This window comes from Hordeum vulgare, chromosome 7H (assembly GCF_904849725.1).
Source record: "Hordeum vulgare subsp. vulgare chromosome 7H, MorexV3_pseudomolecules_assembly, whole genome shotgun sequence".
In the NCBI taxonomy this organism is placed as follows: domain Eukaryota; kingdom Viridiplantae; phylum Streptophyta; class Magnoliopsida; order Poales; family Poaceae; genus Hordeum; species Hordeum vulgare.
Genome location: NC_058524.1, coordinates 32,200,233 through 32,472,720, shown reverse-complemented (window position 1 = coordinate 32,472,720; position 272,488 = coordinate 32,200,233). Strand labels below are relative to the sequence as shown.

The 272,488-nt window shown below is 46.3% G+C and overlaps 9 protein-coding genes and 3 non-coding genes across 13 annotated transcripts; 5 read left to right on the top strand and 7 right to left on the bottom strand.

Annotated features, from left to right (window-relative positions):
- Nucleotides 1–37,389: 37,389 nt before the first annotated feature.
- Nucleotides 37,390–39,615, bottom strand: LOC123410979. The gene is made up of 3 exons (XM_045103899.1): nucleotides 39,361–39,615; nucleotides 38,943–39,220; nucleotides 37,390–38,828 (listed from the first exon to the last, which is right to left on the bottom strand). Exons 1-3 carry the CDS (start codon nucleotides 39,575–39,577, stop codon nucleotides 37,677–37,679), a joined length of 1,647 nt encoding a protein of 548 aa, XP_044959834.1. The 5' UTR covers nucleotides 39,578–39,615; the 3' UTR covers nucleotides 37,390–37,676.
- A 5,705-nt stretch (nucleotides 39,616–45,320) lies between these two features.
- On the top strand, nucleotides 45,321–47,313 carry LOC123410406 (coniferyl alcohol acyltransferase-like). The gene has a single exon (XM_045103345.1). It carries the CDS (start codon nucleotides 45,511–45,513, stop codon nucleotides 47,158–47,160), a length of 1,650 nt encoding a protein of 549 aa, XP_044959280.1. The 5' UTR covers nucleotides 45,321–45,510; the 3' UTR covers nucleotides 47,161–47,313.
- A 29,130-nt stretch (nucleotides 47,314–76,443) lies between these two features.
- On the bottom strand, nucleotides 76,444–77,839 carry LOC123408135. The gene has a single exon (XM_045101319.1). It carries the CDS (start codon nucleotides 77,837–77,839, stop codon nucleotides 76,511–76,513), a length of 1,329 nt encoding a protein of 442 aa, XP_044957254.1. The 3' UTR covers nucleotides 76,444–76,510.
- A 32,153-nt stretch (nucleotides 77,840–109,992) lies between these two features.
- LOC123411170 (probable F-box protein At4g22030) lies at nucleotides 109,993–111,465 on the top strand. The gene has a single exon (XM_045104110.1). It carries the CDS (start codon nucleotides 110,068–110,070, stop codon nucleotides 111,322–111,324), a length of 1,257 nt encoding a protein of 418 aa, XP_044960045.1. The 5' UTR covers nucleotides 109,993–110,067; the 3' UTR covers nucleotides 111,325–111,465.
- Nucleotides 111,466–146,473: 35,008 nt separating this feature from the next.
- Nucleotides 146,474–146,627, bottom strand: LOC123414340. The gene has a single exon (XR_006614333.1). It is a non-coding gene; the product is annotated as a U4 spliceosomal RNA (small nuclear RNA).
- Nucleotides 146,628–153,053: 6,426 nt separating this feature from the next.
- Nucleotides 153,054–153,207, bottom strand: LOC123414344. The gene has a single exon (XR_006614336.1). It is a non-coding gene; the product is annotated as a U4 spliceosomal RNA (small nuclear RNA).
- Nucleotides 153,208–159,056: 5,849 nt separating this feature from the next.
- LOC123414339 lies at nucleotides 159,057–159,210 on the bottom strand. The gene has a single exon (XR_006614332.1). It is a non-coding gene; the product is annotated as a U4 spliceosomal RNA (small nuclear RNA).
- A 1,455-nt stretch (nucleotides 159,211–160,665) lies between these two features.
- LOC123407419 (polyubiquitin-like) lies at nucleotides 160,666–230,865 on the top strand. Its single transcript, XM_045100552.1, has 5 exons — nucleotides 160,666–161,103; nucleotides 180,388–180,825; nucleotides 209,563–209,986; nucleotides 218,855–218,868; nucleotides 228,970–230,865. The coding sequence occupies exons 1-5, from the start codon at nucleotides 160,666–160,668 to the stop codon at nucleotides 229,153–229,155; spliced, it is 1,500 nt and encodes a 499-aa protein (XP_044956487.1). The 3' UTR covers nucleotides 229,156–230,865.
- On the top strand, nucleotides 190,020–193,600 carry LOC123407420 (probable apyrase 3). 2 transcript variants are annotated; one of them, XR_006612605.1, is made up of 10 exons: nucleotides 190,020–190,287; nucleotides 190,414–190,542; nucleotides 190,736–190,792; nucleotides 190,902–190,994; nucleotides 191,111–191,316; nucleotides 192,223–192,314; nucleotides 192,420–192,634; nucleotides 192,973–193,156; nucleotides 193,231–193,491; nucleotides 193,532–193,600. XR_006612605.1 is itself a non-coding variant. In XM_045100553.1 (9 exons), exons 1-9 carry the CDS (start codon nucleotides 190,072–190,074, stop codon nucleotides 193,350–193,352), a joined length of 1,314 nt encoding a protein of 437 aa, XP_044956488.1. In that variant the 5' UTR covers nucleotides 190,020–190,071; the 3' UTR covers nucleotides 193,353–193,600. The 2 variants fall into 2 exon arrangements, 1 of the variants encoding a protein (XP_044956488.1); XM_045100553.1 differs by having other exon boundaries at nucleotides 193,231–193,600.
- Nucleotides 202,567–203,330, top strand: LOC123407424 (pathogenesis-related protein PRB1-2-like). Its single transcript, XM_045100556.1, has one exon. It carries the CDS (start codon nucleotides 202,620–202,622, stop codon nucleotides 203,124–203,126), a length of 507 nt encoding a protein of 168 aa, XP_044956491.1. The 5' UTR covers nucleotides 202,567–202,619; the 3' UTR covers nucleotides 203,127–203,330.
- On the bottom strand, nucleotides 216,179–218,039 carry LOC123407421 (cinnamoyl-CoA reductase 1-like). The gene is made up of 5 exons (XM_045100554.1): nucleotides 217,810–218,039; nucleotides 217,539–217,693; nucleotides 217,249–217,437; nucleotides 216,785–217,143; nucleotides 216,179–216,581 (listed from the first exon to the last, which is right to left on the bottom strand). Exons 1-5 carry the CDS (start codon nucleotides 217,943–217,945, stop codon nucleotides 216,413–216,415), a joined length of 1,008 nt encoding a protein of 335 aa, XP_044956489.1. The 5' UTR covers nucleotides 217,946–218,039; the 3' UTR covers nucleotides 216,179–216,412.
- Nucleotides 230,766–231,525, bottom strand: LOC123407422 (triphosphate tunnel metalloenzyme 3). The gene has a single exon (XM_045100555.1). The coding sequence runs from the start codon at nucleotides 231,523–231,525 to the stop codon at nucleotides 230,887–230,889; it is 639 nt and encodes a 212-aa protein (XP_044956490.1). The 3' UTR covers nucleotides 230,766–230,886.
- Nucleotides 231,526–272,488: the final 40,963 nt, after the last annotated feature.

Genomic DNA, 272,488 nt, shown 5'->3' with positions numbered 1-272,488 from the left:
ACGCCTGGGCCGTAGTCGCAGTCCTGTGCTGGCACCATCGCCTCCGGGCATGGCGGCGGTGGCGGTTCATCACGCTGCTGCATTATTTGTAGTCTCTTGTTGGGGGAGCTGGCTTGCTCCAACTCCAACATGCCCGTCTCATCTCCTTCCTCTGGCCACGCCATCTCCGGCGGCACCACCTCCTCCGTTCCCTGATTCTGGAGGGCCTTGCCCTTCTGCGCCTTGCCCTTCTGCGCCTTGCCCTTCCTCTTCCTGCCGCCCGCCTTGTCCTTGACCGTGCTCTTCTTCCTCTGTATCGTGCACAGCACCCACTCGCCAAGCTGCAAAGCAACAGATTATTCCCGTCGGTCAGTCAAAAAATAGATCACCAACATATGAAGGCAATCAAGATGATGGATGACCTTGTCGGCGTTCTTGTCGTTGGCCTCCTCCTCGGACGTGAGGTTCTCGTACTCGTACATGGTCCAGGCGGTATTGTCCTCCTCGTCCGGCCCGGTGTAGAAGACGAGCGTCCGCCAGCGCCCGACAAGCAGCTTGCCGCCGACGCGGATTTCCTTCTGAGGGCCCGTGGCCTTCCAGTACCCATTGCCCGGCGTGGTCCGGTCCGGCCGGTTGCCCGTCGCGTACTTGCGGGTCCGCTTGGTGAAGAAGTACCACCGGTCCTCGCCGCAGTCCATGAACACCTCTGCATGCATGCAACGCCGTCAGGCTCAGATCGATCTCTCTAGCTAGTCCGCCGTTCTAAATAACCAACCCGGCCGCGCACATTCCAGACCTACCCAGCGCGCGGCCAGCGCATGCAAGCTAGGGACAAGAGCTGGTCGTCGTGTTCGTACGTACCTGTGATCTGCTCCGGGCGGTAGTCGGTGATGGGCACGTCCTTGAAGATGGGCAGGTGCGGCGGGTGGCCGTCCATCTTCCGGCGGAGGTAGTGGACGATGAGCTCCTCGTCCGTCGGCGCAAAGTGGTAGCCAAGAGGCAGGTTCAGCGCCGACCGTTGCTTCTTCCCGTCCATGGTTCGCACGCCTGCAGCCCACCCTGGATCCACGGCGTGCGGCGCTCAGGCAAGGCCCCGAGTCGTCCGCGGAGTTGACGATGCCGTACCCAAGTCGTAGTCCGGTTATTTATGTATGTATATTGCCCGGGCCGGACCGCCTCCGAAGCGCACGCCTCGTGGTGGTAGCGGACTCCTGAGCATTTAGAGGGTGTTTGTTTTCAGGGACTTATTGGTTTTGGGACTTAAAAAAGTCCCTATAAGTCCCACCTAAACCAAACACAAGGGACTTATTGGGACTTATTATGGTTATTTGAGACTTATCAAATAAGACTTTCTAGTAGGAGCTTATTGAGACTTATTGCTGGTTAGGCCCGCGGAAGTCGATCCAGTGGCCGCCGCCCTGCCCCTCGTCGCTCGCACCGCCCCAATCGCCGCCGGCCGCCCGCCCTGTCCCCGCCCGCCCTGTCGCCGCCCCGTCGCCGCCCAGTCGCCGCCCCGCCCCGTCGCCGCCCGGTCGCCGCCCCCGCCCCGTCGCCGCCCAGTCGCCGCCCCGCCCCGTCGCCACCCGGCCGCCGCCCCGTCACCACCCGGTTCGTCCCCCGCCGTCCCGTTTTCTGCAACATGGACTTATAAGTCTCTGTAAACAAACAGGTAGGGACTCGGGACTTATAAGTCCCTGTAAACAAACAGGTAGGGACTTATGACTTATAAGTTGGGACTTAAAAAAGTCCTAGGATTTATGAAACAAACAGGGCCTTACTCCCAGCGAGTAAAGTCTATTTTAAACATTGAATTTGTAAAGCTTGTCAAAATAGAACCTCGACGTCTACCTCAATCTTTTTAACCTCGGTCAATATCAACCTTGGACCTGTTTGGCAAATCGGGAAAAGATCCATCCACCCAGGATCACAGTCTCCTCTTGCTGACCTACGGACATGCGACCATGCTCTACATGTCATCCTCTATCTCAAATCCCGTCCGCTCTCTCTCTCTCTCCGGAAAATCAGCGCCGGTCCGACCTTTGTTTGTCTTATTCATTCACTTCTTCTACAAGTGCGTGCGCAGCTGCCGACCGCCAATGGCCCTGTTTGGATTCATGGACTAGAGTTAGTTTGAGCTAGTTTGGGTTCAACTAGCCTTAAAGTATCCAAACATAAGGGTTAGATTGAAGCTAGTTGCATCTAATCCACTTAAAAAAACTATCCCACACAAAATGTGCTAATTGAAGCTAGTTTTCATGGGGTTCATTAAAAAATATTTTTTTCTCTCTCTCCCACCAGCCAAGAGATGCTAATTGGAGCTAGTTCTCATGTGATCCATTAAAAAAATCACTTTTTTCTTTTCATAAAGTGCATCTATTGTCAATCAAACCCTTCCATCCAAACATCTATTTGGCTAAAGTTAGTTTAGGGTTAGTCATGAGCTAGAAACTAACTCTAACCACTAGCTAAGGTAGGGTATCCAAACAGGGCCAATGACGCCTCGACGTAGCCAATCGCGACGTCTGCCCGCCCCTTGGCTGCGCTGATGGAGGACACTGCCTCCAGGCTCCAGCACGGCGTCGCTGACGCCAGTGCTGACGGCACGGCGTTAGAGGAGGGACGGGAGCTGTAGGGGTACGGGACCGTGATGGCATGTGTATGAAGGCGGTTCAACAATGCATGTCTGTACGTCGAGAATGTGGGAGAGCGCGGCAATCTTTGTCACCTGGGTTGTCGCGGTGTACCTGCGTGCCAGCAATCTTTGTAACAGGCTTACGGCGTTGGCCAATAGGAGGTGCACGACGTGGCGCGAGTTTACATCGGCTGCACGGGTCTCCTTCACCTCGTGCTCGAGTCCTCAGTAATCACATCATCAGTTGGCGAGTGGCGACTACGTGCTTCGGCGCGCCATGAACTCGGTGACCAAGCCGAGCGCTCAGGTTCTTACTCCAAACATATTGCAGCGTATTCACGTAGATGCTGACTTTGAAGCAGGTAGGCAACTAGGCATGTGGATGGATTTCTCCGAGAGGTACCTGAGTTACGTAGTGACTTACACGTTGGCTAGCTTTATCGATTTGTACCAACGGAACTCAGCTAGCTGCCGTTCAATGGACGTGCGACTGTGCGAGTATGCCTGAGAGCACGGCCTCTCAAATTATCATCGCTGTCTCGGTGTGTGTCGGGGCATGCTGTGGAGTTTTCCACGCACCGCAGTGCTGGCTGTTGCAGCATCGTTCGCCAAGCTCCGCGAAACAGCGCACGGCAAGAAAATGGATACCATGTGTATAGTGCGAAAACTTGCAATCCCCTTTTTTCCAGTGCGACAAACAATCTAGGATCGATCTAGGGTTGATATTGACCGGGATCAGAAAGGTTAGGGTACTGATTTCAGGAATTTAGACGTTGATGTTCGATTTCGACGAACTTTACAAGTTTAAGGTTTAAAATAGACTTTACTACAAGCCATTCGCCCGTGAGGCCTGAAATACCGTCGTCAAGCCAGCGTCGGCAGAAAAATCGGGGCGGAGGCTCGGTTTCGCAGCTGTTCGCTCGTGAGGGTCTGAAATACCGTCGTCTGGTCAGCATCGGCGGAAAAATCGGGGCGGAGGCTCGGTTTCGCAGCCGTTCACCCGTGAGGGCCTGAAATACCGTCGTCTGGGCAGCGTCGGCGGAAAAATCGGGGCGGATGCTCGGTTTCGCAGCCGTTCGCCCGTGAGGGCCTGAAATACCGTCATCTGGGCAACGTCGGCGGAAAAATCGGGGCGGAGGCTCGGTTTCGCAGCCGTTCTCCCGTGAGGGGCCTGAAATACCGTCGTCTGGGCAGCATCGGCGGAAAAATCGGGCGGAGGCTCGGTTTCGCAGCCGTTCGCCCGTGAGGGGCCTGAAATACCGTCGTCTGGGCAGCGTCGGCGGAAAAATCGGGGCGGATGCTCGGTTTCGCAGCCGTTCGCCCGTGAGGGCCTGAAATACCGTCGTCTAGGTAGCGTCGGCGGAAAAATCGGGGCGGAGGCTCGGTTTCGCAGCCATTCGCCCGTGAGGGGCCTGAAATACCGTTGTCTTGGCAGCGTCGGCGGAAAAATCGGGGCGGAGGCTCGGTTTCGCTGCCGTTCATCCGTGACGGCCTGAAATACAGTCGGCTGGACAGCGTCGGCGGAAAAATCGGGGCGGAGGCTCGGTTTCGCTGCCGTTCATCCGTGACGGCCTGAAATACAGTCGGCTGGACAGCGTCGGCGGAAAAATCGGGGCGGAGGCTCGGTTTCGCAGCCGTTCGCCCGTGAGGGGCCTGAAATACCGTCGTCTGGGCAGCGTCGGCGGAAAAATCGGGCCGGAGGCTCGGTTTCGCAGCCGTCCGATCGTGAGGGGCCTGAAATACCGTCGTCTAGGCAGTGTCGGCGGAAAAATCGGGGCGAAGGCTCGGTTTCGCAGCCGTCCGCCCGCGAGGGGCCTGAAATACCGTCGTCTTGGCAGCGTCGGCGGAAAAATCGGGGTGGAGTCTCGGTATCGCTGTCGTTCGCCCGTGACGGCCTGAAATATCGACATGTGGGCAGCGTCGGCGGAAAAGTCGGGGCGGAGGCTCGGTTTCGCAGCCGTCCGCCTGTGAGGGGCCTGAAATACCGTCGTTTGGGCAGCGTCAACGAAAAAATCTGGGCGAAGACTCGGTATCGCAGCAGTCCGCCCGTGAGGGCCTGAAATACCGTCGTGTGGGCAGCGTCGGCGGAAAAATCGGGGCGGAGGCTCGGTTTCGCAGTCGTCCGCCCGTGAGGGGCGTGAAATACCGTCATGTGGGCAGCGTCGGCGGAAAAATTGGGGCGGAGGCTCGGTTTCATAGCCGTTCGCTCGTGAGGGGCCTGAAATACCGTCGTGTGGGCAACGTCGGCGAAAAAAATCGGTGCGGCGGCTCGGTTTCAAAGCCGTTCGCCCATGAGGGGCCTGAAATACCGTCGTGTGGGCAGCGTCGGCGGAAAAATCGGGGCGAAGTCTCAGTTTCGCTGCCGTTCGCTTGTGAGGGCCTGAAATACCATTGTCTGGGTAGCGTCGGCGGAAAAATCAAGGAGGAGGCTCGGTTTCGCAGCCGTTCGCCCGTGAGGGGCCTGAAATACCGTCGTGTGGGCAGCGTCGGCGGAAAAATTGGGGCGGAGGCTCGGTTTCGCAGGCGTTCGCCCGTGAGGGGGCCTGAAATACCGTCGTGTGGGCAACATCGGCGGAAAAATCGGGGCGGAGTCTCGGTTTCGTTGCCGTTCGCTTGTGAGGGCCTGTAATACCGTCGTCTCAGCAGCGTCGGCGGAAAAATCGGGGCGGAGGCTCGGTTTCGCACCCGTTCGCCCGTGAGGGGCCTGAAATACCGTAATGTGGGCAGCGTCGGCGGAAAAATCGGGGCGGAGGCTCGGTTTCACAGTTGTTCGCCCGTGAGGGGCCTGCAATACCGTCGTGTGGGCAACGTCGGCGAAAATATCGGTGCGGAGGCTCGGTTTCGCAGCCGTTCGCGCGTGAGGGGGCCTGAAATACCGTCGTGTGGGCAGCGTCGGCGGAAAAATCGGGGCTGAGTCTCGGTTTCGCTGCCGTTCGCTTGTGAGGGCCTGAAATACCGTCGTGTGGGCAGCGTCGGCGGAAAAATCGGGGCGGAGGCACGGTTTCGCTGCCGTTCGCCAGTGAGGGGCCTGAAATACCGTCGTGTGGGCAGCGTCGGCGGAAAAATTGGGGCAGAGGCTCGGTTTCGCAGTCGTTCGTTCGTGGGGGGCCTGAAATACCGTCGTCTGGGCAACGTCGGCGAAAAAATCGGTGCGGAGGCTCGGTTTCGCAGCCGTTCGCCCGTGAGGGGCCTGAAATACCGTCGTGTGGGCAGCGTCGGCGGAAAATCGGGGCGGAGTCTCGGTTTCGTTGCCGTTCGCTTGTGACGGCCTGAAATACCGTCGTCTGGGCAGCGTCGGCGGAAAAATCGGGGCGTAGGCTCGGTTCCACAGCCGTTCGCCCGTGAGGGGCCTGAAATACCGTAGTGTGGGAAGCGTCAGTGGAAAAATCGGGGCGGAGGCTCGGTTTCGCTGCCGTTCGCCCGTGAGGGACCTGAAATACCGTCATGTGGGCAGCGTCGGCGGAAAAATCGGGGCGGAGGCTTGGTTTCGCAGTCGTTCGCCCGTGAGGGGCCTGAAATACCGTCGTCTAGGCAGCGTCGGCGGAAAAATCGGGGCGGATGCTCGGTTTCACAGCCGTTCACCCGTGAGGGGCCTGAAATACCGTCGTCTTGGTAGTGTCGGCAGAAAAATCGAGGCGGAGGCTCGGTTTCGCAGCCGTTCGCCCGTGAGGGGCCTGAAATACCATCGTCTTGGCAGCGTCGGCGGAAAAATCGGGGCGGAGGCTCGGTTTCGCTGTCGGTCGCCCATGACGGCCTGAAATACAGTCGTCTCGACAGCGTCGGCGTAAAAATCGGGGCGGAGGCTCGGTTTCGCAGCCGTTCGCCCGTGAGGGCCTGAAATACCGTCGTCTAGGCAGCGTCGGCGGAAAAATCGGGGCGGAGGCTCGGTTTCGCAGACGTCCGCCCGTGAGGGGCGTGAAATACCGTCGTCTAGGCAGCGTTGGCGGAAAAATTGGGGCGAAGTCTCGGTTTCGCAGCCGTCCGCCCGCGAGGGGCTTGAAATACCGTCGTCTTGGCAGCGTCGGCGGAAAAATCAGGGCGGAGACTCGGTTTCGCTGTCGTTCGCCCGTGACGGCCTGAAATACCTTTATGTGGGTAGTGTCGACGGAAAAATCGGGGCGGAGGTTCGGTTTCGCATCCGTCCGCCCGTGAGGGGCCTGAAATACCGTCGTCTGGGCAGCGTCGGCGGAAAAATCGGGGCGGAGACTCGGTATCGCAGCCGTCCGCCCGTGAGGGAGTGAAATACCGTCGTCTCGGCAGCGTCGGCGGAAAAATCGGGGTGAAGGCTCAGTTTCGTTGCCGACCGCCCGTGAGGGCCTCAAATACCGTCGTGTGGGCAGTGTCGGCGGAAAATTCGGGGCGGAGGCTCGGTTTCGCAACCGTCCGCCCGTGAGGGGCCTGAAATACCGTCATGTGGGCAGCGTCGGCGGAAAAATCAGGGCGGAGGCTCGGTTTCACAGCCGTTCGCCCTTGAGGGGCCCGAAATACCGTCGTGTGGGCAACGACGGTGAAAAAATCGGTGTGGAGGCTCGGTTTCGCAGTCGTTCGCCCGTGAGGGGCCTGAAATACCGTCGTGTGGGCAGTGGCGGCGGAAAAATCGAGGCGGAGTCTTGGTTTCGCTGCCGTTCGCTTGTGAGGGCGTGAAATACCGTCGTCTGGGCAGCGTCGACGGAAAAATCGGGGCGGAGGCTCGGTTTCGCAGCCGTTCGCCCGTGAGGGCCTGAAATACCGTCGTGTGGGCAGCGTCGATGGAAAAATTGGGGCGGAGGCTCGGTTTCGCAGCAGTTCGCCCGTGAGGGGCCTGAAATACCGTTGTGTGGGCAACGTCGGCGAAAAAATCGGTGCGGAGGCTCGGTTCCGCAGCCGTTCGGCCGTGAGGGGCCTGAAATACCGTCGTGTGGGCAGCGTCGGCGGAAAAATCGGGGCGGAGTCTCGGTTTCGCAACCGTTCGCTCTGTGAGGGGCCTGAAATACCGTCGTGTGGGGCAACATCGGCGAAAAAATCGGTGCGGAGGCTCGGTTTCGCAGCCGTTCGCCCGTGAGGGGCCTGAAATACCGTTGTGTGGGCAGCGTCGGCGGAAAAATCAGGGCGGAGGCTCGGTTTCGCAGCCGTTCGCCCGTGAGGGGCCTGAAATATCGTTCGCCAAGCTTCGCGAAACAGCGCACGGGAAGAAAATGGATACCATGTGTATAGTGCGAAAACTTGCAATCCCCTTTTTTCCAGTGCGACAAACAATCTAGGATCGATCTAGGGTTGATATTGACCGGGATCAGAAAGGTTAGGGTACTGATTTCAGGAATTTAGACGTTGATGTTCGATTTCGACGAACTTTACAAGTTTAAGGTTTAAAATAGACTTTACTACAAGCCATTCGCCCGTGAGGCCTGAAATACCGTCGTCAAGCCAGCGTCGGCAGAAAAATCGGGGCGGAGGCTCGGTTTCGCAGCTGTTTGCCCGTGAGGGTCTGAAATACCGTCGTCTGGTCAGCGTCGGCGGAAAAATCGGGGCGGAGGCTCGGTTTTCGCAGCCGTTCACCCGTGAGGGCCTGAAATACCGTCGTCTGGGCAGCGTCGGCGGAAAAATTGGGGCGGAGGCTCGGTTTCGCAGCCATTCGCTCGTGAGGGCCTGAAATACCGTCGTCTGGGCAACGTCGGCGGAAAAATCGGGGCGGAGGCTCGGTTTCGCAGCCGTTCTCCCGTGAGGGGCCTGAAATACCGTCGTCTGGGCAGCATCGGCGGAAAAATCGGGGCGGAGGCTCGGTTTCGCAGCCGTTCGCCCGTGAGGGGCCTGAAATACCGTCGTCTGGGCAGCGTCGGCGGAAAAATCGGGGCGGATGCTCGGTTTCGCAGCCGTTCGCCCGTGAGGGGCCTGAAATACCGTCGTCTAGGTAGCGTCGGCGGAAAAATCGGGGCGGAGGCTCGGTTTCGCAGCCATTCGCCCGTGAGGGGCCTGAAATACCGTTGTCTTGGCAGCGTCGGCGGAAAAATCGGGGCGGAGGCTCGGTTTCGCTGCCGTTTATCCGTGACGGCCTGAAATACAGTCGGCTGGACAGCGTCGACGGAAAAATCGGGGCGGAGGGTCGGTTTCGCTGCCGTTCATCTGTGACGGCCTGAAATACAGTCGGCTGGACAGCGTCGGCGGAAAAATCAGGGCGGAGGCTCGGTTTCGCAGCCGTTCGCCCGTGAGGGGCCTGAAATACCGTCGTCTGGGCAGCGTCGGCGGAAAAATCGGGGCGGAGGCTCGGTTTCGCAGCCGTCCGATCGTGAGGGGCCTGAAATACCGTCGTCTAGGCAGTGTCGGCGGAAAAATCGGGGCGAAGGCTCGGTTTCGCAGCCGTCCGCCCGCGAGGGGCCTGAAATACCGTCGTCTTGGCAGCGTCGGCGGAAAAATCGGGGTGGAGTCTCGGTATCGCTGTCGTTCGCCCGTGACGGCCTGAAATATCGACATGTGGGCAGCGTCGACGGAAAAGTCAGGGCGGAGGCTCGGTTTCGCAGCCGTCCGCCCGTGAGGGGCCTGAAATACCGTCGTCTGGGCAGCGTCAACGGAAAAATCTGGGCGAAGACTCGGTATCGCAGCAGTCCGCCCGTGAGGGCCTGAAATACCGTCGTGTGGGCAGCGTCGGCGGAAAAATCGGGGCGGAGGCTCGGTTTCGCAGTCGTCCGCCCGTGAGGGGCGTGAAATACCGTCATGTGGGCAGCGTCGGCGGAAAAATTGGGGCGGAGGCTCGGTTTCATAGCCGTTCACTCGTGAGGGGCCTGAAATACCGTCGTGTGGGCAACGTCGGCGAAAAAAATCGGTGCGGCGGCTCGGTTTCGAAGCCGTTCGCCCGTGAGGGGCCTGAAATACCATCGTGTGGGCAGCGTCGGCGGAAAAATCGGGGCGAAGTCTCAGTTTCGCTGCTGTTCGCTTGTGAGGGCCTGAAATACCATTGTCTGGGTAGCTTCGGCGGAAAAATCAAGGAGGAGGCTCGGTTTCGCAGCCGTTCGCCCGTGAGGGGCCTGAAATACCGTCGTGTGGGCAGCGTCGGCGGAAAAATTGGGGCGGATGCTCGGTTTCGCAGGCGTTCGCCCGTGAGGGGGCCTGAAATACCGTCGTGTGGGCAACGTCGGCGGAAAAATCGGGGCGGAGTCTCGGTTTCGTTGCCGTTCGCTTGTGAGGGCCTGTAATACCGTCGTCTCAGCAGCGTTGGCGGAAAAATCGGGGCGGAGGCTCGGTTTCGCACCCGTTCGCCCGTGAGGGGCCGGAAATACCGTAATGTGGGCAGCGTCGGCGGAAAAATCGGGGCGGAGGCTCGGTTTCACAGCCGTTCGCCCGTGAGGGGCCTGAAATACCGTCGTGTGGGCAACGTCGGCGAAAAAATCGGTGCGGAGGCTCGGTTTCGCAGCCGTTCGCGCGTGAGGGGCCTGAAATACCGTCGTGTGGGCAGCGTCGGCGGAAAAATCGGGGCTGAGTCTTGGTTTCGCTGCTGTTCGCTTGTGAGGGCCTGAAATACCGTCGTGTGGGCAGCGTCGGCGGAAAAATCGGGGCGGAGGCTCGGTTTCGCTGCCGTTCGCCAGTGAGGGGCCTGAAATACCGTCGTGTGGGCAGCGTCGGCGGAAAAATTGGGGCAGAGGCTCGGTTTCGCAGTCGTTCGCTCGTGAGGGGCCTGAAATACCGTCGTCTGGGCAACGTCGGCGAAAAAATCGGTGCGGAGGCTCGGTTTCGCAGCCGTTCGCCCGTGAGGGGCCTGAAATACCGTCGTGTGGGCAGCGTCGGCGGAAAATCGGGGCGGAGTCTCGGTTTCGTCGCCGTTCGCTTGTGAGGGCCTGAAATACCGTCGTCTGGGCAGCGTCGGCGGAAAAATCGGGGCGTAGGCTCGGTTCCACAGCCGTTCGCCCGTGAGGGGCCTGAAATACCGTAGTGTGGGAAGCGTCAGTGGAAAAATCGGGGCGGAGGCTCGGTTTCGCTGCCGTTCGCCCGTGAGGGACCTGAAATACCGTCATGTGGGCAGCGTCGTCGGAAAAATCGGGGCGGAGGCTTGGTTTCGCAGTCGTTCGCCCGTGAGGGGCCTGAAATACCGTCGTCTGGGCAGCGTCGGCGGAAAAATCAGGGCGGATGCTCGGTTTCACAGCCGTTCGCCCGTGAGGGGCCTGAAATACCGTCGTCTTGGTAGCGTCGGCAGAAAAATCGAGGCGGAGGCTCGGTTTCGCAGCCGTTCGCCCGTGAGGGGCCTGAAATACCGTCGTCTTGGAAGCGTCGGCGGAAAAATCGGGGCGGAGGCTCAGTTTTGCTGTCGGTCGCCCATGACAGCCTGAAATACAGTCGTCTCGACAGCGTCGGCGGAAAAATCGGGGCGAAGGCTCGGTTTCGCAGCCGTTCGCCCGTGAGGGGCCTGAAATACCGTCGTCTAGGCAGCATCGGCGGAAAAATCGGGGCGGAGGCTCGGTTTCGCAACCGTCCGCCCGTGAGGGGCCTGAAATACCGTTGTCTAGGCAGCGTTGGCGGAAAAATTGGGGCGAAGTCTCAGTTTCGCAGCCGTCCGGCCGCGAGGGGCCTGAAATACTGTCGTCTTGGCAGCGTCGGCGGAAAAATCAGGGCGGAGACTCGGTTTCGCTGTCGTTCGCCCGTGACGGCCTGAAATACCTTCATGTGGGTAGTGTCGACGGAAAAATCGGGGCGGAGGTTCGGTTTCGCATCCGTCCGCCCGTGAGGGGCCTGAAATACCGTCGTCTGGGCAGCGTCGGCGGAAAAATCGGGGCGGAGACTCGGTATCGCAGCCGTCCGCCCGTGAGGGCGTGAAATACCGTCGTCTCGGCAGCGTCGGCGGAAAAATCGGGGTGAAGGCTCAGTTTCGTTGCCGTCCGCCCGTGAGGGCCTCAAATACCGTCGTGTGGGCAGTGTCGGCGGAAAATTCGGGGCGGAGGCTCGGTTTCGCAACCGTCCGCCCGTGAGGGGCCTGAAATACCGTCATGTGGGCAGCGTCGGCGGAAAAATCAGGGCGGAGGCTCGGTTTCACAGCCGTTCGCCCTTGAGGGGCCCGAAATACCGTCGTGTGGGCAACGACGGTGAAAAAATCGGTGTGGAGGCTCGGTTTCGCAGCCGTTCGCCCGTGAGGGGCCTGAAATACCGTCGTGTGGGCAGCGTCGGCGGAAAAATCGGGGCGGAGTCTTGGTTTCGCTGCCGTTCGCTTGTGAGGGCGTGAAATACCGTCGTCTGGGCAGCGTCGGCGGAAAAATCGGGGCGGAGGCTCGGTTTCGCAGCCGTTCGCCCGTGAGGGCCTGAAATACAGTCGTGTGGGCAGCGTCGATGGAAAAATTGGGGCGGAGGCTCGGTTTCGCAGCAGTTCGCCCGTGAGGGGCCTGAAATACCGTTGTGTGGGCAACGTCGGCGAAAAAATCGGTGCGGAGGCTCGGTTTCGCAGCCGTTCGCCCGTGAGGGGCCTGAAATACCGTCGTGTGGGCAGCGTCGGCGGAAAAATCGGGGCGAAGTCTCGGTTTCGCAACCGTTCGCTCCGTGAGGGGCCTGAAATACCGTCGTGTGGGCAACATCGGCGAAAAAATCGGTGCGGAGGCTCGGTTTCACAGCCGTTCGCCCGTGAGGGGCCTGAAATACCGTCGTGTGGGCAGCATCGGCGGAAAAATCAGGGCGGAGGCTCGGTTTCGCAGCCGTTCGCCCGTGAGGGGCCTGAAATAACGTCTACTCGGCAGCGTCGGCGGAAAAATCGGGGTGGAGGCTTGGTTTCGCAGCCGTTCTCCCGTGAGGGGTTGAAATACCGTCGTGTGGGCAGCGTCGGCGGAAAAATTGGGGCGGAGGCTCGGTTTCGCTGCCGTTCGCCCGTGAGGGTCTGAAATACCATCGTGTGGGCAGCGTGGGTGGAAAAATCGGGGCGGAGGCTCGGTTTCGGTGCCGTTCTCCCGTGAGGGGCCTGAAATACCGTCGTGTGGGTAGCGTCGGCGGACAAATCGGGGCGGAGGCTCGGTTTCACTGACGTTCGCCCGTGAGGGCCTGAAATACCGTCGTCTGGGCAGCGTGGGCGGAAAAATCGGGGCGGAGGCTCGGTCTCGCTGCCGTTCGCCCATGAGGGGCCTGAAATACCGTCGTCTGGGCAGCGTTGGCAGAAAAATCGGGGCGAAGGCTCGGTTTCGCAGCCATTCGCCCGTGAGGGTCGTGAAATACCGTCGTGGGGGCAGCGTCGACAGAAAAATCGGGGCAGAAGCTCGGTTTCGGTGCCATTCGCCCGTGAGGGGCCTGAAATACCGTCGTTTGGGCAGCGTCGGCGGAAAAATCGAGGCAGAGGGTCGGTTTCGGTGTCGTTCGCCCGTGAGGGGCCTGAAATACCGTCGTCTGGGCAGCGTCGGCGGAAAAATCGGGGCGGAGGCTCGGTTTCGCAGCCCATCGCCCGTGAGTGGCCTGAAATACCGTCGTCTAGGCAGCGTCGGCGGAAAAATCGGGGTAGAGGCTCAGTTTCGCAGCCGTTCACCCATGAGGGGCCTCAAATACCGTCGTGTGGGCAGTGTCGGCGGGAAAATCGGGGCGGAGGCTCGGTTTCGCTGCTGTTCGCCCGTGAGGGGCCTGAAATACCGTCGTGTGGGCAGCGTGTTGGAATTATGCCCTAGAGGCAATAATAAATATAGTTATTATTATAATTCTTGTATCAAGATAATCGTTTATTATCCATGCTATAGTTGTATTGAATGAATACTCATTTACATGTGTGGATACATAGACAAAACACCGTCCCTAGCAAGCCTCTAGTTGGCTAGCCAGTTGATCAAAGATAGTCAGTGTCTTCTGATTATGAACAAGGTGTTGTTGCTTGATAACTGGATCACGTCATTAGGAGAATCACGTGATGGACTAGACCCAAACTAATAGACGTAGCATGTTGATCGTGTCATTTTGTTGCTACTGTTTTCTGCGTGTCAAGTATTTATTCCTATGACCATGAAATCATATAACTCACTGACACCGGAGGAATGCTTTGTGTGTATCAAACGTTGCAACGTAACTGGGTTACTATAAAGATGCTCTACAGGTATCTCCGAAGGTGTTAGTTGAGTTAGTATGGATCAAGACTGGGATTTGTCACTCCGTGTGAACGGAGAGGTATCTCGGGGCCCACTCGGTAATACAACATCACACACAAGCCTTGCAAGCAATGTAACTTAGTGTAAGTTGCGGGATCTTGTATTACGGAACGAGTAAAGCGACTTGCTGGTAAATGAGATTGAAATAGGTATACGGATACTGACGATCGAATCTCGGGCAAGTAACATGCCGAAGGACAAAGGGAATGACATACGGGATTATATGAATCCTTGGCACTGAGGTTCAAACGATAAGATCTTCGTAGAATATGTAGGATCCAATATGGGCATCCAGGTCCCGCTATTGGATATTGACCGAGGAGTCTCTCGGGTCATGTCTACATAGTTCTCGAACCCGCAGGGTCTGCAGACTTAAGGTTCGACGTTGTTTTATGCGTATTTGAGTTATATGGTTGGTTACCGAATGTTGTTCGGAGTCCCGGATGAGATCACGGACGTCACGAGGGTTTCTGGAATGGTCCGGAAAAGGGCTCTATGCGCCAAGCAAAGAAAATCAAGAGGAAAAGAAAAAAAAAGAAGAGGAGGTGGGAAGGAAGGGGGACTCCTGTGACAGCCCGGTGCCGACGTTCCAGAAGCTTCCCCTTTTCTGTCCGTTTAGTTGTGTGGGTATTTTTAGTTGCCGCATCATCATCGCATCATGCGCATCATCTGCATTGCATCGGCATCTCCGTTGCCGCCAGTTTTCAAAACTTGCATTCGTTAGGAGTTGCCGGTTCTCGTCGTCGTCCGTTCTGAGTCCGACCGCACACGCACGCGCCCGCGGCACCGTCGAAAACCTATTTAAAGTGCGTTTAAAAACTTTCTCTGATCGGGTTGAGATTTAACGTGCGGTCGTGATTAGTTATAGCGAGGCCGCCCGTCGAATTTCGTCGCGATCGGAGACCGTCTGGTACCCGAACGGTCGCCCGTAGCGGCACCGTCTTCGGTTATTCGTCGGACGTCTGTCGGTGTTTTTAAATTCGTGCCGCGTCGCCCGCTCTCCCCCTCGTCTCCGGTAACCCCTCTGCACGGCCGCGTACCCATACCCGCGTTCGGAATCGTCCGAATCCGACCCCGCGGTTGGATCCGGATCGCGATTCCGGTTAACCGAGGCCCCTTTTCTTTATAAATACCCCCCTCCTCCTTAATTTTCGGACAACCTCTCTCTCTCTTCCTCGTTTTCCGCGCAAACCCTAGCCGCCGCCCCACCTCTCTCTCCCCTGCCGCGCCGCCGGGCCCGCGAAGCCCATCCGGGGCCCGCCAGGCCCGAATCGCCGCCGCCGCCTCCCGAGCCGCCTCAGCGCCCGAGGTGCCCCGCGCCTCCAGCCACCTTCGCCGCCGCCTGGTCCTCTCGCCGCCACCTCCGTCCGACGGCCGCCACGCGAGCCCCGCCGCCGCCGCCTTGCACCTCGTCGTCACCTCTTCCTGCCGGTGGTGCTCGCCCTCTCCGGTCACCCCGCGCCTTCCCCGTCGTCCTCAGGGCCGCCGCCTGCGCCGCCGCCGCCGGGATCCGTCTCGCCTCGACCGGATCCGGAGGATCCCGCGGTCTCCCCGCCGCCTGCGCCCCTGTGCCGGGCCGACGAGCCGCCGTGGCCGGCGACGAGCCGCCGGCTGCCTGTGCGCGTGCGGGAGGCAACCGCCTCGCCCGCCCGATGCGCGCCTGGGCCGCCTCCTGCTGTGGGCCGCAGCGCCCCCTCCAGGCCGGCCTCGGCCCAGTGCCTCCCGAGGCCGCTCCGATCTCCAGTGCCCGCCAGTGGGCCCCGCGGCCGGCCCAGCTCGCGAGTTCCATCGGCCCAAGTGGCCACGCAGGTGAGCCAGCAAGCCTATCCCTCCGCCCAGTGCGATGTTTAGTTAGATTGCGCCCCTTGATAGGCCCGTTAGTCAATAGTAATTTTCGGAATTTAATAAATTCCAGATTTTAGCCGAATATTAAAACGCCCGTAACTTTTGTTCCGTTAGTCGGATCGAGGTGATCTTTATATCGTTTTGGGGTAGCTCCGCGAGTAGAACACGTTTATCCAACATGCATATTTGTTTAACTCTGTTTAGAGTGCCTAATGCCTCGTTTTACGTGCTGTTTAGCTAGGACCCATTCCGTAGTTATTTTTCGCGCGTGTACGGATTGCCCGTATGCCATAGATTTAATGTCCATGTTTTAGGGACCATATTTCTACGTATTTTAGCGCGGTCACTCGTATTTTTCCGTGTAGGGTTTTGTCGGTAGTTTATTTTCCCGTTTAGAGGTATTTTCCCGCATTATTGTGTGGCGTTATTTTGTGTTGCAAACCCCACATATTATATATGTTGTCGGGGTAGATAAATCGCATGGATTTTTCTGTGCAATTAGTTTTAGCTTTTGAGGAAGTTAGTTCGTGAGATATTTTGCCGTGATGCCCTTTTGTTTAATTCGTAGGATTTATTCCGTGCCTCGTTTGAATTAGTTGTCAACTAGGGAGTTGATCTTGTGTGTTTTGTTTAGGCCCTGGTATTTTTAGCTGCAATAGAAATGCATGTTTAGGTGTTGTTTGCTTGCTCTCAAGTTGCTTGAATAGTGCTGTTTCAGAGGAGCTGAAATATTTCTAAGTCTGGATTCTGCTATTATTTTGTTGCTGTCTTGTCTTGCTTGTATCGTGTGATCTGTAGCTCTTTTGGGGTTGGCCCAATGGAGTTAGTTGTTCCCCTTATGTTTCTCTAGCTTGATGTTAAGTTTCATGCCTTTTGGAGTCCTATAACTGTAGGTTTTGCTGCTGTCTATATTGCTTCAGGCTGAAAAGTGCACTTTCAGAAGGTGTTATTTTCACTAAGTCTGAAATAGTGCGTAAGATGCCATTTTGTGTCTTCTTTTCCTAGTGCTCCTTGGTGCCATGCTAGTAGTTGTTAGTTGTTTGTAGTAGTGCGTCTTGCCCTCTTTCATGCCATGCTTTGCTTGAGCTCATCGGAGTTGTGTAGCCGTAGTTGTGGGGCGTAGAAGTTGCTATGTGGCTGTTTTAGGCAGATTGCAGTCATTTCTTGTTTTGCTCGTAGTTTTTGAATCGCAGCCCCGTTTTGATCGTGTCCTACATGAGACTTGCTTAGAATCTTGTGTAGATTCATTTCCTCTTGCTGGTTGTTTGTTTTGAAGTGCTCGTAGCCGTCGTTGCACACATATCGCATTCATGCCATCATATCTTGCGGTGCTTGTATCTTCTGATCCGTAGCTCCGTTGGAGATGTTCTTTACGTGTAGGTTGCTTGCCTTGACGCGTAGAATCACGTGAACCTATTTGTTTTGCTGTTTGAAAACCAATTAAATGCATTAGTTCAAATCTGGACAGAATTATAAAGTAACATATGAGGTCGTTTCGGAGGTGCTATATGTCATTTCCGACCTTATTTAAAATGCCTAGATAGGTAGTTTAATTTCCGCTTCACCTCTCGCATGTTTGACAACATTAATATTGCCGTGTAGATAACCGGGAGTGAACTAAATAATTAACGTGGAGTTTCGTCAATATGCAACTCGTGCATATTGAACTTCACTTAAAGTGTAGTGTTGATTGTGTGAAATGTCATGCCGTGACTTGCATGTAGTCAGTAGCTCATGCATCATATGTGTCGTGCATCGTGTGGTGTATATCGTGTGTTGATGCGTGTTTCCGGTTTGCTTCGTCTCGATAGAGTTCCGCAAGCGTGTCGGATGTGAGGACCCGTTCGACTACGTCGGTTCGTCTGCTTCGCGGAGTCATTCTTCTTCCAAGCGGGATCTCAGGCAAGATGATCATTTCCCCAGATACCATTACTATCATTGCCATGCTAGTTTTACCGTTGCTATCGTTTACGTCTCGTTGCCTACCACCTGTTAAATAACAGCCTCTCTACAATGCCATGAAACCATCAACCTGTTCACCCTAGCAAACCACTGATTGGCTATGTTACTGCTTGCTTAACCCTGTTGATAGCGTTGCTAGTTGCAGGTGCAGCTGCTTCCATGCAAAGCATGGTTTCCTTGTTATATCACCATATTTAATGCTATTTAATTTAATGCACCTATATACTTGGTAAAAGGTGGAAGGCTCGGCCTTTCTAGCCTGGTGTTTTGTTCCACCTTTGCCCCCTTAGTTTCGGCTACCGGTGTTATGGTCCATAATTGAGCGCTCCTAACACGATCGGGGTTGTTATGGGGACCCCCTTGATAATTCGTTTTAGATTAAAGCTGGTCTGGCAGGGCCCAACTTTGGTACTACATTTGCCTAAACACCTAATAAAATTGCATAGGGACTTTCCGGACCCCGAGGATAATCTAATCAACCCCCGGGCCAGTGCTCCTCATGAGTGTTGGTCCCACCTGAGCGATGTCCGGCGCCCCTCTGGTCACCCGGAGGTTTAGCGATTCCGACGTCTAGCTCATCCGCCGTGTCCTGAGAACGAGGTACGCGACTCCTATCGGGATCGTCGACACGTCGGGCGGCCTTGCTGGATTAGCTTTACCTTTGACGAGATATCTTGTGCATCGGGATTCCGGTGATTCTTTGGGTAAACTCAGAGTTGAGGTTTTCCACTAGGGAATCCGACGAGATCGCGAGCTTCGTGATTGAGGATTTCTATGCGGCTTGTGGTAATTTGTGATGGACTAGTTGGAGCACCCCTGCAGGGTTAAATCTTTCGGAAAGCCGTGCCCGCGGTTATGTGGCAACGTGGAAGCTTTGTTTAACACTGGTTCTAGATAACTTGAAGTTAAATTAATTAAAATTGGCCAACTGCGTGCGTAACCGTGACTGTCTCTTTCGTGAGTTCCTTCTCCGATCGAGGACACGGTGGGGTTATGTCTGACGCAGGTAGGTGTTCAGGATCATTCATGTGGTCATCTGTAGTTCACATCCGCTATGCGTAGTTCTTCCCCCTCTTACTTCTGGTACTCGTAAGTTAGCCACCAAATATATGCTTAGTCGCTGCTGCAACCTCACCACTTAACCATACCTCTCCCATTAAGCTTTGCTAGTCTTGATACCTTTGGAAATGAGATTGTTGAGTCCCCCGTGGCTCACAGATTACTACAACACCAGTTGCAGGTGCAGGTAAAGGTTACTCGACGTGAGCGCGTTGATTGTTCATTTGAAGTTGCTTCTTCTTCTTCTTCATCGATCTAGGATGGGTTCCAGGCCGGCAGCCTGGGATAGCAAGGATGGACGTCGTTCTTCTTTTGTCGTTTGTTTTCGTCCGTAGTCGGACCCTGCTCTTACTCTTGATGATTATGTAATGTACTGATGTGACTCTGATGTAGTTTGTGGCGAGTGTAAGCCAACCCTTTATATATCTCATCTTTTCAGTACATGTACTTGTAACGATATCCATTCTTGCGACACGACGAGATGCGCTTCTATCCCTGACGAGGCCCTTGTGCCAAATTGAGGATAGGGTCGCATCTTGGGCGTGACAAGTTGGTATCAGAGCCTGTACCGACCTAGGAGCCCCCTTGATTGATCGAACTTGGCCGAGTCGAGTCTAGTGAAAAACTATTTGAGTCTTAGTTATATATCGGAGAGTAGGATTCTTTTTTCTCCTCTTCTATGCTCTGGTGAGGAATCTTGACGTAATAATTTATTCTACTCCTCTTCTCACTCAAAATTTTCTAGGATCACGCGGATATTCTTGAGATCTATATGATGCCGATGTGACGAAGTTCTGTCTTGGTGCCTCCTGTCTGACTTGATCTTCTTCCGGGGAGTTGAGCTCCAGGGGATTCTTGAGCACATCGTTATCATTCAGATTTCTTAGTATCTCAGAACGAAGGATGTTCATAATTGCTTCAATACTCGTAGTGGCGAGATAACCCCGATGTCCCCAGTACTGGTGCAGATTGTTCGGGAGTACTGCCATGCTTTGTATCGTTGTGATCACGAGGGTCTGTTGTAGATGAAGGTCCGAGATTCTGGTCGTGTGTTGACGGATGTGATACAAGTGACGGTTTAGTATAGGAGTTGTGTGATATTACTCCTTGTATCCGTGTACCAGATTGCATGACCAGATATTTCGGGAATTCATAGGTGGGAATTCAAGTAGTTGCTTATAGGTCAATCTTCCAACAGATGAATGATGTTAGGTTGGGGTTCGACATCTAGTGGATTCGTTTGTTCACGGTCGACTTACAGCGGTACACGTTGTGTCTTAAAGAGTCCTTGTAGCTTGCTACGACTCGGGGACGCTTCGTATGTCAGGTGCACTGCCTTGCACTTGATGGCTTCTGTAATTCGTGCCCGTGCGATCCTGTCCACGAAAATATCGAACGGAAATCTTTCTCATGAGTTTGTTCTGGCTTGTTTCGTAAGCCTCTCCCTTTGTTTTGTTGGAGTATGGTAATTTGTGTTGCTTCGATGTCAAGTGGTGATTTCAGATCTTTCCTAAGAGGTGTTCTCATATTTTTGTGGGAATGCTAATTCTCTTTGCTCAAATCAATTGTCTTATCATTCTTGTCAACCGGAGTCGCCATATCAATTCTTTTTCAACCCGTGTGCTTCTCCTCTAGTGAATTCTATCCTCTCCAATTTTTGCATATTATTCTCTCATCTTATTCCAGAGTTTGTCTCATCTGTCCCAAGCTGTCTTTGTTTTTCCCCGCCCTCCCGCCCTTTTTCTTCAGTGATTGGATTTCATCCGACTGCATTTCATTTCAGTGATGCTTTCGCTATCTCTTCTTTCTTTCGTAACCGGTGATTCGTTGTGAAGATTCTCAGGAGCTTCGTGTTCATCTTTGTTCAATCTTGTTATCTTTCCGATGAAGTTAGTTCAGCTATCCGTGTTCATCATATCCTTTTTATCCTTGTAATTCTTTCCTATGTGGGAGATTCTTTCAGCCTGTCCTGTTATTCATTCATCTCCTTTTTATCCGGAGTGTTGAAGATATCTGTGAGTTTTGAGTTTTCAATTCTTTTAATTATTTCGAGGTGCTCAACCTCATCTAGTTCTCTTCATATCGGTGCTATATCAATCTTTCTAGCAATCTTTTCTACGGTGATTTCTTTGAGTGGGCCCATAACCCACAGGTTCTTTCCCAGGATCTTACCTGGCTCTTTGAATCATCTCCGGAGATCTTTAAATTCTTTTCAACTATGACGTATGAATGATTTCATCAGTCATATTCATTCTTCAAGTTCTATTTGAATTAATTCTCTTATTTGGCTCAACCTTTCATTATTCTTTATTCCGGAGTGTCTCAGTTATTCGTGGGTTGTTTCTCGTCATCATTCTCTATCTTGCTCCATTCTTGTGAAGATTATCATCTCAGCTTCGTGTTTTCCTCTCAATTGTTTCTATCAGGAGTAATCCCTTTCTTGCTATCCGGTGCATTTCTAAGTTGTTTTTGTTTCTCGTTCCTCCGAAGGCCATCATGTAGAAGATTCTTCGTTCTCAGCTTTCAGCTTTCATCCTCAATTCTTCTCCATTGTTGTCTCTTCGTTCGTCTCTCGATTATCCGGTGCCTTGTTCAAGTTTTCTCTCAGGTGGCTCGTGATCTCTTCATTCTCATGTATCTCCAGTCACTCATGGTTGCCTCATTCATTTCAATTCTCACCGGTGCCTCTTTCAAGATTTCTTCTAGTTCGTGCTCATATCTCTCCTTAATCATTTCTGGAAGAATAAGTTGTATGCTAGATCCATTGCGTGTCATAAATTATGCTTGATGAAGGATGAGCATAACATAATTCTTATTGTTCTTCCTTCTTCCAAGTGATTTCAATTCTTCTTCCGGAGTGGCTCATGGTTTCAATTCTTTTCTCGTGTACTATCTTGGTTTTCCGGAGTTCCAAGTTCTTTTAAGTATCTCTTGTGAAGCTTCATCTAAATCTTGGCAAGGTCATAATCTTATTCTTTTCTACCTTCATATCGTTGCATCATTCATTTGTATACGGTGGTCCTTCATGGTGGTTCATCAAGATTTCATTCTTTCTTAAGTGGTCTTCAAGATTCTTGTTGGAGAACCTCAAGTATCCGTTCTCTTGCATTTTCAAGTGCATTTGTTCTTCCTTTATCCTTTGAGGTGGTATTATAGCCTTCTTGTTAGTGTAGGAGACTTGAAGAGTTTCCCTCTCAAGAATGAGATAATTAAATCCACCAATTTCATGATCATGAGATATTTCAACCCATGATTTCTCCTTTGAGCCAACTGGGCTTAGTTTTCACCTGAAGCTTTTCCTATGGATGTTGCTGTCGTGGTGCTGTCATTAATCCCAGTTCTCAATGTACCCTCTTGGTGTAAGAAAATGTTCATATCTTGTTGTTCCCAATCTATCCCTGGTTCTTGTAGTGGTTGGTTGTCACCTCATATTTGTCGAGATGATTTTCATAAGCCCACTACTATCTTGTTCTTTTCATCGTCGTTTTTCCCAACAACTTCGTCCAATTCTTCTTGCAAGGATGCTTGTCAAGTTCATTGGAGTTACTAGTTGTCATACTCTTCTTCCGTATGAGCTAGTTTCTATTCTCTTGTTCCGGAGGCATTGTGATGTTGCTCTTTGGGTCTATCTTGTTGTTCTATCAAGATCATGGTGTTCTCTTGCTCTATTTGCTTGTTTGTGGTGAATATGGTCTATTTCGTTCATCTTATCGAATTTTTGTCCCTTTTCCTACCGAAGTGCTGCCGAAATTTTCCGTGAATTCTTGCTCGTCTCTCATATCATTCCCCGTCTCTTGCAACCTTCAAGGATCGTTGGTTTCACTCGTTTGTCAAAGAAGTGACTAAATTTTTACCTCTTGCTTTCTCATCCTCTCCCCCTTTCATTCTTGGATCTCGGGGCGAGATCCTCTTGTAGTGTAGGAGTGTTGTGACAGCCCGGTGCCGACGTTCCAGAAGCTTCCCCTTTTCTGTCCGTTTAGTTGTGTGGGTATTTTCAGTTGCCGCATCATCATCGCATCATGCGCATCATCTGCATTGCATCGGCATCTCCGTTGCCGCCAGTTTTCAAAACTTGCATTCGTTAGGAGTTGCCGGTTCTCGTCGTCGTCCGTTCTGAGTCCGACCGCACACGCACGCGCCCGCGGCACCGTCGAAAACCTATTTAAAGTGCGTTTAAAAACTTTCTCTGATCGGGTTGAGATTTAACGTGCGGTTGTGATTAGTTATAGCGAGGCCGCCCGTCGAATTTCGTCGCGATCGGAGACCGTCTGGTACCCGAACGGTCGCCCGTAGCGGCACCGTCTTCGGTTATTCGTCGGACGTCTGTCGGTGTTTTTAAATTCCTGCCGCGTCGCCCGCTCTCCCCCTCGTCTCCGGTAACCCCTCTGCACGGCCGCGTACCCATACCCGCGTTCGGAATCGTCCGAATCCGACCCCGCGGTTGGATCCGGATCGCGATTCCGGTTAACCGAGGCCCCTTTTCTTTATAAATACCCCCCCTCCTCCTTAATTTTCGGACAACCTCTCTCTCTCTTCCTCGTTTTCCGCGCAAACCCTAACCGCCGCCCCACCTCTCTCTCCCCTGCCGCGCCGCCGGGCCCGCGAAGCCCATCCGGGGCCCGCCAGGCCCGAATCGCCGCCGCCGCCTCCCAAGCCGCCTCAGCGCCCGAGGTGCCCCGCGCCTCCAGCCACCTTCGCCGCCGCCTGGTCCTCTCGCCGCCACCTCCGTCCGACGGCCGCCACGCGAGCCCCGCCGCCGCCGCCTTGCACCTCGTCGTCGCCTCTTCCTGCCGGTGGTGCTCGCCCTCTCCGGTCACCCCGCGCCTTCCCCGTCGTCCTCAGGGCCGCCGCCTGCGCCGCCGCCGCCGGGATCCGTCTCGCCTCGACCGGATCCGGAGGATCCCGCGGTCTCCCCGCCGCCTGCGCCCCTGTGCCGGGCCGACGAGCCGCCGGCTGCCTGTGCGCGTGCGGGAGGCAACCGCCTCGCCCGCCCGATGCGCGCCTGGGCCGCCTCCTGCTGTGGGCCGCAGCGCCCCCTCCAGGCCGGCCTCGGCCCAGTGCCTCCCGAGGCCGCTCCGATCTCCAGTGCCCGCCAGTGGGCCCCGCGGCCGGCCCAGCTCGCGAGTTCCATCGGCCCAAGTGGCCACGCAGGTGAGCCAGCAAGCCTATCCCTCCGCCCAGTGCGATGTTTAGTTAGATTGCGCCCCTTGATAGGCCCGTTAGTCAATAGTAATTTTCGGAATTTAATAAATTCCAGATTTTAGCCGAATATTAAAACGCCCGTAACTTTTGTTCCGTTAGTCGGATCGAGGTGATCTTTATATCGTTTTGGGGTAGCTCCGCGAGTAGAACACGTTTATCCAACATGCATATTTGTTTACCTCTGTTTAGAGTGCCTAATGCCTCGTTTTACGTGCTGTTTAGCTAGGACCCATTCCGTAGTTATTTTTCGCGCGTGTACGGATTGCCCGTATGCCATAGATTTAATGTCCATGTTTTAGGGACCATATTTCTACGTATTTTAGCGCGGTCACTCGTATTTTTCCGTGTAGGGTTTTGTCGGTAGTTTATTTTCCCGTTTAGAGGTATTTTCCCGCATTATTGTGTGGCGTTATTTTGTGTTGCAAACCCCACATATTATATATGTTGTCGGGGTAGATAAATCGCATGGATTTTTCTGTGCAATTAGTTTTAGCTTTTGAGGAAGTTAGTTCGCGAAATATTTTGCCGTGATGCCCTTTTGTTTAATTCGTAGGATTTATTCCGTGCCTCGTTTGAATTAGTTGTCAACTAGGGAGTTGATCTTGTGTGTTTTGTTTAGGCCCTGGTATTTTTAGCTGCAATAGAAATGCATGTTTAGGTGTTGTTTGCTTGCTCTCAAGTTGCTTGAATAGTGCTGTTTCAGAGGAGCTGAAATATTTCTAAGTCTGGATTCTGCTATTATTTTGTTGCTGTCTTGTCTTGCTTGTATCGTGTGATCTGTAGCTCTTTTGGGGTTGGCCCAATGGAGTTAGTTGTTCCCCTTATGTTTCTCTAGCTTGCTGTTAAGTTTCATGCCTTTTGGAGTCCTATAACTGTAGGTTTTGCTGCTGTCTATATTGCTTCAGGCTGAAAAGTGCACTTTCAGAAGGTGTTATTTTCACTAAGTCTGAAATAGTGCGTAAGATGCCATTTTGTGTCTTCTTTTCCTAGTGCTCCTTGGTGCCATGCTAGTAGTTGTTAGTTGTTTGTAGTAGTGCGTCTTGCCCTCTTTCATGCCATGCTTTGCTTGAGCTCATCGGAGTTGTGTAGCCGTAGTTGTGGGGCGTAGAAGTTGCTATGTGGCTGTTTTAGGCAGATTGCAGTCATTTCTTGTTTTGCTCGTAGTTTTTGAATCGCAGCCCCGTTTTGATCGTGTCCTACATGAGACTTGCTTAGAATCTTGTGTAGATTCATTTCCTCTTGCTGGTTGTTTGTTTTGAAGTGCTCGTAGCCGTCGTTGCACACATATCGCATTCATGCCATCATATCTTGCGGTGCTTGTATCTTCTGATCCGTAGCTCCGTTGGAGATGTTCTTTACGTGTAGGTTGCTTGCCTTGACGCGTAGAATCACGTGAACCTATTTGTTTTGCTGTTTGAAAACCAATTAAATGCATTAGTTCAAATCTGGACAGAATTATAAAGTAACATATGAGGTCGTTTCGGAGGTGCTATATGTCATTTCCGACCTTATTTAAAATGCCTAGATAGGTAGTTTAATTTCCGCTTCACCTCTCGCATGTTTGACAACATTAATATTGCCGTGTAGATAACCGGGAGTGAACTAAATAATTAACGTGGAGTTTCGTCAATATGCAACTCGTGCATATTGAACTTCACTTAAAGTGTAGTGTTGATTGTGTGAAATGTCATGCCGTGACTTGCATGTAGTCAGTAGCTCATGCATCATATGTGTCGTGCATCGTGTGGTGTATATCGTGTGTTGATGCGTGTTTCCGGTTTGCTTCGTCTCGATAGAGTTCCGCAAGCGTGTCGGATGTGAGGACCCGTTCGACTACGTCGGTTCGTCTGCTTCGCGGAGTCATTCTTCTTCCAAGCGGGATCTCAGGCAAGATGATCATTTCCCCAGATACCATTACTATCATTGCCATGCTAGTTTTACCGTTGCTATCGTTTACGTCTCGTTGCCTACCACCTGTTAAATAACAGCCTCTCTACAATGCCATGAAACCATCAACCTGTTCACCCTAGCAAACCACTGATTGGCTATGTTACTGCTTGCTTAACCCTGTTGATAGCGTTGCTAGTTGCAGGTGCAGCTGCTTCCATGCAAAGCATGGTTTCCTTGTTATATCACCATATTTAATGCTATTTAATTTAATGCACCTATATACTTGGTAAAAGGTGGAAGGCTCGGCCTTTCTAGCCTGGTGTTTTGTTCCACCTTTGCCCCCTTAGTTTCGGCTACCGGTGTTATGGTCCATAATTGAGCGCTCCTAACACGATCGGGGTTGTTATGGGGACCCCCTTGATAATTCGTTTTAGATTAAAGCTGGTCTGGCAGGGCCCAACTTTGGTACTACATTTGCCTAAACACCTAATAAAATTGCATAGGGACTTTCCGGACCCCGAGGATAATCTAATCAACCCCCGGGCCAGTGCTCCTCATGAGTGTTGGTCCCACCTGAGCGATGTCCGGCGCCCCTCTGGTCACCCGGAGGTTTAGCGATCCCGACGTCTAGCTCATCCGCCGTGTCCTGAGAACGAGGTACGCGACTCCTATCGGGATCGTCGACACGTCGGGCGGCCTTGCTGGATTAGCTTTACCTTTGACGAGATATCTTGTGCATCGGGATTCCGGTGATTCTTTGGGTAAACTCAGAGTTGAGGTTTTCCACTAGGGAATCCGACGAGATCGCGAGCTTCGTGATTGAGGATTTCTATGCGGCTTGTGGTAATTTGTGATGGACTAGTTGGAGCACCCCTGCAGGGTTAAATCTTTCGGAAAGCCGTGCCCGCGGTTATGTGGCAACGTGGAAGCTTTGTTTAACACTGGTTCTAGATAACTTGAAGTTAAATTAATTAAAATTGGCCAACTGCGTGCGTAACCGTGACTGTCTCTTTCGTGAGTTCCTTCTCCGATCGAGGACACGGTGGGGTTATGTCTGACGCAGGTAGGTGTTCAGGATCATTCATGTGGTCATCTGTAGTTCACGTCCGCTATGCGTAGTTCTTCCCCCTCTTACTTCTGGTACTCGTAAGTTAGCCACCAAATATATGCTTAGTCGCTGCTGCAACCTCACCACTTAACCATACCTCTCCCATTAAGCTTTGCTAGTCTTGATACCTTTGGAAATGAGATTGCTGAGTCCCCCGTGGCTCACAGATTACTACAACACCAGTTGCAGGTGCAGGTAAAGGTTACTCGACGTGAGCGCGTTGATTGTTCATTTGAAGTTGCTTCTTCTTCTTCTTCATCGATCTAGGATGGGTTCCAGGCCGGCAGCCTGGGATAGCAAGGATGGACGTCGTTCTTCTTTTGTCGTTTGTTTTCGTCCGTAGTCGGACCCTGCTCTTACTCTTGATGATTATGTAATGTACTGATGTGACTCTGATGTAGTTTGTGGCGAGTGTAAGCCAACCCTTTATATATCTCATCTTTTCAGTACATGTACTTGTAACGATATCCATTCTTGCGACACGACGAGATGCGCTTCTATCCCTGACGAGGCCCTCGTGCCAAATTGAGGATAGGGTCGCATCTTGGGCGTGACAACTCCCTCCCACCAAACCAAGTCCAACTCGGTTTGGGGGGGGGAGTCCTCCCCCCTTGGACTCGGCCGACCCCCTTGGGGCTCCTTGAGCCCCAAGGCAAGGTCCCCTCCCTCCCACCTATATATACGGAGGTTTTAGGGCTGATTTGAGACGACTTTTCCACGGCAGCCCGACCACATACCTCCACGGTTTTTCCTCTAGATCGCGTTTCTGCGGAGCTCGGGCGGAGCCCTGCTGAGACAAGGTCATCACCAACCTCCGGAGCGCCGTCACGCTGCCGGAGAACTCTTCTACCTCTCCGTCTCTCTTGCTGGATCAAGAAGGCCGAGATCATCCTCGAGCTGTACGTGTGCTGAACGCAGAGGTGCTGTCCGTTCGGTACTAGATCGTGGGACTGATCGCGGGATTGTTCGGGGGGCGGATCGAGGGACGTGAGGACGTTCCACTACATCAACCGCGTTCACTAACACTTTTGCTGTACGATCTACAAGGGTACGTAGATCGCTCATCCCCTCTCGTAGATGGACATCACCATGATAGGTCTTCGTGCGCGTAGGAAATTTTTTGTTTCCCATGCGACGTTCCCCAACAGTGGCATCATGAGCTAGGTTCATGCGTAGATGTCTTCTCGAGTAGAACACAAAAGTTTTTGTGGGCGGTGATGTGCATTTTGCTGCCCTCCTTAGTCTTTTCTTGATTCCGCGGTATTGTTGGATTGAAGCGGCTTGGACCGACATTACTCGTACGCTTACGAGAGACTGGTTTCATCGTTACGAGTAACTCCGTTGCTCAAAGATGACTGGCAAGTGTCGGTTTCTCCAACTTTAGTTGAATCGGATTTGACCGAGGAGGTCCTTGGATGAGGTTAAATAGCAACTCATATATCTCCGTTGTGGTGTTTGCGTAAGTAAGATGCGATCCTACTAGATACCCATGGTCACCACGTAAAACATGCAACAACAAAATTAGAGGACGTCTAACTTGTTTTTGCAGGGTATGCTTGTGATGTGATATGGCCAATGATGTGATGTGATATATTGGATGTATGAGATGATCATGTTGTAATAGAAATATCGACTTGCACGTCGATGGTACGGCAACCGGCAGGAGCCATAGGGTTGTCGTTATACTAACGTGTGTGCTTGCAGATGCGTTTACTATTTTGCTAGGATGTAGCTTTAGTAGTAATAGCATGAGTAGCACGACAACCCCGATGGCAACACGTTGATGGAGATCATGGTCTGGCGCCGGTGACAAGAAGATCGTGCCGGTGCTTTGGTGATGGAGATGAAGAAGCACGTGATGATGGCCATATCATGTCACTTATGAATTGCATGTGATGTTAATCCTTTTATGCACCTTATTTTGCTTAGAACGACGGTAGCATTATGAGGTGATCTCTCACTAAAATTTCAAGACAAAATTGTGTTCTCCCCGACTGTGTACCGTTGCTACAGTTCGTCGTTTCGAGACACCACGTGACGATCGGGTGTGATAGATTCAACGTTCACATACAACGGGTGCAAAACAGTTGCGCACGCGGAACACTCGGGTTAAGCTTGACGAGCCTAGCATGTGCAGACATGGCCTCGGAACACATGAGACCGAAAGGTCGATCATGAATCATATAGATGATATGATTAGCATAGGGATGCTTACCACTGAAACTATACTCAACTCACGTGATGATCGGACTTGAGCTAGTGTAAGTGGATCATGAACCACTCAAATGACTAGAGAGATGTACTTTTTGAGTGGGAGTTTAGCGAATAATTTGATTAAGTTAAACTCTAATTATCTTGAACATAGTCTAAGTCCACTTTGAATATATTTGTGTTGTAGATCATGGCTCACGCGACAGTCATCCTGAATTTTAATACGTTCCTAGAGAAAGCTAAGTTGAAAGATGATGGAAGCAACTTTGTAGACTGGGCTCGTAATCTTAAGCTAATCTTACAAGCTCGGAAGAAGGATTATGTCCTTAATGCTGCGTTAGGAGATGAACCACCCGCTACGGCTGATCAGGATGTTAAGAACGCTTGGTTAGCACGTAAGGAGGACTACTCAATAGTTCAATGTGCAGTCTTGTATGGCTTAGAACCGGGACTTCAACGTCGCTTTGAGCGTCATGGAGCATTTGAGATGTTCCAGGAGTTGGAGTTTATCTTTCAGAAGAACGCCCGGATCGAGAGGTATGAGACCTCCGATAAATTCTATGCTTACAAGATGGAGGAAAACTCATCTGTTAGTGAACATGTGCTCAAAATGTCTGGGTACTCAAACCGTCTAGCTGAACTGGGGATTGAACTCCCGCAAGAAGCTATCACTGACAGAATCCTTCAATCACTGCCGCCAAGCTATAAAGGCTTTGTGTTGAACTACAACATGCAAGGGATGAACAAGTCTCCGAGCGAGTTGTTTGCGATGCTGAAAGTCGCAGAGTCTGAACTCCGTAAAGAGCATCAAGTGTTGATGGTGAATAAGACCACTAGTTTCAAGAGAAACGGCAAAGGCAAGAAGGGCAATTCGAAGAAGAGCGGCAAGCCTGTTGCCAATCCGACGAAGAAACCCAAAGCTGGACCTAAGCCGGAAACGGAGTGCTACTATTGCAAGGGTATGGGTCACTGGAAGCGCAATTGCCCCAAGTATCTGGCAAATAAGAAGGCGGGCAAAGAAAAATCAGGTATATTTGATATACATGTTATTGATGTGTACATAACCGGCTCTCGTAGTAGTGCCTGGGTATTCGATACCGGTTCTGTTGCTCATATTTGCAACTCGAAACAGGAACTGCGGAATAGGCGAAGGCTGGCGAAAGATGAAGTGACGATGCGCGTAGGAAATGGTTCCAAGGTTGATGCAATCGCCGTCGGCACAGTGTCACTTTAGTTACCGTTAGGATTAGTGATGAACTTAAATCATTGTTATTTAGTGCATTCGTTGAGCATGAACATTATATCTGGATCTTGTTTATTGCGAAACTGTTACTCTTTTAAGTCAGAGAATAATGGTTGTTCTATTTCTATGAGTAACATCTTTTATGGTCATGCACCGAATGTGAGAGGATTGTTCATATTGAATCTTGATAACGATACGCATATACATAAAGACCAAAAGAGATAGAGTTAACAATGATAGCGCCATATTTTTGTGGCACTGCCGCTTAGGTCATATTGGTGTAAAGCGCATGAAGAAACTCCATGCTGATGGACTTTTGGAGTCACTTGACTTTGATTCACTTGACACGTGCGAACCATGCCTCATGGGCAAGATGACTAAGACTCCGTTCTCAGGAACAATGGAGCGTGCAAGTGACTTGTTGGAAATCATACATACCGATGTGTGTGGTCCGATGAGCGTGGAGGCACGCGGCGGATATCGTTATTTTCTCACCTTCACTAACGATTTAAGTAGATATGGTTATGTCTACTTGATGAAGCACAAGTCTGAAACATTTGAAAAGTTCAAGCAATTTCAGAGTGAAGTGGAAAATCATCGTAACAAGATGATCAAGTTCCTACGGTCTGATCGTGGGGGTGAATATCTGAATTCCGAGTTTGGTGCTCACTTAAGACAATGTGGAATTGTTTGACAGTTAACACCGCTTGGAACACCACAGCATAATGGTGTGTCCGAACGTCGTAGTCGTACTCTATTAGAGATGGTGCGATCTATGATGTCTCTTACTGATTTGCCGTTATCATTTTGGGGCTATGCATTAGAAACAGCTGCATTCACTTTAAATAGGGCACCATCAAAATCCGTTGAGACGACACCATACGAACTGTGGTATGGCAAGAGGCCAAAGTTGTCGTTTCTTAAAGTTTGGGGATGTGATGCTTATGTCAAAAAGCTTCAGCCTGAAAAGCTGGAACCCAAAGCGGAAAAGTGTGTCTTCATAGGTTACCCAAAAGAGACAGTTGGGTACACCTTCTATCTCAAATCCGAGGGCAAAGTGTTTGTTGCTAAAAACGGAGCTTTTCTCGAGAAGGAGTTTCTCTCGAGAGAATTGAGTGGGAGGAAGATAGAACTTGACGAGGTTGTCGAACCTCTCATCCCTCTGGATGGTGGCGCAGGGCAAGGGGAAACCTCTGTCATTGCGACGCCGATTGAGGAGGAAGTTAATGATGATGATCATGAAACTCCAGTTCAAGTTTTGTCGAACCACGCAGGTCGACGAGACCACGTGCTGCTCCAGAGTGGTACGGTAATCCCGTCTTATCGATCATGTTGTTAGACGACAATGAACCTGCGAATTATGAAGAAGCAATGGTGGGCCCAGATTCCAACAAATGGCTGGAAGCCATGAAGTCCGAGATAGGATCCATGTATGAGAACAAAGTGTGGACTTTGGAGGTACTGCCTGAGGGCCGCAAGGCCATTCAGAACAAATGGATCTTTAAGAGGAAGACGGATGCTGACGGTAATGTGACCGTTTATAAAGCTCGACTTGTGGCAAAGGGTTTTTCACAAGTTCAAGGAGTTGACTACGATGAGACTTTCTCACCCGTAGCGATGCTTAAGTCCGTCAGAATCATGTTAGCAATAGCTGCATTTTTCGATTATGAAATCTGGCAGATGGATGTCAAAACGGCGTTCCTTCACGGTTTCCTTAAGGAAGAGTTGTATATGATACAACCCGAAGGTTTTGTCGATCCTAAGAATGCTAACAAGCTGTGCAAACTCCAGCGATCCATTTATGGACTGGTGCAAGCATCTCGGAGTTGGAACAAACGCTTTGATGAGGTGATCAAAGCATTTGGGTTTATACAAGTGGTTGGAGAATCTTGTATTTACAAGAAAGTGAGTGGGAGCTCTGTGGCGTTTCTAATATTATATGTGGATGACATATTACTGATTGGAAACGACGTAGAGTTTTTAGAGAGCATAAAAGATTACTTGAATAAAGGTTTCTCTATGAAGGACCTAGGAGAAGCTGCTTACATTCTGGGCATTAAGATCTATAGGGATAGATCAAAACGCCTGATAGGACTTTCACAAAGCACATACCTTGATAAAGTTTTGAAGAGGTTCAAAATGGAACAGTCCAAGAAAGGGTTCTTGCCAATTCTACAAGGTACGAGATTGAGTAAGACTCAGTGCCCAGGAACTGATGAAGATAGAGAGCATATGCGCTCCGTCCCCTATGCTTCAGCCATAGGTTCTATCATGTATGCGATGTTGTGCACTAGACCGGATGTTAGCCTGTCCATAAGTATGGCAGGTAGGTTCCAGAGTAATCCAGGAGTGGATCACTGGACAGCCGTCAAGAATATCCTGAAGTACCTGAAAAGGACTAAGGAGATGTTTCTCGTGTATGGAGGTGACGAAGAGCTCGCCGTAAAAGGTTACGTCGATGCAAGCTTTGACACAGATCCGGACGACTCTAAGTCGCAAACCGGATACATATTTATTCTTAATGGGGGTGCAGTAAGCTGGTGCAGTTCCAAGCAAAGCGTCGTAGCAGATTCTACATGTGAAGCGGAGTACATGGCTGCCTCGGAGGCGGCTAAGGAGGGTGTCTGGATGTAGCAGTTCATGACGGATCTTGGAGTGGTGCCAAGCGCACTGAATCCAATAACCTTGTTCTGTGACAACACTGGTGCCATTGCCTTAGCAAAGGAACCACGGTTTCACAAGAAGACCAGACACATCAAACGACGCTTCAACCTCATCCGCGGCTACGTCGAGGGAGAGGACGTGAATATATGCAAAGTGCACACGGATCTGAATGTAGTGGACCCGCTGACTAAACCTCTTCCACAGCCAAAGCATGATCAACACCAGAACTGTATGGGTGTTAGATTTATTACAATGTAATTCACATGGTGATATGAGGGCTAGATTATTGACTCTAGTGCAAGTGGGAGACTGTTGGAATTATGCCCTAGAGGCAATAATAAATATAGTTATTATTATAATTCCTGTATCAAGATAATCGTTTATTATCCATGCTATAATTGTATTGAATGAAGACTCATTTACATGTGTGGATACATAGACAAAACACCGTCCTTAGCAAGCCTCTAGTTGGCTAGCCACTTGATCAAAGATAGTCAGTGTCTTCCGATTATGAACAAGGTGTTGTTGCTTGATAACTGGATCACGTCATTAGGAGAATCACGTGATGGACTAGACCCAAACTAATAGACGTAGCATGTTGATCGTGTCATTTTGTTGCTACTGTTTTCTGCGTGTCAAGTATTTATTCCTATGACCATGAGATCATATAACTCACTGACACCGGAGGAATGCTTTGTGTGTATCAAACGTCGCAACGTAACTAGGTGACTATAAAGATGCTCTACAGGTATCTCCGAAGGTGTTAGTTGAGTTAGTATGGATCAAGACTGGGATTTGTCACTCCGTGTGAATGGAGAGGTATCTCGGGGCCCACTCGGTAATACAACATCACACACAAGCCTTGCAAGCAATGTAACTTAGTGTAAGTTGCGGGATCTTGTATTACGGAACGAGTAAAGAGACTTGTCGGTAAACGAGATTGAAATAGGTATACGGATACTGACGATCGAATCTCGGGCAAGTAACATACCGAAGGACAAAGGGAATGACATACGAGATTATATGAATCCTTGGCACTGAGATTCAAACATAAGATCTTCGTAGAATATGTAGGATCCAATATGGGCATCCTGGTCCCGCTATTGGATATTGACCGAGGAGTCTCTCGGGTCATGTCTACATAGTTCTCGAACCCGCAGGGTCTGCACACTTAAGGTTCGACGTTGTTTTATGCGTATTTGAGTTATATGGTTGGTTACCGAATGTTGTTCGGAGTCCCGGATGAGATCACGGACGTCACAAGGGTTTCCGGAATGGTCCGGAAACGAAGATTGATATATAGGATGACCTCATTTGATTACCGGAAGGTTTTCAGAGTTACCGGGAATGTACCGGGAATGACGAATGGGTTCCGGGAGTTCACCGGGGGGGGGGGGGGGGGAGGGCAACCCACCCCGGGGAAGCCCATAGGCCTTGAGGGTGGCACACCATCCCTTACTGGGCTGGTGGGACAGCCCAAAAGGGCTCTATGCGCCAAGCAAAGAAAATCAAGAGGAAAAGAAAAAAAAAAGAGGAGGAGGTGGGAAGGAAGGGGGACTCCCTCCCACCAAACCAAGTCCAACTCGGTTTGGGGGGGGGGGAGTCCTCCCCCCTTGGACTCGGACGACCCCCTTGGGGCTCCTTGAGCCCCAAGGCAAGGTCCCCTCCCTCCCACCTATATATACGGAGGTTTTAGGGCTGATTTGAGACGACTTTTCCACGGCAGCCCGACCACATACCTCCACGGTTTTTCCTCTAGATCGCGTTTCTGCGGAGCTCGGGCGGAGCCCTGCTGAGACAAGGTCATCACCAACCTCCGGAGCGCCGTCACGCTGCCGGAGAACTCTTCTACCTCTCCGTCTCTCTTGCTGGATCAAGAAGGCCGAGATCATCGTCGAGCTGTACGTGTGCTGAACGCGGAGGTGTCGTCCGTTCGGTACTAGATCGTGGGACTGATCGCGGGATTGTTCACGGGGCGGATCGAGGGACGTGAGGACGTTCCAGTACATCAGCCGCGTTCACTAACGCTTCTGCTGTACGATCTACAAGGGTATGTAGATCGCTCATCCCCTCTCGTAGATGGACATCACCATGATAGGTCTTCGTGCGCGTAGGAAATTTTTTGTTTCCCATGCGACGTTCCCCAACACAGCGTGGGCGGAAAAATCGGGGCGGAGGCTCGGTTTCGCTGTCGTTCGCCCGTGAGGGGCCTGAAATTCCGTCGTCTGGGCAGCGTCGGCGGAAAAGTCGGGGCGGAGGCTCGGTTTCGCTGCCGTCCGCTCCAGCCGCTGATTTCTACCCATATTCGGTATAAATTGACCCACTTTTGATTCATATTCGGTGTATTTCGGTATAAATTGAACATACCCTTTATTTTTTTATTACATAGTTCATCATAGAAATCAATGTAAATCAAAAATAGTTTAATAAATCAATACAAATTAAAATAGCTAAATAAATAAAAACTCATAATTCATCACACATCGAGCTAGGCGTTGCCCTTGAGCCTTCGTAGGTTCATCAAATCGTTTTGGAGTTGTTGATACACCCCTGGATCTCGAATCTCCTGACGCATGTTGAGAAGGTTGCCCGTAGCTGGTGATCAATTTGGGCAAGAGGACTAGTCCAGCTATCATTAAGCATCACCTGCACATGTAACTGCCTCTAGGCTGTAACATTTGGAGTCTTAGTTTGTATTCTTTATGGGAAGTGTTCTGCGCCGGCGCGCCAGCCGATTCGTTCGGCTGGCCGCGTGCGGGCCGTCCGATCCGTCAGCACGCGGACCACACCATTAGATCTTTACGATGCATCAATTTTCGTTCATGGTTGAAATAAAAATATAGTAGTAGCAAAAATATATCAACGTGATCGTAACAAAAAAACAAAGCTGATGATGCGTGGTAGCAAAACAAAATAAGGGTTGTAGCAAAACAATCCGGTGAAGTCGGGTTGCAACTCTGACGAACGTGTATGCAACTTTTTTAGTGAATGATTATAGCAAAAAATGATACCGGTTGTAGCAAAATTTAACACGGCTATAGCAAAAAAAAAACCGGTTGTAGCAAAAAATCCGACGAACCGAGGTTGCAACCAAATGTATATGCAGCTTTTTTAGTGGACAAATGTAGCAAATTTGGACACCGGTTATAGCAAATTTAAACGATCACCACATGGAAAAATGTTGCATGGCCATACGCGCGTGGGCAGCGAGCGACCGACACGTTGTTTCCGTCGACCCGTCGAAGGAAAACGTTTTTCATTACAAAAAAGGACGATAGAAAGAAATGACACGGCTAAGATAGAGAGTTAGAGACAAGTGTAAAAAGAAAAACGGTCGTGCAGTTAAAAAAACTGGCCAAGGCACACCAACATATACGCGTAGGTGTAAGAAGAGCCTACTGGATGGAGCCGGATCATATGCTATGTATGCGACAGGCGGGACACGCGGGAACGTTTTACATTTTTATTGAAGTACATGACAAAAATGCTAGACATATAAAGAGTTACATAAGGTACTAGTATTCTTTCTTTTTAACTAACCACTATTCCCTGATTTTTAAGAAAGGTGTGACCCTCATTCTCCTTAATCTCCAATCAAAATCCACCTCTTTATAAAATCTATGTAAATTTATGTATGTGTAGCATTGCTCAGTACATGACGACCAGGAGCTGTGCATATGTCCTGTGCCGGAGGATTTGGAGTACTTAGTTACCCATCACTTAAGAAACTTTCTGTTTTCGAATTTCAGCAGGGTTAGTATCTCAGATGATGGGATAGTCTCGGGCTTTTGGACATGTCATTGCGCAAATCTTTCTTGCTCGAAAACAGCTACCGTCCTACTGCGGTCCTGACTGTTTCAGCGTTCATGTTTTTTTTTTTTTGAAACGGAGGCAAAAGATTTGCCTCATGCATTAATCAAAAAGAAAGTAGCACAGAATTGTGATTAGATGGCCACACAGGCCAAAATGAAAGATTCAAAATACTTATCCTCCTGGGATAATGCACCCAAAAAACTTACTCCCTCCGTTTCTAAATATAAGTCTTTCTAGAGATTTCACTACTAGACTACATACGAATGTATATAGACATACTTTAAAGTGCAGGTTCATTCATTTTGATCCGTATGTAGACTCTTAGTGAAATTTCTTAAAAGACTTATATTTAGGAACGGAGGGAGTAGCTCCCGCTTTCCTTCATAATTGTGCCTCTGACTTAATGGAAGTCACAATATGGGAAGGCATAGATGCCTTGTTCCAAAAAACCCTAGCATTCCTCTCGTTCCAGATAGCCCAACAGACTAGCATCATCAGAGATTTGAAAGCCTTTTTGTGTGTGCCGTTGATTAGACCGTGAACATCCCAGCAACTGAAAGGTGTTTTTAGATGCATGGTTGGTCACATGACTCACTTTCCGTTTAACGAAATGAAAAAAAAGATGAAGCTGAAAGGTGTACGATACAGACAGTGGAAGCAGATGAACTTTCAAACTAGATCTCATACGAATATGTTTTGACGAACTTTTTCTCCGAACAATCCTAAAGCGTACTAAACTAGTAATACTTGCCCTAACGGCGAGTTAAGGACGACTAGTGAGTGCTCTCTACTGGCTGCACGTCCAATATCCCCTAACGGTACGACAAATCTACTCTCTAGGTTCCTGCCGCGGGGTTTACAGCTCTACATGTGGCTGCACATCGCTCCCCTGACCAATGCCAACTTGTGAGTTGACGACGACTACTAGTGAGTGCTCTCTGCTGGAAGTTCTATATCCCCTAACACCCGACAAATCTATTCTCTAGGCTCCTGCCGCGGGTCTCACAGCTCTACCTGTGGCTGCACATCGCTCCCCTGACCAGTGCCGATGCTCATCGCTCCCATGACCAACGCCAACTTGTTGGCTCCCGCGGCGCATGACTGCTGCTGCTGGTAACTATTTGTACTGTTGCTGGTTCCATCTGCCGTTGTGTGTGCATGCTGCTGCTGGTAAGTATATGTGCTGCTGCCGGGGGCCAACTTGTTGGTTCCGGCGGCATGTGAATGCTGCTGCTGGTAAGTGTATGTGCTGTTGCTGCTGGTGACCAACTGGTTCATTCCGGCGTATGAGTAATACTGCGGGTAAGTATATGTGTTGTTGCAGGTGCCCAAAAGGCCACCAGGATGACCGCCGGCGTACCCACCGTAGTTCAGGTGACCCGCCGGTTGATGTGCAGCGCCGCTGCCGCCGTAACTGAAAGCCCCAAGAGGCCCCGCCGCGTCATCTACGTAGCTGGTGGCCGGCTGGTACCCCGTCATGCCGTAGTTGTCGTATCCTACTCCTAGAACTGGAGGCGTCATCTGAAATTGCAGCAGCAGCAACATGGACTCATGATCAAAGCCGTAGTCACAGTCTTGTGCTGGCATCACCGTCTTCGGGCATGGCGGTGGCGGTGGCGGTGGTTCCTGCGATGGCGGCACGATGCCTGGACCGTAGTCACAGTCTTGTGCTGGCACCATCGTCTCCAGGCATGGCGGTGGCGGTGGCGGTGGTTCCTGCGATGGTGGCACGATGCCTGGACCGTAGTCACAGTCTTGTGCTGGCATCATCGTCTGCGGGCATGGCGGTGGCGGCTCATCATGCTGCTGCATTATTTGTAGTCTCTTGTTGGGGGAGCTGGCTTGTTCCAACTCCAACATTCCCGTCTCATCTCCTTCCTCTGGCCACGACATCTCCGGCACCACATCCTTGCCCTTCCTCTTCCTGCCGCCCGCCTTGTCGGGCACCACATCCTTGCCCTTCCTCTTCCTGCCGCCCGCCTTGTCAGGCTCAGGCACCACATCCTTGCCCTTCCTCTTCCTGCCGTCCGCCTTGTCGGGTATCACATTCTTGCCCTTCCTCTTCCTGCCGCCCCCCTTCATCGTGTCGTCGCCGTCGCTGCCTGCAGGCTGGGTCTTCTGTCTCTGTATCGTGCACAGCACCCACTCGCCAAGCTGCATGCAATGCAACAGATAATAGCATTAGGTATTACGTACTTAATTACTTTCGTCGGCCTGCGAAAAATAAAACAGGAACGAAGGCGATCGATCAAGATGAGCACCATCCACCTTGTCGACGTTCTTGTCCTTGGCCTCTTGCTCGGACGTGATGTTCTCGTACTCGTACATGCTCCAGTCGGTCTTGTCATCCGGCCCGTAGTAGAACACGAGCGCCCTCCTGCGCCCAACCTGCTTCTTGCCGCCGGTGAAGATGTCTTTCTGAGGACCGGTGGCCTTCCAGTACCCCCCGGCGGGCGTGGTCCGGTCCGGCCGTGAGCCCGTCGCGTACTTGCGTGTCCGCTTGGTGAAGAAGTACCACCGGTCCTCACCGGAGTCCCTGAACTCCTCTGCAAACACCCATCAAAACCGATCGGTCTCCGCCGTTTTGTTAAAGCTCGCATTCCAGATCAACCCAACACAAGAAAGAAGAAACAGAACTAACTCGATCACCATGCATCATCGTGTGTGAGGACTAGACTAAGAGTACCTGTGATCTGCTCCGGGCGGTAGTCGATGACGGGCACGTCCTTGAAGATGGGCAGGTGCGGTGGGTGGCCGTCCATCTTCCGGCGGAGGTAGTGGACGATGAGCTCCTCCTCCGTCGGCGCAAAGTGGTAGCCAAGAGGCAGGTTCAGCACCGACCGTTGCTTCTTCCCGTCCATGGTTCGCACGCCTGCAAGGTCTCCGGTGACTCTTTCGTTCATTCAGGGCCGGCGTGCGGCGCTCAGGCAAGGTCCCGAGTCGTCCGTGGAGTTGACGATGCCGTACCCAGGTCGTAATCCGGCTATTTATAGCAGGAGCGAAGCGCACGCGTCGTGGTGGCCGCGGACTCTTTCGTTCATTCATTCAAGGCCGGCCAGCAGGCAAAGAGGATAAGGGCCCTCAATATTCGTCCACACAAACAAATTATCTTATTCATCCTTTTGTATTAACGGCTGAAATCTAAAAGATGTAGCGTTATATACATTCTTTTTCAACACGTCACGCGCAACACCTCTTTTATCCAACACGTGTTAACGGCTGAGGTGCAGTATGTTATCGTATGGTGCACATTTTTTTCCAACACGTCACGCACAACACCCAATCGATATATCTTGATAGTTAATCTTTTGTATTAACGGCTGAGATCTAATAAAAGATGTAATGTAACTTACTTATATTATTGAATGGCATACAAACAGTTTTTTTAACGTGTTGCGCACAACACCTTCTTTTATCCAACCGGTATATGGCTTTCTCCTATTGAAACAGTACATGCATATATTACTGTGTTGCAGAAAGCAATTTTTTATCCAACATGTCGCGCGCAACGCCTTTCTTATCCAACCGATATGCTTTCTCATACTTCCTCTGTCCCAAAATAAGTGTCTTAAAATTAGTGTAACTTTGTATTATAGTTAATACAAAGTTGCGACACTTATTTTGAGACGGAGGGAGTATTAAAGAATCTATCCGACACCTCATACATAAGGTAACATTGGAATTTATGGTAGCCAACTAAAAGAGTATGTGCACGCTGAAAAAAGAGAGTCCGAGCAAATTTTCTAAAAAACAAGAGAGTCCGAGCAATACACGTACAAGGAGACTGGTGACGTAGTAGGAGAAGAAAAGGACGGTTCAGACTGTGTAAAAAAAAGAGATAGGTCTCAAATTACTTCGGGTCATGCAAGATAAAGAGTACATGTGAGACCACGTAAAAGACTATTTTTTCTTTTCTTTTTGAACTGAAACCCTAAATCAATTGTTCTATGGTAATTTCGTTAATAAAATAAAAGGTATTAAAGTACGTAAAAGACTAGTCAGGCCGAATTTTAGGTATCTTCTAAAAAAATTCCTATCAGTTAAGGACTTTGCTAACTTCTGACTGTTCGGAAGTTAAGCAATACATCCAAACACCTCTTCCAATCCCTTATTAATTGCGCATGCAAGGACTTACTCTACGCGTATGCAGGATTTGGACATTAGCTGCATGCAGAAAAAACAAAAGCTGATGTGAGCAAAAATTTCATTAGAAACAAAACTTTAAAATGTTTTGTAGCTCAAAACCATTGGTCCGATTGAAAAACCGTTTTCACATAAAAGATTCGTCGCTACGAGACCTTCAAAACTGAGTCTCATGTTGATATGTTTCGATAATTATTATTTTTGGGTCAAAAGTTATCAGACCTAGGCTAAATAAGTTATCACCTATGTGGTACGTCAGTTACCATTCTGTTTACATGGAAATTACCGGAGCATAAAAATGGCTTCTACAACATTCTCTCCACATGCAAATGTGCTAGAGCACATAAAAAGATGATGTCATTGTAGATTCTCACTATTTAGACTATTTCCTATTTCGAAATTTGAAAATGTTCTATAGTGCAAACTCGGTTAAAGTTATCATGGGGTGCACATAAGTTATCATCTCTTCGAGATGTAAAATACCATGTTATGTGCACATAATTTAATATGATATGTTTCAACAACTCCCCGCTCGCACCCTCTTCGCCGATGTTACCTGGATTGGGGTACATAAGTTATCATGTCTCGATGTGTGAGTTACCATGCTATTCACATAAAAGTTAGTGAGGGGATATTTCATCAACTCACAGCCGCCACCCTAGTCGTCAAAGTTACCAGGACGAGGATAGATAAGTTACCAGTTGTGTCAATTATGAGTTACCATGCTATTCATCTAAAAGTTACTGAGGAGATATTTCAGCAACTCCACCCGTCCTCACTCTTCAGCGCCGAAGTTATCAGGACCGGGGTACATAAGTTATCACGTCTACGATGTGTGAGTTACCATGCTATTGAGACAAAACCTACGGAGAGGATATTTCATCAACTCTCACCCCCACTCCCATCACCAAAGTTACCAGGACCGGGCTACATACGTTATCGGGTCAGCAATGTGTGAGTTACCATGCTATTCACAAAAGTGTTCATCACCCCCCCCCCGATCGTCGAAGTTACCAGGACTGGGATACATAAGTTATCAGGTCAGCAATGTGTGAGTTATCATGCTATTCACACAAAAAAATACCGGGGTATATTTCATCAAGCCCCCTCCCCTGGTTTCCTAAAGTTACCATAGCCTCGGTGTATAAGTTAGCAGGTCTGCGATGTCTGAGTTACCATGCTATTTATACTAGTTAAATTCCCGTGCGTTGGCACGACATATGAAATATGATATGAAAAGATTACTTGATAAAATAATAGCATGGACTCTAGATATTTTAGACGAGTGTTTTATTATTGAATACATGTTCGTAGGCACGGCGGTCCACAGGCCCGTACTCTTTTCGGCTGTTGCACGTGGCATAGCAGTCGGAGCTAGCTAGCTCACGTGTGTACCATGGCTAGCCGGAGCTAACCAGCTCACGCGATCACGGCCGGACGAAGCTAGCTAGGTCACACACCCATCAGAGCTAAGTCACTGGCCGTTGCATTCGTTGATGCATGCCGCGGCAACTTGTCGCCACTCGCCGCTGCTACTGCATGCCGCCCCTCATCGCTACTCCCTCCCATGCTTGAGCTGCTCCCACCCACTCGTGCTGGAGGGCGCCCGGGCCGTTTCAAAGTTATTGTTGGAGGGTGTCCGAGCCGTTTCAAAGTTGCTGTTGGAGGGCCGCCGCAGCCATGGCGGGTGGGGCCATGCCCGACCAGCTCCCCATGGCTTGGTGGTGGTCGGCCCTGGTGTGTGGTACTCCCATGGCCTGGTGGTGCCGGCGGCGGGCGTGGCGTGGTGCTAGCTGGGGGAGGAGAGTGGTCAGGGAAGAAAAGGAAGGAAAAAATAAGGGAGAAAGAGAGAGAGAGCACAATTACATGTGGGACCGACATGTAAGTTTACAGTCAAACAAATGGTCAACAAATGGTTTGTTTAGGAGCGGTTCCAACCTATTATAAACCACATTAATTCTAAATTACATCGTCATTTGTGTTTTTTCAAACAAGGTACCACTTTTGTGGTAGTTTTTTGAAAGATTAAAAAGAGGTAGTTTTCCGTGATCAACGCGTGTAATGTGATAGTTTTTTGCATATACTCCACAAACTTTGACCGAGTTTGTGAAGAAAAACATTTATATTTAGAATACCAAACATATACCATTAGATAAATTATAAGATGTATTTTCATATTTGATATTTTGGTATTATAGATGTAAATAGTTTCTTCAATAAAATTGGTCAAAATTTGCAAAGTTTAACTGAAAAAATCTATACATATTACATTTTGAAACAAAGGAAGTCTAAAAATATACCTTTTGTATTATCATGTACAACAACATATAAAAAAAACAATTATTTGTATGCATCTCATCTCGTGGTTGAGTACAACTTGATGATATCGTTACATCAATTCCTATGCGAGTCTGACATTTTCAAAACATCATCGGAATCCATTAGTTGAAGAACTTATGCACAAAAATGAAACATATAAATATATAAACATATAAATGACATTTTAAGCTTATAAACAAAAGCGAGACAAACCATCTTGTTCCCACCTACACACTAAAAAAAAACTTATCCTCACCGTACAGCCACTCCTTAGGCCGCGTTTGGATTGTCGGTGAAATCTTACAAACGTAAATTATTACAACTGTATAATGCCAGTGTTAAGTAATATACAATCGGTAATATTTTCCGCTTGTAAAATCCCGTGTGTGGGCAGTTACCTGAAATCCAGTGGAAGGAGCACCAAGAGGCAGACGGAGCACCAAGACAACGAGCTACCAGCATCCTCAGCTACCAAATCCTCCTCCCTCCGCTGACCAGATCGACGGTGCCGAAGGAGCACAGAGAGGCAGATGGAGCACGAAGAGGCAGATGAAGCTACCAGCATCCTCGGCCACCAAATCCTCCTCCCTCCGCTGACCAGATCGGCGGTGCCAACGGGCTCGCCGACGCCGACGCGTTTCTCGATGCCAGTCAGCGATCCGCTGCGCCAACTGGTTCGCCGACGCCGACGCGCTGCTCGATGCCGGCAAGCGGCTCGTCGTCTTCGCGGGGCTCGCCAACGCAGATGCACCGCTCGATGCCGACCAGCCGCTCATCGTCTTCGTCAGGCTCGCCTGTGCTGACCAGGTCCGCGGCACCAACGACCTCGTCGACGCCGACGTGCCGCCCTTATGATCTGGGGCACCTGTGGCGCGGAGGCTGGGAGCTGCCTGCCTTGGACTCGGCCATTTCCTGGAATTTTGGTACCGGTATGCTCTGGGGCATTCATGTGGTGGTTTCGGTGGCTGACGGTGTGACGTTGTCATGCCCTTCTTAGATTTATCTGCTGCGTTGCTTTTCTATAGGTGCTTAATGCGTGTGATTTGAGATGACACCTGAGAACATGTAACCTATGATTGTTGTGACCGAATCGCCATACTACATAGCTTGCTTTTTCTTCTTTCGCTATCCTATTTTGAAGATGGACGCTGGCTCTCTTGCATTATTGTGTTTTGATAAACAATTGTTCTTACCGTTCCTCTCATTCCCTTCCTGTAGCCTAACAAGAAAAAATATGAGACGCACCTGGCGGGGACAAGAGTTGTAGCCGAATAGAGGATGACGAGATGACGAGGGAGGCAGCACCAGGCGCGGCAAGGTGCTCCTCTGCTGCGGCGAACGGCGATCAGGCGATGGGCGATGGCGGGCGAACGGCGACCAGGCGGCGCCCACGAACGGCGATCAGGGGATGGGCGATGGCGGTCGAACGGCGACCAGACGAGGCCCACGAACGGCGACCAGGCGAGGCCCACGAACGGCGATCAGGCGAGGGAGGCGATGGCGGGCGAACGACGACCAAGCGAGGCCCAGGAACGGCGATCAGGCGAGGGAGGTGATGGGGGCGACCAGGCGAGGCAGGCGTGCGTGCGTGGGTGGTTTTCAACGATGGACGAGTCGTGCGTGCGTTGATGTGTTTGATGACCACGAGGTGGGGAGGTACAGTGTGTTTTTTCATGTGAACCGGATTGGTTTTTAGAGGGATGGAAAAAAATCGATGGAAAAAAAATCGATGGAACTCAATGCTAGCGAGGGGGAAGGTTTAGCGCTAAAGGGGGATCGCTGGTCGAACCATCACAACGACGGCAGATCCCCTTTAATAGTAGAGATAAAAAGTTACCGATGATATATTTACACTAACCTTTTGGGGGTTAATATAGGTACTACGACTATCAGGTTTGTGGGGATATAGTTATCGGGCTCATTAGAGAGAATTTATAAAGGGGTGTTTTAAAACAAATTTTTTTTCTTGGACACCACAATAATTTTAATCCAGGCAAAAAAAAAGTTGTTGAATAACGTACCCTCCATAACTTTTTTGTAAACATCATGGTATTTTGTATACCAGCTGCATGTACGTACGCCAGGTCAAAGACGAGGAGCAGCTAGCTCGCAACAGCCGCCGCTCTTGGACTGGTATGACCTCAGCCGGCCTGTCTCCAAGCTAAACAAAGGGCACTCCCTGCGCCTTTAAACGCCCCTACCATCTGGAGTTTACCTCGTATAGTAGTAGTACTATCCTTCACCGACGTGCCAGAACTAGGTGCTGCGCACATGGCCAGCATCCAATTCTGCATTGTTGAAGATGTCGAAAATGTATTGGATGGCTTGTCACATCGGTGAGTCTACTTCGCATTGAAAAAATGCCCAAAGGAAGATGAAAATGATCTGCCTGCCAATTTTTCTCTTCTTCTTCCCGAAAGTGTTGGTCATAACGCAACGTGCCGACTGCCGCGTTCCAAAACAAGACGAGTCCAACTGCGATCTGACCAACCATCATCCCGCCTCGTGCTCTCGCCACCGCTCGCTCGTATCCTACCTACGAGTCCATCCCCGCGCCACGTCCGTCAGCGCGGTAGGTTACGTGATGCCGCCGGCCGAGCGCCCCGCCGTCGCCGTCGAGGTCGTCTCCCGGGCGCTCGTCCAGGCCTCCGACCCGCCGCGGGGAATCCCGGCGGTGCTCCCGGTCTCCAACCTCGACCTCATCCTCGGCTCCTTCCACGTCTTCTTCATCGCCGTCTACCCGCCCCCCGCCGCGGGGTTCCCGGCCGTGGCCGCGGCCGCGCGCGCCGCGCTCCCGGCCTTCCTCTCCCGCTTCTACCCCTTCGCCGGCCGCGTCGTGACCAACGCGTCCACCGGCGTGCCGGAGGTCGTGTGCGGCAACGCGGGGGCCGAGCTCGTGGTGGCGCGCGCCGGCGCGGAGCTCGCCGACGTGGACTTCGCCGACGCTGACGCCTCGCTCGGGCGCATCCAGGTGCCGTTCGAGCGTGGGCTCGCGCTGTCGCTGCAGCTCGTCCGGTTCGCGTGCGGCGGGTTCTCGCTCACCTGGGGCACCGACCACCTGCTCGTCGACGGCCACGGCCTCACTACTCTGCCCAATGCCTGGGCCGAGATGCTCGTCGGGGGCGGCCTCTCGTGGGAGCCCCACCACGACCGCGCCTCCCTCTTCCGGCCACGCTCGCCGCCGCGGTACAGCCCGTCGCTCGACGCCGAGTTCGTGCGCTACGACCCGGCCAACCTCCCAAACGCCCTCCTCGCAGCCGCCCTCGTGCGCCGGAACTACGTCGTGGATGCCGCAGACGTCGACCGCCTCCGCGCGGCGGCCAGCGGCCCCGAACGCCGCGCCACGCGGCTCGAGGCCCTCTCCGCACACGTCTGGAAGCTCCTCGCCGCGGCCGTGGGCGGCTCCGACACGCGCTGCCGCATGGCGTGGCTAGTCGACGGCCGCCGGCGCCTCGACCCGGCCAAGTACAACAAGACACACGTCAACAACTACCTCGGCAACGTCGTCACCTACGCGTCGCGGGAGGCGGCCGTGCACACGGTGCGGACCGCCCCGCTCGCCGACGTGGCGACGATGGCCGCGGCGGCCATCGCGGAGGTGTTCCGGCAGGAGCGGTACGAGGAGCTGGTGGACTGGATGGAGGCGCGCAAGGGGGTGTTCGCGGAGGGCGGCAAGTGGACGGAGGCGGTGGGGCTGGGCACGGGGAGCCCGGCGCTGGTGGTGTCGGCGTTCGTGCCGTTCAGGGTGGAGGGGGACTTCGGGTTCGGCCGGCCGCGGCTGGTGATGCCGTGGGTGCGGCCGGGCCGGCTCGGGTCGGCGGCCATGACGGTGATCCGGAGCCCCGCGGGGGACGGGTCCTGGCTGGTCACCGCCAGGATGTGGCCGCGGCTCGCCGACGCGGTGGACGCCGACCCGGATGCCGTGTTCAAGCCGGCGACCGCCGAGCGGCTCGGGTTTGCGGCGCCCCGGTGCTGTGAGCTGGGGGCCACCGGCACGGCGCAGCACGCCGTGAGCCGCATGTGAGCTGCGTTGCCTGCGTGGACGGCTGCTGTTAAAATCGTTGTCCTACCCCCTCTCTCTCTCTCTTTTAAAGAATGTACTAGCCTCTCTCAGTACTAGAATAGGATTTTTTGGATACATTTTTCATTTTTTCAATAAAAGAAACGAATTTGCTTACTCTCATCTACTCCCTCCGTTTTTAAATATAAGTCTTTTTAAACATTTCAATAGAAAACTACATACGGATGTATATAGACATATTTTAGACATATTTTAGTGTGTAGGTTCATTCATTTTGCTCCATATATGGTCCCCTGTTGAAATGTCTAAAAAGACTTATATTTAGGAACGGAGGGAGTAGGTGAGAACTGACAAAGCCTCATCTAACTCTCACACATTATTTAAGTAATCAAATAAAATATAAAAAATAAAAAGCATGCACCAATCTTCATGAAAATCAAGTGGCATATGAGTGGTTAAGTCTCATTTAGATGAACCTTAGATACATCCCGAAATAAAATATGAGAACTCTCCAGAAAACGTCTCAATCACCGGTCATTTTTTATTATGTGTGTCAAACACTTTACTGTTGAAATTATGCAAGTGTTTGATCCAAAAAATTTGAGAGCTCTCAATACCGAAGACACCATCAAAATTAGTTTGATGTTGCGTGTTTCATGTTATATTATTGAACTATTTGTTGTATTAAGGAATAAATTATTTACTTGAGTTGTAATAATAGTTGACCTATTTATTATTAGTTTGTTTTATTACGGTGAGAAATATTGTTTGGACTAGGCTCTAGCGTTGTAAATATAGTACGTCGGCAAAGAATTGTTTGGACCTATTTATTATGCGTTGTAAATATTGTTTGGACCTATTTATTATAGGCTCTAGCGTTGTAAATATAGTACGTCGGCAAAGAATTGTTTGGACCTATTTATTATGCGTTGTAAATATTGTTTGGACCTATTTATTATAGGCTCTAGCGTTGTAAATATAGTATGGTGAGAAATATTATTGCGATGCCGGCTGGAATGGACGCGCTACCGCGGGTTAAAAAACATTTCAACGTCGCAAATGATTTTAATGCATTTGTTAGAGTTGCTCTTAAATAGTGAGCCCGCTTCTTTTCCCGCCAGGTCCGGCGTCCCCATCTCTCCTGCTCGTGAAGAACCAGCAACTAATTGACTCAATAAAAAAATTAGGCACATGAAGTTTGGCATAACGGTAAAATATTGGATACTGCTGACACAATCTGGTTCATGCCCATAGTTTGTGTGCATTTGTGTTTCTCGCAATTACCACATGTGGGATACTTGGCGCCTGATTTTGGTTCGGATTAGAATCCAACTGGTTGCTGCAATTTGGTTCTAGGCGTTGATGGTTCGATCTTTAACTCTGGAAGGTGCTCATACGGTAGAATACATATACATTAATAAAGGTGAGTGTATGTTTATATTTATGAGCGACTTTGGCTATACCGTGCTAACAAAAATAATATATGAAAACCGGATGACAATAGTTATACATATATCCTCTTGGAGAATTTCTCATGTTGGTTGGTGAGTTAGTGGTTTTTCATTCTGAAGTAAGATTGTCCTGTTTGCTGGCCTGAATGTGCTGGAAATTTACCCCGTTAGTTCCTATTTATTACATATGATTAATTTTTGGTGGTATCTCACATTCACTTGTATTAGATTCTATTTGGAAAATACAGAATCCTTCAAATTTGTATATATTTTTTGGTTGTTCTTGAATAACAAGCTTGAACCCGAGATAAGCTAGCTGTCCAAATGTGGCAATATCAAAGACCCGACTTGTATTTTCTATGTTGGGGACGAATGTGTTCAATGGATCCGCTTATTCTTTTTTTCAGAATTTGGATTTAATAAACTCTTTTTACAAAAGAAATCCTAAAAAAGAATTTTTAAACAAGTAAAAAAATATACAGTTGCTCATATAATCGTGGTATATATATATTTTCTATACAAGGGTTTTCACCCTCGGTATAAGAGGGTAACTTAACTAATGGAGTTTTTTTGATATGGGCATTATTGATGGAATTACCAATGGAGTGGGTCTTGCTAGTTTTTGTATAGGAGAAGAAATTAAACATGTAGGGGGAGGTCCAATCTCGTCTTTTTTATGTTACTTATCTATATTTTTTTCCCTTTCTTAAGTTAAGGAATTTACAACAATTTGTTTTTGATTTTGTCACCCCTTCTAATTTCTGTAAGATAATTGCTGTTTTTTTATAGTATTGCTTTAATTTTCCAAATTCCTTGGATGACCTATCGAATCATTGCATACTCATGTAAAAGATGATGTGACCAATGTTGTTTTATCTCATATCTCCTTGTGGAGCTTATAGACCATGTAAAATGATTTTGTCTTTCCGACAAAGGCTTGGGGAAGCCTAAAATACGTCTTGGACCTCTCTACTGCATCAATGGAAGTTTATTTGTATCGACAATGGCGAACCTACAGCAAGGCCGGATTTGCCATGTTCCGCACAACATTTTCTATTTTGTATGCATTTATTTTTACTATTGGGCCATAGAACACCAACCCACTGGTTATTTTTCCATTTTGGCCCGCCCAGCCCGCCTAGAGTTGGGCTTCTAGCTCTGCCATTGTGCATCGATGCTTAGGACACTCTTCTACTTCGCCACTTGCATCCCCTCGATCGTCATCATAGAGAGCTAGCGAGGATAGCCTAGTGTTGAGCCCTCACGGGTAGGATGCGGGTCTCGATCTATACTGTTGATGGCAAGTGTGGAAACAATGCTGGTGGTGAATGCGTCGATGGCGGTGACGGCTAGATGAGTGGTGGCGACGAGGGTGGTTGTGACAGCCCGAGACCGACGTTTCAGAAGATTCCCCTTTATTTCCGTTTCCGTCGTGTGTTTATTTTATTTCGTTCGTTGCATCGTCATTTAGTTTGCATCATCGCATCATGCATGACATCATGTCAACTGTGTTTTGTAGGTGTTGCTTGTTGCCGTGTTATTGGGTGTTAGTGCTTTGTGAGTGGCGTTGTTTTGGAGTGATGAGAGTGGGTGCGTGAGAGCCACCTCAAAGCCCTGTTGCACCGCGGACCTAAAACCTTCTCTCCCCTCTCTTTTCATTTTTGTGGTTTTGCTAAAGTTTCCGCTTTATCCCCTTTAAAAAATGTGTCTTCTTTTTAAAAGGTCTTTTTATTAAATGTGGGGGCAACCCTTGGGTTTTATTTTATTTCTCCTTATGTTTTATTTTAAAGCCGTCTCATTTTCTTTTCTCTTTTAAAGATCTTTTATTTTATTCTTTAAATAAAATAGGTTTCTTTTATTCTTTAAAAAAATATTTTATCTTTTTTTTATTCGTTTAAAAATGCCCAACTATTTCTTATAGTTGTGGTCTAATTTTCATAGGAGCAAAAAAAGGCATTTTTCTATTCTTTTAATCTTTTTCTTTAAATGTGTTTTCTGTTTTTAGAAAAAAACAAAAAAACAAACAATAGGGGGAGGGAGCAGGCCCAGCCGAGTTGGCCCAGGCCCAGCTCCCCCTGCCCTACCGGGACCCCATCTCCCTCGTCTCCTTCCTTCCCCGATCCCCTCTCCCTCGTTCCTCTCTCTCCTGCCCCGTCGCCAGTTCCTCTCTCCCGATCCCCTCCAGCCCCTGCCTCGCCGCCTCCCCGCACAGCTTCCCCGAGCCGCCGCCGCCGTTCCCGTGCTCGCCGATGCAGCTCCCCGCGCGCGCCGCCGGACGCCGTCTCCCGCGCCTCCAGTCGCTGCGTGCCGCCATGGCCTCGCCTCCCTCGGCCTCGCCTCCCCTCAGCCCCGCCGCCCGCGCCCTCTCGCCGGCGCCGCCTCGCCAGGGTTGCCTCCTCTCGCCGGCCTCGCCCCTCGCGAGCTCGCCATGCTAGAGCCGGCCGCGTTCCCCGCGCCGCCTCCCCGAGATGCGTCGCGTTACTGCCGCTGTCCTGTGTTGTAGCCTGCTGCCGCCGCTGCTGCCTGTTGCTAGGCGTTGCCTGCTTGCCTGCTTGTGCTGTTGGTTGTTGTGCCGAATAGCTGCTTGTTGCTGTCGGCTGAACTTGCTAGGTTGTTGCTGCCATACCGATAGCTGCTGGTTGCTGGTTCCTGATGCTGTTGCGTAGTGCTGCTGTAGCTGCTTGTGTGCTTGCTTGCCGTTTTGCTTGCTAGGCTAGATGCTTGTGCTGCCTGCTGTGCTTGCTTGTTGCCGAGTGTTGCTATTGTTAGTGCTAGCTGCAGTAGTTGCTTGATGTAGGTTGCTTGCTGAGGCATGCTAGTGGCTTGCGGTTTGCCCGCTTTCGCTAGCCGTGTTGCTGCCGCTTGCCGTCGCCGCGTGCCCCATCCCCTCCTTCATGGAACCGTCAAGATCGCTAGAACAACTACATCCTCGACGACCCCCGGAACCTTGTTCGACTACCGACGCCGAAGACCCGTGAACCAACGCCGAGCGAACGACTACCGTCGACGAGACCGTGTACCACGACATCCTCCACTTCCACTACTTCCACGACCACCGTTGTACTCCTTCACCGAACCGAACCGCTCCGATATGCACGCTTCGAAGGTATACCGATGAGACGTATCGTGTACCGAACGCATATGATGTATGAGATGAATGTATGTATGCACCGTATGTTTGCTCGTTGCACGTTGTCTCTCTTTCGTCGCACCCTTGACACATGGGAACCCGGTAATCGAGATCACCCCGCCTTTATTTAACGTTCCCGCACACGCTTCCTATACGTTGGCACGATATCTCGACGATTTATCGGGATAGGAACGTTGTCGTGGCATCGTTTCCGATTTGCAGCCATGGTTCCCTCTCGCTCCCGTGGCGACACATGTTTCTTTCTCTTCTTGCCCGTGATGTTTGAACTTGCATGCATGACGCATTCATGGCATATATCGTGTGTTGCATGCCTCTTGTGCCGTAGCTCCGTTTTATGCTCCGCGTGTTAACCGTCTAGGACGTCAGGTAGAATCACTCGCTTCACCCCTTGCCATGTTAACCACACTTAATATTGCGTGTAAATTAACGGGAGTGAACTAAATAATTAATCGTGGAGTTTCGTCGATATGTAACTCGTTGCATATCGAGCTTCATTTAATGTGTAGTGTTTGCGTGAGGTGAATTGCCATGCCATCACTTGCATCATTAATCTGTTCATGCATCATATTAGGGTGTGCATCATGTCTTGCATTTGCCGTGGTGAATATCTGTGTTGATGTTTGTTTCTGGTTTGCTCCGTCTCGATAGAGTTCCGCAAGCGTGTCGGAATGTGAGGACCCGTTCGACTACGTTGGTTCGCCGACTTCGCGGAGTCATTCTTCTTCCAAGCGGGATCTCAGGCAAGATGACCATTTCCCCATATACCATTACTATCATTGCCATGATAGTTTTACCGCTTCTATCGTTTATGTCTCGTTGCCTACCACATGTTAAATGTCAGCCTCTCAACAATGCCATGATTACCTTCAACCTATTCGACCTAGCAAACCACTGATTGGCTATATTACTCCTTGCTTAACCATGTTGTTAGTGTTGCTAGTTGCACGTGTAGTTGCTTCCATGTGATAACGTGGGTCCCTTGTCATATCACCATATTAATTTCTATTTTAATTTAATGCACTTATATACTTGGTAAAAGATGGAAGGCTCGGCCTTTCTAGCCCGGTGATTTGTTCCACCTTTGCCCCCTTAGTTTCGGCTACCGGTGTTATGTTCCATAATCGAGCGCTCCTAACACGATCGGGGTTGTTATGGGGACCCCCTTGATAATTCGTTTTAGATTAAAGCTGGTCTGACAAGGCTCAACTTTGGTACTACATTTGCCTAATAACTAATGAACTGCATAGGGAGTAATTAACCCGAGGAAAATTTAATCAACCCCCGAGACAGTGCTCCTCAAGAGTGTTGGCCCCACCTGAGCGATGTCCGGCGCCCCTCTGGTCACCGGGAGGTTTAGCGATCCCGACGTCTAGCTCATCCGTCGTGTCCTGAGAACGAGATACGCGGCTCCTATCGGGATCGTCGACACGTCGGGCGGCCTTGCTGGATTAGTTTTTACCTTTGACGGAATATCTTGTGCATCGGGATTCCGGTGATGCTTTGGGTAATCTCAGAGTTGAGGTTTTCCACTAGGGAATCCGACGAGATCGCGATCTTCGTGATTGAGGATTTCTATGCGGCTTGTGTTAATTTGTGATGGACTAGTTGGAGCACCCGTGCAGGGTTAAATCTTTTCGGAAAGCCGTGCCCGCGGTTATGTGGCAACGTGGAAACTTTGGTTAACACTGGTTTTAGATAAATTGAAGTTAATTTAATTAAAACTTGCCAACTATGTGCGTAACCGTGACTGTCTCTTTCGTGAGTTCCTTCTCCGATCAAGGACATGGTGGGGTTATGTCTGACGTAGGTAGGTGTTCAGGATCATTCATTTGATCAACCGTAGTTCACGTCTGCCATGCGTAGATCTTCCCCCCTCTTTTTTTTGTACTCGTAAGTTTAGCTACCATATTTATGCTTAGCCGTTGCTGCAACCTCACCACTTAACCTTGCCTCACCCATTAAGCTTTGCTAGTCTTGATACCTTTGGAAATGAGATTGCTGAGTCCCCTGTGGCTCACAGATTACTACAACACCAGTTGGAGGTACAGGTAAAGGTTACCCGACGCGAGCGCGTTGATTGTTCATTTGGACACTACAAGAAATGTGTTAATACATGACAGAACCAAACTGTCACCGAATTGCGCAAAACTGTCATGATGGGCCATGCATGACGAATTTTAAATCCGTCATGTATATCGCGTCATAATTTGACCATCATGCACTCCACGACGGATCACAAGAACCGTCATGGATCCCTGACGGTTTTTGACTGTCATGTATCACTGTTAAGGTCATTTAACTGACGGGATGATAACGGCGTTAACATGTCAACCATGTCATCATCTAATGTGGAAGCAGTGCAGATCTAACATGGTGGCCCATCTAGCATTAGTCAGCCCAACTAATTTTGCGGGCCATGTGCTATCATAAGTTTTGACCAACCAATTTTTTAATACTTTCGCCCTATAGTTTCAGTTCAACCGAATACAAATATCTCAAAAAAAAACTCAAACGAACACACCTCTAGTCCACTAATTTAGTCCAAACCGCACATTTTCTAGTCCATCGCTGCATGAAATCAATTATTACAACGCATACACGAACCGACGAGAAGGAACCAGAGGAGTTCCGATCCCGGTTGTTCAATCCTTTGATAACCAAGGTCATTCTTTGCTAAAGAGAAATGATCACTATGAGTCAGACTCAATAGAATTGGATCCATTCCAAATAGCGAGAATTAGGATTCTTGATCCCTCTCAATCTCTCTTTCAATTCGAGGATCCAGAGAGGTGTTTTCATAGTCATCTCCGAATATTTGCCATCTCGGAATATTTTCGATTTCATTTTTCTATGATATGTCTTTCTATATGAAAATTGGAAGAAAAGAGAGAGAAATAACAAGAGCTACATGCAACCGGAATTTTTTCACAGAAGCAGACGACCTTGTACGTCCTTGTGCCAGCCGCCGCACATCGATCTGGAAACCTGCCGCCGTCGGGACGCTAGCCGGAAAGGAGTTCGTTGGTGCGTCGTGCTCCTACCCGACTGCCACGGGAGATCCAGACCGGCCATCGGAGATCTTGACCACACCTCGCCGTGCTCCTACCCGCCTGCTAGATGCTGGATGTCGCAAGGAGTGAAGGTGGGAGCGCCCGTGGCCGGTCTGTAGGGAGGGAGACCCATGGTCGCGCCGTGATCCGCCCACGGTTGTCGTGGATCTCGATGGGAACCGGCCGTCGGATGAGGCCACTGCGGCGGTGCAGTGGGAGTGCAGCGGTAGCTGCGCACGGCGGGGAGGATCTCTGCACAACGACGACGAAACAGGAGGGAGGAGGTGGGGTGGTGCGGCTGGGAGGTTGGTGGTGTTCGGTTCCCGGAAGCGCTGGTCCTGCGGTTGAAGATAAGGCAACGTGGGTTGCGAGAAGGCAGCTGCACGTTGGTTGGTTGGAGAATAGAGAAAGAGGAGGGAGGTTTGCTAGTCGTCGGATCTGAGAAGAGCGGACGGCTTGGATCTGCAATCTGTGGGACGGTTTGGTCAGCCAATCACAAAGCAAGTATGTTCATACACTGGATTGCCACATCAGCAGGGCAGTCCATTTTCTTGGAAAAGAATAGCAGCAACAGGTCATGACGGTTTGGAGTTTGTACTTTCTACAATGAGATTAAAAAAACAAAGCTCAGCCCGGCAACTTTTAATAGCAGCTTCTCCTCGCCAATCATGATAGTTTAGAGAATAAGTTAGATCATGTTTTTTTATATTGAGAAAAAAGTTTTCATCTCTTCACAATTATAGCAGTACAATAAAATCAAAACTAATATAAATTATTATACTACATTAAATTAACAAATTATATTCATGTATTTTTAGGTAAACATGAATTGTTTTTGGAGTCACATATCATTATATATAGTAGTTGTGTACGAGTGTAAAGCTCTTTATCGGCAATTTATCACACCACGATTTCTTGACTAACTGGTATTGAACTAATCAAGTAGGTGAGAGATGCAAGGTCTGATCCACGACACATATTCTTTTTCCTTAAATTTATATTGTAGGTGTATAATATTGTAGGTGTATTAAGAAAGGAAAAGTCAGAATGCTCCTATAGTTACACAACTAGCACATTTATCACGCGCTACTCTCCAAGCGTAGGAGCCTTGTGGTCGAGTCCCCATTGCATTTCTTTTCATTAAAATTAAATCTAGAATCTACAAGAAGAAAAAGGTCATATGGGCTTTATGGATTAACAGGTATCCATGACGAGCGAAGGAAAAACGTCATCGATTGTGACGGATTCCTAGAACGTCATCAGAAATCCGTCATAGATTAACAGATTTCTTGTAGGGGGAGTTGCTTCTTCTTCTTCTTCATCGATCTAGGATGGGTTCCAGGCCGGCAACCTGGGATAGCAAGGATGGACGTTGTTTTTCTTTTCTCGTTTTTTTTCGTCCGTAGTCGGACCCTGCTCTTACTCTTGATGTATATGTATTGTACTGCTGTGACTCTGATGTAGCTTGTGGCAAGTGTAAGCCAATTCTATTATACACCTCTTCTTTTCAGTACATGTACTTGTAACGATATCCATTCTTGCGACACGACGAGATGCACTTCTATCCCTGACGAGGCCCTCGTGCCAAATTGAGGATATGGTCGCATCTTGGGCGTGACAGTGGCGAAGAGGCTGGGAGATGGGTGGTAGCAACGAGGGCGAAGAGGCCGGAGTGGTCGAGCTCGATGGGGGAGGGGTGGTGTGTATGCCACCTAAGGGCAGGGGAGGACAAGGAAAGGACGTCGCTTGTACCGTGTCCATAGAGAGGCAAATCTAGTCCAAATTTGACCTGAAATGGGTCAAAACATAATATTCATTTACGTCGTGGCGTTGAACCGTGGAATTTGACAGTGTGAAAAGAAAAGGTACAAAGAAAATGGATCGACCATTGAAGTTGGCTTTGTAGACTAGACATGGCGTAGGCACACATAAACTCGAACAAGATGCAGGTCCTAGGGGAGGAGTCAAATTTACCAAGAAAGGAAAAATGACAAAAAGAAACACACGCACGTGGTGACATAAATTTGCCTGTCCTACAACACGTCTGCCCGATCAAGATCTGCGTCTTCCCTGGCTGCACCTGCACAGCTGTATTGCGTTTGGTATAGGGCATATGGTACGGCGGATCCACTGAGTCGCTGTAAGAATCGTACAGGCAACTGTAAGGTGATGAAAGAGTCGACGCTCTGTCCGTCTCAGTAGCCCTGATCCGTGCGCAGATTTTGCTGGGAGAAGCAACTGTCATGTCGTGGACATGTATATATAGACAGCCATTCTGATCAGCCGTCTCAGCTAGCACCACGCTTGACAGAATCCGAAAACGATTTGTTTGGCTGCCGCGGAATCGACTGAGGAATTCGTTTGATAATTTTAGACGATGGAGGTTATATGTACAGGCAAACATCGTCTCTCCGCCCGTAGTTCGAATAACTAAATTTACCGGAGCACGAAAATCGATCACACTTCTTATACAAGCTGAATACGCACCGACACATACTCCCTTCATTCTTAAATATAAATATTTTAAAAATTCATCATAAACTGCATACGGATGTATATAGACATATTTTAAAATATAAATTCATTTATTTTGTTTCACATGTAGTTCATAGTCAAATCTTTAAAAAAAACTCATATTTAAAAACAGAGGGAGGGAGTAGTACAAAATAGATGCATGCCATGTAGCTTCGTTAGGAGAGAGAGAGAGTTGAGCAAACCAATCCACGATTGGATGGTTAGGTGGACTGTGATATTCCCTGTCCATCAGAGTTTAAGTTCTAGACATGACGTTTTGCATTTTCCTGAATTTATTTCAGGTCTTTCGACGATGTGCTTTCATTGGAAGGAGACGTTCCCGCCGACAACGAAGGCGTCAGTGACGACTTTTTTAATCTCAAGATGATATGCCGTCTTATTCTTTCGAATGTGCTCATAGGGGTAGGGTGTTCGTGTTTGCGTTTATAAGCGATCGTGTATGTGAACGATTTCGATTGTACTATGCTAAAAGAGAAAAAGGAGAGAGAGAGTTGAAATGGATGACCCGACATGCATATGATTCTCTCTTCTCACGTGGAAGAGAGTTTTATTCAAGATTTATACAGTTACAATCACGAGGCACCAGATCCTACTCGTTTAAGACGTTGAAATTAAAACGCTCCGTGCGAGCTGTAGCTGTGGCCCAAATGCCACCAACCAAACTGGGCCCCACTTGCAGCCACACGGTACACTCTCTCGTCAAATTGGCAATAGCCAAATTCAAGACCATACTCAAAGTTCAATGAGCAAACGATGCAAAAAATACGGTGGCGGGACAGGGGTGTTTTTCCGGCACGAACAGATCTCTTAAATTCGAGCATGCCGGAAATATTTTTGTGGGATTCCGAATCTATCGGGTCATTTCTTGCATATTTGCGGAATTTCCCTTTTTTTTGTCGGCTCTCCTTTCCCTTAGCGGGAACCAATCTCCGGGCACTTTAGTTCCCGCCTCTCGCGCCATCGTCGCCTTCAATCCTGCCCCGACCTCAATGTCCGGTCTCGTGGCACCGGATCTTAATCGGATAGAGTACCCGTAGCCCCCGGATGCCCCATATCATGTGTCGCCGTCGCCAAACCGTTCGCTTGCGCCTGCCATGGCCGCTCATGACAGCGCTGCTCATGACGGCGTCGCTCCATCCCCTTCAGCCGCTGCCATCAAGAGGAAGCGGCAGGGGACACGCCTCCTACAAGCGGGTGCAGCCGACGCGACAACACTCTCTTTTGGCCCCGCTTCGATTCCACATGTCATGGCTGCAGGTGGGAGGGAGAAGATCCCTTTGACCGGCGCGACCGATGCATAGGCGAAGGCCCCAAGGAAGAATGCGCTCGCGACAAGAGGTCGGTTCCTCCTCCGACTTCGGCTCCGGCCGGCTACAACATCGACATTCTCGCCGACTCCACCGGTAAAGCCTACCACGTGTTCGATGAAACAATTGGGAGGTATAAAATTCTTTATTTTCCTTGGTTTGCTCTGATGATATATGATTTCGTTGTTCAGAACACTTGTGTGAGCTTTGCCCGTTAAATTTTGTAGCCAAAGTGTGCCTCCACATATATCGAGATGTTGGCTGATAGCAAGGTGGATTTTAGTGCGCCCATTGGTGATTTCGATGCGACTCACGTTGAGGTCGAAAAGTGGTGTTGGTTTGGCCATGGTGGTGGAGATGGAATTGATGCTTAGGCAAACCATGTGGATGGCGGTGGTGCTGGTGCTTGTTCTTTAATCCAAGTTGAAGGTGGTGATGGTGGTGCTCGTTCTTGGGACCAACTTCGTGAAGATGGCAGTGGTAATGCTTGTTCTTTGATCCAAGTTGAAGATGGCAGTTGTGGTGCTCGTTCTCCAGTCCAAGTTCGTGAAGATAATGCTGATATGGTTGGTGGTGACGGTCTTCGTAACAATATAGATGTTGCTTGATTTATCCATGAGCGATGATCATTTGATCATCTTTTGTTTTGTTTGACCGCGCATTTGTAAGATTAAACTTGCTACTTCGTATCTTGCACATGACTGTAGATGTGATGAACTAGTGATGTATAAATAACTAGCAAAAGGCCCGTGGCGTTGCAACGGAAGAAAAAAAAAACATAATCTCCAACGACGACCACCATATTATGTTCACATCTCATCGCATCATTTTTAGTTTTATACACTAATGCAAGAAAATGTTTCTACAAAAATTTATTCACAAGTTGAAGCAATGTTCACATTTCCGAAAAAATATCACGTTTGTCAAAAAACTTGATAATTTATAGAATTATTCTGAATATTAAGATTTTTTTTAGAAAACATACTATAATATTCGATCCACCCTCGCAGTTAATTCTTCCAAATTCACACGGCTAGCTTATCACAAAGACTGAGAAGCATAACTGTTTAAGTACATACCTTCGATCATTCGTGAACACTTTTACAAATAAGGGAACAATTTTAAAATTTGGAACATTTTTTACAAATTACAAACATTTTAAAAAAATCATGAACATTTTTTATATTGTGAACGGTTTTTAAGTATTTTCTTTCGAATTGGCAACAATTCTGGAATAGATGAAAATATTTTTCGAAGTTGGTGGATTTTTTAAAAAAAATTTACGGACATTTTATGAAATGTATGACTATTTTTGAATCAATAAATGTTTTCTTAAGGAATAAACTATTTGTAATTCATGAACTCTTTTTAAAATTTTAGGAAATTTCTTGAAATGCATGAACTTTTTTTAGTTAGCAAATATTTTGTTCAATTGGGATAAAAAAATACACGGGCATTTTTTCAAAATCATTGTCTTTTTTTCCACCAATATTTTATTCAAATTTGCGAACATTGTTTTGAATATGCGAACATTTTTACAAAAAATCCCGAGCATTTTTTGAATTCACAAACATTTTATGTTTTGTTCAGCACTTTATTTCAAAAATTCCCAGTTTTATGAAATTGGAAAAGTTTTTTGTATTTCTTATTTTTTGAAAGTAGAAAAAATGGAAATAAAAAACTACAACGAAAAAGCAGGCACTAACTGTTTTTAAAACGTAGGACATTCATTAAAATGCATGAACACATTTTGAATTAGCAAACATTTTGTTAAATGTCATTATTAATATTTAATACATGGATTTTTGTTTAAATCATGGATATTTTTATTTTACAAATATTATTTAAAAATTTCGAAAAATAATATGAATGCAAACATTTTTACAAAAAATCCGAACATTTTCTGAATTCACAAACATTTTATGTTTTTCTTAATATGTTCTTTCATATTTTCCAATTTCTTAAAATTTGAAAATTTATATAGTTTTAATTTATTTAAAGTAGAGAAACAAAATGAAACTGAAAATATCAATAGAAAACTAAAACTAAAAAAACAGACGGCTATGCATGGGCCAGCCTAAATGGATGCACTGCATCTTCTTCCAGCATTTAGAGCGTAACATTGGAGCTTCCTATAGGAGCCGTCCCTCTGGCATAGATCAGACTCCGTAAACGCGTCTCTAAGACATTCATGAGATGGATTTACAGTATAAAGGTTTCCGGTACCGTATAAAAGTTTTGTGGACTGCCTTAAATCATTTTTTTTGGGACGGCGTATACTGAATCTGGTAGAGATGCTATAAACCATCATGGTTTCCTCGTGACTTTTACACGTGTTGGTTTTCCAAAAATAAATAAATTCACATGTCTTCTCGTTGGTCGTGGCCACCGTCTTCGGTCCTGTCTTCCGGTGGCAAGATCAGTGCTCCACGGCACGGAGTAAGATGGCAGGCAGTCCACCTGGATGGCAGCTTGGTGTGTTCAGTGCATCACGGTGTGGTAGTTCTTCTAGGCGGTGTGGTTTTGTCCCTGTCCAGTTGCTTGGGTCGCATGTTAGAACATCAGTCGCGTGCCCCTAATAGGCCGCCAACAGGCTTTTTTTAGTCGCTAGCGTTAAAACATTTGTTCATTCGTGTTCTCAAAACATTGTTTTTGGTTGGTTTGGTTCTTTTTTTTTTGGACCGACGATCCCAGAGCCCAACATGTTGAGAGGCATTTAAGGCTTCAACTGAAGGAAAAACGGCGTGTGGGACACCACTATCAGGCGAGAAACACCTTTCCCCGCTAGATTCGCCCTCGCGCGTCACAGAATGCCTCGCCGCCATGCCGATCCTGTGTCGCCCACCTGCCCACAGTCGCTGCTCCGCCGCTAAAAAGGGCCATTTACCCGTCGGTTTCACGACAGCCTCCATCCCGCTTGCATGGGCGATCTTTCCAGGCCGCGCAGGCGGGGATACCGGCGATTGCGGATGTGATGGAGGAGGAAGCCGAGGACGACACCGCCGACGAAGAGCACCTCATGATCCTCGCCGCGCTGGCCGGCCTGTTCGTGAACTATGCCAAGCCGCATCGAGGTGGCTTGGCGCCGGGCCGTCGCAAGAGCAAAAAAGACATCGAATGAAGGGCTATTGCATGCTCTATAGTGACTATTTTGCTTATGCTCCTCCACACGGCGAAAAAGTATTTCGACACCGTTATCGTATGGGTAGAAAGCTCTTCCTCGAGATTGGGAATTCCATTCGGGAGTTCGACATCTATTTTATTTGCAAGAAGGTTTGCACCGGTATGGTTGAATTCTCCTCACTCTAGAGGTGCACCACAACTATGAGGATGCTTGCATATAGAGCTCCTGATGACAACCAAGAAGACTATGAACACATGGCCGAGTCCACCACCATTGAGTGTTTGTACAAGTTCTGCACGGCAGTGGTGATAGTGTTTGGACCATAATATTTGCGATCACCCAATGCTGAAGACACTGCTCGGATCCTAGCACATAATGCAACAAGAGGATTTCCTGGGATGTTTGGAAGCATCGACTGCGTGCATTGGGCATGGAAAAACTGCCCATTTGCTTGGCATGTGATGTACAAAGGTGCCAAAGGAGGTTGTAGTGTGGTACTTGAGTCAGTGACCACATAGGATCTATGGATTTGGCACTCCTTCTTTGGTATTCGAGGAACTCACAATGACATCAACGTACTGCAGTGCTCAAATGTCTTTGCGAAGCTTGTTTAAGGTCATACTCCTCCTGTGAACTTCGAGGTAAATGGACGCTACTACAACAAGGGATATTATCTAGCTGATGGTATCTATCCGAGATGGTCCATATTTGTGAAGACTATCTCAAACCCTGTGGCAGGAGGCAAGAAGTCACACTTTGCTAAGTGTCAGGAGGCTTGCAGGAAGGATGTCGAGCGAGCATTTGGTGTGCTCCAATCTCGATTTGCTGTTGTTCGGTATCCCGCTCTGGCCTGGTCGAAATCTAAGATGTGAGAGGTGATGAATTGATGTGTCATCTTGCACAACATGATCATTGAGATAGCGGACAGGAAGAGCCAGTGTTTGACCCTCAACCATATTTTAGGCAGGGTCTTCTTGTGGTTGTTGATCACCAGGTACCGGCAACATGGGCTGCCTTCCTCAATATGCGTGAGGAGATCCGAGACCCACAGGTGCATCAAGAACTGTAGGCCGATTTGGTGGAGCATCTATGAAGGCTCAAGGGCAACGCCAAGTTTGAATTATGAGCTTGCTTCGTTGAACCATTTGATTTGTATCGATTTTTGTGATGAGCTTTGTCATAAGAAAGTTTTTGTTAAATTTATGCCGAAAGCGAGCCAAATTTGGTTCGAACTTTGGCCAAATTTGCGTCAAAATTGGGTCGAAAGCACCATGAGGAGGAGGGGGGCGGCTAGGAACCCGATCCCTCCACGTCGAATTTTACGCCAGCTTGCTTCCAAGCGGCGCTATGGCTTCGAGTAGTCGGTTGCGCTCTCGACTTTGACTTCGAGGTTTTTTCTCTCTTTTTCTTTCGACCTGTTTATGCGTGATTTTCTCATCATTTTCTATCAATTTGACGTCTGCATTTTATATACAAAAGTTCAGTGGTAGCTTGTTTCGATGAATAGCAAATGAGACAAGCAATCTGATAGTGCGGGGAGTTTTAGCACTTTGTGGTTACCAAGATCCATGTTTTTGCAACATTAGAGACGATGTATAGGCCATGTATACCATGTTCGAGGCTTAGAGAAATGAACGACTTTTCCTGAACCACCAAGTGAGTATATTGTCACGCCCAAGATGCGACCCTATCCTCAGTTTGGCACGAAGGCCTCGTCAGGGATAGAAACGCATCTCGTCGTGTCGCAAGAATGGATATCGTTACAAGTACATGTACTGAAAAGAAGAGATATATATACAGAGTTGGCTTACACTCGCCACAAGCTACATCAGAGTCACATCAATACTTTACATAATCATCAAGAGTAAGAGCAGGGTCCGACTACGGACGAAAACAAACGACAAAAGAAGAACGACGTCCATCCTTGCTATCCCAGGCTGCCGGCCTGGAACCCATCCTAGATCGATGAAGAAGAAGAAGAAGAAGCAACTCCAAATGAACAATCAACGCGCTCGCGTCAAGTAACCTTTACCTGTACCTGCAACTGGTGTTGTAGTAATCTGTGAGCCACAGGGGACTCAGCAATCTCATTTCCAAAGGTATCAAGACTAGCAAAGCTTATTAGGTGAGGTATGGTTAAGTGGTGAGGTTGCAGCAGCTGATAAGCATATATTTGGTGGCTAAACTCACGAGTACAAGAATAAAGAGGGGATGATCTACGCATATCGGACGTGAACTACTGATGATCAAATGAATGATCCTGAACACCTACCTACGTCAGACATAACCCCACTGTGTCCTCAATCGGAGAAGGAACTCGCGAAAGAGACAGTCACGGTTACGCACACAATTGGTCAGTTTTAATTAAGTTAACTTCAAGTTATCTAGAACCAGTGTTAAACAAAGCTTCCATGTTGCCACATAACCGCGAGCACGGCTTTCCGAAAGATTTAACCCTGCAGGGGTGCTCCAACTAGTCCATCACAAATTACCACAAGCCGCATAGAAATCCTCAATCACGAAGCTCGCGATCTCGTCGGATTCCCTAGTGGAAAACCTCAACTCTGAGATTACCCAAAGCATCACCGGAATCCCGATGCACAAGATATTTCGTCAAAGGTAACACTAATCCAGCAAGGCCGCCCGACTTGTCGACGATCCCGATAGGAGTCGCGAGCCTCGTTCTCAGGACACGGCGGATGAGCTAGACGTCGGGATAGCTAAACCTCCGGGTGACCAGAGGGGCGCCGGACATCGCTCAGGTGGGGCCAACACTCATGAGGAGCACTGGCCCGGGGGTTGATTAAATTATCCTCGGGGCATGGGAAGTCCCTATGCAATTTTATTAGGTGTTTAGACAAATGTAGTACCAAAGTTGGGCCTTGCCAGACCAGCTTTAATCTAAAACGAATTATCAAGGGGGTCCCCATAACAACCCCGATCGTGTTAGGAGCGCTCAATTATGGAACATAATACCGGTAGCCGGAAACTAAGGGGGCAAAGGTGGAACAAAACACCAGGCTAGAAAGGCCGAGCCTTCCACCTTTTACCAAGTGTATAGGTGCATTAAGTTTAAATAGCAATTAATATGGTGATATAACAAGGAACCCATGCTTTCGCATGGAAGCATCTGCACCTGCAACTAGCAACGCTAACAACATGGATAAGCAAGCGGTAACATAGCCAATCAGTGGTTTGCTAGGTCGAACAGGTTGAAGGTTATCATGGCATTGTTGAGAGACTGATTTTAAACAAGTGGTAGGTAACGAGACATAATCGATAGAAGCGATAAACTAGCATGGCAATGATAGTAATGATATCTGGGGAAATGATCATCTTGCGTGAGATCCCGCTTGGAAGAAGAATGCCTCCGTGAAGCAGACGAACCGACGTAGTCGAACGGGTCCTCACAATCCGACACGTTTGCGGAACTCTAACGAGACGGGGAAAACCGGAAACAAGAATCAACACACGAATTCACCACACGATGCACAACACATACGATGCATGAGCAGCTGAATACATGCAAGACACGGCATGACAATTCACCTAATCAAACACTACACATTAAGTGAAGTTCAATATGCAACGAGTTGCATATTGACGAAACTCCACGTTAATTATTTAGTTATATCCCGGTTAGATACACGGCAATATTAAATGTGGTTAAACATGGCAAGAGGTGAAGCGTAATTAAACTACCTATCTATGCATTTTAAATGAGGTCGGAAATGTCTTATAGCACCTCCAAAACGACATCACGTGTTAATTTACAATTATGTCCACATCTGAATTAACACATTTAAGTAGTTGTTAAACAGCAAAACAAATAGGTTCACATGATTCTACGCGTCATTTCAAGCAAACTACACATAGAGAACATCTCCAACGGAGCTACGGATCAAAAGATACGGACACCAAAGATATGAGGGCAAGAATGCAAAATGTGTGCAACGACGGCTACGAGCACTTCAAAACATACAAACAGCAAGAGAAAATGAAACTACGCGAGAATCTAAGCAAGCTTCATATAGGACTCGATCAAATCGGAGCTACGGTTCACAAACTACGATCAAAACAAGAAATCTCTACAATCTGCCAAAATCAGCCACATAGCATTTTTCTACGCCCCACAACTACGAGCTACACTACTCCGATAAACTCAAGCAAGGCATGACACGAAAGAGGTCAAGATGCACTGCTACAATCAACCAACAACAACTAGCATGGCAGCAAGGAGCGTTAGGAAAAAAAGACACAAAATGGCATCTCACACACTATTTCAGAGTTAGTGAAAATAACACCTCATGAAAGTGCAGTTTTCGATCTGAAGCCATATTAACAGCAGCAAAATTCTAAGCTACATGACTCAAAATGGCATGAAACTTTACAGCATGCTAGAGAAATACAAGGGGTACAACTAACTCCATTGGACCAACCTCAAAAGATCTACAGATCACAAGATGCAAGCAAGACAAGACAACAACAAAATATAACAGATTCCAGACTTAAAAAATATTTCAGCTCCTCCAAATCAGCACTATTTCTAGCAACTTGAGAGCAAGCAAAACACACCTAAACATGCATTTCTATTGCAACCAAAAATACTAGGGGCTAAACAAAACATCCAAGATCAACTCTCTAGTTGACAACTCCGTCAAATGACGCACGAAATAAATCCTACGAATTAAACAAAAGGGCATCACGGCAAAATATCGCGCGAACTAACTTCCTCAAAAACTAAAACTAATTGCACAGAAAAATCCAATGGATTTTTCTACCCCGGAAACATATAAAATAAGTGGGGGTGCACAACAATAGAATGCCACACGAAAATGCGAGAAAATAACCTATACACGGGAAAATAAACTATCCACAATTCCCTACACGCAAAAATTCAAATGACCGCTCTAAAATGCATGCTAAAATGATTCCTGAATCATGGACATTTAATCTACGGTACACGGGCAATCCGGACACGCACGAAAAATAAATACGGGCAGTATTCTAATGGGACAGCACATTACTCTAGGCAAACAGTGGGTCAAACCTCATCAAACATTTATGCAAGTTACAAAAATGGATACTACGCGAAAATCTACACCAAATCCATATGCGACACGCATCGTTCCGACACACGGTTAAAAAGATACGACCGTCTAAATATATAGCTAACCTGAAATACAACTAATTCGAAGAAAAAAACCTAGATTGCTACTGGGCCGAACAGGGAGCGCAAAGTAGCTAAGCAGCGCTGGGGGCGAGGGAGTGGCTCAGCTCACCTTGGGCCCGAGGAGGCAGTGGGCAGGGGGGTTCTGGGGAATGGAGCTGCTCTCTTGTTGGGCCGAGGGCGAGGGAGCCTGCTGCTCGTGCTGGGTTGCAGCTGGAGCAGGCCCAGCCGGGCGCCAGCGAGCGAGGCCCACGAGGCCGGCTGCTGCGCTCGGGCGGTTCGTCGCCTCCTCCCGATCCCGCACGGGATGCAGCGGCGGCAGGAGCTCGCCGGCAACAGGCGAGGCAGGGCGTACACCGGTGTGGGGCGGCGGGATCCGGCCGGGAGCCACCGGATCTGGCCGTCGGCAGGGCTACGAAGTAGGATAACAAGGCGGCGGGGCGAGGCGATGACAGGCGGCGCGGTCCCTTGCAGCTCGGCCATGGCTCGCATGAACTGACGCGGGCGAGCCGAGGATGCTGCGGTGGCCGGCTCCGGCAGACTGCGGGGATGGGTCACCGGAGGCGATCCCGACCCCGGGGAGGACCAGACCTGGAGCGGGTCACGCCGGAGACCGGCGGCGGAGTGCGGCGCTCGCGACGGGAGCTGCGGGAGGCGCACGAGCGGCTCGGGACGAGGCGGGCTCGCCAGATGGGCTCGGCGGGCCGCTCGCGGGCTCGGCGAGCCCGACGGCGCTGAGGAGGCTGAGGGGAGGAGAGAGAAGAGAGAGTGGATGGCTAGGGTTTCGGGGTTGGCACGGATTTCAAGGAAAGAGGAGAGGGGGATGTCTAAAAATATGATGGAGGGGTATTTATAGAGAAAAGGGGGCTAGGTTTAGCCGGAATTTCATTCCGGATCCAACCGTGCGGTCGGATTCAGACGATTCTGAACGCGGGTACGGGTACGCGGCCGTGTAGAGGGGGTATCTGGAGACGAGAGGGAAAATGGGCGGCGCGGCAACGTATTTTAGAACACCGATAAAACGTCCGACGTTAGACCGAATACGGTGCCGCTACGGTCGACCGTTCGGGTACCAGACAGACTCCGATCGCGACGAAAATCGATAGGCGGCCTAGCTATAACTAATCACGACCGCGTGCCAAGTTTCACCTCGATCAGAGAAAGTTTTACGCACACTTTTAAAACAGAGTTTCGACGGTGCCGCAGGCGCGTGCGAGTGCGGTCGGGCTCAGAACGGACAACGACGTGAACCGGCAACTAACAACGGATGCAAGTTTGAAAACTGGCGGCAACGGAGATGTCGATGCAATGCTGATGATGCGCATGATGTGATGATGAAGCAACAAAAGAAAATAGACACACGACGAAAACGGAATAGAAGGGGAATCTTCTGTAACGTTGGCATCGGGCTATCACAACTCTCCTACACTACAAGAGTATCTCGCCCCGAGATCCAAGAATGAAAGGGGGAGAGGATAGGAAAGAACAAGGTAAAATTTAGTCGCTTCTTGACAAACGAGTGAAACCAACGATCCTTGAAGGTTGCAAGGAGATGAGGAATGACATGAGAAAGAAGCCAGAATTCATGGAAAATTTCGGCAGCACTTCGGTAGGAAAAAGGGACAAAAAAATTGATAAGGTGGAAGAAATAGACAATATTCATAACAAACAATTAAATAGAACAAGGGAACACCATGATCTTGATAGAACAACAAGATAGACCCAAAAGAGCAACATCACAAAGCCTCCGGAACAATAGAATAGGAACTAGCTCAAGCGGAAGAAGAGAATGAAGAAAAGAATGACAACTATCATCACAATAGAATTGAAGAGCCTCTGGACAGAGAATTGACATAGTAGTTGGAAAACCAACAACGAAAAGAACAAGATAGTAGTGGGCTTATGAAAATCATCTCAACAAATATGAGGTGACAACCAACCACTAAAAGAAACAAGGAAAGTTGAAAGCAAAGATAAGAAAACTTCACACACCAAGAGGTACATTGACAACTAGGATTGATGGGAAGCACCATGATAGGAACAATCCATAAGAAAAGCTTTAGGTGAATTCAAACCAAGATAGCTCAATGAAGAAATCATGGGTTGAAATATCTCATGACCATAGAATTGGTGGGTTTAATTATCTCATACTTGAGAGGAAAACTCTTCGAGGCTCCTACACTAACAAGAATGCTATAATACCACCTCAAAGGATAAAGGAAAAAATAATTGCACATAGAAATGCAAGAGAAAGGATATCTGAGGTTCTCCAACAAGAATCTTGAAGAACACTTAAGAAAGAATGAAATCTTGATGAACCACCATGAAGGACCACCGTATACAAATGAATGATGCAAAAATATGAAGGTAGAAAAGAATAAGATTATGACCATGCCAAGATTTAGATGAAGCCTCACGGAGAGAAACTTGATAGAACTTAGAACTCCGGAAAAGAAAAGATAAGAACACTTGAGAAAAGAATTGATATCATTATCCACTCCGGAAGAAGAATTGAAATCATTTGATGAAACAAGAATAAGAATTATGTTAAGCTAATCCTTCATCAAGTTAAATTGACGACAATCAACGGATTTAGCATACACCTTATTTCTCTTGAAAGAGTCTTGAAGAGACAGAGAGATAAATAAAGCAGAAAATAGAAGAAATGTTGCAATAAACACCGGTAAGAATTCACAATTGAATGGGAATACCAAGAATTAATGGAGATACATGAGAATGAAGAGAACATAAGCCACCTGAGAGAAAACTTGAACAAGGCACCGGATAAACGAGAGACGAACGAAGAGACAAGAATGGAGAAGAATTGAGGATGAAAGCTGAAAGCTGAGGACGAAGAAGACTTCTGAAATGATGGCCTTCGGAGGAACGAGAATTAAAACAACTCAGAGAAGCACCGGGTATCGAGAAAGGATTGCTCATGACTGACAACAATTAAGAACATGGCACCAAGATGAAATGATGAATCCCCAAGAGAATGAACCAAGATTGAGAGAAACACTCCTTCGGATTGCAAGCTGAGAATGATGACGGGAACAACACCACCAAGAATTAATGAGACACTCCGGAATAAGAAGAATGCAAGGTTGAGCCAAAATTATGAGAATTAACTCAAATAGATCTTGAAGAAGTAATATGACTGATGAAATTCATGCTTACGTCATAGTTGAAAAGAATTAAGGATCTCTGGAAAAGATTAAAGAGCCAGGTAAGATCCTGGGAAGAACCTGTGGGTTATGGGCCCACTCAAAGAAATCACCGTTGAAACAACTGATTATAAGGAGAGATATTGCACCGGTATAATGAGAACTAGATGAGGTTGGCACCTCGAAATAATGAAAGATCTGAAAACAAGAAACTACTAGGATATCTTCAATGCTCCGGAAAGAATAGAGATAAATGACAACAGAATACTAGATAAGAATTTCCAACACAGGAAAGAATTAGAAGGACGAAAGGAATATGAAGAACACGGAGAACTGAATTAAATTCACCGGGTACAAAAGGAAGAAGAGATAGCGGAAGCATAATGAAAAGAAAACTCCTGGATGAAAATTGAATCACTAAGAAAAAAGGGTGGGAGGGCGGGGAAAAACAAAGACAACTTGGGACAGATGAGATGAACTCTGGAATAAAATGAGAGAATGATCTTGCAAAAATTAAAGAGGATTGAATTCACTGAAGAGAAGCACACCGGGTGAATGGAATTGATATGATGACTCCGGTTGAAAGGAATTGATAAGACAACTGATTGAGCAAAAGAATTAATACTCTCACATGAAAATATGAGAACACAGATTAGGAAAGATCTGAAATCACCACTTGACATCGAAGCAACTTAAATTACCATATTCCAACAAAACAAGGATGCGGCTTGCAATTAGCCATAACAAACTCATGAGAAAGATTTCGTCCGATATTTTCGTGGACAGGATCGCACGGGCTCGATTTTACAGTAGCCATCAGGTGCAAGACAGTGCACCCGACATACGAAGCGTCCCTGAGTCGTAGCAAGCTACAAGGACTCCTTAAGACACAACGTGTACCGCTGTAAGTCGACCGTGAACAAATGAATCCACTAGATGTCGAACCCCAACCTAACATCATGCATTTGTTGGAAGATTGTCCTATAAGCAACTACTTGAATTCCCACCTATGAATTCCCGAAATAACTGGTCATGCAATATGGTACACGGATACAAGGAGTATTTCACACAACTCCTAAACTAACCCTTCACCTGTATCACATCCTTCAACACACAACCAGCATGTCGGACCTTCATCTACAACAGACCCTCGTGATCACAACGATACGAAGTATGGCAGTACTTCCGAACAATCTGCACCAGTACTGGGGACATCGGGGTTATCTCGCCACTACTAGTATTGAAGCAATTACGAACATCCTTCGTTCTGAGATACTAAGAAATCTGAATGATAATGATGTGCTCAAGAATCCCCTGGAGCTCAACTCCCCTGAGACTTAGAGAAGATAGGAGGCACCAAGACAGAACTCCATCACATCGGCATCATATAGATCTCAAAATATCCGTGTGATCCTAAAATTTTTTTGAGTGAGAAGAGGAGTAGAATTAAATTATTACGTCAAGATTCCTCAACAGAGCATAGACGAGGAGAAAAAAGAATCCTACTCTCTGATATATATAACTAGACTCAAAGTAGTTTTTTCACTAGACTCGACTCGGCCAAGTTCGATCAATCAAGGGGGTTCCTAGGTCGGTACTTCTCTGATACCAACTTGTCACGCCCAAGATGCGACCCTATCCTCAATTTGGCACGAAGGCCTCGTCAGGGATAGAAGCGCATCTCGTCGTGTCACAAGAATGGATATCGTTGCAAGTACATGTACTGAAAAAAAGAGATATATATACAGAGTTGGCTTACACTCGCCACAAGCTACATCAGAGTCACATCAGTACTTTACATAATCATCAAGAGTAAGAGCAGGGTCCGACTACGGACGAAACCAAACGACAAAAGAAGAACGACGTCCATCCTTGCTATCCCAGGCTGCCGGCCTGAAACCCATCCTAGATCGATGAAGAAGAAGAAGAAGCAACTCCAAATGAACAATCAACGCGCTCGCGTCAAGTAACCTTTACCTGTACCTGCAACTGGTGTTGTAGTAATCTGTGAGCCACATGGGACTCAGCAATCTCATTTCCAAAGGTATCAAGACTAGCAAAGCTTATTAGGTGAGGTATGGTTAAGTGGTGAGGTTGCAGCAACGGATAAGCATATATTTGGTGGCTAAACTTACGAGTCTACGCATATCGGACGTGAACTACTGATGATCAAATGAATGATCCTGAACACCTACCTACGTCAGACATAACCCCACCGTGTCCTCGATCGGAGAATGAACTCGCGAAATAGACAGTCACGGTTACGCACACAGCTGGTCAGTTTTAATTAAGTTAACTTCAAATTATCTAGAACCAGTGTTAAACAAAGCTTCCACGTTGCCACATAACCGCGGGCACGGCTTTCCGAAAGATTTAACCCTGCAGGGGTGCTCCAACTAGTCCATCACAAATTACCACAAGCCGCATAGAAATCCTCAATCACGAAGCTCGCGATCTCGTCGGATTCCCTAGTGGAAAACCTGAACTCTGAGATTACCCAAAGCATCACCGGAATCCCGATGCACAAGATATTTCGTCAAAGGTAAAACTAATCCAGCAAGGCCGCCCGACGTGTCGACGATCCCGATAGGAGTCGCGTACCTCGTTCTCAGGACACGACGGATGAGCTAGACGTCGGGATCGCTAAACCTCCGGGTGACCAGAGGGGCGGCGGACATCGCTCAGGTGGGGCCAACACTCATGAGGAGCACTGGCCCGGGGGTTGATTAAATTATCCTCGGGGCCTGGGAAGTCCCTATGCAATTTTATTAGGTGTTTAGGAAAATGTAGTACCAAATTTGGGCCTTGCCAGACCAGCTTTAATCTAAAACGAATTATCAAGGGGGTCCCCATAACAACCCCGATCGTGTTAGGAGCGCTCAATTATGGAACATAACAACGGTAGCCGGAAACTAAGGGGGCAAAGGTGGAACAAAACACCAGGCTAGAAAGGTCGAGCCTTCCACCTTTTACCAAGTGTATAGGTGCATTAAGTTTAAATAGCAATTAATATGGTGATATAACAAGGAACCCATGCTTTCGCATGGAAGCATCTGCACCTGCAACTAGCAACGCTAACAACATGGATAAGCAAGCGGTAACATAGCCAATCAGTGGTTTGCAAGGTCGAATAGGTTGAAGGTTATCATGGCATTGTTGAGAGACTGGTTTTTAACAAGTGGTAGGTAACGAGACATAATCGATAGAAGCGATAAACTAGCATGGCAATGATAGTAATGATATCTAGGGAAATGATCATCTTGCCTGATCATCTCACACACTATTTGAGACTTAGTGAAAATAACACCTAATGAAAGTGCAGTTTTCGATCTGAAGCCATATTGACAGCAGCAAAATTCTAAGCTACAGGACTCCAAATGGCATGAAACTTTACAGCATGCTAGAGAAACACAAGGGGTACAACTAACTCCATTGGACCAACGTCAAAAGAGCTACAGATCACAAGATGCAAGCAAGACAAGACAACAACAAAATATAACAGATTCCAGACTTAAATAGTGGGTCAAACCTCATCAAACATTTATGCAAGTTGCAAAAACGAATACTACGCGAAAATCTACACCAAATCCATATGCTACATGCCTCGTTCCGACACACGGTTAAAAAGATAGGACCGTCTAAATATATAGCTAACCTGAAATACAACTAATTCGAAAAAAATAACCTAGATTGCTACTGGGCCGAACAGGGAGCACAAAGTAGCTAATCAGCGCTGGGGGCGAGGGAGTGGCTCGGCTCACCTTGGGCCCGAGGAGGCAGTGGGCCGGGGGGCGCTGGGGAATGGAGCTGCTCTCTTGTTGGGCCGAGGGCGAGGGAGCCTGCTGCTCGTGCTGGGCTACAGCTGGAGCAGGCCCAGCCGGGCGCTGGCGAGAGAGGCCCACGCGGCCGGCTGCTGCGCTCGAGCGGTTCGTCGCCTCCTCCCGATCCCGCACGGGATGCAGCGGCGGCAGGAGCTCGCCGGCAACAGGCGAGGCACGGCGTACACCGCCGTGGGGCGGCGGGATCTCTGGCCGTCGGCAGGGCTACGAAGTAGGATAACAAGGCGGCGGGGCGAGGCGACGACAGGCGGCGCGGTCCCTTGCAGCTCGGCCATGGCTCGCATGAACTGACGCGGGCGAGCCGCGGATGCTGCGGTGGCCGGCTCCGGCAGACTGCGGGGATGGGTCACCGGAGGCGGTCCCGACCCCGGGGAGGACCAGATCTGGAGCGGGTCGCGCCGGAGACCGGCGCTCGCGACGGGAGCTGCGGGAGGCGCACGAGCGGCTCGGGACGAGGCGGGCTCGCCAGATGGGCTCGGCGGGCCGGTTGCGGGCTCGACGGGCCCGGCGGCGCTGAGAAGGCTGAGGGGAGGAGAGAGAAGACAGAGTGGATGGCTAGGGTTTCGGGGTTGGCACGGATTTCAAGGAGAGAGGAGAGGGGGCTGTCTAAAAATATGATGGAGGGGTATTTAGAGAGAAAAGGGGGCTAGGTTTAGCCGGAATTTCGTTCCAGATCCAACCGTGCGGTCGGATTCAGACGATTCCGAACGCGGGTACGGGTACGCGGCTGTGTAGAGGGGGTATCCGGAGACGAGAGGGAAAACGGGGGGCGCGGCAACGTATTTTAGAACACCGATAAAACGTCCGACGGTAGACCGAATACGGTGCCGCTACGGTCGACCGTTCGGGTACGAGAAGGACTCCGATCTCGACGAAAATCGACAGGCGGCCTAGCTATAACTAATCACGACCGCGTGACAAGTTTCACCTCGATCAGAGAAAGTTTTACGCACACTTTTAAAACAGGGTTTAGACGGTGCCGCGGGCGCGTGCGAGTGCGGTCGAGCTCAGAGCGGACAACGACGTGAACCGGCAATTAACAACGGATGCAAGTTTGAAAACTGGCGGCAACGGAGATGTCGATGCAATGCTGATGATGCGCATGATGTGATGATGAAGCAACAAAAGAAAATAGACACACGACGAAAACGGAATAGAAGGGGAATCTTCTGAAACGTCGGCATCGGGCTGTCACATATATATATGTACTCCATTCGTTCTTAAATATAAGTTTTTTTAAAAAAAATACTAGGAGACTTCATACGAAGAGAAATAAATAAATCTACACTTTAAAGTATATCTATATACATTGATACGTTGTCTCTTAATAGAATATCTTAAAAAAACTTATATTTAAAAGCAGATGAAGTAGCACGGATGTCTAATTAAACATGTGCGTCTCTAGAGAAATCACCACATGCGGAGAGTATCTCCTCACACATAAACGGCAAAGAAAATTCTACGAGACCGGGTCTCATAAGCCATTAGGTGAAACCCATTTAAATGAATGGCATGTGGCACTTATGATCTTAAGATCACTGATCCTACATTCCTACTTTGCCTATCAGTTTTCAATCCCATGTGCTAATCCCGATTTCAGTCTTACATATGTTGTGCTACGCTCGAACAGGTACATATACGCAACGACTTAGATTTATTCGTTCTCGGTGTCATTCATGGCGGCCATGCTGAACGGCCCTGATGCCGCCGACCGCGCGAGAAAACGCAGTGTCAAGTTCTTATCCATCGCCAACGAGTCCGACTGCTTGTCCATGGCGCGGCGGGGCGCTCCGCGTTCATAGTGACCGCGCATCAACATGTCGTTGTTGCATGCACATTTGGTTGCTCTCTTCAACCCGGATCACTTCTGATTACTCGGAACCTATGCTTTTATCTAAGTGTGTGTCGGTGACTCAACTCTCAAGCATATTTTTACTCCAATTTGCTGATGATAAACCTGACCAGTGCAAAACGTGTAAAATGAAATGGACACATCTCATTCCTGCAAGTAAGATGCATAGACTGATTTCAGAACTTCCGTAAAAAAAGAGACTGATTTTAGAAGCATGAGAATTTGCATATATGTTCATCTCGATGTGTTTGTTGGCCTGATGGTCCATAGAACATCCACTCAAATTTGTATATTTAGTTACACATCCAAAGAAATATCACACTTATGCTCATCGGAGAAGTCCAAGACAGACTCACGGACATACCACGTCGAGTGTCATGGAGTTTGCCGACGTCGACGTGAGCGAGTTCAGGTACAAGGAGCAGTTCGATGCATCGGTAAGTTATATCAAAAACAATGAGGACTAGAATCGGGATTAGTTCATAGGATTTAAAATCACCCGGCAAAATGGGGTTAATGCTTTAAGATTGTAAATGCCATGTGTCATCAATCCAAATTGATTTCACCTACTCCGAGTATTTTAAGATTGTAATAGCCTATGAGACCGGATCTCATAGTATTTTTTTTCCCACATAAACCAGCCATTGTTTGCAGAAAAGAAGAAAACATACTCCAAGCAAATTAAGCACTCGATCATATTCTACTGCAAGCTACCCTCCCGTACGGTATCCCACGCCGAGCGTGGCGAGGTACGCCACCCGGTCCATCTCGTACCCGTGCAAGTTTTCCCACGGATCACCGCCGCCGCCACCGCCGGCCTCGTGGCTCGCGATCTTCTCCACCTCCTTCTTATCGAGGCTCAGCGCGTAGACCTCGCTCCTCCCGTGGCTGCACCCGGCCGTGAACAGGACGACGCCGCTCTTCTCGCAGAACCACCGCAGCTGCCCCGTGGTCACGTCGGCCGGCAGGTGCTGCTCCACCTGGATCACCTCAACCTCATCCTCCTCCTGCCCTTGGTGAATGCTGCGGTTCAGCTTGGAGACCCGTAGCGCCACCCTCCTCGGCCAATACCCCGTCGGGGCCTCGAATATCATCTGGATAGTACACAGTCTCCGCCCCGGCGGCGGCGACACGCCCAGTATGGTGTTGCCGTCGACGAAGGCGCGGCTCAGCACCTGCGGAAGCAACGTGTTCAGCGAGAGCGCGAGCACCGCGTTCTTGGCGAACCAGCACGCCACCTTGCCGCCGTAAACCACGACGCTGGTGCGCGTCACCCCCACCCCCATCTGCTTCTTCCCCAGTCTCTCGCCCCTTATGGTCTCCGGGCTCCAGACGCCGTCCTCCGACGAGTAGCTCCTGAATGCGGTGTTGCTGCGGCACGTGTTGTAGAAGAGGATGACGCGGTAGGCAGGCGGCGGCGGGTCGCTGGTTTGGTCGTGGTCGTCGGCGGTGAGCACCGTACATGCGTAGCGTCCGAGGCCGTCTTCGCCGCTGAGGGGCGGGAGGACGTCCACCTCGCCGGTCATGGGGTTGCAGACGCAGAGCTTGATGGCCCGGTCGCGTCTCCCGCGGCGGAGGTCGGCGACGATGAGGCCGTTGCGGGAGGCGACGAGGCGGGGCCCGTTCTCCGGCCGTTCCACGAGCGCGTTCAGCCGTTCCACGAGCACGTTCGGTTGCAGGAGGCCGGGCAGCCGAGACCGAGCGGCGGAAGCCGTTGGCGTGAACCGCGGCCCGGCGGCGGCGTCACGGTGGAAAAATCCGAGGGCGAGGCGTCGGACGAACCTCCCGGCCGGCCACGGCCGCGGCGTGCGGCAGATGAATGCGGCCTCGCTTGACACGAGGCGGCGCCAGCGAGTGCAGGTGGCAGCGCAGCGCACAAGGTCGGCCATCTCGGGGAGGCCGGCGAAGATGCCGACGAGGATCTCGTCCGTGAGTGGCGTGCCGTCGTCCTCGGCACCGCCATGGGAGGAGGAGTCGGCCCGGCGAGGTCTCTTGGAGGCTCGGCGGGACGCGAGGCGGCGTCGCCGCGCCGGCGGCATAGCGTAGGCAGGAGATGGGTCTCGACTCTCGACTCTCGAAGGTGTCGTGGACTGGACTCGTACCTTTTTTAGGCAATAGGTGTCGTGATTTAAGGAGAGCTGAATCGGCGGCTATAAAGTCGGGTTTAATGAAAAGTGGAAACGGTCAATGCATAAATGTATAGACTTTATTATTGAGTCAATTACTCCTATAATGCTAAAACTTAGGGCAGTGCTAGGCGACGGCATGTCGGTCCGAGGACTCGCGCCGGTCGCGCAGCAGCCGTCAGATCTCGTCATCCGAACCCTCACCGCCCGCCATCCTCGCACGCGCCGCCGTCACAGCACGCGTCTCGCCTCCTCACTGACCGCTCGCCGTCCCGGCTGCGCCGCGCTCCGGGACTCAGCTCGCCCCGACCGTTCGCTGCCCCCGCCGCTCGCCGACGCACTCGCAGGGCCAGCGCACTCATCGCTGCTCATACCCGTCGGTCTCATCTCACCCCTGTGTTGCAAAGGCTGGAAAAAAATTTCAACCGTTAAAGAAAAACAGCTTCAACCAAAACTTCAACGAGGGAAAGTTGCAAACGTTGACACAAAAGCTTCAACCGTACATGAAAAAAGTTTCAAACGCCACTCCGACTGCAGCATCTCGCGTGGTCACTCCTCAAAAAGTTTTAACCGTTTATAGAAAAGCTTCAACCGTTAAGAAAAAAGCTTCAACCAAATACTTCAATGAGGAAAAAGTATGATTTGCCTTGCAGCTTTTTATATGTATGATTGCAACTTTTTTAATCAACGGTTGAAGCTTTTTTAAATAGCCGTTGCTGCATTTTTTGGTGACGTTTGTAACACTTGTATACGTGCGCCCCGACCATGGCGGGCAGACGGCGAGGACGATGGCTGGATCCGGCGATGCGGACGGTCGACGGTGGCGGGAACTGGCGATTCGTACGGGTCGACGGGGGCAGGGACCGGCGCAGCGGCGGCGACGGGCGCGCGCGGATGATGGGTCCCTTCGACCATGTCGTCGCAGCCCGTGCGAGCCGTTCGGGATGGGAGGAGATTGCGGGCCGTTCCGGATGGAGAGGAGATCGCGAGATCGACGACGCGCGTGCGTCCGGCCGAATGTCGGACGGAAAACGTTTACCTAAAACTTAACATAGACGGTCATTTTAATATTAAAACTTGTGGTGTACATCAAAGGGGTGTCAAAACTAGGCTCAGCCATGCAATCGACTTTGACAAAGCACGTCAGCATGGCGTGGAACCCGCTATTAGAGCATCTCCAACAGCCGCGCTATACTAGCGTCGCGCCGCAAAAAAAGAGAATATAGCGCGCACGCAACGTGACCGACAGCTCCAGCGGGCGCGCAAAAAACGCGCGCGCGCTAAAACGAGTTGGGCGCGCTGGCCATAGCCTCATCCCGCGCGGTTAATTTCGGGCGTCCACTTCCGCGCGCAGCAGACTCGAGCGCGCGCGCGAACTCGCCCTTTCCTTCCTCCTTCGCACCCGCGCGCGCCGGCGCCAGCGCCCCGGCCACCATGGACGCGCACACCGGCGCCCCGCTGACCCCGCTGTACAGCCGCGACCCTCCCGCCGCCGCCGCCGCCGAAAACCCTAGCGCGGCGAGCGTTGGCGCTAGCGCCGCCGCCGCCACCGGAGCTCCGCCGACCGTCGGCCTCGCGCGCAGCCTCTTCTTGCCGCCGCGGATGACCACGCCGACGGGTGGCGTCGCGCCGGCGCCGTCCCGTGCTGTCGCCGCGCCGTCAAAGCTCCCCAATGCGTCGGAGCCGAAGAAAGGAAAAACATCCGCGAAAAAGAAGGCGGCGGACGGCTCCGGCAGCTCGAAGGCGAAGAAGAAGCTTGCAGGGCGGCGGACGGGTGCGGCGTCTACCGAAGCGCCGATGAGCTCACTCGTTGAGCCGGCGGCCGACGCGCACCACGTGTTCGACGAAATGCTCCCAAGGTGAAAAAAATTCCAACTTTTATTTTCTTGTTATTTTTTCAATGCATCATCATATAGATAGCTTATATTTGCATTTGTAGTCTCAACGATGATGCATACATGTCAACAATGGGTGTTGGGTCCAACAATTCGCATTGGTCTCAAACCAATGACATCCATTTGGACGACCATGAGTTTGAGGTGGACGAGGAGGGTGAGGGCATTGTCGAGGCGCCGAAAGGAAGAGCGGGCAATTACACCACCAATGATGACAAATTACTATGCAATACTTGGTTGCAAGTGTCGAGGGATCCATCCGTTGGAGGTGATCAAAGTAGAGATGCTTATTGGGGGCGAATGAAAGAACACTTTGATGCTCAGAACGTGAGTGGAATTGACCGCTTCGAGAGATCACTTCGGTCCCGATGGTCGAGAATCAACTCGGATTGTCAAAAGTGGGCGGCCGCACAAAAGGCAGTTGACAAGCTTAACCCAAGTGGCACAAATGAGGATGATAGAGTAAGTGGCATCTCATACATGTTCATCATACTTGTTTTTGGTGTCCGAAGTGCTAACTTGTTTTGTTTTTCTTGTAGTACAACATTGCACAAAACTTGTTCAAAGAAGAGACGAGGACAACCAAGAAGGGGAAGATCAAGAAAGGAAAGATCTTTACCTTGCCTCATTGCTATGAAGTGTTGAAGGATGATGAGAAATGGAAGAAGCGTGAAGATTTGGATGATTTGCATTTGAGCAACAAACGCAAGCGCACAATTGAGTTGAATGATGATGAGGAGGAGGATGATGCATCAAGTGATGACGACAAGAGAAGCCCCACACCCAACTCGGTTTCATACTCGAAACCAAAACGACCGGATGGGTGCAAGAAGGACAAAACCGAAAAGAAGAAGAGGAAAGGAGATGATGAGCTCACAAATGCTATGGAAGCTATTGTGAAGGCAAGAAAAGAAGCGAACGAGGTGAGGAAAATGGCAAGGAACCAAGATGCCGCGGCCGAGGAGAGGAGGGTGGCCGCCGAGGAGAGGAGGGTGGCCGCCGAGGAGAGGAAAGTAGCATTGGAGGAGAGGAAGGTGGGCATGGAGGAGCGAGCTAAGTTGTTGGAATGGGAAAAGCACTTGTTCTTCTTGGACACATCTTTGTTCAATGATGCGCAAAAGGAATATGTCAACCTTGCCCGTGAAGAAGTCTTGATTCAAAAAAGAGCCATGATCCGCGGTGGCCTTGGCGGCATGGGTGGCGGTGGCCTCGGCGCCATGGGAGGCATGGGCCTCGGCGCCATGGGAGGCTTCGGTGGCTTCGGCGCCATGGGAGGCATGGGTGCACCTCCGGCCGCCATGGGAGGCATGGGTGGCTTTGGAGCACCCTCCAACGCCATGGGAGGCATGGGTGGCTTTGGAGCACCCTCCAACGCTATGGGAGGCATGGGTGGCATGAGTTTTGCTTCTCTCATGGAAGGCATGGGTGTACCTCCGATCGCCATGGGAGGCATGGGTGCACCTCCGGCCATGGGTGGAATGTCTTTCGATGTGCCTCACACACATACCCATGAAAATGCCGTTGAAGAACTTGCCAAGACCGTCGGAGCTACACGTGACGCGGTGCGTGATGAGGTTAGGGAGGAATATTCATCTTCGAAGGCGGAAGAATCGTCGGCGGAAGAAGAGGAAGAAGAGGAAGAAGACGAGGAAGATGGTTGATGTGTTTATGTCTTCAACTTTGTTGGATGAACTTGTATTTTGAACTTGGTTTGCATTTTGAACTTGGTTGGATGAACTTGTGGGCATGACTTTTATTCATCAACTTGTTTGTGTTAAAAATTTCACATGTTCATTGCATTTTGATGAATGTTTCAAACTATTTTGTGTCCATATGCCCTATATTTGAAAGCTGCTGGAGCGGCGCGCGCTGCATTTTAGCGCGCTGCATTTTAAAGCTGCTGCTGGAGCCAGCGCTGCGCGACGCGGCAAACCAGGCGACCAGCGCGCGGCAAACAGGTTTTTTAGGCGCGGCGCGTAGCGCGGCTGTTGGAGATGCTCTTAGCGACCGAATATACGACTAGGTGTGTTCGTGTTTTTTTTTTGTGTGCAAAAAACACCCACCCAACAGTAATAATAATAAAAAAAATTGACAAAAAGTCAGCGAACAGACATAAAGCTAGACGCGTGCGTGTTTTTTTTTTTTCAAAGGACTCGTCGCTTTTTTTCTTTTCTCTTAATTTAGCAAAAACAGATCTGCTGGGGGCTCCAACCAGCGACATCCAGTTAAACGCATGCGCAGCTAGCCAACTAATCCGTACCTTGCCTCTTAACAGGATACGTGTCTCTTATATCAGACGGTTAAATAACATAAGTTAATATTTAAATTCACAAAAACTTTATTTCTTAGAACATAAATTAACATGTTTTCCATACATATACTTATTTTTATTAAAAATTGTATAATTACTTCTCAGGACTCAAAAAAAGTTTATCAAAGACACATGAACACTTTAAAAACAAAATAACAATTTTATAGCATGGACACTTGTATACATTGTAAATCTATAATAGTCCCAAGGGATGAATATTTTATAAAAAACATGAAAAAATTGAAATTATATGAGAATTCATTTAAGTATGAACGTATATAGAAACATATTAAACATGTTTAATTAATATGCAAAATACTTTTTAAAATTAGTTATTCTTTTATAATTCATAATTTATTAATTTTGGATTATGTTTAATTTAGTAGTTGTACATTTTGTGAAGTAATATGTAAATTTTAATAATGTATTTACTTTATTTATATGTATATTACTCAAAAACTATAGTTCAATTATTTTATTAAAAAATGAGGTGATTTTTGCAAAAAAGAGCATGCACACGCCTCATCTTCATTGTGTTGTCACTAATGGCGGGCCCCGTGCCATGCTAACATGCTACGCACGCATCGCTGTTGTATAGAAACACGATTAGGACCTTATTTATATGTAAGAGCCAAGTTTTTGCACCACTTTGATGTACATTAAAATTTTTAGAACTAAAGTGACCGTTTACGTCAACTTCTATCATCACCGGTGTAATTGACTCTTTATTATTTTAAAAATCGACATGCTCAAAGGACGTGGCAACCATGCATTGACGGATTCACCCGTTAAATTCCCAATGTTGAACTTAAAATTTTCTTGGCCTTCAATTGACCCTGCGGTGTGCGCGACTCTTAACAATTCCATGTCCAACAGGTCGGTTATTGGGTCGTTATACTCCCTTCGTCCCAAAATTCTTGTCTTAGATTTGTATAGAAATAAATGTATATAAATACTAAAACATGACTAGATACATTCATATCTAGATAAAATCTAAAACAAGAATTTTAAGACGAAGAAAGTATTAGCTTACCTTTCTTTGCCAGAACCTAAAATACTAATAGTACTTTAATGTTTTGTTTATTCATGGAAGCCGTGGAATATTTCTTGCCTCTGGCTTTGTGAAGGAAAATAACCTGCACGGCTCCTGTTCATCTGCCGGCCGGACGTTATTATAGCAGGGAATTCGGCCAGTAGTTGCTAGTGTCATGATCAGAATTATTGTACTTCCTTCATTCCCTTACATAAGGTGTATTTGTTTTTTGATAAAATTTCACAACATTTTTCCTAATTCTTTGTAATTTCATTATTAGCCCTTTAAAAAAAGGAAAGTGATTGCATGCATCTCTTATTATAAATAGAAAAAGGAAATTATCTTTTTATAAGAAAAGACCTATCTAATTAACTAAATGGAATCACTGTTTTAATTGAGGGAATTCCTTACTTAACACCGTGCTTAAATTTAATGTCTTATTTGACATCGTTAAATAATTTCTTTTCTATCTAACAATAAGCTTATATTTTATGCCTTTTCTAATATTTTTGTTCATTTAAACCTAAATAACATTAAAAAAGACTGTTTTATCCATCATATGGCTTTTTTTGCGTGTACGTGGTGCGGCTGCTGCGTGTGTATTTGGGTGCACATGTGTGCAACTGATTTAAGATAATGTTAAATAAAGATACAAAATTTAAGATAATATTTCCAGCCTGCGCGCGGCCGAATGGTTCGGCCGGTCCCGCGCGGCCCGCACGCCTGGCTGTCCAGGGCTTTCCACGTTTTTTCGTTCAGATTTGTTGCAACCACGTTTAAATTTGCTATAACTGTTTCTCATTTTGTTACAATTTATTCATTAAAAAAATTACATCCATGTTTGGTTGGAACTCGAGTTTGTTGTTTTTTGCTACAACCGACGTTTCATTTTTGTTACAATCGTGTTACTTTTTGCTACAACTGGTATCTTTTTTGCTGTAACCGTTCATTAAAAAAGTTACATACATGTCCGTGAGAGTTGCAACTCGAGTTTGTTGTTTTTTTTGCTACAACCGGCGTTTCATTTTTGTTACAACCGTGTTACTTTTTGCTACAACCGGTATCTTTTTTGCTGCAGCCGTTCATTAAAAAAGTTGCATACACGTCCGTGAGAGTTGCAACCCGAGTTCATCGGATTGTTTTGCTACAACCCACATTTTGTTTTACTACGACACATCATCAGCCTCCTTTTTTTTGCTAGACCACGTTGATATTTTTTTGCTACAATCATATTTTTGTTGCAACCGTGGACGAAATTTGCTGCGTCGTCAAGGGATTTTTGCTGCATAGGATATCTAACAGTGCGGTTCGTGGATGTAACGACTGGGTTGCGACCGGCGCGAGCGCTCGGCCGGCGGGCCCGCGCCAAGTACTGCCCTAATCTCTCCCTAATAATAAAGCGTCGATGGCTTCTGTCGTCCGTCGTCGCACTTTTACACAAAAGCCCCTTTGATTTTGGATATTCAACCCGTAGTCCTTGTAGTAAGTCAACCTGAACCAGTACGTGGGATAGAAAAAAAAACATCCTTTCCACCCTCCAGATTTTCACACGAGCCTGTCTCCCGATCCCATCGACCTCCAGCCCGCCGTCACCTCCTTCCACCCTCCACCACGCCTCACTACGCGTCGCGGTCACCGTTGCGCCTCACTATGCGCCGCCGGTCATCGCTGCGCCTCACTACGCGCCACCGGCCGCCGCCGCGCCCTGTCGCACACCACTACGGCCACGATGGAGGGTGAGAAGGCGGCCGCCGTGCTGCTCATAACGGGAGGATGGAGGTCGCCTCGCCGGGGCCATGAACGGGTGAGGGGCGGCGTCCTTTTCAGCAATGGCGATGGCTACACACGCCGTAGACGACGAGAAGGCGGCCAATCCCATGGAGCATCACAAAAAAGGATCCATCCTCTCTCTCCGTACCATCGCCGGATTCGCCGTCGCTGTTGAATGGATCCAGGTGATGCCAACCGGATGCACCAGCTGGTTGCTGGATCCGTATTTTCCTTGGATCAACTCTTACTCCTGTGGGATCAATTTCATCTCCAGCTTGCTCTGCCACGGATGGGTCTTCAGTCCCTTGCATACGTGCCATTCGAGTTGTGCTCCCACCGCCGTCTGTGTGTGTGGTGTGATGTGCTATATTGGTGGAGGAAGCGGGCGGTTGCAGTCAGAGGAAGCGGATTGCTACTTGCAGACGAAGATTAAGGTTGCATAGCACGATTAGAATAGCTCACTTTTATTTTGGTCTAGATCAGTAAACTGTCAATTGATATTTGTTTCTTGGTGCAGGAGCTTCAAGGCAACATGGCTAGAATGCTTCCTGCCAACACATTTTATGATTTTCTTCCCAAATCTGAAATTATTTATGTATGAAATGTTGACAATTTGATTGCAGCAGGGACTGGCAAATAAATTGCAGTGCCCATCATTGCATATATATTCAGGCCAACATTAAAACTCAGTATGAAGAGCAGGCAGGGAGCTTCGTATATCATTGGATCTGAGAATTTTTTACTATTGTGAATTGTTTCTGTTTCTTGGAGACATTAGTTGTACCTTCTTATTAGTGCCTAGCATGGCGAAAGAGCTATATTGCTGTGCCTTTCTTTGATCCAGATTCTTCTATTCCACATGGTCAAAAGAAACTTGAGAGTATTTCACAAATTTGTGCCTTGCCAAAATAAGGATGATTGCAAAGTCTATTGTAACGTGAGGAATTGGCAAACATTCAGTTGTAGCAGTCTGTCCTGTATGTATGTTTATACATGACAAGTGTTTGGGCATGAGTCAATTGCATTGGTTGTAGCAGCAGTTAGCGCGCGATGTGGCTATTGTTGTCGTACTTTATTTGTTGGTGCTATTTACGGAACAACTATAGAGAGGACATTGTTGCCATTTTAAAGGTAAATGATGCACCTAACATTGTAATATGAATTGTAGACCCGTTTCCAGAAAAATAGCAATTGTATATACACAGGGTCATGTGTAGTTGTTAATTAATTTTTTCAAGGAGTACAAATGCGGGTTTTTCTATGTTCATTACTGATTACATCACATCGTAACTCCATTCCTTAAATCCATGGTGTGTTCTCTGTTCCATTGAATACATGACTTGGAATCAGATAAATTTTACTCATACGATGTGATTTATGCCAAATTTCCTTTGCAGATAATTTAGGAACTGCATTGCATGTGCATGTTAAGTTCTTCTGTCAATTTATCTAACTTCGACAGAAAGACAGACGTGAGGCACGACTGCCATGGACCACTGCCATAACTCATGTACTACTTGGTACACTTCCTTCAGTAAGCTCACTCTTTGAGATTTTAGCCGGTAGAGAAATAGATTGAGATCCTGTGGTCTTGCCTGGAGATGCTATATTATGCATGGCTATTCAATTTTCAGTCTGTGTAAATTAGTTTGATTATGAGCCATCAGGTACCTTCTAGGCTTTTAATATACATATCCAGGTATGCATTCATCCACTGCATGTTTAATTAACAGAATAAATGTATGGTGTACTATACACTTCAAAGTATGTATAAATAATTTTACCTTATGAAACAAACCATTCATCGGCTAGCTGAATCAGATGATGATCTATGACAATCGACCTAGCACAAAAAAAGTAATTTCACTATTTTTTCAATTGCATTCCATTGAACTTTGGTGTAAGTTCTTTTTTCTTAGGTTATTTTACATTTTAAATGACATTCCTCATTCGATTAATTCTTTATAATCACAAATAATTCTGAAGATCAACTCTACACAATTGAACCCGTACTTAATTTGGAAACAATGAGTTGACATGGAACATTAAACTTGTAACCATTTTTCGGTTCTATCGATTCTTTGATTTGAAATATTTGTTGTTTCAACATAAACATGTTTTAAAAACTTATTGCAGTGAGCCTGTCAACACACACAACGAGTGGACATATCTGAAAGGGCAAGGGAGAGCATGCAGATAAGAACACAATGCATGGCTTGTGGTCATATTTTCCTTACGTTGATTAAGCCAATTTAAGAGATAACTCATTTTCTTACATTTCTTCTATACTAATAAAGCAGATAATGAAGGCTGGGCTTCTTTGATATCAGCAAGACCTGTATTTTTTTTAAATGAGAGCCTATCCTGCAGCCTAAAATTCTCAGTGTACACGCTTGAGTGTACCTGCATAGTATAATGACATTGCGCAATCACTCACTAATGTGCATCGGGATCTTGTCATAGCTGGTTTATTTTCATCCATGATGCACAAGGTAACATGTACACTACCATAGTTTTTCCTATATTGGAGTAAATTAAACTTTAAGTTTTACATTACAATACAATTGGCATTGGATGGAGAACATAATTTGTACCTCGTGAGCTGAATTGATGAAACATGATTTGGTTCATTCTACCTTTTGTTGATTTTAAAATTGCTCTTATGTGTTGGTGCTTAAAGACATGAAGCAAGGTCCAGAGATACCCGATATGTTGCAACTTCTATATTTAACATGTATGCTTAATATAATTTAGCATAAATTAACGTTTACGTTTACTCGGTTGCCCTTCATGCTATGTTTTTTAGGAAGGTCGGAAGGGGCTCACTAAGCGGCATGCTAGAGTATGAAGAACAATCTTATGATCTTGGGATTGATTACGTTCATCATGAACAGGTATGCAATGTGACAACAATCGGTGATGGTGGCAAAGAGGAGAAGTGGCAACACGAATGTATCACTAGGAGGATATGTGTCGCTAGGAGGCATGTGAGGATTTATTTCAGATATGTGTTGCTAGGAGGCATGTGAGGATTTATTTCTTCCGTTGCAACGCACAGACACATTTACTAGTGTTAAATAAGGAAGTATTTCGTTTTAATTATGGACGTTTTCAGGGATTGATAACCACCTCTGCCTGCCGTCCAGGGTCCAACCTCAGCAGTCGTATGGACCGACGGGAACGAGTTACAGTACTACCTACTTCAATTTGTATGAAAAAAACAAGCTAGTGTGAAATGGTGGCTGGCTCAGCTCAGATCAAAACACAAGAAGATAACAAGCCTACAATACGACCTCAAGGCTACGTTAGGTGGCGCCGCGCAAACTCGTCCTCCAACCCGGTCCGTGTACTAAGCACGCCCATGTTCTTGTGCGTGTTGACCGCATCTCTTTTGCCGGTCCGGCCATTGCAAAAATTGTAATCTCGGTCCAAACTTCAAATAACCGTGCGCAAATTGGGATTGAAAATATAAGAATGAACGAATCAAATAATTCTGACCTCAGTTTCTAGCTACCTTTACAACAGAATTAGTATTGGAACCGGGAATTCCTATACAGATTTCATGAATTCATCTGCCAGCTAGAGTACATTCTATCTAGAGTCAGTGAGTGAGTGAGTGAGTGAGTGGGCGGGTGGCCTAGAAGAGTTTCCCGGCAAATTCCTTGATGTCCTCGTCTCTGACGGACGGCGAGGCCATCTTCCTGAACTGCTTCAGGTCCGACAGGCTCCGGCCGAGCTTCAGCGCCACCTTGGTCGCGAACACCTCGCCGCGCTCCCTCCGCTCCACGTCGGGCTCGCCGAGGTTGGCCTCGATGTCCTCCTGGATCTTGCGGTAGAACCCGGCGCAGTTGCGGAGCAGCTCGAACAGCATGCCCATCTGCCCGCCGTGCTCCACCGTGTTCACCGCCGCAGCCAGCGCCCCGCCGAAGACGGCCGCGCCCGACGCCCACGCCCCGGCCTCGCCGGAGCCGATGAACGCCGTGGCGACAGCCGCGGTGCCGGCCAGCGCAGGGCCTGCCACGGCGAGGCCCCTGTTTAGGTTGAGCACCAGCTTGCCCACCGTGAGGAACTCCTGCTCGTCCTTGGCCTTGATGACCCTGAGGATTCCTCGCATATCGTCCTCAAGATCCTGGGTCCAGCCGTTGCCGGAAGCGACGGCACGACGGCCGAAGCTCCTTGATCTCTTGGGCTGTGCGGCGGGGCGACGGCGCGGCCACCAGCGCGCGGGCTCGACGGCCTTGGGGAACTTCTCGAGCATGCCAGGAAGCAGGGGCAACGGGTAGGCGGCGTCGAGCGCGAGCACCCGGTCCATGGCCTCCTGCACGTCGGCCCTGGTCGTGGGCGCGTGCAGCGCGAGCTTGCCCCGTACGTCGCGCTCGAGCTCCCTCCACAGCCTGGTGGCGTTGCGCTGCTCCTCCGCGAGCTGCGAGGGCTGGATCTTGTTGACGGCGGCCATGGTGACGGCCGCGGAGGCCAGGAGCACCCCCGCGGACACCTTGAGCGCGACCACGGCCGGCGCGGCGGGCGCGAGGGCGGCCATGACGGAGGTGGCGAGCGTGAGGGAATTGGTGGAGTGGAGCAGCAGGTGGTTCCAGTTGTCGCGCTGCTTGCCGATGATGTCGTGCATCTCGGCGCGGTCCGCCGCGGCCTCGGCGATGGCGCGGAGCCTCTCGAGAGACACGTCCGCCGATGGGGAGGCCGGGACGCGCGGCGCGTCGATCCATTCGAGGTTGAGGCTGGTGTTGTCCCGCGCGGTGCGGAGACCGGAAGGCACGCCGAGGGCGGCGCGGCAGGGAGCTGCGCCGCTCCGTCGTGGCCGAGGACGACGTGGGCGCGCTGTGGAAGTAGAAGGGGAGGAGGAAGGCTGGGCCAAGAAGAGGCGCTGGGCACGGAATGCCGCCATGCTTTTTCTTTGGGTTGCTGCTTCGGTGCTGCGCGTCGTTTGCTTCCGTTGAGCTGGTTTGGAAGGCGAAGTGGTTGGGCTCCGAGCTTTTGCTGCTCCCGTGCCGTGTCGTGTTGATGAATTAGTTGGGCGATGGACTGAGGAAGTTGGATATTTATAGGTCGGGCTCCCGCGGGACTAGAGATGGACCTTTAGTCCGAGTTGGTATATCCAATAGGGATTAAGGTCTTCCCTATATAAAGGTGCTTCATCCAGTCCGAGTCCAAGTTTTCTCTCCTCTCTGTTTCCTTCCCCAAGCTTTCTCTCCTCTCTGTTTCCTTTCCCAAAGCTCGAGTTGATCCTCCATTTTTACCAAGATTTATCAGGATTGTCGGCACCTCATGTATCGAAGGATTCTAAAAGGTTAGCAACTTCATCTTTTCATCTTTTATTGCTAGTTTAGCTCGTTTCATACTCTATAAGAATAGTGATTTGTGAGTTTTAGTTTGGGAGTAATTATGTCGAAGTTTATTTGATTTATATGCAATCTGAGCTCAAATTAACTTCTTAGTTTGCATATGTGTAGGTGTGATTTACTTAGTGCCTTTCCGTCCCCGTCCTCACCGCCGTCGATCGCCGGCGTCGTCCCGTCGCCGGCACCATTGAGCCTCTTGTTCTCATCCCTTTTGTAAAAATATGTATTATTTATATGAGTTAGATTGTTACTTGTATAATTTTCTTACTTGTATGATTATTTGTTATATATAGTGCGATGGTTTTGTTATCCATCCCCATCAGCCCTCGTCCGGTTTATGATTTGGATGTGGTATATTATATTTTATAACTATTTGTTTCATTTTGTGTTTATGACAATCCAATTGATATAGATATTTTTATCTTGGAGGTATGTGAATCGGAAATTGCAACCGATCCCTCTTGTTGAGAAGTTAAATTTAGTTCAAAAAGAAAACAATTATTTGAAAGAAAAATTGAAAAGAATTAAAGAAAATAAGATGAAATTGGAGTTGTATGCTGCCGATGTCGTCGATGATCACAAGATCAATATGGATGCAATGTCCTTGAAGATTAGAAAGATTAGAAAATCTAGCAATAATAAAGAGGCTTGGTATCATTATGATGTTGGATCCATTGTTACCTTACTTGCGATTTTGATTACATTTGTTGTTGCATTTAAATGCTTTAATAGTTGTATGTTCTTTTATGAAAAGTACATATGAACTTTATGTATATATTTTTGCAGTAATAACATTTGGTCACTACTCTACTTTAGTTTTAATGTGAGGAACTTGTATTAATGTGGTCACTTCGATGTTGTGTAATGAAGGTGAGCCGACAATAAATGTACGATGACCGACGCTCTCCTGAGTTCATTAATGGCCTGCATAATTTTGTGCGTGTGGCTGAGGCAAACAAGAGGAATGGTTTTATGTGTTGTCCATGTGGCATTTGTGTAAGAATAATAACGATTACTCTACCTCAAAAATCCTTCACAGCCACTGAAAGTGCAATCATGCCCTTAATCATATTTTGATGTTGTTGACAACATACATATAGAAAACCAATCATCTTAATTGAGTGTATCTCAGGTTTTGTTCCCATGACAGTTTTTGTATGGATGTGACTAATTTGTCTAGGATGCTCAAGAACGAAGAAACAAGACGGAGTGGTCTATCATTCTATTTGTTTTTTTTGAGTTTAGGGACCCCGCACTATTAAGAGGGGAACACTAGGTCTCACAAGAAACTTGCTCAAAACTCTAGGAAATTCCTCTCTCTCTATCTTCCGATTGTTGGTCTACTCTTGTTCGGTCGTCCACTGGTTCTCGGACATCCGGATGCCAGATGGCCGACGTCCTCCGGAAATCCGGAGCCAGCCAACAGATTCAAACCCTCGGGCTTCCGGCTCCTCCGATCCTCCGAGGATCGGACGTCCGGTTACGGTAGGAATTCCGTTGCCACTCAACAGATTCAAAATGTCAGACTTCTGACCATTTCTGGATGATCGTGCCTCGGACGGCCCATGCCTCGTGGTTGTCCAGATGACCGTGAACTGCCGGACGTCCGACAACTGCACAACATAAGTGGCTCCAACGACCACTTTTCTACCACCACTACATATAGTCTTCTCCCACCTCGAGTGAGAGTTGTCCAACACAGTGAAAAGATTCCAAGAACACATTTATCCCTCACTCCCATTTGCCTACACCAAATCTTAGATCGCAAGAGCATATGTGAGTTCCCTTGAGTGTTGTTCCAATCAAAAGATAGATCCTCTCCCTCTCCTCCTCTCAACCCAAGCTATTTGTAATTTGAGCAAGTTTTGAGCAGTCCCCGTGATCTTGTTACTCTTGGAGGTTGGAGACTCCTAGGCGGTAGGAGTTCTTCGGAGAGGAATCATGCCCTTAATCATATTTTGATGTTGTTGACAACATACATATAGGAAACTAATCATCTTAATCGAGTGTATCTCAAGTTTTGTTCCCATGAGAGTTTTTGTATGGATCGTGACTAATTTGTCAAGGATGCTCAAGAACGAAGAAACAATACGAAGTGCTCTATCATTCTATTTTTCTTTCTTGAGTATAGGGACCCCGCACTATTAAGAGGATATCACTCGGTCTCACAAGAAACTTGCTCAAAACTCTAGGAAATTCCTCTCTCTATCTTCCTGTTGTTGGTCTGCTCTTGTTCGGTCGTCCAGTGGTTCTCGGACATCTGGACGCCGGATGGCCGATGTCCTCCGGAAATCCGGAGCCAGCCAACAGATTCAAACCCTCAGACTTCCGGTTCCTTCGGTCGTCCGAGGACCGGACGTTCAGGTATGGTAAAAATTTCGTTGCCATTCAACAGATTCAAAATGTCGGACTTCTAACCATTTCCGGACGACCGTGCCCCGGACGGCCGATGCCTTTCGGGCGTCCGTATGAGGTTCTCCTATCCACCAAATGTTGTGCTAATACCTTCTGTATCTTCAGACGGCCTATGTCTTCCGGACGTCCGTATGCTGATCATCTCTCCACCACATACTATGCTAACCTGATACTTTCTGCATCTTCGGACGACCGACCACTGTCGGACGTCCGACCCCTCGTGGTTGTCCAGATGACCGTGAACTGCCGGACGTCCGGCAACTACACAACATAAGTGGCTCCAACGGCCACTTTTCTACCACCACTATATATAGTCTTCTCCCACCTCGAGTGGGAGTCGTCCAACATAGTAAAAAGATTCCAAGAACACCTTTCTCTCTCACTCCCATTTGCCTACACCAAATCTTAGATCCCAAGAGCATCTGTGAGTTCCCTTGAGTGTTGTTGTAATCAAAAGATAGATCGTCTCCCTCTCCTCCTCTCAACCCAAGCTATTTGTGATTTGAGCAAGTTTTGAACAGTCCCCATGATCTTGTTACTCTTGGAGGCAGTGACGAAGCCATGTTCTGGCCATGAAGTCAAACGACTACACAACTATCTGGTAAATTGACTACCCCAGGTACTACATATAGGCCCAGTCGGCCAGCCGTATTAGTTTTGTTTGACATTTGAGTGGGCTAAAATAATCAACGTGATTTGGCCCGATTACATTAGTGCCTTTTGTTGGATGATTGCGAACGTGAAAGCCTGAATGGCTAAATCCCGTGATATTCTCTTTGACAGTTTGACTTTCCTTTCATCTCCTTTTGTCCTTCGGAACCAAGATCTGGATGTCCTTTGTTCATCCACACCGCCGGCCGCTGCAGCTTCGTCAAACGTCAATCGCCACGCTCTTCGTCAAGCATCATCGATCTTAGCCGCAAGGAGCGAATGACACACCGTTAGCGGCGGCGGCATCCTGGATAGTTGGATCAATTAGCACATGAAACTGATTGATGTACGCTATACCTGTACGAGTATACCGATTGTGTGATTGGCATTCCCTCGAACACCAGAACAAGAACCCCTTCAGTTTGTAAGTTTTGTTTTCCTTCTAACTATTATCTTTTACAAGCATCATAGGAACTATGATATTATAGATTGCTCTTCAATCTTCATTAAGAAAATTGGATCTCATTTTTCTTAGCACTATCATTTTTTTGTCAGATCGTCGGATCAGTAAATTGATAAATTTGTAAACAAGTGGCGGTCTGAGTCAGATGTAGCAAATTCTTCACAGAAACCACTAGAAAATGAGAAAGAACTAACACCTATTGATGCTAGAGCTGCTTTGGAACGTGTACTAGTTAACAGCAATGCAAGGCCACGCTCAACCGAAGAAGAAGATGAAGAACATGTTGATATATCCAATCTTCTGCCGGATCCTGCAGACCGTAAGCCAATTTCCCAATACAAAACTGCCAAAGTCCGTGATGATGTGCGAAGAGCTTACCTCCTAAGAGGCCCATGCCAACCTGATGGACATGTTTTCCATGAAACTGATTTCAGTGGAGTTCAACGTCGTTTTAATAAAGAATGGTTCAAGACATACAAGCCTTGGTTGGAGTACAGTATAAAGGTGTTGGAATTATGCCCTAGAGGCAATGATAAATGTAGTTATTATTATAATTCCTGTATCAAGATAATCGTTTATTATCCATGCTATAATTGTATTGAATGAAGACTCATTTACATGTGTGGATACATAGACAAAACACCGTCCCTAGCAAGCCTCTAGTTGGCTAGCCAGTTGATCAAAGATGGCCAGTGTCTTCTGGTTATGAACAAGGTGTTGTTGCTTGATAACTGGATCAGGTCATTAGGAGAATCACGTGATGGACTAGACCCAAACTTATAGATGTAGCATGTTGATCGTGTCATTTTGTTGCTACTGTTTTCTGCGTGTCAAGTATTTATTCCTATGACCATGAGATCATATAACTCACTGACACCGGAGGAATACTTTGTGTGTATCAAACGTCGCAACGTAACTGGGTGACTATAAAGATGCTCTACAGGTATCTCCGAAGGTGTTGGTTGAGTTAGTATGTATCAAGACTGGGATTTGTCACTCCGTGTGACGGAGAGGTATCTCGGGGCCCACTCGGTAATACAACATCACACACAAGCCTTGCAAGCAAAGTGACTTAGTGTAAGTTGCGGGATCTTGTATTACGGAACGAGTAAAGAGACTTGCCGGTAAACGAGATTGAAATAGGTATGCAGATACCGACGATCGAATCTCGGGCAAGTAACATACCGAAGGACAAAGGGAATGACATACGGGATTATATGAATCCTTGGCACTGAGGTTCAAACGATAAGATCTTCGTAGAATATGTAGGATCCAATATGGGCATCCAGGTCCCGCTATTGGATATTGACCGAGGAGTCTCTCGGGTCATGTCTACATAGTTCTCGAACCCGCAGGGTCTGCACACTTAAGGTTCGGCGTTGTTTTATGTGTATTTGAGTTATATGGTTGGTTACCGAATGTTGTTTGGAGTCCCGGATGAGATCACGGACGTCACGAGGGTTTCCGGAATGGTCCGAAAACGAAGATTGATATATAGGATGACCTCATTTGATTACCGGAAGGTTTTCGGAGTTACCGGGAATGTACCAGGAATGACGAATGGGTTCCGGGAGTTCACCGGGGGGGGGGGGGGGGGGCAACCCACCCCGGGGGGGGCGTGGACCTTAGGGGTGGCGAACCAGCCCTTAGTGGGCTGGTGGTACAGCCCAAGAGGTCCTATGCGCCAAGAGAAGAAAAATCAAAGAGGAAAGAAAGAAAAAAAAGGAAGGAGGTGGGAAGGGAAGGAAGGACTCCCACCAAACCAAGTCCAACTCGGTTTGGGGGGGGGGGGAGTCCTTCCCCCCTTGGCTCGGCCGACCCCCTTGGGGCTCCTTGAGCCCCAAGGCAAGGCCCCCTCCCTCCCACCTATATATACGGAGGTTTTAGGGCTGATTTTACACGACTTTCTCACGGCAGCCCGACCACATACCTCCACGGTTTTTCCTCTAGATCGCGTTTCTGCGGAGCTCGGGCGGAGCCCTGCTGAGACAAGATCATCACCAACCTCCGGAGCGTCGTCACGCTGCCGGAGAACTCTTCTACCTCTCCGTCTCTCTTGCTGGATCAAGAAGGCCGAGATCATCGTCGAGCTGTACGTGTGCTGAACGCGGAGGTGTCGTCCGTTCGGCACTAGATCGTGGGACTGATCGAGGGATTGTTCGCGGGGCGGATCGAGGGACGTGAGGACGTTCCACTACATCAACCGCGTTCACTAACGCTTCTGCTGTACGGTCTACGAGGGTACGTAGATCACTCATCCCCTCTCGTAGATGGACATCACCATGATAGGTCTTCGTGCGCGTAGGAAAATTTTTGTTTCCCATGCGACGTTCCCCAACAGTGGCATCATGAGCTAGGTTCATGCGTAGATGTCTTCTCGAGTAGATCACAAAAGTTTTTGTGGGCGGAGATGTGCGTTTTGCTGCCCTCCTTAGTCTTTTCTTGATTCCGCGGTATTGTTGGATGAAGCGGCTTGGACCGACATTACTCGTACGCTTACGAGAGACTGGTTTCATCGCTACGAACAACCCTGTTGCTCAAAGATGACTGGCAAGTGTCGGTTTCTCCAACTCTAGTTGAATCGGATTTGACCTAGGAGGTCCTTGGATGAGGTTAAATAGCAACTCATAGATCTCCGTTGTGGTGTTTGCGTAAGTAAGATGCGATCCTACTAGATACCCATGGTCACCACGTAAAACATGCAACAACAAAATTAGAGGACGTCTAACTTGTTTTTGCAGGGTATGCTTGTGATGTGATATGGCCAACGATGTGATGTGATATATTGGATGTATGAGATGATCATGTTGTAATAGATAATATCGACTTGCACGTCGATGGTACGGCAACCGGCAGGAGCCATAGGGTTGTCTTTATACTAATGTTTGTGCTTGCAGATGTGTTTACTATTTTGCTAGGATGTAGCTTTAGTAGTAATAGCATGAGTAGCACGACAACCCCGATGGCGACACGTTGATGAAGATCATGGTGTGGCGCCGGTGATAAGAAGATCGTGCCGGTGCTTTGGTGATGGAGATCAAGAAGCACGTGATGATGGCCATATCATGTCACTTATGAATTGCATGTGATGTTAATCCTTTTATGCACCTTATTTTGCTTAGAACGACGGTAGCATTATGAGGTGATCTCTCACTAAAATTTCAAGACCAAATTGTGTTCTCCCCGACTGTGCACCGTTGCTACAGTTCGTCGTTTCGAGACACCACGTGATGATCGGGTGTGATAGACTCAACGTTCACATACAACGGGTGCAAAACAGTTGCGCACGCGGAACACTCGGGTTAAGCTTGACGAGCCTAGCATGTGCAGACATGGCCTCGGAACACATGAGACCGAAAGGTCGATCATGAATCATATAGATGATATGATTAGCATAGGGATGCTTACCACTGAAACTATACTCAACTCACGTGATGATCGGACTTGAGCTAGTGTAAGTGGATCATGAACCACTCAAATGACTAGAGAGATGTACTTTTTGAGTGGGAGTTTAGCAAATAATTTGATTGAGTTAAACTCTAATTATCTTGAACATAGTCTAAGTCCACTTTGAATATGTTTGTGTTGTAGATCATGGCTCACGCAACTGTCACCCTGAATTTTAATACGTTCCTAGAGAAAGCTAAGTTGAAAGATGATGGAAGCAACTTTGTAGACAGGGCTCGTAATCTTAAGCTAATCTTACAAGCTGGGAAGAAGGATTATGTCCTTAATGCTGCGCTAGAAGATGAACCACCCGCTACGGCTGATCAGGATGTTAAGAACGTTTGGTTAGCACGTAAGGAGGACTACTCAATAGTTCAATGTGCAGTCTTGTATGGCTTAGAACCGGGACTTCAACGTCGCTTTGAGCGTCATGGAGCATTTGAGATGTTCCAGGAGTTGAAGTTCATCTTTCAGAAGAACGCCCGGATCGAGAGGTATGAGACCTCCGATAAATTCTATGCTTGCAAGATGGAGGAGAACTCGTCTGTCAGTGAACATGTGCTCAAAATGTCTGGGTACTCAAACCGTCTAGCTGAGCTGGGAATTGAACTCCCGCAAGAAGCTATCACTGACAGAATCCTTCAATCGCTGCCGCCAAGCTATAAAGGCTTTGTGTTGAACTACAACATGCAAGGGATGAACAAGTCACCCGGCGAGTTGTTTGCGATGCTGAAAGTCGCAGAGTCTGAACTCCGTAAAGAGCATCAAGTGTTGATGGTGAATAAGACCACTAGTTTCAAGAGAAACGGCAAAGGCAAGAAGGGTAATTCAAAGAAGAGCGGCAAGCCTGTTGCTAATCCGACGAAGAAACCCAAAGCTGGACCTAAGCCTGAAACAGAGTGTTTCTATTGCAAGGGTATGGGTCACTGGAAGCGCAACTGCCCCAAGTATCTGGCTGATAAGAAGGCGGCCAAAGAAAAATCAGGTATATTTGATATACATGTTATTGATGTGTACTTAACCGGTTCTCGTAGTAGTGCCTGGGTATTCGATACCGGTTCTGTTGCTCATATCTGCAATTCGAAACAGGAACTACGGAATAGACGAAGGCTGGCGAAAGATGAAGTGACGATGCGCGTAGGAAATGGTTCCAAGGTTGATGCAATCGCCGTCGGCACAGTTTCACTTCAGTTACCATCAGGATTAGTGATGAACTTAAATCATTGTTATTTAGTGCCTGCGTTGAGCATGAACATTATATCTGGATCTTGTTTATTGCGAGACGTTTACTCTTTTAAGTCAGAGAATAATGGTTGTTCTATTTCTATGAGTAATATCTTTTATGGTCATGCACCCAATGTGAGAGGATTGTTCATACTGAATCTTGATAGCGATACGCATATACATAACATTGAGACCAAAAGAATTAGAGTTAACAATGATAGTGCCATATTTTTGTGGCACTGCCGCTTAGGTCATATTGGTGTAAAGCGCATGAAGAAACTCCATGCTGATGGACTTTTGGAGTCACTTGACTTTGATTCACTTGACACGTGCGAACCATGCCTCATGGGCAAGATGACTAAAACTCCGTTCTCCGGAACAATGGAGCGTGCAAGTGACTTATTGGAAATCATACATACCGATGTGTGTGGTCCGATGAGCGTGGAGGCACGCGGCGGATATCGTTATTTTCTCACCTTCACTGACGATTTGAGTAGATATGGTTATGTCTACTTGATGAAGCACAAGTCTGAAACATTTGAAGAGTTCAAGCAATTTCAGAGTGAAGTGGAAAATCATCGTAACAAGAAGATCAAGTTCCTACGGTCTGATCGTGGGGGTGAATATCTGAGTTTCGAGTTTGGTGCTCACTTAAGACAATGTGGAATTGTTTCACAGTTAACACCGCCTGGAACACCACAGCGTAATGGTGTGTCCGAACGTCGTAATCGTACTTTATTAGAGATGGTGCGATCTGTGATGTCTCTTATCGATTTGCCGTTATCTTTTTGGGGTTATGCATTAGAAACAGCTGCATTCACTTTAAATAGGGCACCATCAAAATCCGTTGAGACGACACCATACGAACTGTGGTATGGCAAAAGACCAAAGTTGTCGTTTCTTAAAGTTTGGGGATGTGATGCTTATGTCAAAAAGCTTCAGCCTGAAAAGTTGGAACCCAAAGCGGAAAAGTGCGTCTTCATAGGTTACCCAAAAGAGACAGTTGGGTACACCTTCTATCTCAAATCCGAGGGAAAAGTGTTTGTTGCTAAAAACGGAGCTTTTCTCGAGAAGGAGTTTCTCTCGAGAGAATTGAGTGGGAGGAAGATAGAACTTGACGAGGTTGTCGAACCTCTCATCCCTCTGGATGGTGGCGCAGGGCAAGGGGAAACCTCTGTCGTTGCGACGCCGGTTGAGGAGGAAGTTAATGATGATGATCATGAAACTCCAGTTCAAGTTTCTGTCGAACCACGCAGGTCGACGAGACAACGTGCTGCTCCAGAGTGGTACGGAAATCCCGTCTTATCAATCATGTTGTTAGACAACAATGAACCTGCAAATTATGAGGAAGCAATGGTGGGCCCAGATTCCAACAAATGGCTAGAAGCCATGAAGTCCGAGATAGGATCCATGTATGAGAACAAAGTGTTGACTTTGGAGGTACTGCCTGAGGGCCGCAAGGCTATTCAGAACAAATGGATCTTTAAGAGGAAGACGGACGCTGACGGCAATGTGACCGTTTATAAAGCTCGACTTGTGGCAAAGGGGTTTTCACAAGTTCAAGGAGTTGACTACGATGAGACATTCTCGCCCGTAGCGATGCTTAAGTCCGTCAGAATCATGTTAGCAATAGCTGCATTTTTCGATTATGAAATCTGGCAGATGGATGTCAAAACGGCGTTCCTTAACGGTTTCCTTAAGGAAGAGTTGTATATGGTACAACCCGAAGGTTTTTTCGATCCTAAGAATGCTAACAAAGTGTGCAAGCTCCAACGATCCATTTCTGGACTGGTGCAAGCATCTCGGAGTTGGAACAAACGCTTTGATGAGGTGATCAAAGCATTTGGGTTTATACAAGTGGTTGGAGAATCTTGTATTTACAAGAAAGTGAGTGGGAGCTCTGTGGCGTTTCTAATATTATATGTGGATGACATATTGCTGATTGGAAACAACGTGGAGTTTTTGGAGAGCATAAAGGATTACTTGAATAAAAGTTTCTCTATGAAGGACCTAGGAGAAGCTGCTTACATTCTAGGCATTAAGATCTATAGGGATAGATCAAAATGCCTGATAGGACTTTCACAAAGCACATACCTTGATAAAGTTTTGAAAAGGTTCAAAATGGAACAGTCCAAGAAAGGGTTCTTGCCAGTTTTACAAGGTACGAGATTGAGTAAGACTCAGTGCCCAGCAACTGATGAAGATAGAGAGCATATGCGCTCCGTCCCCTATGCTTCAGCCATAGGTTCTATCATGTATGCAATGATGTGCACTAGACCGGATGTTAGCCTGGCCATAAGTATGGCAGGTAGGTTCCAGAGTAATCCAGGAGTGGATCACTGGACGGCGGTCAAGAATATCCTGAAGTACCTGAAAAGGACTAAGGAGATGTTTCTCGTGTATGGAGGTGACGAAGAGCTCGCCGTAAAAGGTTACGTCGATGCAAGCTTTGACACAGATCCGGACGACTCTAAGTCGCAAACCGGATACGTATTTATTCTTAATGGGGGTGCGGTAAGCTGGTGCAGTTCCAAGCAAAGCGTCGTAGCAGATTCTACATGTGAAGCAGAGTACATGGCTGCCTCGGAGGCGGCTAAGGAGGGTGTCTGGATGAAGCAATTCATGACGGATCTTGGAGTGGTGCCAAGCGCACTGAATCCAATAACCTTGTTCTGTGACAACACGGGTGCCATTGCCCTAGCAAAGGAACCACGGTTTCACAAGAAGTCCAGACAGATCAAACGACGCTTCAACCTCATCTGCGACTACGTCGAGGGAGAGGACGTAAATATATGCAAGGTGCACACGGATCTGAATGTAGCAGACCCGCTGACTAAACCTCTTCCACGGCCAAAGCATTATCAACACCAGAACTGTATGGGTGTTAGATTTATTACAATGTAATTCACATGATGATGTGAGGGCTAGATTATTGACTCTAGTGCAAGTGGGAGACTGTTGGAATTATGCCCTAGAGGCAATGATAAATGTAGTTATTATTATAATTCCTGTATCAAGATAATCGTTTATTATCCATGCTATAATTGTATTGAATGAAGACTCATTTACATGTGTGGATACATAGACAAAATACCGTCCCTAGCAAGCCTCTAGTTGGCTAGCCAGTTGATCAAAGATGGCCAGTGTCTTCTGGTTATGAACAAGGTGTTGTTGCTTGATAACTGGATCACGTCATTAGGAGAATCACGTGAAGGACTAGACCCAAACTTATAGACGTAGCATGTTGATCGTGTCATTTTGTTGCTACTGTTTTCTGCGTGTCAAGTATTTATTCCTATGACCATGAGATCATATAACTCACTGACACCGGAGGAATACTTTGTGTGTATCAAACGTCGCAACGTAACTGGGTGACTATAAAGATGCTCTACAGGTATCTCCGAAGGTGTTGGTTGAGTTAGTATGTATCAAGACTGGGATTTGTCACTCCGTGTGACGGAGAGGTATCTCGGGGCCCACTCGGTAATACAACATCACACACAAGCCTTGCAAGCAAAGTGACTTAGTGTAAGTTGCGGGATCTTGTATTACGGAACGAGTAAAGAGACTTGCCGGTACACGAGATTGAAATAGGTATGCAGATACCGACGATCGAATCTCGGGCAAGTAACATACCGAAGGACAAAGGGAATGACATACGGGATTATATGAATCCTTGGCACTGAGGTTCAAACGATAAGATCTTCGTAGAATATGTAGGATCCAATATGGGCATCCAGGTCCCGCTATTGGATATTGACCGAGGAGTCTCTCGGGTCATGTCTACATAGTTCTCGAACCCGCAGGGTCTGCACACTTAAGGTTCGGCGTTGTTTTATGCGTATTTGAGTTATATGGTTGGTTACCGAATGTTGTTCGGAGTCCCGGATGAGATCACGGACGTCACGAGGGTTTCCGGAATGGTCCGGAAACGAAGATTGATATATAGGATGACCTCATTTGATTACCGTAAGGTTTTCAGAGTTACCGGGAATGTACCGGGAATGACGAATGGGTTCCGGGAGTTCACCGGGGGGGCAACCCACCCGGGGGGGGCATGGACCTTAGGGGTGGCGCACCAGCCCTTAGTGGGCTGGTGGGACAGCCCAAGAGGGCCTATGCGCCAAGAGAAGAAAAATCAAAGAGGAAAGAAAGAAAAAAAAGGAAGGAGGTGGGAAGGGAAGGAAGGACTCCCACCAAACCAAGTCCAACTCGGTTTGGGGGGGGGGAGTCCTTCCCCCCTTGGCTCGGCCGACCCCCTTGGGGCTCCTTGAGCCCCAAGGCAAGGCCCCCTCCCTCCCCCTATATATACGGAGGTTTTAGGGCTGATTTTACACGACTTTCTCACGGCAGCCCGACCACGTACCACCACGGTTTTTCCTCTAGATCGCGTTTCTGCGGAGCTCGGGCGGAGCCCTGCTGAGACAAGATCATCACCAACCTCCGGAGCGCCGTCACGCTGCCGGAGAACTCTTCTACCTCTCCGTCTCTCTTGCTGGATCAAGAAGGCCGAGATCATCGTCGAGCTGTACGTGTGCTGAACGCGGAGGTGTCGTCCGTTCGGTACTAGATCGTGGGACTGATCGAGGGATTGTTCGCGGGGCGGATCGAGGGACGTGAGGACGTTCCACTACATCAACCGCGTCCACTAACGCTTCTGCTGTACGGTCTACGAGGGTACGTAGATCACTCATCCCCTCTCGTAGATGGACATCACCATGATAGGTCTTCGTGCGCGTAGGAAATTTTTTGTTTCCCATGCGACGTTCCCCAACAAAAGGAAGATGCAGCTTTTTGTCTTGTCTGCTACTTGTTTCAAAATGAAAGTATAGGACGTACTGGTGGAGATGTATTTTCATCTAAGGGCTGGAGAAATTGGAATAACCTAAAGAGATTGGAGGTTCATGTTGGTGGTCCTTTGAGTAGTCATAATCAGAATATGAAGCGACGTGATGATCTAATGAACCAAAATCAATCAATTGCAGCTGTTGTACGCAATAAAAAAAATCAAGGATAGAGTACAGAACTCGGTTAATTGCATCAATAGATATTGCACGGCTGCTTCTTATTTTGGGCTTGCCGTTTCGAGGTCATGGTGAAAGTGAGACTTCTTTGAGGAAGGGTAATTTCCTAACTTTTTATGAATGGTATGTTGCATGTTGTCCAGATGTGGCTGTTGTTGCTTTGAAGAATGCTCCTAAGAATTTGAAGTTGATTTCTTCTTCAATCCAGAAAGATATTGTGGCAGCTTGTGCTATAGAAACAGTAAAGGCAATCATAGAAGATCTTGGAGATGAATACTTTGCTATACTCGTTGATGAATCTCGTGATGTATCTCACAATGAACAAATGGCTCTTGCTATAAGATATGTTGATAAAAGGGGGTTTTCAGTGGAGCGTGTTATTGGACTTTCTCGTGTTACTCAAACAACCTCTCTTGCTCTCCAACAAGCTATCTATGCAGTGCTTAAACATCATAACCTTAGCCCTTCTCGGATTCGTGGCCAAGGATACGATGGAGCTAGTAATATGCAAGGACACTTGAATGGTTTAAAAACTTTAGTAATGGAAGATTCCAGATCAGCTCATAGCATCCACTGTTTTGCTCATCAACTTCAGTTAACATTAGTTGCAGTTGCAAAAAACCATGAAGATGTGGTATGGCATTTTGAGTGGATGGGTGTTGTTCTATCCACGGTGGGAAACTCTTTTAAGAACATGGATATGCTTAGAGAAAAGCAAGCTAACAGAGTTCATAATGCACTTCAAAATGGTGAACTTGAAACTGGGAGAGGTTTGAACCAAGAACTTGGACTTAAAAGAGCCGGCGACACTCGTTGGGGTTCTCATTTGAATTCTTTATTGAATATGATTGTTATGTTCCCTTCCGTAATTGAAGTTGTTGATGATAATGCACAAAATGCCAGCAAAGCTTTAGATAGGATTAAAGCAAAAGGTGTTCTTGATGCTATTCAGACATTTGACTTTGTTTTCATGATACACTTGATGAAGGTTATACTCGGGATTACTAATGATTTGAATCTTGCTTTGCAAAGGAAGGATCAAGATATTGTGAATGTTGTGTCATATCTTTGTACAACGAAAAGAAGGCTACAATAAATGAGAAACCAAGGTTGCGAAGGTATGTTTATAAAGGTTACTCATTTCTGCCTCAAAAATGATATTGAAATTCCAGATATGAATGCTATGCATATTCCCCGAGGATCAAAATCAAAGCGTAAAGCTCAGATTGATGGAATATCGAATAAGGATTACTATCAAAGTGTGATGTATGCTATTATCGATCTATTGCCTGTAGAGCTTGATGAGCGCTTTAGTGAGACCAGCACGAAATTGCTTCTTGGCATGGCTTGTTTGGATCCTTCTGACTCATTCTCTAACTTTGATAAAGACAAAGTATTAGCAATGGCTCGTTTGTATCCTGATGATTTTGAAAGTGAAAGCAGAAAAGATCTTAGCGTACAACTTGACAACTTCCTTGAAAATGTTGGTGATGATACAAGACTCTCCAATTTAAAAGGGGTTAGTGATATTTGCAGAAAACTAGTTGAAACAAAGAAGTATACTAGTTTTCCTCTAGTGTTTCTTTTGGTGAAGCTAGCATTGATTTTGCCGGTTGCAACGGCAACAGTTGAGAGAGCATTTTCTGCAATGAAATATATTAAGTCTGATTTGCGTAATAGAATAAGTGATGATTCCTTGTATCATTGTCTCATTACTTACGTTGAGACTGATGTATTCCAGTCTATTAGTACTGATGTTATTATGCATACATATCAAAGTATGCATGATCGCGGAGAGCTGCTACCATAAATATGTTTTGTACTTTTGTAATAAATTACGAGTATGATCTTTTTGGTTCATCTTAAATTGTATGTAAAAAATATATTTATAAAGCTTGACATCACAAGGTTTGAATCCTGGCACCGCCACTGCTTGGAGGTTGGAGACTCCTAGGCAGTAGGAGTTCTTCGGAGAGGAATCAAACCGTTGTGATTTCCCCCAGAAAGTTTGTAAGGGTTTGGAGGCCACCTCAAAGGCTTACCACTAGTGGTTGAGAAATGCCTTCGTGGTGTTGTCTCAAGGAGAGAATAGGGTGCACCTTCGTGGTGTTGGTGTGCCTTCGTGGTAACACCCACCTCTCTAAATGGTAATGTAGCTTCCCTCGAAGGAAGTGAACATCGACATACATCCTTGTCTCTCGGAGTTGCGGTTATCCCTAACCCTAACTTCCTACTTGTTACTAGTCCTTGATTACTTACTTGTGCTTCATCATATCCTACTTGTTGTCGTGCTTGAAACACAAATCCTAACCTCCACCCTTGCAATTGTTAGGCTCATTTTCATATTCCGCATTATTGCCTAAAATTGCTAAGTAACCATTAAAATTTGTAACTGTACCTATTCACCCCCGCCCCCTCCAGGTCCATCTCGATCCCTGCTTCAGTCCGGTTTTATGTGCGGTTATAACTGTTGGACCAAGCATGGAGAAAGAGGGGTTATAATGGAAGACAGTGAAGAAGAAGAGGGTGATGACAACTATCCTAGGTCCCTGAATACGATGGTAATACAATGGGTGAAGATGAAGAAGAGGCTTTAGATGAGCCCGCTGATGATCTTGGTCGAGGCATTGTTGATGCATAGAGAAACTGCGAAGGTGAAAAGGAGAGGTTGAAGTTGGAGAGCATGTTAGAGGATCACAAAAAAATGTTGTACTGAAATTGCGAAGATGGCAAGAAAAAGTTGGGTAGCACACTCGAATTGCTGCAATGAAAAGCAGAGAATGAAGTATCTCACAAGGGATTTGAAAAGTTGCTGAAAATATTAAAGAAGATGCTTCCAAAGGATAACGAATTGCCTGCAAGTATGTACGAAGCAAAGAAGGTTGTCTTCCCTCTAGGATAAGAGGTGTAGAAGATACATGCATGCCCTAATGTCTGCATCCTCTACTGTGGTGAGGAGTACGAGAATTCGAAACGCATGCCCGGTAAGCGGTACATTGCATTATAAGATCAGCCGCGATGACCTAGATAATGTTCAGGGCAAGCGCCCCGGGAAGAAGGTTCCTGCCAAACTGATGTGGTATTCTCATATAATACCACAGTTGAAACGTTTGTTCCAAAACAAAGAGCATGCCAAGTTGTTGCTATGGCACAAAGAAGACCATAAGAAAGACGCAATGTTGAGACAACCCGTTGATGGGTCGCAGTGGAGTAAAATAGAGAGGGAGTTCGCGGAATTTGCAGTTGATGCAAGGAATTTATGATTTGGTCTAATTACATATGGTACTAATCCTTTTGAGGAACAGAGTTGGTGAAAAGTGATAGTGGCTTTCCACAAAAATTCACGCGGAAAGTCAAAGTGCCTGCTAAAATCATTTTTTTTCTTTGGTTGTTAAACATGAAGAGCATTCTGACTAGAGGCAATCTGTTGAAAAGAAGTTGGGGGGGGGGGGGGGTAAAAGATGTGTTTTTTGTGGACAAGATGAAACCATAGACCATTTGTTTTTCTCATGTTCGGTGGCTAGATTGATTTTGAACTTACTGAGATGTGCTTTTGTTATTTTAGAAAAAGAGGCTTACCCCCGGCCTCTGCATCAATTGATGCTTGCAACCTTTTATTAAAAATCAAGCAAATAGTTCTGAATTCTAGTACAAGCTCACACAGAACTATAAAAAGGCAACAAATAAACAAAAATACATGTGCCACGACCGGTAGAAATAGGCCTAGATGACTAAACACCTATCCTATTACTGGACCATCATCCAAACCGGTCGTAGATATCCGAACTACCATCTTCCATCGGACGGACTCAGTAACCATAGGTTCCCTGGCTCCCGCAGGAGTTAGTAACGACCACATAAGGATCCATGCGGTGGCCCTATAAATAACCTGCAAAAAAATGCACTTGTATGTTTGTTAAAAACCAAATCATTTCTGCAGTTTCAAATATGCTTTTGATTTACAGTCTATGCATGTTAACCCGACTGATTGTTTTAGTAGATGGATCAAATTGCTTACTAGTAAACATAAGCAAATGGTCCTGATGGGCATCTCAGCCCTATATATCCTGGGTTGTTTGGAGATGCAGCAATGATGTTATTTTTGATAGAAAGAAGATTTATGGCCCTCTCAATATAATTAAGCTGATGTGCAAAACTGGAATGCGGGTTATTGTTATTTTCTAGATAAGGGCAAGCCGAGGAAGGACTATTGATGTTAGGGGTAAAACCAATATAGCAGGTGGCAAATCAAGTGTATCGGGTGACTAAAAGATGGAGATTGTGAGTTCCAAGACTTGGTGAATGATACTCCCTCCGTTCCTAAATATAAGTCTTTTAAGACATTTCACTAGGGGTCTACATACGGAGCAAAATGAGTGAATCTATATTTTAAAGCATGTCTATATGTATCCGTACGTAGTCCACTATTGGAATATCTAAAAAGACTTATATTTAGGAACGGAGGGAGTAGTAGCTAATGAAGACAGAAGGCTCCAATTTTCACTCTATTGTTGCACCTTTTGCATGGTTATATTGTGTGTTGCGTTCATATCTGGCTAGGTCTGTAATGTGTAGTATATTTGAACTCGTAGCCAATCTAGGTAGGTAGAGTATTGTGGTTTCGCGTGAGATGCTGTTAGAACGACTTGGTTTCTTTAAATGAAATTTGAGGAGAACCCTTTTTTGCTAAAGAAAAACTAGTGTACGTGTATGCTTGTCTGATAGAGCATGCCCCCGATGATCGCGAAGTGCTGAACAATTCCATTTGTTTCACAAAATTAAACGTTTGGATTTGTCACAAGTCAAACTTTTTTGGTTTGATCGAGCCTACAGAAAATATACTGGTATTCATAAATCATAACACGAACTTAGTCTGGATACACCACAAATTGTATTTGTGGAAAAGGTCTTTAGTCCCGCTTATATAAAGCAAACCACAAGAACCACCGAGACCTAACATAAAGGTTCAAAAGAAACACACAAAGAGAGTACAATATGGTTATGTTGAGGACATAACTCAACAAGGCCTTAATAAATTGAAAAAAGCTAGCCTGGGCGGTGGCACCAAGAGGCTAATCTGGCTCCGATTCATAAAGTGTATTTTTAAACTACTCCCTCCGTCTCATAATATAGTGTCAAAAACACTTTTATATGAACGCTACGCATCCGCCGGATGATTTCTAAAAATTATCCGTCAAGCTAGCCGTCGGATGCCGATCTAACGCCCTGCATCCCCGCCGCATGGTTCTGAAACGACGCTCGAGTTGCGGAAACTTTCGCTTTGTTGCAAGAAATAAGCTTTGGATCTGTTAATTCCTGAAACAACGGTCGAGTTTCAGAAACAATTTGCTTGTTGCAGATTTTTTTTTCTTCGTCTTCCTGTAACATAGGTATTTTTACGGAAATTTTTTTTGCAACAACGGTTGAGTTTCAGGAATTTTTGCAACAAGCCTCCCTGCCTCCTCCTCGGAGCGAGCCTCGCGCCAGCCACGCCCCGAGTTGCATCCGCAGCCGCAGGAGCTCCGGCTCGCCGCTGGTTCCCTCCGGCCGTCGCCCCGCGCGTGTCGCCGGCAGGTCGCCGGAGTGCGCCACCAGCTGCAGCCCCAGCCTGCAGGGAACCGCCGCGCCGCCTGCCCCTTCGTCGCGCCGCCGCCGTCCGGCCTGGATCCGGCAAGGTCCGGCCGGATCCGCCGCCCCCATGCTCATCGGCCGCCCCGCCGCGTCTCTGGCCCGTTGTTGCATATACCACAAACATACGATTTGGGCCCGGCCGCCATGGCCATGGCCATGGACAAGCCCAAGCTCGGGCGACCCCTTCCTGCCACACACGTCGCCCCAGCCTCAGTCGCGCCCCCGCAGCATGCGCACGCCGCGAGTTTCACCTGGTCTGGCCCTCTTCGCGGACTTGATATGGTAGAATGGAGTACATACAGGATTGAGGAAGGAAGAAGATGGCTGGGGCATAGGAGGAGATAAGGTTGAGTGCCTGTGGATGTATTGGATGGTACGTGGCTGGAAAGGGCTATGTGACCGAAACGATATTGTTTCCACACGATCAAACAGATGAGACGATGTACGAGGCGGCGGATGCGTGAAAATTATCAGCCGGATGAACAGAATAGTTTTCCTTTATATTATGGAACGAAGGGTGAAATATATGGTATATGTGAGTTATTTCTTTTATGAACTTGATGAAACTAAAATAGAGTTTGACATAAGGCAGAGTGGCAGACCTAGGACGTTAAATATATTTTGGAAGAAAATAAATACCGAAACTCATCTCTTGACCAGATGCCAGAAACGGTCTCTCGTGTGGATCAAAGCACAACTCGCAGCACGGAAATTGAGCCGGACTCAGCCCAATCTAATGCTCGGTCAAACTTTGAAACATCAATCACCCAATCCCCCGCGGGCGCGAGACCTACTATAAATGCCCAACGTCCTCGGTCCATCTCCGACCAACTTACTTCGCCGTCGAAGCCCCCTCCAGTCCAGTCTCGAGAGGGAAGCAAACGACGCGACAACACCGAAGCAGCAACCCAAAGGAAAGCATGGCGGCACTCCGTGCCCAGCGCCTCTTCTTGGCCCAGTCTTCCTCCTCCCCTTCGACTTCCACAGCGCGCCCACGGCCACGACGGAGCGGCGCCGCTACCTGCCGTGCCGCCCTGCGCGCGCCTTCCGGAATCCACACCGCGCGGGACAACCTCAGCCTCAACCTCGAATGGGTCGACGCGCCGCCCGTCCCGGCCTCCCCGTCGGCGGACGTGTGCCTCGAGAGGCTCCGCGCCATCGCGGAGGCCGCGGCGGACCGCGCCGAGATGCACGACATCATCGGCAAGCAGCGCGACAACTGGAACCACCTGCTGCTCCACTCCACCAACTCCCTTACGCTCGCCGCCTCCGTCATGGCCGCGCTCGCGCCCGCCGCGCCGGCCGTGGTCGCGCTCAAGGCGTCCGCTGGGGTGCTCCTGGCCTCCGCGGCCGTCACCATGGCCGCCGTCAACAAGATCCAGCCCTCGCAGCTCGCCGAGGAGCAGCGCAACGCCACCAGGCTGTGGAGGGAGCTCGAGCGCGACGTCCGCGGCAAGCTCGCGCTCGACGCGCCCACGACCAGGGCCGACGTGAAGGAGGCCATGGACCGGGTGCTCGCGCTCGACGCCGCCTACCCGCTGCCGCTGCTCCCCGGCATGCTCGAGAAGTTCCCCAAGACCGTCGAGCCCGCACGCTGGTGGCCGCGCCGTCGCCCCGCCGCACAGCCCAAGAACTCAAAGAGCTTCGGCCGTCGTGCCGTCGCTTCCGGCAACGGCTGGACCCAGGATCTTGAGGACGAGATGCGAGGCATCCTCAGGGTCATCAAGGCCAAGGACGAGCAGGAGTTCCTCACGGTGGGCAAGCTCGTGCTGAACCTAAACAGGGGCCTCGCCGTGGCCGGCCCTGCGCTGGCCGGCACCGCGGCGCTCGCCACGGCGTTCATCGGCTCCGGCGAGGCCGGGGCGTGGGCGTCGGGCGCGGCCGTCTTCGGCGGGGCGCTGGCGGCGGCGGTGAACACGGTGGAGCACGGCGGGCAGATGGGCATGCTGTTCGAGCTGCTCCGCAACTGCGCCGGGTTCTACCGCAAGATCCAGGAGGACATCGAGGCCAACCTCAGCGAGCCCGACGTGGAGCGGAGGGAGCGTGGCGAGGTGTTCGCGACCAAGGTGGCGCTGAAGCTCGGCCGGAGCCTGTCGGACCTGAAGCAGTTCAGGAAGATGGCCTCGCCGTCCGTCAGAGACGAGGACATCAAGGAATTTGCCGGGAAACTCTTCTGATTGACCGACACCCACTCACTCACTCTTGATTATAACTGACAGATGAATTCTTGAAACCTGTATAAGAATTCCAAGTTCCATTACTAATTCTTTTGTAAAGGTAGAAACTGATATCAGAAATGTTTGGTTCATTCATATTTATATTTTCGATCCCAATTTGCGCACGGTTATTTGAAGTTTGGACCGAGATTACAATTTTTGCAATGGCCTGACCGGCAAAGAGATGTGGTCAACACGCTCAAGAACAGACGGGGTAGGAGGTGCCCAAGCTAAATGCCGAAGGTTTGCGCGGCGCCACCTAACCTTGAGTTCGTATTGTAGGCTTGTTAGTTTTCTTGTGTTTTGGTCTGAGCTGAGCTGAGCAAGCCGCCATTTCGCACATATTTTATCAACTCGTTTCTGTCGGTCCATACGCCTACTGGGGTTAGCTCATCAACGGCAGACATAGAGGGCTAATTATCTCTGAAAACGTCCGTGATTCTATCAAGTTAAAGCATCTCCAACATCTTATAAATATTCTTTCTGTCTTCTATAAAAATATGTTACGTCATTGACGTATTCTCGAAAAAAAAAAGTATCTCCAACAACGACGATAAAAAACGTCAACGAAAAACGTAAGTTTTCAAACGCTCCAACCGACCCAAGAGATTTTGGCGCAGGGAAAAAGATCGCACACTCACGAAAAAGCAGCTTGACATGCGCTAGCTTTAACGCGTGGCGTCCGACGTGCTTTGTAAATCCAGCGCCCCTTCACACGACCTCCCACTGCTTTGTGTCTCGTCACGTGCCCTCCCACCGCTCTGTGCCTCGTCACGCGCCCTCCGCCGCTCTTTCTCGTCCCTGCTCGCCTCGTTGCCGTCGCCACGCCGCCATGCCACCATGTCGTCGGGGAAATTCGGGAAGATTTCCGATCAATTCATTCTCAATTATGATAGTACAACGAAAATTAGAAATAATAAAAATTACATCTAGATCCGTAGACAACCTAGCAACGACTACAAGCATTGAAGCGAGCCGAAGGTGCATCGCCATCATCACCCCTCCATAGCTGTAGTCGGACACAACTTGTTGTAGTAGATAGTCTGGAAGTCATCGTGCTAAGGCCCCGTAGGACCAAAGCATCAAAACAGCAACCGTCGCAGATGAAGAATAACATAGATCAGAAGGATCCACCCCAAATACACACGAACACAGACGAACAACGACGAGATCCAAGCAAATCCATCAAAGATAGATCCACCGAAGACACACCTCCACACATCCACCAACGGTGCTTGACAAACCGTCGAAACGAAGGCTAGGCGGGAGACCTTTATTCCATCTTCAAAAAGCCGCCGCCGCCTTGTTTTTCTGAGAAGGACACAAACCTAAACAAAACTGAAAGTAACGCCTAAAAACGAAGCCCTCCCGCCGGTCCTTGCCGAGATCCACCACGCTCCCATGGCTCTAGGGCCACCGGAGTGGAGGCGGACCTGCGGCGACGCCGGCAGGAGGCAAAAATCCTAACTTTTTTGTGAAGGAGGAGCAGGCGGCTGCTTTTGTTTGTACTCGTTTCTGTGGTTCATAACTCATGAACGGCAGACGTAGATGGTTATCTCTGAAAACGTCCGTGATTCTATCTAGTTAGACAGGTCTTTTTCTTATAGAAAGAAATAATAACTCTGATCACGACACTAGCAAGTTGTGATAATAGCTCACTGGACTAATTCTCTGCTATAATAACGTCCGGCCGGCAGATGAGCAGGAGCCATGCAAGTTATTTTCCTTCAGAAAGCGACCGAGAGAGCCAGGAAATATTCTACGGCTTCCTACTCCCATGAATAAGAAATACGGAGTACAAAAGAGACGTATTCTATTCTACGTCCTCCCATAAAACAAAAGAAAGGGAAACTAATCTAACAACCCAATGATCAACATGTTTTTTTTTGGCGAGCACCAATGATCAACATGTTGGATTGGAATTGTTCAGAGTCGACGTACGGCAGGGTCAGTTCAAGGCCAAGAAGTTTTCAGTTTCAACATTTGGGAAGTTGAAGATTCGTTCGTTCATTCGAGCATATGTGGATTTTCTAAATAATAATAGCGTCTAAACCATGTATTGATTGACAGAGAAGAACTACACGTAGTGGTCAAACACAAAAACAAAACATGGGATCTACATGCCAGAACATATACATAAAACACAAACTTGAACCAACAGAACTTCCGGTCATAAAAAATGAAAAACAATGAATAAAACACCATAAGCTGCTACACAAACTGCTTGCTTTCAAAAGTAGACCAGATACATTCATAGCTAATTTTACTAACTTAATTTAGTAAAAAAACTGTCTTTTACTTGAAATGGAAGTGAGGAAACATTCTACTGATAGTTCCTGTATTATGTGCACTTGCTTGTATACAACATTTCCGCAGCTTCCTATGTGAAGTATCACCCTAGTTTTTGATATATTCTTTGACGTAATAGCCATCCAATATATTATGAAAATATACCTGGCTCATTTTATCTGGTGTTGGTATGACAAGATGACCTGTAAGTACTGAGTACAGTATGTGTGCGTTAGGAAATTAGAAGTTGGCATTGGCAAAACCTGTGAATGTAGCTGTCGCTTGAGAGTAGTTTGAGACAATTTTTGTTTCAGCTTGAGCATTGATAGTGGTGGATGACACTAGAAGAGTTGGGGCAATTTTTATTGATTTATTTCTCACACAGTGCCATGTCAATCTGAGGAGTTGGGAATACATATTTATACACTACTAGCCAGCCAAGCATATGCTAAGATGCTAGTCTAAGATGCTGGTCTAAGATGCCACTAAGATGCCAGTCTAAGATGCTATCATAACTGGCAGTACTTGGTGGTCAAGGATGCTATCCTAATAGCCACAAGAACACAAGGACCATGTGCTGCAGCCCCACAAAGACCATGTGCTGCAACCCCACAACGACCTTAGTACAGAGACTTATCCATCATTCTCCCCCTAAGTTTTGTGCGTCGTTTTGTGGGAGAGTTGAATCATGCCGATCCTGGAGAGAGTTCGAGGAACTTGATCTTCCCAAAAGGCTTGGTGAGCAGGTCTGCGAGCTGGTCCGTGGTGTTGATATAGCTTGCCTCGATGCTTCCTTCATCCAAACAGCTTCGGATGAAGTGGTACCTCAGTCGGATGTGCTTGCTCCGTTCGAGGAAAACATGATTCTTTGCCAGGGCCAGAGCAGACTTGCTGTCCACCATGAGCTGCACTGTTCTAGTGTCTCGGAAGAGGAGATCACCAAGCAGTCGAGTGAGGCAGAGCGCCTAAGTGTAGGCGGTGGAGGCCGCTATGTACTCGGCCTCACAGCTGGACAGGGCTACCACCTGCTGCTTGACCGACTGCCAGCTCACGATACACTTGCCGAGAAAGAAGAGGATCCCGCTCGTGCTCTTGCTGGTGTCGATGTTGCTGGCATGGTTGCTGTCGTTGTACCCTACAAAGTGTGCAGCCCCCGGACACCTAGGGTAGTGGAGGCCGTCGTCGAGGGTCCCCGCCACGTAGCGGATGATCCTCTTTACTGCCTGTTGGTGCTCTGTCGTCGGCCGCTGCATGAACCGACTAACATAGCCGATGGAGAATGCCAAGTCCGGCCTGTGTGGACAAGGTAGCGAAGGCTCCCCACGAGGCACCGGTACTATGTAGCGTCCACTTCCTCCGTCGTGCTGTCGCAGCTTAGTTTCAGCCTCTCCTCCATAGGAGTGAGTGCTGGGTGGCAGTCGGTGAGCCCAGCTAACTCAATGATGCGCTTGGCGTAGGCGGACTGTCGAAGCGTGATCCCGGAGTGATCCTGGTGCACCTCGATCCCTAGATAGAAGGAGAGGAGCCCCAGATCACTCATCTGGAAGGTGCCCTTCATTTCTTCCTTGAACGCCGCGACCTCTGCACCCTTGACACCGGTGATCACCAAGTCATCAACATAGACACCCACAAGCAGGGCATTTCCTCCAATGCCCTATCCGTAGACCGCCGCCTCGTGCGGGCTTTGCTCGAAGCCCATCTTCTTTAGCGTGGAATCCAGCTTGACATTCCATGCCCTAGGTGCTTGTCGTAGGCCATAGAGAGCCTTACGCAGGCGGAGTATCTTGCCCTCCTGCCTGGGATCGCAAATCCTGCCGGCTGATGCACGTAGACTTCCTCCTTCAAGTCGCCGTTGAGGAACGCCGACTTAACATCCATGTGATGAACACGCCAGCCCTCCTAGGCAGCTAGCACAAGGAGAACTCGCGTCCGTGCCACGGGAGCAAAATTGTCGTTGAAGTCAACCCCTTCCTGCTGCAAGAAACCTCGTGTCACCAAATGAGCCTTGTGCTTGACGATGGCACCGGCTTCATCCCTCTTCAGTTTGAACACCCACTTAAGGGTGATTGCGCGGTGACCATGAGGGAGGTCAGCAAGCTCCTAGGTGCGGTTCTGCTCGACCGCATCCATCTCCAACTGCATCGCAGCGTGCCATGCCGCGTTTCTCTCAGCCTTTGTAAAAGATCGAGGTTTGCCGTTGTCACACACAAGTTGTAGATGCGCCTCCAGGTCGCGTGGCACTAGTCCCGGCACTGGCTGGTCGCCGAGTAGGTTTCCCATCGTACGATACCGTAGCGGTTCACCGCCATGATACACATCGATGTGTTCCTCGTCGTGGGAGAGCGGGGAAGCGAACTCCACCGTGTTGTGCTCGACGTGAGCTGGTGCTGATGATGACGAGCCCGGAGGGGTGACTGCCGGTACTACAGTATGTGGCGTCGCCGGTTGTGGTGCCATCGGTGTAGCAAACACTAGGGCCGATGGAGTTTTGGGAACTGAGGTAGACGTGCCCGGCGAAGGGGAGCTGCTTACTCCCCCCGCTTCCTTGAAGTGGACGTACTCGACAATGAAGTCGTCATACGTCGTAGTCGAGCCGTGGTCCACCGCCTTGTCCCATGTCCATCCTCATCCTTCGTTGAACACGACGTCTCGTGCCATGCGCACACACCGTGTCTTTGAGTCGAGGATGCGGTAGGCCTTCGAACCCTCCGCGTAGCCAATGAATACTCCCAGAGTGCTCATATCGTCCAGCTTGCTGATGTGGCCGAGCTCCTTGGCGAACGCAAGGAACCAAAGACCCGCAAGTGGGGGATTGTAGGCTTCCGCCCATGCCAGGCCTCGTACGGCATCCTGCCGTCGAGTGCCTTAGTAGGCGAGCGGTTGAGGATGTAGACGGTCGTCAGCAACGCCTCTCCCCAGAAAACAGCCGGCATCCTCTCTGCTTGAGGAGAGCCTGAGCCATCCCCACAACCGTCTTGTTGGAAATATGCCCTAGAGGCAATAATAAATTAGTTATTATTATATTTCTTTGTTCATGATAATTGTTTATTATCCATGCTATAATTGTACTGATTGGAAACACAGTGCATGTGTGGATACATAGACAAAACACTGTCCCTAGTAAGCCTCTAGTTAACTAGCTCGTTGATCAAAGATGGTCAAGGTTTCCTGACCATAGGCAAGTGTTGTCACTTGATAACGGGATCACATCATTAGGAGAATCATGTGATGGACTAGACCCAAACTAATAGACGTAGCATGTTGATCATGTCATTTTGTTGCTACTGTTTTCTGCATGTCAAGTATTTGTTCCTATGACCATGAGATCATATAACTCACTGACACCGGAGGAATGCTTTGTGTGTATCAAACGTCGCAACGTAACTGGGTGACTATAAAGATGCTCTACAGGTATCTCTCGAAAGAATTGAGTGGGAGGGTGGTAGAACTTGATGAGGTTATTGAACCATCACTTCAACCAGTGTGTAGCAGGGCGCAGGCAGTTGTTCCTGTGGCGCCTACACCAATTGAAGTGAAAGCTGATGGTGGTGATCATCAAGCATCGGATCAAGTTACTACAAGCCTCGTAGCTGACAAGATCACGCACTACTGCAGAGTGGTACGGTAACCCTGTCTTGGAGGTCATGTTGTTGAGCAACAGTGAACCTACGAGTTATGGAGAAAGCAATGGTGGGCTTGGATTCCGACAAATGGCTGGAAGCCATGAAATCCGAGAGAGGATCCATGTATGAAAACAAAGTGTAGAGTTTGGAAGAACTACTTGATGGTCATAGGACTATTGATTAAAGATGGATCTTTAAAAGGAAGACAGACGATGATGGTGATAAGTCACTATTAAGAAAAGCTCGACTTGTTGCAAAGATGTTACTGACAAGATCAAACAGTTGACTATGATGAGACTTTCTCACTCGTAGCGATGCTGAAAGTCTGTTAGAATTATGTTAGTACTTGCTGCATTATTTATGAAATATTGCACATAGGATGTCTAAACATTGTTTCCTCGACGGTTTCCTTGAGCAAACATTGTATATGATACAACCAGGAGGTTTTGTCGATCCTAAAGATACTAGCAAGTATGCAAGCTCCAGCGATCCTTCAATGGACTGGTGCAAGCATCTCGGAGTTGGAATATACACTTTGATGAGATGATCAAAGATTTTGGGTTTGTACAAGGTTTATGAGAAACTTGTATTTCCAAAGAAGTGAGTGGGAGCACTATAGAATTGCTGATAAGTATATATGGTTGACATATTGTGGATCAGAAGTAATGTAGAATTTCTGTAAAGGATACAAGGTTGTTTGAAAGGAGTTTTTCAAAGGAATACCTGGATTGAGCTACTTGAACGTTGAGCATCAAGATCTATGGAGATAGATCGAAACGCTTGATAGAAGTTTCAACAAGATGCATGCCTTGACAAATCTTTGAAGGAGTTCAAAATAGATCAGCAAAGAAGTAGTTCTTGGTTGTGTTGTAAGGTGTGAATTTGAGTAAGACTCAAAACCCGACCCCGGCAGAATAAAGAGAATAGACGAAGGTCGTCTTCTATGCCTTGGCCGTAGAATCTGAAGTATGCCATGCTGGGTACCGCACCTGATGTGTGCCTTGACTCAAAGTCTGTTGAGAGGTACAGAGAGTGATCCATGATTGAATCACTAGCAGCGGTCAAAATTATCCTTAGTAACTGATGGACTAAGGAGTTTTTCTCGATTATGGAGGTGGTTAAAAAGTTCGTCGTAAAGGGTTACGTCGATACAAGCTTTGACACTAATCCGAATAACTATGAGTAGTGAAACGGATTCGTATAGTAAAGTAGATATTTGGAGTATTTCCGAATAGCACATAGTAGCATCATCTATAAGATGACATAAAGATTTGTAAAGAACAAACGGATCTGAAAGTTTCAGAACCGTTGACTAAAACCTCTCTCACGAGCAAGACGTGATCAGACCCCATAACTATATGGGTGTTGGATTCGTTGGAATCACATGGTGATGTGAACTAGATTATTGACTCTAGTGCAAGTGAGAGACTATTGGAAATATGCCCTAGAGGCAATAATAAATTAGTTATTATTATATTTCTTTGTTCATGATAATTGTTTATTATCCATGCTATAATTGTATTGATTGGAAACACAGTGCATGTGTGGATACATAGACAAAAACACTGTCCCTAGTAAGCCTCTAGTTGACTAGCTCGTTGATCAAAGATGGTCAAGGTTTCCTGGACATAGGCAAGTGTTGTCACTTGATAACGGGATCACATCATTAGGAGAATCATGTGATGGACTAGACCCAAACTAATAGACGTAGCATGTTGATCGTGTCATTTTGTTGCTACTGTTTTCTGTGTGTCAAGTATTTGTTCCTATGACCATGAGATCATATAACTCACTGACACCGGAGGAATGCTTTGTGTGTATCAAACGTCGCAACGTAACTGGGTGACTATAAAGATGCTCTACAGGTATCTCCGAAGGTGTTCGTTGAGTTAGTATGGATCGAGACTGGGATTTTTCACTCCGTGTGACAGAGAGGTATCTCGGGGCCCACTCGGTAATACAACATCACACAGAAGCCTTGCAAGCAATGTGACTTAGTGTAAGTTGCGGGATCTTGTATTACGCAACGAGTAAAGAGACTTGCCGGTAAACGAGATTGAAATAGGTATGCGGATACTGACGATCGAATCTCGGGCAAGTAACATACCGAAGGACAAAGGGAATGACATACGGGATTATATGAATCCTTGGCACTGAGGTTCAAAAGATAAGATCTTCGTAGAATATGTAGGATCCAATATGGGCATCCAGGTCCCGCTATTGGATATTTACCGAGGAGTCACTCGGGTCATGTCTACATAGTTCTCGAACCCGCAGGGTCTGCACACTTAAGGTTCGACGTTGTTTTATGCGTATTTGAGTTATATGGTTGGTTACCGAATGTTGTTCGGAGTCCCGGATGAGATCCAGGATGTCACGAGGAGCTCTGGAATGGTCCGGAGGTAAAGATTGATATATAGGAAGTCCTGTTTTGGTCACCGGAAAAGTTTCGGGCTCATCGGTATTGTACCGGGAGTGCCGGGGACCATCGGGAGGGGTGTCGCGCCCCAAGGGGTCTCTGTAACGACCAAGATGCGGTCCTTTCCGATCTGGGGGTCGAGGCCCCCGAATAGGAAAGAAGCGCATCTAAGTGTTTTGCAAGCAAGTAACATAGCACATAATAATAAATATAGTAGACAATCTGGGATTCAACTGTCTTCTGATTAGAATTACAGAGTACAACGCAGAGACAAACAAGGTAGTTCCGGTACGGACTACAAAACAAGGAAAATGCTATGCTACCCGCTGCAAGCCCACGATCACGACCACGGCTCAGTCCTCTGGGTAGTTCACGTAAAGGCGATCTGTCTCCTCGTCGTACTGCCACGCCAGCTGGGTGCCATCGGGATCATCTGCCTCTAGGGTACCTGTACCTGCTGGGAGTTTCGGAGGAATCCGTGAGCCACGGGGACTCAGCAATCTAAGACCTTGGTGCCAGAACTAGTCATGTTATTGGGTAAGGAAGGGGTGAAGTGTTTCAGGTTGTTGCATCCTAAGATTGAACAAGTGGCTTGCTTACGCGAAGGAGAAGTGACAGTGTTCTATACTAACGATCGTGACTACTTGATCAGAAAGTGATCCTGAACACCTACCTACGGCATTCATAACCCCACCGTGTTCCCGATCGAAGAGAGATCTTCGAAGGGACAGTCACGGTTACGCACACAGTTGGCATATTTTATTAGTTTTTGTTTAAGTTTTCTAATACCGGATGTTAACAAAATATTCCAAGTTGCCACATAACCGCGGGCACGGCTTTCTGAAAGATTAAACCCTGCAGGGGTGCTCCAACTAGTCCATCACAAACGAACACAGGCCGCAAAGTCATCCTCTATCACGAATCTCGTGATCTCGTCGGATTCCTTAGAGGAAAACCTCAACTCTGGGGAAAACCAAAGCCTCACCGGGATTCCTATACGCAAGATATACCGCTAAGGCAAGACAAGGCTAGCAGGACCTCCCGTCGTGTCGACGACCCTGATAAGAGCCGCGTATCTCAGTCTCAGGACACGACAGATGAGCTAGACGTCGGGATGGCTAAACCTCTGGGTGACCAGTGGGGCCCCGGACATCGCTCAGGTGGGACCAACACTCATGGGGAGCACTGGCCCGGGTTGTTGATTAAATTCCTCGGGGTAGCTATTCCCTATGCAGATTATTATGTGATTAACAGATAGTACCAAAGTTGGGTCCTGCCGGACAAGCCTTAACACTACGCGATTTATCAAGGGGGTCCCCATAACAACCCCGAACGTGTTAGGAGCGGTCATTATGGAATCAAACACCGGTAACCGGTAACTAAGGCGGCAATAACGGAACAAGACACCCGGCAAAAGGCTAGGCCTCCCGTCATTTACCAAATATATAGATACATTAATTAAATGTCAGAAAATAATATAATGATATCAAGCTCATGGCAACTCATGAGTTATAAACACCTGCAACTAACAATGCTAACATTAGTAGCTGAGCAAGCCTACCTAGCCATGCAAGTTTGCTAGGAAAGAGAAAGGTGTTTAGTCTCGTGGCATATGAAGAGGCAATATATTTTCAGTGGTAGGCAGCGAGCAATATGACGTGGAATCGAAACTAACATAACAAGTCTAGATATGGGATCAAGGTCATGTCATCTTGCCTGTGATATCCTCAGCTTGGAATGGTTCTGGATCGTCCTGCACGTACTCTTCTGACTCCACGTAATCGGTCTCCGCTCCCGGTGCTACCCAACACAAGAATGACAGCCAATGAACAGCAGCACCACAAAATGCAACAATCACATGATGCATGAAATGAAAGTTGAGCATGCACCACTATTTCTAACACTAGCACAAGCAAGATAAACTACAACGAGTTCCTGGACAGAACTTTGCACTAACTAGTTGGACATGCATGGGAATGATATGAACATATGCATCTCGTGAACACGGTGCAAAACCATATAAAGTACTTTGCAACCGGAGCTACGGATCAACGGGAATCAACGAAACACGATATGAAGCCCTACGTGAAAGATTCATCACCACTCACACAATTGGCACAAATCTGGTGTTCCCAGGTTGCCAAGACATATATTAATCCAACATGAATGAAATGGAGCAAGGTAGAACACCCCAACAACAATTGAACACAAACTTTGAACAAAATGTCAAAACTACGCAATCTGCCAGTTTCTGCATCTTAGCTGTTTGTGAGCCACATGCAACATAGCTACAGGTCTTCAAATATGACAAATAATATATGTGGATGTTGCCAACCAAGAACACTACAAGCTCCAACAAGAATCACAGCAAAAGGAATTAAACTCTAGAAGATACAAGGCCACAAACTTTCCCAAAACCATCAGTTCTCAGGGACTTAGTGAAAATTCCTGCACCTGAGTTTCTGTTTCTGTTCTGAAGCCTTTTGGAAGCAACCAACACACAAGCTACTGGACTCCAAATGACTTGAAATTTACAGTAAGCTTCACAAACATACCAGGTTCAAAACACTAGCACTGAACTAAGTCCAGTTCCCAACATAATGACCAGAACAACCTTATCTACAGGGGAAGAAAATGTTTTCAGCATCCCAGACTTAGTGAAATTTTCAGAGTTCAAAAATCTGGAATTTTCCCAACCACATGCCCACTTTGTCTAGGCATAGTTTGCACACACAAGTTCCCAAGAGGTGTTTGACACCACTATGGTATTGAGCACAAACCCCTACAACTAACACACCAAGATCCATGCCTTTGGGCTCCATCTATATCATGGAAACAAAGCCCAAACTTTCAACAAAATAAAAATGCAAATCCATAAGGTATTCTTCTAAGATGACAATGCATAGGAGGGTTTCATGTGCACAATGACAAAGTGACATGGGGGTTTGAACCCCATGTTTGTGTCATGCACATCAACAACTCCAATGCTTATCACAATCCACCCCACACACACAACATGCTCTCTCTCATATTTAACATGAGGAGGAGCACAAGTGTTGCAAAGTGGGGCTGCCACCCACACGCATATCCTCACCACAACCTCATCTAGGTGCACATGAGGGCTTCCTTCTTGCACAAATGAAGGTGCCAACACTTGCACACACCAAGTGCACAATGCACCACAACTCCACTCACTTGTGCTTGCATATGCACTCGCCTAGCACTCACACACACACACTCACAAGTATCTAGGGCACACACACTCACAAACACATCATGCTCGAGATCTAAACCACACACTTACTCATGTAATCAAATCAACCATCCTAGAACAAGAACTACTATACTTATACACACACCACCTAGTGCAACATCAAATGCAAGCACCTACAACAAAGAAGTACCTACACATGTTACCACTACACTTGCTATCATATCTTAAGATCAACTTCTAGGAAGCACCACCATACACACAAGCTAGTGCCACCAAGCCCATATGTATGTCCTCACACACACAACATGTATGCTCTACTCATAGGAACACACACATGCAAACCTGGTATGGCACCTCTTATTGCAGCATAGGATGGAAAAAAAAAATGCCAAGCCATCTATGGATATAACAGGAAATACAAAGCAAAGATGAATCAATATAGCAGCAAAGAGAAAACAAAACAAAAAGGAAAAAAAAGGAACTTCCTGGGATTCGATCCCAGGACTCCCTCTGGTAACCCAGAGCACCACTACCACTCCACTGATCACTATGCACTCGACAAAGGAGGGTTACATGGCGAGATAACCTCTCTGCTGCTAGTATCGCCACAGGCAAGAAAAACCCAAAAAAAAGGTGGAGGTGCACCACTTGGGACTCGATCCCTGCACCTCTCGGTAAACCACGGGACTCACTACCACTGCGCTATGAAAGGGATAGCTGACAGAGGAGGGGGTCTGCAACAGGTAAGCTAACACTCCCGTCAGGTTTGCTCCGCGCCTGCGCGTGAGCTGCTGCTCGCCGGCAACAGAGAAGGCGCCGAGCACGCTGCTGCTGCTGCTGTGCTGTGACGCGGGAGCTCATCCTACTGCTACTACTACTGCATGCGCCACGATCCCCACACTCCTACAGCCCGATCTCCTGCTGCTGCTCGAGACAGAGAGCACTCACGTGGCTTCCTGGGCTCTGACGAACAGCACACAAAGGAACACGGAGACCCCACTCGGATCTAGGGCGAACCAGGGAGGAAGAAGGAGGGGGCGACGTCCTCACCTAGGGAAGAAGAGGGGGCGCCGTACGGGAAGGAGGAGCCGCCTGGAGAGGAAGAAGAAGTGCCGAGGGAGATCCTGCCGTAGACCGAAGCAGTGACGAAGCAGTTCGCCCGGTGCGTCCCGTTGACGAGGACGAGCTCGACGGGGGGGGCCGCTCCTCGGGGTCCTAGCGCCGGGAATGGGACGCGGGGAGCCGCCCCGAGCCCCCGGACATGGCGGCCGAGCCGCCCGACGACGCCCGCGGAAGAAGCCGGCGACTCTCTCTCTCTGCACCCTCTGCTAACTTACCTGACAGAGAAGAAGAAGAGAGATGGGAACGAGATGGGGTTTGGGAGAGGTGGCGGCGGCGGCTGAGGGGAGAAGAGGAACCCTAGGCTTCGGGCACGGACGCCAACGCAATTTATAGGGGGCCCTCGACGTGCTGCTCACGGCGCCGTCAACTCTCTCTCTCACACACGTTCTGACGGAAAGCAGACAGCGAGGGGAGGAGGAGGACGCCGTGAAGAAGGAAAGGAGAGGAGAGGCCTCGCGTGGGCTCTCTCTGGAGGGAGCAGCTGGGCCAGGAGGGAGGAAAGAGGCCCATGCTGCCCAGGAAGAAGGGAAAAAAATATATTGGGGAGGGGATTCCTATATAGTATTTTTTTTAAACACCCACAAGAAAAATTAACCCACCTAAGCTATTGTGGCAAAATCAAAAGGAAAAATACTGCTGGACTTAAGGAATTTTTGCCCAATAGGGAAAAATAGGAATGCAATATTTGGAGACGTTTGAAATAAATGCAAAACAGTCATTAAGCTACTGTTTTGAATTTATTTGCAGCACTAAAAACAAAGAATCAAATCAGAAAAATTGCACCCCCTCACAAGCACATTTTATCAAACCACTAGACATTTTTGAATCATCTTTGGGAAGAAGGAATTTTGAAAAGAATAAAAATAGGAGAGAAAAGGAGTTAAAAGGCAAGAGCTTACAAAGGCTAGCACACCCTCTTGCATCACACACACCATTATCACATGCCTCACAAGGTAGTGCAAAACCACCACTTAATCCTAGCAAGATCACATGCACTCACAACACCACAACACTACTCCTATTAAACTCAAATGCAACATGATCATGGCATGCAATCATAAGTATGGCAAGTAATGATATGTAATTCATGCATGCAAGGGAAGTAAACACTAGGGAACACACATGAATTCATGGCACAAAGATATCCTCAAGATCTCTGACAAGGTGGCCCCACATGGAAGGTTACAAGAAGGGAAAGTTCTACACTTGGGGCATTACAGTCTCATGGGCTATGGGAAGAGATAAACCAGCCCCTAGTGGGCTGGAATAAGTTCCCACTAAGGCCCATAAGGTTTGAGAAGGAAAAAACACAATGTGGAAAGAGTTTCCAAGTGGGAAGGTGGAATCCTATTGCAAGTAGGATTGGAGTAGGACTCCTCCACCTCCAATTTCGGCCAAACCTTAAGGGTTTGAGGCTGCCTCTTCCCTCCCCCTCCCTCCTATATATACTGAGGTATTAGGGCTGATTTGAGACAACTTTTGTCACGGCAGCCCGACCACATACCTCCACGGTTTTACCTCTAGATCGCGTTTCTGCGGAGCTCGGGCGGAGCCCTGCTTAGATTAGATCACCACCGACCTCCGGAGTGCCGTCACGCTGCCGGAGAACTCATCTACCTCTCCGTCTCTCTTGCTGGATCAAGAAGGCCGAGATCATCGTCGAGCTGTACGTGTGCTGAACGCGGAGGTGCCGTCCGTTCGGCACTAGATCGTGGGATGGATCGCGGGACGGTTCGTGGGACGGTTCGCGGGGCGGATCGAGGGCCGTGAGGACGTTCCACTACATCAACCGCGTTCACTAACGTTTCTGCTGTGCGATCTACAAGGGTACGTAGATCGGAAATCCCCTCTGTAGATGGACATCACCATGATAGGTCTTCGTGCGCGTAGGAAAATTTTTGTTTCCCATGCGACGTTCCCCAACACGTCTGGTTGCGCCGCTCGACGATGCCGTTCTGCTGCGGGTTATACGGCGCGGCGTAGTGGTGTTGGATGCCCTCATCAGCGCAGTACGATGTGAATTCAGCCGTTGTAAATTTGTTGCTGTTGTCAGTGCGCGGCACATGCAGTTTGATGGCGCTCACCGCCTCCGAAGCAACCTGTGCTCCTGACGGCGTCCGCCTCCTCTCCCTTGCTGTCGAGGACCATCGCCCACATGTAGCGATAGAGGTCGTCGACGAGCAGCAGGAAGTAGCTTCGACCTCCTGGTATGGCTTGCGTCACAGGGCCGCACAGATCCCCGTGCACGAGCTCAAGCCTCTCATTCAGGACTGGTCCTAAGATTTTGAGGGCCCGGGACGAAACTAGAACATGGGGCCCATAGTATAAACACTCAAAATAAAGAAGCATCATTGTGTCAAGAAATAAGGTAGAAAAACAATGAAGGTTAAGTGTCGTGCTCTACCCATCTTATCACATTTCCCCCACAAAATGTATCAACCGAGCAATCCCTAACTATTAGCAGAACTTATGAGGTAAACAAAAGCTAGCAGTTTGAACAAGATGAATCGGAATGCATGTTAAGAATCATATTTATTTATTAATCAAGAAAAACCAGCTAAGTGCAAGCCTCACGAGGTATATAAAAAGTCGTTTCAGCCTGAGCATTGATAATGATGGATGACACTAGAAGAGTTGGTGTAATTTTTGTTGATTTATTTCTCACACAATGCCATGTCAACTTGAGTGGTTGGGGATACATATATTTATAGGCTGTTACGCATATGATAAGATGCTAGTCTAAGATGTTGGTCTAAGATGATGTAAGATGCTATCATAACTGCCAGTCCTTGATGGTCAATATGAAACAGTGGTTAATCGAGTTCATCAACCGTGAGAGGAAGCTTCATTCTACGGTTCTTGCGGTCACCGCTTGGCACATTTGAGAATCCCGTAATGACTGTCGTAATAATGAGGGGCAGCTCAGTGTGTCAAGGGTGGTGGCTCGTGTGTTGGCTTATGTTCAGATGATTGTGCAGCATCTCTGGAATAATCCAGCAACTCAGGCACAATCTGTTGGGGAACGTCGCATGGGAAACAAAAATTTTCCTACGCGCACGAAGACCTATCATGGTGATGTCCATCTACGAGAGGGGATGTGTGATCTACGTACCCTTGTAGACCGTACAGTAGAAGCGTTAGTGAACGCGGTTGATGTAGCGGAACGTCCTCACGTCCCTCGAGCCGCCCCGCGAACCGTCCCGCGATCAGTCCCACGATCTAGTGCCGAACGGACGGCACCTCCGCGTTCAGCACACGTACAGCTCGACGATGATCTCGGCCTTCTTGATCCAGCAAGAGAGACGGAGAGGTAGAAGAGTTCTCCGGCAGCGTGACGGCGCTCCGGAGGTTGGTGATGATCTCGTCTCAGCAGGGCTCCGCCCGAGCTCCGCAGAAACGCGATCTTGAGGTAAAACCGTGGAGATATGTGGTCGGGCTGCCGTGGCAAAGTTGTCTCAAATCAGCCCTAAAACCCCACTATATATAGGAGGAGGAGGGGGGAGACTTGCCTTGGGGTCCAAGGACTCCCAAGGGAGTCGGCCGAGCCAAGGGGGAAGGTCTCCCCCTCCCAAACCGAAATCTACTTGGTTTGGAAGGTGGAGTCCTTCTTCCCTTTCCCACCTCCTTCCTTTTTTTTCTTTTCTCTTTGATTTTTCTTCCAATGCGCATAGGGATCTTTTGGGCTGTCCCACCAGCCCACTAAGGGGTGGTGTGCCACCCCCAAGGCCTATGGGCTTCCCCGGGGTGGGTTGCCCCCCACCGGTGAACTCCCGGAACCCATTCGTCATTCCCGGTACATTCCCGGTAACTCCGAAAACCTTCCGGTAATCAAATGAGGTCATCCTATATATCAGTCTTCGTTTCCGGACCATTCTGGAAACCCTCGTGACGTCCGTGATCCCATCCGGGACTCCGAACAACATTCGGTAACCAACCATATAACTCAAACATGCATAAAACATCGTCGAACCTTAAGTGTGCAGACCCTGCGGGTTCGAGAACTATGTAGACATGACCCGAGAGACTCCTCGGTCAATATCCAATAACGGGACCTGGATGCCCATATTGGATCCTACATATTCTACGAAGAACTTATCGTTTGAACCTCATTGTCAAGGATTCATATAATCCCGTATGTCATTCCCTTTGTCCTTCGGTATGTTACTTGCCCGAGTTTCGATCGTCAGTATCCGCATACCTATTTCAATCTCGTTTACCGGCAAGTCTCTTTACTCGTTCCGTAATACAAGATCCGCAACTTACACTAAGTCACATTGCTTGCAAGGCTTGTGTGTGATGTTGTATTACCGAGTGGGCCCCGAGATACCTCTCCCTCACACGGAGTGACAAATCCCAGTCTTGATCCATACTGACTCAACGAACACCTTCGGAGATACCTGTAGAGCATCTTTATAGTCACCCAGTTACGTTGCGACGTTTGATACACACAAAGCATTCCTCCGGTGTTAGTGAGTTATATGATCTCATGGTCATAGGAACAAATACTTGACACGCAGAAAACAGTAGCAACAAAATGACACGATCAACATGCTACGTCTATTAGTTTGGGTCTAGTCCATCACATGATTCTCCTAATGATGTGATCCCGTTATCAAGTGACAACACTTGCCTATGTCCAGGAAACCTTGACCATCTTTGATCAACGAGCTAGTCAACTAGAGGCTTACTAGGGACAGTGTTTTTGTCTATGTATCCACACATGCACTGTGTTTCCAATCAATACAATTATAGCATGGATAATAAACAATTATCATGAACTAAGAAATATAATAATAACTAATTTATTATTGCCTCTAGGGCATATTTCCAACAGTCTCCCACTTGCACTAGAGTCAATAATCTAGTTCACATCACCATGTGATTCCAACGAATCCAACACCCATATAGTTATGGGGTCTGATCACGTCTTGCTCGTGAGAGAGGTTTTAGTCAACGGTTCTGAAACTTTCAGATCCGTGCGTTCTTTACAAATCTTTATGTCATCTTATAGATGATGCTACTACGTGCTATTCGGAAATGCTCCAAATATCTACTCTACTATATGAATCCGTTTCACTACTCATAGTTATTCGGATTAGTGTCAAAGCTTGCATCGACGTAACCCTTTGCGACGAACTCTTTAACCACCTCCATAATCGAGAAAAATTCCTTAGTCTATTCAGTTACTAAGGATAACTTTGACCGCTGATCAGTGATTCAATCCTGGATCACTCTGTGTACCTTTTAATAGAGTTGCTGCAATGCACACATCACGTGCGGTACTCAGCATGGCATACTTCAGAGTCCACGGCTAAGGCATAGAACACGACCTTAGTCTATTCTCTTTATTCTACTGTGGTCGGGTTTTGAGTCTTACTCAAAATTCACACCTTACAACGCAACCAAGAACTCCTTCTTTGCTGATGTATTTTGAACTCCTTCAAAAACTTGTCAAGGCATGCATCTTGTTGAAACTTCCATTAAGCGCTTTCGATCTATCTCCATAGATCTTAGATTCTCAATGTTCAAGTAGCTCAATCCAGGTATTCCTTTGAAAACTCCTTTCAAACAACCTTGTATGCTTTACGGAAATTCTACATTACTTCTGATCCACAATATGTCAACCACATATACTTATCAGAAATTCTATAGTGCTCCCACTCACTTCTTTGGAAATACAAGTTTCTCATAAACCTTGTACAAACCCAAAATCTTTGATCATCTCATCAAAGTGTATATTCCAACTCCGAGATGCTTGCACCAGTCCATTGAAGGATCACTGGAACTTGCATACTTGCTAGTATCTTTAGGATCGACAACACCTTCTGGTTGTATCACATACAATGTTTGCTCAAGGAAACCGTTGAGAAAACAATGTTTTGACATCCTATGTGCAATATTTCATAAATAATGCATCAACAACTAACATAATTCTAACAGACCTTTAGCATCGCTACGAGTGAGAAAGACTCATCATAGTCAACAGTTTGATCTTGTCGGAAACATCTTTGCGACAAGTCGAGCTTTTCTTAATAGTGACTTATCACCATCATCGTCTGTCTTCCTTTCAAAGATCCATCTTTACTCAATAGTCCTATGACCATCAAGTAGTCCTTCCAAAGTCTACACTTTGTTTTCATACATGGATCCTCTCTCGGATTTCATGGCTTCCAGCCATTTGTCGGAATCCGGGCCCACCATTGCTTTCTCCATAACTCGTAGGTTCACTGTTGCTCAACAACATGACCTCCAAGACAGGGTTGCCGTACCATTCTGTAGTAGTACGCGACCTTGTCAACCTACGAGGCTTGTAGTAACTTGATCCGATGCTTGATGATCACTATCATCAGCTTCCACTTCAATTGGTGTAGGCGCCACAGGAACAATTTCCTGCGCCCTGCTACACACTGGTTGAAGTGATGGTTCAATAACCTCATCAAGTTCTACTACCCTCCCACTCAATTCTTTCGAGAGAAACCTTTCCTCGAGAAAGGATCCGTTTCTAGAAACAAACACTTTGCTTTCGGATCTGAGATAGGAGATGTACCCAACTGTTTTGGATATCCTATGAAGATGCATTTATCCGCTTTGGGTTCGAGCTTATCAGACTGAAACTTTTTCACATAAGTGTCGAAGCCCCAAACTTTCAAGAAACGACAATTTAGATTTCTCTAAACCACAATCTATACTGTGTCATCTCAACGGAAATACGCGGTGCCCTATTTTAAAGTGAATGCGGTTGTCTCTAATGCATAACCCATAAACAATAGTGGTAGTTCGACAAGAGACATCACATCATGTACCATACCAAATAGTGCGTGGCTATGACGTTCAGACACATCATCACACTATGATGTTCCAGGTGGCATGAACTGTGAAACAATTTCCACATTGTCTTAACTGCGTACCAAAACTCGTAACTCAGATATTCATTTCTATGATCATATGGTAGACAGTTTATCCTCTTGTTACGACGAACTTCACTCTGAAACGGAATTGAACTTTTCAATATTTCAGACTTGTGATTCATTAAGTAAATACTCCTGTATCTACTCAAATCTTCAGTGAAGTAAGAACGTAATGATATCCACTGCGTGCCTCAGCACCCATTGGATTGCATACATCAAAATGTATCACTTCCAACAAGTTACCATCTTGTTTCATCTCAATGAAAAACAAGGCCTTGCTCATGTGGTATGATTTGCATGTCACTAGTGATTCAAAAACAAGTGAGTATAAAGATCAATCAGCATGGAGCCTCTTCATGCAATTTATACCAACATGACTCAAGCGGCAGTGCCACAAGTAAGTGGTACTATCATCATTACCTCGTATCTTTTGGCACCAATATTATGAACATGTGTAACACTACGATCGAGATTCAATAAACCATTGAAGGTGATTATTCAAGCAAATAGAGTAACCATTATTCTCTTTAAATGAATAATCGTATTGCAATAAACACGATCAAATCATGTTCATGCTTAACGCAAGCACCAAACAACAATTATTTAGGTTTAACACCAATCCCGATGGTAGAGGGAGCGTGCGACGTTTGATCATATCAACCTTGGAAACACTTCCAACACGCATCGTCACCTCGCCTTTAGCTAGTCTCCGTTTATGTCGTAGCTTTCATTTCGTGTTACTAATCACTTAGCAACCGAACCGGTATCCAATACCCTCGTGCTACTAGGAGTACTAGTAAAGTACACATCAACATCATGTATATCAAATATACTTCTTTCGACTTTCGCCAGCCTTCTTATCTACCAAGTATCTAGAGTTGCTCCGCCTCAGTGACTGTTCCCCTCATTACAGAAGCACTTAGTCTCGGGTTTGGGTTTAATCTTGGGTCTCTTCATTAGTGCAGCAACTGTTTTGCCCTTTCACGAAGTATCCCTTCTAGCCCCTGCCTTTCTTGAAACTTAGTGGTTTTACTAACCATCAACTATTGATGCTCCTTCTTGATTTCTACTTTCGAAGTGTCAAACATCGCGAATCGCTCAAGGATCATTGTATCTATCCTTGATATGTTATAGTTCATCACGAAGCTCTCACAGCTTGGTGGCAGTGACTTTGGAGAACCATCACTATCTCATCTGGAAGATTTAACTCCCACTTGATTTAAGTGATTGTCGTACTCAGACAATCCGAGCACACGCTCAACGATTGAGCTTTTCTCCTTTAATTTGTGGACAAAGAATCTTGTTGGAGGTCTCGTACCTCTTAACAAGGGCACAAGCATGAAATTACAATTTCATCTCTTTGGAACATCACTTATGTTCCGTGACGTTTTAAAATGTTTTCGGCGTCTTGCTTCTAAGCCATTAAGTATTTTGCACTGAACTATCGTATAGTCATCAGAAACGTGTATGTCGGATGTTCACAGCATCCACAGACGACGCTCGAGGTGCAGCACACCGAGTGGTGCATTAAGGACATAAGCCTTCTGCGTACCAACGAGGACAATCCTCGGTTTTACAGACTTAGTCTGCAAAGTTTGCTACTATCAACTTTCAACTAAATTTTCTCTAGGAACATATAAAAACAGTAGAGCTATAGCGCAAGCTACATCGTAATTCGCAAAGACCATTAGACTATGTTCATGACAATTAGTTCAATTAATCATATTACTTAAGAACTCCCACTCAAAAAGTACATCTCTCTAGTCATTTGACTGGTACATGATCCAAATCCACTATCTCAAGTCCGATCATCACGTGAGTCGAGAATAGTTTCAGTGGTAAGCATCTCTATGCTAATCATATCAACTATACGATTCATGTTCGACCTTTCGGTCTCATGTGTACCGAGGCCATGTCTGCACATGCTAGGCTCGTCAAGCTTAACCCGAGTGTTCCGCGTGTGCAACTGTTTTGCACCCGTTGTATGTGAACGTTGAGTCTATCACACCCGATCATCACGTGGTGTCTCGAAACGAAGAACTGTCGCAACGTGCACAGTCGGGGAGAACACAATTTCGTCTTGAAATTTTAGTGAGAGATCACCTCATAATGCTACCGTCGTTCTAAGCAAGATAAGGTGCATAAAAGGATTAACATCACATGCAATTAATAGTGACATGATATGGTCATCATCATGTGCTTCTTGATCTCCATCACCAAAGCACCGGCACGATCTTCTTGTCACGGGCGTCACACCATGATCTCCATCATCATGATCTCCATCAATGTGTCACCATCGGGGTTGTCGTGCTACTTATGCTATTACTACTAAAGCTACATCCTAGCAAAATAGTAAACGCATCTGCAAGCACAAACGTTAGTTTAAAGACAACCCTATGGCTCCTGCCGGTTGCTGTACCATCGACGTGCAAGTCGATATTAATTATTACAACATGATCATCTCATACATCCAATATATCACATCACATCGTTGGCCATATCACATCACAAGCATCCCTGCAAAAACAAGTTAGACGTCCTCTAATTTTGTTGTTGCATGTTTTACGTGGTGACCATGGGTACCTAGTAGGATCGCATCTTACTTACGCAAACACCACAACGGAGATATATGAGTTGCTATTTAACCTCATCCAAGGACCTCCTCGGTCAATTCTGATTCAACTAAAGTTGGAGAAACTGACACCCGCCAGTCATCTTTGAGCAACGGAGTTACTCGTAGCGATGAAACCAGTCTCTCGTAAGCGTACGAGTAATGTCGGTCCGAGCCGCTTCGATCCAACAATACCGCGGAATCAAGAAAAGTCTAAGGAGGGCAGCAAAACGCACATCACCGCCCACAAAAACTTTTGTGTTCTACTCGAGAAGACATCTACGCATGAACCTAGCTCATGATGCCACTGTTGGGGAACGTCGCATGGGAAACAAAAATTTTCCTACGCGCACGAAGACCTATCATGGTGATGTCCATCTACGAGAGGGGATGTGTGATCTACGTACCCTTGTAGACCGTACAGCAGAAGCGTTAGTGAACGCGGTGTTGGGGAACGTCGCATGGGAAACAAAAAATTTCCTACGCGCACGAAGACCTATCATGGTGATGTCCATCTACGAGAGGGGATGAGTGATCTACGTACCCTTGTAGATCGTACAGCAGAAGCGTTTAGAGAACGCGGTTGATGTAGTGGAACGTCCTCACGTCCCTCGATCCGCCCCGCGAACAATCCCGCGATCAGTCCCACGATCTAGTACCGAACGGACGGCACCTCCGCGTTCACCACACGTACAGCTCGACGATGATCTCGGCCTTCTTGATCCAGCAAGAGAGACGGAGAGGTAGAAGAGTTCTCCGGCAGCGTGACGGCGCTCCGGAGGTTTGTGATGATCTTGTCTCAGCAGGGCTCCGCCCGAGCTCCGCAGAAACGTGATCTAGAGGAAAAACTATGGAGGTATGTGGTCGGGCAGCCGTGAGAAAGTCGTCTCAAATCTGCCCTAAAAGCCCCATATATATAGGACGAGGGAGAGGGACCTTGCCTTGGGGTCCAAGGGACCCTCAAGGGGTCGGCCGAGCCAAGGGGGGGAGGACTCCCCCCCCCCAAACCGAGTTGGACTTGGTTTGGTGGGAGGAGTCCCCCTCCCTGCCCACTTCTTCCCTCTTTTTTTTCTTTTCCTTTGATTTCCTTCTCTTGGCGCATAGGCCCCCTTGGGGCTGTCCCACCAGCCCACTAAGGGCTGGTGTGTCTCCTCAAAGCCTATGGGCTTCCCCGGGGTGGGTTCCCCCCCCCCCCCCCGGTGAACTCCCGGAACCCATTCGTCATTCCCGGTACATTCCCGGTAACTCCGAAAACCTTCCGGTAATCAAATGAGGTCATCCTATATATCAATCTTCGTTTCCGGACCATTCCGGAAACCCTCGTGACGTCTCTCATCCGGGACTCCGAACAACATTCGGTAACCAACCATATAACTCAAATACGCATAAAACAACGTCGAACCTTAAGTGTGCAGACCCTGCGGGTTCGAGAACTATGTAGACATGACCCGAGAGACTCCTCGGTCAATATCCAATAGCGGGACCTGGATGCCCATATTGGATCCTACATATTCTACGAAGATCTTATCGTTTGAACCTCAGTGCCAAGGATTCGTATAATCCCGTATGTCATTCCCTTTGTCCTTCGGTATGTTACTTGCCCGAGATTCGATCGTCAGTATCCGCATACCTATTTCAATCTCGTTTACCGGCAAGTCTCTTTACTCGTTCCGCAATACAAGATCCCGCAACTTACACTAAGTTACATTGCTTGCAAGGCTTGTGTGTGATGTTGTATTACCGAGTGGGCCCCGAGATACCTCTCCGTCACACGGAGTGACAAATCCCAGTCTTGATCCATACTAACTCAACGAACACCTTCGGAGATACCTGTAGAGCATCTTTATAGTCACCCAGTTACGTTGCGACGTTTGATACACACAAAGCATTCCTCCGGTGTCAGTGAGTTATATGATCTCATGGTCATAGGAATAAATACTTGACACGCAGAAAACAGTAGCAACAAAATGACACGATCAACATGCTACGTCTATTAGTTTGGGTCTAGTCCATCACGTGATTCTCCCAATGACGTGATCCAGTTATCAAGCAACAACACCTTGTTCATAATCAGAAGACACTGACTATCATCGATCAACTGGCTAGCCAACTAGAGGCATGCTAGGGACGGTGTTTTGTCTATGTATCCACACATGTAAATGAGTCTTCATTCAATACAATTATAGCATGGATAATAAACTATTATCTTGATACAGGAATTATAATAATAACTATACATTTATTATTGCCTCTAGGGCATAATTCCAACAGTCTCCCACTTGCACTAGAGTCAATAATCTAGCCCTCACATCACCATGTGAATTACATTGTAATAAATCTAACACCCATACAGTTCTGGTGTCGATCATGTTTTGGACGTGGAAGAGGTTTAGTCAGCGGGTCTGCTACATTCAGATCCGTGTGCACTTTGCATATATTTACGTCCTCCTCCTCGACGTAGTCGCGGATGAGGTTGAAGCGTCGTTTGATGTGTCTGGTCTTCTTGTGAAACCTTGGTTCCTTTGCTAAGGCAATGGCACCAGTGTTGTCACAGAACAAGGTTATTGGATCCAGTGCACTTGGCACCACTCCAAGATCCGTCATGAACTGCTTCATCCAGACACCCTCCTTAGCCGCCTCCGAGGCAGCCATGTACTCCGCTTCACATGTAGAATCTGCTACAACGCTTTGCTTGGAACTGCACCAGCTTACTGCACCCCCATTAAGAATAAATACGTATCCGATTTGTGACTTAGAGTCGTCCGGATCTGTGTCAAAGCTTGCATCGACGTAACCTTTTACGGCGAGCTCTTCGTCACCTCCATACACGAGAAACATCTCCTTAGTCCTTTTCAGGTACTTCAGGATATTCTTGACCGCTGTCCAGTGATCCACTCCTGGATTACTCTGGAACCTACCTGCCATACTTATGGCCAGGCTAACATCCGGTCTAGTGCACAGCATCGCATACATGATAGAACCTATGGCTGAAGCATAGGGGACGGAGCGCATATGATCTCTATCTTCATCAGTTGCTGGGCACTGAGTCTTACTCAATCTCGTACCTTGTAAAACTGGCAAGAACCCTTTCTTGGACTGTTCCATTTTGAACCTCTTCAAAACTTTATCAAGGTATGTGCTTTGTGAAAGTCCTATCAGGCGTTTCGATCTATCCCTATAGATCTTAATGCCTAGAATGTAAGCAGCTTCTCCTAGGTCCTTCATAGAGAAACTTTTATTCAAGTAACCTTTTATGCTCTCCAAAAGCTCTACGTTGTTTCCAATCAGTAATATGTCATCCACATATAATATTAGAAACGCCACAGAGCTCCCACTCACTTTCTTGTAAATACAAGATTCTCCAACCACTTGTATAAACCCAAATGCTTTGATCACCTCATCAAAGCGTTTGTTCCAACTCCGAGATGCTTGCACCAGTCCATAAATGGATCGCTGGAGCTTGCATACCTTGTCAGCATTTTTAGGATCGACAAAACCTTCGGGTTGCATCATATACAACTCTTCCTTAAGGAAACCGTTAAGGAACGCCGTTTTGACATCCATCTGCCAGATTTCATAATCAAAAAAAGCAGCTATTGCTAACATGATTCTGACGGACTTAAGCATCGCTACGGGTGAGAAGGTCTCATCGTAGTCAACTCCTGGAACTTGTGAAAAACCCTTTGCCACAAGTCGAGCTTTATATACGGTCACATTACCGTCAGCGTCCGTCTTCTTCTTAAAGATCCATTTGTTCTGAATAGCCTTGCGGCCCTCAGGTAGTATCTCCAAAGTCCACACTTTGTTCTCATACATGGATCCTATCTCGGATTTCATGGCTTCTAGCCATTTGTTGGAATCTGGGCCCACCATTGCTTCTTCATAATTTGCAGGTTCATTGTTGTCTAACAACATGATTGATAAGACGGGATTACCGTACCACTCTGGAGCAGCGCGTGATCTCGTCGACCTGCGTGGTTCAACAGAAACTTGAAGTGGAGTTTCATGATCATCATCATTAACTTCCTCCTCAACCGGCGTCGCAATGACAGAGGTTTCCCCTTGCCCTGCGCCACCATCCAGAGGGATGAGAGGTTCGACAACCTCGTCAAGTTCTATCTTCCTCCCACTCAATTCTCTCAAGAGAAACTCCTTCTCGAGAAAAGTTCCGTTCTTAGCAACAAACACTTTGCCCTCGGATTTGAGATAGAAGGTGTACCCAACTGTCTCTTTTGGGTAACCTATGAAGACGCATTTTTCCGCTTTGGGTTCCAGCTTTTCAGGCTGAAGCTTTTTGACATAAGCATCACATCCCCAAACTTTAAGAAACGACAACTTTGGTCTTTTGCCATACCACAGTTCGTATGGTGTCGTCTCAACGGATTTTGATGGTGCCCTGTTTAAAGTGAATGCAGCTGTTTCTAATGCATAACCCCAAAATGATAACGGCAAATCAGTAAGAGACATCATAGATCGCACCATTTCTAACAAAGTACGATTACGACGTTCGGACACACCATTACGCTGTGGTGTTCCAGGCGGTGTTAACTGCGAAATAATTCCACATTGTCTTAAGTGAGCACCAAACTCGAAACTCAGATATTCACCCCCACGATCAGACCGCAGGAACTTGATCTTCTTGTTACGATGATTTTCCACTTCACTCTGAAATTGCTTGAACTTTTCAAATGTTTCAGACTTGTGCTTCATCAAGTAGACATAACCATATCTACTTAAATCGTCAGTGAAGGTGAGAAAATAACGATATCCGCCGCGTGCCTCTACGCTCATTGGACCACACACATCGGTATGTATGATTTCCAACAAGTCACTTGCACGCTCCATTGTTCCGGAGAACGGAGTTTTAGTCATCTTGCCCATGAGGCATGGTTCGCACGTGTCAAGTGAATCAAAGTCAAGTGACTCCAAAAGTCCATCAGCATGGAGTTTCTTCATGCGCTTTACACCAATATGACCCAAGCGGCAGTGCCACAAAAATATGGCGCTATCATTGTTTACTCTAACTCTTTTGGTCTCAATGTTATGTATATGCGTATCGCTATCAAGATTCAATATGAACAATCCTCTCACATTCGGTGCATGACCATAAAAGATGTTACTCATAGAAATAGAATAACCATTATTCTCAGACTTAAAAGAGTAACCGTCTCGCAATAAACAAGATCCAGATATAATGTTCATGCTCAACGCAGGCACTAAATAACAATGATTTAAGTTCATCACTAATCCCGATGGTAGCTGAAGTGACACTGTGCCGACGGCGATTGCATCAACCTTGGAACCGTTTCCTACGCGCATCGTCACTTCGTCTTTCGCCAGCCTTCGTCTATTCCGCTGTTCCTGCTTCGAGTTGCAAATGTGAGCAACAGAACCGGTATCAAATACCCAGGCACTACTACGAGAGCCGGTTAAGTACACATCAATAACATGTATATCAAATATACCTGATTTTTCTTTGCCCGCCTTCTTATCTGCCAGATACTTGGGGCAATTGCGCTTCCAGTGACCCATACCCTTGCAATAGAAGCACTCTGTTTCAGGCTTAGGTCCAGCTTTGGGCTTCTTCGGCGGATTGGCAACAGGCTTGCCGCTCTTCTTCGAATTGCCCTTCTTTCCTTTGCCGTTTCTCTTGAAACTAGTGGTCTTGCTCACCATCAACACTTGATGCTCTTTACGGAGTTCAGACTCTGCGACTTTCAGCATCGCAAACAACTCGCCGGGAGATTTGTTCATCCCTTGCATGTTGTAGTTCAACACAAAGCCTTTATAGCTTGGCGGCAGTGATTGAAGGATTCTGTGAGTGATAGCTTCTTGCGGGAGTTCAATCCCCAGTTCAGCTAGACGGTTTGAGTACCCAGACATTTTGAGCACATGTTCACTGACAGACGAGTTTTCCTCCATCTTGCAAGCATAGAATTTATCGGAGGTCTCATACCTCTCGATCCGGGCGTTCTTCTGAAAGATAAACTTCAACTCCTGGAACATCTCAAATGCTCCATGACGCTCAAAGCGACGTTGAAGTCCCGGTTCTAAGCCATACAAGACTGCACATTGAACTATTGAGTAGTCCTCCTTACGCGCTAACCAAGCGTTCTTAACATCCTGATCAGCCGTAGCGGGTGGTTCATCTCCTAGCGCAGCATTAAGGACATAATCCTTCTTTCCAGCTTGTAAGATTAGCTTAAGATTACGAGCCCAGTCTACAAAGTTGCTTCCATCATCTTTCAACTTAGCTTTCTCTAGGAACGTACTAAAATTCAGGATGACACTTGCGTGAGCCATGATCTACAACACAAATATATTCAAAGTGGACTTAGACTATGTTCAAGATAATTAGAGTTCAACTTAATCAAATTATATGCTAAACTCCCACTCAAAAAGTACATCTCTCTAGTCATTTGAGTGGTTCATGATCCACTTACACTATCCCAAGTCCGATCATCACGTGAGTTGAGTATAGTTTCAGTGGTAAGCATCCCTATGCTAATCATATCAACTATATGATTCATGATCGACCTTTCGGTCTCATGTGTTCCGAGGCCATGTCTGCACATGCTAGGCTCGTCAAGCTTAACCCGAGTGTTCCGCGTGCGCAACTGTTTTGCACCCGTTGTATGTGAACGTTGAGTCTATCACACCCGATCATCACGTGGTGTCTCGAAACGACGAACTGTAGCAACGGTGCACAGTCGGGGAGAACACAATTTCGTCTTGAAATTTTAGTGAGAGATCACCTCATAATGCTACCGTCGTTCTAAGCAAAATAAGGTGCATAAAAGGATTAACATAACATGCAATTCATAAGTGACATGATATGGCCATCATCACGTGCTTCTTGATCTCCATCACCAAAGCACCGGCACAATCTTCTTGTCACCGGCGCCACACCATGATCATCCATCAACATGTTGCCATCGGGGTTGTCGTGCTACTTATGCTATTACTACTAAAGCTACATCCTAGCAAAATAGTAAACGCATCTGCAAGCACATATGTTAGTATAAAGACAACCCTATGGCTCCTGCCGGTTGCCGTACCATCGACGTGCAAGTCGATATTTCTATTACAACATGATCATCTCATACATCCAATATATCACATCACATCGTTGGCCATATCACATCACAATCATACCCTGCAAAAACAAGTTAGACGTCCTCTAATTTTGATGTTGCATGTTTTACGTGGTGACCAAGGGTATCTAGTAGGATCGCATCTTACTTACGCAAACACCACAACGGAGATATATGAGTTGCTATTTAACCTCATCCAAGGACCTCCTCGGTCAAATCCGATTAAACTAAAGTTGGAGAAACCGTCACTTGCCAGTCATCTTTGAGCAAAGGGGGTTACTCGTAACGATGAAACCAGTCTCTCGTAAGCGTACGAGTAATGTCGGTCCAAGCCGCTTCAATCCAACAATACCGCGGAATCAAGAAAAGACTAAGGAGGGCAGCAAAACGCACATCACCGCCCACAAAACCTTTTGTGTTCTACTCGAGAAGACATCTACACATGAACCTAGCTCTGATACCACTGTTGGGGAACGTCGCATGGGAAACAAAAATTTTCCTACGCGCACGAAGACCTATCATGGTGATGTCCATCTACGAGAGGGGATGAGTGATCTACGTACCCTTGTAGATCGTACAGCAGAAGCGTTTAGAGAATGCGGTTGATGTAGTGGAACGTCCTCACATCCCTCGATCCGCCCCGCGAACAATCCCGCGATCAGTCCCACGATCTAGTACCGAACGGACGGCACCTCCGCGTTCACCACACGTACAGCTCGACGACGATCTCGGCCTTCTTGATCCAGCAAGAGAGACGGAGAGGTAGAAGAGTTCTCCGGCAGCGTGACGGCGCTCCGGAGGTTGGTGATGATCTTGTCTCAGCAGGGCTCCGCCCGAGCTCCGCAAAAACGTGATCTAGAGGAAAAACTATGCAGGTATGTGGTCGGGCAGCCGTGAGAAAGTCGTCTCAAATCTGCCCTAAAAGCCCCATATATATAGGAGGAGGGAGGGGGACCTTGCCTTGGGGTCCAAGGGACCCTCAAGGGGTCGGCCGAGCCAAGGGGGGGAGGACTCCCCCCCCCCAAACCGAGTTGGACTTGGTTTGGTGGGAGGAGTCCCCCTCCCTTCCCACTTCTTCCCTCTTTTTTTCTTTTCCTTTGATTTCCTTCTCTTGGCGCATAGGCCCCCTTGGGGCTGTCCCACCAGCCCACTAAGGGCTGGTGTGTCTCCCCAAAGCCTATGGGCTTCCCCGGGGTGGGTTGCCCCCCCCGGTGAACTTCCGGAACCCATTCGTCATTCCCGGTACATTCCCGGTAACTCCAAAAACCTTCCGGTAATCAGATGAGGTCATCCTATATATCAATCTTCGTTTCCGGACCATTCCGGAAACCCTCGTGACGTCCGTGATCTCATCCGGGACTCCGAACAACATTCGGTAACCAACCATATAACTCAAATACGCATAAAACAACGTCGAACCTTAAGTGTGCAGACCCTGCGGGTTCGAGAACTATGTAGACATGACCCGAGAGACTCCTCGGTCAATATCCAATAGCGGGACCTGGATGCCCATATTGGATCCTACATATTCTACGAAGATCTTATCGTTTGAACCTCAGTGCCAAGGATTCGTATAATCCCGTATGTCATTCCCTTTGTCCTTCGGTATGTTACTTGCCCAAGATTCGATCGTCAGTATCCGCATACCTATTTCAATCTCGTTTACCGGCAAGTCTCTTTACTCGTTCCGTAATACAAGATCCCGCAACTTACACTAAGTTACATTGCTTGCAAGGCTTGTGTGCGATGTTGTATTACCGAGTGGGCCCCGAGATACCTCTCCGTCACACGGAGTGACAAATCCCAGTCTTGATCCATACTAACTCAACTAACACCTTCGGAGATACCTGTAGATCATCTTTATAGTCACCCAGTTACGTTGCGACGTTTGATACACACAAAGCATTCCTCCGGTGTCAGTGAGTTATATGATCTCATGGTCATAGGAATAAATACTTGACACGCAGAAAACAGTAGCAACAAAATGACACGATCAACATGCTACGTCTATTAGTTTGGGTCTAGTCCATCACGTGATTCTCCCAATGACGTGATCCAGTTATCAAGCAACAACACCTTGTTCATAATCAGAAGACACTGACTGTCATCGATCAACTGGCTAGCCAACTAGAGGCATGCTAGGGACGGTGTTTTGTCTATGTATCCACACATGTAAATGAGTCTTCATTCAATACAATTATAGCATGGATAATAAACTATTATCTTGATACAGGAATTATAATAATAACTATACATTTATTATTGCCTCTAGGGCATAATTCCAACACGCGGTTGATGTAGTGGAACGTCCTCACGTCCCTCGATCCGCCCCGCGAACCGTCCCGCGATCAGTCCCACGATCTAGTGCCGAACGGACGGCACCTCCGCGTTCAGCACACGTACAGCTCGACGATGATCTTGGCCTTCTTGATCCAGCAAGAGAGACGGAGAGTTAGAAGAGTTCTCCGGCAGCGTGACGGCGCTCCGTAGGTTGGTGATGATCTCGTCTCAGCAGGGCTCTGCCCGAGCTCCGCAGAAACGCGATCTTGAGGTAAAACCGTGGAGATATGTGGTCGGGCTGCCGTGGCAAAGTTGTCTCAAATCAGCCCTAAAACCCCACAATATATAGGAGGAGGAGGGGGAGACTTGACTTGGGGTCCAAGGACTCCCAAGGGAGTCGGCCGAGCCAAGGGGGAAGGTCTCCCCCTCCCAAACCGAAATCTACTTGGTTTGGAAGGTGGAGTCCTTCTTCCCTTTCCCACCTCCTTCCTTTTTTTTTCTTTTCTCTTTGATTTTTCTTCCAATGTGCATAGGGCTCTTTTGGGCTGTCCCACCAGCCCACTAAGGGCTGGTGCGCCACCCCCAAGGCCTATGGGCTTCCCCGGGGTGGGTTGCCCCCCCCCCCCCCCCGGTGAACTCCCGGAACCCATTCGTCATTCCCGGTACATTCTCGGTAACTCCGAAAACCTTCCGGTAATCAAATGAGGTCATCCTATATATCAATCTTCGTTTCCGGACCATTCCGGAAACCCTCGTGACGTCCGTGATCCCATCCGGGACTCCGAACAACATCCGGTAACCAACCATATAACTCAAACACGCATAAAACATCGTCGAACCTTAAGTGTGCAGACCCTGCGGGTTCGAGAACTATGTAGACATGACCCGAGAGACTCCTCGGTCAATATCCAATAGCGGGACCTGGATGCCCATATTGGATCCTACATATTCTACGAAGAACTTATCGTTTGAACCTCAGTGTCAGGGATTCATATAATCCCGTATGTCATTCCCTTTGTCCTTTGGTATGTTACTTGCCCGAGATTCGATCGTCAGTATCCGCATACCTATTTCAATCTCGTTTACCGGCAAGTCTCTTTACTCGTTCCGTAATACAAGATCCCGCAACTTACACTAAGTCACATTGCTTGCAAGGCTTGTGTGTGATGTTGTATTACCGAGTGGGCCCCGAGATACCTCTCCGTCACACGGAGTGACAAATCCCAGTCTTGATCCATACTAACTCAACGAACACCTTCGGAGATACCTGTAGAGCATCTTTATAGTCACCCAGTTACGTTGCGACGTTTGATACACACAAAGCATTCCTCCGGTGTTAGTGAGTTATATGATCTCATGGTCATAGGAACAAATACTTGACACGCAGAAAACAGTAGCAACAAAATGACACGATCAACATGCTACGTCTATTGGTTTGGGTCTAGTCCATCACATGATTCTCCGAATGATGTGATCCCGTTATCAAGTGACAACACTTGCCTATGTCCAGGAAACCTTGACCATCTTTGATCAACGAGCTAGTCAACTAGAGGCTTACTAGGGACAGTGTTTTTGTCTATGTATCCACACATGCACTGTGTTTCCAATCAATACAATTATAGCATGGATAATAAACAATTATCATGAACTAAGAAATATAATAATAACTAATTTATTATTGCCTCTAGGGCATATTTCCAACACAATCGACGGTTACTACCCCACAGTGATGGCCTCTACCTCCCATGGGCTATGTTTGTGTTAACGTTGATGCTGCTCTCTTTCCTGACACTCATCGCATGGGGTGTGGTGTTGTTTTGCGAGATCACTCCGGGGCTTTCATCATGTCTGTGAGCGAAGGTCTGTCGGTATTCCCTTCTCCGGAGTTAGCCGAAGCAATGGCTGTTCGTCGGGGTTTAATGGTAGCTCAGAGTAGGGGTGTTCATCGGATTATTTTGGTGTCGGATTGCCTCTCATTGATTCAGCGCATCTCCTCTCCTGGGAAGGATCGTTCCCCGTTGGGAACGGTGATCGCGGATATCACATCGATAGCGTCAGACTTCCAGTCTTCTACGTTCCAATTTCATCGTCGTAATTTCAATGTGATCGCACATAAATTGGCTCGGAATGCCGAGCCGTCATCTTGTAATATTTCTGTTGGTGTTATTCCGAGCTTGATTCGGGACGAACTTTGTAATGACATTACTTGATCAATAAAGACCATATTATCTTAAAAAAAACAGCCACAAGGACACAAGGATCATGTGTTGCAGCCCCACAAAGACCATATGCTGCAGCCCAGAAAGACCTTAGTACACATACTTATCCATCACAAATGAGCTTTTTGCAGACTGTACTTGCATGTATAGTTGTTGGCAGCAGTGGCAAACCTCCCACGGACAAATAGTTGAACCCACCACAGTATTTATAATCTCTAGAATGTCTTTCTTTCTCGTTTATTTGCTGCAGAGAAAATTTTCAGATCTTAATATGTCAAACTCTGAACATAGAGGGGTTCAGAGGTGAGCAAAATCCAGAATTCTTCAGAGATTTTTTCCCCCAAATTTAGAGGGGTTTTGCTAGGGTTTGTATTTAGCGAAGATTAAAAAAAGAGCCAGGCCCACTCCAATGGCGACTAGGGTTTACCATATTCATGGTTTTCATTTTCAGTGAGATTTCAATGAAATTCACTGAATTTCATTAAATTCAGCATGCACTAAAATATTACGTTTTGGTCAAAATATTTCAGCAATTTCAGTAGTACACTGGAAATCAAATATTTTTTAATTTATTTTTTGAAAATTTCAAATATTTAAATAAATTCAAGTGCCGAAATGCAAACTGAAATTACTGAATTTCACTGGATTTCAGTGATTTCGGTTGGTGCTGAAATTATTTTTAAACTGAAATTGAAAACCATGACCATATTACAACTTGACTCCTCTGTCGATTGGAAATCCCTGGTTTTATAGCCATTACACAGTCCAAAGTTGTTCATTTGTGCTGCATCGGCAGTACAGTCCAGAGTTGGTATGGTAAAAAGAAGAGATGAAGATGACAGGCAAAGGTACAGTAATTGGCACCTAAAGGGGTAATTAAATCATAGCCGTTTAGAGATCTGAGACCTGCTACATCATCTGGTTCACTTCAGTGGGTAACGGTTCACCAGTGCATCTCTACCGTTGGTTCTTGAACTGGACGATTTCGTTGGACAATTTCGTTGGGTAATTAAATCATAGACGATTTTGTAAAGACGATCACTGTCAAGGTCGATCCAGCGGACACCATCTTCGTTTTAAAGGCAAAGATTCAGGATCAGCATCACCTTACTTGCGCACCCTGCTGGAGCATGGCGTCAACAACAAGGATCAGCAGCGCCTTACAATTAGCAGGGAGGATGGATTAACTCTGGCTGATTACTTTTATCTGGTCCAATCAAAAAGTAACAAGGACAAATCTGGATCATAAGTTGCAGACATTAGTAAAAATTAGCAAAATATGTTTTTTGATGTGAAATTTAAAATTTAAAATTTTGATATTGAATTTGTAGGGCCTTGCCCTCTCCAAAAAGAAGAGGGGGCCCTTTCAGAAATTCTCAGTGGCCCATGAGGGCCAAAGAGGGGGTTTGGAAATAGTTTTCAACCAGCAATTGACGCGCCTCGGTATTACCTCACTAGCTGCGTCATTGCCCCAAGCGCAAAGATGACTTTATACCGTACGCCCGCGACCCATTCTTATACACACCTCCAGCCCTTGTCACCTCCCTCCGCCAACGAGGTGGGACTAATAATCAGACTACCATTAAACAAACTGACGCTGTCAAACAGGGGCTATCGAACTGTGAAGATACCCCAGAGCAGCACCGCAAACCCCTCCTCTCCCACCCAAACCCTCCTCCCAACCTAAACAATCTGAAGTGCAGCATACAGACCAAATGAATAGCTCTCTTCTGGCTCCCTTTACGGCTGATGATGTGAAGAAAGCTAGTATGTTCAATATAGGTGATTTGAAGGCACCGGGACCTGATGGTCTTCATGCGGCATTCTTGAAAAGGTACTGGCACTTAATTGGAGGGGACATAACGCAGGAGGTGCTAGCTGCTATCAACGTGAAACAAATCCCGCCTAAATGGAATGACACAACTATAGTTATGATTCCCAAGATTGATACCCCAGAGTTGGTAACGCAATTTCGCCCAGTTAGTCTTTGTAATGTACTATACAAAATAATCTCCGAGATGTTCGCCCAAAGACTAAAAGTTATATTGCTGGAGATTATTTCCCCCATGCAAAGTGCCTTTGTGCCAGGACGAATGATAACTGATAATATTTTAATTGCTTATGAATGTGTGCACAAAATCAAGAATAAAAGAGCTGGAAAGACATGATTGTGTGCTGTTAAGCTCGATATGCATAAGGCCTGTGATAGGGTGGAATGGTCCTTTCTTCGAGATATGATGTTAACTCTAGGTTTTGATAATCAGTGGGTTGAAATGATGATGGCGCGTGTGAGCTCTGTAAGATATACAGTAAGATTCAATTCTCAAGAGACAGACTCGTTTATTCCAACGAGGGGTATTAGACAGGGGGAACCCTTATCTCCCAATCTGTTTCTCTTATGTGCGGAAGGTCTATCTAGTCTATTGTAGTATGAAGAAGCTGGTGGCATTGAGGGAATTAGAGTGTGCAGAAATGCACCGTCAGTATCACACCTTTTATTTGCTGACGACTCACTAATTCTTATGAAGGCAGACGTTCTAAATGCAGCTTCCTTATAGCATGTACTAGATACCTACTGTCATAGCTCGGGACAGAAGGTGAGTCTAGTCAAATCAAGTGTCTTTTTTAGTCCTAACACCCTGGTAGCATCGAAGACTGAGATTTGTCAGGAGCTACATATTGATACAGAGGCTCTGTCAGACAAGTATTTGGGGCTACCAGCAATGGCGGGGGCTGATAGGAGTGACTGTTTTAAACACTTTTATGAAAGGATTAAAGAGAGGTTCAAAGGATGGATGGAAAAACAATTGTCTACGGGGAAAGAGATGCTGATAAAAGCTGTGGCCCAAGCCATCCCGGTATTTGCTATGTCCGTTTTTAGTCTACCTAAAGGGGTGTGCAAGGATATTACTGATCTTATTGCGCAATTTTGGTGGGGAGATGACCATAAACGAATATGTTGGTATACCTGATGGAAGCTGTGTTACACAAAAATGAAGGAGGAATTTAGGGACCTATACTCCTTCAATCTAGCTATCCTTTCGAAGAAAATTTCGTGTCTGCTAACCTGTCCAGATTCACTATGTGAAAGGGTACTAAAAGCAAAATACTTCCCGAACTATAGTGTGTTACAAGCTACATTGAAAAGTGGATCCTCTTTCACCTGGCAAATTATTATGAAAGGATTGGATACATATGAAGAATTGGTAATGGTGAAAGCGTGAACATTTGGTCTGATCCATGGAGTTGATCGATCCAAACTCAGGTACTTGGGATGAAGCATTGATCGAAACAATAATGTATCCAGTGGACGGCAGATGAATCTTGCAAATTCCACTCAACCACAATGCTTTTGATGACTTTGTCGCTTGGCACCCAGATCGAAGGGGCATATTCACAGTGAGATCGACATGCAAATCACAGTGGTATAGATCTTTTGGGGTGTAGGCAAACTGTTAGAGTTGTGTCGAATATTGTGTATAAGGTTATAATTGGACTTGTAGTTGTATTGTGTTTAGACATGATATGGAGTCGTGTTCAAGTAGGACACTTGTATCCTAGGCCTCTCATATATAGCGGGGCTAGACACATGATGTAACCTATGCCAACATAATAGCACATGCACGCGAGGGGAGCCAGCGGCGTGTGCCGACGCCCGGACGGTCAAGGTGCGGTATTGTGACGATGTCACGGGAAGGAGCGCCCGTAGTCATTGCCCCGAAGATGTAGCCATATCGGTGAACCTCGTTAACAAATCTCGGTGTCGTGCTTGTGTGATTTCTTGATCCTCGATAGATCGGTGAAAAACCTCAGATTATTCTAACAAGTGATATCAGAGCTAGGTTATAAGGTGGTTTCTATTGATCTAGAGGTGAAGATATCGTAGAAGAACCAGTCGTCGGCGAGATCGAAAGAGACGGCGTGGCATCACTATTGTGTGGAACAACACCGAGTTGAAATAAACTCGGAGTCGGCAAGATGAGGACGTGGCCTGCAGCAACACAGCTGGCAGTCGGGGGACGCGGTCATGCAATCCAAGCAGGCGTGGAGCTGGAAGGGCGAGCAGCGTCGTACATGAGGTTCGACGAGACTTGTGCGGTTCGGCGATGTCATCTGGATACAATCATAAGCAGGCAAGTATGTTGGAGGTCTTACTGATCGGTTTCGGCGAGATACGCGTGTAGCAGTGGATCGATTGAAGCGGCGCATACCGACTTGGTGGTGCATCGCAGGGAGCCAAAACCAACACGGCTCATGGGCAAGCCTAGGGCGTGGTGGCTGGCCCAGGTGGCTGGTCGTGTGCTTCCTTGATGGGCTAGCCTATGGTGAGGTGGAGGTGTGATGCTGCTAGTGCGTGGCTCAAGGCCTACGGTGGAGAGGCGCTGGATCGGTGAAGATGGGCAAGGCTGGCCACGCGTACAACTTACGTGAGATTTGTTTGTTAAAAAAGTTACAAGGCCATGTGTGTGTACGTGGGCAGATTTGGATTTAGTCCTTTTCTGCTATAAGGTGCATGGAGAAACTTATAGCAACAAAGAGAGACAAGAAAAATTATGCAGGTTGCATGGATGTTTTTCGGGATCAATTTGTTGAGAAGGCTTGGAACACGTGGATAGACATGGAGGCACATGGACAAGTGGCGTAATAAGGATCATGCAAACACATGGCGTCTAAGACATGCACGAATGTGTAAGTGGTATCATGAGCAAGGTTCGAGGTTCGAAGAGGCCGTGGTTGTTGATTTAGAGGTAGAGTAGAATTCGTCGAGATGGATCACTCGTCGTGGATGCTTTGGCGAGGAAATTCTACGCTGGATTAAAGGTAATCGGAAGTGCGAGCAGCAGGTCGATCTATAGCGGCCGCGGCGTGTTCTTGAGAACTCGGCGAGATCGAATCGATACTGGACTATGCCGTGGTTGTGACGTGTTGCACGGCGGTTCAACTGGCCGTGCAGCCCGAGGAGGGCCTGGTGCGTGTGATCCAAGGCAAGGTGGCCTGGTGCGGCCTTATCGACGGCTGCTCAGGCCCAAGCTGACAGCAGAGGCTCGACGCGGTGATAGCGGTGAGGTGTGCGGTAAGCACGGAACACAACGACAGACCAACACACTCATGGTCAGACATGTGGTCAGACACATTGCGCAAAGGGTGCTGAAGCAGTGTTGGCGAGTATCGGATTCAAGTTGGTGACTGGGTCTATCGGTGTCGGTTTGATGAATGAGAGTTGACCATGGAGAATCTGAGAAAGTGACGGAAAGTCTGCATTGTCATAAGCGGAGATTGTATATGGCCGTATATTTTGTGGGGTTCAGTGCACATGGCAATGTGCGGATAACAAGTACAGAAGGAGGCGGAGTGCTATAGCTGTGCGACATGTGAGAGACTATTCGAGATAAGGATGAGACAACTGCGAATTTGACTTGAGGTGACACAAGGCGACGGTGAAATTCCTTCAAGTTTTATACGGACTGTCAAGAAAGAGCAAGGATGTTGAGTTCAGGTAACTCTTATATGTGGCATTCAATATGTGGGTTGTTCACTTTCACGCAGGTCGGTGATCAGTGTGTGATGGCGTTGAACGGATACTCCGGAAGTTGGAAGCACAAAGTAGAGTAATAAGGAACTTAACTTTGCTCGAGGGTTGACTGTGAAGAAGACGAGAAGAGACTACAGTTGCAGGTGGAGTCACATGGAGTCTGGGAGTAGCAGCGATGCTCATGGCGTATCTCAAGTCCAATGTACATGGAAGTTTGATGCATCGATGAACTCAAAGTGGTGGAGAATATTTGCCAAGGTGAAGTTTGTTAGAGCATCTCCAACAGCCGCGCTTCGCGCCGCGCTCAAAAAAATGTATTTACAGCGCGCGCACCGGCTGGTTTAGCGCAGGGATAGGCGATGGCTCCAACAGCCGCGCTATAATGCAGCGCGCGCCGCTCCAGCAGTGCCCAAAAATGCAGCGCGCGCACAACATTTTGTAAAGTAGATTCCATTAAATAAAAACGATATAAAGTTATTTTACATATATTGCAACTAGATAGGTAGTTCGAAAACATAGATAGATAGTTCGAAAACAAAAAAACTCCTAGTCGCTCCAGTCATCTGCACCATCATCATCGTCGTTGGTGTCGTCAGAGGTTGACAGCCAGATGTCAAACCAACGCTCATCTTCTTCAGTGAAGAAGGACCTCTCGCCTGCATTGAGGAGGTCGGCCTGCGCACACGCCAATGCCTTCCGACGATGCCTGTCCAACCGCTCCTCGCGGCGCCGGCGCGTGTCCTCCTCGCGGCGCCGTTCCCAATATTCCTGCTCGTAGGCGACGTCCTCCGGGTGGCGTCGGCGCCACTCCGCCATGAGCCGCTCGTCCTCCTGGGCAACGAGGAGACGGCGCTGCAGCGCAGTGTGCTCCGCACGGTCTTGCGGAGTTTAGACGAGGCGGCGGGGCCAGGTCTAACGCCTGCTGGAGCGTGTGGACGTCCGGGAAATTCATCTGGAGGCGAGGCCTGCCTAGGCGCCACGACGCCGCGTCGAACGCGCGGGCGGCCTCGTGCGCCGTGTCGTAGGTGCCGAGGCTCAGCCGGAGATCGCCGGAGCGTATCTCGGCGTAGAACCCGCCGTTGGGGCGCTGGCGGACGCCGCGGTAGCCCGACGCAGAACGGCGGCGCGGCGGCATGGTGGTGCGTCGTCGTCGGCGGCGGCGCGAGAGGCAGAGAGAGCGCGCTGGGGCGGCGGCGCGAGGGGCAGAGGGAGAGAGAACGCGGCGCGAGAGGCAGAGGTTGAGGCGTGGAAGCGGCAGCGCGCTGCCTTTTATGGGCGCGCGGGACGCGGCGCCGCAAAAATGGCGCGCGGGCTGCCGCCTTTTCGCGCGCGCGCTAGCGGTTCCCGCGCGCGCGGTTTTCCCGCCGCCGTTGGAGCGCGCAATTCTGTCCCGCGCGTGGTAAAATGCCGGTTTAGCGCGCGCGCCTTTTTGCGCCACTGTTGCAGATGATCTTAGAGTTGTGTCAAATATTGTGTACAAGGTAGGTCACAATTAGACTTATAGTTGTATTGTGTTTAGACATGATATGGAGTCGTGTTAGACATGATATTGAGTCGTGTCCAAGAATGACACTTATATCCTAGGCTTCTCATATATAGCGGGGCTAGACACAATGATGTAACCTATGCCAATATAATAACACACGCATGCAGGGGAAGCCGGCGGCGTGTGCCGGTGCCCGTGCGGTCGAGGTGCCGTATTGTGACGGTGTCACGGGAAGGAGCGTCCGTACTCATACCCCGAAGATGTAGCCATATCGGTGAACTTCGTTAACAAATCTCGATGTCGTGCTTGTCTGATTGCTTGATCCTCGGTAGATCGATGAAAAGACTTGGATTATTCTAACACAAACAAGGAGGAACGTCCAAGTAAATCCCAATCTCCGAAAGTGTGGTCTAGGCTATGGAAACTAAATATCGCACGTAAAGTTTTGATATTTTGATCGTGGGCTCTTCATGGGATCATCCCTTTAAAATCAATCCTCATGAATAGACATGTTTGATCCCAAGGGGCGTGCCCGATCTGTCATGAAGATGCTGAGGATATAAAACACCTCCTCTTCGATTGCATACCAGCCAAAGGACTCTGGAGTGGCCCCGGCATACTCAATATCATGAATGAAGCTACGAGGGTAGACAGATCTGGTTAAATGAAGCTACGAGGGTAGACAGATCTGGTTAGGTCATACTGTAACACCTAATATCGGCAGATGATAAACCAGTTCCGCTGAAGCCCAATCTTATTAAACAGATACTTGATGTCGGTCCAGGAGATGGGCATTTCCTGTCCTAGCAATGGCAAACAATTTTCAGCAAGCAAATAATAACGAATGAACAAATGACAAGCACGGAATCAAAATTTAATATTGAATTTGTAGGGCCTTGCCCTCTCCAAAGAGGAGAGGGAGCCCTTTCAGAAATTCTCAGTGACCCGTGAGGGCCAAAGAGGGGGTTTGGAAATAGTTTTCAACCAGCAATTGACGCGCCTCGGTATTACCTCACTAGCTGCGTCATTGCCCCAAGCGCAAAGATGACCTTCTCCCGTTCGCCCGCGACCCATTCTTATACACACCTCCAGCCCTTGTCATCTCCCTCCCTCAGCGAGGTGGGACTAATCGCACTAAGCAGCAACGAACCAAAGCTAGCAGGCGTGGGCCTCTACTGTGCTCGCACCTTTTCCACTGCATACGAAGTTTGGGCCCATGGTCCGATAGCCAGCAAGCGAATGAACGTGCTCGGCTTGCTGAGCGTGGGTGTTTAGTGTGCGCTGGTAGGCCCATTTGTCAATAAGCAGTCTGTTTTTTTGCATGGTGATACTAATCTGGTTTCAAAATAAAATAAAACAATAACCTGGTTAATGTGCCAATTTAATTTGCTACGAAGACTCGATAAATAAATTTGCTAGTATGCACAACACCAAGCGTTTCAAGACCCCGGCCATTTTTCTGCCGGTCCCTTTTGCTAGTTTAGGAACCAAGGCTTTTCGAGCACGCATTTTTTGTTCGTCCTTCTTGATGTCCTTAGATCCCTCGTACTCCTCTGGCTGATATGGGAGCACCCGGACACGCCCGAGCATGGACGCCGAAACTGATATCCTAATTCTATCGCAAATTGCACCAAATCAACCATGCCGAACTGATGAATTCATTTGTTGTTTTCCTCTCTTCCTCCTCCTCGCATTGTCCGTCTCGCAACTCCGCTGCCGTGTGCGCTCCGCCGTCATTCGTAGTCATTGCCCCGCGAACTTCGTCACGGGAGTCTTCTGCCCCATCCTCGCCACGGAGGACGTTGTTGTTGTTGAAGAATGTTGCATGAGAAACAAAAAAATTCTTATGAAACACCCAAGATCTATTGTACGAAGATGCTAGCAACGAAAGGAAGAGGTGTCTACGTACCCTTGTAAACCGAAAGCATTAACGATCTAGAGATCATGGTTGGTGTAGTCGTACTCACGTCGCGATCCAATTCGATCCAAGCATCACACATGCGGCACTTCCGAGTTTAGCACACACCCGACTCGATGACGTATTCTCCTTCTTGATACAACAAGAGATGGAGATAAAAGTGTGTTATATCGACTAGGGGGGGGGGGGTGAATAGGCTATTTTTACAAATTCGTCACTGAGAAATTACTCGGTGAGGAAATTGCTAAGCGACGAAATACAAGCAGTGGATTAAGTACTCTAGTGCATGCTAAACATAGCAGCAACATATTCATCTTGATGAACGGAAACATACACAAAGCACAGGTAGCGTGAAAACAGGATAAGTAGGTGGTGAACAAGGTGACTGAAGAATTTGAGATGAGGAAATTAAGAAAGTCTTCAGTTAAAGTCTTCAAACAGTAACGAACAATTTCATCGACAAGTACTTGAGGAAATAGATGAGTTGAAGAAATGGAACCACATGCTCAATATCATGAAAGATTTGCTCACACTGGTCCTCGGCAATGACGAACATGGAGGACGAACGAGAGGCTTCGGTCCTTCTTACCCGTGGTGGCTTGGGTTTGCCAGAGAACAAGACACTTACAGAAGCCGAGCGAGAGCAAAGAAGCGACAGCATGATGAGGAGAATAACAAGTTCAACCAGTTGCTTGCCAGGATTAACGAGCAACAGAAGCAGATTGATGAGCTTAGAGGAGTAGCGCGCCAGGAAGATCCTGCACTCGATATTACCGGCGCCCCATCTAAGCGGAAAAGCAGCGTGGCTGAATCTGAAGCCCCGCCCGACGATGCACGAAGAATGATAGAGGACGGTCCCGGCTACCCCGTGGATGGAATCAAGGAGTCAACATCATGTGAACTCCATCAGAAATTCAAGAACATATCCATGAAGGTGGCCGTCGTACAAGCTTTACCTTCTGGCCCTGATGCACGCTGGCATGGTCGTGAGATTCCAGCTGGCTTTGCTAAAGTCGGGGTGGATGAAATCATGGCGGGGTTTCATGATATGGAGCTCGACATAGCTGGACCCGAAGATGAGAGGACACTCGGAGAAGTACTGGGTGGAGTCATCCTATGGGACAAGAACTACATCAAGCTTCCAGGCTCGGCCCCAAGGACAACACCGCCTCCGAGTCGTCGCAGGTCACCTACACCTTCATCACCTCCAAGCCCTCCACATGACGACGGCCAGCACAACACGAGTCCATCTCGATCACCGCCGCCGGACTTGGGTCGTCCGTCTCCGCCGCCGCCCACTCTGGATACTAAGCGGAAGCGTGCCAGCAAGAACGCTCCGTCGATGATTTCTAAGCGACGGAGCTCCCTAAAGCGCAAACTGTCGCCCCTCCCAAAGGTACCTCATGCTAATCTTCCTATCAGACCTTATGATCGTACCGCCGAGTAAAACGCCAGGATAGCAAAGAAACATCATGATGCGCGGATGAAAAAGAAGGAACCCGAGCCCCGCCCGGAATACACCGAGAAGCAAATAGCATTTGCAAAATACTTCACGAACCTTCCATCACAGTATGACTTACACCATAAGCCTGATGACTATACACGCACATTGCAGAAGGAAGGGAAAAAGAGCAGATCACGTGCAAGTGCAAGTGGGAGCAAATCAAGTTCAACTACAAGCAAAAAAAGATCAGGCGTTCCCCAGCTTGGACAACAGGCCAAACAGTCGATCCCACCCCTTAGGGTGTTACCCGAGAATGCCCCCCCTCTGATGCAGGGGCAAGATTTGGAATTAGCAAAGAAGTGGGCGGGTGAATGGGGTATCCCGGTTGAAGACGTTCTGGCTTCCCAAGACGACAGGTTACCCAATGCTGTGGTAGCCCCTAAGCCACAGTTTTTCATGGGAGCGCCTTTGGTCAGCAAAGATGATCTCCCAACAAATATGCGTTACTTGCATACATGGTACTTAAGTGAATCAAAGAATGGGAGAACGATGATCGTGGTGAGTGTCCCACGGGAGTACTACGGCCGCCCCGAAGAAATCCATATCGACTTTGATGAACTCTTCCAGATGTACAATGCCGACGCCCTCGACAAATCGCTTATGAGTTGCTATTGTCTGTAAGTTTTTCAATTCGTTGTCTACATATAACTTGTTTAGTTATTTCAATTCATTGTCTACATATAACTTGTACTCTATTATGCAGAATAAAGATTCTGGAATGTAAAAGTAGGAACATCCTAAACATTGGGTTTATTGACCCAGATAAAATACATATAGCGACGCTAACTGATAGACCCAAGGAGATGGAGGAAAACCTTCTAAGGTTTCTAACAGATCAAAATTTCTGTGACCACATACTGTTTCCATACAACTTCAGGTGAGGGTCTTTACTCTGTTGTGTCCATTCACTTATAAGTGTAATTGATAAGTTACTGACACACACACACACATATATATACATGTGCAGCTTCCATTGGATTCTGTTGGACATTCAAATTGATAAGGGAAGAGTTGATGCCTTCGACCCATTATCGAGACCCTTGGAACAGTTCCAAAGCCTGCAGGACATGCTCCAAGGGTAATTTAATCATTCTTGCGCTCTATCGGTCTCTTTCGATGATTTTCTGATATATCAATTAATGAAAAACTTAGCAAATCATTTTCCTTGTCGGGGAGGGTTTGGAAGCGGTTCAAGTGCGTGACTCCCGGTATCGAGCCTGAGAAGCTGACCTTTAGAGCGACTCAGGTAAGTAGTAGTATGATATACTTCTATTTTCAATACATTTATGATGCTAGATTATTATTTTGATTATATATATTCTATTCTCGTAAAGTGCGACCAGTAGCCACGGGGGACGCATCTATGCGGATACTATGTTTGCGAGACCATTCGCACGTTTACCTCTGAGCACAAGGATCACAGATACGACGTAAGCAATGAACATTCACACCTCTATTTTTACCCGTCATTCTTTGTTATCATGATTGATATTCATATTCATCTCCTCTTTTTATATAGTACACGGCCATGAGGGAGAAGTCCCTACCAGAGCAACGCGCGATTGCTGTTGCAGAGGAGCTTGCGACCTTTCTGAGGACGGAAGCTATAGATGACAAAGGACGATTTAGTGTAGCTAGGGGCCATTACTGATGTTGGTCCATGTAATCGAATAGACGGGCTCTAGTCCCGGTAATTCAGATCTTCATATAATTGTATATATATGCTCGCTTGTAAGATAAGTTAATCTTATATATATATGCATACAACAACAACAACCAAGCCTTTCAGTCCCAAACAAGTTGGGGTAGGCTAGAGTTGAAACCCATAAGATCTCGAAACCAAGTCATGGCTCTGGAACGTGGATAGCTAACTTCCACGCACCACTGTCCATGGCTAAGTCTTTGTCGATATTCCAAACATTCAGGTCTCGATCTTATATATATATGCATAAACATGTATATTTAGAATTATATGAAAACTAATTCCTGAACACCAAAAGAGGCATCACGTTAATCTCCCGAACACCTAAACCCTAAAACCCTAAAACCCTAAAATAAACAAAATCTGCAGAAACTCTTTAGTCCCGGTCCGTGTTAAGACCCGGGACTAAAGGGTCTGCCCCTGAGGACGCTCCGAAGCGCCCACGTGGAGCACCATTGGTCCCTGCTTGAAACAGGGCCGGGACTAAAGGTTAGGCCTTTAGTCCCGCCCCTTTAGTCCCGGTTGATGAACCGGGACTAAAGCCCCTTACGGGCCGGGGCTATAGGCCCTGTCCCCACTAGTGGGAGGTTGGCGGCGGCTGGGTTGGATTGGAGATCGAGAGAGGAGGTAGGCAGCGGGCCTAGGGTTTTGAGGGAGGAGAGAGCCGAGGCGGCAGGAAGAGGAGAGTGGCGGCCAGGTTTCCTCCACAGGAGCGGCTGGCTGTTATACGTCTACGCATGAAATGGCAAAAATGCTCCCGACGGGGCACCGAAATTACAGGCGGTGGCACAGAACTATTCATAGCGTTATAGGGCGACGTGGAGGCCTTCGTTCTGCCTACGAACCCAGCGTCTTTTATAAGAGAAATGCTTCAGATCCATCCTTTCTGTTTGCAAATAGTCCAGCCGTGCGGAAACCTGCATAAGAGTGTGCGCTAGTATGTTAGAAGTATTTGGTACAATCAGTATGGTTGAAATGTATGTCATGTGCCTTTCTGTCTCGTCCGGTGGTGCCGGTGAAAAAGTAGTTGTGGCCCAAGATTGCGGGTTAGTGTAGTTCGAAGAATTTGCTATGAGCGCTCTGTTATCAAGAATCAAAAAAATTTCTACTGCATGCACTACGTTTTTCAGTATCGGTTTACGCTGCTTTTTTTCGCATGCTCTACTATGGTTGCATCCAGAGAAGAATTATGCGGCGAACTGCTGAATTTTGGCCCGCTGATTTCTTTATAGCATGAAGTAGCTTCCTTTGCTTGCTTATTTTGCTCGAGGAGGGTATTTCATGAATTTACACAACGATGTGCGTTACAGCACCAGACCGCCCTCGACGACAAGGAGTCTGTCGTCTGCAAGGCGCACGCACTCTTCATGTTGAGTATGAGCCGCCCCATGCCGACCAATCTCTCCCACTGCCGCAGCCAGCACCAACTCCTCGGCCCATTGTGTGCCGCAGCACCGTTCCCTGAGTTCGTGCTCTGTGGTGGCACCGTTCCCTGAGTTCATGCTCTGCTCCGCCACCACACGGCTATGGGCAGATAAGATGTTCCCTGAGTTCGTGCTCTGCTCCGCCACCACACGGCCATGTGCAGATAAGATTCTCCGCGTCACCGAACTGCATGGTGGTCGATCCGACCACACCCGCAGGCCTCCGCCGAGCCTCGTTCATGCAAAACGCCATATTTGAGGGCCATGGAAAGGCAGGTCCACCATGGCAACTAGCAAAAATACTGTTTTTCAGTGCAAAATTGAAAATTTTCATATTGAGTTTGTAGGGCCTTGCCCTCTCCAAAAAGGAGAAGGGGCCCTTTCAGAAATTCTCAATGGCCCATGAGGGCCAAAGAGGGGGTTTGGAAATAGTTTTCAACCAGCAATTGACGCGCCTCGGTATTACCTCACTAGCTGCGTCATTGCCCCAAGCGCAAAGATGACCTTCTCCCGTTCGCCCGCGACCCATTCTTATACACACCTCCAGCCCTTGCCACCACACTCCGTCAGCGAGGTGGGACTAATAACCAGGCTACCAGCAAACAAACCGACGCCCTCTTCCTCCAAAGTCCAAACCCTCCGCCCACAAATCCTTCCCTGTTTCCCGAAAAATCCGTTGCCATGGCCTCTGAATGCCCTTATCTCTCCCCGTAGATCTGTGCCCTCGTAGACCCATACATCCACCACCTCGCTCTTCCCCCTCGCCTCCTGCAGTGCCGTCCCCCTTGGGCATTGGTACAAGCAGTGTTGCTCGCACCGAAATCCGGCCCCGGTGTAGGTCCAATCCGGCGCCTTCGTCAACATATCCACCGACTCCCGTTCGCTGATCAAGAGCATCACCTCCTCTCTGTCTCCATCTGTCTGGTGTAAGTAGCCTTCTTCTTAGATTATGTTGATAGATTAGCCCTCGTAGACTTTTTCTTTTCTTGTGTTATAAGCTGAAGCAAGATTTGCTAAAAAACGTATTTTACTTGAAACCAAAAGGAGGAAACATTTTACTGTAGTTCTTATTCTATCTGCAGGTGCTGGTATACAGCATTTCCACATTTTTTTCCTATGTGAAATTACCCTATTCTTTGATATATTATGTGAAGTAGTAGCCATCCAACAAGGAGTGCGATCTGTTTCTTATTACGTGATTTTCATTTTGGTTGTAATTTTCTGCTCTAGTGCATTATAAAAATATATACCTGACTCATTTGATTTGGTACTAGTATGACAAGATGCTCTGTAAATACTGAGTACAGTATCTGCGCATTAGGATATGAGAAGTCGGCATTGGTAAAACCAGTTAATGTAGCTTGCTTCAGAGTGTCTTGAGACAACTTTATATCCGGTGCATCCTTTTTTGTAACCATCAAACTATCTTTTGGCAGACTACTTGCATTTACAGTTGTTGATCGCGAACTCCCACTCCCACTGACAAATAGTTGAACACACCACATAATTTATAATCTTTAGAACGTGTTTCATTCTTGTTTATTTGCTGCAGAGTATTTCCAGATCTTAAAATTAGTTAGATCAGATGGATAATGATGCTATGTCAAGTTCTGAACTTAGAGGGGTTCAAAGGTTATCAAAATTCAGAAATCCTCAGAGATTTTATGTTAAGGTAGCTAGTTCATTTTTTTTGTTCCGTGTGTTTACCGATGGCAGCATAAACAAAAATAGTTTGGATGTTCATACTGATTTTGTATCTTCTCTTAAGTCACTGCCATAGTACTACAGATAATATCTGTTCAGATGGAACAAGACTCCTCATCAAGTCACACTTGTCATTGATTAGTCTTTGTAATTAATCTGAAAAAGCTTTCTTACTGCAACAACAACTGTTTTCCCAATTGTCGTACTATCTGTCCAGCGAAATTGCTGATGTTTGGTATGCTCATTTAACAGATGCAGATCTTTGTCAAAACCCTCGCAGGCAAGAAGATCACCGTCAAGGTCGACCCAGGGGACACCATCTACATTGTCAAGGCGAAGATTCAGGATCAGCAGCGCCTTATGTTTGGCAGTGAGGAGCTGCAGGATGGATTAACTCTGGCTGATTACGACATTGAGGATGAATGCACCCTTCACTTTGATTTGCGGCCCCCGGGAAGGAAGATGCTAATCTTAATCAAAACATTGACAGCCAAGATCTTCGCCCTTGAGGTGGATGACTTGGAAACAATCGACAGTGTCAAGACTAAGATACAGGTTGAGAGGGGCATTCCTGTGGACCAGCAGAGGCTCTTCTTTGCCGGGAAACAGCTGGAAGACGATCGCACCGTGGGGGAGTATGGCGTCAAGCAGCAGGACACGATTCACCTCGTGCTCTGCCTCCGTGCAGGGGCGGAGACAGGGGAGACGAGCAGGGGCCTGCCTCCGCCAACGATCGACGAAACCTGAAGTATGTAGTTTATATTTGACTGATATGAGCAATTTGCCCCACCATTGCCTCCGTGGCTGACTAGCGAGTGCTACCCAGTTTTTCTCCCTATGCTTCAGATCCATCCCTTTTTTTTGCCAATTGTCCAGCCGTGTGGAAACCTGCGTAAGAGTGCACGCTAGTATGTCAGAAGTATTTTGGTACAATCAGTATGGTCGAATGTATGTCATGTGCCTTTCAGTATGGTTCGAAGTTTTTTTGCGTGCTCTATTTTGGTTCCATCCAGAGAAGAATTATGCGGCTAACTGCTGAATTTTGGCCTGCTGATTTCTTTATAGCATGAAATAGCTTCCTTTGCTTGCTTATTTTGCTCGAGGAGGGTATTTCATGAATTTACGCAGCCCCTGCCGTAATGGTACCCATACATTACCACATTCACTCTGAAATTGAGAAACACACGAGAGCATTGCATATCTTTTCAAAATTTTGACAGCCATATTCATGTAAAACAGCGGCCACAGTTGTATTTTGTATATTGGACAGTGTCTCTATCTCTTAACGGAATAGGGAGTATTTCTTACAGGAAACTTGAGAGACATTTTAGATCTTTTTGTCAAATTATGTACACTAGTCGCCAACCCGTGCATTTGCACGGCTAGTTTTTTTTTATACATTTTAAATTTCAGAACATTATATAGTGATTTTAGTAATCAATAATTAATTCAATATTTGAATTTAGGTACATTTCTTTCTTGGCAGAGTTGGCTTAAAATGTGACGTTTGTAAGCTTAGAGTACCATGTTCCCTCGTCGATAAATTCGTGAGCACCTCCATTATGTGAGGATTTACATTTAGGTCTTATTCATTGAATAAAATAACTCTAAATAAATAAATTATGGAGTTAAATCACATGGACATCAGAAAAATATTGAATGACATACATGGTATGGACTGGAGCTAGATCAATCCTGATAAACACTGATTGTAAATCATATATTGTGCAAATTAAGTTAATGAAATAATAGCGAGGGAGCAAAAACAGGTTTATGACAATTGATTAAAAATACCTAAGATTCTATAATTGCATATGTGAGAATATTATAAAAATCATACAACTCTAATATATGTGGATGTCAAGAATTGTTTTTGGACATTCCACATGATTTAATTACTGATGCAAGTGATTAGGAATATAATGTTATTTTTGCACAAGTTTATTATATGATCGTAGCAACATTATTACTTCCTAATTTTATGTAGATTACTTATACACCAAGTTTGTGCAAGCATGCATTTTCCTTGTCAAACTTTTGATATAATGAGTTCGATTAATTTGTGAATCATAGTACGCAGAATGCGTTATGTTGCTCTCGTGCATTCCAAATGTCAAACTAAAATGAATTTCTGTTGTTAGATCATGTTTAGATCAACATAAAGAAAACTATGAAATAAAATTCATGTGTGGTTGTCTCTCATCGTGTCTCACCGCAATGATCTCAGCATGTCTCATCGTGTCTCATCGCACTTCTGATAAGAGAGACTGACCAATCCATTCTCTCCCCATATAAATTATGTCTACAATTGAAAAAAGCTGCATATGAATACAATAGATACGGCACATGAATAAAATGAAATAGTATATATTAATCTAGTTTATAGAGCGTTTCCGATCAACATTAACTCCATGTCCAAACTCAATATAGCACAAATACTAATTCTAATGGGACTGATATATACCTTTCGATCCATTAATTACAGCAAAAATGTATATGTGTGCATACAAATGATTACCAAGGAAAACCATCAAGAATACAAAACGAAGCAGATCTGGAGTAACAGTAAAAACTATATGGCCAGCGATACCTACAACCCAACACGGGCGCCCTTGTCGCCACATTTCTCAAGGACATCTTCTCTTCCCTGCAACTCATTGCAACCTCCATGCCACACCAATCTCTAGATGCATTGGACATAACTCGAATTAGAATATGTTCTTCCAAAAAGAGTAGCCCAGATTATTGGAATGTCGATTAATTAGATTTTGCATCAGAACCTACACACATATAGTTTAGGTAGTAGCAGCATATTTAGAATTAGTTTAATTATAGGGTTAGAGTATAAACTTCTCTGTATGTATGTGACGGGATAAATCCAGACATAGTCAGTTCCTTGCAAAATTTAATCCTAGGGGACCAAACGATTCTTTACAATGCCTGGGTGCAATCAGCATGCTACACAACACAATTTTTAAATACTGGTTGAGCAACGCACAAACGTGATTGGAAAGTTAAGAGATGACACAAAAATTGGTCACCTCCCACTATAGATGGGGAGGAAGTCGACCCAGGCGTAGAGGCCATGGTCAGGCATAGGCTGCTTCTCCACCTTCAGCCATGACACAAATCCTGAGTTGCAATCGTGACACAAATCCTATCTTGAAGCCGCGGCACCGATCTATCAAGGACAGAATTCGGAATATGCTCGGCTGCAAATTTCCTCCATAATAGATCGTCTTCCTTTTTTAGTTTTTAAACCCGCATGCATGGCAGACTGTCAAGCAGGAGGCTATTGTATATTTTCTTTTCAGAAGATATTGTCTTTTGGGGGTTCAGGCAACGGGCACCTACGTGTCTCCCTATGCAATAAATAAATCGAATTGAGAAAATATTTTATCCTTCAGAATAAACGTGTGTAATATAAATTAGTATATCAAAGTAACAAATTAATATATGCAGTTATTATGAAGGTCCACCAGATGTGTAGCTATTAAAATCTATAGTTTCTATAGTAATAAAATAGACAGATAGACCATAAACAAATAAAATAACACAAAATTTCGAAGATTCGTACTTGTAGTTTTGCCTCTAGAAGCGGCTACCAAATCCAAAGCTTTAACTGAAAAAGAAGAACATAGAACAGTGATAACCAAAAGGTTCTTGGGTAGTTTGTAAGCAGCGTATTTATTATAACCAGTGGAAAGAAAAATTGTTCTAAAAATGTTTGGACGTGAAGACGATTCTCAAACCTGCATGATGACATGAACGGACAGAGACAACCTTGGCACCCCCAATGAGAGAAGGTTGACCTGAGATGATGTTGCAAACTGACAGGATGTGTAATAATTCATACATTATAAGCTAACTTGATGGACATAGTTGTGCTTCAATCCAAACTCCATGATGTGTCCAAATATTTGTACGTGAGAAGATTTGGGATTCAACCTGTGGAGAGTATATAGAGATATAAACACGATCTATTCCAACGTAGAAGTTGCGCTCGACTGACCTGAACATGCACATACATAACCTCCAGATCAAACATGCACTTGTTCAATCTTTTTGGCGAGACCGCAACCAACGCGAATACAGTTTCTTTATCTCAGAAAAACAGATTCCATATTAGAGGGTGGGAGAGCGAAGAGGCCGAGAAGGATGCGCTGCTTGCGGCTGCAGCAGCTTACACCTACAACCAATTTTGATTGAAGTGCAGGGACGGGACATGGAGACATGAAGAAGAGATGTCGGGAAGAGACTCAAATTCAAAGAAAAAGTAACAACGGATTCATGTGTTAGCGCAAGAAAACAAATCTGATCCTGATTAGGAATTTTGTTTGATCTAATAATCTCCTTGAGCACATCCTGTACATTAGCGAACTTACTTTGTTAGGCTTGAAAAGGGCGGGGAGAGAGAGAGAGAGAGAGAGATCACGTATAAGAGGAAGAACCTTGGATAGATTTGTTTTCCATGAAAAAGTCGTGGGGTAGAAGGAGTAGATTGATAGTTTTTTAGGCTAGAGATTGGTTGTCTCTTGAGGAGAGATAGAGTTTTTTTGTTCAGGGGAGATTTCGTTAGTTAGAGGAGGAAGAAAAGGTGGATTGAGATTGGTTGTCTCTTCGGGAGAGATAGAGATTGTTTAGTTTTTTTTTTTGTTCAAGGGAGGCTTCGTTAGTTAGAGGAGGAACAAAAGGTGGATCAGAATCGTGTCACGATTGTTGGCATGTAGGAATAAACTTTTTTTTCCAAAATTGAGCAAACTTTCAGCCACTAATATTACGGATAGATCTACACCGTAAGAAATCGTTGGTCCACCAGATTAATGGCTCCTAATTTCTAATTAACGTGCTAATTTCTAGGGAGTCCCTAATTAGTATAAGTATAGATATAGACTAGCAAAATAGCCCGTGCGTTGCAACGGGAGAAAAAAAATACCACACGCTTTTAATCTTTTTATAATTATTTTGATTTATTAAAATAATAAGCTAACAAACTAATGTAGTTAGTCCTATCCTATTTTGTTGAAAAATCAAACCCTCCATTGTTAATTCCACCATAATGAGAAATTGAAGCGCGGGTTGAATAACAAAAATTACAGATTTTTTTTATGAAAATGACGTGATGGGTTTTCCGACGGAAGCAATAGTCGCTTTATTATTAGGTATAGATTTACGGAGGTAGTACGTACCTACTGCTCCGTTAGGTTGCGTAATTTATTACCATCCAATCATAGACCCATCAATTTTTTTATTTATCGCGGAGGAAAATATAGTGCACTTATTCCATAATCACAAGTTGGTTAAGCCAGCACACAGTCCTATCCCCACTACGTCCAAAGTTTGCTAAACAATATGTATCGATGGGTTAAATTTGGGGAGGTTGCATGCGTGACTTATAAGATCTGTGGTTCCTGGTTTCATCTTGAAACACGAGATCTCTCGCTGATCTGTATCCATATTGCAGAATCATTAGATGGGTGGAGTTTGTTCATGTTCCTCCCCACTCCGGTTTAGTCTTTAAATTTGCTGTGTTTGTAATAATCTCCTATTTCTAAATAGATACAACCCACTATCTAATTTTTCTAGGCATGCAACCATGACACATAAGCAAGTAGGCATGCAAGACATAAATAACATGTTTTGCATTACTTCATGCATGCACTATCATATTTTTCTAGCCATGCAACCATGACACATAAGCAAGTAGGCATGCAACATATAAATAACATTTTTTTGCATTACTCCACGCATGCAATTGTGCCACATCATCAATTCATGCATATTAATTATAAGTAGTTTTTTTGCATTAGATTTTATCCTCCATATTTTGTTAGAAATTAGATTTTTTAACAATAATTGTTTTTAAGCTTACATTTGCTTTTTATTATTTATAGATTTTTAGCAACTACTTACCCATTGTTTTAGCAATGTCTCGCAGCAACGCGCGAGGCATCATCTAGTAGTAATAGTAGGGAAGTCCTATTCTACTCCCGAGCACAAATGCTCCCTCGTGAACAGTAAAATCGAAACAAATAGTAAAGTAGTTCAAAAAATTCTGAATTTTTTTATGATAAACTTTGACAAATGTTTTACATGTGTACCAAAATTCAGTACGAAACAACATTCATGGAAGTCGCAGCGAAAAAACAAAATCAACTGTCCAAAATGTATCCAAAACTAGCATTTTGTTTTTTTGTCACGTCTTTCATAAATGTTATTTCGAGCTGAAATTTTGTAAGCATAAGAAACATTTCTCAAAGTTTATAAAAAAAATCAGATTTTTTTGAATGATTTTACTTTTTTTTATTTTACTGTTTATGAGGGAGTATATGAGCTCGGGATTAAAAACTCCATGTCCGGAATAGTATTCTTACTGATGTGAACAATCCTCCTCACCAAGTCATGCTTATCGTTAATTGTAATTAGTCGGATTGAGATTTCTTACTCATGCAACAAATGTTCCCTTGGTAATTGTTCTACTATCTGCTCCTCCAAATTGCTGATGCTTGGTGCTCTCTTTCAACGATGAAAATCTTTGTCCAGACCCACAATGGCAAGGCGATCACCGTCATAATCAATCCATCGGACACCATCAACATCGTCATGGCAAAGATTCTGGATAAGTAGCGCCTTATCTATGTCAAGAAGGGGCTAAAGGGCAGGCGCACTCTGGCTGAGTATGATATCGGATGGATCCACTCTTCACGTCGATATGCGATATAATAGAAAGAGGAAGCAGCCACGTGTCATACGTGGTAAGCAATCCAAATTAGTGAAAAAGAAAAGAAAAATATATCAAATCATTGTCAATGGGCTTACAGGGGAAATCATTACCTATGATGTTGAGGACTCAAATACCGTCGAAAGTGTAAAGCAAAGGAAATGATCCACAAAAAGGAGGGGGACACACACCATGATCACACACCATGCAAGACTATGGCATCCCGAAGGGGGCCACTATTCACCTCTAGCTCCACCTACGATAGTGCGGTGTGTGGGTTTGTGTTGGAAAATTTAGCAATTTCCAATAATGCATAAGTAAATCACGAAGACGTTGCCCAATATTCGTCCCACAATGTATAATTAAGTGAATTTGTACTTTATATATAACATGCATATCTATCAAGCTTTGTGGTGTGGGCTTACACGGCCAGGATCAAGACACACTTGAGTAGTCCTATGATGACGAGAGGTAGGTCCGCGAGGCGAAGTGCCGGTCCATGAGCGAATTGCAGTCTCATGCCTACCGCCATCACCGCATCCACGTGAGGCTGCTACAGCAGGGCATCGAGAATGCCCAAATGCCATGACATCGCAACCCGAGCGATCGTCGCGCCAATGATGATGCCTCTAGGACTGCGACGACTGGAGGGGGTCCGACGACGACACAAGCGACATTGATCGCACCAACACATTCACCGTTCACCTCAAATCCGGTAGTCTGTTTTGCATCTGTTTATTTTTGCATGTTATGTGGTATGTCTTGTTAGGTACTTCTATGTTCAATTACTATTGAATTTCGAATGTTGCATCGATAATTAACAACGTTGTATGAGACTATGGTGAATGTATAATTAGATATGTTTGTATGTTGAGATTATGGTTAATGAGCTATGTTTGTGCTTAAATTTGGGTGTTTTTGGATGCTTTGTTTGTGCAAATTTGGCAAAAAAAATGGCTGTTGGAAAAAGATGGCAGATATTTCGTGCATCACATTGTGTACTACCATATTATGCGGACAAACAGGGGATGTCTACCAATGCGCGTGTCTATGGATATTTGACTTACATAAATATATTTTCGTCGATAATGTTTTGTCTGCAGCAAATCTTTCGCACAAAGTGTATTTTGTCAAATCTAACCAAGTTCTTAAGGTTTATTAGGATTCCAATTGAAATGATAAAAAAACTGTGTGATGGCATATAAATTGTAGCCACACATATGAAATAGATATTATGATGATTAATATAACAAGATTACGGGAGGTCTAGAGCAATCAATGAAATATTTTTTATTTTTGGCGATGAACTTTTATAAGAGATTCGAATCTCTTTTGAAAAAAAAGGATTAGGGAGGTTTTATTTTGTGCGTGGTCACTGGATGAGAATTATGAAAATTAGTATATTTTTTTAAGAGGGCTGTCTATGGGGCAGCCCAAGATGGGCTAAAGGCTTAGTCCTTGAAGATTGAAGGAGGTTGGTGTATGAATATGAATATGGGCCCTTGCCGGTGCACAAGTTTCAGAAAAGAGAGAGAAACAACCGCTACAAATTTGTGGCGCATCTCCAAAGTTTGAACTGAAGTATCTTATTTCGTTTGTTTGCTAAATCTCTACCGCTGCACATTGCGGCAATCCTTTTAGTATTTTTCTTTTTAAATCTCTTGATTCATTTTTGAACACACGCTTGGTTCATATCTGATAGGATAGAATAGTATCATTTTTTTTGGCACGGCAATCTCATAGAATAGAATAATCAGAGCCGATATGTATGACGTATCCATAGCTTAGGTATTTTTTAGTCAATCCATAGTTTTTTTTTTCTGAGGGATAGACAATCCGTAGCTTAGGTAGGGGAGAGGGTTTTTGGCACCCAAGTGCCGCGGCACTCATACCCCTGGTGCCCGTTTTTCAATTCGGTTTTCGATTTTCATAGTTTCATATCACTTAAACAAAAATTCAAAATTAAGGTTCCTTTTTACATCCGTGTTTCTCATGACAATCGCTTTCAGATAAGATCCGTTTTGAATATATTTGGATGATTTTTGAAAAAATATGTTAAGCTTCACTGCTTGAATCTTAGTATGACCGATCGATAAAAACTTATTATTTTATGTCTACAACCGACAGAAATAAATTGCTTAAATTTATATATCTTCAAAGCTGGTTACAATTTGAACTTTAAATCAAAACATACGTTCTCAAACGTTAAAACTTAAAACTTATTATGTCATCGTGCAAGACTGACCTACTACGCGAATCGCGAGGCAAAATGAGTGGGCGACGGAACTTGGCAGGTGAGTGCACCCACAGCCTGTGCGAATTTCGGGCATGGCGATTCCAGGTTGTTAGCCTAATCCTGCCGCACCAGCACCCTACCGTTTACTTTCTTTCTTCAGTTTCGTCAGAAAGAACGCTGCAGCCGCAGCCGTAGCTAGGTTAGTTACACATTCAGTTAGACTGTTTTTCGCTGGTTAGTTAGCCTGGGCCGCAAGACGCGCCGTGTGCGATCTGCGGCGCCATAGTAGGAGTGGCAGGAGTGCGCTCGAGGTCGTGGGATGGCACGATCTAGTAGCTGAGCGAGTCTCACTGCGCGCACGATTCTATCGCTGAATAAAAGGGAACACAAACGCGAAAAGCTGCAGCAGTTCAGCAGCGCAAACTCTGGTTGTTCTTCTCAGCTCTCCCCCGATCCACCCATCTCAACACCAACAATTGGCATCAGAGCCATCAAGCATCCATGGCTGGAGGGCGCGGCGTGCGGCAGGGCGCTGGTGGCAGTGTCCACCAGGCGCTGGCCAGCGATGAGAAGCAAGGCGACGGCAGCGGCGTCCAGCAGGACGCGGGCGGCAACGGGCAGCGAGACAACAGCGGCGCCGGAGACGGCCCGCAACGCCTCGGCTCCAGGTCGCCAGTGCGCCCACGCAGGTTGTCGCACTCGCCTCCGCCACGACGTGGACGTCATGGCGAGCTAGTGGTTCGCGAGCGAGCGGTGAGGGAGATCGCTGGTTCTGCCCAATACCCGACGCTCACTCGCACCAACTACGTCGACTGGGCCATGGTGATGCGCGTGCAACTGTAGGCACAGGGCCTGTGGGAGGCCATGGAGTACGGCGACGGCGATCGCGACGATCGCGCTGCTCTGGCTGCGCTACTCCGCGCGGTGCCTCCGGAGATGATTCATGCCCTCGCTGGCAAGGACTCAGCCAAGGAGGCGTGGGAGACTCTGCGCACGATGCGCATGGGCAGTGAGCGTGTGCGGGAGGCCAAGGCGCAAACCCGTCGCCGCGAGTTCGAAGAGATCCGCTTTCGCGATGGTGAGTCTATCGAAGACTTCTCTCTTCGTCTGATAGCAATCGTGAACGAGCTGGAGCTGCTTAACGACCCTGTGTCGGAGTACCGCGCCGTGCTGAAATTCCTTTGAGCGGTGCCGCGCAAGTTCAAACAGATGGCTATGGCCATTGAATCCTTCGTCGACCTGCAGACACTGTCGATCGAGGAGCTGTGCGGCCGTCTGCAGTCCGTTGAAGAGGTCTACGCCCTCGACGACGTGGATCGCGGGGTAGGCGAGCTACTCCTCTCGGAGAGGGAGTGGAACGCGCGCCAGCAACACCAAGGCCAGGGATCCTTCTCTGGCAACAGGGACGGCAAGGGGCACTCCGGCCCGCGACCTCAAGGCGGGGAGCGGGGCGGCGGGCGCGGCGACGGAGGCAAGAAGGCCTCTGGCGTGAAGCGCAAGGGAAAGTGCCGCTATTGCAACATTCCTGGTCACTGGGCCAGGGAGTGTCGCAAAGCGGAACGTGATCACCAGAACCAGGGTGAGGCGACGAACCTCGCCGAGGCGGATGTCGAGCCACCAGCGCTCCTGCTGGCGACCATCGAGGAGGGCGAACGCCCGGTCCAGGGCACGGGCGTGGCGAGCAACGTACAGGAGGTACCAGCGCGCGCTCAGGCAGTCTTCCTCAACGAAGAGCGCATCGTTCCGGCCACCACCGGTGCACATGGCACCTGGTACCTGGACACCGGCGCCAGTAGTCACATGACCGGCGCGCGCGATGCGTTCACCAACCTCGATGACACCCTGCATGGCTCCATGCGCTTCGGGGACGGCTCCCTCGTCACGATCAGTGGCAAGGGGAGCGTCATGTTCCGTTGCGCGAATGGCAACCAGCGCGTCCTCGCGGATGTGTACTACATCCCCAAGCTGCGGGCCAACATCATCTCGCTCGGACAGCTTGATGAGAAGGGTTGCAGGTCCGTGATCGAGGGCGGACATCTCTGCGTCTACGATCAACAGCGGCAACTCCTTGTCCGTGTCAAGCGCACGGCAAATCGTCTGTACATACTGCGGCTGGACCTTGCCATGCCGGTCTGCCTGGTGGCCAAGCTGGACGAACCAGCGTGGCTGTGGCACGCACGGCTTGGGCATCTCCACTTCCGGGCGGTGAAGGCCATGTCCACGAGGGGCATGGTGCGCGGGATGCCGCAGGTGGACCACGTCGACAAAATCTGCGATGGATGCATGCTCGGGAAGCAGCATCGCCTGGCGTTCCCGCGTGCGAGCCCGCACCGATCTAAGCGCGCTCTGGATCTCGTGCACACCGACCTCTGCGGGCCGATCAAACCAGCTACAGCAGGCGGTAATCAGTACTTCTTGTTAGTAGTTGATGACTATAGTAGATACATGTGGCTCGAGGTCCTCAAGTCCAAAGACGAGGCGTTCTCCCGGTTCAAGAAGATCCAGGCTCTCGCAGAGGCGAAACAGAGCTGCCGCCTGCGCGCATTCCGCTCGGACAGGGGTGGTGAGTTCAACTCCGGCGAGTTCAAGGCCTACTATGAGAAGAACGGCATCGTGCACCACACCACCACGCCCTACTCACCGCAGCAAAACAGCGTCGTCGAGCGACGCAATCAGACCGTGGTGGAGATGGCTCGGTGCATGCTGAAAGGCATGGGCATGCCGGCTACGTTCTGGGGAGAGGCGGTCAAATGCGCCGTCTACATCCTCAATAGAGCACCGACGAGAAGCCTCAACGGCGTGACGCCGTACGAGGCCTGGAACAAGAGGAGCCCCACGGTCGAACACCTTCGCACATTCGGCTGCATCACCCACATGAAGAAGACGGGACCCGGAGTAACCAAGCTCTCCGATCGCTCCGTACTCACCGTGTTCATCGGGTATGAGGAGGGCTCGAAGGCCTATCGGGTGTATGACCTGGCGGCAAATCGAGTGCATGTCACCCGTGACCTGGTGTTCGAGGAACGGCGGGCATGGCCGTGGACTTCTGATGGTGGAGGAGGCGAGACACTGTCGCCGTTCTTCACCATGACGTACAACACCGAGACAGGCGAGGAGGTGATCGACGCCGGGGAGACAGGGACGCACACGAAATCCCCTGACACTCTCAGGCAGGCGTCGACCGCGGTCGCCACGCCCCCGGCAACAGGAGGACGGCTCTCTCCCTCCTCACGCGACAGCAACTTGGACGCGGCAGCGGACGCAGATGCAGTTCCCAAGTACAGGTACCTGGCGAGCGTGTATAACGCCGCAAAGCCCGTGCCCACACCTCCGGAGGGGCCCAACCCAGTGTTCGACGACGACGAGATCGAGACACTGTGCTTCGCCACAGCAGACGAGCCGGTGTGTGTCGAGGAGGCGCTGTCCACCCTCGAGTGGAGGGCAGCGATGGAGGACGAGATGAAGGCCATCGCCGACGACAACACATGGACGCCGGCGGCACTGCCCACCAGGTCACGAGCGATCGGGCTCAAATGGGTCTTCAAGTTGAAGAAGGACGCCGAAGGGAACGTGGTCAAGTACAAGGCCAGGCTCGTCGTGAAAGGGTACGCCCAGTGCCAGGGGGTGGACTTCGACGAGGTGTTTGCACCAGTGGTGCGGATGGAGACGGTGCGCGTTCTGATCGCGCTCGCCGCGCACAGCTGGCTGGTCCGTGCACCACATGGACGTCAAGTCGGCGTTCCTGAATGGTGACCTTGCCGAGGAAGTTTTCGTCCACCAGCCAGAAGGTTTCATCAACAACGACAACCCGCACAGCGTCCTCAAGCTTAGCAAAGCCTTGTACGGGCTCCGACAGGCTCCACAGGCATGGTACGCAAAGCTCGACGCATCCCTCTGTGAACTCGGTTTCGTTCGCAGTCCCTTGAAGCATGCAGTGTACAGGCGCGGCAACGAGACCTCGTACCTTCTAGTAGGCGTCTATGTCGACGATCTGATCATTACAGGGACAGACGGCGACGACATCGCTACGTTCAAGGTAGAGATGCAACACTTGTTCAAGATGAGCGACCTCGGACTGCTGTCATACTATCTCGGGATAGAGGTGAAGCAGGGGCACAATGGGATCACTCTCTCACAGCGAGGCTACGCCGAGCAGGTGCTTGAGCGCGCCGGCATGGCCGGGTGCAACCCGAGCCAAACTCCCATGGAGGTGAGGCTCAAGCTGAGTAAGGAGGATGGTTCGCCGCCGGCGGACGCGACAGAGTATCGCAGCATCATAGGGTGCCTGCGCTACCTCGTCAACACGCGCCCTGACATCGCTCTGGCTGAAGGAGTGACAAGCCGATACATGGAGGCTCCTAGCACGCGGCACAGGACTGCAGTGAAGCAAATTCTCAGGTACATCAGAGGCACTTTGCACTATGGATGCAGCTACAAAAGGGGTGCTGGGGCCCCTGCGCTGGTCGGCTTCAGCGACAGCGACCATGGCGGTGATATGGACGACCGCAAGAGCACATCCGGTGTGGTGTTTTTTCTCGGAGGCAGCACGATCACCTGGACCTTGCAGAAGTAGAAGGTGGTGGCAACATCATCCTGCGAGGCGGAGTATGTGGCTGCGGCGGCGGCGACGTGCCAGGGAGTGTGGCTCAGCCGCCTACTGGCTGACCTAACGGGGAGAACAACGGAGAAGTTCCAACTCTACGTCGACAACAAATCCGCAATCGCCCTGAGCAAGAACCCAGTGCACCATGACCGGAGCAAACACATTGACATCAAGTATCACTTCATCCGTCAGTGTTTGGAAGAGAACAAGCTCGACGTTGATCACGTCGGCACTGATGAGCAACTCGCGGACATCCTCACCAAGGCGCTGGGGAAGATCAAGTTCGTGGAGATGCGAGCGAAGATCGGTGTGGCAGAATTAAGGGGGTGAATTGTTAGCCTAATCCTGCCGCACCAGCGCCCTACCGTTTACTTTCTTTCTTCAGTTTCGTCAGAAAGAACGCCGAAGCCGTAGCCGTAGCTAGGTTAGTTACACATTCAGTTAGACTGTTTTTCGCTGGTTAGTTAGCCTGGGCCGCAAGACGCGCCGTGTGCGATCTGCGGCGCCATAGTAGGAGTGGCAGGAGTGCGCTCGAGGTCGTGGGATGGCACGATCTAGTAGCTGAGCGAGTCTCACTGCGCGCACGATTCTATCGCTGAATAAAAGGGAACACAAACGCGAAAAGCTGCAGCAGTTCAGCAGCGCAAACTTTGGTTGTTCTTCTCAGCTCTCCCCCAATCCACCCATCTCAACACCAACACAGGTTCCTTCCGGCCAGCTTAAGCCCATGATAAGTCACGGTAGTCTCATAAAATGGAAAGGGCCGATTCCGAAGGCAAAATCACGCACCTTGGCTTGGAAGGAACCTGCAGATTAAACCATATCCGTGGGATGTGGGCCGTTGGCGATATATATACATATCCATCACGATATTCACCTCTCCATTGGTCTACCGATTTCGAGCCAACAAACAACACCGGATCGGTTCCTTCCGCCTCTCCGTCGCCATCGAGTTCACGCAGGAAGGTACACGAGCTAGTTGTTGATCTCATCTGTAGCACAAAACCAGAACGTACTCCATTAGGTTTGCTTATTAATCCCCATCCGTCGACGGGTAAATTAGTTTTCCTTTTTGTTCATTCTAGTATCCCCTAGTTCAAGCAAAATATAACCCTCCAAATTGCTGATCCTTGTGTCAGCTAACAGTTGCAGATGCTGGGAGTTTTCTTCAGTTTCGTCAGACTACCACCTGGTGTTCTCCCTCTCCGTCAGTTTCGTCAGAGAGGAAGGCGCCACCGTATCTTTCGCTTTTGATTTCAAATAACCTGAGCTGCGACTCGGGCGTAAACTAGGCTAGATCTTCCTTTAGCTGCGGCCTTGACCTGATCGTGGGATGACACAAACAAGATGGTCATGGGCGCATCACGGGCGAAGCGCGCGGGGCGTTGGGATGGCAACGCACACGACCTGCTCCTTCCCCGATTCTCTCGTTTTCAGTTAGCTTTGTATTCGTTGCTTAAGTGGAGGAATGAAACAGAAAAGCTGCATGTTGCACGCGGCACAAAAACACCTTCGTCTACCTCTGATCCATAGTGAGAGAGTGAGAGAGAGCTAGCTCGAGCAGTTCGGGTCTAACAAGTGGCATCAGAGCCGCGTAGAAAGGATCCGGCGACCTGTGATGGCGGGTGACGATGGCAAGAAGAAGGCGGCAGGCGCCGACGACGACGCAAGCAAGAGCTCGCCATGATACGCGGTCGGCCAAGGGCGCGAGCTGGCGGTGGCGAGGCAATTTGCTCCGGTCGTGTCGGGTCACGCCAACGTGCCACCGTTGACACGCAGGAACTACGCCGAGTGGAGCCTTTTCATGGAGGTTGGGATGCAGGCGAGAGGTATGTGGCGCGCGATCGAGGGCGCCGAGGACCTCGACGAGGAGTACGGGTACCGCAACGACAAGGGGGCGATGGAGTTCATCCTCCGATCAGTCCTTGCTGAGATGCTGCCCATGCTCCGGAAACACAAAACTTCCCAGGAGTTGTGGGAGGCGATCCGAGCCATGCGCGCAGGATCCGCGCGTGTTCGGTACGCCAAAGCCCAAAACCTTCGGGGGGAGTTTGACCAGCTGCATCACAAGTCCGGTGAGTCCATCGACGAGCTAGCCATGCGCCTCACAGGGCTGTGCGCGCGTCTTGGGGAACTTGGAGATGCGATCAGCGACAAGCGCGTCATCCAAAAGTGGCTGCGGATCGTGCCCAAGCGGTACTCGCAGCTCGCGCTCTCCATCGACAACCTTGTCGACTTGGACACCACGTTGATCGAAGAGGTTATCGGCCGTTTCAAGGCGGCCGAGGAGCGCTACGAACTGGACACTGAGGAAGAGGGCGGCAGCAAGCTCCTCCTCACCATGGAGGAGTGGAACGCGCGTGCCAAGCGAGGAGATCAAGGCGGGTCCCCTAGCGGGGGGGGCCAGCGCCGGGAAGAAACTCCAAGGGAAGGGGCAAGGCGACCGCGGCAAGAACGCCGCTCGTCCTGGCGGCGGAAAGGGCGGGCCCAAGCGCTCCGGCAACTGTCGCTACTAGGGCATTAGCGGCCATTGGGTTCGCGAGTGTCGCAAGAAGATGAAGGACGAGGGCACGGGCGAGGCTCATCTCGCGGCTGCAGAAGACGAAGACCCTACGCTACTGATGGCACAGGTGACGCCTCTCACTAATGAGCCCAACCGCGACACGTCTGGGGATCAGCTCGTGCATCTCCACGAGGAGAGCGCCGAGGTGAACCTCGGGGCGGCAGGGGACGCCAAGGAACCCACGTGGCACCTGGACACCGGTGCTTCGAATCACATGACAGGAGACCCTACCGTCTTCTCTGAGCTAGATCGCCACGTCGCCGGCACGGTGCGTTTCGGTGATGGGTCGGTGGTCGAGATCGAGGGGCGCGGAACGATGGTCTTTGTCCCCCACGGAGGGCGTCACCGCGTGCTCTCGAAGGTATACTATATACCTCGGCTGCGCACCTCGATTATCTCTGTCGGACAGCTCGACGAGGCGGGATGCACCGCATTGGTCCGGAGCGGCATGGTGGTGGTGCGAGATCGCCAGGAGAACGTCATCGTCAAGGTGGGCCGGACGAGGAATCGTCTCTACACCGTCGAGCTGGACATCACACGTCATGTGTGCCTGTCAGCGTCTGCTGGCGAGGATGCATGGCGGTGGCATGCCCGCTACGGGCATCTGAACTTTGACGTGCTTCGGAAGCTGTCCCAGGACGACCTGGTTCGCGGGATGCCACTGATCGAGCACGTCGACCAGGTGTGTGACAGCTGCATGGTCGGCAAGCAGCGGCCCGCCTCCTTCCCACAAGAAGCGGCCTATCGGGCCGGTGATCGCCTAGACCTTGTCCACGGTGATCTCTGCGGACCAATCTCACCGCCCACACATGGAGGGAAAAGGTATTTCCTGCTGCTTGTAGATGACAAGACTCGCTACATGTGGATTGTGCTTCTGAGCAGAAAGGATGAAGCACCGACTGCGATCAAGCGCTGGCAGGCCGGAGTAGAGCTGGAGACCTCCAGCAAGCTGTGCGCACTGCGCACCGACAGGGGCGGGGAGTTCACCTCAATCGAGTTTGGAGAGTATTGGGCTGATCGCGGCGTACACCGGCAACTCACTGCCCCGTACTCGCCGCAGCAGAATGGTGTGGTAGAGCGCCGGAACCAAACTGTGGTCGGGACAGCTCGGTGTCTTCTGAAGGCAAAAGGGATGCCGAACGAGTTCTGGGGAGAGGCAATAACCACCGTGGTTCATCTACTGAACTGCGGACCAACAAAGGCCGTGCGCGGCATGACTCCCTATGAAGCCTGGCATGGTCACAAGCCGGCGGTGAGCTACTTCCGCACCTTCGGGTGCATAGCCCACGCCAAGGTCACGCGGCCTGGCCTCAAGAAACTAGATAACCGCAACCAGCGCACCGTGTTCATCGGGTATGAGCATGGACAGACCAAGGCGTGGCGCGTCTTCGATCCAGTGAGCAAGCGAGTGGACCTCACCAGGGACGCTGTCTTCGACGAGACGGCGCACTGGGATTGGAAGATGGAGACTGCGGGGGAGGGGACGTTCACGATCGAGTTCACTCCCGCCCCAACTCTTACGTGGCAGCCAGAGCAACCCAGGACTGGAGGAGAACCGGGTCTGTGCCCAGGCACTCCCCTCGCTGACACACCGCCTGCACCTGAAGAGTGTGGAGAGACGCCGGAGCACGCACACACTCCGCAGCCAGGGGTGTACAAAGGAAAAGGGGTGAAGGAGGGGTACGTATCCCCTCCGTTAGGCACCACGCCATACATGGCACTGGGCTCCCAGGAAGCCCCACGCCGGTACCGCATGGTCGATATCGTTCACAACGAATCGGAGCCAGTGACCCTGGATCCTGGGGAGCTGCTACTGGTGGCGGGGGAGGAGCCCAACTCCTTTGAAGAAGCTGAGCCACACGCTGCCTGGAGGTCAGCCATGGTAGATGAACTGCAGTCTATCGACGACAACAACACGTGGACGCTCACCACGCTCCCGCCTGGCAAGAAGGCGATCGGGGTGAAGTGGGTGTTCAAGCTCAAGAAGAACTCCATGGGCGAGATCGTGAAACACAAAGCGAGGCTCGTCGCAAAGGGATATGCACAGCGCGCAGGGGTGGACTATGAGGAAGTGTTCGCTCCGGTGGCACGGCTCGAGTCCGTGCGGCTACTGCTGGCCATAGCCGCGCAGGCTGGGTGGGAGGTGCACCACCTCGACGTCAAATCAGCTTTCCTCAACGGAGAGTTGCAGGAGGAGGTGTACGTCACACAACCACCAGGCTTTGAACGCGCCGGCGAAGAAGGAAAGGTGTTCCGTCTCTCCAAGGCGCTGTATGGGCTCTGTCAGGCGCCGCGGGCCTGGAACATCAAGTTAGACGAGACACTGGTGGCACTCGGCTTCCAGAGAAGCCCTTCCGAGCATGCCGTCTACATGCGTTGTGACGGCGGGGAGCGACTGCTGCTGGGGGTCTACGTCGATGACCTTATCGTCACTGGATCAAGTCTGCAGGCCATCGCTCAGTTCAAACAACAGATGATGTCCGTGTTCTCCATGAGTGACCTTGGATTGCTGAGCTATTATCTCGGCATCGAGGTGCATCAGGGAACGGACTCGATCAAGCTGAAGCAAGCGAGCTACACAGCCAAGATCGTGGAGAAAGCTGGGATGGGAGGATGTCACCCAGTACACATCCCCATGGAGCCTCGCCTGAAGCTGAGCAAGGAGAACACGAACCCTCCGGTGGACAAGAATCTCTACCGCAGCATTGTGGGAAGCCTCCACTACCTGGTACACACTCGACCAGATATTTCCTATGCAGTAGGTTTTATCAGCAGGTTCATGGAGGCTCCCACGACAGAGCACTGCGCGGCGGTGAAGCAGGTGCTGCGATACATATCAGGCACACTGATCTTTGGGTGCATATACAAGAAAGGTGAAGTGGAACCACTGCTGATTGAATACAGTGATGCTGATTTCGCCGGGGATGTCGATGATAGGAAAAGCACATCAGGTATGGTGTTCACTTTCGGGGGGAGCGCGATCAGCTAGCAGTCCCAGAAGCAGAAGATGGTCGCCCTTTCATCCTGCGAAGCCGAGTACATGGCGGCGACCGCAGCAGCGTGCACAGGGGTCTGGTTGCGGAGAATGCTTGGAGATCTGCTCGGTGATCCAGGAGGTGCAACCCCACTTCTCATCGACAACAAGTCGGCAATCCAGCTCTGCAAGAACCCTGTCTTCCATGATAGGACGAAGCACATCGAGACGCGTTTCCATTTCATCAGGGAATGCGTGCAGGACGGGAGGATTGCCGTCGATCACATTCACACGAGCGAGCAGCTGGCCGATATCATGACCAAAGCACTGCCTCGCATGAAGTTTCAAGAGCTACGGAGAAACTGGGGATGATCAACATCAGCAACTGATTAAGGGGGAGATTGTCAGCTAACAACAGTTGCAGATGATGGGAGTTTTCTTCAGTTTCGTCAGACTACCACCTGATGTTCTCCCTCTCCGTCAGTTTCGTCAGAGAGGAAGGCGCCACCGTATCTTTCGCTTTTGATTTCAAATAACCTGAGTTGCGACTCGGGCGTAGACTAGGCTAGATCTTCCTTTAGCTGCGGCCTTGACCTGATCGTGGGATGGCACGAACAAGATGGTCATGGGCGCATCACGGGCGAAGCGCGCGGGGCGTTGGGATGGCAACGCACACGACCCGCTCCTTCCCCGATTCTCTCGTTTTCAGTTAGCTTTGTATTTGTTGCTTAAGTGGAGGAATGAAACAGAAAAGCTGCATGTTGCACGCGGCACAAAAACACCTTCGTCTACCTCTGATCCATAGTGAGAGAGTGAGAGAGAGCTAGCTCGAGCAGTTCGGGTCTGACACCTTGGTGCTTTTATTCAATATATATAGATGTGGATCTTTGTGGACACCCTCGCCGGCAAGAAGATCACCGTCAAGGTCGACCCGTCGGACTCCATCAACATCGTCAAGGCCAAGGTTCACGAGCAGCAGAGCCTTATCTTCGCCGACGAGGAGCTAGACGAAAGGCGCAGCGTTGCCTACTATCGCATCCGTGATAGATCCACTCTTTGCCTCGGTCTGCGTAAGACAAGCAAGATCGAAATCTTTGTCAAAGGGTTGAGTGGCAAGACCACTACCCACTATTTTGATGATCTTCACACTACCGTCAACTGTGTCAAGGCCATGATCCAGGAGAGACACGGCATTGCCGCCAAGGAGCAGAGGTTGATCTTTGCCGGGAGACAGCTGGAAGATGGTCACACCTTGGCCGACTATGCCGTCCAGGACCACGCCACATTGCACCTCGTGCTCCGCCTCCGATCATGCGCTGGTCGATGCCCAAGGGTGAGTACCTAGTCCAAGACTTGTAGTTTTTCTATTCTTTGAGAAAGTTTAGTCCTCTGGTGCACGATGCTGATTACAAAGCACAGGAGTATATATGCATTATGTTTTCCTTCTCTGCTACTGCTACTAGTTCTAGTTTGGTAGTTTTGTGTGTTATATATGCATCTGAAGACCAACTATATATGCTGTCACGTGCTCACATATTTTGGGACCGATGGAGTATTACATATATAGTTGTATACTAGTTTCCACGCCCCACGTCAATTAATGGTGCATGTAATTAGAAATATACGGAGGCACACAATGGCAACAAATTCATGTCCCCGAGTTATTAGTAACGCATGTTTATTTGGCTGACGTGCTTGTGCAAATTATGTCACCATACATCGTAATGCATACTTATATTATCCGTGACTTTTGTCATTTGCAACACCATTTTTCTTTCTTGGAATCAACTTCTTTTGCCCCAACACAAATCCTAGGGCATTACATATTTGCAACTACAAGCACACGTAATTAAAGGACTAATGCTCTATAGCATGTTCAAGCAGCCACACGAGAGTGAGCCAGGTCAAGATCAGGATTCCAATGCAGGCTCCGATGTTATCACTGATATTTCTCCTGAGGAGAAGCACCCTAAACGCAAGATTACAACTCCTATTGATGCTGCTAACTTGAGGAGGAGCTCAAGATCCAATAAGTATGATGGCTTTAAGGTGAACCTTCAACCTGAAAGCAGAATCCGGAAATCCAAGGTGAAAAAGAGATGCTTTCCCTCATCAACTGGCGCGACCAAAAGTGAGGTTGAAGACGCTGGCTAATTAATCTACAAGAAGATGCTACTTCGCAGCATTTTGTTATTTTATTACTAGTATCTTGCTTATGGGTTATTTTATTACTAGTAATTTTCTGATGGTTTCTCTTAAGACCTTATATTTTGTGTTTGCAGTTTCATGGTTTAAATTTTGACGATAAAATATTATTTCTGTCATAATGTTATTGATGTTAGACGATATGCTGTTATTTGCCTCCACGAATTAAGAAGCAGTCCTTTGATCATGCTTTCATTAACAATTGTTGATATATTTTTATTAATTTATTTAGATTCCTTGTACCTAGGGGCATCATTACTAGTTGGAGCAGTGCTATTTTTAATCGTATAGATGTCCGTAGAGGGAATTCCCTAACTATTTAGTTTACCACCGGTCATTCTGCTCAATCTCGGAGTTTAACCAATATGTATGGTCCCTGGCAAAAGTGTCTTCCATTAATCGTGGCCGTTTATCATTTGGTCATTTGACCTACAGATTCCTTCAGAGAAGGATTGGCTTCTATGCTATTGATCTGGCCGCTAACAATAATTAAAACAGGGGGGAGGGTTCTCTATAGTGGCAACCTTGGTTTTGGGCACCTTTAGAACTCAGATTTGGGAAGAACAAGTGACATTTTGCGCAAAAAGACCCCCTAAACCCAAAACTTTTCAAATTTTGAGTTTTTGACTCCCTAAACTTGCTCTCCCCCTCTCCCTCTCCCCCCCTCTCCCTCCTTCCCTCCCTCTCTCTTTCTCTCCCTCACTCCCTCCCTCCCTCCCCCTCTCTCTCTCTAGTCCAGCCAAAAATAAGAAGCCGCACAACTCCTGCTCGATCACGCCACTGTCATCGGAATTTGCGTCGCCGGCCGCCCGCACCTCCGGCAGCCGTCGCCGGCACCATTCTCGCCAGTGGACGGATTTTCACGACCTCCTCTGCTCCCACACGTACGCTATTGTCGTCTTACATCACACAACCCGACTGTACATGACAAAGCACTTGGTGATGTCGATGCCCTGCTCCACCTTCCTCCGTGGAATCCTCTCCACCAGCGCAGAGCAGCGACGTGTTGAAGAGGAATGTAGTTAGGATGACCCTTGCCCAGGCCATAATCTTCCCACCATGAATTGAGATGGTGGACCCTAGCGAGTGTCCAGTCAGACGCGACCATGCTTCATGGCCACCACGACTTCATAAATGGTCTACATCGTGATGCAGAAGCGAGAGGTGTGCTCGCTGACGCTTCGTATGAGCAGAAAATCAAGTTCGGCGTCCCTGGACACCGAGCCTTCTTGGTGACGGTCCCTCCGAAGGCGATGACATAATGCGGGGCGTTGGCAGCCACCATGGGGCCGATGAGGTGGAACGTGTAAACCACAATGAAAATGGAGGAGTCGGTAGCGCCCATGGACGCCTACCGCATCTCGAAGTGGGCCAGCGCACGTGTGTCGGGCCCCTTGCGGTTCCATTGCTGGCCGCGCTCCTGGTTGTACATGCTTTGAACGAGGCTCGCCATGACCGATCATGCTTCAGGACGTACACGCCTTGAACGAGGCTCGCCACGACCACGACTAATAATCTTATTAGACCAGGCCAACTAAAGCCCTGTTTTCTACTAATGGTGCTAGCAGTTACTGACCATACCAAACCATCAAACGGCAAAGGCAATGAACGGCACTAATTTTCCAATGAAGGTTCCTTTTTTGTTTTGTTCAAATGCTGGTTCCTCACATGCCGCAAGACAAGTCACTGTGTCCGGGATAACATGCACCGCCGGTGGAGCCAGGAATGAAGCAAACCCCGGGCAGAATTTCTTCTAGATAACATGAAAAAACATTGGCACTTAAAGCTATATAGCATACCATTTCAAAAAAATACCTGATGCGGAACCATACAAAAATAAAGTTCAATTTCTCAATAAATCTACAAATTAAACCTGATGTTAAATGATCTAAGAAAATAGATAAAACATGTCATAAGTACAAATAGTGATATAGAAATAAAAAAAAAACAAATCTGTTGATTACTTCATCGGTGCCTCCCATAACTTGATCAACGGTAGAAGAATCAACACCTTCAAGGCATTAAACATATATAATTTCACAAAAAACAAAAACATCAAGTGAAACAATTATCATTGATACAAATCTAAAAACTTACCACTTCGACGAGGTAAACGCCGTTTGCACGACATATAAAAATGTAAAAACCAGTCATTTCTATTGTTGTTTCAATTTGTTGTATTGATTCAGTCATCTCAGCCATTTGATTCCCTCCATGTGAAATGATTGGTATATAAACCCCCGTTGCGGACACAGGTGAAAAGTATTTTTTTCATCTTCTTTTTCTACAGTATGAATGAAATTGGCAATTACATCAATTTGAGTTCAATAACAACCTAGATATATGACTGGGAGACACACGCACACACAGTTTCAGTTAAAGTTTAGTTCGGAGTAGTTTACATGTTGGTACACAGTAATCCGGAGGTCACATTGACATTGACATTGACATTGTACAACAAGATACAAATGCAACGCTAAAACATCAAAGGAAAATACCAACTTGTAGCAGTGAAACAGCCAGCAGGGGATGGCGCACTGCACGGACAAACGGCGCACACGACAGCGGTAGCCTGGAGCGACGGGAAAGTGGGAGGGCGGAGGCAGTCGGGGACGGTGCCACGGCGGAAAAAGGCGGCCGGAATTCTCGACTGTTGGAGATTGATTGTGACAGTTAGATCGAGCACGTTAGATCGTTCGCGGCGGCACGAACGCTGACTTCTCCTGTCCCTAAGTACAAGTTAGATCGAGCGTCATGGGAAGGTCCTGGTACGTGTGTGCGTGTGTTTCAGATGATCCAGCCCATCAGGCTTTGGGCCTTATTTTTTGACAGCGCTGCACCCCGGGCCTGAAGAAAAAGCTATATACAGATAATAGCCTGTAACAGTTTCCACGCCCCGGGCCTGGGCCCTGGGTGCCCGGAGCCCAGCTCCGCCCCTGGGTGGAGCCTATGTGCTACATGAATTGTGTCAGCCAAATATATACGTACTTAAAAAAAGAGTAAAGTGAATAGGAAGCACTTTTGAAAGTACCAGTATACTAGAGATGCCCTAGTGGCACTGGCACACCATTTTATTCTGCCTTCCACAATCTGCTTTTGGGTATAAGATGCTGCCTCAAAAGATGGAGAATTGGGTCAACTTTTCTTAGGTGCGACAGACTAAAATATCATGAATTCATGCGTGAACGTGTTACGTGCCGTGCCGTGCATGGACCATCATTGTATGGTGCGAATTTTCGATGTCCCCACCGTTTTTGATATAGTACACCCACCATCCGCCAAGATCGACAACCTCGCGTTTCACGTTGTAATTAGTTCCTGCTCCATTTTCTCTCTCAAAATCCAAGGGTGAAAGTGTCTAGGGTCGTCCAAGGGTATGATAACACACAATTTTTTCACATGATAGCTAATGGAAAACATAGGAAGAAAAAGATAATTCAGCTTGAACAAGATGAGGGTATAATTATAGGGCATGAGAACCTTAAATTGTGTGTATCTGAATATTATAGAAAATTATTCGGAGCTCATGAAGATAACTCCGTATCGACATTCCTCAACTCAACGATGAAGAGAATGAGGTATTGTCAGCCCCATTTATCGGGAAAGAGGTGTTTGAAGCAATTATGAAAATGAAGTAAAACAAAGCCCCGAGAATAAATGGGTTCCTTGCTGAGTTTTATAAAAGGTGTTAGCATATTATTAAAGATGATCGGATGCCCATGTTCCATGACTTGTTTAGCACACACCTACAATTATTTCACTTCAATTTTGGAAGAATTACATTCATACCAAAGAAGGAGGGGGCCATCCGGATAGAACAGTTCAGGCCGATTTTCTTGCTGAATGTGAGCTTTAAGATAATTACTATAGTTGTAACGAATAGGCTGTCGCGGATAGCCCACTCGGATGTACAACACACACAGATATCGTTCATGCCAGGTAGACACATCCTTGAGGGGGTTGTTGTCCTACACAAGACGCTTAACGAAATCCACTCCAAGAAACTCGATGGAGTTATCTTTAAGGTGGATTTCGAAAAAGCATACGATAAAGTTAGATCGCCTTTGCTCCAACAAGCTTTACGAATGAAAGGATGCAATGAGACTTGGAGGTCTCAGGTGGATTCTTTTGTTAAAGATGGTAGTGTTGGGATTATGATGAATGATGATATTGGTCATTATTTTTAAACCCACAAAGGATTGAGACAGGGAGATTCGATGTCCCTGATCTTATTCAACATAGTAGCTGATATGCTCACAGTTTTCATAGGTCGAGCTAAAGAGGGCGATCTAGTAGGAGGGCTTGTTCCACATCTTGTGGATGGGGGGGTGTCCATCCTACAATATGTGGATGATACGGTTCTTTTCATGGAACATGATCTTGACAAAGATAGAAATATGAAGTTGATCCTATGTCTGTTTGAACAGTTATCGGGACTCAAATTTTAAAAAGAGTGAATTGTTCTGCTTTTGACGTGCGAAGGAAGAAGAAGATACATACAAACAATTATTCGGATGTGAGATGGTTTCTCTCCCGTTTAGTTACTTGGGTATCACTATTCATAAAACTCACTAATAAGGAATGGAAGAGTATAGAGGATCGGTTTGAAAAATGACTAAGTTGCTGGAAGGCCTTACATATGTCTTATGGTGGACGGCTAGTGTTACTAAATTCAGTATTGAAAAGTTTTTCTATGCTCTTATTATCATTTTTAAAGTACTAGTGGGGATATGAAAGAGACTTGATTTTTATTGATCCAAGTTTTTTTTGGTAGAGTGACGATAGTAAAAAGAAATACAGATTTGCTCAATGGGACATGATGTGCAAACCCAAAGATCGAGGTGGGTTAGGAATCGAGAATTTACAAATAAAAAATAAATGCCTATCGATCACATGGCTATATAGACTATCAATGGAGATGGAAGGTACATGGGTACAAATTCTGCGTAATAAGTACGTACAATCCAAAACATTGGCTCAAGTTACAGAGAAACCTTCAGACTCACCATTCTCGAAAGGTTTAATGAGAACAAAGGAGGGTTTTTTCCATAGGGTGAAGTTTCACATTGGGAATGGTAACAAGACCAGGTTATGGGAATATACGTGGTTAGGAGAGACGCCTCTAGCCATATAATATCAGACTTTAATATAATATTGTACAATGTAAAAATACTTATGTTGCTACAATTATGCAAACGGTTCCTCTTAATATTCAATTTTGAAGATATCCAGTAGGAGAATGTTGGAATGCCTGGCTCCATCTAGTCCGCCGTTTGATGGAAGTTCACTTCTCGGACCAAGCTGACACGATTCATTGGAGATTGACTACAAGTGGTAGTTTATTAGTGAAATCAATGTACTTGGACATTATCAATGCCGGAATAATACTTCTTCACACATTGATAATGTCCTGCTTCTCCACACATTTGGAAAATTAAAGTACCTCGGAAGATTATGATTTTCATGTGGTTTGTTCACAAAGAAGTGACACTTACGATAGATAACTTGGTTAAACGAAAATGAGTAGGTAACCCTAGATGATGCTTTTGTGATCACAACGAGACTATTAAACACCTCTTTCTTGAGTTCCCTTTGGCAAGACTTCCTATGCGTACAATTCATATACTTTTAACATTACTCCTCCAACGAGTATGAACACGTTATTTGGGACGGGGCTAAATGGAGTGGATCTCATCACATCTAGACACATTTGAATAGGGATTTGTGCCATGCTTTGGGCTATATGGAATTGGAGAAATGGTATGATATTTAAGGGAAAGAAATTCAACAACTTTTAGCAGGTCATCTTCAGAGCTATTGCCTGGATCCGTATGTGGTCGTTACTCACGCCTGTGGAGTCCAGGGAGATTATATATGGTTATTGGGTGCAGCCGATGGAAGACGGTAGCACTAGATATCTTCAATCGATATGGATGGCGGCACATTAGTAGGCTAGGTGTATAATCATCGTGGCCTATCTTTATCTTGCCGATGACGACAGGTAATATTCCTTATTTTTGTGAGACCATTTCAGACCCCTTGTGGGTTGCACTTTGTTTCGAACTGCTTTATTCAATAAAATGACTGCATGCATCATCATGATGCATAGGCCTGGGAAATCCTCCTTTTTTAAAAAAAAAAAAAACCTTTTCTCGCCGGTGGAGCCTAGGTGCTCAATGAATTATGTCAACCAAATATATACGTACTTAAAAAGAGAGTAAAGTGAATAGGAAGCACTTTTGAAAGTATCAGTGTGCTAGAGATGTCATTAGTGGCACTGGCACACCATTTTATTCTGTCTACCAGAATCTGCTTTTGGGTATAAGATGCTGCCTCAAAAGCTGGAGAATTGGGTTAACTTTTCTTAAGTGTGACACACTAAAATATCATGAATTAATGCATGAACGTGTTACTTGCGGTGCATGGACCATCATTGTACGATGCGAATTTTCGATGTCCCCACCGCTTTTGATATCTTACACTCACGACCCGCCAAGACCGACAACCACGCGTTTCACGTTGTAAAGTTCCTGCTCGATCTATTTTCTCTCTCAAAATCCAAAAATTCCATTTTTAACGAGTGTTCACTGTGTAATCAGTTTAAAGCAACCTGTTCAGCACAGCAACTAGTAGAAGTTTTTCGGATAACATAAAAAGACTATCAGTATTTAAATTTTGTCGTCAATTATCTGTTTGGTGTGGTTTTCAAGTCACCGGTATTTTTTGGTCCAATGGCGAACAGGTGTTCTGTGTTTCATATGAATATACAATAGTTCACAGAGTTCTAAAATTGGAGTTTGAAAAGAAAACGGAATGCTCAAACCGTGACTGCTGGAGGAACGGATTTTCAATAGCAGAACTTGAGCTCCTAAAATAGGGCGCCCACTTGTGACAATCTATTTGATCGCTGGGTTTTGGTCCGAAGCAAAGAATTGAGTCTGAAGCTCACTAGTAGAAGGGCGTTTTGGTCCATGCATGACTCATTCAGTGCCCACACTGGGGAGGCGATCTGCAATATTAGGGAACCGGCTAAGAGGTAAGCAATTGCATTGCATGTACCACAGGCTTGCAGCGCAGCTCCTGCGCAAAGACGGACTGGCAGAGAGTGGTACGTACTAGCAGTTGGGAGGGAGACCGGAGTATGTGGAATACGATTTGGAAATCATAATACTGATTACCTGGCCTGTGGAGAGCGACTACTGAATACTGATTCTACTCCGACGAAAACGCACGCTTAATGCTCGAACATGATGCTACCCGTACCTTGTGGGGCAATGCAGCGAAGGTGCCCATCATGCGCTCAGTGTATGCAGGAAAAAAGAACGGACACTTCGACATGAAATGCAGAATGTGTGGGATCTTCCACCGAAAGACACTTTTGGTGCACGACCTATTGTTGCTCCTATACTTTTAATACTCCCTCCATTCCCTTATGCAATGCCACAAACTCACATTTTAATGATTCTTTTGGACGCATTAATACGTCGCATGCATGTAAGGAAGGAATGAGAAAGAATAGCTAAGTGTCATTATGATTATATGCATGCAAGTATTAAACAAATTATTAATACGAGAAAATAGTATTAATTTTTGCCTCAAGTAGTGTTTGTGGCCTTATACAGATGCAAAATGTGTTTTTCATAGTGATCTTATATAAGAAAATCGGAAGGAGTAAGTTGGTTCCTTCTGAAGATCTTTGGCGGAAGATGGTGGCGACGGATTTTAGAGCATGCGCATGCGGTGTGGGTCAAGGGTCTGCTAGACCAATTAGTTCTCTCAACTCGTCGTTGGGTGGTTTGGTGCGGTCACCGGACTAGATGGTGGGCGTTCGTGTGGGGTAAGAGCACACCATGCATTAAGATTGTAGGTGTAGAGGCAGAGGTCACCTGCTTTGGGTTCATACATATAATTATTTTGTCAGCATTTGATGAATAATATTATAAATATTCTTGTGTACATCTTTGTATGCATAGGCCCCATAGTTCCAAGAAGAAGAAAAGATGTCCTTACTTCCCATACCAACTACAGGAACGAGCTGCTTGGAGCCGTTGCCATATGGCAAAATGGATAGTTCTGCATGAGGATCAGCCATTGCCATATGGCATAAGATCATGAGGATGCTGGATTAATCTACTCCCTCTGAATCTAAATACTTAAGGCGAACCAGACTCATTTTTTCTAATTAGTACAAGTATTTTATATTTAGGTTGGGAGGAAGTACTTACTTAAGGGCTAAGATTTGATACCTGGGTCCCATCCCATCCCATACTCTATATAAAACCTACTGCTCCATGTGGACTCGTCAGACTTGAGCACTCGCCCGGCATCCGGCAGCACACACTGCATTAGTTAGCAAATGGCTCACGTGGTGGAGGGCATCGTGGCGCTTTTCCTCATCCTCCTCGCCGCGTCGGTAGAGATAGCCCTGGCGCGCGCGGCCACGGGGCCGCCGGCGGGGAAGTACGCCGTGATCTTGGACGCGGGCAGCACGGGGACGCGTATGCACGTCTTCCGGTTTGACAAGCGGATGGATCTCGTCAAGATCGGCGACGACATCGAGGTCTTCGCCAAGGTACGCTGGTTGCCTAGCTCCATCCATCCATGACACTCAATCAAAAGAAGAACCATGGGTGGCAAGGATGATGCAATCAATCTTCATAGCTTCATTGACAGGTCGTCTTTTTTGTTTTGGTTGCAGGTGAATCCTGGTCTGAGTTCGTACGCTGGACGGCCCAAGGAGGCTACCAAGTCCATACTACCGCTGCTTCAAGAGGCCAACAGCGCCGTGCCTCAGAGGCTTATGAAGACGACTCCGGTTAAACTAGGGGTATGAAAAATTTAGTACTGGTTTCGATACTTCTAAGGTTGGCTGTTAAATATTCAGAATTTATTATTCAGTTCATGTGGATCTCATCATCTCTAGATTCATGGAAATGTAAATTTCTGATATTTTCACCGTTGTCGATTGAAAAATTCTTGACGTCAAGATATAATGCTCAGATCTTGAATTAAATGTGCAGGCGACGGCCGGACTCAGGCTGATCGGAGATAAGCAAGCAGAGCAGATACTTGACGCCGTAATTAATTTCTTGATCTTGTGATATACTTCGTATATATTTAAATATATGTCGCCCGGATATATAGTAGCCATGTGTTAAATACTGATTCGTGAATTGATATGAGCAGGTCAGGGGCGCTGTCCACACTAAGACCAAGTTTCAGTACAATCCCAAGTGGATCAATGTTCTCGAGGGATCTCAGGAAGGATCCTACCTATGGGTACAACGCACACGATCCACCGTCACATGCATTCATTTGACATGAACTTTTATCACACACAAACACCAATTTTTTGTTGTATTAACCTCCTTTTGCATGGTATGAGATGTTTGTAGGTGGCTCTGAATTACCTTTTGGATAAGTTGGGAGGAGACTACTCTAAAACGGTAGGTGTGATTGATCTTGGAGGTGGGTCTGTGCAAATGGCATATGCAATTTCTCCTACCGCCGCAGCTGCCGCTCCACAAGTGCCTCATGGCAAGGATCCTTATGTTACAAAAGAGTATCTCAAGGGAAGAGATTACAACGTCTATGTTCACAGGTTAATTAATTTGGACCATTTCATGTGCTTTTATTTGCATGTTATTCAGTATTGCCAGACCCTGCATGTGCTCCCATACTTTTGTGCCTAATTGAAAGTGTATCGTACAAGGGAAACCGGTAAAATAGCATTACTCATGTACCTTAACAAAACAAAATAAAAGGAAACTTGGTGTACTACCCAACTAAAACCTTTGTCGTTCTGAATAAACTTTATAACAAACTTTTTCGGAGGGCTTTCCAGTAGGGCAAGGCCCCACTGCATTTCTTTTCTTTCTATAAAAGCAAAAGCAAAGATGTGTACAAGAGTTAGGTACGTGAAATGAAAGGTAAGATAAAGCACAGTAATACACTTCATGAGGGGCATCCTGCTTTTTGATTCCTACAGAATTCCTTTTTAGCAGCGGGGTACGGGCATCTTCAAAGCCAACCTGCAAATTCTTTCGGTATATATCCGTTTTTGTGTTTGAACGTGGTCCGCGAACATAATATGAGAGGGAGTCATCCAACACTAATTACAAAGTATCCGGTTGGAAGGAGAAAAAAATAGATGGGCACCATGCATATGATGGGAAATTTGTGATTAAGTGTTCCGTTGGGAGGATAGAGAGAACAGAGGGACCATACATGTGGGAATGGGAAAAGAGAAGGACATGCGTCTCATTGGTTAAGTGCCTGTATGGATTCCCGCAAAGCTCCTTCGTGTTTGTCTCCACTTTACCGAAATCCATACGTGTGGACAGCTAGAGAATATATACAGATTCTCATTGGATGACAGTATTGCTCCAGACATTGCCGTCCGGACATATACTGGAGGATTGAGGGTCCGACTTGAAGATACCCTAACTTTGCGTTGCAACAATTAAAGAGAGATCAGGAAATTAAGGCCGTTTTTTTCTGATTGCAGCTACTTACGCTACGGTGCCTTAGCTTCTCGCGTAGAGATCTTCAAGGCCAAGGAAGGACCATTTAGCTACTGCATGCTGCGTGGCTTTAGTGGTACGTACGTGTGCGTAGAGATCAATATAAGTAGGCTTGCTATTCACCCATAACCACATACCTGATTGATATATCATGTTTTTTCCTTCTCATTCGTTCTCCAAGGCAAATACACCTACAACGGTGAGGAGTACAATGCTACCGCGTCAATAGGAGGTGCACAATACGGGAAGTGCAGAGGTGATGTAGTGAAGGCACTCAAACTTGACGTGCCCTGCCAAGCCAAGAAGTGTGCCTTCGACGGCGTGTGGAATGGCGGGGGCGGTCCCGGCCAGGCCAACCTCTACGTCGCATCTAGCTTCTACTACATGGCCTCACAGGTACTCCCTTTGCCCTCCATTATGAATTGATTGAAATTTTGCTTTTCTTAAGTCTATAGTTAAATAGATCAACACTTAGTTTCATTAGAATTATTAAAAAAAATACATTTTCATGCAAGATATATATATTATATGTCGTAGATATTAGCATATTTTTGCATGAACTCATTCAAACTTAAACAAGTTTTATTTAGGATAAAACTAGAATTCAGTTTGTGTGGAATAATGTAGGGTTCAATTACTTGAACTCGGTTAAACTAATTTGGATATATCATATATGTGCCCCCCAGCTGCAATATCTGAGCGTGTCTATATCGATGTCTTTCGATTCTTGACAGGTTGGCCTCATCGACAGCGATGCTCCAAGCGGGACATCCACCCCAGCAGCTTTCAAAGCCATTGCCCAGAAGATATGTAGGATGAGCATGAAAGAAGTGAAGGCTAAGTACCCCAAAGTCCGTGACATACCCTACGTTTGCATGGACCTCGTCTATCAATACTCCCTGCTCATCGATGGATTTGGTGAGTTTCTCTACCAATACTGCATACAATCATGAGTTCATTAGAAGAAAATGTGTTTAAAGATTTGTTTGTAGGTTTGGAGCCCACCAAAAAGATCACACTGGTCCAGAAGGTGAAGCATGGGGAGTACTTCATTGAAGCGGCATGGCCTCTCGGAGAAGCTATTGAAGCCGTGGCACCCAAAAAGGGCACTTGACAATATATGTCTGATGATACACTCGACATCGGATGAAGATTCACACAACCATAAGCTTCACATAGGATGTGTGCATCATGACTATTCGCATGTTTGTTTTTGCATTACTCCCTAGATTGATTTTCCTTTCTAATTTCAAATAATGGCTTTGATAATAATAAAAATTGTTAAGAAATTAGATGAAGATTGCTCACTCTCCTAAATATGTGAAGACCAAGATTTGATTTCCAATAATATGGTACTATACATGAATGCATGTGACAAAGATGGGCAAAAGAACTCGCCATTGATAGTGTGAAATATCTATTGATAAGATAAGGGTTAGTGGCTGCGTTGACCATTCACATTCCTTAGGCTGACATATGGACCCCATAAGATATTTAATTTTTTTGAAAAGGAGGAAGACCCCCTGCATCTGCATCTGGGCGATGCATACAACCACTTTATTAATTATTTACAAAAGACCTTATAAAAAGATATAACAACAAGTCTGAAGCCATCGTCTAGGCAGCATCCATCGCTATTCCTATCCAGTTGATGAAGGGATGCTGATAGTCTGGGCCTAAATCCAAACAGACCTTGAAGCCAAGCCTAATATCTAAGGCATGAGGACCCAACCAAGCCACCCGCCGAGTATGGGGCACACACCGGTCCAGCGCACTCACAGAGGCCGCCACCGCCACCTGCCACGAGTTCATCTTCAGAGCTGTGCTGACGCATCAACCTTGTCTGGCCTAGCTGCCGTTGACGCTAACACGACGCCAGACAACTCCACCATCCTGCACTCATCCATAAACACATGCCCAACCGCAAGACCACGTTGCTCCATGTCCCTCAGACATGTCGTTGTCGACATGTTAGATGCAACGCCGCTCCTCCTTCGCAAGCACCACCTGCAACCACTGGTCCCGTCCCCTCCACCTGCAGATCCTCTGCACTCCCAACCGATGCTCAAGGCCGCTGACGACACCTCCAAAAGGTCATGACGCGAACACGCCACTGCCGCCAAATCCGAAGAGGATTGAAGGTTGTTAGTCCATAAGATATGACTAACATAAGACTTTAAGAAATTTGTTAGTCCATAAGATATGACTAACACAAGACCTTAAGAAATTTGTTAGTCCATGATGGATTTTCGGTGGCGTTTTTTGAAAAAGTCGTAGATTAGCCTAAATTTGTGATGGATCTAGAAGTTCCTTCATATATCCAAAATGGGATCACGAGGCCAATTGGGCGATGTTTTTACACTACGGGATGGAACTTGTATGTAGTGTACCGAAAATACTCGGTAAAGGCAGAAAATGACTTAGGGGGAAATACTCCGATCTCTTTGACTTTGGGAGATCATGAGGAGGGAGACGATGAAAATTTTGTTCTTGTCCAATCTAAGCGGAAGAAAAAACAAATTGCGAGGTGGAGAATTGTAGTGGTTTCACCAACTGCCTATTCTTCTAGGACATTGACTAGAAAGCAAAAGAAAGAGAGTGAAAAAAGTGGTGATGCTACCCTGGATCCTGGCAGATCAACCAAAGTGAGGGGCAAACCCACGCGATATAAATGATTTTGTTTATTTTGGAATTGTAGGGGCGTGTGGAAGAAAGGTAGGACTTCTGGCATCGCTGACATTATTGATGCCAATAATGTGGATTTTGTAGGCCTTCAAGAGACTATGAAGGAAAATATCAACCCCTCCTTTTTTAGAAAGATTGACCCATTTTCTCATTTCCATTGGGAATGGGCGCCCTCGGTGGACAAGTATGGGGGTATCATTTGGGGTCTCAAGGTGGATAAATTTGATGTTATTAATGCTGTTAAGGGTAGATACATCCTCCAAGTTAATGTGTTTGATAAGGAAAAGAAATGTAACTGGGCGTTGCTGGTGGTTTATGGATCTGCTCAGGATGATAGGAAACCGGAATTTCTTGCGGAATTATCTTCCTTTTGTAATAAAATTGACGCTCTTTATGTGGTTGGGGGTGATTTTAACATCTTGCGTCATAGCGGGAAAAAACAAACAATCTGCTATTTCTCATTTCTCGGATGTTTTCAATTCTATAATTCATCTAATGGGTTTAAGAGAAATTTTCATGGCGGGTGGGCACTATACCTGGTCCAATAAGCAAGAAAACCCCACCCTGGAAAAGTTGGATCGTGTGTTGATGTCCCATGACTGCGAGGATTTTTATCCTCTAGTTACCGTATGTAAGCTAGTGAAGGAATGGTCTGATCATAATCCCCTGTTGTTGGATGGGGGTGTGGAAACATCGAGAGCTAGGGGCAGTAGATGTTTTAGGTTTGATTTATCTTGGTTGTATAATCCTGAATTTCTTCCTTTGGTGAGTACTATTTGGTCGAAACCCACCTATACAGAGGATCCCATTGACACCCTTAATATTAAGTTGAAGAGAGTTAAGAAGTTCTTCAAAGGGTGGGGCTCCAATATCTTTGGTAATAATAATATTAGGCGCAATATGCTTAGTTTAGAACTCTAGGAGCTAGGGCTACTTGAGGAGAATGATGAGCTGAGTGGAGAGGCTCAGCTTAGAAAGCTTGATATCCTGGTAGAATTGAACAATATGTATGAAGATGAAGAGTTGTATTGGCATCAAGAATCTCATGAGAGGTGGTTGTTGAAAGGGGACAACAAAACCCATATTAAAAAACAGATCGGGGTGGTGCTCAAGCTGGATTTTGAAAAAGCTTATGACAAGGCTAACTGGGATTTCCTTCTTGATTGTCATGCCAAGAGAGGGTTTAGTGATAAATGGTGTGGGTGGGTGTCCCAGATCCTTCAAAATGGCACATTTATTGTCAAGATCAATGATGACATGGGACCTTATATCCAAAGTGCCAAGGGGTCCGCTAGGGGGATCCTTTTTCTCCTTTTCTTTTTAATATGGTTGATGAGTACCTAACTAAGACCGTGTTAGCTGCGCGACGAAATAAGTTGTTTCAGGGGCTGGTTCCTGATCTTATTAATGGGGGCGTGGGGATCCTACAGTACGCGGATGATACTGTTATTTTCTTTTCTCATGATAGTGAGAAAGCCTTGAATGTCAAACTCCTTTTGTACTTGTTTGAGCTTATGTGAGGGTTAGAAATTAATTTTGACAAGAGTGAGGTCTTCACTATTGGCGGGGACAATGATATTAATCAAATGTATGCTGACATGTTTGGGTGTCGAGTAGGTAAGCTCCCTACGAAGTACCTGGGAGTACCGGTGACATATACGGACCTTAAAATGGTGGATTGGGAGTTCCTTGACGAAAACCTGCTTAAGCGCTGAACTACTTGGATAGGGTACTCCACCTCCTCACGGGCTAGAGCTACCTTGCTAAATTCTATCCTCGATGGTATTCCATCTTTTTTCATGTCCATGTTCTTGTTGAACAAGACTTTTATTAAAAAAATGAACACTCATCGTAGGTGGTTCTTTTGGATGAAAGGCAAGAAAAAACGTGCGTATCATACAGTCAAATGGGCCAGAGTGTGTTGTTGGAAGAAAATTGGGGGTCTGGGCATCAAAGATTTGCATAAACAAAATATTAGTCTGTTGGTTAAGTGGTGGTGGAAGCTTGAAACTAGGGAGGGGTTATGGCAGCAAATTGTGCAAGCCAGATACTTGAAGAGGAAAACTGTGGCCAATGTTCAAACTCAGTTTAATGACTCCCCTTGCTGGAAAGCTATCATGAAAGTTAAAGACGTGTATACGGATGGTAGAGAGATCAATACTAATGATGGGGGTCTCACTAGATTGTGGCATGAACCCTGGTTTAATAGCAGGCCTCTAAAAGATAGATGTCCCATGTTGTTTGAGATCTGTGATGATCAGGAATGCAGTCTTGCAACCTTTGCTGGTAAAAATTATATCATCTCTTTTAGACGTACCTTGTTTGGGGAGTTGGCTCGACAATGGGAAGAGATTGTCAATTGTGCCCGAAACCTAGTGTTATCTGGTTATGTAGATAAGGTGATTTGGAAGCTTAATTCTAACAAATTATTCTCGGTTAAGTCAGTTTACAACTGGCTGGACAAAGATCTTGTTGGACCTGACTATAAATGGGTTTTGAAAGCCAATATCCCTTTGAAAATTAAGATCTTTTTGTGGCAGTTATTTCAAAATGTTGTTCTCACTAGGGATAATATGAGGAAGAAAAACTGGCCCGGAAATCCTTTATGTTCCTTTTGTGAGAATGTTGAAACGACAGAGCACTTGTTTTTCGGCTGTACTTTTGAACGGGCGGTGTGGGGGACGTTCGGGGTTGCTGTTGGCGCAACCTGTTGCCTACAGTCCTTGTTGCTAGAGCATATATCTCCATATGTGGTTTTGGTAATTGATGACAATTCCTATGGAGTAATGGTTGCCTTAAGTTATATTTATAGGATTTGTCCATAGGCACTTCTTGAAGTCCATCTGTTGGGTTTAAGGAGTTTATATGATGACCAAGGTGGTATTCAAGGTATTATCCAAAGAATGGTCATAGAGACACAAGGTTGATCAAGATCGTTAGACAAAGAGTAAATCAAGATGATCAACACACAAAGCGTACACGATGTACCGAGAGGGATCAAGTGATCCCATGGTATGGTAAGCATTGTCTAGTACGTATTTGTGTACTAACCCATGGTCTTCTTGAGAGTTCTATGTGGGGTTAGGTGTGTTTCCATGGGCTTGCGTCAAGAGGAATATCTCATACAACCCATGGAGGATGACGTCAAGTGATGGAGGATGGTGGCAATGGACTTGTGAAGATATGCTGAAGAGCGGCTCACCCATAGTGTGTACGGGGGAGAAATCAACTAGTCTTCATCAAGCCAACGCAAGCAAGAAAGGTGGTCCATCTTGAGGAAGCCAAGATCATCGTCATCTAGCTCAAGAGGACGAGGTGCAAGGTATAGGTTTGCCCTTGATAGGTTTTTCTGTTTTAGGATAGATTGTCGTACTGTCAAGGGGGCCTCTCAAGTGAGTAGCTTGATCGTATCATTCGTTGAGAGCTCAAACCATTTGCATCCTTGCATCATACTTCTTGGTTCTTGTTTGGTATTTATCTTTGTGAGTTTTATAGCTTATGGTCATCTTCATGACACGCTCGAGTTCATCGAAAACGGAGTCCATATGCATCTTCTATGATGTTTTTGATGTTGGGAGTTTTTACCGATCTTATTCGAAGAAGGGTTCTCACCATTTTCTTATGGGACTTTTCTCACTTTATTCTTATTGATATTTCTATCAAGATTGTGTTAGCCCATGTCGTTAGCTTCCAACAAACTTGGTTTCGTTGAATTCGGAGTCTGTATGCGAAAGTTACAACAGTTTCAGTATCCAGCGGTAGTACCGCTCCTGGTGCCAGCGGTAGTACCGCCCCCGAAGAGATAGTACCGCCCCCGAAGCGGTAGTAATTTTTTACTACCGCTCCCTAGCGGTAGTACCGCTCCATCGGACTGTTTTTTGCATCCTTTTTTTGCCTCAGCATGGTTGGTGAACCTACCGAGCGGTAGCACTGCTCCATGAGCGGTAGTACCGCTCTGTGCGGGCTGTGAGGCTTAACGGTTGGATTTTTCCCCACCTATAAAAGGGGGTCTTCTTCCCCATTGAACCTTATCTCTTTAGCTTGTGTTCTTCCCCCATTGTTGACCTTCTTCGAGGTTGCTAACTCTCAATCCCTCCAATGATTCTTGCTAGTTCTTGAGGGAAAAGAGAGAGGAGATCTAGATCCACGTTTCCACCAATCACTTTCTCCTCTAAGTGAGGGGAACCCATTGGGTCTAGATCTTGGAGTTCTTCGTGTTCTTCTTCATTCTTCCTCTCATTTTTCTCCCTAGCATTAGTTGCTTTGGTGAGATTTGGGAGAGAAGGATTTGGGCACTCTGTGTGCCCTTGCCATTGCATTTGGTGCATCGGTTTGAGTTCTCCACGGTGATACATGGAAGTGAGAAGTTGAGAAGCTTATTACCTTTGGGTACTTGGTACCCCTAGAAGCTTGGTGGTGCCTCAGAGCTCAATCATTGTGGTGTAAAGCTCCGGGCAAGCGTCGGGGTCTCCAATTAAGTTGTGGAGATTGCCCCGAGCATTTGTGGTCACCTCGAAGCCATATGCCATTGTGGTGAAGCTTTGTGTTGTTGTTGGGAGCCTCCAATTAAGTTGTGGAGATTGCCCCAACCTTGTTTGTACGGGTTCGGTGACCGTCCTCAAGGGTCCCTTAGTGGAATCACGACATCTTCCATTGTGTGAGGGCGTGAGGAGATTACGGTGGCCTTAGTGGCATTTTGGGGAGCATTGTGCCTCTACACCGCTCCAACGAAGATTAGCATCCGCAAGGGTGTGAACTTCGGGATACATCATCGTCCCCGCGTGCCTCGGTTATCTCTTACTCGAACCCTTTACTTATGCACTTTACTTTGTGATAACCATATTATTTCTTGTCATATATCTTGCTATCACTTAGTTGTTTATCTTGCTTAGCATAAGTTATTGGTGCACATAGTTGAGCCTAGTTGTTTTTAGGTTTTGTGCTTGACAAATTAAACATTAGTTTTATTCTGCATTTGTTCAGGCCTAAACCGTAATTATTTTAAAGCGCCTATTCACCCCCCCCCCCTCTAGGCGACATCCACGTCCTTTCACTTGTGGCAATCCTGGGCTTGGCTATACAAATTCCTGCCGGGAGGTAGGAAGTTTTATATGATGATTTTGGCTGCTATTTGCTGGAGTATTTGGTGCACTCGCAACAAAGTTACCTTTGAGAAACATGTGGTTAGGAGTCCGTTAGAAGCTGTTTTCACTGCTTGTTCTTTCTTGATGTACTGGTCAGGTCTTCTTAAGGGAGGTGATAAGTCGAAACTTCAGGCAGGCATCCAGATGGATGGCGCGGGTGGCGGCATCTTTGGCTAGAACAGAGCAAAATTGCGCTGGGCTATGGCGATAGAGCCCATGTTGGTTGAAGTTTGGCTGCATGTTATCCTCACTAGGGTTTGATGCCCGCTGAGTATTTTGGTGGTCCTTTTGCAGTTTTGATTGATCTCATGTTAGTGGTTTATGTATGATGTGTGTTAGGTGGTGTCGATAAGTTTTCGCCCCACGGTGGAGGTTTCTTCTGGAAAACGTTGGCAGTTGGTTTCCTGCCGATGCTCCAACTCGCTTCCCCCCTTTTCCTGTTTCCTAGTCTTATCCTTTATTTGGTTCTCGTTAGTACATGGTGGTTGGTTTTGCAAAAAGACTCGAATGATGTATTTCTATTAAGTGATTAATGGAAAGGGGTGTGAGCCCGGTTGGAAAACGTTATCACAACAATGATGTGCATTGCGTGACCATGGGGACAGTAGAACATCGTGGGTTCTAGACCTGCCACCTCCGCACATTCCTTTCTAGGAATAGCATACTTCTAAGGCTCCTACCACGAGTGGTGACTGGAGGAGGAGGAACCCGAGGAGTCCCTTCGCCCGCATGGCGGGAGCAGTAGCATATAGGGCATCTAGAATAGTTTATATGTAGTCTTGTTGATAAAATTGTGCATGTTATCAACCAACAAGGGATCATACAACTATTTCAATGATTGCATCTAAATTATTCAATAGGAGAAGAGGGAATAAATGCAATTGCTCTCGATGTAACCTTGGAGCTTGTGCAAGAACTGTTGATTAATCTACATACAACTTTCCTCTCTCTCTTCATTTATTTATTGCCACATCATCATATATCCTAGGTGATAAAATTACTACTCCCTCCGTCACGGTTTAGAAGGCACAGTTAAACTTGCGTGCGTTTTCAAAATATACAAGGTTTAAGGTGCGAAAGCAATTACTCCTATTAATTAGTAGTAGTACTACTCATGCATGCGTCCTTCCAATTTACTGTTCATGCATTAGTAATACTATTTTCTCAATTGATTAGACGCATTAACATCTACACCTGCTACGCCTCACAACTAATCGATGACTACCTTGGTCTTAGTAATTTTCCAAACATGCCTTTTAAACCGTAACGGAGGGAGTAACAACTATCTTATAGCCATTGAAGATGCCCTAACACGGGGCATGGTAGCTGCGGCCATGATCGATATGCCAAGCTGAGAGGGGGAGGGATTTCCAAAAGCCAACGTCTTTGTTCCTAAAAAAAAGCTATTACTCCCCTCTTTCTACGACTCCTTTTACATACATACATACATACAGTATTGTACACTCCTTTTACGGCAGCAAGTACTTGCTATAGATAGATATATTAGCATCCGCACTTTCTCTCGTTGTTTAATTATTACGCCATGGCTCATGCATGCACAAATCCAGAGGAATGCATGCACGCATGCACTGACGCACGCACGCACGCACGCACGCAGAACTCCCCTGATTACCAACGAATGACATGTTGAGAACCCTAGCCCAATCACCAGATGCATGCAGATGCATGCATATTGTGCCATGGTGCATGCATGCACGTACGAGTGAAGACCGGACGGCCTGATGAAGTAAAGTTTCCAAAAGTCAATATCGCTTTCACAACTCCACGCAACAGTCAGTTTACCCTTAATATCCATTCGTTGGCGTGCATATGGAGCTTGATCTTGCCCCTCTTGGACAAATATTCAGTCCTACTCGATTGACCAATTCATCAACATGTATTGAACTTTTATCAATACCCTGGGAGTAGTCGCACGCTGAGCTGGTAAACATGTGAGAAAGCATGGATTTCAGGACACCCCCTTATTTAGCCGCTCATTTCTGCATCGCAATTTCTGCAAACACTTTTCTTTTTATTTGTTTCTTTCGTATAAAATAACATATGAACTTCAAAGTTGGCATGACAACAAAATATTCTAACTAGAATGTGAGATAAAACTTTTGGATTTTTTCATGCAACATAAATACTAAAAAATACATTTTTTTGTCAAAAAATTATAATTTTGTATATTTATGTTGGACCAAAAAATCTGAACGTTTTTTCTCCACATTGTAGTTAGAATGTTTGGATGTCTTACAAAGTTTAAAGTTCATATGTTGTCTTTTTGAAAGAAAAAAAAGTAAAAATCTGATGTTGCAAGTCAGTTGTATAGCATGAATTACAAAGCAACATTGAAGGATAAGAATAAGGGGCGTTCGAAAGACCACTAGTTTATCAAAAAAAGAAAAAAGCTTTAAGAATTCATGTTGGCGTCGAGAGCTAGTTTTCTAGCTCTATAAATACCACTAGCCACATCTAACAGTGGCATCACAACCTAGCTACCTACCTAATCACACACACCATCTTGTGCAAAGCATTTTTATTGATTAGCCATGGAGTCCTACTATTCTTCCAAGCTAGCCTGGTCCTTGGTCCTCGCCTTCGCCATGGCAGCCGCCAACAGCTCGCCGTGCGCGGCCCAGAACGCCCCGGCGGACTTCGTGAGCCTCCACAACACTGCGCGCCTGGTCGTCGGCGCCGGGCCGGTGACGTGGGACACCACGGTGGCGGCATACGCGCAGAGCTACGCCAACTCGCGCAAAGCCAGCTGCAACCTGGCGCACTCCAACGGGACGTACGGGGAGAACCTCTTCTGGGGCTCCGGCACCACCTGGACGGCGTCGAGCGCCGTGACCATGTGGACCGACGAGAAGCAGTACTATAACTATGCCACCAACACCTGCGCGTTGGGGAAGGTTTGCGGCCACTACACGCAGGTGGTTTGGAGCTCCTCCACGTCCATCGGCTGCGCGCGCGTCGTCTGCGACAACAACGCCGGTGTGTTCATCATATGCAACTACAGCCCACGGGGCAATATCGGCGGACAGAGACCCTACTAGTAGCTATATATATATGTCTTGATTTCTTCAAGCATGCATGTTGTTTGACAAACATAATGGGGTAACGCATGCTCATGAACAGTATATGACGATTCATGCATGTAACAGTATGCCCCATGGAATAAGCTGTGGTATACTATTATTGTTCTTATATATAATCCGATATTGAAGTAATAATATGATGCTTGTTGTATTGTATCGTAATTAATGGAATGGCGTGAGCTCTTCTCAATGGTCTTTGATGGAAGGCAAAGCTATTCATATGCAATGCCACTGGATATATGTATCTATGACCAAATTACTTGACCTACAAGGTTTCGAGTCATAGATCTGTGATTGTCTAAGACAAACATTTTTGTTTAGTTGTATGTGCTTCACGGTCCATGGCTTGATGAAGTCTTTAAGGAATTCTAAAAACCCGCCATCGATCTGCCATCATAGAAGTGTCGAAGGGCCGCAGTCGTATTTTATTAGAAAGAAAAAAACTCTTACAAGGTTTTACTCCATCATAGAAGTGAAGTAGGCAGTGCCTCGACACTTCTATGACAAACTACGCACTATCATTTATGGACGACCGACCGACATGCGAGTACAGGATATTTTCTATGAATGTGTTCCATCATAGAAGTAAGCTTGACTATTATTTTCAATTGTTCTGGTCAATTTGACTTTGTTGACAATGCTCTTGATAGCTTCAACATGGTGGGTCTACTATAACAGCCTCTTACATGAAACCAAATGCCTCCTATGAGGCGCAATCAACTAACATGGACTAATTTGTGATCTATTGTTTTTTACAATCTGATAAAACTAATATGACATTTGTTGTCTCTTAATCATTGGAAAAAATAGTGCACTATGGCGTCCTGAAAATTGTCTCGCTAAATAAATCAGTGTGCAAGTCTCGCCAATAGAATGATATAGTGTGATATAGTGCGCTAATAGTATTTTCTAAAGCTGACGCTATTTCGATATAACACGCTATTTTTTTCATTAATCTTAATGCAACGGCTCTTTTGCATGGTCATGGTCTTAATGCAACGGCTCTTCTGCATGGTCATGGTCTCTGATGGACAAAAAAACATCACCTTTGCTAATTCTAAGCATCTGTTGTTTTTATGCCCCATGGAATAAGTTGTGATCCATTATTATTCTTGTAACCCAAAGAACTATTGATATGACATTTGTTTTATGGAATAAGCTGTGATCCATTACTATTCTTATGATCCAAAGAACTATTAGTATGACATTTATTTTATGGAATCTAAATGTAATGGCGTGAGCTCTTCTGAATGATCTCTGATGGAGAATAAAACGTCGTCTATATGCTAATTTTCAAAAGAAAAAAAAACTCAAATGTCATTGAAAAGTGCACGCCACTTAGCAAACAATTGAATTTGTAAAAGGATAGCAAAATTTGGTGCACTATTCACTACATGAAAATATGTCTTTGTCTGAGTGTTTTTTCAAGGGGACTCGACAAGGATGTTCTTTGCCGAATGTGTCCTAGAAACCACTCGGTTTATAACTGATGCACGGCAATGATGGCTCATTGCCGAGTACCTTTGAAATACACTCGGCATAGGCCTCGAACTTGGTAAAGTACGGGGCATGTGTTCCCTCACACTGTGTTTGATGCGGCATGACGTTATTTTCGGATTGTGGACTCACGAAACTCGTCAAAGTGGTCTGAATTTATTTTCTTAGGCTGGTTGTAATGGGTAGTATCATATACTAGTATCATGTGTATGATACTAGTGTATGATACCATATTCGTAATGCATAGTATCATATGTTAGTATCATAGGATAGTTCATATATTGTCATGCAAGACACGTAGTAGTACATCATTTAATATGATATATGATACTCAACTCTCTCTTTCTTCATTTAATTATATGTCACCTCATTAAAATTGTCTAGTTGGCATGCATGATACTACCTATGATACTATCATTATGGGCAGCCTTAGTGCAGCAAACGTTTTCGGGTGCCCGATTTCTGACACTCACACTATGTTTGATGGCTCTCTGACGGCAAACAGTGTGTTCCCTCACACTGTGTTTGATGGCTCTGTGACGACAAACACTGTATTTCCCTATCTATTTGATTTCCACTTTCTTCGTTGTTCTTGTTGCCATTCCTTTACTTTCTTCTATCCCTTTTCTACTCTTCTTCTTTTCATTGCCTTCTATTTTTCTATTTTCGTTTATTTCTTGTTTTCATTGTATTTTCGTTTATTTTATTTTATTTTATTTTATTTTTTTCTCTTCTTTGCCTTATTTTTCATTTTCTGTTTATTTTATTTCCTATTTTTACAACCCTCATATTTATACCCATGTTAGGACGCCATGAAAAAACTAAAGATTTTTAACACTTGGTTGCACGATTTCATCTATCCCTCTATCCGATAGACCCCACAACGGCTAACCCTAGCTTTTCTCTTCAGCAGTGGTGATTACATTTGACTTTTCTATTTGCTTGTGTTATAATAGGTTGTTGGAACATGACCAACAAAGATGTGAGCCGTAGACACCGGGAGCCAGGGCTAGGCAACCGACATGCATGTTACTAGCATTTTAATAATAAAAACTGCATACGAAGCTAGAAAACAAAAAGACCTACCATGGAGGAGTTAATGGCAGAAACCATCACATTATCACATTGAAGCGAAGGATTGCAGAAAATACTCTTCTACAAATTTGTCGCAGAAAACACACCAAAGTTGCCTAAATTTTTGCAAAAAGCACACATTCGTTTGTTGGAGCGTTTTAATCACGATTATGACATGTGGGCCCGCATTTGATGATGTGGCATAACTGTTAGTCCCTGGTATCTTTGCAGAGGCACCTTGCATGGTATCTTTGCAGAGGCACCCGGCATGTGGCCCAATGTGTCCTAGAAACCACTCAGTTTATAACCAACACACGTCAATGATGGCTCATTGCCGAGTATCTATGAAAATACAATCGGCATAGGCCTCGAACTTGGTAAATTACGGGGCATGTGTTCCCTCACATTGTGTGACGGCATGACGTCCTTTTTCGAGTATCGACTCACGACACTCAAACTGGTCTGAATTTATTTTCTTAGTGTACCAAACATTTGCCGAGTGCCCGATTTCTGACACTCCCTATCTATTTGATTTCCACTTTCTTTTTGATTTTTATTGCCATTCCTTTACTTTCTTCTATTTCCCTTTTCTACTCTCTTCTTTTCATTGCCTTCTATTTTTCAATTTTTGTTTATTTCTCATTTTCCTTGTATTTTTGTTTATTTCCTTTTCTTTTCTATTTTCTCTTCTTTGCCTTATTTTTCATTTCCCGTTTATTTTCTTTCCTTTTTGTCGGATGCCATGAAAAAAAAGAAAGGTTTTCAACACTTGGTTGCGCGATTTCATTTGCCCCCCTATCCGATAGGCCCCACAACAGCTAATCCTAGCTTTTCTTCAAAAATGGTGATTACATTTGACTTTCCTCTTTGCTTGTGTTACCATAGGTCATTGGAACATGACCGATAAAGATGTGAGTCCTAGACACCGGGAGCCTAGGCTAGGCAATGGACATGCATGTTACTACCATTTTAATAACCAAAAATTCATACGAAGCTAGGAAACAACATGACTTGGCATGGAGTCGTCAGATGGCTCATAGAGGGCGTGAGAAAATTTTGAGTATTCCACAAAAGTCATCATGCAGACTGGATAGGAACGGGATCATCTCCTTGGTAGGATCTAGGTTTTAAGAAGAAACGGGTCAAGTTTGTATGTGAAGTGTCAGGCCCGGCCCGCTCCTTTGTTGGCCTTGAAACAATGTGTTAGATGCCAGGTTCTGGCAGATTTAGGCATTTGTGTCCTATATTCAGTACATTAAGTGCATTTCTGGGGTTTTAATGCCGGAAATCCAAATCTGAACTGCGGCCACATGAAATCATGGAAAATGGTTGGAAAATTCATATGTTCTCTTTGTTCAGTGCCTAGAACTTCTGCAACCAAAGAAGAATTAGGCCTAGACACTGGGGTCTAGGGTAGGTCGCTGTGTGCATTGTGGCCGGTTTAGTTGTTGTATATTCTTACAAAGTCAGGAAACCATGAGATCTAACATGGTACCACCTTATGACCCATGGACGGTGTGGTGAAAATTTGATACTGTTTTGCAAGAGGTGTCATGTAGAATCCGTAGAAACGGGACCATCTCCCAAGAAGGATACACCTACGAACATTCGTGTACCCTATACACCGGCCCCACGATCAATAAACAAAAGAGCAGGAAGTAGGGTTTTATGTCCAGCGTGAGGGCCTGTCTCGATCATCTAACTAGCTACATTACCGTATCGAGCGATGTACCGGCACAGTTGGTGGCGGCAAACCCGACATACCATATTGGTTTTCGCCGATGGTTTTGGTCCAACAAAATATTTCTCATGGTACATCAAGTCTATAACCGGAATATTTTTGTGCAATGCAGTTAAAAAGTGTACTTGTTTCTAGAAATAATTGGTATCCAGTTTTCGTCAAGGGAGTTAATTAAATTAGAGGTAGCTACCACCTTCATTCGGTTGTACTAGTCCTCATCTTATTTTGAGTCAAAATTTGACCACATATTTGATTAGTAAAATGTTAATGCTTGTAAGAACAAAATTTTGTTTGGTTTTTCTAATGATATCATTTTCTATTACGTATAATTTATATCTTATTTGTTCAAATCATGATAAAAATATGACCCAAAATACGAAAAGGAGCCATAAATCAGGACCTGAAGAAAAAGCCCTCAGATATTATAAAGAACTTTAAGCTAAAAGGCATAATTGCTTTGACCAGCATCAGTTAAAAAATTATAGTTATACTTCAATACATGCCAATGAAAGGTAGGCAAGCATTACATATGTCTAAAGATTAGGAGTGTCATCGTCGGTCTATAAAGTAATGCAATATACTGTATTACTCTTCTTCATCGACACAACACATAGAATGATAATTCTTACTCGACTAACCAGAATTTTGTGAATACTTTGAGCATTTACAACCGGACATTGCAAATAAGACTCCCTAAACGTCCGCGGACGCGTCCGATCACTGATCGGACGTGTTCCCTATTTGTCCGTCCGCACAGCCACACTCTTCATTTTCTGCCTCATACGTCCGGTCACTTGCACGTGATTGGTGATGAGGAATAGAGAGAAAGAAAAGAATGAATAAATAAAAGAAGAAGATGATCTGGGGTGGGGTCACGTCCTATGTGGCGGACTAACTGGACTCGTCGCGAGCCCTCGTATCCTCCCCATTTTTGAGATGGAAATGAGGGTTCGTAGATAACCCGGACATATAGGGATGATATGAGGGATCCGGTTGGGTCATTTTTTTCTTTCTTTCTCCTGTCTGGCACTAACCGGACGCGTCTGCGGACGTATGAGGGGTCATTTCAGGCGTCCGGCGGTAGATGTTCTTAGAGCATCTTCGGCCATGACTTGCAAATTCGGACCCTCAAACGTCCGCGGATGCGCCCGGTTAATGATCGGGCGTATCCCCTATTTGTCCATTCGTGCAGTCACACTCCTCATTTTCTTTCTCATATGTCCAGTCACTTGTACATGATTGGTGGAGAGGAAGAGAGAGAAAGAAAAAAGTAAAAGAAGAAAAGAAAAAAGATGGTCCGGGATAGGGTCACGTCTATGTGGCGGACTGACCAGACGCGTCCGGACGCGTCTGCGAGCGCTCATATCGTTTTCATATTTGAGATGGATACGATGATTCTGGGATAACGCGGACATATAAGGAGGAAATGAGGCGTCCAGTTGGACATATAGCATGAGTAGTTTTTTTTTACAATAGGAGTAGTAGTAGTATAAGTAGTGCTCCCTCCGTTTTTAAATATAAGTCTTTTAAGAGATTTCACTAGTGGTCTACATACATAGCAAAATAAGTGAATCTATACTCTAAAGTATGTCCATATAGATTCGTATGTAGTCTACTAGTGAAACCTCTAAAAAGACTTATATTTAGGAACGGAGGGAGTAAATGTAAATGGATGGAGCAGTGAACCGAGGAGTCGTCTGAATTGCCAACCCGAAGCGTCGCTCGAAATCAATTCCGCCACACAAGTTTCAAAAAGGAGAGGAAAAAATCCGCTATAAATTGGCTAGGCGTCAGTTCAGCCTCCTCCTATTCGAATTCTCTCAACCCAACGACTTATTATCTCTCCGTAGTCGCACTTCAAACTAAGCAAGAACGCTCGACCACCCCCGCCGCTTCATCGGGCTAGCATCAAGGTACGTTCATTTCGATCCAACATCTTGCTAATTTTATCAGTCCCTCCTAGCTGGTGCTCGATTCAACAACTCCCTCTTATTAGTCTGAAATTTTTTCTAACAATTGCAACAAGTGGTACGGTCCTCCGTTGTTTCTACATTATGTCAAAATTTTGCCCTCCTTCAACAGATGGAGATCTTCGTCAATACCCTCGCCGGCAAGACGATTACCGTCAAGGTTGATCCATCCGACACCATCAACGTCGTCAAGACAAAGATCCAAGATCAGCTGCGTCTTGTTTTCAATGGGGAGCAGCTTGAAGACGATCGTGCTCTGGCTGATTACGACATCCAGGATCAATCCACTCTCAGGCTCGATCTGCCCATCCAAAGGAAGAGGATGCTAATCCGTGTCAACACGTTGACCAGCACCTTAGTATCTCTTGATGTTGAGAATTTGGATACCATCGATAGTGTCAAGGAGAAGATCTGTGTTGAAAAGGGCATTCCTGTGGACCAGCAGAGAATCGTCTACGCCGGAAAACAACTGGAGAATGGTCGCACCCTGGAGGACTACAATATAAGTGACGAAGCTACTCTTCATCTGGTTCTCCGTCTTCCTTGGAACTGTGATGGCTGTGGTATACTCCCCTTGTCCCACAATAAATGACTCAATTTTGTACTAACTTTACTTTAAAGTTAGTAGAGACTTGTCAGGTAATTTGGGACGGATGGAGTGGAATATGTGGACGAATATTTTTCAATATCTATGGCACAATCATTTCCACCTCTTGTTGGTTTTCTCGCTTTGTGCAAGAGGAGATTAATCATGTACTACATCGCTGTCCGCCTTTTGCCGCTGATGACGAGGTCACTCATTTGGTGGGTTTCAATCACCACGAATACTCATTCTCTCTCACTGAATGATGAAATTGTCAAATTACTTGATTTTGTAATGCCGTGGAGAATTTGACGCTTCTTGAAACCAGCTCTCTAAATTTTGTTGAGAATGTCGCGCTTATTGTTATTTATTTATTTTGAGTCACATATCGTGCTTATTGTTGTATACATGATTTTGTTGTATCACTGCCAAGGTTTCTTTATTCCATTTTTGTCCGGGAGAAGATGGAAAATTTGGTTTACTAACAATCTTGGGAATTACGGATTTTTTGCCCGAAACTATAAAATGGATTTTGAATTAGAAAAATATTGTATGAAAATATACTGACTTTAATGTATAGGAAGCACGTCCTGTTTTAGTGGTTAGCTTGCCAAGTTAGCTTTACGCCTAAGCAAAAGATTGTTTCTTGTAAGATATGCAGACGGACACTATTTGCCATTTTTTTCTCTCGTTCAAATTCAAAAGGCCACAAATAAAACAAAATTTTGTGGTGACACAGAAACTTGGTGACCGAAAATTCCAGGCAGTTACCAGAATTACGGAGTGAGAAAAAAAACTTGATCAGTGGTACTTCTCCGATCACATGTGATTTTGAAATGTGTATTTTTGTGACATCTTTATCAGTGGATGTGATACACTTTTTTTCCACTCAGTTTGTAGTGAGTGCATGTGAATTGTGGCATCAATATTTGGGAAAAAATTCATTCCGTATGTAGCACTCTACAACTTCTTTTACTATGGAGGAAAACCAAGGTGCGAAGTCGGATTTTTATCCACATGCTGAAAGACTCGCATATATGGCTGAAAACGTTATATTCTTAAGAACTTCGGATAATTGACTAAGGCAAACAAAAGGAACATTCATTGCATTCAGGGGCATAGCAGCACATGCGAATACAAGTTCAAAAGAATTTGAGACAATATACAATATTGGTGACGCAGAAACACTCTAAAATTAATTCCCCTTGACAAGGGTTCCGAAGCAACACATAATGAGAGATGCACCCGTGCGGTCACTTAACAGGCATGGTACTTTTTTTCTTTTATAAATCTTGAAATTCTTATTTGGTTTCTAGTTATAAATCAGATCTAATAGGAAAAATATGTACTGCAAAAATATGAAAATTGAAAAGATGGAGTACATATTTTAAAAAATATGTTTCAATAAATATGTTCAAACATGGGACTGCAACATAAACTTAAAATTTATCAACATTAAAAAACATTTCACATATATCAAAATATTTGTTCTTATATTCCTAAAAAAATATTAAGATATTACCATACAAAAAATTGAAATGTAAAAAGGAAACAAACTGAAAAAAAAAAGCAAAGATGGCAAATATTTGGAATAATAGAGAAAGAAAGATAAAAGAAACTTTCCCGGGCTCGGCCCAAGAGGGAAAGGTTTAAGGCCCAAAGCTAAAATAATATAACAGGGCCACACCATTGATCTACTCTGTCCTAGCCCAAAGCAATTTGATTTTTTTTAATGCACAAAGCAATTTGTGCTGGACAAAGTGGCTTTGTCGACTGAGCAATCAATTAACGGGTCGATTAATTTCAAAAGATCTTGACTGAACGGGTCGCCATAGATTCTGGACTGGAAAACCTACGAGAAAACAACAGCAGAACTATTCATTTCAAGTTTTCAACTTATAAGTTTATTAGGAAAACAAAACGCCACTCCAATGAAATTTCAAACCGTCACTGTTGTTTACAAAAATCACACGTCCATAGATACTCCCTCTGTCCAAAAATAGTTATCATAAAAATAAATATATCTAGATGTATTTTAATTTTAGATACATTTATTTTTATTTATTTATGCGATAAGTAATTTCGGACGGAGGGAGGACATAGCTAGAGTCTTCACCCACACATGACCATGATCCATGGATGCTTCTTAGAAGCACTGTCTGATCTTTCAATTAATCAAGCACGGCTCTGATATCCCGGGATTGTCCTGGAAGCTGACGATGGTGTCCTTGGTAAAAATTAGAAGGGCAGTATGCGTTTTGCCGTGGCGCTTATATTCTTGGAGTTGTACATGTTTTCTGTAATTTTTCTAATGTTTTGATATATATTCGTATTAGTTGGTTTGCTGGGTGAGGGATACAATAAAGTGCATTTTTTATTAGATATGCTACTTTTAGGGACATATTTTGCGGAATCATGCTTACAGATGGATGTATCAATTTATGGTGATAGATTAGGAAAAAAGTGGGCCAACGATGCAAATTGGGGAAGTGATTAATGGGACAATGTGTGGTATAACCAATCCGTAACAAATCAATCGTGAGTGTATCATTTTCCTCCGATAATTCAACCCTGCTCCTAGGCTCAGCTGCTCCCGCTCACAAAAAAAAAAACTAGAAAAATTAACAAAATTCCAAAACAAAAATGTGCAGTAGATAATTTGATCCATGAGGACCACTCCAAATCTCATCTTATTTGAACATCTGATCAGCTCTCAGCAAAAAAGACAAATCGGGTCAGCGAAGTTCGTGAACAGTTAACCTTTTTCACAAACTCAGATTTATCTTTTTTGCTGAGAACTGCTCAGATGTCCAAATAAAATGAAATTTTAAGCGGACCTCACGCATCAAATTATCTAACACACAGAAAATAATTGGAATTTTAAAAAAAACTACTATTTGTTTTGATTTTTTTCGTCGATGCAGGTGCAGATGAGCTCGGGAGCCAAATCGCCGCTCCCATTTTCCTCTTTTTATTATGGTGTTTGAATTGATCTTTTTGATCATGTGATAGGATGTCTTTTAATTAGTACAAAAACATGAGAAAGTTACTTACGTTGTGTGACATGTGTGTTATGCTGGTGCTAAATCTGTCATGGGTGACACTTCTGTTTTATCACCCATTTAGCGAGAGATCCCACCATGTAGTCAGGATGGACGATCCAATCAAAATTGAAGAGTTGAATGAGGGGCTTTAAAATGGGATAGCTTAACAAAGTTAGAGATTTCATTGCCACAACAAAGTATTGACAGTGTCAAAATCAAGGATTGACAAGAGAAGCTTAAACATTAGGCATCATGATGTATTAAAAAATGAATGAGAGAGCTCGTTGTGGAATTGTTGACTCGGTCAAAATTGGATGACCCAACTTCATACTGAGAGCTCAGTTGATTGTAAGGCCTTAAAAAATAGGAAGCTTAGTGTTATAGAGGATTAAAACAATTGAGTGAGAAATTATTGATCCGATTAAAATCGATGATCCAATTCCAAATTGGTGAACTCAATTGAATGAGAAGCCTCCAATTCTAGAGGGTTTAGTGATATAGTATATATTGGGACGACTGCTAGTACGCACTAATATTAGTGTATAAGTTATAATAGTTTCGATGATTATTTTCAGTAAGCATCCATGTTATCAAATCATCTAACACTAATAAACTTCCATGCATACACTTATATTAGCGACCAGGGGCTGATTTGACTTGTTTCAATAATTAATGGTAGAATTATGTATAGCACGTTACAGAGACTTATGGGACGAAATTGAGTGAGAAGTCCCGGCAAGCTCACCATTGGAATTAGAACCACCATTGTATTAGCTAATTGTTGTTTATTATTTCAAAAAGGGCCCTTGCATTTTATTCTAAATCATGTTAGTTACAATTAATATATGCAAATGATTTGGTGTATTCTTTAATATTTTTCCGGAAAAGCTTCTGATATATATTGGTTGCGTGTCACTGGCCTAATTAAAGGCATTGTTTTTGGAAAAACACGATCTTTGTACAGGGTGAAACCTACGATCTTTGATCGGAAACGACAACGTTTGTGCATTGTTTCCTTCGTGGAGGTGTTGCTTCTGGAGAACCTTCTTCGTAGTCTGAGTGCTGCCTTTGGTTGTGGTTAGAGCTACTACTACGGGTGATTCATCACCGTGGCAGGGTCGTTTTTTTCTCTATTTCTCTCTTTATTTTGTTTTTGGCTGTCTGTATCCTTGATGTTTTGAAACATCTTGTTGGTGTAGTGGCTGCGTTTGATTGGTGTCTACCTGATATTAATATATTCTCCTTTTCGAAAAAGATCGGCGCGAACACAGGGGGGAATCAAGGCAGAAAGTGGGGTGCTTGTCCCAGGACTCCTCCTTGGTGGTTCATCGGTAAGTACGATCTGGAAAAGAGAGGGCACCATGGCGAAGGTGAGGTAGTCATCATCCGTTTTTAAAGGAGAGGGCTCCAACAAGAAATATGTCGCTATGGCAGAAACCGAGCGAGAAGGGGAGGATCGATTAGGAAAACAAAAAGTTATGTCATGGGGCAGGGTTTTTCTGTTGGGTGTGCATGTTGGAGATAATATGACGAATAGTACGAACAACCATATTTCTCCCCATATATGGTCTAGATTTGCGGGAGCCTGGAAGTCCATGCGGTTGAATTTTGGAGAGCCTGCAGGACCCCCGTTTAACGACCCAACATGTCCCGATGTATGAGGAAGAAATAAGCTTCGACCTCCTTGATCATTTGTTTGATTCAAATGTGTACATTGTAGCCCATAGCAACCCATGAAAATCGTACTAGTCTAGCTATATAAGAGATGACTCGCAGGATTTGTTTTCCAAAACGGAGGCAAAAGATTTTCCTCATCCACTAAATTAGGAGAGAATAGAGTTTTAGAGTTTTACAAACGGGCACAGTGCGGCCTGGCAAATACTCGCGTACAACGAGATGTCCTAGTTTCTTTGCGTCGGTGATGACCCAAAGTTTGACTTCGCCGAGGACGCAGTTGAGGAGAATTGGCAGCGGAGCACTCTTGTGTCAAAAATTCCTGACATTACGCTCAGTCCAAATGGTCCAGAGACAAGCATGGTGAAGAAAGCCATGGCACGTCTGTTGGGGTTCCGTAGATCGGTCCTCTCATCCCTCCAACGCATGAGTGACTGCTCAAGATGCCAACTTGAGGTGTCGGTGTGAAATAGCCTGAACTTCGCAATGATCAGACGCCAAAGATGATTGGAGAAGCAACAGTTGACGAGAAGGTGAACGTCCGATTCCGGTTCCCTCCGACAGAGAGGGCAAAGGTCAGAGTTAGCCCAACCACGATACTCTAGGCGGTCTGCAGTCCAGTTCCTATCTTGCAATACCAGCCAGGCGAAGAATTTAACTTTTGAAGGGGCACAACCTTTCCAAATCATGAAGTTCATGATTATTATCATGGGCAGCGCTAGCTCTGCCTCGGGCACACAGTCAAACTACTACTCTCAACCACGTATATTCTACAGTTTAGTATATGTTTTTTGGGAGAAATTCTGAAGTTCAATGTTATTTGTGTGGAACTCTCTTGGTTTCGAAATATTTATTGTGGTTTTAGTTCAACGGAGGGAGTAGTTATTTGTAGTATGCTCCCGTAATTTTCTAGACAGGTTTAGGCAGCTCACATCGTTCCTGATGTCATCACTAGGAATACTCTCGCGATTCACTCCATTACGTATCTACGACTCCGACGGATGTTCTCATGTTCGTTAGCTCATGAGATCATGAATTGGACAGCTTCTTTTTTAACATAGAATCGGACAGTTTTTCTTTTATGTCGAAACGGACAGCTTCATGGTTAGTTGGTGTGTCCATCTCGTAATTCAGGTTAGCGCGTATGTGGATGAGGTGGGAGAACATATCATATCACATGTGGTTAGAGGTAGGAATATGATTGCTGATGCCCTTGTCCATTTTGGACATCAAAAACAATGCACTGCGGTGTGGCTGCATAGTACTCCAGAGGAACTCGACACCATATGTAAGAAAGACTCTTTTGATTGATCAATGAAATATTTTCATTCGCAAAAAAAAAAAGGTTAGCGCGTATCTCATATTTGCATAGTTGATTGGCCATATATTCTAGACCAGAAAACTTGTGCAGAACCATCTCGGACAGATTTCAAGTTTTTAACCCATTCATTTAATTTGGAGAACTAAACGCCCTGCAGCCAATAACAATTCGAATTGTTACAGTCCGTTTGCGCCCCAATTTATTTACTTTGTGAGGTTACACGAAAATCACGCGTCCATATATAGATCCATATATAGCTATAGAGACTTCGATCACCCCACACATGACCATGCATGATCCATGGATGCTTCTTGGAAGCACTGTGTGATGTTTGAATGAATCAAGCACGGCTGTGGTGTGCCGGGACTGGGAGGACGCCCTTGTGCTGCAAGCTGACGACGGTGTCGTAGAGGCACTCTGCCACCGGCGTGAAGACGAGGCCCAGGTCACGGAGCCGCTGGTTCGATATCTTGTACGGCCGCTTCCTCGGATTCACCTCGTCGGAGCACCTGCACGCGCGCGGTAAAAAAAATATTATAAGCATGCATGTGACCAAATCATCCAACACCCAAGTTCCAGGGACGTCACACTTAATTAGTAGGTGATGATTTGATATATATGTCTACTAATCAACAGCAGGCACAGGTACGTATTATTTCTCAATGAAACAAAGCTGGCGCACGTAATCTAGCTACTCCTGTAATGTAGTGACCTGGTGGGGGTAGGGTACTCGGGGAAGAACTTGCGGAGGATGGTGACGACGTCCTCCCGGTGGAGCACGGCGCCGTCGGCGACGCAGAGGTAGCGGCCGGCGGCGGCGGGGGCCTCGAAGACGCGGACGTGCGCCGCGGCGGTGTCGCGGACGTCCACGTACCCCTGCACGGCGTTGGCGTACGTCTTGGCGGAGCCGTTGAGGTACTTGAGCACGTGGTGCAGGCTGGCGTTCACCGCCGGCTGCAGCGCCGGGCCCTGCACCAGCACCGGGTTCACCACCACCAGGTCCACCCCGCTCGCCGCCGCCGCCTCCCACGCCGCCCGCTCCGCCGCCGCCTTCCCATAGCAGTACCAGTTCTAGACCGGCGCGCACCAAGTTAGCTAGGATCACAACGAGCCGCGCCGCCGACGTCCATGCATGCAGAACGTGACTGTACGTATGAACTGCAGCCAGGCACGTACCTTGGTCTTCTTGCAGAACTCGAGGTCGCTCCAGCAGGACTCGTCGACGACGGCGTCGGCGCCGCGGTTGGGGTCCATGGCGATAGCGCCGATGGACGACGTCAGCACGACGCGGCGGACCGTGCCGGACTCCGCCGCCGCGTCGATGATGTTAAGCGTGCCCCTCACCGCCGGCTCCACCATCTCCTCCTGCACGCATGCCCCGTCAAGACCCATCGATCGATCACTGCCATGCATGCATGGTTGCATGCCAATTGCCAAGCCCTAAATGAAAAGGTCAAACGTAGTACCGGATCGTCGGTGACCGGCGACGCGGTGTGGAAGACGCCGTGGCAGCCGGCGATGGCTTGGCGCAGCGCGTCGCCGTCGAGCAGGTCGGCCTTGCACAGCACCAGCCTCTCCGCCGCGCCGGCGAGAGCCCTCAGGTGCGCGTTCTTCGCGTCATCTGCATGCTCACACAAGACAACGATTACCACGATGCATATATACATGCATCCTGCTAATAAGCACGTCGCCGGCGGTCGTCGCCGTAGGTGCATGCACGTCATTTTTCGTACGCACCGGGGTTCCTGACGGTGCCTCGCACGGCGTACCCCTTGTCGAGGAGGAGCTTGACGAGCCACGACCCGATGTAGCCGCCGGCGCCGGTCACGCACACCGTCTGCCCGTGGCCCGTCGACTCGCCGCCGACCGTCATGCTGGTTTATTAGGTGAATGTATGTATGTATGTGTTGGTGAGCGCCTGCAGTGGGAAGCACTACGTACTCTATGCGTGTGTGTATTTGGTACAGACGGTACGTATTATTTATAGAGTGGGTTTGCGGTTGGTGGCATGTCTTCCAATACACAAGAATCCGACGATTCGGCAACCATAGGATCTCAGTCTGACTGTCTCTCATTGGATTTAAGAATATGTTTTTTTTCTCTCCTTTACGAAGAAGTTTGCATCGTGTGTTGACTGGTCTAGAATTTTTTTTTATTCTGTTGATAAGACATGGTCCAAAAACTGGGTTTTTTCACTGTTCTGATCCAGAAGACGTAAATAATTCACAGAACGAATTCGTTTCCAAAAGATTTCACAATCTGACCATTTTAGAAACACCAGAAACCGTGACGTTGCTACGGCACTTAGAAACGTCAGTCTAATGTGGCGTTTCTGATCCATATTCAAACGCCAGTTTACGTCTTGTGGGTCAGATCATGAATTTTTTACGAAACGAGTTCATTCTGTGAATTATTTACGTCTTGTGTGCATTGATAGGTACGGTACGTTTTAAAACCAAATTAGTTCCGATGTGTTTCACGTACATTTGCACGGGATGCATTTGGATTGTTAGCAAAAAAAAGGCAAATAAAGTGCATGCTTTTTCAGAAAGATGATTATGAGAACCCCGTTTGATCAAACCATTTAGGAACGTTTTGTACCCGCTAGGTTATCATGTTAATAAGAAGAAGACGAGTCGCGTGAATGTATGTGCATATTTATAAGCGTCTACGCGCCTCTATACTGATTCAACAAAAAAAAAAAGATGAGTTCAAAGATCCAAAACTCCTCTATGGAATCTACCCGCGCCCACGGTCAACCCATATGGCAAAGTGGGGCCAGGACTATTCGGACACGTAGGGTCGGGGAGGGAACCACGCACGTGTAAATCCATGTTCTTTATAATTTCTATATCTTTTCTTATATGGAGCCCACACGGGCGTTTTTTACCCTTTTGTTTTCCCATGTGAAGCTCCCGCTATTCTGAAAAAAATGTAATGTTTAAAATTTTGAAACTTTGAAAATTCTGAAAGACCAAAATTAGTAAGTTCTAAGTTTTTGGAAACTTTATGATAGTTTGAAAAAAAAAATGAAAATTGAAATCACGAATGTTCAAAATTCTGAAGACGTGGTCAAGATATTTTTTCGAAAGATCCTAAGAAAGTTTCTAAAAGTTACCCAGAATGGAAATAACAAAAAATACAAGGGCCAACAATATTAAACTTGGGAAAAAGGATGGTCGAAACGGATTGTGTGAGGCTGGCCCGTAAGATAGCCGCGCCCTCTAAAATCACATAGTACTCGATGGTAACAAGGGAACATGAAAGATATACTCTACTTTATTTCTAGTTGTAAGTTCAGTGTTTTATCCGGCCATGCTTTGGAGGCCTCATAAATTATGAATGTTAAAGCTTCATATTCGCAGTTACGTGTTGCTTTCCACTAATTAGAGGACCCTTTTGAGCCCCAACGTTAAACTAGAGAATTTATGTGTGTTGTAAATCGCAGTCGTTCAATGTGAGGGTTACAGAGTGTTAAAATTAGTAGTGGGCCTTAGGCCCATAAGAGAATTTAAGAAAATCTAAGGACGAAGAGAAGATGCCCTCGCGCACTCCTCCTCCGCAGCCCGCCACGCCGCGCCGCGGAAATGAGCCGAGCCGAGCTCATCCCTACGCGTTTATTTTTGTCGGTCACGAACGGAGAATACGTAACGGACACGACACGATCCGAGACGTCGGATCGTGGGCTGTTACCGACTCGGACGTGGGTTCGGCCCACGTCTCTCCGTCCAGCCGCCTATATAAGAAGGTAACGCCTACCCTAGCCGTCACGAGAATCAGATCACATTTGCCTCACGCGTTCGTTACTTTTGCTGCCGCTGCCGCCGGCGAATCCGTCCCGTTTACCGTGTACACGGTCGACGGGAGAGCAGGCCTCCGAAACCCCGCCTCTTCGGTTCCTGTACGGGAGAGGGGCGATTAGATTTTTGGGGAGCGATCACGCGACTGCTCGCCTCCGTCCGTCTGCTTCGTCTACGTCCGCGTCGTCCTCGTCATCGCCATGTCTTCACCATCCGAGCCCAATCGTCTCGCCCTTGAAACTGAGAAGAAGAGGGCAGAGGATGCTGCTGCTACAGCCGCGTCCACCGTCAACGCTGCTGCTACGGCCAACAGGCCTATTGGAGGGTATAACTCGTTTATCCCACTCATGTTCGTTTTTATCCTAGCGGTACTACTTGCATGCATAGATGTATCAACTATATGCGTAGTATGTGCTAGGTTAGTTCATGATCAGTATATCATTACTCTAGTCAATGTCATGCTAATTATTATCTCGTGGATTAATATGGTCGGAAAATTGTCTATTTACTCAACACAGAGTCCCTACCCCCATTTCTTCTACATCCTTGCAGCCTTCCACAACCCTGTCTGTATTTGATACAGATGGTCTGTATTATTTATAGAGTGCGTTTGCGGTTGTTGGCCTGTCTTCGAATACATAAGAATCCGACGATTCGGCAACCATAGGATCACTGTCCGACTGTCTCTCATGACCATACATACATCCATGCGCTTGGATTTAAGCATATGGTTTTTTTCTTCTCTCCTTTACGAAGAAGTTTGCATTTTGTGTTGACTGGTCAGGAATCTTTTTTTATTCTGTTGATAAGACATGGTCCGGAATCTTGTGTCCACTGATAGGTACGGTACGTTTCAAAACCAAGTTAGTCTCGCTGCATTTCGGGTGCATTTGCAGAGGATGCATTTTTTTTAAACGAGTTGAAGCTCTGCCTTTGCATTAAGAAAAAAATGCCAGTTGATAAGAAAACTGTTTAAAAAGCCGATACAACGAAACGCACACCAGCCCTGGGGCTACGTACTGAACGAGCCAATTTACTTGTCGCCCAAACAACCAGAGTTGCACCCCACTACATGACCCGGAGCCGCCACTCCGGCTTACAAACCTTTGCAACTCACACATGTTAGCTCCGAGGCCACAGTCCACACGAGTCGACGACTCTGTCACTCACACAATCAGATCCGACACTTCACAATATAGAGGTGCTCTCCGGAGCCACCGCTCCGACTTCTCCGATGCAATTGGATTGTTAGCAAAGGCAAACAAAGTGCATGCGTTTTTGGGAAGATTATTACGAGAACCATGTTTGATTGAACCATTTAGGAACATTTTATACCTGCTAGGTTATCATGTTAATAAGAAGATATATTCTACTTTCTCCGTCCTAAAATAAGTGACTCAAAAATGACTCAATTTTGTACTATCTTTAATATAAAGTTGAATCACTTTTAAGTCACTTATTTTGAGACAGAGGGATACTTTATTTCCAGTTGTAAGTTCAATGTTTTATCCTGCCGTGCTTTCGAGGCCTCATAAATTATGAATGTTAAATCTTCATTTTTTCACGTGTTGCCTCTCCACTAATTAGAGGCACCTTTTGAGCCCCCGCGTTAATACTAGAGAATTTGCGTGCGTTGTAAATCGCAATCGTTCAATGTTTGTTCTGCTAGATTTACTCAATGAGCGAGGGCTAAAGAGTCCCTACCCTCAATTGTGAATTCCTCCTTGCCGCAAGTCCCTATGTCACCTACAACAACGAGGCTCAAACCTTTGCATTATCGGTACACGTATGGAATCAATCTCAATTCATGAATTGAGCATTGTGGACATCATGCGGAGAAAAGCATACACATGTGCAAGCACTCGGCACATCCCTAACCCTAAGAGACATAATGGCATTGTGGACAGGGACGGAGCCAGGATGAACGTATGGAGGGGGCAAAGCTTTCATGTTTTAGGAAATTTTGGCTGAAGTAACTATTAGCATTGAAGAAGAATCAATTCATTGAGGCGGGTCTAGCCCCCCCCCCCCTCGTCCCCCCTTAGATCCGTCCCTGATTGTGGGCATACAGGCAGGCCAGCAGAGCATAAGATGCGGCACGACGGTTATGGGCAGTCGGCTGATCTTCCCGCAACACCGAGCTTTGTGGGTATGATGGCTTCAAAAGGGAGATAAGCCGATCGAAAAAGATAATTTCTTGAGCTGAAGCAGCGTTGTTCCTAGAACAATGCTTGTACCATACTATGAGAGATGGGTTTGCATATATGTATACACAAATGGTATTGCATATATGCATGCATATTATACCAATGAAGTCCACAAATCACACTTACATGTATACAAGTGCATTAGAAACATGTTAATTTGAGACGGTAGATCATGTTGTTTAGATTGTACAATAAAAGTCATGCAATTAATAAAAAGATATAAAACACACGGGGTATATGTGGGACCATGGAATAATCGTGTACGACAACAAAGTTAATAGTAGAATAATGATATAAAAGAACATGTTTTATATATTTGTTATATATAATTTGAACGTAAGATTATATGAAATATAGTCTTTTACAGTACATCAAATAATTTTGGAGCATTTATATATGTGATCAAGCGGCCATATACTGCACCTTAAAACCTGTAATATGATGTACGTAAAAGAGCTCTTTCAAGAAACCTATGAGGTCACGTAGTTTCTCTACTTTCACACAGTATGGTCATCGTTGTGGAGGTCTTCATGATATGCTGCCCCGTTAGCTAATTAATCATTGGATTGGTTCTGGTCTTAAACACTTCTTTCCCTACCTCTTTTAATCTCTTGGGTGATTAAATTAAGGAATTGCATATGTAACGTTTGGAGGCAGTTGGGATGGCATGATTTTGGTGATGGTTCAGTGTTGTTTTCTGCGACTCGGTGCACAGATTCAGACTTCAGAGCATGGTCTGATATGCTTGGCATGTTGTTTTATGAGCAATGCTCAAGCTGTGTTGATGGTATGTTGCCTTTCCTGTACGAACAGAACTGATAGTTGCAGCTTCAGTTAATTACTGACAAGTTGAACCTAAGGAATTATATAGCTTTATTTGCTGTTGGGCTTGACTAATTCCATTGTTCACTCTACCGTACGTGTCGAGAACCTTAAAAAACAGACACACAATACTCCCTCCTTTCCGGTTTATAGGGCTCATCTTAAAATTTTCAGATTTCCACTATATTAGGCTCATTTTGAGTCTAAGTGAGTTAAAATGCTTTGAGTCTCACACCATATTTAATTCATAGAGTTTAGAAAAAGGAGATGAGTGGCTATGCATGCATCGTTTTCTACATTCATCATGCAAGTCCAATGAAAGAAAGGATGCTACATTTATTGCCTTGGAAATTGAATATGTGAGAAATATTTCATTGGCTAGTTTAAACTAGTGTCATCCACTTACAATTCACCTTGGTTGATGAGATTTCAGATTTGAGCCCTATAAACCGGAAAGGAGGGAGTAGTGTGCATGCATGCTGGTCAATGGTTAGGTGTTCAAACTTTTAGGTTCATCAATATGCTAGCAGATTTCGACAGGTTTCCGTTGATAGTTTGGTCCAGTGACCAGTAAGTTTCAAGTAGAGAACTGGCCTGTCTTTGTCTATAATTTCAAGTTAGTCTCAAAATATAGGTTGCAGAGTATGTTAGAAGCTTTCGATAGAGTACTCAATTGCGCTATTTTACAGGACTGTTTGAGAGGAGCAGTCAATTTAGTTTTGGTGGCCTGCATTTGTTGTATCTTAGTCCCGTTGATTTTCTGATCATTTTGGTACAATTAGTCAAGAAGGGTACGTTTTGCATTTTATGTATAACCCTTGCGGTTATGAAACTACTTCTAGTTCCTATTATTGTCCGATAAAATGGATTCTAGGTCTAGTTTCTAGATTGCAGATCCCGTGTTGAAAGCTTTAGGTCGATCTTTTATTTCTCTGCCCCACTACTGTAACCATAGAGTTGGAAATTATTATTTTTTTGAGGGAGCGACCATAGTGTTGATTTTTTCTTTTTCCCCACATTTTCTGGTGAAAAACATTGAGTCGAAACTCAAACTCACTAGATCAAGTTTGGTTCACGAGAGGTTCTAAAAAAAGTTTGGCATACCAGAGCCAAATTACGTTATAACTTTAGGAATTCTATTTTACTTGAGACAGAACACAGTTAAACTATTTTATTTCTTATGCGAAAGAGAATATATGAATTCTGAAAACATATATATTCCTCCTTTTATTACGTCCAATAGTTATTTGTATATAGTAGTACCTCATAGTAGTATTAGAGTAGAGTGATACACGCACACGCCTTCATTATCTAACCCCCTTGAAGATTTCTTAGGATCACAGTAGAGCTGTGATGAGGAAGCTTTCGGGGGGAAACGTGTCCATTCTTCCCACAGAAATTACTGAATCATGCTCACGTTAGACTGACGAACGCGCGGCCTCTGCAGATGCTGGCGAGACATCTATCTACCAACCCCCTCGAGAGAACCTTTGCTTACATGACAGAAATTAGTGAGACTCGTGCTCACATGACATAACCTTGCATGTGTCCTTGTTCCTTGTTTTCTGGCTTGCATCACATAAATTAGTGAGTCATGCTTACATTACATGACAGAACCTTGTTGCTTGTTTTCTTGCTGAAGATGCTGGCGAGGTATCTACCAACCCCCTGAGAGATACCCCGTGGCGTCGACGTCGATCGGGCGGATGCTAGGAAGACGCCACTGCAAATCCACTCTATGAAAGATGGAGGAAGGAGAGGATGTTCTGTTGGTTCGTCGTTGTCGGACGCTGGAGTTGTTGTGAACTTGTGGATAGCTGACAGGCTGACATGGCCCGGGACATGAAATATACGATATATTTCCTTTTCAAGGAACAGAAGGAAAACCATTTACCAACAAGTTGGAGTTCTTCTTTGTGGTAGGTGTGTTGTGGTTGGTACAGTAGCTGCACAAAGAAGGAATTAATTGGATATGTGTGTGGGGGATATTCAAATGCATCTGAGATTGACATGCTTGTTTTTCATTTTGGTTTTAGAAGAAGCACATCTTTGATCTATAGCTTTATGCAACAACAAAAGTAAAAAATCCCAGTTTGCAATGTTCGTCTACCGAACCATGAACACAACAACGCAGACCATGTATACCACTTACTCCAAGCTGTATATAGTGCTCGCACATTAGCGTGCAACTGGTGAGCCGGCCTATACGCCAATATTTTGTAAACGGTGTATTCAATGGGTTTTCTTCTGAGTTTTTTCGATCCGGTTTCATCATCTCATGTGGTTTTCATTTTATTTTCATCAACATTAGGTTTGTTTTTCAAGTGTTTTTTTCTTTTCTTTTTCTGTACTTTTACTTTTATTTCTTTTTAAAAAATATATATAATACAAAAAATGTACTAAAGTTTTAATAACGCGTGAGGAATTTTAAAGTTACATTAAAATTTTAAAAACGATATTAAGACATTTTAAAATTACATGGCTATAAATAATAATATATATGCCCTTATTTTAGTTACATGAAAGTTTTAAAACGTGTCAAAACCTTTTAAATTACATCAACAATAAATAAATGTGTTAACAGTTGTTAAAACTACATGGATTCTTTTTTAAAGTTTGAACATTATTTAAAATGTCATGCATATTTTCTAACACGTGTGAGCACTTTTCAAAATGACATCGATATCTTTAATTTGTAAACTCGTTTTAAAATTTCGTGAACATTTTGAAAAGTAAAAAAATACATGAACACCTTGTAAAGTTACACGAAAATTATATAATAAATACAAAAACACTTATGTTTTATCGAATATTTTAAAAATGCAAGAACACTAATTAAATTACAAGAATAATTAATAAACGTGTGAACACTTGTTAAAATTACATGAATATTTTCAAAAATTGGTGAAAAATATTTAAAATTACATAAATATTTTCTAATATGTGTGAACACCTATTAAAATTACATGAATTTATTTTGAGTAGTAAACAAATTTAAAAAAATCATGAAAAATTACTAGTTGTTGGCTGAGTGCAGGGAGCAGCCGTAGGGGTGATGAGCGAACAGATATCTAAAGTACGAAAAATGTACTAACATTTTTAATAACGTGAGAGGACTTTTAAAGTTACGTTAGCATTTTAAAAATCTTTTAAAAATACATGTATATTAATTAAAATATATTAAGCCTTATTTCGATTACATGAAAAAAATTAAATGTGCGTAAAATTTGAGAATTACATCAATAATTTTTAAATGCGCGAACACTTATTAAAACTACATGAATTCTTTAAAACTGTGAACATTATTTAAAATTACATGGATATTTTCTAACATGCGTGAGCACTTTTTGAAATAACATGGGTTTCTTCAATTTGTAAACCCATTTTTATAGATTTTTTGTAAAGGCAATAAAAGACATGAACACCATGTAAAATCACACAGAAATTATCTAATAAATACATAAGCACATATGTGTTATTACATGAATATTGCCAAAATGCAAGAACAGTATTTAAGTTATATGAATAAGTTTTAAATGTGTGACCACCTGTTAAAATTACATGAACATTTTAAAAAATTGGTGAAGAATATTTAAAATTACATAAATATTTTCTAACTTGTGTGAACACCTATTAAAATTACGTGGATTTCTTTAAATAGTAAACACATTTGAAAAATACATGAACAACTGCTAGCTGTTTGTTGAGTACAGGGGCAGCTGTAGAGGTGATGAGGCACCGCAACCATCATTGTTGCGTGAGGAAAGGGAGCGGGAGCAAACACAATGGTGAGGAGTCATCGGTTCTTTCACATGCACTGGCGTGAGGACGAGACGACGTGGCGATCGTTTGCCTGATTGAACGAATGAGACTGCGTCCCACTAGTGAAGCTCGTGAGTGAACTTCACCCATGTGTGGAGATTAACATGGCGATCGGACAACCGACATCGCAAGCACCGTTACGACAGCGTGTTAACATTCTTGTTTTATTTTACCTATAGGACCCGTCGTGGAATAAAATGACATTATGTGATGGCTATTTGCCTTTATTGTCAATCGAATAAAAACCATTAATCTGTTGCTTTGAGAACTTGACAATGGAGAAGAGGATCCTCCGGTTCTCTATTTTCTCTAGTTTGGTAGTAATGCCTTCACAATGTGGTGCCAAAAGCTATTTTAGCATTTGGCACTAGTAAGTTGACATACACCATGTATGCTAAATGTTATATGAATGGGGAATATCCGAGAATAAACAAACATAAAATTTGGGTGTCGCGCCGAATTTCTCATGTCTCTCAAGCTTTCTTGCTCACAGGGGCACACACCAAGTTCATTCTAACTCATTTTTTTCGTTGATTTGGCATCGGGGCAGCTACGTGTTGCGGTTCCCACCCTAGTGAATTTGGCATTACAAACCCTAGCCACCACCTCTTGAGCCATGCGGTTTTCGCCGACAACTACTTGCAAAGTAACTGTCCTCCTTATGGCGTTACTACTACTTACAAAGTAACAATCCTCCGTATATCGTTACTTTGCGGATATTGAATCTGGCTCTAGGGAGTATATGCTCCTGCATGTTAAAAATGAATTTTACAAATGTTAAATTTTTTGGAAAAAAAATAAATGTGTTCGTTGTAACACTAAAATGACACATGCAAATATACAGGTGAAAAACTTATATATTTTGGCCTGTTCAAAAAGAACAAGTCGAACGCCAAATGTTATCTCCAAATGTTATAATTAATTTTGTTTTTTTCACCAACAAAGCACCGCTATCCTATATGACATGAAAATTGGCAAGCACACTTGGCCACACTAATATGAACATCTATAAAAAAATCAGAATTTTTGAAATTTATGTACTATTTATTTTAATTTTACTGTTCATTAGGGAGTATATGCTTCCCAAAGCCAAAAATCCACTTCTTTGATGTTATATAAGAGCGTTTTTGACACTACATTAGAGTGGTCTCGTGGATGAAAGTAAAAAAGACTAGAATCTGGCTGTCCTATGTATATGTAGGAGAATCCTGTCGATTTGGAATATACTGCTGTAGTATTAGTTAATTAATACTCCCTCCGTCCCAAATTTTTTGTCTTAGATTTTTTAGATATGGATGCATGTAGATACTAAAACGTGACCAAATACATTCATATCTAGACAAATCCAAGACAATAATTTTAAGACGGAGGGAATAGTTTAACACCACTAAAAGACCTAGTGTGTGTTTTTGTGGATAACGGAGCGAAGGGAGTATCTGAATATTCATATTGAGTTCAATATGAATATTCATATTGAGTTCAATATGAATATTCATATTGAGTTCAATATTAGGCTGTCATATTAATAACAAAGTTTGATTGCCATGGTCACAATTCTGACATCAGATTTAAAGTGGGTCAGGACCAGAGCGAAGGGAGTATCTGAATATTCATATTGAGTTCATATTGAGTTCAATATTAGGCTGTCATATTAATAACAAAGTTTGATTGCCATGGTCACAATTCTGACATCAGATTTGAAGTGGGTCAGGACCAGAGCGAAGGGAGCATCTGAACTTCATATTGAGTTCACTCTTAGGCTCCAGTATTAAGGGTAGGAATGAGAATAAATCCACATAATTGTTCCTATCAGTATTGCAGGTAGGAATGAGAATAAAATTCACATAATTGTTCAGATCGATTTCGCATGAAGTCACTCTCAAGGTTAATTAGTCCTTGAATCTGAACAAGTTCTAATTTCTCGTGGAACAGCGATTCTTTTTTTTTTTCTCTTTTCCTTTGGAGAAACATAGCCTTGCTTCCAATTTCATTGCTGAAATTGATAACAACCTACCAGTTGACGACCCAAGAAAATCGCACACAAGATTTTCAACAGAAGAACAGAGGCTAACACACATGATATCAATTAGTCGTTTTTGAAGTCTTGGTTTCTGAAAATTTGACCCGAAAGATTAGTAGGGAGCAACAACAAAAAATCGACTAGTGGGAACAACAGGGAAAACTTTCCTATAGCAGGCTATACTATCTGCTAGACTTTACTGATGCTTGGCGTTCACAGTCAACAGACAAAGATCTTTGTCAAGGCTCTGATCCGCAGGACAGTCATCATCATGGTCAATCCAGCAGATACCATCTATGATGTCAATGCAAAGGTCCAGGATCAACAGTCTTTCCTTGGGTGTGAGAGCATCTGGAGGACGGACACACTCTACCTCGTTATGCACATCCAGATAATCTTTCATCAAGTTTGACTGGCAAGACCCTCAATCTTGAGGTTGAGAACTCAGATAGCATCAAACCAAGATCCATAGTAACGATGGTACAGCGGTAGACAAGCAGCGTAAAGTCTTTGGAGGAACTAGACCTGAAATTTTGATATACTGTACATATCCAGCAAAACTGTTCATGTGTTTGCCCAATATACTGCATTCAGCAGAGACATATAAACTGTCTGCCCTGTTACCACTAAAGTCCAACATCTTCATGGGATAGAATCAATGGTTCAGATTAATAGTATGAAAGTTTTGTGCAAACGGGTGCACCAAGTCAATGCAACAACGCAAGTTGTACTGCACATAAGCGTCTACCAGGAGACAATGTTCAAAAAAGCGGAAAACATAAGAGTTTTTTGAAATTGGCTAGAATTTGACAGATTTTGAATAATATACACAGGAAAATAGGAAACATGACACATGTGTAATTGAATAGCATCTAAAATACAGTTCACACCATAGCGAATACACATCAGGTTCACATGGCAAGCAAAATAACAACTAAAATGCAGTTCACTTCAAATAGTCATAGCCTAATAGAGATCATGTGGTCATAATTTTGCCAGCATATGAAGGAAATAGTTCCCAACCAGAGCCTAATAATAAGATAAATGGTATATTGCCATTATTGCGCAAGCAGACAAGCAAAAGTAGTTCAAAAACAGTCAAATTCTGGCCAAATTAAAAAAAAAAACACTTAATCTACCGCTTAGGGCAAAAGGGAAGCGCTTTGCCATCGCTCAGCGCTTAAGCGTCCCTTAAAAACACTTTCTTGAACACTGCCAGGAGACGGTGGTAGCCTCACTATCAGCATTGGCACAACCGCACAAGCAGTGGTGTCTCCTTGAGTTGAAGAGACGCCACCATGGGAGAAGGCGAATGATCATGTCCACACTACCCCCACGGCCCAGCTGCCTCCATGCTGTATCAGAACGAGAGAACAGCTGATCTCGCATAGCTGGGTCAAGACTCAAGACAAGAAGCTGCTGATCAGGGAGGTGATGAAATTAAGGATGCGCCATCTGCAATCCGGAGAGCAGAACGACGTACATCAGATGTGATGCGGTGTGGTGAGACTGCTACAACAGGCGCATTGCACATACAAGAAAGGAACTCTGACTAAGGTGTGACGGCAGCACAGGCTTGAGCCTTGCATCCAGGAGTGGCTCAAGGCAGTGACGGCATGAGTTGTGGTATCACGACCCCCTCAAGGCAGCATGGCCTGCGACAACATGGGCCAAGCAGCTAAGACATACGATATTCAGTCTGTTCCTAGCATAGATTGTTAGTCCAGTATATGAAGGGGATCAAGAGATGAATTAATCAAGGAAGAAGAATTGCAAAATATTCACTGTCTGCTTTGTCATCCCAGTGCCATGCCAGATGCCACCCCTCCTTACCAGCGGTTGTCAGATCATGCTCCAGCTAAATTGATTTTCGACAAGGATTGAAATGCAATTACTTGTGCCGCTATGCTGCTACCGACATAGTTTTCATGGATGCAAGCTATCATATACTCCCAGAATGCAACAGAACTGAATACTGCGTGTCTGACATTTGAAGACACATGCCACCGAACAATTTGATGGTTGCAAGAAATATAACTTGTTTTTTATATTCAACGGAAGCGCTAATGACACACAAGTTTTATTGCAGTCACTGTTTAATCATCACACGAGACATGGTAAAGACCAACAACAACAAACCTAGTCATGGAAGCAGCTTCCCCGCCATGAAGCAGGCGAACTTATTGCTCCGGGAGTACTCGTACGGCACCCCAGCCACGGTGAGCAGCCTCTCGAGGACCTCCTTGGCCTGGTCGGGCTCGGCGGTCTCGCACTCCAGCTCGTAGTTGGTCCCGAAATCGAAGTGCGTCTCGTCGAGCTCGAGCACGAGCCCGAGCCCCTCGCCCTCCCCGAGCTCGTAGACGCCGCGGGTGTTCCGGAACCCGCCGAGGCAGACGAAGGGCGCGGCGTCCCCGCCGACGCCGTACTCGTCTGCGACGAGGCGGACGATGGGGGAGTCGAGCGCGCCGAGGCGGGCGGGGTCGTCGACGCAGGCGAGGGCGAGGGCGGGGTCGAGCGGCTCCTCGACCTCCTCGACGCGGCTGACGCCGGCGTGCATGCGCGGGCGGCGCTTGAGCGCGAGGACGGCGCGGGAGGGAGCGCGGTCGTCGGGGCCGTAGAGGCGGACGCGGAGCGCGGCGGTGGCGGCGGCGAGGGGCCGGGCCGGGGCGTCGAAGAAGGCGTTGCGCTGGGCGTCGGTGCGCAGGAGGCGAGGCGCGAGGTAGGCGGAGAGGCGGCGGTGCGCGGCCGCGTCGGGGAGGCGGAGCTTGACCTCGACCTCCATGGGGCTAGGGTTTGGGGGGCGGGGGGTGGAGGCCGATGCGCTGGGCCTTGGTGGGCGCGGCGTCGGCGTGCGGGTGGAGGATGCGGAGGAGCGGGTTGGGGATGGGGTTGGACGTCGGCGGGGTCGAGAGGTGCGAGGATTCGGCGGCGGCGGCGGCGGCGGCGGCGGCTTTGGAGCGGAGGTGCTCCTCGATCTCGTCGCGTTCGGAGCTGCGGAGCTCGATGCGGGTGGGCTGGGGCTGCAGCATCGACGGCTGGATCTGGATGGGGATGGGGATGGGGATGGGGATGTGGGTTTCGGGTGCGGCGAGCGAGCGAGGATAGCGATGACGGGAATGATGCCGCGTGGACGCATTGGCGTGGTCACGACTCCGGATTCCCCCCTTTCACTTTCAGGTGCGCCGTGCCGTGATACGCGTGACCAACACCACACAAATTAGGGTGCGATCGTATACATTTTTTTTAAACTAATGTGATCATGTAATCCCTTACTAGTAGGACGTCTCTGCGTTGTCACGGACTGCATTAACAATGTTTTTTTCATTAAATGCTATCTTTTTTTCTCCTAATTAAAAATGTTATTTGAATCTAAAACTATAACCTGTATTACAGGTGGAGAACTTATTCCAAAATATCGTCTTGTGTTTAACACCATAGAACTGAAGAATTTTAATAAGATCATGAGAAAGACATGCAGAAAGGCACATAGTACCAAGGGACTATGCTTCGCCACAGATCCAAGAAAGATATGAATGTCAAACGAACGTGGAGTTTCTGCTCCCGACCTCGATGAGGAGCCCCATGAACAGTAAAATCAAAATAAATTCGAAAAACATTCAAAAAATTTGGATTTTTTTGTGAACAAAATTGAGAAAAATTCCAAGTGCATGCAAAAATTTCGCCTGAAATAACATTTCTATAAGGCGTGGGAAAAACTCGATGCTCTGAAAATGAGCAAAAAAAATCATGTGAAATTATTCTAGGACAAAAAAAATCATGCACTTAGAACTTTTGTCAATGTTGTTCACACAAAAAATTCAGGATTTTTTAAATTTTGTTTTGATTTTACTGTGCACCGAGCTCGGGGGCAGAAGGGCACTTTCCAAGTCAAACTATAATAATTTACTGACACACATTATGTGTAATTTAGACATAGATCTATCGAAGTCCAGCAATAATAATGATGAACACCGATGTTGTCATAATTTTAATCACAACATATGTTTGAAGTATTTGTTGGTTATAGAAAAAACAAACAAATATAACATGGTTCTTTTTATTACTTAAAACTATTGCTTCCATAGATGGTTCCTCGGCATGAGAACCAATCTGAAGTTGCGCAGTAAACTATGATGACAAGGGGCTTTCAATCAAAAACCATAATTTGATCGACTGCCCACAAAAGTCAAAACTATTCTTTACACCTTTATAAAAAGCTACAATTAATCCAAAGATAATTATGCATAGAGATTAGTAAGTAAATCTAATTCATGACTTAAATATTGAAGGAATAATATGATTGTTTTTATTCCAAAGATGAATACCCCGGTACAATAAGCATAGTATTGTGCAAGCACCGATAGCGATACAAACAACAGTAGCCTCTCAATCCCTCGCTATCTCTATAGCTCTCTACTACTCTCTTGTATTCCTCTCCCGAGACCACACATGACAGCAACAACACGCTCAATCTCTCTTCTTCCTCCCAAAATCACCAGCAGATCTATGTTCTTCCTCTCAAATCAAACACCAATAGCCCATGCACCGCAGACCACGACACCCATCACTCCATCGTGCATCTTGTCGTCTACTCCCTCCGTTCCTAAATATGATTCTTTTAAGAGATATAGCATGATTCTTTTTATTACTTAAAACTATTGCTTCCAAAGATGGTTCCACGGCATGAGAATCAATCTGTAGTTGCGCCTTCGAGTAAACTATGATGACAAGGGGCTTCCAATCAAGAACCTTAATTTGGTTGACTGCCTACAAAAGTCAAAACTATTCTTTACAACTTTATAAAAGCTACAATTAATCCAAAGATAATTATGAATAGAGATTAGTAAGTAAATCTAAGTCATGACTTAAATATTGAAGGAATAATATGATTGTTTTTATTCCAAAGATGAATACCCCGGTACAATAAGCTCAATCCCTCGCTATCTCTATAGCTCTCTACTACTCTCTTGTATTCCTCTCCCGAGACCACACATGACAGCAACAACACGCTCAATCTCTCTTCTTCCTCCCAAAATCACCAGCAGATCTATGTTCTTCCTCTCAAATCAAACACCAATAGCCCATGCACCGCAGACCACGACACCCATCACTCCATCGTGCATCTTGTCGTCTACTCCCTCCGTTCCTAAATATAATTCTTTTAAGAGATATAGCATGATTCTTTTTATTACTTAAAACTATTGCTTCCAAAGATGGTTCCACGGCATGAGAATCAATCTGTAGTTGCGCCTTCGAGTAAACTATGATGACAAGGGGCTTCCAATCAAGAACCTTAATTTGGTTGACTGCCTACAAAAGTCAAAACTATTCTTTACAACTTTATAAAAGCTACAATTAATCCAAAGATAATTATGAATAGAGATTAGTAAGTAAATCTAAGTCATGACTTAAATATTGAAGGAATAATATGATTGTTTTTATTCCAAAGATGAATACCCCGGTACAATAAGCTCAATCCCTCGCTATCTCTATAGCTCTCTACTACTCTCTTGTATTCCTCTCCCGAGACCACACATGACAACAACAACACGCTCAATCTCTCTTCTTCCTCCCAAAATCACTAGCAGATCTCTGTTCTTCCTCTCAAATCAAACACCAATAGCCCATGCACCGCCGACCACGACACCCATCACTCCATCGTGCATCTTGTCATCTACTCCCTCCTTTCCTAAATATAAGTCTTTTAAGAGATATAGCATGATTCTTTTTATTACTTAAAACTATTGCTTCCAAAGATGGTTCCCCGACATGAGAACCAATCTGAAGTTGCGGCTTCAAGTAAACTATGATGACAAGGGGCTTCCAATCAAGAACCTTAATTTGGTTGACTGCCTACAAAAGTCAAAACTATTCTTTACAACTTTATAAAAAGCTACAATTAATCCAAAGATAATTATGAATAGAGATTAGTAAGTAAATCTAAGTCATGACTTAAATATTGAAGGAATAATATGATTGTTTTTATTCCAAAGATGAATACCCCGGTACAATAAGCATAGCATTGTGCAAGCACCGATAGCGATACAAACAACAGTAGCCTCTCAATCCCTCGCTATCTCTATAGCTCTCTACTACTCTCTTGTATTCCTCTCCCGAGATCACACATGACAGCAACAACACGCTCAATCTCTCTTCTTCCTCCCAAAATCACCAACAGATCTCTGTTCTTCCTCTCAAATCAAACACCAATAGCCCATGCACCGCCGACCACGACACCCATCACTCCATCGCGCATCTTGTCGTCTACTCCCTCCGTTCCTAAATATAAGTCTTTTAAGAGATATAGCATGATTCTTTTTATTACTTAAAACTATTGCTTCCAAAGATGGTTCCCCGGCATGAGAACCAATCTGAAGTTGCGCCTTCGAGTAAACTATGATGACAAGGGGCTTCCAATCAAGAACCTTAATTTGGTTGACTGCCTACAAAAGTCAAAACTATTCTTTACAACTTTATAAAAAGCTACAATTAATCCAAAGATAATTATGAATAGAGATTAGTAAGTAAATCTAAGTCATGACTTAAATATTGAAGGAATAATATGATTGTTTTTTATTCCAAAGATGAATACCCCGGTACAATAAGCATAGCATTGTGCAAGCACCGATAGCGATACAAACAACAGTAGCCTCTCAATCCCTCGCTATCTCTATAGCTCTCTACTACTCTCTTGTATTCCTCTCCCGAGACCACACATGACAGCAACAACACGCTCAATCTCTCTTCTTCCTCCCAAAATCACCAACAGATCTCTGTTCTTCCTCTCAAATCAAACACCAATAGCCCATGCACCGCCGACCACGACACCCATCACTCCATCGTGCATCTTGTCGTCTAGATGCACTGCATGCATGCACCACCGGCCGCCTCTCCCTAAAACGCCTCAACCCCGCCCCACTGCGATCAAGGCAGAGAAAGAGAGTATTCTGGCATTTATTAACTTTATTAGTTCATACATGGTCCATTAAGGATCTTACTTAGGCCAACATTCATCAACAAGAAAACACCACGTATTGCACAAGCATGTTAGCTTCATGGGGTAATGTTGGAAGGTCTTCACAACCTAGACAAGTTTGAAAGGTTATAGCCTCGACTTATAGAATAAAACAAATTTTAATGCACACACATGAAGATACATTACATCTCTATTACTTTCTGCTCTTATTCTTCTCAATCATATAGCAAAGTTTTTCAGAGTGAACTCCTTATATATACTGCTTGCTCCCATGTCTCGGACAATGGAAACTTTGACATCCTCCTTCGTGATCTTAAACACTTGTGGGTAATTTCCTCCTTGATGCCTTTGAACTCTTTAACAGTGCACTGCAACTCCTGCATCCATGAGGAGGCGTGCCCTGTTAGTGCACTACAACTTCCACATTGATGAAGTGGCACACTCCATCTCTTGGAGATAGACAAGCCACCGGTGCAGCCGCTGAACCCTCTCATCCCCACTGTAGTATAGCACTGTCCTGTTGGGGAACGTCGCATGGGAAACAAAAAATTTCCTACGCGCACGAAGACCTATCATGGTGATGTCCATCTACGAGAGGGGATGAGTGATCTACGTACCCTTGTAGACCGTACAGCATAAGCGTTAGAGAACGCGGTTGATGTAGTGGAACGTCCTCATGTCCCTCGATCCGTCCCGCAAACAATCCCGCGGTCAGTCCCACGATCTAGTACCGAACGGACGGCACCTCCGCGTTCAGCACACGTACAGCTCGACGATGATCTCGGCCTTCTTGATCCAGCAAGAGAGACGGAGAGGTAGAAGAGTTCTCCGGCAGTGTGACGGCGCTCCGGAGGTTGGTGATGACCTTGTCTCAGCAGGGCTCCGCCCGAGCTCCGCAGAAACGCGATCTAGAGGAAAAACCGTGGAGGTATGTGGTCGGGCTGCCGTGGAAAAGTCGTCTCAAATCAGCCCTAAAACCTCCGTATATATAGGTGGGAGGGAGGGGGCCTTGCCTTGGGGCTCAAGGAGCCCCAAGGGGGTCGGCCGAGTCCAAGGGGGAGGACTCTCCCCCCCCCCCAAACCGAGTTGGACTAGGTTTGGTGGGAGGGAGTCCCCCTTCCTTCCCACCTCCTTTTTTTTCTTTCTCTCTTGATTTTCTTCTCCTTGGCGCATAGGGCACTTGTGGGCTGTCCCACCAGCCCACTAAGGGCTGGTGTGTCTCCCCAAAGGCCTATGGGCTTCCTCGGGGTGGGTTGCCCCCCCCCGGTGAACTCCCGGAACCCATTCGTCATTCCCGGTACATTCCCGGTAACTCCGAAAACCTTCCGGTAATCAAATGAGGTCATCCTATATATCAATCTTCGTTTCCGGACCATTCCGGAAACCCTCGTGACGTCCATGATCTCATCCGGGACTCCGAACAACATTCGGTAACCAACCATATAACTCAAATACGCATAAAACAACGTCGAACCTTAAGTGTGCAGACCCTGCGGGTTCGAGAACTATGTAGACATGACCCGAGAGACTCCTCGGTCAATATCCAATAGCGGGACCTGGATGCCCATATTGGATCCTACATGTTCTACGAAGATCTTATCGTTTGAACCTTAGTGCCAAGGATTCGTATAATCCCGTATGTCATTCCCTTTGTCCTTCGGTATGTTACTTGCCCGAGATTCGATCGTCAGTATCCGCATACCTATTTCAATCTCGTTTACCGGCAAGTCTCTTTACTCGTTCCGTAATACAAGATGCCGCAACTTACACTAAGTTACATTGCTTGCAAGGCTTGTGTGTGATGTTGTATTACCGAGTGGGCCCCGAGATACCTTTCCGTCACACGGAGTGACAAATCCCAGTCTTGATCCATACTAACTCAACTAACACCTTCGGAGATACCTGTAGAGCATCTTTATAGTCACCCAGTTACGTTGCGACGTTTGATACACACAAAGCATTCCTCCGGTGTCAGTGAGTTATATGATCTCATGGTCATAGGAATAAATACTTGACACGCAGAAAACAGTAGCAACAAAATGACACGATCAACATGCTACGTCTATTAGTTTGGGTCTAGTCCATCACGTGATTCTCCCAATGACGTGATCTAGTTATCAAGCAACAACACCTTGTTCATAATCAGAAGACACTGACTATCATCGATCAACTGGCTAGCCAACTAGAGGCATGCTAGGGACGGTGTTTTGTCTATGTATCCACACATGTAAATGAGTCTTTATTCAATACAATTATAGCATGGATAATAAACTATTATCTTGATACAGGAATTATAATAATAACTATATTTATTATTGCCTCTAGGGCATAATTCCAACAGTCTACCACTTGCACTAGAGTCAATAATCTAGCCCTCACATCACCATGTGAATTACATTGTAATAAATCTAACACCCATACAGTTCTGGTGTCGATCATGTTTTGGCCGTGGAAGAGGTTTAGTCAGCGGGTCTGCTACATTCAGATCCGTGTGCACTTTGCATATATTTACGTCCTCTTCCTCGACGTAGTCGCGGATGAGGTTGAAGCGTCGTTTGATGTGTCTGGTCTTCTTGTGAAACCGTGGTTCCTTTGCTAAGGCAATGGCACCAGTGTTGTCACAGAACAAGGTTATTGGATTCAGTGCGCTTGGCACCACTCCAAGATCCGTCATGAACTGCTTCATCCAGACACCCTCCTTAGCCGCCTCCGAGGCAGCCATGTACTCCGCTTCACATGTAGAATCTGCTACGACGCTTTGCTTGGAACTGCACCAGCTTACTGCACCCCCATTAAGAATAAATACGTATCCGGTTTGCGACTTAGAGTCGTCCGGATCTGTGTCAAAGCTTGCATCGACGTAACCTTTTACGGCGAGCTCTTCGTCACCTCCATACACGAGAAACATCTCCTTAGTCCTTTTCAGGTACTTCAGGATATTCTTGACCGATGTCCAGTGATCCACTCCTGGATTACTCTGGAACCTACCTGCCATACTTATGGCCAGGCTAACATCCGGTCTAGTGCACAGCATTGCATACATGATAGAACCTATGGCTGAAGCATAGGGGACGGAGCGCATATCCTCTCTATCTTCATCAGTTGCTGGGCACTGGATCTTACTCAATCTCGTACCTTGTAAAACTGGCAAGAACCCTTTCTTGGACTGTTCCATTTTGAACCTCTTCAAAACTTTATCAAGGTATGTGCTTTGTGAAAGTCCTATCAGGCGTTTTGATCTATCCCTATAGATCTTAATGCCTAGAATGTAAGCAGCTTCTCCTAGGTCCTTCATAGAGAAACTTTTATTCAAGTAACCTTTTATGCTCTCCAAAAGCTCTACGTTGTTTCCAATCAGTAATATGTCATCCACATATAATATTAGAAACGCCACAGAGCTCCCACTCACTTTCTTGTAAATACAAGATTCTCCAACCACTTGTATAAACCCAAATGCTTTGATCACCTCATCAAAGCGTTTGTTCCAACTCCGAGATGCTTGCACCAGTCCATAAATGGATCGCTGGAGCTTGCACACCTTGTTAGCACTCTTAGGATCGACAAAACCTTCGGGTTCCATCATATACAACTCTTCCTTAAGGAAACCGTTAAGGAACGCCGTTTTGACATCCATCTGCCAGATTTCATAATCGAAAAATGCAGCTATTGCTAACATGATTCTGACGGACTTAAGCATCGCTACGGGTGAGAAAGTCTCATCGTAGTCAACTCCTGGAACTTGTGAAAAAACCCTTTGCCACAAGTCGAGCTTTATAAACGGTCACATTACCGTCAGCGTCCGTCTTCTTCTTAAAGATCCATTTGTTCTGAATAGCCTTGCGGCCCTCAGGTAGTATCTCCAAAGTCCATACTTTGTTCTCATACATGGATCCTATCTCGGACTTCATGGCTTCTAGCCATTTGTTGGAATCTGGGCCCACCATTGCTTCTTCATAATTTGCAGGTTCATTGTTGTCTAACAACATGATTGATAAGACGGGATTACCGTACCACTCTGGAGCAGCGCGTGATCTCGTCGACCTGCGTGGTTCAACAGAAACTTGAACTGGAGTTTCATGATCATCATCATTAACTTCCTCCTCAACCGGCGTCGCAACAACACAGGTTTCCCCTTGCCCTGCGCCACCATCCAGAGGGATGAGAGGTTCGACAACCTCGTCAAGTTCTATCTTCCTCCCACTCAATTCTCTCGAGAGAAACTCCTTCTCGAGAAAAGCTCCGTTCTTAGCAACAAACACTTTGCCCTCGGATTTGAGATAGAAGGTGTACCCAACTGTCTCTTTTGGGTAACCTATGAAGACGCACTTTTCAGCTTTGGGTTCCAGCTTTTCAGGCTGAAGCTTTTTGACATAAGCATCACATCCCCAAACTTTAAGAAACGACAACTTTGGCCTTTTGCCATACCATAGTTCGTATGGTGTCGTCTCAACAGATTTTGATGGTGCCCTATTTAAAGTGAATGCAGCTGTTTCTAATGCATAACCCCAAAATGATAACGGCAAATCAGTAAGAGACATCATAGATCGCACCATCTCTAACAAAGTACGATTACGACGTTCGGACACACCATTACGCTGTGGTGTTCCAGGCGGTGTCAACTGTGAAACAATTCCACATTTTCTTAAGTGATCACCAAACTCGAAACTCAGATATTCACCCCCACGATCAGACCGTAGGAACTTGATCTTCTTGTTACGATGATTTTCCACTTCACTCTGAAATTGCTTGAACTTTTCAAATGTTTCAGACTTGTGCTTCATCAAGTAGATATAACCATACCTACTTAAATCGTCAGTGAAGGTGAGAAAATAACGATATCCGCCGCGTGCCTCCACGCTCATTGGACCACACACATCGGTATGTATGATTTCCAATAAGTCACTTGCACGCTCCATTGTTCCGGAGAACGGAGTCTTAGCCATCTTGCCCATGAGGCATGGTTCGCACGTGTCAAGTGAATCAAAGTCAAGTGACTCCAAAAGTCCATCAGCATGGAGTTTCTTCATGCGCTTTACACCAATATGACCCAAGCGGCAGTGCCACAAAAATATGGCGCTATCATTGTTTACTCTAACTCTTTTGGTCTCAATGTTATGTATATGTGTATCGCTATCAAGATTCAATATGAACAATCCTCTCACATTCGGTGCATGACCATAAAAGATGTTACTCATAGAAATAGAACAACCATTATTCTCTGACTTAAAAGAGTAACCGTCTCGCAATAGGCAAGATCCAGATATAATGTTCATGCTCAACGCAGGCACTAAATAACAATGATTTAAGTTCATCACTAATCCCGACGGTAGCTGAAGTGACACTGTGCCGACGGCGATTACATCAACCTTGGAACCATTTCCTACGCGCATCGTCACTTCATCTTTCGCCAGCCTTCGTCTATTCCGCAGTTCCTGTTTCGAGTTGCAAATATGAGCAACAGAACCGGTATCGAATACCCAGGCACTACTGCGAGAGCCGGTTAAGTACACATCAATAACATGTATATCTAATATACCTGATTTTTCTTTGCCCGCCTTCTTATCTGCCAGATACTTGGGGCAATTGCGCTTCCAGTGACCCATACCCTTGACAATAGTAGCACTCAGTTTCAGGCTTAGGTCCAGCCTTGGGTTTCTTCGGCGGATTGGCAACAGGCTTGCCGCTCTTCTTCGAATTGCCCTTCTTGCCTTTGCCGTTTCTCTTGAAACTAGTGGTCTTATTCACCATCAACACTTGATGCTCTTTACGGAGTTCAGACTCTGCGACTTTCAACGTCGCAAACAACTCGCCGGGAGACTTGTTCATCCCTTGCATGTTGTAGTTCAACACAAAGCCTTTGTAGCTTGGCGGCAGTGATTGAAGGATTCTGTCAGTGATAGCTTCTTGCGGGAGTTCAATCCCCAGCTCGGCTAGACGGTTTGAGTACCCAGACATTTTGAGCACATGTTCACTGACAGACGAGTTTTCCTCCATCTTGCAAGCATAGAATTTATCGGAGGTCTCATACCTCTCGATCCGGGCGTTCTTCTGAAAGATAAACTCCAACTCCTGGAACATCTCAAATGCTCCATGACGCTCAAAGCGACGTTGAAGTCCCGGTTCTAAGCCATACAAGACTGCACATTGAACTATTGAGTAGTCCTCCTTACGTGCTAACCAAGCGTTCTTAACATCCTGATCAGCCGTAGCGGGTGGTTCATCTCCTAGCGCAGCACTAAGGACATAATCCTTCTTCCCAGCTTGTAAGATTAGCTTAAGATTACGAGCCTAGTCTACAAAGTTTCTTCCATCATCTTTCAACTTAGCTTTCTCTAGGAACATATTAAAATTCAGGATGACTGTCGCATGAGCCATGATCTACAACACAAATATATTCAAAGTGGACTTAGACTATGTTCAAGATAATTAGAGTTTAACTTAATCAAATTATATGCTAAACTCCCACTCAAAAAGTACATCTCTCTAGTCATTTGAGTGGTTCATGATCCACTTACACTATCCCAAGTCCGAACATCACGTGAGTCGAGAGTAGTTTCAGTGGTAAGCATCCCTATGCTAATCATATCATCTATATGATTCATGATCGACCTTTCGGTCTCATGTGTTCCGAGGCCATGTCTGCACATGCTAGGCTCGTCAAGCTTAACCCGAGTGTTCCGCGTGCGCAACTGTTTTGCACCCGTTGTATGTGAACGTTGAGTCTATCACACCCGATCATCACGTGGTGTCTCGAAACGACGAACTGTAGCAACGGTGCACAGTCGGGGAGAACACAATTTCGTCTTGAAATTTTAGTGAGAGATCACCTCATAATGCTATCGTCGTTCTAAGCAAAACAAGGTGCATAAAAGGATTAACATCACATGCAATTCATAAGTGACATGATATGGCCATCATCACGTGCTTCTTGATCTCCATCACCAAAGCACCGGCACGATCTTCTTGTCACCGGCGCCACACCATGATCTACCATCAACGTGTTGCCATCGGGGTTGTCGTGCTACTCATGCTATTACTACTAAAGCTACATCCTAGCAAAATAGTAAACGCATCTGCAAGCACAAACGTTAGTATAAAGACAACCCTATGGCTCCTGCCGGTTGCCGTACCATCGACGTGCAAGTCGATATTTCTATTACAACATGATCATCTCATACATCCAATATATCACATCACATCGTTGGCCATATCACATCACAATCATACCCTGCAAAAACAAGTTAGACGTCCTCTAATTTTGTTGTTGCATGTTTTACGTGGTGACCATGGGTATCTAGTAGGATCGCATCTTACTTACGCAAACACCACAACGGAGATATATGAGTTGCTATTTAACCTCATCCAAGGACCTCCTCGGTCAAATCCGATTCAACTAAAGTTGGAGAAACCGACACTTGCCAGTCATCTTTGAGCAAAGGGGGTTACTCGTAACGATGAAACCAGTCTCTCGTAAGCGTACGAGTAATGTCGGTCCAAGCCGCTTCAATCCAACAATACCGCGGAATCAAGAAAAGACTAAGGAGGGCAGCAAAACGCACATCACCGCCCACAAAAACTTTTGTGTTCTACTCGAGAAGACATCTACGCATGAACCTAGCTCTGATACCACTGTTGGGGAACGTCGCATGGGAAACAAAAATTTTCCTACGCGCACGAAGCCTATCATGGTGATGTCCATCTACGAGAGGGGATGAGTGATCTACATACCCTTGTAGACCGTACAGCAGAAGCGTTAGAGAACGCGGTTGTTGTAGTGGAACGTCCTCACGTCCCTCGATCCGTCCCGCGAACAATCCCGCGATCAGTCCCACGATCTAGTACCGAACGGACGGCACCTCCGCGTTTAGCACACGTACAACTCGACGATGATCTCGGCCTTCTTGATCCAGCAAGAGAGACGGAGAGGTAGAAGAGTTCTCCGGTAGTGTGACGACGCTCCGGAGGTTGGTGATGACCTTGTCTCAGCAGGGCTCCGCCCGAGCTCCGCAGAAACGTGATCTAGAGGAAAAACCGTGGAGGTATGTGGTCGGGCTGCCGTGGAAAAGTCGTCTCAAATCAGCCCTAAAACCTCCGTATATATAGGTGGGAGGGAGGGGGCCTTGCCTTGGGGCTCAACGAGCCCCAAGGGGGTCGGCCCAGTCCAAGGGGGAGGACTCTCCCCCCCAAACCGAGTTGGACTAGGTTTGGTGGGAGGGAGTCCCCCTTCCTTCCCACCTCCTCCTTTTTTTTCTTTCTCTCTTGATTTTCTTCTCCTTGGCGCATAGGGCACTTGTGGGCTGTCCCACCAGCCCACTAAGGGCTGGTGTGTCTCCCCAAAGGCCTATGGGCTTCCCCGGGGTGGGTTGCCCCCCCGGTGAACTCCCCGAACCCATTCGTCATTCCCGGTACATTCCCGGTAACTCCGAAAACCTTCCGGTAATCAAATGAGGTCATCCTATATATCAATCTTCGTTTCCGGACCATTCCGGAAACCCTCGTGACGTCCGTGATCTCATCCGGGACTCCGAACAACATTCGGTAACCAACCATATAACTCAAATACGCATAAAACAACGTCGAACCTTAAGTGTGCAGACCCTGCGGGTTCGAGAACTATGTAGACATGACCCGAGAGACTCCTCGGTCAATATCCAATAGCGAGACCTGGATGCCCATATTGGATCCTACATGTTCTACGAAGATCTTATCGTTTGAACCTCAGTGCCAAGGATTCGTATAATCCCGTATGTCATTCCCTTTGTCCTTGGGTATGTTACTTGCCCGAGATTCGATCGTCAGTATCTGCATACCTATTTCAATCTCGTTTACGGGCAAGTCTCTTTACTCGTTCCGTAATACAAGAACCCGCAACTTACACTAAGTTACATTGTTGTGTGTGATGTTGTATTACCGAGTGGGCCCCGAGATACCTCTCCGTCACACGGAGTGACAAATCCCAGTCTTGATCCATACTAACTCAACTAACACCTTCGGAGATACCTGTAGAGCATCTTTATAGTCACCCAGTTACGTTGCGACGTTTGATACACACAAAGCATTCCTCCGGTGTCAGTGAGTTATATGATCTCATGGTCATAGGAATAAATACTTGACACACAGAAAACAGTAGCAACAAAATGACACGATCAACATGCTACGTCTATTAGTTTGGGTCTAGTCCATCACGTGATTCTCCCAATGACGTGATCCAGTTATCAAGCAACAACACCTTGTTCATAATCAGAAGACACTGACTATCATCGATCAACTGGCTAGCCAACTAGAGGCATGCTAGGGACGGTGTTTTGTCTATGTATCCACACATGTAAATGAGTCTTCATTCAATACAATTATAGCATGGATAATAAACTATTATCTTGATACAAGAATTATAATAATAACTATATTTATTATTGCCTCTAGGGCATAATTCCAACATGCCCCACTATAGGATTGTTGTGTGGCAACAGACGTGCAACCATGCATCTATTGCTGATTGGGATGGTGTGCATAGAACTACATGCTGAACTTTGCTTTGGCTAGATAAGTGCTTGCACCTAGCATGCCTATATCACTATTTCCATAGATCAAGGTAATTCAACCTATATCACTATTTCCATAGATCAAGGTAATTCAAATGCATTGGACTGCTCCAATGTGGGTGACATGTACACTTACTATTATATAATTGTACAATTGGAATGGGCAGAAATGACTAATTAAAAGTAGGAATGCCTGGTGTGTAGCGAAGTTGAAGTCCTACATAGGAAGGAGGTAAAAAAAGATAGTTTGGCGATTGGGTACATACCATGCTTACCAGTTGGCCAAGGGCATTCATGTCGGCCTTCCAGCCAAGCAGCAGGCACACAAACTCCCCAACCACTGGAGGTAATCATGTATAGCACCGTGGCATCCGTGACCAAGAACCACATTGTCATGTCCACAGATAGCCTAATCGCCAGATGGTAAAGTATCAAACAATATGAGCAATGTCCTAATCAGCCATGTAGATACTTCAATCTTTCGCTGAGATAACAGATTTTGAATTTCCTTTGCACATGTTTGACTGACATAAATTATGAAATTCCTTTGCCATAGTAACATAACTAAATCAATGCCCACAGAGAACATATTCCCCATCATAGGTAATCTACAATGGAGTATCATGTGTAGGAGGAAATCAGGCTGTCGCACCTATACGTAGAATTGCCCATTTATTACCGAACCAGAAAATTACATATTATGTATTTGATCAGCAACATGCTTGGATCATCATGAAATGCCTTGTGGAGATAAAAAGAGTCAAATACATATCAATTCTTTATGAAAACTGAAAAAAAAATCTTTGTGGGTTAGGTGTATAACATCTTCTGCAAAGCTACGTTTCCTCAAGAAAATAGCTTAGCTTGCCCAGAAGGCATGTAAACTGCTATTAACTCAGTTTACTTCAGAAGGGGTTCTAACATATTCAATAGAAAACGCTTGGTTATTATCTGAAGCAATCAGTCAACCGGTGGGTATGGCATAACAACCAACCACACAAACTTCTTCAAGCGTATGCATCTCATAATCACCTACTCAACTTTTAATAGTTGAACATTAAGCGGCTCCGATGTGCTCCTTATTCATTGATTTTTAGAACTACATCTCCAAATTCCGACAACACACTAACCCATTTGGGAGAACAAATGCAATATAATATATAATAAATCAAATTGGAATTAACCTGCAATGGAAGAGAGGAGATAACAAATCTATTAAAGATTGAGGAGCGGACGCTTGGGCGCAGAGGTTCACCCGAGGTACCGCTCAGCGGAGTGGTTCGGAGGCAAGATTGACGGTACTCGCTTTACATAAGCTAGAAAATGCGTGAAGCCATAATATAGATGGTTGCAACTTCATGGCTCCATCAAACTGAATTAAGTGAAGGTCATATCTTAAGTAAATTATTATCCTAAGTTGTCTTCTTTCTCTTGATTCTTTCTGCTCCCTAAGCTCTATGAAATTTCAGTAGCAGAATATGTTTGTGAATCCATAAGGTTAAATCAATTTTGTGCGACACTCTAGATACTGAAATGTTCCAAATGAATAAAAAATATTATACTGACATGCTACATGAACAAAATAATGATGAAACCCACTTGTGTATATTAACTCCATGTATAACCATACATCTCGTACTTTGCACCTCGATATAAACCAATGAATTTCTCATATCAAAGGAAAAACGAACCTCTTATGAAGATAAAGAGAATGTATTTTCAATTACATCATCTATCAATTCACCGTGGGAAGTTGAACATTGACTTCTCGAAATGAAACATCAACAACATGACTTGGTCCTATCATCGAAAGAGCATCTAGTGTTAGCATTGAGTTAACTAAACAATCTACAAACTCACTCGTCAATGTATCAACAAAAGGGAGGGGGGACAGGATGTCCCAGTTTTTTTTGGAGATGCATGCATTGTTCATTGTCCCTCATATATCCAGATGGACCATTTGTTTCATGATTTTGCATCTCTAACTTTCCTACAATACAAGCTTCCATTAGCGCATATATGCTATACAAAAAAATCAATGAACTGTCAAATGCAAGTCAGCACGAACTATGGAATACACCATCTGATGCATGCTACCAGTAGACTATTGTCCCAAGTGTTCTCTAGATCGCAACTTACAGAAATATCAAGGTATGGGGAAAGTAAGATTACCAAACCTGTAATGCTTTGATCTCGCAACCAGGAGGTTTTTTTTAGAGAAGGAGGTCAAACCCCCGGCCTCTGCATCTATCGATGCATGCAGCCATCTTATTAATTATTCCACAAAGGTCTAACAAGAGTATACATCAATCCACCCAAAGCCACCACTCACACCTACAAATTCGATAATATGGAGTGCTCTCACTCCACATATCTAAGACCGGTGTTGTTTCCAATCCATCCACATAACGTATCGGGAACAACAGCCGGTGCAGCACACCTAAAACGCACACCTCACGCACACGTTTTACCAGCCGCCAGCATCCTCGAACCACTGGCCCATCTTCAGGAAAGAGATCCGCATCATCCTTGTCAGTCCAGTCATCCGTCGACGCCACCACGGCGCCCAACGGCGCCACCGCCCTGCGCTCCTCCATCTAGCTGTGAAGACTCCGGGAGATCTGTCGTGCGTAGCACCTGCCAACCAGGCATGACTCAGCGTAGCACCTGTCGGCCAGGCATGACTTGACAACTCCACCGAAATTCCGTGCAAGACGAAGCCGCTCCACCTCCTGCCTCAGTCCGCCAGCGCTGCTCCACAAACGATGCTCCCAAGAGAGAAACGGCACCGTAGTACCGCCATCGTTCGATCTGGAAGACCAGATCCTAGGGTTTCCCCCAAAGCAATGCCCACCACCAGCAACCGTTCAGGACCCACACAGTGCCCACCACCACTCAGCCCTCAAGGAGACGCCTTCAGGAAGGTCACGACGTCAAGGACGCCATCGCCGCCCACCGGAGTTAGAGTTTTCACCCGAGAGGAAAGGAGGGGGAGCAGAGGAGCAGATGTATACCGACGTCTCCAAAAAGAAAAACGACGCCCTTGAGCATCGTCGTCGGCGAGGCCGGCCTGGGCCAACCAAGGGGTTTCCCCCAATCCGAATCTCCTCCACCGGCTTCACCCGCATGTAGGGCTCCGGCAAACGCCGGCACCGCCAAGTCCGCAGGAGAGAGGCCCACAGATGAGGGTCGGATGACAGCAGCCAGATCTGGCGCCGCCAGCCGCCATAGCAGCCACTGACGGCTGACCATAACCAGGCGCACCGCCCCCTGACCGGAGCCGTCACCACCAAAACCGTGGTCGCCGCAATCGCACCCAGCCAACGATCCCTGCCACCGCAGACGCGCCCGGTCGCCGCTCCCTACTGGTCGCGCGCCCCGCATCCGCCATGGCAGCCCCGGTGGGCGAGAGATCTCGCCGGATCCCGCAGCACCAGAGCCCGAGGGCCAACGCCGGCAGAGCCCGAGATCCCGCTGCCAGAGCCAGATCTCGAGATCCCGCCAGAGCCAGAGATCCTGCCGCCAGAGCCCGAGGGGCCCTGCCGCCGCCATCCCCGGGGCGCGCGCGGCTTCGTCGGCGTCCACTCCGGCGGCGGCGAAGCGGGAGGGAGGGCGGAGAGGGGGGGGGGGCGGCAGCGTAGAAGAGAGGAGGTGTCAGTAACAAAATCATATATCCATCTAATGTCACAATATTTGGCCTAGTCAATCTTAAGTATACAATCAAAGATAAAACTCATATCTTGCAAATCTCGAGAAACACACATTGGACAATTTGGTGAGATCTGCTACTCCTATTTCTTAGGCCCTGTTTGGAACCATAATAGATTATGATAATCTGGATTATGAACATAGATTATATAATCTGGTTTATAAAAATAATCTAGGTGGGCATGTTTGGAGGCCAGATTATATAAACTGTAAACCAGCTTTTAAATTGTATAATGACATATTTGTCCTATGTTTACAAGAAAAAATAGGAAAGTGGCGGTGGCACTGCGTAATTCTCTTGAAGTTTACAAGGATAACACGTCATTTGTAATCCATAATCTCATTTTAGGTGGGGTAGAGCAGATTATGAGATTATAATAATCTGGTCATCTAGTTTATAAAATCTACAATATAAATTGTCCTATTTGGAAATACAATAGATTATAAAAACCAGATTATATAATCTGGGTGGTTCCAAACAGGGCCTTAATCGTGCAAGCACCCATCATACGAGCTCCACTATTGACATCCAGTGAACCCAAAGATTAGCATACCCACTGGCCCACTGATCTATGGTTATCCTTTAGACACCCAAGAGGCAATATTCTAGAGTTCTACACAAGTTGATTGTATCAAAATGAACACATGTTCGCAACACCTAATTCAGACTTGGTTAACGTTTCTGAAGATCAGCCGTAGAAAGAAGAGAAAATGATTCATGATAAGTGGAGCATCACTCGCATCCAAGAAGGGAAGGACGATTTCACATGAAGGTCAGCAAGTACAAAGAGAAACATTTGAATAAAGGTTGAAGCATAAATAGGACATGATTTGAAGCTGGAACTGCTCAATCATCTCAAATTGATGTATGCCTTCCTAATGTGCTTCAATTATTGGAAGAACCTACATACTATTTTGACACGGAATATGACAGGCATACAAACTTCTGCACCCTCTTTGAGGTCATTAACACTGCCCTGACCATCAACCTTGCAACTCTCAATTATTAAGAGATGTTACCTCTGAAAGGACGTGGATATCGCCTAGAGGGGCGGTGAATAGGCACTTCAAAATAATTACGGTTTAGGCTTGAACAAATGCGGAATAAAACTAATGTTTAATATGTCAAGCACAAAACTTAAAACAACTAGGCTCACCTATGTGCACCAACAACGTATGCTAAGCAAGATAAACAACTAAGTGATAGCAAGATATATGACAAGAAACAATATGGCTATCACAAAGTAAAGTGCATAAGTAAAGGGTTCGGGTAAGAGATAATCGAGGCACGCGGAGACGATGATGTATCCCGAAGTTCACACCCTTGCGGATGCTAATCTCCGTTGGAGCGGTGTGGAGGCACAATGCTCCCCAAGATGCCACTAAGGCCATCGTAATTTCCTCACGCCCTCGCACAATGAAAGATGTCGTGATTCCACTAAGGGACCCTTGAGGGCGGTCACCGAACCCGTACAAATGGCAAACCTTGGGGGCGGTCACCGGTACACGTACAAATTGCTCGGGGCAATCTCCACAACCTAATTGGAGACCCCCGACGCTTGCCCGGAGCTATACACCACAATGATTGAGCTCCGAGACACCACCAAGCTTCTAGGACGCCAAAGCATCCACGAAGAACAATATCTAGGGTACTAAGTACCAAAGGTAATAAGCTTCTCAAACTTCACTTCCACGTATCACCGTGGAGAACTCAAACCGATGCAACTAATGCAATGGCAAGAACACACAAAGTGGACAAGTCCCTCACACTCAAATCCCTCCACAACAACAAAATCTATGGAGAAATATAAGAGGAAGAACAAGGAGCTCACAAAGAACTCCAAGATCTAGATCCAAGGGTTCCCCCTCACATAGAGGAGAAAGTGATTGGTGGAGATGGGGATCTAGATCTCCTCTCTCTTTTCCCTCAAGAACAAGCAACAAACATTGGAGGGATTGAAAGTAAGCAAGCTCTAAGAAGGTCAACAATGGGGTAGAACATGAGCTCAACGGATAGATCAGTCCAAGGGGGAAGAATACCCCCTTTATATAGTGGGGGAAGAAATCAGACCGTTACCCCCACTAACAGCCCGAGCACAGCGGTACTACCGCTAGCCCTGGCGGTACTACCGCTAGACCCTGGCGGTACTACCTCTAGAGAAAGTCTTCGCAAAAAGTCCGACGAAGAACAACCGCTCAGAGAGAGGTACTACCGTCCCGAAGCGGTACTACCGCCCACCCGGAGCGATACTACCACTCCTAGAGCGGTAGTAAGAAATTACTACCTCTCCGGGGGCGGTACTATCGCTACAGGAGCGGTACTACCGCTGGCACCAGGAGCGGTACTACCGCTGGATACTGAATCTGCTCCAACTTTCGTATACAGACTCCGATTTCAATGAAACCAAGTTTATTGGAAAACTAACGACATGGGCTAACACAATCTTGATAGAAATATAAATAAGAAGCAAGTGAGAAAAGGACCATAAGAAAATGGTGAGAACCCTTCTTCGTATAAGACCGGTAAAAACTCCCAACATCGAAAGCATCATAGAAGATGCATATGGACTCCGTTTTCGATGAACTCGAGCTTTTCATGAAGATGACCATAAGCTCTAAACCTCACAAAGAGAAACACCAAACAAGAACCAAGAATTATGATGCAAGGATGCAAATGGTTTGAGCTCTCAACGAACGATACGATCAAGCTACTCACTTGAGAGCCCTCCTTGACAGTACATCAATCTATCCTAAAATAGAAAACCTATCAAGGGCAAACCTCTACCTTGCACCTCGTCCTCTTGAGCTAGATGATGATGATCTTGGCTTCCTCAAGATGGACCACCTTTCTTGATTGCGTTGGCTTGATGAAGACTAGTTGATTGCTCCCCCATACCCACTATGAGTGAACCACTCTTCACCATATCTTCACAAGTCCATTGCCACCACAATGGACGGCAAGCTTCAAGCATGATATATTCATGCTGATCCACTTGAACTTGCACACCACAATCTTGATGACGATCACCACTTGACGTCATCCTTCATGGGTTGTATGAGATCTTCCTTTTGACGCAAGCCCATGAAAACACACCTAACCCCACATAGAACTCTCAAGAAGACCATGGGTTAGTACACAAATACGTACTGGACAATGCTTACCATACCACGAGATCACTTGATCCCTCTCGGTACATCTTGTACGCTTTGTGTGTTGATCATCCTGATTTACTCTTTGTCTGACGATCTTGATCAACCTTGTGTCTTTATGACCATTCTTTGGATAATACCTTGAATGCCACCTTGGTCATCATATAAACTCCTTGAACCCAACAGATGGACTTCAAGAAGTGCCTATGGACAAATCCTATAAATATAACTTAAGGCAACCATTAGTCCATAGGAATTGTCATCAATTACCAAAACCACATATGGAGATATATGCTCTAACAAAAACGTTAACCGCTGATTGGTTAGGTTGCAGATCCTTTGAATGAGGTTCCTCAGATGAAAGTTTGGTTGGATCATAGGACACAATTCTAATTTGCCTCGTTCCTTGTATGATTCAGTCTTCCGGTCAAGTAATTAGGCCTACCACTCTCGGTGTGGCAACTCAAGAAGGTGGAGTTCCAATATCTTGAGGACAAGGAAACTGGCAGATTGGTTACTTTGGTGGGCCAAAATATCACAATTATTGGTCGCTCGACCCTCATCAAGTCGGTTATCTCCTTCCAAACGGTGTACTTTGTTTCGCCTCTTATCATGCCACCAAGCATTCTTCATAACCTAAACAAGATTGAAAGAGTTTTTCTTTGGTCCGGTGCGGACAAGACGACGGGTGCCAAATGCAAGGTTAACTGGGATACGGTTTGCACACCGAAGGAGTATGGTGGCCTTGGGGTGCTTAATTCCGACAAGTTTGCACGTGCTATACGGCTAAGATGCCCTTGGTATGAGTTGAAGGAACTCCACAAATTGTGGGTCGGATTTGGCAACCCTTGCATGGAGGATGATCTCAACTTCTTCTATGCTTCGACTACCATCACCGTGAGGGACGGAGCCAAAACACCTTTTTGGGACTCCACTTGGATACTAGGGCGCAAGCCCGAGGAGATTGCACCACTAATTTATGAGGCTTCGAGAAGAAAGAACTGGAAGGTGAGGGAGACTCTCAAGGGAAATGCATGGCTTTTCAAAATCAACCACACCACTATTGTCTCTGGCGAGCACATACGGGGATTTTTCACTCTTTGGATGCTTGTGCTAATTCCCATCTCGATGAGCATCTCTATGATGATATTGTTTGGAAGCACTAAAATGAGGGGAACTACACGGTTGCCACGGCTTATAAGGCTCAATTCCATAGATTAACTCTTTCCCCATGGACCGCATGGTTTGAAAAGTTTGGGCTCCACCGAAATTAGTTTTTCTTGTATGGTTGGCTCTTCAAGATAGGATTTGGACAACTGATTGCCTGTATAGACGGGTTGGACTTTTCTTGCTTTGCAAAAGGAAACAAAAAAAGGAACACACCAATTCTTCAAGTGCCGCTACACGCTTAGACTTTGAAGGTCAATCATCGCCAAGCTTGGCCTTGCACACATGGACACCTTCGATTGGCACCATGACGACTCCGTCCATGACTCGTGGGACAAGATGACCGGCAACCACGTCCCCAATCGGAGCACCATGACATCACTCCTCATGTTTATTTGTTCGACCATTTGAAATGAGAGAAATGCAAGGGTGTTTCGTCATAAGTGTGTGCCGCTGTTTATCCTTCTTAACATCATTTTGGAGGAGGCAAAACTTTGGGTTACCGCGGGTGCTAAAAACTAAGACCTATTTTATTGCGTGAGTAATTGTCATATCATGTATATAGACGTGTTTTTAAACTGTAAACTCTATTCTTCCCCACTTAATAGATAAAGCAAACCTTTTGGCTAGTTCAAAAAAATACGGAAAGCAACACGCACGAGCCTAACTCAGACGCTCGTGGGCCCGTGGTTACTAAACTATAAATTTCCACAACACGTCCTTTTCCCTATACGCAACCCAACCTCGGAACCTCAGACCTATCTCCGACGACCGCCCAGTCCGTGGCCCCCACGACCGCGCTCCAACGCCCGCTCAGCCGCCGCCTAGAAACCAATCTCCGGTGTGCCGCCCCCTTCTTAACAAACGCTCAAGGTACGCACGCGAGCTGCTATACCGTCCGAAGTACTTAGCTTAAAGTGCTTGTTGGGACAGATCAATAAAGATCTACGTGAGGTTGCTGAACAACACCAGAGCCGTTCCAAGTCATTTTTGGACCCGGGACGATCTAAAACAATTATCTTTTATACCAAACATTCATACTTATCTTAAACTAAGTGTACCATATAATTTTTTTAATTAATATAATTTTGTGTTACTTAGGCACATAACATTTTTCCAGATAATAACTATATTATTCATATTTATACAATTGTGATCTACATCATTAAAATATTTAATTCTGCCAAATTTAAGTTGTATAAGGTAACAAAAAATATCATTTTTAATGTCCTAATATTGCAGGAATTGTATATTGTATATACATATATTTGTATATCTATGTGTGTCTCCATAAATTATATCATGTCATATAATTTAATGTCGTGGTAGATATTTCTAAATCATAAATATTTTAGTAGTGGTTTGCATTGTATGTTAGGTAACTATATTCATAGAAACTTCTAGGGCCTATCAATTGTGACATGGAGGTTGGTTTAGTAATAGAACCATCGAAGAATATACTTTTGCGTATGATTTAATTATCTCACATGCTCATCTAGATTCACTTAGTTTGATTTGGTGCAAATGCGATCTCCTACCCGTTTCTCAAATGAAAAATTATGTATTGGTTTGAAATTTGAAATATAATTATAATAAATTTTATTATGATAGCAGGACATCCATCGTAAAGAGAGACTAGCGCGTATCTAAAGTTAACTTCGTCAGTCGGATTATTTTGCCTTCACATGATATAAATTATTAGTATGTGACATGAACTTGCGCTCGTGTAAATTAAGGATTTATTTAATGCATTTAATAATCTATCAAATGTTAATTATAATTGTATAGTGTTTACTACTAGTATAATTTGTATTTGGGGGCCTTCCTTCTTGGGGTCCGGGGCGGTCGCCCCCTTTTATCCGGCTTATGGGCCAGCCCTGAACAACACGGCCCACGCTCTCGAGGTCGAGGGCTCGGACACCGTCGGCAGCGTCAAGGAGAAGGAGGGAGTTCCACCGCAGCAGCAGCTCCTCTTCTTCGGCGATCAGGGGCTGGAGGACGCCCGGACGCTCGCGGAGCATGGCATCGTGGACGGGGCCTCGGTTTGCCTGATCGCCATCAACATGCAGGGTTGAATAGATTGAGAGATCGATGAGTGGTTTTCAGTTTTTTTGTAGTTTTTCTTTTACCGTTTTCAGTTTGGTTGCATCGTTGTTGCGCATCCCGACACAGGCTAGTCGTTTACACATGTGCAATGGTCTACGGTTGTGTCAGAGATTACTACTAATATGATCTCAAACTAGCTGGTCACAGATTAATCAAACAGTGTACGCATATTGTTGAGTATCGTGATTATAGTTAGAAAATATAAGATACATTAAGAATTATTCTAGCTTGTCTTGCACTCTAAGTTGATCATGTACTTTTATATATATGTTCATGATGCTCAAGCAATTCAGTAATCAACTATTTCATCAACCCATCTCCCCTTTTAACATGGTATCAACCTAACCGATCCAACTGTAGCCGCCGTCGTCGTTTTCGCTCTGCCCCGCCCCGGGGCAATCTGACTCCATGACCGCCGCCGGGGCCGCGCCACCCATGCTTAGGGTTCGTCCGTCAGTCATGTTGACCGACTATCCTGAAGAGTCTTTTTCCTCGTACTTTGATCCCGAATTTTCTCTTCTTGCTAGTCCCTCTTATCGACGTTTTTCTTTTTGTTTTTTCGAACGGTTTGCGCCGCGTGTCGCCACCGTCGACCCCGCGCCTCGACTCCGACAACATCGTGACAACATTCGGTTACCAACATATACATAATTCAATTATAACAAAACGTCATCAAACCTTAAGTGTGCAGACACTACGGGTTCAAGAACTATGTAGACATGACCGAGACACTCTCCGGTCAATAACCAATAGCGGAACCTGGATGTTCATATTGACTCCTACATATTTTACGAAGATCTTTATCGGTTGAACCTCTATGTCAAAGATTTAGTTAATCTCGTATATTATTCCCTTTTTCCTTCGGTATGTTACTTGCCCGAGAATTGATCGTCGTTATCTCTATACCTTGTTCAATCTCGTTACTAGAAAGTCTCTTTACTCGTTTCATAGTACAAAATCCCGTGATTAACTCTTTGGTCACATTGCTTGCAAGGCTTGTTGTGATGTTGTATTACCGAATGGGCCCTGAGATACCTTTCCGTCACACGGATTGACAAATCCCAGTTTTGATCCATGCTAACTCAACAGACACCTTCAGATATACATGTAGAGTACCTTCATAGTCAGACAGTTACGTTACGACGTTTGATACACACAAGGTATTCGCTGATAAAATAAAATGTTTGCCTTTTCCAAATTTTGTTTAGAGTTTCAAACAATGGTCCCCATTTTGTTAAAAATTATCATTATTTCCAAAAAAATATTTTTTTTCTTTCAAAACAGTTTCTTGTATTTCAAAGTATGTTCGTAATTTTAAAAATTCTTCTTATGTTTAAACTATTTGTTATATCAAAAGTGATCATGCTTTGTCAAAAAATGTTCAGAATTATAAAAGTTGTTCATATTTTTATGAATTGTACGTGTTTTTGAATAAATGCTTCATGTTTTTAAAAAATGTTTGAGGATTTTCAAATATTGTTCGCATTATTACACTGTTGGAGTTTTCAAAAATTGCTCATGTGTTGACATAAAATGTTTGGAATTCCAAAAGTTTTTCGCATTTTTCCAGAAATAGTAGAATTTCATAAATTATTGGCGTTTTTCGAAAATATTGGGCGTTCAACATTCTTAACATTTTTTTTAAGAAATCATCCCAATATTTATCAAAAATCTGTCAAATATGTATGCTGCTATGGATACTTTCTGTAGTCAGTAGACGCTGCCAGGTATATAAATAATTTAAAGAATCTTCTCCAATATTCTGAAAACCATCATGTATTGAAACTCGTACTCTATGTATGAAAAATATTTTAAACATCACCATCAGTGCTTGCTACAGTACATATTACCTCCGAAGCACCGATACGTCGCTGATCTCTGTATCGCCGTTCAGAACGCGGCCGATACTCCGATACGCACGATACGGCTGGGATACGGGTATCTGAGATGTATCGCTATTCCTGATTTAAAACAAAAGGAAAAATATACGGACACGTCTGGAAAACGGGGCAGAACGTCCCGGACACGGCAGCCCCATCTCAACTCTCAAGCGAGCCACGCACCAGCACCACGGGAGGATCCGCACGACCGCACCTAAACCTAAATCACAGCGGAATGGATCCAGGGCGACTGCCGCCGGCGCCCCTCCAGCCGCCGGCGCACCACTAGCAGCCGGTGCTCCTCCCGCCGGTGCTCCTCCAGCCGGTGCTCCCCCAGCCGGCGCACCACCAGCCGCCGGTGCTCCTCCAGCCGGCGCCCCTCCAGCCTGCCGCGTCCGCCCCAGCCGGCGACCCTGCTCTCGCCTCTGCTCAGCTCGGTGCCCCTCCAGCCTGCCGCGTCCGCCCCTGCCGGCGACCCTGCTCTCGCCGGCGCTCCTCCAGCCGGTGCTCCTCCAGCCGGCGCTCCTCCAGCCTGCCGCGTCCGCCCCTGCCGGCGACCCTGCTCTCGCCTCTGCTCAGCTCGGTGCTCAGCCTGAGACCTCTGTTTGTCTGAACTTGCTGGTAATTGAAAGCCTGAAACTTCATGTTTGTCTCATTGTCTGAACTTGCTGTATTTTATACCTGAAAGTCTGAAACTTGCTGTTTTTATACCTGAAGAAGATATATACAATGTCATCTGCGGGTAGTGGCATGGCAGCAAGCCAATCTTCAATCGGTGGTACTGCAAGCAATAGCATTGAGGTTGATGGTGCATGTCAAGGGGTTGAGAATGCCATTATGAATCCGAAATATCCATTATGGAAGCATGTTACAAAACTAGCAGCAGACCCATCAGGTCGAGGAGGCAACACACGTTTCCGTTGCCTGTTTTGTATGCATGATTTCCCGGGCAGCTACACGAGAATAAGAGCACATCTTCTTAAGATACTAAATGCAGGCATAAACCCGTGTAGCAAGGTAACACAACCTCTCTTTGAGGAACTTCGCAATGAAGATAAGGCAGCCACTATACTTATTTCACATGGTAAAACGAGGAACACACTTCCTCTACCACCCTTAGTGGAATCCGGTCCATCGGTATCATCAAGGAAAAGGAAGGCAGCAGTAAAGCAATCTGGGATTTCGGAAAGTTTTCATTCAGAGCTTCGACAACAAGCTGATGCTCTTATTGCAAGAATGTTCATCACCGGAGGTATGCAACTTTGCATTACAATGTCAATTATTGTTGTCTTTTTAAAGCATAGTTGTTGACTAGTTATTTTGTTTGTAGGGGTTCCCTTCAATCTAGCAAGAAATCCCTACTATCGAGAGTCCTACAATTTTATCGCAAACAATGAAATGGGTGGCTATGTGCCTCCTGGATATAACGCATTGAGGACTACATGTCTTGCAAAAGAGAAGAAGCATGTTGCGAGGATGCTGGAGCCCCTCAAGTCTACGTGGCCGCTCAAAGGTGTGACTATTGCGACTGATGGTTGGTCTGACCCTCAAAGGAGGCCAATTTTGAACTTCATGGCTGTGACAGAGAGTGGTCCAATGTTTCTAAAGGCGATCGACACTGAAGGGGAGGTAAAAATTGTTGTTTCTACCTTGATTAACTTGTTTTCTTGTCTTGTTTTTTTATAAATTGATTGCTGATTGTTCATTGTCTTCAATGGTAGACCAAATCTAAGCAATTCATATTTGAGAAGATGAAGGAAGTGGTTGAGGAGATTGGATCTGAGAATGTGGTCCAAGTGATCACGGACAATGCATCCAATGTCAAAGGTGCTGGATTGATGATTCAAGCAAAGTACAACAATATTTACTGGACTCCTTGCATTGTGCACTGCCTTAATCTTGTGTTGAAGGACATATGTGATCCAAAGGTGCATCATGAAGACTATGAGGTTCTTCAATTTATAAAAGAGGTTGCCGACCTAGCTCAATTTGTCAAGAACTTCATCATGACCCATGGTATGAGGTTGTCAATGTTGAATGAGTTTAGCAAACTCAAGTTTCTTCACATCGCAGAAACCAGATTTGCAAGTGTTGTCATCATGTTGAAGAGGTTTCTTTTAATCAAGGATGCACTCACGTTAATGGTTATTCATGCAAATTGGGCTAATTATAGAGAGGATGATCCTATTACAGCTCAAAGGGTGAAGGATCTTATTTTGAGTGATTTGTGGTGGGATAAAATTGTATACATTGTCTCTTTCACCTCACCCATATATGCAATGATAAGGTTGACCGACACGGACAAACCATCTCTCCATTTGGTATATGAGATGTGGGACGACATGATAGAGAAGGTGAGTTGTTCTTTTAGCTTTATTCATCATTATTTGGGCATTTTTTATGTGTGATGCTTGCTGATTTTAATTGTCCTCATCTTCATAGGTGAGAGTTCCTATTTATCGTTATGAAAAAAAAGAGCGCAATGAAGATTGTGCTCTCTATATCGCTATCAAGAAAAAACTTGCAAAACGTTGGGAGAAGAGTAGTACCCCCCTCCATTGTTTGGCTCACTCGTGCAATCCGAGGTTTGCTCTTCATATATGTTTGTCATTTGACAATCTCAAGTTGTCAACATTAAAAGGTTTGTTGATTTTACATTATCATGTTAATAGGTACTATAGTCCAAATTGGCTTGCGGCAGCCCCTGGTCGTGTTACCCCCCTTAATGATATTGAGATTTTTCAAATGAGAAACAAGTGTTTGCAGAAGTTATTTCCGGATCCAAATGACCACAAGACCGTCAAGAAAGAATTTGCAGATTTTGCTCTAATGATGAATGACTTCCAGAATGCCGATTCAATTGAAGATAGAGATGATTTTGAACCAAAGCAATGGTGGGGCACTCATGGAGGAAGCACAAAGTTCTTGAAAAGTTTGGCATTAAAGTTACTTGGTCAGCCTTCATCTTCATCTTGCTGTGAAAGGAATTGGAACTCATATTCCTTCATCCATAGTTCCGAGAGAAACAAACTCACTCCTGAACGTGCTGAGGATTTAGTGTTCGCACATAACAACCTTCGTTTGCTTTCAAGACAATCTGAGGCTTATCATGTTGGGCCAAGCCGGATGTGGGATGTGGGTGGAGATGGGGTTGAGAGCTTCACTGGTGTTGGCATGCTTGAAGGTGCCAATTTGACACTTGATGAACCTGAATTGGAGGCTGAGATCATGGATGCTCTCACTTGAGTTGTCCTCATTTACTTTATGTTGTAATGCACAATTATGCACTGTATGACTAAGGATTTATGGCCATGTGAGCCTTTTATCTTTCCGTTGTCATGTTGTAATGCACTACTTGATATGGATCATCCTCTTTATCATGTTATTTTCTCTTGGTTTATGCTATTGCTACAAGCCAACTTGTTTACTGCTTTTTCACTTTTCATGCTTGTCTATCTCATATTATCATGTCTAATATCATATGTTGCATTTTTCTATTTTTCATACATCATGAGGAGTTGAGGACCTGGATGATTATTCAATTCAAGACTGAAAAGAAATGAGGCATGGAAGCAACCAAGTTACCTGTAGGACGGTATTTTGATCTCATCTCATTCATTTTATTATGTTAGTTTTTATTACATGTTATTTTTATTATTATTCATATATGCTTGCCGTATCGCCGTATTGATGTTTTTAGAAATTGCCGTATCCCGTATCGCCGTACCCGTGTCGCCGTATGGGTATCGCCGTATCGGTGCTTCGTAGCATATTACGTTGCATGGTGGCTAGCTGGCTGGCATGGCCTTGGCGGTTGCGTCGGGGTGACATCTTGGCTTTTTGGGTTTGACATTTGGGTTGGAGGTTGGCGCTTCGATCCTGGTGCCATCAAGGAGGTCCAAACTTGAGCAGGTTCACACCGCTTGTCCATTCGAGAAACGTCCCAGCTTTCCCACCGATCGATCTCCCCAGCGGCTAGCGCTCCACATAAACCCTCCTCCGCCTCCGACGCTCCGAGCATCCACACCTCGCCATTCCGCGCCATTGTGATGGAAACCAACAGCCCGTCCAGCCGAAAGCGCAAGCGCGATGCAGAGCCCACGTCCCTCATGTCTCTCGGCGACGACATGCTCGTCGAGGTCCTCACACGCCTCCCGTCGCTGCCCTCGCTCGCCAGCGCCGGCCTCGCCAGCCCGCGGCTGTGCGCCGTCGCCTCCTCCCCTGCCGTCGTCGACCCCTTCCTTTCTCGGGCTCCGTTGCTGGGCTACTTCGTGTCGGTGCCCCGCGGCGCTGTCCCCGCCTTCCACCGCGCGGTCCTCCGCGGAGACCGCCACCTCGCTGCCGTCGTACGCCGCGGCGACTTCCATCTCGCGGATTTCGAGGAATACAAGTGGCGCCTCATGGACTGCCGCCACGGCCTCCTACTCCTCAGCAGCGACAGTTGGAGATGCTCTGACATGGTGGTGTTCGACCCCGTCTCCCACTCACGATTGCGCATACCTCACTGTCCTCACAAGATCTCCAGCGAGTCGCTGAACTGCTTCCTGCCGGCCGGCGGCAGCGGTCCAACCTCCTTCCGTGTGCTCTCCCTGGAGAAGCAGTACACAAGTGTTCTCGCATGCGTCTACAGCTCACGGACGGGCGAGTGGGGGGCGCCCAAAAGCATTAATCGACCGATAGGTTTCAAGCTCGGCGTGCCCATGCACGCCGGTGGGCGGATCTATTGGAGGTGCTGTAGAGCTCAGCTCACCTCTCTCGACGTCGGTGCCATGAAGTTCTCCCCCGTCGCGCTCCCGAATAAACACTTTGATCCGCGGTCGTACGCCGTCGGGGAAACGGAGGACGGCACAACCTGCCTCGTGGCCATGGAACACAGTCTCGTGCGGATTTGGTTCCTGAAGGAGGACAAGTTCTGGGAGCTACAGTCGGAGGTGGATGCTTTCAGATTGTATCTGCTTGGAGGCCGAGTGCAGAAAATCTGCGATGTGACCGCTGGCGTCGTGTTGGTGATCGCCATGGGCACGTCGAATGGCGCCCTCCACTATTATGCCTTTCGCCTCAAGAACGCTCTGCAGGAAGGCAACCGCACTCTCAAGATGGAGGCAGACTTCTTCACATCCAGTGGATGGGTGCTCCCCTATTTCATGGCATGGCCACGGCCCAGCCTAAAGGTGCGCCCAAATAGTTTCTCCTCTCATTTGCTTGCTTGACTACAGATTTATTTCTTGCAACACATCTTTTCTTAGAGGCAGTACTGTTTAGTATTACAACATTCTTGCTAATAATCATTTTGTTTGTGGATTGGTCGGCTCTTTTTCTGTTTGCCAATACTCCAGTTCTTAGTTGTTGATCTAGTGAGTAGTGACCAATGTAGATTTCAGAGCACTGGCCCTAGAACCCTTTTCTAACTTGCAAGCATATACTACATCACTCAACTACCTAGGATTAAAGGCCTCACGTTCAATTGAGATCTTCAATTGAAATTTGGTCATCCGATTTTGAACGTGTCAAGAATTTTTCAAAGCTCTCTCTCATTTCATATTTTATACAATACATGATGCTTACTAATTTTTATATCTTTACGTAATTAATTGAAATTCATAATTGGGTCACTCTGATTTTGTCTGGGTAAACAATTCTCAATGAACATTCTCCTTCAATTCTTTTAATTCAAATGCTTCCTAGTTTTGGAGCTCTCACAATTGTTTAACATATACTCCCTCTGTCCGGAAAAAGTTGTCCTCGGCTTAGTTTATTTTTAATTTTACAAGAAAACCCTTATTCTTTTAATTCTCTTGCTAATTGACCCGTCTTCCACCTTCGTCGCTCGCGGGCACTGCGCACCCAAACCACTGTCTTCCCCGTGGCAGCCGGGCACCGCGTGCCCCAGCCACTGTTGGGCTCCGCCTGCGCCACTCCTGCAGCGTCGCCAACCTGCACCACACCTGCCAACGTGCGCACCTGCGCACCCGCATCACCCCTGCATAACGCGTATGACCTCCGCCGCCTTGCCATAGCCCCGCCGCTGGCCTCCATCTCCTAAGCTGGCGCAGGCCCCCATCTCTCCTTTGTGCGGCACACGTGATACGACCCGTTGAGAGATGGCGTACAGGGGTGGGGGCGGGCGAGCGGGAGATGCATGAGTAGGACGGAGCGGCAGAGGAGGCAACTGCGGCAGGGGAGCTGCGCAAGGGAGCTGGAGCTGCGCGGCGTCGCCGGGGAGCGGTGCAGCGGAACGATGTGGTTGAGCGGCGCCAGTGGACCTGCACGAGTTGAACGGTGTCCTAGGGGATGATGGACTGCGGGTTCGGTCGGAGTTTCTTCGAGGGTTTTTCTACAAAAAAGCCTTGGGAACAACTTTTCCCGGACGGAGTGAGTATATTTTTGAATTGGTTTACATTTTGACGGGATCAACGATTACTCAAATCAATCGGCACCAACCGATCAATAAAAACATATTAGCTCAACGCTCCCTCTCACCACCATTTCTTAGTTTTAGATTTCAGAGCATTGGCTAGAACCCTTTTTTAACTTGCAAAAGCATTCTAAACCAAACTCGGCCAAGCTAGTTTTTTTTAACTTGATAGTGGTCCCAAATCCAAATCAGTTCACTGTACGTGAGAATCAAATCTGAGTCGTTGATCAGAAATCACATGGCTCACAAGTGGCCAAATCAACGATACCGTACACTTCAAGTCAGTTGATCCCCGGCAAACTGAAATCCTAGTTTGTCAAACACGAAATGGTTGCTCACTAGTAGAAATAAGGGCTTTCGTCCCAGCTCGAAAAACACATTAGTCCCGGTTCCTTCACGAACCGGGACTAATGTTAGTATTAGTCCCGGTTCGAGCGGCAAAGGCGCCGGTCGGGCATTAGTCCTGGTTCAAATGAGACCTTTAGTCCCGGCTCGTGTCTTGAACCGGGACTAAAGGGTTTAGAGGCTTTAGTCCCGGTTCGTGTCTTGAACCGGGACTAAAGGGTAGACCTTTAGTCCTGGTTCGTGACACGAACCGGGCCTAAAGGTGTTCATATTTTTTTTTTGTTTTTAAGTTCTTGTTTGTAGTTTCTGTTTTAAATTGCTTATATCTTTTAGGATATTTGATGTTTTTGATTGATTTTTTTTGCATTATATTCAAAATTTTGTCTAGTTTCTGTTTGTGCCATTAGTTTTCAAATTTGAATTTGTTTAAATTTGCTACGATTAATATATAAAAAATGGTACTCGATTTCACCCGGGCTTGCCCGGTGAAGTTTTCTCACATGCTCAAAATTCCAAATGGAAAAAAGTTATTTCAAAAAGAAGTTTTTTCCAAAAAAAAGAAAAATAATTTTATTTAAAAATATTAGGTTGTTTTCATTGAAATTCACTATTATTGTTACTTATTAAGTTTATTTTAATAATTGTTTGTAATTTAAAAAATTAAATCATGTGACATGATATCAAGACCCAAGTTGTTTAGGATTGATAGCTTACTATTGTCAGGAAAACAACAAGTGCACACTTGGCAACTAGGGCGATAGAACCAGAAAGTTAAGCGTGCTTGGGCTGAAGCAGTGAAAGGATGGGTGATCGGCCGGGAAGTTAGACGATTTGAAATGAGTGATCCACGTTAGAGCAGTGAGGATGGGTGATTAGAGATTAAATTGTCAAATAATTCAAAGATTTGAAAATTGGAATAAAACATAAAAAAAATTCAAAAATAAAATTTGAAAAAAAAATAAAAAAAATCTACCTTTTCGGGTCAAACAAACAAAATAAACAGACGGATCCTTTAGTCCCGGTTCGTAAGTAGGCCTTTAGTCCCGCTTCTTTGGTCCCGGTTGGTGAACCGGGACTAAAGCTCCTTACGGGCCGGGACTATAGGCCCTGTCCCCACTAGTGGCTGAAATGATATATTGGCAGTGTTGAATGGCATTTTGGAGTCTCCAATTCAGTACCTCTATCTCGCAACTTATTTCATTTTTTTTCTGTTCACATTTACTGTTTTCAGGTTGGTACCGATGAGAATACAGTTACGAGGGGGCAACAGCTGGCAGGAAAGAAAACAAGTCTGAAGGATCAATAAGCTCGTGGCTTGAAGAAGAAAACAAGCCTAAAACATCAAGAAGGTGGCAGCTCCAAGAAGAAATAATAACAAGTCTAAACGCTAAGGATCTGAATGCTTATGCATTGGAGTCTTCAGATAGTACTACTTTTGGTTCTGGCCTCCTGAGTTTGCACAGCCATCTCCTAGCCTGAATAAGAACTTGTGGTCCTGCTAGTTAAGTTCCACCCTCCTATGTTAATCTATGAGTTAAACATATGTGAGCATTCTGCAGAAAACTTGTGCCAAGTCATGTCTTACGTTTCCAAGTTATGTGAGCATTTTGCAAAACTTGTGCCGAATTATGGCCCTATTTTTTTAAAAAGTCCTAGGAATTTTTTTAGTCACAACTAAAAAGTCTCTAGTCCCTACCCGTTTCTTTTCAAGGACTAAACATGACTAGAGGTCATTAAATGACATGTAAAAAGATCATGTTACCCCTAGTAATATACTAGAAGTTATTAAATGACATGCTAAAAGTAGGGGCACTGTTGGAAAAAGTGCCAAAAAGTCCCAAAAAGTCCCTCCCATAGGGACTTCTTCCTTTAGTCCCAAATACCCTCTTTTAGTTCCTAAAAGTCCCTCCTGTTTCTTTTACATGGGACTAAAAGAGACTTTTTTTAGTCCCTACACCAAAAAGTCCCTGGAAAGAAACACCCCCTATGTCTTAAGTTCCCCAGTTGAAGTGGTTACCTATTTTACCGTATTCCATGCATGTTTGTGGCAAATCAGTCACGAACAGGAAGATTGCATCGTGACATTCTAGTTCTACTAGCAAATATGTACGTGCATTGTTACGAGAGAAACAAAGTCTCGTGCACCCGTAGTGAGTTGCCACATTTCCTCTGTACACCAAAAATTGCAAAAACATTTCCTCAGTGTGGCATCGTCGATGATGGTCACTTGCCCATTTTTCTTGGACAAACGTGCAAGTTTCGAGGCGGTTTGTTTGATCATCAGATTTTAGCATAGAGATAAATTGTACTCCAAGGTACATGTTATGTTTCAAAAGAAACCGAGATCAGTCTCAAGGCGGCAAGTTTGGTCAATTGCCAAGCGCCTCAAAGGTGCATATTATGTTGCCAACCAATTCAATGCCAATATGTCCACGCATGCCACACGCAGCGCCCTCAAATCACTTTTAAGACACCTGCACATGTAGGTTAACTCCCTTGCCCATTTATTGTTCTTTTAGTTTCAATTCTTTTTTGAGTCCATCTTATATCTTATATTTACTAATTGGATGCACCTTTCGAGCCTTCATGTTAATCCACATCATCAAACTTAATGCAACAATTAGATTTTAGATTTAATGGTCAAGATTTGTTAGAAGAGTCTGCCTTAAAAAATCGTCATATACATAAATTAAACTCCACGTACAAAAGCGAGAGACACTGCCCTTATTAAAAAATACATCACGTCATGAAGAGTCATAACGCTATAAGAAAAGAATCATCATGATTTAAAACATAAAAAGAATCTCCTACCACGTCCAAGTTCCAAAACGTTAGGTGCCTTCACCCTTTTGAAGAAAAATTAAAAAAATAGTACATCGCCAAAAGAAAGAGCGTTCGCATTATTCTACATTGCCAAGTTTAATTTCTTTTTGTGCAACACCGTCAAGATTAATTCAACCACAAAAATTAAAATTTAATAGTCAAGATTTACTAGAAGACTCTGTCTTATATAAAAAAATTCAGTGTACGTGTACACAAAATAGAGACATTGCCTATTAAGGCACCACGTTCGATGCAAAAAAAAAACATTAGGTAAACCATAGTCATAATACTATATTGTAAAATGGAGCCATGATGATTTTCAGCACGTCCAAGTTCCAAAACAGCACACATGACTTCAGACGTTCCTATCGACTAGGAGGTGTTTATGATGACTTCGTAAATTTTAAAATGACATGTGTCTCAGTCTTTTGAAGATGCTCATAAAAATATCATGTACGTGCATGCATTTATAGGGATGATTGAATGTAATATCATGTACGTGTATGCATTTATAGGGGTGATTGAATGTACATGTATATAAACGCATGCGTCTTTACAGTTAAAAAATTAATAAAAAATTAACATGTAAAAAAACATCTTCTTACATTAAAAGAAGGAGCCCACATCTTAACTCCCAACAAATCGAAAACCATGTGCATGCCCACTTGAAAAAAGAAAAATATACAAAAAAGGAGTCCGCAAGCCTCACGTTGAAGAAAATAGTCTATGCCTGATTGAAGAAGCAATCCCAATCAAGGTGCTAGGGCAATTTTTGTGGTGTCCGTGCAGGAATTTATGTGCAGTCCAATGCAACTTGGTTTTTAGCTCGAATTTGTGTGTTCCTAAAGTATGATTTGTTTGAACTATGGAGGTTTCTAGGTGAATTTAGAAGCTTCAATTTCCGACATGTCAAGGTATATGTGCGTACTGTAATTCTGTCTTGTCATTTAGAGAAAAATGGTGTGTCCATTGTAGCTGTTTCATCATGTCTCAACAAGAGTTGGTTGCCTACGTTACTGAAGAGAATAAAAGAAGAAAAAGAAAGAGGATGTTGTTGACGAAGAAGTATTTTCAAATGTCATGTCTAACATTTGCTTATCTTAGTTCTCATAGATGGGATATTATTTGTAGACCCAAGGATCAAGAAGGTTTGGGGGTTGAAAATTTAGAGGTTAAGAACAGGTGTCTGCTTAGCAAGTGGCTACTCAGACTCTCTGTGGAATCAGAAGGTATGTGGATACAAATTCTGAAGATCAAGTATCTACAGCAAAAGACTTTAGCTCAGGTCACTGTGAGACCGGGTGATTCACCTTTTTGGAAGGGTCTCATGAGGACAAAGACTGCTTTCTTTAACAGGACTAGATTCATCATAGGCAATGGTGAAACAACTAGATTCCGGGAGGATACTTGGTTAGGAGACGAGCCCTTGGCTCTCCAGTATCCGCAACTTTACAATATTGCCCAGCGTAGACAGACGTCCGTTGTGGCAGTCTTACGTGAGATTCCGCTAAATATTCAGTTTCGTAGAGCCTTGATTGACGATAGATAGGTCAGGTGGTTGCATCTAGTCAGACGGCTAATGGATATTAGCCTTTCTGACTGTACCGATAGTACTCGTTGGAAGTTGACTACCAATGGTACATTCTCAGTGAAATCAATGTATGAGCATATTATTGATTCTTCACCTATATATTCCAAAATTAATGCATATATGGAAGGTCAAGGTTCCCCTTAAGATAAAAATCTTCATGTGGTTTGTTTACAAAGGAGTTGTTTTAACTAAGGATAACTTGGCCAAGCGAAATTGAAAAGGAAATCGAAGATGCAACTTTTGCCAGACGCATGAAACGATTAAGCACCTCTTTCTGGATTGTCCTATGGCTAAACTCTTATGGCGCTCCATACATATTACTTTTAACATTGCCCCGCCTACTAGCATTAACATGTTATTTGGGACGTGGCTGGAAGGGGTTAATTTTTATTACGTTAAACTAATTCGAGTTGGAACTTGTGCTCTTTTGTGGGCTATATGGAACTGCAGAAACGATCTAGTTTTTAACAGACAACACTATATTAATTTTGTACAGGTCATCTTCAGGGCTGCCGCCTTGATCCGCACGTGGTCCTTACTCACTCATGTGGAAACCAGGGAGCCTTTGGTTACTGGGTGTGTCCGATGGGATATGGTAGCTCAGGGTATCTTCAACCGATATGGATGGCGGCATGCTGATAGAATAGGTCGATAGTTATCTAGGCCTATTGATATCTTTGGTGTTGGCGTTGTGGTCGCCTTGTAAATCCTTTTTTATTTTCTGTTTTGAGACTACTTTGTACTTCTTTCAGACTGGTTTCATACTTAATAAATGGCTGCATGCATCACTCGATGCAGAGGCCGGGGCGATGCCTCCTTTTCTAAAAAAAATCTTAGTTCTCACATAGCACCAAGGAACCTCGGATGCTTCGATGATGATGAGGAAAAGGTTGCATATCATAAGTATATATTGAAACAAACTTATGATCGGTCCGAGATAGCTTGCTATGATAAGCTACACTTAACTAAAAGGAACTTCCATGATCTTTGTGCTATGTTGCGTGAGAAGTGTGGTCTCAAAGATAGCACGTTCGTAACGGTAGAAGAAAATGTTGCTATGTTCTTACAAGTACTTGGACATGGACTTAAAATAAGGATGTTGGGTGGCACATACCAGCGTTCTTTAGAGACTATTAGTAGGCATTTCTCTTTTGTGTTATCAGCCATCCAGTCTCTAACTGAGGAGTTTATCAAGCTTCCCGATCCATATATCCCCCCCGATGATTACAAGTGGAAGTGGTTTCCTAACACACTTGGAGCACTGGGTGGGTGTCATATTCCTGTGTTTGTTAATGCAACTAACAAAGGGGGGGGGGATATAGGAATAGGCACCAAGATATCAGCACTAACATGCTAGGTGTGGTCGATTGGAACATGAAATTTCTCTATGTTCTACATGGTTGGGAGGGTTCGACATTGGACTAGAGTGCTAAAAGATGCTTTCAGAATCGATCGCGAATATGCATTTGTCGTACCACAGGGTACCACTCTTTCTCTTTGCGCTTCATTTCTCATATTTAATTGTTAGCTAACTTATATACTTGTCAATAGCAAAGTACTATCTTTATGATGCTGGCTATAACAATGGACCGGGATTTCTATCTCCGATCAGATCTACTCGGTAGCACTTGAAAGAGTGGGTTGCAAGTCAACAACAACCCCAAAATGAAAAAGAATTGTATAACTTGCGTCATGCTTATGTTAGAAATGTTGTGGAGAGAACCATTGGTTTGTTAAAGCACTACAGGAATCGGACATTTGCCGTGAGGACCCTACAAACGGCAAAGAAAGAATTACAGACGGCAAAAAAATGATGTCAGCCCATGACGGCAAATCATGTCCGCATACACCATGCCCGCAAAGAGGTATTTTGCCATCAATCTATGTTTGGGCAGACGGCAAAATATTTGCCGTCAGTAAAAATGGTTTGATGTCATTTGTTACAAGGCAGAGGGCAAAAAAGGTAGTATGACAGAACCGTCCGCTAATGAACGACATCAACTCTTTGCATTCAGCCTCAATATTGTCTTTGTCGTAGCATCAGAGAACAAGACGAGAAAGTTTTTTTTACTATAACCAATTGTAGAGGTGGCCACGAACTGACTACGACGAAGAACATAGTATCGATCAACACTTCGTTCAAGAATCAACAACAAATAAATAAATTTCACAATACAAAACTATTCTATTTACACCGATTACATCATCACTTTCTGATACAAGGCAAAACTAACTTATTACACACGAACAAATTACATGACATGTTGATCTAAAAAATTACAGGAAAGGAGGGGTGGTGTAGCATGCCTGAGATCCAGCATGCCTCGCCTCCTTGCCACCGTCCACTATGCCCGTGCGCGCTGGAGCAGCAGCAGGGGATGACGGGGACGTGGCCGGCGGGGGCAACAGGGCCGGGAACGGCGGGGGTGACTGGGGCGATGGGGCCGGTGCCATAGGCCTGCGAGGGCGATGGGGAGCAGAGCCGGTCGGGAAATAGGGGACGACGCCAGGGCCTACGGCGGTGAAGTGGCCGTGGACGGCAGGCGGGGTGGTGGCCGAACGAGGCTGGGGCTGGGGCCGGAGGCCTGCCAGGGCGACGGGGAGCACATGTCGGTGGGGCAGCAGGGGACGAGAAAAACCCGACAACGACAAAGTGGCCTGGGACGGCGGGCGGCGTGGTGGACGACGAGGCCGGGTCCCGCGGGAGAGGTGGTGGTGGGCGCCGGCGGGCATGCGGGGGCAACAGGGCGCGAAGACCGTTAGGCGATGGGGGTCGGGGCTAACGGGGAGGGGCCGACGGGCGAGGTGATGGCTGGGTCCGTCGGGCGACGTGGTGGCTGCCGACGGCGTGCTCGATCTGCATCGAGAGCAAGCAGACACGAGAGAGAGAGTCCATGGTGGGGGTGGGTCCTGGGTGGATAAGGGAAACCGAAGGAGAGAGTGGTGCGTGCGTGGGGCGCCGTTTTTTTTACTTGCGCATGGATTTTGCCACCGTGGGGATGTGTGGTGCAGATTTAGCCAGTTCATCAATCCATGTGTGTGATCCGCGTACTGTGTTTTCTCGTCTGCGTTTTCTTTTACAAACGGCAAAGATCTTAGTTTGTCGTCATCTGTTTTTATTATAGACTACAAAATATATTTGCTACAGAAGGCAAAATATATCTTTATCGTCATCCGTTTTCTTTACAATCAGCAAAATAGAAGTGTGTGTGCCATGGGGCGTGTGTCATCCCACGGATGGGATCATGCCACGTCATTGATCCGCGTGGTGTGTTTCTTCTTTACCGTCTACATTTTTCTTACACACGGAAAAAATGTCTTTGTCGTCTGCGTTTTTTATTACAGACGGCAAAATATGTGTTTGTCGTCATTAGTATTTTATTACAGACAATAAAATATCTTTGCCGTCAGCCAGTTTATTACAGACAGCAAAATATGTCTACATCGTTAGTCATTCTTTGTCGTTAGCAACTGAGTGCAAAACTGGTCTTTGCCGTCGTCCACGACGAAACGCTGGCGGCAAAGATCTTCACAGATAGCACATTACGTGATTCCTGTAGTGAAGAATAAATGAGCCATCTTGCATTCTTGTTCTTTCTTTGACATAGAGGACGAAGTAACACATGTCCATTTGGTTGTTCATATGCGTCATCCCGTGTTCCTTCTTTGACCATGAACTGAATATTTAATGCGTGTTGTGTGTTACACAACTATGCAAGGGATAGGTAGGATATGTGAGATAATTTGTTGCTTCCTGAAGTCGACCCTGAGCTAGCGGATATGACTCTTGAACCTGCAGTTGATGCTACCTTAATTAGAAGTGTCCAACAAACAAATGCATAGTCCAATTTCAGGCAGCAATTTGCGGACGAGATGTATGCTGTAGCATGCTGGCCGTGACATTTTGTACATGATTCCGTACTAATATATACTCCTTCCGTTCCTAAATATAAATCTTTAAAGAAGTTTCATTAGTGAATTACATACAGATGTATATAGACATACTTTAAAGTGTAGATTCACTCATTTTGCTCCGTATGTA

Excerpts from the sequence above, each read along its gene's own strand:
- LOC123410979 (XM_045103899.1), bottom strand. The coding sequence starts at position 39,577 with ATGAACGAAAGAGTCACCGGAGACCTTGCAGGCGTGCGAACCATGGAC. Across the intron at positions 39,221-39,360 it reads CCGCCCGGAGCAGATCACAG|AGGAGTTCAGGGACTCCGGT; the intron begins GTACTCTTAGTC and ends GGGTGTTTGCAG. Across the intron at positions 38,829-38,942 it reads AGGACAAGAACGTCGACAAG|CTTGGCGAGTGGGTGCTGTG; the intron begins GTGGATGGTGCT and ends CATTGCATGCAG.
- LOC123410406 (XM_045103345.1), top strand. The coding sequence starts at position 45,511 with ATGAAAATGATCTGCCTGCCAATTTTTCTCTTCTTCTTCCCGAAAGTG.
- LOC123408135 (XM_045101319.1), bottom strand. The coding sequence starts at position 77,839 with ATGCCGCCGGCGCGGCGACGCCGCCTCGCGTCCCGCCGAGCCTCCAAG.
- LOC123411170 (XM_045104110.1), top strand. The coding sequence starts at position 110,068 with ATGGCGGCACTCCGTGCCCAGCGCCTCTTCTTGGCCCAGTCTTCCTCC.
- LOC123407419 (XM_045100552.1), top strand. The coding sequence starts at position 160,666 with ATGCAGATCTTTGTCAAAACCCTCGCAGGCAAGAAGATCACCGTCAAG. Across the intron at positions 161,104-180,387 it reads TGCTCTGCCTCCGTGCAGGG|ATGTGGATCTTTGTGGACAC; the intron begins GCGGAGACAGGG and ends CAATATATATAG. Across the intron at positions 180,826-209,562 it reads TGCTCCGCCTCCGATCATGC|ATGGAGATCTTCGTCAATAC; the intron begins GCTGGTCGATGC and ends CTCCTTCAACAG.
- LOC123407420 (XM_045100553.1), top strand. The coding sequence starts at position 190,072 with ATGGCTCACGTGGTGGAGGGCATCGTGGCGCTTTTCCTCATCCTCCTC. Across the intron at positions 191,317-192,222 it reads TACAACGTCTATGTTCACAG|CTACTTACGCTACGGTGCCT; the intron begins GTTAATTAATTT and ends TTCTGATTGCAG. Across the intron at positions 192,315-192,419 it reads CATGCTGCGTGGCTTTAGTG|GCAAATACACCTACAACGGT; the intron begins GTACGTACGTGT and ends TCGTTCTCCAAG.
- LOC123407424 (XM_045100556.1), top strand. The coding sequence starts at position 202,620 with ATGGAGTCCTACTATTCTTCCAAGCTAGCCTGGTCCTTGGTCCTCGCC.
- LOC123407421 (XM_045100554.1), bottom strand. The coding sequence starts at position 217,945 with ATGACGGTCGGCGGCGAGTCGACGGGCCACGGGCAGACGGTGTGCGTG. Across the intron at positions 217,438-217,538 it reads CGCCGGTCACCGACGATCCG|GAGGAGATGGTGGAGCCGGC; the intron begins GTACTACGTTTG and ends GCATGCGTGCAG. Across the intron at positions 216,582-216,784 it reads GAGTACCCTACCCCCACCAG|GTGCTCCGACGAGGTGAATC; the intron begins GTCACTACATTA and ends GCGCGCGTGCAG.
- LOC123407422 (XM_045100555.1), bottom strand. The coding sequence starts at position 231,525 with ATGGAGGTCGAGGTCAAGCTCCGCCTCCCCGACGCGGCCGCGCACCGC.